The sequence below is a fragment of the Xiphophorus couchianus genome, chromosome 21, assembly GCF_001444195.1.
Source record: "Xiphophorus couchianus chromosome 21, X_couchianus-1.0, whole genome shotgun sequence".
NCBI classification, from domain to species: Eukaryota; Metazoa; Chordata; class Actinopteri; order Cyprinodontiformes; family Poeciliidae; genus Xiphophorus; species Xiphophorus couchianus.
The window spans coordinates 2037254-2305960 of NC_040248.1; the positions used below are offsets into that span (position 1 = coordinate 2037254).

General features: G+C 38.7%; 8 protein-coding genes, 3 long non-coding RNA genes and 1 other non-coding gene across 16 annotated transcripts; 7 read left to right on the forward strand and 5 right to left on the reverse strand.

Annotated features, from left to right (window-relative positions):
- Positions 1 to 9495: 9495 nt before the first annotated feature.
- LOC114136459 (V-set domain-containing T-cell activation inhibitor 1-like) lies at positions 9496 to 13379 on the reverse strand. The gene is made up of 6 exons (XM_028004468.1): positions 13265 to 13379; positions 11698 to 12015; positions 10695 to 10952; positions 10031 to 10126; positions 9890 to 9938; positions 9496 to 9732 (listed from the first exon to the last, which is right to left on the reverse strand). The coding sequence occupies exons 1-6, from the start codon at positions 13326 to 13328 to the stop codon at positions 9531 to 9533; spliced, it is 987 nt and encodes a 328-aa protein (XP_027860269.1). The 5' UTR covers positions 13329 to 13379; the 3' UTR covers positions 9496 to 9530.
- A 1368-nt stretch (positions 13380 to 14747) lies between these two features.
- LOC114137191 (uncharacterized) lies at positions 14748 to 23966 on the reverse strand. Its single transcript, XM_028005810.1, has 12 exons — positions 23144 to 23966; positions 21929 to 22246; positions 21273 to 21548; positions 21091 to 21182; positions 20603 to 20880; positions 20474 to 20524; positions 18976 to 19106; positions 17455 to 17772; positions 17115 to 17378; positions 16781 to 16876; positions 16267 to 16306; positions 14748 to 15834 (listed from the first exon to the last, which is right to left on the reverse strand). The coding sequence occupies exons 1-11, from the start codon at positions 23208 to 23210 to the stop codon at positions 16269 to 16271; spliced, it is 1929 nt and encodes a 642-aa protein (XP_027861611.1). The 5' UTR covers positions 23211 to 23966; the 3' UTR covers positions 14748 to 15834; positions 16267 to 16268.
- A 15675-nt stretch (positions 23967 to 39641) lies between these two features.
- Positions 39642 to 39713, forward strand: trnat-cgu (transfer RNA threonine (anticodon CGU)). Its single transcript has one exon. It is a non-coding gene; the product is annotated as a tRNA-Thr (tRNA).
- An 11470-nt stretch (positions 39714 to 51183) lies between these two features.
- LOC114136494 (uncharacterized) lies at positions 51184 to 52828 on the forward strand. The gene is made up of 2 exons (XR_003593823.1): positions 51184 to 51278; positions 51492 to 52828. It is a non-coding gene; the product is annotated as an uncharacterized LOC114136494 (long non-coding RNA).
- Positions 52829 to 53957: 1129 nt separating this feature from the next.
- Positions 53958 to 87828, forward strand: LOC114136445 (gamma-aminobutyric acid receptor subunit rho-3-like). Its single transcript, XM_028004439.1, has 13 exons — positions 53958 to 54572; positions 55560 to 55689; positions 56849 to 56918; positions 57171 to 58850; positions 64515 to 64627; positions 81071 to 81138; positions 82219 to 82442; positions 83568 to 83650; positions 83767 to 83904; positions 85150 to 85302; positions 85901 to 85962; positions 86359 to 86490; positions 87317 to 87828. Exons 4-13 carry the CDS (start codon positions 58714 to 58716, stop codon positions 87617 to 87619), a joined length of 1413 nt encoding a protein of 470 aa, XP_027860240.1. The 5' UTR covers positions 53958 to 54572; positions 55560 to 55689; positions 56849 to 56918; positions 57171 to 58713; the 3' UTR covers positions 87620 to 87828.
- Positions 67893 to 73464, forward strand: LOC114136493 (uncharacterized). The gene is made up of 3 exons (XR_003593822.1): positions 67893 to 67996; positions 72693 to 72785; positions 72948 to 73464. It is a non-coding gene; the product is annotated as an uncharacterized LOC114136493 (long non-coding RNA).
- Positions 87829 to 89929: 2101 nt separating the features above from the next.
- Positions 89930 to 102357, forward strand: LOC114137183 (uncharacterized). Its single transcript, XM_028005801.1, has 16 exons — positions 89930 to 90067; positions 90929 to 92879; positions 94585 to 94726; positions 94804 to 94914; positions 94986 to 95034; positions 95185 to 95321; positions 95425 to 95528; positions 95598 to 95708; positions 98148 to 98408; positions 98492 to 98571; positions 99339 to 99551; positions 100062 to 100140; positions 100210 to 100311; positions 100382 to 100470; positions 100542 to 100611; positions 101477 to 102357. Exons 2-16 carry the CDS (start codon positions 90939 to 90941, stop codon positions 101603 to 101605), a joined length of 3618 nt encoding a protein of 1205 aa, XP_027861602.1. The 5' UTR covers positions 89930 to 90067; positions 90929 to 90938; the 3' UTR covers positions 101606 to 102357.
- A 2087-nt stretch (positions 102358 to 104444) lies between these two features.
- On the forward strand, positions 104445 to 155510 carry LOC114136750 (disco-interacting protein 2 homolog C-like). 3 transcript variants are annotated; one of them, XM_028004987.1, is made up of 38 exons: positions 104445 to 104578; positions 119422 to 119484; positions 119984 to 120109; positions 121061 to 121186; positions 124233 to 124523; positions 125184 to 125306; positions 126221 to 126367; positions 127076 to 127195; positions 129133 to 129330; positions 130227 to 130318; positions 131090 to 131200; positions 133224 to 133347; positions 133420 to 133529; positions 134512 to 134614; positions 134762 to 134826; positions 135695 to 135788; positions 135879 to 135998; positions 136768 to 136882; positions 137579 to 137718; positions 140030 to 140166; positions 141252 to 141460; positions 142809 to 142923; positions 143432 to 143633; positions 143715 to 143815; positions 144896 to 144976; positions 145074 to 145197; positions 145987 to 146108; positions 146194 to 146305; positions 146975 to 147084; positions 148220 to 148350; positions 148435 to 148603; positions 149244 to 149414; positions 150144 to 150205; positions 150279 to 150336; positions 150828 to 150902; positions 151450 to 151624; positions 151713 to 151836; positions 153034 to 155510. In XM_028004987.1, exons 1-38 carry the CDS (start codon positions 104500 to 104502, stop codon positions 153284 to 153286), a joined length of 4878 nt encoding a protein of 1625 aa, XP_027860788.1. In that variant the 5' UTR covers positions 104445 to 104499; the 3' UTR covers positions 153287 to 155510. The 3 variants fall into 3 exon arrangements, with proteins under 3 accessions (XP_027860788.1, XP_027860790.1, XP_027860791.1); XM_028004989.1 differs by having other exon boundaries at positions 120005 to 120109; XM_028004990.1 differs by lacking the exon at positions 119422 to 119484 and having other exon boundaries at positions 104480 to 104578; positions 120005 to 120109.
- A 1825-nt stretch (positions 155511 to 157335) lies between these two features.
- On the forward strand, positions 157336 to 179649 carry LOC114136751 (vasoactive intestinal polypeptide receptor 2-like). Of its 2 annotated transcripts, none has more exons than XM_028004991.1 (13): positions 157336 to 157735; positions 161650 to 161749; positions 164118 to 164225; positions 167272 to 167369; positions 173435 to 173532; positions 175011 to 175149; positions 176526 to 176676; positions 177640 to 177700; positions 177798 to 177867; positions 178072 to 178163; positions 178371 to 178509; positions 178706 to 178747; positions 178849 to 179646. In XM_028004991.1, exons 1-13 carry the CDS (start codon positions 157679 to 157681, stop codon positions 179008 to 179010), a joined length of 1317 nt encoding a protein of 438 aa, XP_027860792.1. In that variant the 5' UTR covers positions 157336 to 157678; the 3' UTR covers positions 179011 to 179646. The 2 variants fall into 2 exon arrangements, with proteins under 2 accessions (XP_027860792.1, XP_027860793.1); XM_028004992.1 differs by lacking the exon at positions 157336 to 157735 and adding an exon at positions 160260 to 160407 and having other exon boundaries at positions 178849 to 179649.
- An 899-nt stretch (positions 179650 to 180548) lies between these two features.
- LOC114136752 (C-C motif chemokine 2-like) lies at positions 180549 to 182946 on the reverse strand. The gene is made up of 4 exons (XM_028004993.1): positions 182781 to 182946; positions 181076 to 181202; positions 180948 to 181006; positions 180549 to 180858 (listed from the first exon to the last, which is right to left on the reverse strand). Exons 1-4 carry the CDS (start codon positions 182851 to 182853, stop codon positions 180830 to 180832), a joined length of 288 nt encoding a protein of 95 aa, XP_027860794.1. The 5' UTR covers positions 182854 to 182946; the 3' UTR covers positions 180549 to 180829.
- Positions 182947 to 192839: 9893 nt separating this feature from the next.
- On the reverse strand, positions 192840 to 194531 carry LOC114136382 (4-O-methyl-glucuronoyl methylesterase 1-like). Of its 2 annotated transcripts, XM_028004246.1 has the most exons (5): positions 194372 to 194531; positions 194170 to 194278; positions 193556 to 193630; positions 193370 to 193470; positions 192840 to 193309 (listed from the first exon to the last, which is right to left on the reverse strand). In XM_028004246.1, the coding sequence occupies exons 1-5, from the start codon at positions 194442 to 194444 to the stop codon at positions 193164 to 193166; spliced, it is 504 nt and encodes a 167-aa protein (XP_027860047.1). In that variant the 5' UTR covers positions 194445 to 194531; the 3' UTR covers positions 192840 to 193163. The 2 variants fall into 2 exon arrangements, with proteins under 2 accessions (XP_027860047.1, XP_027860046.1); XM_028004245.1 differs by having other exon boundaries at positions 192840 to 193470.
- A 27982-nt stretch (positions 194532 to 222513) lies between these two features.
- LOC114136646 (uncharacterized) lies at positions 222514 to 226443 on the reverse strand. Its single transcript, XR_003593852.1, has 3 exons — positions 226175 to 226443; positions 223456 to 223528; positions 222514 to 223273 (listed from the first exon to the last, which is right to left on the reverse strand). It is a non-coding gene; the product is annotated as an uncharacterized LOC114136646 (long non-coding RNA).
- Positions 226444 to 268707: the final 42264 nt, after the last annotated feature.

Here is a 268707-nt window from a genome sequence, read left to right on the forward strand (position 1 = left end):
ATTTTCACCATGACAAAACTGACTAAAAATCCTGTCACCTAAAAAACTACTCTTAGTTTTACCTGTGCTCAACGAAAACTGTTCTGGTTTATTACATGAAAAGTCCAGTGTTGTGTAAGAATCCTCCTTCTTGTAGGTGTGGCAAACTGGCCCAGTGAACCTGGCAGGTTTTATACAGGATTCAGTCCATCCCTGGTTTTAGAACCAACCAGAATGTGGAGCATCATACAGTACGCCACCATTATTCATTCAAGTTTTAAATGATTTATCAACCATAATTTAATTGTCTTTATGTCCATTAATTCATGGATATTATTTGTTGGTCCACTGAGCTCATCTCCATACAAAAATCAGAGACAAAAATTAAAAATCTGATGTTTTTAATGGAGTATTTTGTTTCTCTTCGTCACTTTGTTGTGTCCCATTGAACAGAAAGTGAAAGTTTGCTCACAAACCAGTCAGACTGGTTTTTGTGCGACTGAATGTGAGCTCACCTAACAGGTAACTGGAATGTGATCCTCCAACATCCACATTCAGACCAACAGCAGTAAAAATCACAAACACAAAGAAAACTGTCAGCTGCAACAATCACTCAACTAGACACTAAAACATCAAATGTGTTTATAGCTGAATCAGGACATCAAATAAAACACAAAGACATTTCATTTCTTCATTTCACCATCAGTAAGAGGAAACAGGAAACGGTTGGTGAGGAAACTGAATCACATGGAAACATGGTGAACACAGAGGGTTAGACGTACCGTGTAGGATCAATAAGAATGATCAGTAATAGTTGATTATCTGTTGCTGTGGGGAAGCTGCAGCTCCACAGAACCGCCCAGTTCCCTGACAGCAGTTTACCTCTCCCACTTATAAACTGGTCAGACCAGTCTGGTGGTGCTCAGTGGTGGAAAGAACAAAATAGAAAGTACATTACTCTTGACTTATAACAAGCAGGATGGTTTATGATACATGTTTTTGAAATCACTTGAGTTATGTTTGAGATTTTGTTCTTCCTGTTTTTGGTGATCCAAACATTAATTTGGCCTGGTGCAAATGGAGGTAAGTCAAATATTTCCTGCATTCTCAGTTTGATCTTATTTATCAACAACAGTGTTAGTTTTTAAATGGTGGACAAAACAAGAACATAAAGAAATATTATTATACTTAAAGTTTGAGGTATGTAATAATTATTTAGCCAAGTTTATTTACACCAATAATTTGACTTTGCTCTCAATGTAAATATTAAATATAAAAATGTGAATTTGGTGGGACGAGTTTGAGTTTTATTTACTAAAGTGTAAATTTAAAAAGTTTGGAATTATTTAGTTAATCATAGTTTACAGGGAAAAAATGGTGTAAATGATACCTGAGCTTTATTAAAACTACAATGATTCCACAGATTAAAACTTGTGAAGGCAGCTTCATTCTTCAGTTATTCTGTTAGCAGTTTGTTCAACCCTCAAAAAGATTATTCAAAACAATTTGCAAGAGCACAGAAATCATTTTTTGGACATTAAACAAGATCAAACATCAGAAAACATTGGCAAAAACTCCCAAACTACAACTTGAAGAACAGAAAGACGTCATCTTGTTTTTAAACCTGTGAAGGATGAACACAGTTCTTTGTTTCTGAGGTGAATGTTCCTGCTGTTACTGTCAGAGTTAAAATAAAGAACAGCTTTGTTTTGTGCAGGAGTGAAAGAAAAACTAAAACCTGAAACAGCTCACATATCCATGATAACATATTTAAATGTCTTGCAAATTTCCTTTTTTTGAATGCAAATTTATAACAATTGTAAATATGTAAATATCTGGTTTCCTTTCATCTCTTCCTGTAGATCCCACAGTGACCTGTGTTTTCAGACAGAGCTGCATTTTACCCTGTAATGTTGATCCCAGTTCTGATACAGTGATCCACTGGGATCTTTTAACATCAGGACTACTTAACGTCCACTCATACTATGATAGTGAGGACCAGCTGGGACGGCAGGACCAGCAGTTCAAAGGTCGGACGTCTCTGTTTAAGGATCTGATCTCCAGAGGAAACGCCTCCTTAAAACTGACAGGAGTGAAGATCCAGGATGAAGGGAGATACAGATGCTACAGCAGCACAGAGAGAGGAAGCAAGAAAACATTCATTCAGCTAAAGGTTGAAGGTAGACTGGCTTTATTTTTAGTTAGTGTAATTTACCTTTTTTGTTATTATTCTTCATGTATTCATTTTCTTATTTTGCAGCTCTAATAAAAGTCAATATAAAGAAGGTAGGAAACAGGATCATCTGCAGCTCAGAGGATATCTACCCTAAACCTGAACTCACCTGGTTCGTTTATCCTCCATCTGAACTGGAGCTCCACAACAGAACCACAGTCCATCAGACTGAAGAGCAGCTTTACAGCATCAGCAGCTCCCTGCTGGTCTCAGACAGTTTTAAAGAACAGACATACAGCTGCACCGTCAGCAGCGGCAGAAAAAGGAAGAGAGTGTCTTTCCATAAAAGTAAGTAACTTTCCTCTGATATTTTTAGCATTTCCTAAATATTAGCTTCATTCATCTTTAAATTTAAATCAAGGCTTGTGAAGGAAATGAAGTAAGTGCATCTGGTGTAAATCAAAGAGTAATGTAGCATCACATGATTTTTTTTTTACTTGGTTCAAAGATAATATTTTATTACTGCACTACATTTCAGTAACTGTCAGATTAATATCACAACTTTATGTTTGTTTAATAGTAGAAGCAATCAAAGTCCATCCACAGGTACATTAGTTTAATCTGACCTTTTTCTTCCCAGAGGAAGTTATGGATGAAAGTAAAGTAATTGCAATAATAATTGGAGGATTCCTTCTGTGGATACTGATATTTGTAATTATAGGAGGTGAGATAAAACTCTGACTTTGGTTTTTAAATTCTGAACATGTTTTGTGTTCATGGTGCTGTTAACTGATTCAAACTATTTTTCCAGGTGTTGGTTACTCAGTAATCACAAAATACAGGTACAAAACAGCAGCACATCAACAGTAAGTGACTAAATAAATAAATTATGTAGATAATATTTATCATGGAAGATAAGCAAATGCATAAAAAAATAACAGTTAATGTAAAACATTTTGTTACATGTTTTACATGTTACATTTCTTTTCTCAGGTCAAACAAAGCTGCAAACCAACAGTAAGTAAATCCTCAAGAAATGCTGTTTTGCACAATTTTAAATCTAATTTCTTTTATTAAATAATACAGGATCATACATTTTATAAAGCAAACAAATGAACTTTTTCCTTCATTAGTAGTTGTGTTTATTTTCATGTGTCATAAACCCTTAACCACGCCCAGGCCACATGGACAAACAAGACACAATAAAACACACAAACAAGCAGATTAATTATCTAATAATTCTAGTTCTGAAATTGTGCTTCTCCTGTTAGCAGCATGTTGCAGCATCTATGTTAGATTTATTTTATTTGGCGCCTTTGTTTGGTCCATATTTCCCTCTGGTTCTGGATGCTGCACCAAGATTTTTGTTCTCATTTTTCTACCTTTAAACAGTTGCTATGACAACAAAGTATTGTTTTTACAACTGGGAGCAAATAATTAGCTCCTCAAAACAGTTTTGGATTTAGGATAGATCTGGAATTAGACCTATCCTAAATCCAATCCAGCATCATGATTCACAGCAACGTTCTGAAGAGACATGGATGAAATGAGTTGCATAAAGTAACAAGTTTGGATAAATAAAGTATTTTTGATTTGGTTCATTAGAAACCGTTAGGTTACAAAAGTATTTTCACCAAATCATAAAATTAAATACAGTACCATGTTTCTACAATAGGCCTGTTTAATATAGATAAATGAAAACCAAAATAAATAAATTAGGAAAAACACTTTAAGATCAAAGCAATCAGTGAATTTCATTGAACTCCAGATAAAACCAGATGAGTATAAAATTGTTTTAGATTGCTCTGCAGAAATCATATTTATATCTAAACATAAATACATTTTGTGTTGTTCTGATTAAAGATTTTCTGTTTGAATTGCAGGAACTCGGCTGAATCTCAGTGTCTTCAGATCAGAGCAGGTTAGCTGTTCTGGTACAGGATGATTTGGATGGACAACATGAAGAAGCCAACAGGAAACAAGAACGGAAGCAACTAAGAAATTATTTGTTGATATATATATTTTTTTTTTTTACAAAGCATCCTAAAGATGATCCATATGTATTATTAAAAGTCATTTTTTTCAGTTGTTTCATGTTTTATATGAGATTTTCAGCCACTGAAACAAAAATTTAAGGAGATTAATGTGAGGAAAAACAATAACTGAAGTTTTTTATGTTAGAGCAACGAACTAAATAACCTGAAAAACTAGAGAGATAAGACAAACTCATAGTTTCTCTCTGGCAGCCATGACACCAGACTGTGATAAAATACCAGATACTCTTGATTGTTCAGGTTGATTGTTTCTTTAAAGCCGAAGGTGCAGCAGAAACATGAGGCAGGAGGAACTTCATGGTGAATAGAAAGTTTGTTCAAAAACACAAAACAAAGTCAGAGCAGATTTTCCTTTAAATCAAAACTGAAAACATTTCTGCTTGGTGCAGGTCAACAGTAAAGGTCAACATTTGTTATTGAAATCTATCATGACTGTTGTGCCAGCAACATCTTCTCATCCTCTCTATTCTGTTCCAAATTAAAATGTCTGATTGTAAAACAGTGAAGAAGGAAAACCTGAGAGTTTGGTATAAAAGGTGTGGAGGAGCCAGATGTGGACGATGTTAAAGGAGAGTAAAGACAGAGAAAACATCCATATTGTAACTTAAAATAATCTAGACTCCTTGTGTATTATTTGAAATTGTTGATCAATGTGTTTACAATGATTAACTCTAATTCAATGATCTACAGGCACAACTTAATATTACTTTAATTTAATCGTTTCTGTCCATGTGAAAGTCATGTGCTGTTTCCTGTTTAACTGCAAACAGATAAAATAAAAAGTTAACAAAGTGCAAATGTTGGTGATCCACTGGTTGAATCTGAGTTTTGATCTTAATAGTAAGTTTACCCCGAAATGAAAGTCTAACCAATTTAACTATATATTAACTATAGATTAACTATATATTAACTATATTTAACGTTTTGGACCCAGAACAGCAGAGAAGAAAGTGACAGCAGGTTGGAGACTTTGTCTTTGGTTTCTGGTCAAACCCTGAGGAAGAGATTAGAGGTTTATGACCTTTGCTTCATGTTTTCCTCTCTGTCTGTCTGCTGTCAGATAAAAGCTGCCTGAGCCAAACGTCCCTTTAAAGAGAGATTATTTATTATTAGTTTACTTCTTTATTTGAAATTAACTAAATGATTTGAGTAAGACTGACTTAAACTTCCATCCATCCATCCATCCATCTTCTTCCGCTTATCCGAGGTCGGGTCGCGGGGGTAGCAGCTTCAGAAGGGAGGCCCAGACTTAAACTTGTCAAGTTAAACCAACTTAATGAATTCAGTTTAAAAACTTAATAAATCGAGTTGGATAAACTTTATTGAATTACTTGTTACCAACTGAAGCAATTCAATTAATTTGGTTCAACTCATTTCTTTTTAGAGTGTACATGATGTACATTACATCATATAAAATGTCTATGCAGTTAAATAGATGTATAAAATGTTAATATTCTTTATTTATATTTTGAATTAAATCATTTTAATGGTGAGTTTGATATGTTTGATATACACATTTCAATCACTGTACAAAATACAATAAAAATGAGGCTGTTAAATAAAATAAAAGGTGATTTTAAGGCACTTTATTATATTAAACTACTTTCTAATAACAAAAAGTGAATTTATCCCACAGAGTTCAGATGTTCAAACCTTCATAACTTCAGAAAACAGGATGAGAAAAATCCTCTTTACTTCTTCATGTAGCCAGTGAGAAATGACAGAAATAATCCTTAGTAAATTAAGATTAATGAACAAAATCTCTGCTGATTATTAGCAACACTGGAAAAAATGATTCTGTGAAGTAAATTTAACATAAATTAATCTGTGAAATCAACAATAAAAATTCTTTACGCATATTTATTTAGTAATTAGGTTAAACATTGTTCAAGATACAAACTTTTGTCATTTTGTCAGAAAATCAATTGTTCCTGTAGTATCTGTAAGTTCATCCATACAACAAAAAACAATCTTGTTATCTTTACTGTGTTTCACTGGATATTTTAAAACACCAAATATTACCCAGAAGCCATCAGGGTTTCTGAACACCAGCAGTGATTGGAAGTAAAGGCAGTTTTAAGCTAGAAGTCATTATTATTTTTTATTATTTCCTTTATTTAACCAGGTAAACCCCATTGAGATCTGATCTCATTTTCAAAAGGGACCTGGGCAAAAGTCTGCAATACACAGCAACCTGCTAACAAAATAAAGCACCATTAAGGCGGCTGCTAAGCAAAATATATCAAATTTAGGTTTGAAATACTTAAATCAAACATACATTAAATTGTTTTTATATGTAATAATTGAGTTTTTTAGGACATTGTTTGCATTGGTCCACCAGCGGCTGCAACTAATTAAACCACTTTATTCCATAAAAATTAGTTTGAAGATATTTAAGGTGAAAATATAGATTTCAGAGCTTCATGTATGTATCAGTTCCTAAATAATGAGGTTTTTAATGAGGTATGTTGGTCACAGGTTACACAGAGGAAGTCTTATAACCTAAAAGATGAATATCAACTTCATGACATCCTGGCCGTCGGATACAGGAGCATCTTCAGCCAGAGACTCATTTTGCCAAAGTGCACCAACACAGAAAATCAATCAATAAAACAATCAGTTTTATTTTTAAAGCACTCTTCATACTAAAAGCAATTCAAAGTGCTGTACAGATGAATAAAAACAAAATAATTTCTTTCTATAGCCATTAGGTTTTACAGTGCCCAAGTCTGAGTAACTTAAATCTAATTTTCTCTGCACTCATTTATAGATCAATTCCCTTTGGGGATCAATAAAGTATATTCTATTCTAAATGAGGCATGGACATTTATTAAATATTAATTGTCATGTTTGGATCTAATCTTTTAACGCACATGCAGAACACCTCATTAGAAAAGGAATCAGATTTATGAGGTTTGAATATAGATGGATGATGGTTTCCCCTGCAGGATCACGGAGTCGCTGGTGAGTTCACGGTAGTTGGAAATGTGAGCAACGCGGGTATACGGGAATGGTCTTACTTGTAATGACGACTAATGGCTGCGGGGACAGGGTAGGCTGGGGGCTCGAGGAATCGTCTCATTTGCAGGACGTGGACGGTGATCTGGGTTCCAGGATACGGCTCGATCGAGGAGGTTCCGTGTAGCAACGTGGAGGCTGCGGGGGAGGACGGACAGGTAGGTTCAGGCGTGGAGGGAGACAGAGGAACGGTCCGACAGCTAACTGGCAGCTCCGGGTTCGGCTTGAGATCCAACGGAGTAGATGAAGGTGGGACTCGGGCAACCAGTGGGAATTCACCACAGCGTCACGAGGGAGGATAAACCAGAGGGCCACAACGAGATCTGCACGAGGGGAACACAAGGAACACCTGAGAACAGGAAGGCAACAAAGGATTACTCAGAGTAGATTCGCGAGGAAAAGCTCAGGGTGGGCTCAAGGTACCATCACTGGCAAACACTCAGGCGAAGAAGTGCAGTCAGTCCGCTCCTCTTAAACCTCAGGATGATTAGATGACGACAAACAGGTGAGCTGAACAGCAGGTACGCCCTGCCCGGGAGGCAGCCTCTGGCGCCATCTGGTGGATGAATAACGGAACCACAGACAAACAAAAAGGGAAAGAAAAACCCACAAAAGGGACAAAACCCCCAATACCTAACACTAATATACATTATTTATCGGGCTGCACAGTGGAGCAGTTGGTAGAGCTGTTGCCTTGCAGCAAGAAGGTTCTGGGTTCGATTCCCGGCTCGGGGTCTTTCTGCATGGAGTCTGCATGTTCTCCCTGTGCATGGTGGGTTCTCTCCGGGTTCCTTCCACAGTCCAAAAACATGACTCTCAGGTTAATTGGTCTCTCTAAATTCTCCCTAGGTGTGAGTGTGTGTGAGTGTGTGTGGTTCTGTGTCCTGTCTGTCTCTGTGTCTCCAGGTGACCCCACCTCTCGCCCAGAACATTAGCTGGAGAGGCAGCAGCACCTCCTGACCTCATTAAGGACAAGGGTGTTAGAAGATGGATGGATACATTATTTATTATTAAAATATACATTATTTGTTTATCCTTATTCTATTCTATGACTTTATTCTGAAGTCCAAAATCTCTGGTATGTGATTTATAAATTTATCAAATTTTTCATCTCCCCAATTTGTTTATTTTATTTCCTTACTTCTCCTTTCCAATTTTGTCTGCTGTTAGTGTTGGTTCCCCACTGCTGCTGTGAGACATCACTTGTACAGACAATGTCTTATGAAAATACAACAAGAGCTTAAGAACAAAATGTATTCAAATATGTGTAATAAGTTAATTTTAACTTTACAGAACTTGACTAACGTAATAAATTTGAGTAAGTTGTAATGACATAATACTACACATAGCTTATCTCTACTGTAAAACCTAATTAGTTCTTCCTACTGAAGAAATACATGTAAACTCATCACCTTTTTGTATAAATTAACTGAATAACACAAACTAATGCAGTTTTAGTGAGTGTAACTTGTTAACTTAACTCTGAGTACGGTATTATTTAAAGAACACCTATAATTTAGAGAAATGCTTCAGTGAGAAAGTTTTTGCTTTCTATTAGTTTCCCTGCTCATACTTTGACAGCAAATATACAATATTTGTTTATTAAACCATTGACAATATCCAAAATCCAATACTGTGTTACTTTATGGTTTTTTAAACAAAGCTTTTGTTTAAAAAAAAAAAAAACTCTGAAAAATACTTGTGTACAGAGTCATTTCTGCTACTATGATACTTATAAAAATCATTACAACTGATGTGCACATTTTTAATATCTTTTATGATATTTCAGTTTCAATCTGGAGAGACTCAGACGAGAAAGACAGAGAATAAAAAGGTTTATTAAAGACAAGAGTTAAAGTTCTTTGGCGCTCGGCCCGGCTGAGGACATGGAGCTGTGACTTCCAACAAGCTCAGATCAGCATTCCTCATGTTGGTTAGGAATGTCGATGCTGGAGGTGGAGAAGGGGAGGAGGCGGGTTGAGCGCGGCTGGAAATGGATGCCATGGATGGAGGTTCTTATCAGCGGGAGCGTGGTCGGTGATTGGTCAGTGATTGGTCAGTGATTGGTCAGTGATTGGCCGGTGATTGGTCGGTGATTGGCCGGTGATTGGTCAGTGATTGGCCAGTGATCGGTCGGTGATTGGCCGGTAATTGGTCAGTGATTGGCCGGTGATTGGCCATGCCGTGGCTTGGAACAAGTTGCATGATGCAGGTGGGGCTGGAGAATCTTCCAGTTTGAATTTATGCCAAGGCTTCGTTATAATTATTATCAATTTAATGGAAGAAATAGACTTTAGAAAAGTATTTTAACATCTTAAAATCTTAAGATAGTAACTTTCTTGAGGACATTGTTGTTGTGCTCGTGGAAACATTGCCTGGTATGTGAGACTTTTTTGGGAAAGATAAGGGGATAAAAGATGTGCAGTGGACGTTATAGTATCTACATTCTTTTGTTCTATAACATCAGTGTTTAATTCATTCAGGCAGTCCACAGATTTCAATGAGTTCCTGCAACAGAGATTAAATAATTTCAAATTAGAACAATGAACAACATATAAAACATAAAACTGGAAATTATGCAGTCATTTTTATGCTTATTGCAATATTGTTATAATCATAGAGTGCAGAAACTATTTAATATATTTAGTCTATGTACTGTACTTACTCATGAACTTCAGGATTGCTTGGAGTCTTTGTGTTGTTTTTTGTGCAGCCTAAGAAAAGTTTGAGTTCAGAAAACATTAATTAAAAAGCTAAAAAAACTAAATCAGAAAATCAACTTAAGAGAAAATTACAAGTTATTTACCTTTTATCGTTAAAATTATAACCACCACTACGATCGTTACTGCAAGTGGAACCCCAATAACCATTCTAGGGATCTTTCCAACATTATTTGAAATTCCTGTGGAGGAAGAAGAATCGATTGTCATGAGACGTTTCTGGATGGATGCAGATAGGAGAGGAAAACATTTTTACTATTTGTTATGTATTCAAGAATTACAGGGAAAGATTTAACTTTAGCAATTTTATTAAGCATAAGTCCAAACAAGACAAATCAGGTTTAGCATTGTCTGTGAGAAATGTACATATTTTATATTAAAATATAAAATTTCATTCAATTTGTCCAAGAAGGAGCAGCTGGACTATAAATGATTTCTGATTTCCTGACCCCGTCATACACACACAGCACAACATAACCCTGAACCACTTCTGCTAAACAACAGGCACATTTCCTGCTTTACACTGAAACTTCACTTCTAAAACACACTTTTTTTTCAAAACACTGCACACAATTTTCCAAAATTTGTCATAATTTTCATGAACAAAATCTCTTGTTTTCAAGAGGAAAAAACTCCCCACAGTCTCAGTTCTAATGGTGCAGGTGGAGACACAGCAGTTGATGCGTCATGAAAAGTAAATCCAGCCATGAAATGAAGAAAAATCTCTTTTTAAATTTAACTTGTTCTTACCAGGTTTAACCAAACCTGTCTTCTGGTTCGTCTGAGTTTTGACGGTGCAGTAGTAGGTCAAATTAGGGTCATGGTCCATCAGAGAGCTGGTGATGTTGTAAAGCTTCTCCTCAGTCTGATGGACTGTGGTTCTGTTCTGCAGAGTCGTGTTGGATGGAGGCTCAGTGGACCAGGTGAGTTCAGGTTGAGGGTAGATCCCCTCTGAGCTGCAGGTGATCCTGTTTCCATCCTGATGGATTCTGATGTCAGAGACTGGAGCTGCAAACACAAGAACATGGAAGAAACTAATGGTTAAATTAATAACAATACATATCAATCAAATCAATCAAATTTTATTTGTATAGCACATTTCAGCAGCAAGGCATTTCAAAGTGCTTTACATCATATCAAACACAGAAACACAAAGCAACATAGAATCAACAATCAAAACACGACATTAAGTCAAGTTCCATCAATAAATTTGTAACTGATTACGTTTCAAATACAATTCTAAACAGGTGGGTTTTGGGAACAAAATACCTGTTGCTATTTTTATTCCCACTCACGCTCACAATCACACAGTTTAAAACGATGTAAACAGCATTTTAATGGGCTTCTGGCACAAGGCTCCGTATTCCTCTTTCATGGAATTTCGACATATGTCATCTTTAAGAATAAATAAGAACAGTTTTGCAAGAAAAAAATTTCATGTTCTTTTATTTATACCCGTCTCCTGTTCCAGGGGAGGCTTGGTGTCTATCCGGTGGTTAACCAATCAGAAGCAGCGTTCTCCCTGTACTGCTTCCTGGCCCACCACAGGACGTCATAGAAGAATCATGCATACATGATTTAGAGTCACCAGTTAACCTAACATGTATGTTTTTTATGGTGGGTTTAACCCATGTATGCACTGGGAGAACTTGCAAACTCCTCCCAGAGAGGCTCCACTGGGATTTGAACCCATGACCTTCTCACTGTGAGGCAACAGTACTGACAACTTTGCTATAGTGTAGAATAAATTTACCTTCTATTTTTAGATCAACAAATGCTTTTTTGTTGCCTTCAGAGGTACTTGTGCGGCACATGTATCGTCCTTCATCTTGGATCTTCACCGCTGTGAGCAGCAGAGAGGCGTTTCTTCTGGGGATCTGATCTGTGAACAGAGACGTTCTGCCTCTAAACCGTTGGACCTGGTGTCCCAACTGGGTTTGATTGTTGTAGAAAGAATGGACGAAATGTTCCCTGGTTGACATGTGAATCCAGTGGATGAGAGGATCTGAGCCAACATGGAGCTCACAAGGTAAAATGCAGCTCTCATTTAAAACACAGGTCACCTGAGTATCTGCAATGGGGAAAAAATAAACATCAAACCCATAAATAATTTATTTCTGAAGAAAAGAAAATCACTGTAGGACCAAATAATGTCCTGACTGGACAGTTATTTTATTGTCAAGTTAGCAAAAACATTTCAGCAGCAAAGCGGTTCAAAGTCTTTACATGATAAAAATTAAACCATATTAAATTATTGTTTCTCTTTCATTTTTATGATTTGGCCTTTGAATCAAGTTAAATCAGTCAGAAATGTCCAGCAACAGCTACTGTCATCACTGAAGCCTTTAACTCTCACAAAGAAACCTAACTATATTCCTCTAATACAATATTACTTTAATTCACATTTTCATTTTAGTAAAAATTCACATCGTTTTTATTTATAAAAAAAAATTATGAGTAACAAGAACAACTGTGTAATAGAACTGAACAGGAATGAGTTAAATATTGTTCAAAACTACATTTTCATTTCTGAAGCTGATTCTTTCAAACTGAATTTAATTTGGATTAAATCAGAATTTTTATGTCTATAAATTATAACAGGACTGTAGAGAAGTTGTTGCTTAATCTGTCAGTTTGTCAGTTTTGGGTGTCAGATGTTTAGAATTTTGCTTTTGAAATGTTTTGTAGATAAAATCTCCTGCCTCCTCGTGTCCTCAGTGTCCCTGTAGTTTATTTACAATGAGCTGAGCTTTTCTCTGTCCTTGAATTTGTTCCTGTTTTTCTGGTTCTACCTGCATTTTATATACCAGTAAATTTTCTGATGTCTCTGTTAGTTTCATGCTTCTATTTTTATTTTTAAGTTTTAGTTTTTCCTTTCATGCCTCTGCTTGTTAAATGTCCTGTTTATTAGACTTGTTTAAAATGATTTCATTCAGTCTTATAATACAACATATTTTCATAATTCAACATATTTTAATAATTCAACACATTTTCATAATTCAACACATTATTACATAGTTTGCCAAGACAAAACCAGGTGTGTTATCTTTTTTGATTATAACTCACTGTTAATAATCCAGAACAATAATTTATATCGTTTCCTGAGAAAGAATTATTACTTAATAAAAAGTTCACAATAAATTAATTATTTCTATTTTCACTTTAAATAACTGAGAACAACAAAAATGTTATTTTTATGCTTATAGACTATTGTATGGTTATATTTTGTGGACTTGAAAGTGCCATAAAATAAAATGTTATATATTGTAGTTGATATTAAAATATACCAAACTGAAGGTTCAGTAATTTTTGTTACTCACCTCCTTCTGAGAGAGTCAGGAAACTCAGGACAGCCAGGAACCTGAAGCACTTGATGTTGATCATGCTCAGTTCCCTGCTCTCAGGCAAGAGAAAAGAATTTGTTCCTTCTACTTATAAATAACCTGGAGGTGTCCTGGGCGTGTCCAAAGCTTCCTGTCTGATTGGTTTAGGTCCAAAGCTTTGGACACGCCCATGAAGAGCTGAGGGAATTTTCTTGACAATCTTAAACCTTCATTTTAATATCTTTAGTTTATTGAAAGTTGGTTTCAGATCAATAATTATTAATAAAGAGGAAAGTAGCAGCTCTGCAAACACAGTTACTTTGAAAGCAGAGCTCACTACATATGGTTAGAACAAGCACTTTATTGAATCTCCATCTCGGCTCCAAGCACAATAAATCCCTCAACGACACCGAGAATAAAATGGACATCTGCATATATAGATGAGAGAGAAACATCCATCCATCCATTTATTTTCTCTACCTGCTTGCCTGTGCAGGATCACAGGTTGGTTCTCCAGTGATTATTGGATGAGAGGAGAGACCAACCTGGACAGGTTACTAATCCATCACAGAGACTCACTGGACAAACAACCATCCACACTCAAACCTAAAGGGACAATTTAGAGACCCACCTAATGTGTGTCTCTGTGGGAAACCAGAGTACCCAGAAAGAATCCATGCATGTAATAAGTTCATGGAGGAAAAGTAAGACAGCAAGCTTTACCATAGTACTGCTGTATCATCGTTACAATAGATACAGAAAGCTGTGCTTTCCATCCATCCTTAAACAGCAAAGCTGTGAAGAAGAAATAAAACTATTTTAAGCCTGAAAGTAAACAGCTGCAGGCAGCTAGAAACAGGAAAAACCTGTTTCTTTGGCCCAACTCTAAAATGTTTTCAGTTCAAGACTTGAGTTTGTTTAGTTACATCTTGTCAAAGCTTTTTGAGTTTAGCCAGTTAAAATCTAACCTTTTCTGTAACAACTGAGCTTTAGTAAAGCTTCATGCATCTTGCAGTTTTTTCACATCTTATCACACATGCATCTTATTATAAATGTCATGTGATGGATCAACACAAAGTAGTGAATAAAAGCTGAAAGTGAGGGATGCATGACTTGTATTCAGTCCTCTTTATTGTAATAACTTTGCATAAAATGTGGTGCAACAAATAATCTTCAGACAAGGTAGAATTATTTAGATTGCACATTTTAGCAACAAGGAAATTTAAAGTGATTTACATGATGGAACATAAAAAAACTAACAGCCACTCTAACCAGGTGGGGTTTTAATCTAATTTTAAAGGAACTCTACGTTTTCAGCAAAATATAGGAGCTTGTTTTAAGTCAGTAATTCTGTACTATTAATAAAATATATTGTAGTTTTATTGAGGAAGATGAAATAATAATGAAACTAAAATCAAAACTCCAAACAAACCTGGACCCAAACAAAACCAGAACCACAGAAATCAATTGTAGCAGCTTACACTGAATTTTATTGATCAGTTGGTCCAAAATGACAGTGTTTGATTTACAATTGAAGTTGTTAGTTTTACAGTGTTGACCATCTACTGGACTAGATAATAATAATATATTGCAAACTGTAAACACAGGAAGTAAAAGATTGTTATTAAAATCAGTAACATCCTGCTGGCAGCAAACAGTTTACAGCAAATAAAGTATCAACCAAATGGATATTATGACTCAGGCATTCATAGAAAAAACAAAAAGAAATTTCATTTAATAGAAAACTAATACAGTAAAAAAATAATCTCCATTTCATCAAAGATGAAGAAAAGCTCAAAATACTGAATCCATATTGAAGCAGAGAATTTCTGCTGTTGAAATGTTTTTAGTGCCACTTTGAGCAGCTTGAGAGAAATATTACAGCAAAATGTTGAGATTCTTCTTCCTAAATCACTTTATTACTTACAGCTCATTTACAGCAGATTATGATAAATTAACAAATAAAACAAAATATTCCTAATGATGGATGTCACAGAGGGACAGACGCTTCACTTCACTTGTTTTGGTTTTATTCTGTTTTAACTGCATTTTCAGCTGGAATCATTTTGTAGTTTAACAGTAAAACATTGTTTTTGTTTTTTCATTGAAATACTTTTTTAAAGGGGAAACGAATATCTTACAAATAATACTTTTAATCTTACTATAAAGAAACTTTGATGAGCAAAGAAATAAATGAAATATTTAGGCAAAAATATAAACTGTGGCAATTTAAGAAAAACTAAATAGATCAGCAGAATATGAAATTTGTTTTGCAGAAATTACAGTACAGATGGTAAAATACAGAAAAAATATGTCCAGCTTGTAAAAAGTAAAGTTGAGATGAATGAAGATTTTTCACAGAAATAATTATGACAAAATAATTTCTCCCAAAACAATAATTTTCGATTTCCAAAGTTCATCTTCAGCTCTTCAAAATGTCTCTTTTTTGTTTTTGTTTTTTTTATTTGACATTAAATAGTTAAAGTACATAAACTCCACCATCCTGCTGGTCTGGACTGGGACACTGGGAACCTGAACTGGTTTGTCCTGCAGATTCTCTGATTCTCCTGCAGAGCAGAAAAAAATAAATACAGAGTTCAAAAATAACAAATTTATTTAAAAACTAAATGTCAGCCTGCTGAATGAAGCTGTTTTTACTGCATTAATTAACATCATTTACATGAGCAGTAATTATTTTGCGACTCTGTGTTTATAAAACATGAATCTTAATAGACAGAAAATGAGCTCATAACTTAATATTTGTGTTTGTTTCCATGTTAAAATGTGAGCATAACAAAGATCTAAATATGAAGTTTATTGAAATCATTCAGTGTTTTTAACATCTTTGTTGTGACAAATGAAAGTTTTAAAACATAAATCTCCAGATTTATCTTCCATAAAACACGTCAGAGTTTTCCCTCCTGCTGCTCGTCTTTTATCACTTTATGATGCAAAAAATGTCAAATATGATGCATTTTATTGGAAATGAATTGACTCACCATTAGTTTGCTTTATTCTTCCAACGACGACTCATAATTTCTAGAAAACAGGAAAAATGTTCTTAGATAACAACATTAATAAAATGTGTAAAATATCACAAATTTATCTTTTTACCTGTATTGTTGAATGTAACTAACATTTCCTTAGAATACAGATTATATACAGTAATTATCTTTCTTTCTATGCCAGAAATGTTGTTGCAGATGTTTGATTAATGCAGCAGAAAATGTTTTAGGAAATGAAGAAGCTGCAGCTTCATCACTGCTGAAAACAGCAGATGATTTTTTTCTTAATAAAATTATATTCAGATGAATTTAATTTCTCTCCAGTAGCTAAACAGACTCAAAATATTAATAGCGTCAAGTAAATACTGGGATAAAGAGGAAATCCTTACAGAAACTTAGAACTCTTTATTAATCTATTACCATTATGTTGTTTACATTATTATTTATGACATATTCTCCTGGTATCATTCAGCATAATAACTTAAACAGTAAAGCAGAATTATTTTACCTGCCATCACTGTGCAGATTACAGGTGATAATCCAGTCACAGCCATCAGGATTTTCAGTATAATCTGCCAGTTCTGATCAGCAACCTGGGAATTTCCTGGAAAGAAAAAAAACAACCTCTTTATTATTATTATTATTATTATTATTATTATTATTATAAATAAAATTGGCTGCATGCACGTTTCTTAGCTTGATTTAACAACAAACTGCATTTATTTGCTAATTTGCCTCTAAATAAAAACCCAGTAGAATAATTTGCTGATCATTTTCTGTTGAGGTTCATCTGGATAGTTGAGACCCGTTCTGAACCAGAACCATCTGGTTCTGATTCTTACTGAGTTTCTGAAGCCTTGCTCTCCTCTGGTTCCTCCTGGTTCTGATGGTGCAGCTGTAGATCCAATCAGAACCGTCTGGAACCGTCAGAGAGCTGCTGATGTCATAAAGCTTCTCCTCAGTCTGATGGACTGTGGTTCTGTTCTGCAGAGTCGTGTTGGATGGAGGCTCAGTGGACCAGGTGAGTTCAGGTTGAGGGTAGATCCCCTCTGAGCTGCAGGTGATCCTGTTTCCATCCTGATGGATTCTGATGTCAGAGACTGGAGCTGCAATAAAACACTGATCTATTCAGACTGTTAAAAATATCAACATAATTAATAATTAAATTGTTTTAAATTCCACCTTCAACTCTCAGGTGAATAAAAACCAGTTTATTTCCACTGGTGTTGCTGGTGTTGCACCTGTAGGTTCCCTCGTCCTGAACTTTGACCCCTGTCAGCAGCAGGGAGGCGTTTCCTCTGGAGACCTGATCCGTGAACAGAGACGTTCTGCCTCTGAAGTTCTGGCTCTGGTGACCCAGCTGGTCCTGGTTGTCATAGTAACAGTGGGCGGTGCCGTCTGCGGGTGTCAGGCGGCTCCAGTTGATGATGACGTCAGAGCCGCTGGAGACGCTGCAGGGCAAAACGCAGCTCTGGCTGAAAACACACGTCACCCGGGTGACTGCAAAAAAATCATACAAATATCATTTTATAAAAATGATTCACACTTTATTACAAAAGAAACAATTTGATTTTAAGTCCTTAGTTCACTGGAAAAATTAAATTAAATTAAATCAAGTGTTGGTTTAGATTCTAGTGCAAAAATATTAGTTAAAAAACTTACTAGTAACTTTTCTGCAGAGGAGCTTGTTTTAGTAAATAATTCTTTAATTATAAAAAAAGATGTTTTCGGTTTTGACTGTTTTCCTCTCATTGTTCCACTGCAGATTATAACATGGAAAAATGTAACCTGATAGAGGAACTAGAGCTATTTTTTATCAATATTAATAAATGATTGACTCAAAACAATCTCCTGTATCTTGCTGTGGATTTCAGCTCCACCTTTAAGAAAGTTTGTCTTAGTTAAAACTCTCACAACAGCGCCCTCTAGAGGTGAGGCAGCAACATCCCAGAATATTGAAGTAAAACTTCTGAATCATCTGAACATTTTTCCAAGTGAGATTATAAAAAATGTTTTCACATCTGGATGGAAACAAACCTGAGCTCATTATTGATAAACACCAATTCATTTGATTTATGAAGTTTGGTTTGTTTGGTTTTACTGAGATCATGAATAATGAATAATCAGAAATGCATATATTATTCTACTGGCTTTTGATCGATTCATAATCTGTTAAATGACAGATTTCATCAGCCTGCCTGCAGGTGGAAATCTGAGTTTTTTCTATAACCTGAAACTATCCTTCTGTCCTTTAATAATTATTTTTTCTCTGAATGTTTATCAGTCTAAATAAATGTTTGTTGTTTTGCTTGATCCAGGTTCTGCTTTGTGTTTTTATTTCCTTTATGTTTATATTCCAATAATAAATGTAGATTTTTATAGTGCTAAAGTAAAAAATATCTGTTTCCTCTGTATGTTAATGTTTTTCTATATATATAAAATTAATAGAGGCTGGTAGATTATTTCTTGCTTCTCATCAGGAAACTGAAAGTGTGCAGCTAAATATTGTTTCATAAAATAAAACATGTTTATAAACATTAAACTGAAAAATGTCTGAAATTCATAATTCGACTGAAACAGAGAAGAAAACTGAGAAACTGTCAGATGAGTTGAAGTTTTCTGACTCAAGTTTGAGCAGAAACATTTCAAACCGTCTGGTTTTTGTTTTTATTCTCAGACCAACATGATGAATGTTTCACTCACCTCTTTTTGAAGAAATCCACTGGAAGCTCAGAACCAGCAGAACCATGAAGCTCCTGATGCTGCCCATGGTCCAACTGGTCCCACTAACTGGTCCCAGTTCATGCTGCCTGCCCTCCCTGCTGGGATTATGACTTCATGGAAACGGATCAGATTAGAGAAACTGCTCCATCCACTTTGTTTATTAGTTTCACTTTTTATTTGACTGCAGCCTTCAGTGCAGCACAGAGTTTAATTATCGTCGTCACATTTTCTGAGTCTGTTTTTGTTTTTGTCTCAGATTCAAAACAAGAAAAAGAAAATATATTTATCACAATAAATTACTGGAGGTTCTTCTCTTCTGCAGCGGCTGACCCACCGTTTGGATCTGCAGTAAAACATTCTGCACTTTGCAACAAAAAATCAGGTTTTTCACAGTAAAAGAGCTGCAGCTCATTTCTCAGGTTTTCACTGTTTGTTTCTGCATTTTTTAACATTTTAATGTTTCGGCATCGTGTCTGAGAGACTCAGGATTCAGGATCTGACAGGATCTGGTTTCTGTCTCACAGCTGCAAAAACACAAAATCATACCAAGAGTGTTTGTCTTGTTTCTAGTGTAAATGTTTCTGTACAGTTTAAATAAGACAAAATACCTTTAAAGTAACTCTAACAAGATAAACCAGCTTGTTTTAAGCCAATAATTATTGACTAAAGATTCCAAAGCACATGTTCCACTGGCAGATTATTTCACTTAAAACCTGGAAAATATTTTACATGTTTAAAACTAATCACCAATAGAATCAAGTTAATAATTCAACAAGCTCTAATATCTTGTTGAAAGGTAATTTGTAAGATTTTATTTTATTTCAGATGTCCTAAGATATTTACACTGGAAACTAGAACAAAAATACTTGTTAAGATTTTGTGTTTTTGCAGCGTCATGATGATGAAACTATGCAAACTTAAATAAATTTGCACATAAAATGATGAAGGAAAAGAAGCTGAAACCAAAAGGACAGTCGGAGCAGAACCTGCTGCCGGCAGAACTTTATCCAGTTTATGGAGAATATTCCTCCTTCCTGTCTTTCCACCGTCTTCCTTGTTTCAGGCTCACTCAAAGTCCGGTTAGCAGCTCCCTGAAGGCCGGAGTGACGTGTGAATAACTTTCATTTTACTGAGGTAACAAACTAAGAAAAACTAAATGATCTTAACATGTTGATGGAACAAAAATGGAGCAGATTTACCTAAAAACAGCAAGAAAACCTAAAATATATAAATTCAGAAGAAATAAGTGCAATAACATAAAGTGCCTCATCTTAACATCAGTTCAACGTTTTTACAGCCGTCTGCTGGTTCTGTTTGTCTGGTAGCAGCGGGTCAGAATCTCCTCAGAGTTCTGGTTCAGACGGACCAGTTTGGTTCTGGTTCTGGTCGGTGTGCTGATCCTTCTGGCTCTCAGGACGCCATCAGGTCCATTATCCCTGAGAGGTCAGCTCGTTTTCAGCTCCACCCAGGTGCAGTTTAGCCTGTCTGGTTTTCCTGTGGGTGGAGACTCTGAGTTTCCTCCAGGATCCTGTGAAAAGAAATAAGAGATTTTAGTCCTGCAAAACACTGAACACAACACAAAGAGTTTACAGTGCAGCTGGTTTACCGCTGACTGCTGATTGGTCCATTCTCTGCTTGTTCTTCTAGCTGACTGCTGATTGGTCCATTCTCTGCTTGTTCTTCTTCTAGCTGACTGCTGATTGGTCCATTTGCTGCTTGTTCTTCTAGCTGACTGCTGATTGGTCCATTCTCTGCTTGTTCTTCTAGCTGACTGCTGATTGGTCCATTCTCTGCTTGTTCTTCTAGCTGACTGCTGATTGGTCCATTTGCTGCTTGTTCTTCTTCTTCTATGTTCTGCTGCCGGGATCGTTTGGACTTCCTGGACTGAAGGGACACAGAAACATCCATCAACATTTCCACGGACCAGAATCAGTTTTAGTTACAAAGTTTGTTCAAACAAATGAAGAATTTAACTTCTAAAAGTCTCTATTTGCTCTTAAGAGACATTTAAACATAAATATATAAATATTGATAGATATAGTTTATAATTATGCATTTATTCGTAGCTTCAACAAAAGAATAACTCAGGCTTACCTTCATACATTTTTCAACAAAGATCGGAACCGCGATCGTTGACACCGACACCAAAATGACTCCAGCAACTATCCACATCCCCTGAGCTCGACCTGAACACACAGCATGTTCACACCGAGACGTTTGGGTTTAATTTAAACTCTGCTGGGTTTAAAACGACCGGATGACTTCACACCAATCACCTGCTGCTTCCGGGTTGTCCAGCCTGTTGGTCTCGTGGTTCCTGCGGGTTCTGACGGTGCAGACGTAGGTCAGGTCGGTGTCGTTGTCCGGAACCTTCAGGGAGCTGCTGATGTTGAACAGCTGCTGCTCGGTCAGCTGCACCAGAGTCGAGCTCTGCAGGACCAGTTCGGACGGCGGCTCGGTGGACCAGGTGAGGTTCGGTTCGGGGTAGATCCCGTCCGAGCTGCAGATGAGCCGGTTCTCTGCTTGTCGGAGGTTGACCGTCTTCACCGGAGCTGCGAGACATTTTGTTACTAAAACAAGAATCTCTTTATTTTCTAGTGTAAATATCTCAGCGCTGTTGAAATGAGACAAAATAAATTTATAATTAACTTTTCAGCAAGACGTGGGAATTTGTTTAATGTCAATAATTGGCCAAAACCTCCAGATCCACTGGTGGATTATTTCACTTATAAAAGACATTTTCTTCATGTTACAAGAGAAATAATCTGCCAGGATTTTTTTCTCAATCTGACTTTAAACGAGCTCATGTTACTGAAAAGTTACTTTTAAGTTAGTTTGTCTTATTTCAAGTTTACTAAGAAATTTGCAGAAGAAACTAGATGAAGATAAAGAAGTGATGGTTCTGATGGCAGGTTCTTGGGTTCGTTCCCACCGTCCACGGAGACTCTGATGAATGCCAGCCTGGTTCCTGCTGAGCTGCTGCAGTTGCAAACATATCTGCCCTGATCCTGGACCTTCACTCCGGTCAGCAGCAGAGAGGCGTTTCCTGAGGAGACCCGCTCCACAAACAGAGACGTCCGGCCTCTGAAGTTCTGGTTCTGGTGTTGGACCCTGTCTCTGCCGTCATAGTAAGAATGAACCGCAGGTTCTGCTGCTGCCAGCTGAGTCCAGTGGACCGCCGGTCCGTCGGCCGGCTGGAAGCTGCATGGCAGGATGCAGACCTGACTGAACACACAGGAGACGTCTCTGTCTGCAGCAGAGAGAAGAAATTACATTAATATATTCATCCATGGAAATGTAACTTTATATGAAAACCTAAACTTTTTGCTTTTCTAGTTTTATACGAATGTAAAAATGTACAAGCAGCATCTAAAAAATACTGATTTATTACTGCAAAACTATGAAATATTCTAGTTCAAATATCTTATTGCTCCTGAAATAAAACAAAATTAGCAAATAACCTTTCAACAACATGAAAGAGTTTATTTTAAGTCAATAGCTTCTGATTATTGATGAAAAATTATCAGCTCCTCTTATAACAAAACATTTTTCACATGTTAGAAGTTAAAAAATCTACCAGGATTTTATAAAAATCAATATTAAAGAATTACTGACTTAAAACAAGTTCCTGTAAAGTTACTGCCAGTTAGTTTCATCTTGTTTAAAGAGTAATAAGACATTTATACAGGGAACTAAAGGAAACAGCTCGGTAAGATTTAGTGTTTTTGCAGTGAGTTGTGTTTGCAACCCAGCAAAGACAAATGTAATTCAATAATTAAACACTAGGTGGCAGCGTCGCACCTCCGTTTTTAAGCATATGCACTGACTGATGGCACCTTTTAAATTTCACTGTCCTTGTGACAATAAAGATTTATCTCATCTTATCTGTATTAATCTGGGGTTTATGTTAAAGCACTTACGTTTAAGTTGTGATGCATATTTTTTTAAATTTAAAATAATTGTCTTAAAAGTTACAACGAGTCACACAGTCAGTGGAAATGATTGTAATATCAGTAAAATCCTTTAATCTGGTCTGTTTCCTGCTTGGTGTCTCTAACTGCTCTGGTTTCAATCATCCAACATCCCAATAAAAGCAGGTGAAGCTGGATTAAAATAAATCTGAATAATCTGTAAATGTGTCACTCACCTCCTCCACAGAGGGTCCAGAAAAACGTCACGACGCCCCAAAACACGACACACTTCATCTCCGTCATCGTCCGGTCGGGTTTCAGCCGACTGGCGGCGGAGCTGATGGGAAGGAAAAGGCGTGACGGAGATTTAAAACATCTCACCAAACTGGAATCGTGAGCCAGCTCCCATGTTGTTCTTCAGAGACAAACCAAGGAAACAGTAACTATCAGGCAGCTGCAGCCTACAGCAGCACAGGAAGAACATTTTATTCAAATCAGCAAAGCTATGTTTTAAATAAAAGTAGTAGAACTGGATACCAGTCAGTGTCTATTTCTCACTGAATAAAGGCTGACTGTAGATCAGTCACAAACTGTAACGTTCCTTATCATAACCTGTTAATGCGCTTTAAAAACTCATCATGAAGCCATAATGGCATTAAATGTTGAACAAAATGCAGGTTGGAGGTAAACGAGTTATCAGTTTAACTTTGTTTTAGATTTATGAAGTTTTCATATTCAGGCCATAAAGTTCATGAAAAGTCCAACTTTTGTCAGATTTTTGTCATAATTTTATATTTTATAAACGTATAAACATCAAACATACATTTTCCATATGAGTAGGAAACATGAGCAGGTCGAAAACTTGGAGAAATATTAATTACTAATAACAATAAGTTCGTTTTAACTTTAACTTCCCAAGTAATGATTTAATACTTTACTTTTAAGTTAACAGTGAATGAATAAATAGACTATATTGCAACTTATCTGTTTTCAAACATACAAAAAACTTTGGACCAAACAATAAATCTGTTTTAATTTTCTGAATCATGTGATCTGTGAATCATGACAGTTTCCTGTGTCTTTGAGGAAGCGTTCAGTTGAGGATCTCTGTCCGGAGAGATCATGTGTGAGCCAGGTTACCTGAGATTTATCTGCTGAGCAGAGAAAGGTTCGGGTGCGCTTCATTCTCTGAGAGGTGCATGCCAGTTGGGTGGAGACAGTGAGTACATTCAAAAGTTCTGGATTTACTGGTTTCACTTCCATCCATTTTCTAAAACTCTTGTCCTTAATGGGGTCAGGAGGAGCTGCTGCCTCTCCAGATAAAGTTCTGGGCGAGAGGCGGGGTCACCTGGACAGGTCACCAGGCTGTCGCAGGGCAACACAGAGACAGACAGAACCACACACACACACACACACACACACACCTAGGGAGAATTTGGAGAGACCAACTAACCTGACAGTCGTGTTTTTGGACTGTGGGAGGAACCCGGAGAACCCAGAGAGAACCCACCATGCAGGGAGAACATGCAAACTCTGTGCAGAAAGACCCGGCCGGGAATCAAACTCAGTACCTACTTGGTACCGACTGCGCCACTGTGCAGCCCCGGATTTAACTTGACAATGAGAATATTACTAAGGCATGACCTTTGACCTCCAGACAGCAGTGAAATTGATCTTTGCAGAGTCCATGAAGCTTGAATTTTATGAGGATTTTTAAAAAAGTGTTTCAAAGTGTAGCCATTATTGATATTAAGTGACATATAATTAAAATTGAAATGTAATATATGCAAAAATAAACGGAAGTGAAACATTTCCATGTCTGAGTGTTTATTTAAACCGCAGAATTAAAGCTAAAGACCAAGTGGAGATTAAAGCTGCTCTTAAAGGGCCAGTGTCATGTATTTTCCAGGCATAGAGCCATTTTATATTTATATTTTTATTTTATTTATTTATTGTTTAAAACATTCAGCTTTCAGATAAAAATAAATAAAATGCTATGTGGTGAGGAAGATCATATAAAAACTGTAATTAAGGCAGCATCACACAAGTAAGTAAAATTATTTAGGATTAAGGAAATTTTAATGGTAAGATTCTGTCCAACCTCTGAGACTCATAAGAAATATTAATATTTAAAATCAAACATCTGCAAAGAGAAAACAGAATTAAACATTATAGCTGAAACAATTAGCAAAACAGAGATTTAAAGTACAAAACAGAAAAATCTCAAAGTGTATAAAGACATGAAATAATAAAGATGTCATGAATTCGTGTGGATGAGACGCGATGGAACCAGGTTAGATTAATAATGGTGGTTTAATGATGAAAAAGGCCAAAACCAGGCAGCACTGCAGAGAGACCAGAGCTCAACACAGGTAGCACTGGCCATACGAATGGACATGAAGACAGAGACAGCACGCACTAACGACTACTAACGACCAGGACCCAACAGAGACACAGAGACATTAAATACACAGGAAAAAAAAAAACACAGGAGGTAATCAGGGAGCGAGACAAACCTTGGGAACAATCAAGGGGAGACGGGACAACATGGAGACTCAGGGACACAGAAAACTCAAAATAAACACAGAAAATCATAGAGCCTAATAAAAGCATACAGAGACAGAAACATTTAACAATCAGTCAGATTATCTTCATTTCATTTCACAGAATTTTACATAAATTCTGGGTATTTATGTAAAACTTTAAAGTATTGCACGTTTCTGCTAAAGTAGTAAATATTGGATTACAGCTATTGGACTTTTAAAACTTCTACATTCAGCAGATATTTTCATCTCTTTCACATCAGATGGATAAATGTTTTAACTTCAGAAAGTGCAAATTTTACCAATTAAATCAATTTACAAGTAGCAACTTCAGCTTTTAAACTGATATTTTTAAACATTCTTAGAATTTGTTCTTCCGGCTTAAAGACAGAAAATAATGTTTATTCTTCATAATGTTTTTAAAAAATGAGGTAGATAACAACTTAATACAATCCCTTCATTATTTATCGTGCAAAAAACAGTTTTAAACATTTATATTATTAAATCCAGTCTCAGCTGAGCTTCATCTCAGGGTTCTGCCATCTCGTTCTGCCGTCGTGTCTCGTTCTGCCATCGTGTCTCGTTCTGCATCTGTTCCTTCTTCCTCCCAGGGTTCAGTTCAGGTAGCAGATCTTTGACGGTCCAGGGTCTCCAGGCAGCTGGACGCTGAAGAGCTCAAACACACAGGAAGCGCCGAGGTTGAAATCTCCCTTCAGTCTGTTCTCAGCGTTCTGTGAAGGTCGACGGCGGAGCAGAGCAACGCAGCCGAAACTATCGATGTTCAATGTTTCTGAAGGTTTTCAAGCCTTTACTTTAGAAAGACAAAAAGGCAGAACGACTGGGAGTCACATCAGGTGAAACATGATGCTGGATTTCTTCTCTTGCTCCTTTAAAACTTGCCATTTAAAGGTCGTATCCTAATTTTAATTTTTTCCCCCAATTATTCAGGGATTCACTGAACACCTTGCTGGAGGTTTTTAATGTATGAATGGTTCATAGATCAGAGCTGAATGGCGTTTCTCTGAAAAAAGTTAGAGACTAAATTATAAAGCAGCCAGAGTCCAAAGAAAACCCTCCCAAAACCTCCAGTTACAGTTTGTACATTATTGCTGCCTTGACTTCTGATTCTGTGGAGTTGAGGTTGTTCAAAGAGCCTCAATCTGAGGCCATAAAAATAGTTCTTGGATCCACTCTGAGTCCAAACCGGACCCGAACGTAGAACCGGTTCTGATCTCTCAGAGACTTAAAAGATTCACTTTGCTCTCATATCAACACCTTGGGGAGCAGCATGGTATTTCTGAAAGCAGAGCTTCTGAAAGCAAAGCAAAATTCCTCAGTTAGTCATCATGAACGTTTTGGAGAAAACATTTAACAGTAATAAATAAATTATTTTAATATCTGCTTCAGTCTGGTTAAATGCTACTGTTTATCAAAGTCAGAACAAATGAGTTTAGCATGAAATTTAATCTATTTTCATATCATAAATAAGAAACATAAACAATAACACAGAAAATAGGAGAAATAATCCTACCTGCTTTTTCCATATATAAATGACAGTTGCAATAAAACTGAGGATTATTATGAGGAATCCTGCAATCACTGCTACAACAACGACTGAAGTGCTTCCATCTACAGTAGAGAAGAAAAAATAACAAAGAGAAACATTTGCAAATTTTACACAAGTTCTGTTTAATACAGAGACATAAAACAAAAAGTGAAAATATGTTTTAGTTGTGGTTGCCTGCTACATCTATAGAAACAAACTACAGATGATGATTTTCTCTGTTTTCTACTGGCTCAGAATCTGTTTCCTGTTTCCTGTGTTACATCTGGTTCTCCACTCCAGACATATTTAGATGGCGCCTGGTTTTAGTGGCAGGTTCTGGATGAACCACAGGTGTGAAAACGGATTTAAAATCTTTTCTTCTTGTTGTTTCTAATTATAAACCAGAGATTAGGAGCAATAATCTGGACGTTCCTGGATCTTACCTTCTACTAAATGTAGCGGTGTGGTTGCTATGGCGGTTTCCTTGGTGTTAATGGATTCACACGTGTACGTTCCCTCATGTTCCGGCTTTAGATCTATCAGTGTCAGGGCTCCTTGTGATGAAACCTCCTTCACATGCTTCTTCCACTCCGCTGTCGCCTCAAACGCTTCACCTCGGCGCCGTGTCAGGATGAGGTCGACGTGGTTGAATCTCCAGACGATCCGATCCGGAGGAGCGTCCAAACTCTGACACTCAACTGTTGTTTCTGTGGCTGAACAGTTTCTTAGAGCTAAAAGTAAATAAACACACAAGATTTAACAGCTAAACGCGTATATTCACCAGAAACATGAACTCCATCTTCTAGAAGGAACATTTCCGCCTACCCTCCTCCAGTAAAGTCGCTTTCTTCTGGTCTTTCGTTGTGGTGATGCTGCAGGTTGCAGCATTATGATGGGGGTTGAGGTTATAAGGTATAGAGCTGCTGATGCTGTAAAGTTGAGACTCAGTCCTCGATATGCTGGGTTTTTCCGGTGGATCATACGGGGAGCCGATGGTCCAGGTGAGTTTGGGTTCAGGGTAGATCCCGTCTGAACTGCAGGTGAGATTATTCTCCAACTTCTTGATGACGACGTCTTTAATCGGAGCTGAAACGAAACACATTTAAACCTGAGTGAATAGTTCCAGGTCTATTTATGGAAACATTAACCTGTGATGGTGATGTGCTTCCCTGATGCAACATTTTGTCTTTATCAGGTCAGGTGCTGCCATATTCAGTTCTCTGTATTTTATGTAGTTTAACTCATATTTTCTCTGTTGCCCTGGTTTGAACCGGTACATGGAGGAAATCTGACCATCATTGTTTCTTTCCTTTACTTCCTGGTTTCTTAAATAAATGTTTCCAGTCTTTTTAAAGTTTTTCCACATGTATGATTCCTACTCATCGCTCTCAGAGCGTCTCAGACTGTGACTTCGTTTCCAGTCACTCTGTTGAAGGAAATAAATAATTTGACGTCTGGAAAAAAATCTAATTTAGACCGAACTTGGTTTCCATGGAAACCACTAAAGAGATAGTTTGAGTTACATCCAATATATTTTTCTGTGGTTTAGATTGATTTACTGACAGTTTAATATTTATTTTGATGCCATATTGTCTGGGTATTATTTATAATTATTTACCCAGAAACTTAACAAATTGACAAAAGAAAAAAACATGAATTACAAGAATAAAATCACAGACATAACTACAGTTTTTTTTATCTATAATGTCAACATTATAGATATGAAGAATGAAAAGTAGTAAAGATGGAGCCTGATGAACACCATCAGCTGCAGATCATAACTGGAAGTGAAAGAATCTTCTCACCTGAGTTACCTGAAATATTTCAGATGGCCTGACATTACGCAGGAGTTTTGTCATAGTTTCAGGAAAGAATTACTTTCTGTTTTATTCTTGAAATACATTTTAGCCATTTAAGCTTAATCTTTGTTTTTTGTTTTTTTGGTTTATTAGTAACGAAGGACGGGACACACAGGAGGAGTTTTCTTAAGTAATTGTGAAATGACTGATCTCTGGCCAGAACAGGGAGTTTTCCTCTGACGTTAAAAGTTTTCTTTTTTCACTTTAAGGCCTGAGGAGAAACCTGAGGAATTTAAAAAGTTGTAATCCCACATTCTTCATGTGCCATCCTTCACCCAGATAAAATTTTAACTCTGTTGTGTGTTTTACTCCTAAATTTCGGCCTCATGTTGTTTCCTTCTTTCGTTCTGAATTATTAATCACACTTGGAGTTTTATTTGGTCTATCAGTTTATTTCTTTTATTCCTGTGTCAATTGTTGTTTTAATAAAACCTCTCAGTTTTTGTAAGATTAGCAACTTTCCACAGACTTCAGGGTTTTGCAGTATCAGCTCTAAAGTTCACATCCTTGAACAAAACTATCAGTCTCTTCTGGCAGCGTTTCTGTCCAGGTGCTGACCGAGGTCACAACAATCTGAACACAAACGTTTTTATCTCAAATCCAAACCTATTTTGTAACATCAAGTTTCAAACTTGTTGCTGTTCTCACCAGTTACTGACTAAAAAATGCCGAACCTCTGATTCTTCAGCTGCTCACTGAGCTCAATGAGGTGTCAGCAGTTTGAAAGTTAATTAACTTTACAACATAATGAAATTGGATTTTGAGATAATTATTGTTGATTTAGACAAAAATGCAGCCATTTCAAAAACTGTCTCAACTAAAATCTAATTCTGGTGGCCATTTTTATTTCCTTCTGAATCTGGAGAAAATATCAAACCCAGTGAAACCAGCGACACCCAGAGGGAAAAGCTAATTATTCCATCCAATCCAACTTTACCTATGAAACACTTTAAAACAACTCACAGGAACAAGTGAAAACATGTTTAAAATACATGTATGTATACATCAGTGTCAACTGTAAGCAGAGTAATTTGTGCGTTTGCTAACAAGCTAGCTTCTATTAGCAATGTCAGCTAGTAAAATATTTTCCTTGGATTTTATGTATTTAGTCTCCAAAGAAGCATGTTTAATTACAGACGTGTTGGAATATCTGTTTGAATGATTTAATGAGAAACAAACTGTCAGAATTGTAAACAGTTTGTTTCAGACACGCAGCAGCCATGTTGGATTTTGAGTGAGAGCTGAGCGATGAACCTCCATGTTTTCACAAAATTTCTGACAAAATATTTACCTTTTGGGTTTTTTTCTACTTGGAAATGATAATTATGACTCCTAAGTGAAAATCAAATCATTAAACTACAGCCTTCAACTAAACACCAACTTTCTCTTTCTGTTTCTATGAAAACATAATAGCTAAAAATATTGACTTTTTATTGTACTAATGGTTCATATAAGTGTATAAGTGCTGTACTGGACTCATCTACCTCCACTTTTTCTTTTTCAGTCTTATTTTAAATAGGACCTATTATAAAAAAATTCACATTTTGCACGTTTTTATGATTCCATTCGGGTCTCTGCTGCTTCTAAAAACAGCCCAAGCTCTTTGTTGGCAATAAGTTATTATAATGTTTCTTAGTGTCTGGAAAATGAGCCCTTTCAAAAATCTCCAAGATATTAAGTCTCATTTAGTAGGCGCTGCAGCGTTACCTAGAAACCCCAGCCGAGCCCAGCCCGTTACCTAGCAACACAAGTGGCACAACAGCACATTTGGTCAGCTGGTTCTACCGCTGCATAATGGCTGCTGGACAAACAAGTGTTTTGTTGTTGATTTACCATCCAGAATAGAGCAACTATTATGGGCCAGTTTCATATAATGATTGTAAAGGCTAAGATGGGGGCGTGGCCAACAGCTTATATGGATTTAAAGTGACAGACGCCCTAAAACAGCTCATTCTGAAACTAAAGTCTCATTATCTAAGAATGAGTTTGTGCAAAAATATGGAATGAACGTGTTTTGTATAGGCCATAGATGTGCCTTACCCCGTAAAAGGAAGTATAATAGATCACCTTTAAAGGACTTAAACTACACCTACTAACTATGTTAGAAATGTAGATGAGCAGCTTTTAAGGTGTGTCACAGATTAACATGATGATGGACTTTAGTCTTTGAGTCAGAGTCAGTCTGCATTAGGAAAGACAAGTTTAAATGCAGCTGAGTGTAAAGAGAATCCAGTGTTTGAATGTTTTCGTACCATAAACCTTTAACTGGATGTATGTCTCCTTGTTTCCGTTGACAGTGCTGGTGTAGCATTGATATCTGCCTTCGTCCTCAACGCTCACGTTGCTCAGCCGCAGCGAGGCGTTGCCTCTACCCAACTGCTCAGGGTACAGCGAAGTCCGGCCTTCATACCGCGGGTTCTGCAGACCCAGCTGATCCTTGTCATAGTAGTAGGAATGTACTTGGATATCTCCTAGCTTACGGATCCAGTGGATGACGACCTCATTGCCAACATTAAAGGAGCAGGGCAGAATGCAGTCGGTTCTGAACTGGCAGGAGACATCAGTATCTGAAAGACACGAAGGAGAAGATGGTGGGGCTGGTCACTGTAAAACATCAACCTTTTTTTTTAAGGCTGAGTAACATCAAACAGTCGGATAAATGTCTGTTTCTACTTGTTCGCTGTAGTTAGTTCACCCCAAGGTTTGTAGATGCTATACAGTATATCAGGGGTCTCAAACTCCAGTCCTCGAGGGCCGCAGTCCTGCAGATTTTAGATGTGCCACAGGTACAAAACACTGGAATGAAATGACTTAATTTCCTCCTCCTTGTGTAGATCAGTTCTCCAGAGCCTTAATGACCTAATTATTCTGTTCAGGTGGTTCAGCAGAGGCACATCTAAGATTCATGGCCTTCAAACTGGCAGTGAGAAACCTGGAGGAAGACATGCAGCAAACATCCCGAGGCTGGGAATCGAACCGAGGACTGATCCGATTTCTGCAGTTTCACTGATCACATATGCTCCCTCCCCCACCTGTTGCTGTTCAACACTGATTATCTGCCTTCTGCTCTCAAGGAAACAGTAAGAGCTGCAGAATTCTGGTCCTGGACGGCTGCAGCTTGAGACCTCTGGTTTAGATGAATGAATGAATGAATGAATCAGTGATTTCTTAAGATGTGTGTTGATACTTGAAACAGTTGATGTTTCCAAATGTACTTTGTTCAATCTGACTGAACTGGAGTTATTTTGTAAGGAAACATTGGAAGAGATTTTAATCTCTAAATGTGCAGAACTGGTAGGAAAAAACCCATTATGTTTCTGCAAATACAAATACACATCATGATATTTAGATATTCAATTGATTAATCATTAAATATTAATGATTCTGGGTTTTATATGACAGAATAAAGAAAGAAATGGCTGTAAAGGAAGACACACTTGAAGTAATTATTGAGTATTTACCATGCACATCCAGAGCCAATAAGAAAACAAAAGTAAAGATTGACAGATAGATAGATGATGAAGCAAAACTTCATATGAGAATGTTACTCATCCAGTATGACAAGAAAAAAAAAACAGAAACTAAGCCTCCACCTTTGATACAACAAAACTAGTTTAACATTTTAAAGTTTAGTTTTTCTTTAAACCTCTTGTCCCAGACAGCTGTCAAATATTTACAGAGATTAGATACGTGGAAATTTCCAGGTCAAAGTTTTGTATGACCAGCGTATGAAAGTTATTTTTAAAATGTCCAAAACTTTTTGCTTCTCTACAGTTTCTTAGCATCTGAAGGCTAAAAGCATTTTTGTTTAAACATCCTTGAGGTGAATAAAAACAGAAATGTATTCACATTACTTATTGGTTTTACTTTGCTTTCCTCCTTTTCAAAGTGAAATCTACCACAACAACATGAGGATAAAAATATCATATCAAGAAAAGAAAGAGTGTAAAAGTGACGCTCACCTGCTGATGTAAAAGTCCAGTTAAAAAACCCAAAAATCAAGAAAATGGACGCGAACATGTTGGCTCGTCTCCTCTCTGACCTTGTCAGACTGGAATGAATAACTCAGCAGCTGACAGGGCAAGACTTCTCCTCCCACAAATCCAGACTGTTATTAAAAACTTTTTTTTTAAACTGGAGCTAAACTGATGCATTATATTTTATTTTCCTCACAAACTAAAATCTTGAGTTTATTTTGGTCACTACTGGACATTGGGGTTAGAGGTGTGACTGTGTTGGGACCACTTGCAACTGTGAAGTTATATTTAGACTGGTTGGAATGGTCAGTATGGCATGGCAGTTATCTGACCCTCACCCTACTGCTTACAGCCTGATCAAACTGTAAACAAGGAAAACAGAAGTATGGATAGTAAATTTTATTAAATATAGAGGTTTAGGTCAATTGTTCAACATATTTATTTATTGTAGATATTGTAGAGGCATCCAATGACCAGCTGATTCAATCATTTGATTTACTACAGGTTGTAAATGAACAACTAAAAGTTGTTCATTTACAACCTGTAACAGTGTTTCATCCTCTAACACTGCTATGGAGCAGAAATACGTCCAAAAGTTTCCCTTGCAGCCTGCAGTTTCAGACTCCTGTGTTTTAAAAGGTTAATATCCGGTGGACTCGGTTCTATTGTATTAAAGACCAAACCTGCAACTTCTGCTCCACCTCCAGCTGCTGTGGTTCTGAGTCAAACCAGCCTGTTCCCTTCCTGGCCTGAGGGGGCGCTGCACCAAGAACCACTGAAGGAAACGACAGTGGTTCTTCCTGCATCAAACGTTTCACAAAACTGCATCAAACTTCCTTCTTCACCAAATATAAAGAAAAATGTAGTTACATCAGGTTTTAGAGGATTTCTGTTTTGTCTTTGGTAAAAGACAACAAGACATTTCTACCGCTAGAGCTACACTAGAATGTTTGTATTGGTTGTATTTACCCAGAATGCCCTGCGCTTTGGTCCACTTCCTGCTTTTGGAACGGTCTCCGGTCCACTAGATGTTACTCCTCTCGAGTTTAATCAAGGCTTAACGCAGTTCTTGGTTTCAACAGCCATTTATTGTGGACACGTCTTACAAAGTCCCCAAAAATGCCGTCAGAACTAAAAACAAAAGGTAACACAAACCCAAATCAGTTCACAATAAATGGAGGATTTACATAAATAAAAGATACAAGTAAACAAAACCGTATCTCATTAGCCGCATTGACTCCAGAGGAATAAAGTTTCAGCTTCTTTAGCTTGAATCCCCATGTGGCTCTCAGTGCGCCAGCTAATGCTTCCCCAGGCAACACATGGTCCGCGGAACGAAATAAAAGGTTCCCCCACATTTGAATGTACACTTAACCGAACTTAATGAGCATCAACACAAATTTACTAAAACTACCACACATTTAAACTTAATGTTTAATATTAAATAAACTTTAACTACTGCCACCTTAAATCAAACATCAATAAACCTGATGCAGTTGTCATGACAGCAGCTACGCTTGGCGTTCACATGTGCTTTTAATCCAAACCAGAGTTCACTTCAACCAGGCCAAGTCCGAGGTTTGGAGGACCAGAGTTCACTTTTATTGCTCTGACTGCACATTCACAATTCTCTGTATATATTTATATTTATATGTATATTTATAGTGAGCTATGACATCACAGCATTGTTTTATTCTCAAATTTGTTCCTTTTGTTGCTGTACATTAGTATTCTTCATGTGTTTCTTTGTCTTTACTTACTCTGTTGAATGTTACCAGCCTAATTAAAGATTTTGTTGTTTTCTAAGCTGGCAGTTGAAATATTTTGTGAATAAATAATGTTCTAGAAATAAGTTGTTTTTGTTTATTCCATATTTGTGTGAAAGTTTTCCTGTATGAGAACTTTCAAGAGATCAAATTCACCCTTTCATCTATAATACCACACTTCACCAGCCTGGGGTTCAGAAAACAATAATGAACAGAGACTGAGAGGTCAAAGGTCAATAACAAATTTAGTTCCAGAGTCCAATTTCAAAACATGACAAACAGAAAAAAGCAAGAAAACCAGCAGCATGAGAAGATTTAGCAGCAGGCAGTTTAAACTGGAGGAGCAGAAACCGAGAAGAGACATGAAAAAAATAAAACCAGGAGAGACGAACATGTGACAGTCAGATGAGTCCAAACCATAAAACTGGAAAATCATTAAACAAAACATGAAACCTGGCAAGATGATTCAAAATGCCAAACCCAGAAGTAATAATAATGAAACTCAGGTGGAGGTGATTCTGCATCATGAGCTCATCTTATGCACAGATTTAAAAAATATGTTCCTAAAATCCAATGAAGTCACAATAAAACTGATTCTGTTTGTTTTAATAAAAACTTTATTCATGACACGTTTAAAAGGCAGGTTACACCTTCAGTATAAAATATATATCTCCTCTGTTAAAGATGAAAAATGTAGAAAATCTGTAGATTTAATCAGGTGGGGTAAAAATCCCACAAAACATTTTAGAATGTATGATGGGATTAATTTTACTGGCCTGAAAATCAAAGCAAACGAAGTGATTTTTATTTATTCATGTGTTTTTTTAGATGATCAGTGCTGAGGGGCATTTCTAACCTCATTTTGCCCCAAAGGCACTAAAATGAAAACACACAAAGGCATTTCTGAGAAAACGTCTTCCTGCCGAACTCAGAGGGACGTTAAAGTTTTAAACCAGCAGCAAACCGGACCTGAGTTCCTGTTGCTGCCAGGCGCAGTGAGGAAGAGTAAAATGACTCTGGTAGAGAACCACAGCAAACGGAGGATCAATGAACATCAACTTATGACATTTTCACTGCGTCTGTGTGGTTTAATCAGCAAACTGTGGCTCCTGTCTGGCACGGTGGAGGACCGGTGATAGTGCGACGTTTCATCATCAGATTTCATCTTTCACCAGGTCAGTGATCCAAAACGATCTTCTTCCATGTTTCCGTTGTCTTTAGACTCAGTAAATGAACATAATAATCCTCTACAGTCTGACTTTTATTTTAGCTTTTATCTTCAATAGCGGATAAAATCTAGATTTATTCAGGGTGAAGATATTTAGAGAGTTATTTGCTGTTGATGCACTGCAAAAACACAAATCTTACCCAGTATTTTTGATCTAATTTGTAATGTAAATATTTAGTACAACTGAAATAAAACAAAACTAAACTTTACAGCAGGATGTAGGAGTTTGTCTTAAGTCAGTATTTATTTACCATACCATACCAACTTTATTTATAAAGCACTTTAAAACAACCACGGCTGATACAAAGTGCTGTACATCAAAACACAACATAAAAATAAAAAGCATAAAATAAAAACTTACAGTTTAAAAACAAAAACATCCAATTTAAAACTAGATCCCGCTAGAGTTGAAAGCCAAATAAAATAGATGGGTTTTAAGACGAGCTTTAAAGTGGACAGTGAAGGGGCCTCCCTGACCTGCAAAGGCAAGTTGTTCCATAATTTGGGGCCCATGACAGAGAAAGCCCTGTCCCCTCTGAGCTTCCTTCTTGATCTCGGTACCTCCAAAAGCAGCTGATCTGCAGACCTAAGAGACCGATAAGGTATTATAAGGTATTATTTATTATTTTGACATAAAGATCTAGCTCCACTGACAGATTATTTCTACTGATAACATTGTAAAAGTGAAATAATCTGCCAGTGGAACTGGTACTTTTTATAAATATTAAAGAATTATTGACTTAACACAAGCTGCTATATATGGAAAGTTACTTATTGTTTAGATTTGACTTATTTCTTTGAGATATTTGCATTAGAAACTGAACCAAAAGGCTTAATGAGATTTTGTGTTTTTGCAGTGTATGATACTGACTACTTATTTCCTCTCCACAGAACCCCAGTTTAACCTCTAAACCATCATTTTTAGGGCTCCTGGTTTTCTTTACTCCAGTAAATTTTCCCTACAGCTTCAGCAGAGCCAGGACTCGCTGCAGCAACATCCAGAGATTAGAGAAAAATAAATCCAGGAACTTCATTCAAAGATTCTCCAAAACTCCTGATGAGAAACTAAAAAGCAGCTTTTAGGGACTTTACAGTCCAGTTTGAGCCTCAGCAGGATGAAGAGCAGCTCATCTTCTTCTGAAGGCAGAGAAAAGTTTAAATAAGCAGAAGGTTTCAGTCCAGTGATGCTTCGGTCAGGCGGCTGGTTACTGGGACGCGTCTCCATCTGAAACACATCAAAACGCTAAAATTAATTTAAAAAACATCTTTCTAATTTTAAATTATCTGCTTGGTTTTGGTAGTTTTTCCATTTTTAAGAACTACGCACTGCAAAAACACAAAATCCTACCAAGGGTTTTATAGTTTCTTAAGACACTTGAAATGAGAAAAAACTGACTTACAAGTAACATTTCAGCAAAACATTGGAGTGTGTTTTAAGTTAATAATTCATTTTTAAATCAAATTAAAGACTGGTTCCACTAACAGATTATTTAACTTAAGACATTTTTCCATAACTGTAATAATCTGCCAGTGGAACCAAAACTTATTCATCAATACTAAGGTGTTATTGATTAAAACAAGCTCTTATTTATTGCAGAAAAGTTATTTATGAAATAGTTTTGTTTTGCACTAAGATATTTGCTCTAGAAACCAAATCAAAAATACTTGATAAGATTTTGTGGTTTTGCAGAAGAAATCTTTATAAAAGATTGATTTAAGCCTTTATTTTAGAACATTGTACATTTATTCTATTAATGTTTTCATATTTTCATAAAACCTAAATAATTCTGGTTTAATCTGACCACTTTATTAAAAAATAAATGACTGAAAATAATCTGTTTAAATTGATGTTTGTTCATCTTTGCATCAAACTACATTTGTTTTCTTAATGTACAGAAATGGATGATGACATCAGAAGAAGATGATGTGAATGTAAAACTTTATAAAGTGTAAAAAGCTACTTTTAAGTCATAATTTCTCCATAATTCACCATTAAATAACAAACCACGTCATCAGAGGCTTTCAGCGCAGATTACAGCAGATGTCCTTTGGCGCCATCTGGTGGAGGTTTTCTTAAATACGTGTTCAGTTTGTGTTTATGGAGACTGACCTTTGACCCTGTTCAGCTCCGTCTCTTCATCAGCATGGCCTCTGGGCTTCTTGTCCCTTCCTGGAAGTCGAGGACACACACACACACACACACACACACACACACACACACACACACACACACAAACAACACAGGTTTTATTTCAGCATCCAGTTAAATCTTAATAATTTAACTAAAATCAATTCATTGTTGTTTCATTGCCTTCAACGTTAGGAAATAATGTGAAGAATTAAAAAAACAAACTTTTTATTAATGACCTTAAAATCAGTTAAAGTTAAAGGATTCATTTGATCACATTTAAAAATCAGAAGATGCTCCTCTCATTTTTGAAAATGTGTTTTTTTATTTTCTTCTGTACCTTTGACCTTTACTGAGCCGTCTCCGACTCTGACATGAACCAATTCAAGTTTTATGTAACGAAAATGGAGAAATTATAAAATACAAAGTAAAAATACATAAAGAATACAACTGATGGAGAAAATAAAAGTTTAAAAGTAGAACTAAAATAAAATTGTCTTCTTTCTATTATCTGTATTTTTTCATCATTCAGTTGTTTTAATTTCTGTATGAATGAAAGTTTTCAGCCCAGAACTGAATATTTGCAGTGAAGTTCTGCAGAGTTCTGTGTCATTTTCACATTTTCTCTGCTGCACCAGACAAACTTATGAAAAGCTGCTTTTACCAAAATTACATGTCTGCCGAGACCAAAGCTGTTTTTTTCTAAACTGTGCAGCTGGCTGAATGTTCTGGTGTTTTCGGTTAATTTGCTGTCTCACCTTTGAGCTTCAGGAAGGCCAGTAATCCTGCCAGAACCAGAACCAGACCAGCAGCCACCACACCCAGGATCCACCAGTAGGACGGCTTCTGCTCCACGCTGCGCTGCTCTGCGACGCAACAGAAGCAGCAACACTTAGCAACACAACGGCCAGCAGGACGGACATGATTTATCATTTGTACTTTCAGCCCATCCAGGAACAGAGCAGACAGGTCAGGGAGAAACAGAAGCTGCACAGAAGATCAGAAAACAGCATCCCAAGTTTTAAAGACTCATAGATTTTGTACATTTTAAGGTTTTTTAGAAGCAGAAATGATTCTCTAGACATTTTTCCAGGATTTATCTACCAAGATTTTCCAGGATTTATCTCCATCCATCTTCCCAACATCCCTGTTGCGTCGTTGCAGTTTCTTCTACTGTTTCCATTTTAACAGCAGGATGCTTTACATTAAAGCAAATTGATGTGGTAGAATGGCCTAGTCAAAGTCCAGACATGAATCCAATTGAGAATGTGACGTAAAACTGTATCATTTTTGTTTTCTGAAGCTCTCCATCCAATCTGGCAACATGGTCACTAATGGGGGCTAAATACAAGTGCATGCCACACTTTTCAGGTTTTTATTTTTAATGGGAACTTCAGCTAAGAGCAACTTTCTGTCAGATAAAAGGTTTAATAGTAAATTGCTTTTACGAGCTCTGAATATGTCAGTAAACAAATATTTTAAGTAAAATTTCTCTCTTCTCAACATTCTGAACCAAAATATTTAAAGTCTTAAATATTTACTGACAAAATAAAACTTTTCGTTGATTTTTATGCATTTTATTTCCTTAAGAGTTCTACATTTTATTAATTTCTTTATTTTTGAACAACCCGAGTCATTATTCTGAGGAGATTCTGTCAGTAGTGAGTTCTGGTGTAGAGGCTGTCAGGGTGTGGTGGCCAAGCGGTAAGGCGTTGGTCTCGTAAACCAAAGATCGTGGGTTCGATTCCCATCCATACCTGGAACAGCTGCTTCAGTTTCTCTGTCTGGTTGGGGAAACTTTAATAAGCAACTTGATGAGGTCAAGGTTTATTTAACCCTGGGACAAGAACAACGTTGGCAGGTTTTAGTAATAAATGGAACATTAATCAACCTGCCTGATTATGCCTTGATTATGTTTATTTCTTGTTTCATAATCAGAAACTGATATTTACACTTTGAACTGCCTTGCTGCTGAAATGTTCTATGCAAGTAAACATAACTCTTTAACTCTTTAGCTTGGAGAAAATCCATAATACGTTCAGACCAGTTCTCCTAAATCTAGTTTTTAATGTGATTTAAATGAATGTTGAGAGAATTGGACCATTTTTCCTTATTTTCTCTAATTGTTTAAAACATTTTTCCATCCATTTGTTGCAGTTAACCTGCTGGTTTGGTAAATTTCAGGTTATGGTTAAAAGAAAGAGTTATTTTGATTTTTTTTTTTAAATATTTCCATTTTAAATCTTCCAAAATAAACACAAACCTTCTACCAGTTTGTTCTGGAATCATGTTTTAGTTTTTGCTGCAGGATGCAGCAGGCTGCTCATTTACCATGAGAATCTCTGATGCTGATGGTGACTTGGCTGCGTTCGACGTGTCTGCTGAACTTCTCGGAGAACTCGCAGGCGTAGCTGCCGCTGTGCTCCGAGCGTCTGGGGTCCATCAGGCGCAGAGAGCCGTCTCCGAACTTGGCCTTGTAGATGTCCAGCTCCAGGTGGCCGTCCCAGGACGGCGCAGAGACCTGGCGGTCCGACTGGCTGTTGTAGCTGAGGATGAGGGTGGAGTTGTCCCCTCTGGAGAAGGTCCAGTAAAGGGACGGGTTCTTCAGGTAAGTGGGAGCCGCGCAGCTGATGGTCAGGTCTCGTCCCTCAGTTCCTGCTATTTCTGTAAAACACAGATTAAAGCAGCGATAAATGTTTCAAACTATCAGGTCTGCCATTGTTTCTTTCTGTTTCATGAATGCAGAAGCTTTTTGGAGCCATGATCTGTTTGGCTGAAAAACTTATATTATTGTCGACTTAAAGTCTGTCAGATAAGCCGAGAAACAGGTTGGAGTTGTCCAGCTTAATGTATTAATAAAGCTGTGTTCATCAGTGTTATGTTTCCTGAAACTTTCAGAAAGAAACAGAATAAAACCGGACCAGGACAGAACCTTGTGGAACACCATAACAACCTGGTGAATGAGGACAACCTGAAGTCTGCTGGGTATGATTTGAACCTCAAGATTTTAAATAACTTAATAATAAACTTTGAGAATTCATCTCGTTTAGTGTTTTTATATCCGAACTAAAAGTTCTTGAATCTGATTCATGTTCCTGATGTTTCACAGCTTGTCATTTTATGTTGTATTTGTTGCTGCCTCTTAACAAAAAGGATTTTAATCTCAGTGTTTGTGTACTTTTTACGTGAAAAAGTTATAAGTTTGTACTTGTCTTTGCTCCTTCTACCTCTCTCCCTGAGCGATGCGGTCCACGTCGACCGGCTGTAGGAAGTCGTCATTTTGCAGATGTAGATGAGGTCGGGTCGGCCCTTCAGCTTCATCAGCCGGCTGTCCACAGAGAACAAACCGTTCTCTTTTGCATGCTTGCGCGTGATGGGCCGCAGGTCTTCAAAGGTGGGCGGTTCCGTCGCCCAGGTCACGCGCGGAGCCGGGAACACGTCCGGCACGAAGCATTTGATCTCCTCGTAGCCGCTGAGCCGGGACTGCTCCAGAAACAGGCCTCGGATCGGAGCTGCAGCACAAACAGGACGGCCATCAGAGGTCCTGCTGATAGGCGCTAAAGGTCAGGGCCTGATATAGCCTGACAGCTAGGAGAGATTATTGTCATGAAGCTAATTTTAGACACAGAGCCTCTGTAGTTACTGGAACATTGTTGCTCTGCAGCCCTGAAACCACTGACAGGGGAACAAACTGAAGGTCTTGATTGGACTAACTAGATCCATGATTAGGGTAAAATAGACAGTTACTATTTACTCTACACATAATTTATGTTTCTTAACATTTAGGTAAAACGCACCCAGATTTATTATCATTTGCACTGCAAAAACAGAAAACCTTACAAAGTATTTTTGTTTGGTTATAGTGCAAATATCTTAGTACACTTAAAACAAAACAAAACTAACTTAACATAATTTTTAAGTAAGATATAGCTGCTTGTTTTAAGTCAATAATTTCTCAATATTTATTTTAGAAAGTACTCGTTCCACTGTCTGATTATTTCTCCCATGTTGAGATGTTTTAGTTTTATTTTCTGTCGTTTTATTGAAACCTCAGTGCAGTTTTGTCCTGTTTGTAAAAGTGCTACATAAATAAACTTGACACAGATATTGACATGTTTTAGGAGTGAAACTAGTCATTTTTTATCAATATTAAGAAATTCTTGACTTCAAAAAGGCTCCTATATGTTTCTAAAAAGTTACTTCTAAGTTATTTTTGTCTTATTTCAGGTGCAGTAATTTATTTGCATTAGAAACTAGATGACAATACTTGACAAGATTTTGTGTTTTTGAAGGGAATCTGGATGAGAACTACATCCAGATTCCCTCTCTTCCCTACATTTAACATCAGGCTAAGAAATATAAAGTGAGGAGAGAAAATGGCATCAGAACTTAAAAACATATTTATTCTTTAATTAAAATCAAATCTTGTGATCGCTGCTGTTTAAAGTTTTGCAGATCTTTGCAGGAACCAAACAAACCGCATCCTGGATTCATCCAGCAGGAATATTTCATCATTTCTTCCTCTGACTGACCTTCGACCTTGAGGATGACCTTGGTGGTGTGTTGCCCTGCGGAGGTCTGGACGTGGCAGCTGTACATGCCCCTGTCCTGCGGGGCGCTGCGCCTCAGGATCAGGGTGGCGTTCCCGTTGGAAATCTGCTGCGCAGAGACGAAGACCCGATCGGCCAGCTGCGGCGCCTTGAACGTCTCCTTGCTGCCGTTTCGGTTGAACCTATAGACCAGCGCCCCCTGTCGGAACCACTCCACCGTCTCGTTCTGGCCGGGCCGGAAGGAGCAGGGCAGCACGCAGTCCTCCGAGTTAAAGCAGATCACCGCAACATCTGCAACACAACATGGTAAAATAATTTACTTTACTTTAAAAGGGACAATGTGCCACGACTCGATGCGCTGCGCCAGATTATAGAAAAAGTTCATTCAAATCTTCAATCCATAAATCCATAAAGGACCGAGTGCAGGCTGCTTCAGATTTAAGTTTCTCAAATGTAATGCTGGTTTTTGAAGAAGGAATGAAAATCTTCTTTTAAGAGTTAATTTTTTAATTTTTTTTTAAGTCTTCCGGCCACCAGATGTCAACGTTGGACCAGATCAAAACTGAACTCTCCGAGTTTAATTTCTTCTAATTCAGAACCAGCCTTTAGTAGAACAAACACCAATTCAATTCAGTTCAAACTCTCAATGTTTGCCACCAAAACCAGAAAGAAATTCAACATTATAAGAAGTAGACTTTAATTCTGAAGATGTAAAAATTAAATTTTAAAAATCTCAAAATCTTTAACTTGTCCTTGGATGAATAATGTTCAGAATATCTGAAATATATTAATTTTATACCAGGAAGAATTGATACACTGATATTTAGCTTAAAAATGCAACATTTTTTACTATTATATGTTAAAAGGGCCTGCCATAAGCAAACGTTTCCTCAGTCCAGTGACGAAAACTTTTTAAAAATATCACTGCGCCTCTCATGATCTATTTGTGTTTTTGTTCTGTTTTCTCATAATTATTTTGTGATTATTATTGTCAGTAATGTCTTGAAGTTAATTCCTCTGTTATTTATTATTTGTAGGTTTTTCCTGCAGATTTCCCTGATGTGTCTTTTTTTATCACTGCTGTTTAACTCTGACGATTACCCAGAATGCCCCTGGGCACGTGACCTTTTCCTCCAGGACGAGATCACTCAGAAAAACTTTGCTCTCAAATGCAATAACCTTCCTGTGAGAGGAGAAGTGGACCGGGCCGAGCCGGCAGAGTTCAGCGTTCTGTCCGGTCAAATATTCCCGGCTGGAGAAGGCGCTGGCGTCACGTCAGGATGACAAATCAATCATCCAACCATGACGCTGCCTCCACGCTACTCCAGCTGCAGATTAATCCTTCTGGGGCAAAAAACTGAAAACACCAGAGAACAAAAATGACTCCAGATATGTTTCTTTTTTCCAAAGTGCCAGGCTTTCTTGCAAACCTTAGTCCGCTTTAATCAAACTTCAGTCTGTTTATCTAGAAAGTCCGGTTCATTTGGGGAGATGTGAACGCTAATCAAACCAATGAAACAAACTCTGCTGCGCCTACAAACCTCTACCTGTTTGGTTGAAGTGAACTCTGGTGCAGTTTGAATGCATATGTGAACGCCAAGCGGACCAGAGACCGCTCCAGGAGCAGGAAGTGGACTATAGCACAGGGCATTCTGGGTAAATACAACCAAAACAAATGAGCTAGCCTAGCGCTAACAGGAGAAATGGCTCGTTGTCTTTTACCAAACACTGTTTTTGAAATCCTCAACCTCTAAAATCTGATGCCACTCCATCTTCGTTTACGTGTCAGAAGAAGGAAGTTGTGCTCAGTGTTTTCTCCAGAGGTTTTTGTGTCATTTCCTTCAGTGGTTGTTGGTGCAGCACCCCCACAGGCGAGGAGGGGAACAGGTTTTTCAAAGGCTTTGGCTGGTTTGACTCAGAGCAGAGAAAGAGAAACTGAAAACAAATGATCCAGTTTTGGGCTCCAATGGAACCGGGTCTACAGAACTATCAGGTGTGAAAACAACCTCAATGTTTCTTAAGTCTCTTAATGTTTACAGACAAATGGTGATTTAAAGCTTTGGTCAAACAGTATTTATGATCTATGGATCAACAGTTATCAGTATGTCCTCCTAAACTCTAGTTTTGGATTTTGTGGCTCTATGTTTTCAGTATCTATAGTAAATAGATCTAGAAGTACTTGGTTTCATAATGACCTAAACAGGATAAATAACGGTGCCCACACTGACAGGATTGCCTAATAGTTCACGAGAAACGCGGAAACCATCCGTGGATCTGAACTCCTTCAGGAGGAATTCCCAGGAATCAGGAAACCAGTTCAACCTTCTTCTACCTGGAAAAGGTTGGAATGTGAGTTTATTATGTAGATCATTCTACAAATCGTAGCACCAAACAAACCTCTCAGAAAACATCCATGTTATTATGAAACCACATTTTATTGAGCATAAACAACAGAGAGTCTCTAAAACATGGAGACTATAGAAGAACAAGTTTCCTACATAACTGGCAGCTTTATGGCCCAATGAAAATTATTGTAACTCAGCATGAAGTCAACACATCCAGCTGCTGTTAACTGGGATTTAATCATTTATCCTTGGAAATGTAAACTAACAGTCCATGAAAAACCAGGAACTGAATTATCAGATATGAATTTAACTTTCAGTTCAAATAAATCCCCAAATTCATCAATTAAAGACAAACCAGATGTGTTGCGACCTTTAACTTTCCTCTAATTATTGTAGTTTAACAAACTAAAACAAAGCAGTGAATAATTATAATGTGAGCAGGGCCGTATTTAGAAGGATAAAGGCCCCTGGGCTACAGCCAATTTTGGTGCTCAATCAAAAAAAAAGTATTTTAATAATAGTTAATAGTTAATACATTAACAGATAGATCCTGTACGTGTCACTAGATTTAAAATGCAGGTTTTGTTTTAATGTGACGAAATGTGTGGAAGCTGAAGGGTGTGAAACTTTTTCACAGCAGTGAGAATATTTTCTCTCTCTCTCTCTCTTGTTGTGGAGGTTCTGGTCGGATCCAGAAACGACACGTTGAGCAGGTCGGGACTCGTCAGGAAGCGTTTCTTCCTCTCCCAACGTTTTAAATCTGAAGACGAACCTCTGACTGAATGACACCAAATCAAACAACGTTTCACTGACTGGCCTTGACTTACGGTGTGAAGTTTAAAGGATTAACATGTTGCTCACTGGTCTGAACTTGTGTCAGCAGGTTTTTTCCACTATGAAGCGTTTGAAGGAACACGTGATTTAAACGGTTCATTAAAAAAAAAACACAAACTTGTGGTGTCACTCTTCACTGTTTGTGTTTTACTGAACTATTGATTAGATCATCCTGAACCTGATTCCTCTCTGACTCGTTCATCTGGTTTTCCTACAGATTCCTTCAGGGAGAAATAATCTGTCCCTGTTGTGTCTGTCGGGTTTATAATCTGAAGTCGGATTTTGGTTATGAAGATAGGAGAACTGTAACGGTTTAAAACTCTCAGACTTCCTTAACTGGACAGTATCTTTGCACCAGCATATCTTTAGTGCCATTCACTTTGTGAATCAGACACAGACGATGGCGGATGCAGAATCAGAAGCCTTTCAGGTTTTTAATAATCTCTGGTCTGCTGTTTATTTCCTGTATTTTCACTCTGGACACACGGTAGCGCAGATTCGTCTGAAAGCTGGGCCTCAGCTGCAGATCCTGGTTTTTCCAGCATGGCTGCAGTGCGTGTTCATACAGGAGCGATTCATTTCCCTCCTCTCCCAGTTTTACTGCCAGCTCTTGTTCTCTGCTCTCATTCTTCCTTTTCTTGTAAACTCCAGCTGTGGCTGCCAACATTTCTGACTCACAGCTCAATTAGACCTGCAGCGCAGCTGTTAGCACCACCTGTGACGCTGCGCTGTGAAATGCTTTCAACTTTGAATCGCAATAAAAGAGTTTGGCAGCCAGACATGGCTCCAATACGCCGGTGATTTAACAGGGTTAACATTAGAAAATTAAACCTTTTAACAGAATAACAGAGATCTGTTTCCTTCCAGATGTTTCAGAGAAGGTTAGGTCGGGTTTATGAAGCCTCATCTACACAGGATAGGTTCAACCTACTCTGAATTAATAAAAAATACTGAGAATAATAATGACAGCTTCTGGTTTTTCTGTTTTCACTGCAAAAAACTCAAAACCTTTCCAAGAACTTTTGTCTAGTTTCTGGTGCAAATATCTCAGACACCTGAAATACGATAAAACTAACTTATAAGTAACTGTTCAGCAAGAAATAGGAGTTTGTTTAAGTCAATAATTCCTTAATATTTATGTAAAATGTACTGGTTTCAGTGGGAGGTAATTTCTTAATGTCTTGTTGTGCTGCAAAGTTGTTTTATTTCAAATGAAATAAGATATTTGCAGCAGAAACTAGACCAAAACACTGTTTCTGCAGTGTAATGTATTATACTCCTGTCCTTCGGATTCTCCTGCTTGTAATTATTGCAATCTGCTTAGTGAATCCGGTGCAGAAACAGGAGGAACGTTTTGTAAAGTCTCCTGAGGTTTCAGGCTGTTGCAGAATTCAGCTTCTTGTTGCAGTAAAAGCCAGAAACAAAGATCTGCCACCTGACCCCGGTGCAGATGTCTGAGATCAAGATGGCTGTTGGTTTTTATGGACGGAGAAACGAGCTGGTATACGATACTGGAAAAGAAACGATTAAACCGCGAGTCATTTCATATGTGGTTCAGACATGCTTTTATGCACGTGCATTTGTTCGAATGAAGACGGGAGCTGAACAGTTTTATTTTATTTTCCAGGACCAGAGGCAGCAGCTTCCAGGAAAAACACATAAAAGGAAACTTTAGGTTCTTATTAAACCTGAAAAACTAAATAACGTGCATTTTAGAGTGGGAAATATTTGAAGAATGATTTGTTTGAGTTCCAGGATGTTTCCTGTGAGCTGTTGGTGAGTCAGGATCCTGATCAGCGCATGTGGAAACCAGCCGGTTCTGCCACGTTTTTCCTTTTATTACCACAGAAATTAGTTACTTTCAGCCTCGCTGCACTGCAAAAGCACAAAGTCATAGAATAGAATAAAACTAACTTACAAGTAAGTTTTCATCAAGATGTAGGAGTTTATTTTAAGACAATAATTCCTTCTTATTGATGAAACTTGGCAGATTATTTCATTATAATAAGACATTTTTCCATGTTAGAAGTGAAATAATACTTATTGACTTAAAACAAGCTTCTACATCTTGCTGAAAACTTGTAAGTAATTTTTTATTTTATTTAAAGTGTACTAAGGTATTTGCACCAGAAAATAGAAAAACTAGTTAAAAATGATAAAATTTTGTGTTTTTTCATCGTGCAACGTCTGAAAAGAAGAAATATATTTTCTCCTCAAATCTTGTTTTGTTTATATAAATTGTGACAGAAATCTAAAATAAAGACATGAACAGAGATTCCTTCACATTGGGAAGCTTGTCCTCACCCGTCTGTTTCTCCTCCCATTTTTTACATTTCTTGTCAGATTAATAATCCCAGGCTGCAGCAGAGTGGATGTCAGCAGTGGGATCGTTTTTGCAACCTGGTGTCAGAGTTTGACCCAACTCAAAAGGGACTTTGCTGTGCTACAGGAGAGCTGAATGGTTGTGTTGTTGTTGTTCTGCAGAGTATCGGGTTCAGCTCAGAAAGCTTTTCCTAACGTTTCCCTGCCACCGGACGGACTCGGCCTGCGGGACAAAGAGGCGTTGTGTGTCTCACCGGGAGTTTTGTCCTGCGCGGCCGAGCCGATCCACAGCAGCAGGCAGGCCCAGGTGAACATCGCTGACATGGCATCCGTTCAGCTGCAGGCGTTTAGACGCTCTGCCTCCACTCTGACGTCCCTCCTGTGGCAGGCTTGTCCTTGGATCTCTCTGGGTGGGTCGGCATCACAGACACAGAAGGAACAAGGAGTAATTACAGACATCCTCCATCATATTGACAAAAGAAAACATGCAATTTGAGCAGCTTTTCTGAAGTAAATCCCTTGATGAGTGAGAACGATTACAAGTTTCTGTCTTGAAACTTATTTTTACCACTTTTGTTGAGTCTTCTCCCCAAAATAAAGGGCTCTTTTTTGTCCCCAGACATTTATTTTACTCTAATCTCGTGTATTATCCTTTAATCCAAGCCTCCCTTTCATCCCCTTGTCTTCTCTGTTTGTCATGCTCCATAAAGACTCAGACTATCTTGACACAATCTTCAGTCTTCAGACCAAACGAAGCTGAACCTGAGGGCAGCTCCGCACTCCGTCAGCTTCTCTGACTTCATCAGGACTGTGTGACGCTTAACGGTTTCTACATGTTTACCCTGAATCCTTCCTGCAGCACAGCTGAAGACAATGGCCTCTTAAAGTGTAATGAGCTGCTGAAGAATCCCATTATGTCCCATTATCATCCTGTAATTTATGATGGGAGAAATTCACCGTTTATATCCTGTTGAGAAGAAGTGCAGGATCTGCAGACTGCAGCAAGTTTTACTGGGATTTTATTGTGACGTTGTGCAGAGCAGTGGAAGGAAAATGATGCATTTTTAAATAAAAAATATCTCTGCACAGAAAGCTGAAAAGTGTGGTGTGCATTTGCATTCACCTTCCTTTGTTCTTTTCTGTGAAGACCTTGTTAAAAAACCATCAGAGAACAGAGAAGGGCTTACAAAAATTTAAATAAACCAAATTCAATTATTCTAAGTCATTTTTCACATCTTATAAGTGAAATAATCTTCCAATCAAACTAGAACTTTTTCATGAATACTAAAGAATTATTGACTCAAAACAAAATTCTATGTCATGCAGAAAAGTTACTCATGAGTTACTTTTGTTTTGTATTAAGACATTTGCACCAAAACACTTGGTAATATTTGATGTTTTTGCAGTGAGATCCAAACATGGAGGACAAATGCAACGTGCATCAGCTTCGGTGGACGATTATCGGGGTGATTATTGGTTATAAATCTGAGGAGCAGCAGGATGAAACTGTTGTTTAAAGGAAGTTAAACTTCCCTCATCCACACAGTAAAGCATGGCTTTGGCAGCATGATGCTGTGGGAACACTTCACTTTAGTCCAGTTAGACAACCTGGTTGAGCAGATCGATACAGAATATTGATATTTTCATCACAAAGTCGGTATCGGTATCAGATCAATACTTCAGTTTCAGATTCCATCTTGATATTTTGTTTTATTTTTGTTTTGTAGTTTCAAAAATCTACCTCAATTTTTTATTATTTTGATTTACTCTTGAAAAATGCATCAAATGTTTCTGTTTATCATGTTAATATGTAATTAAAATATCTTATAAGAAAATTATTTGAGTTTGATGAAATCAGAAAATAATAAAAAGTTTCAGTATTGGTATTGGTATTGGTGATATTTGCTCTGGATTTATTATCGATCAAAACCAAAACATGCATAAAACTAAGGAGGAAAACTTTTTATATGCAGCAGAAGATCTGAGTTCAGCTGAAAACCACCTGAGCTTCCAGGTGAGGCCAGAAGTTTACATACACCAAATAAAAAGACACTTTTTATTTCTGACTGAAGGTCAATCAGAACAAACGTCTCTGTTTCTGTTAGAATCACCAAAAGCATATTCACAGATTAAATTAATCTGCAGCTCAGCTTCAAGCTCGGTGTTTTTCTCACTGCCTGGATTCCTGCATGTGTTTTAGATTCACCAGTTGCTCAATCTGGAGTTGCAGCGTCAGAGTTTTTACTCAGTGATCTCATCTTCGGTTCTCTGGTATTTAAAACCTTTTAAAATCTCAAACTGCTCTGTGGAAATCAAGTTCTTTCACCTCCAATTCACTAAACTGCTAAATTATTACAAACATTTTACTTTGAATGGAAAATGGGAACACAAAGGGTTTTTCTTCCTCTGAGATTTATAACAACATGTATCCAGTAACTTTATAGAAGAAAACTTTACTACTTTATTAATAAAAAATGAGATTTTTCTTAACTAAATACAGCAGATCTTTACAAGTAAAGAGTCATTCCACTGGTGGATTATTTCACTTATAACACGAGAAAATTACTTATTATCCATTAAATAATCAATATTAATGAATCACTAACTTAAAACATTCTTGCTAAAAAGTTACTTGTACGTTAGTTTTGTCTTATTTCAAGTGTAGATATTTGTAATAGAAACTATAAGATTTTATTTTTTGTAGCGTTTCATATTTTTAAAGAAGAGAAAAACTGATTATAATATATTTCATGGTAATTTATTGATCCTTACTGACTGTTTTCATGTTTAAATCACAGTGAAGAAACTTCTATTGAAATGCCGAACATCAATGAAAACCTTAAACTCATAAAATGATTCATTTAATCCCATGTCGGTCGATTATAATCCCCACTTCATATCTTATCTCATAAGTATCATAAACTTTTATTACACTTCCAAGGATTCAGCTGAGCTGCTAATTATTTCCATGAATTAAGAGTACATTTATAAGTAAACAATAATTGACCTCCAGCTTTAAAACCTCAAACTGTTACTGACAGTGTGACGGTAAACTTTTCCTGGGCTGAAGCCCGGAGCTGGAAACCGAGCCGGTACCAGTGGAATGCTGGGAAACACACACGTGTAAAAAAAGGAAATTAAATTAAATTAAAAATCACAGAAACTTACCGTGACTCAGCTGAAATGAGTTCAGAAGAAATCCAGAAGAAAAAGGAAGGAGAGCAGAGGAGCAGCTGCCTGCAAGGACCGATGTTAGTCTGACTGGACCAACAGGTTATTTAGAGAATAGGCGCACACACACACACACACACACCCTTCTCCAGGGGTGGAGTTTGATTTGTGATTGGTAAAGTTAGAATCGGAGCGGCTGGAAATGTCAGAGGGGAAATGTCAGAGAGCAGCATGACCTGCCGCGTCATGCTGCTCTTCCTCCAGACAAAAACAAACTAAAACTTTTGCTGACTTTTATTTACTTCTCTTTTCTAGGGAAGCGTTCAGACTGACAGGCAGGAACCGGGAGGTGAATGAGTTGGGTTACGGTAAAACCCGAACCAGAGAGCGAGCACTGCAAAACTCTAACAAAGTCTTTTAGATTCTAGTGCAAAATATCTCAGCACACTTAAAATAAGACAAAACTGACTCATCAGTAACTTTTCAATAAGGAGCTTTTTAAAGTCAATAATTCATTAATAATGATTAGAAATAATAGTCCCACTGGCCGATTATTTCACTGATGAGACATTTTTCCTATAAGTGTAACTTGTATTTTTTTTTCATTTCATATTATTGACTTAAACCAAGCTTCTATTTCTTGCTGAAAAGTTACTTATTTCAAGTTATATTTGCACTAAACTAGACACCTTGTTAAGATTTTGTGTTTTTGCAGTGTGAGCTGTTAAATTTCTGAAAAATGACCAGCAGTCGGTTCTCTGAGCCATCAAAAGAAGAAAAGAAACACTTTAACAAGCTCGGTCAGGCAGTGGTTAGGCTTTCAGATCAAACAGCATGAAACCACACACACACACACACACGCACACACACACACACGCACACACACGCACACACACGCACACACACCCACACACCTCTGTACTTCTAACCAACTGAGTACTTTATTGACTTCATTTTAACAGTTTTCACACCTGATGGTCCAGTAGACTCAGTTTGATTTGGGACCAAAGTTGCAACATTTGGTCCATTTTCAGCTGCTGCGTTTTTTTGTTTGTTTTTGTTATTTTATGTCATGCAGTCCACACTCCTTACCAGTTGGTGGCAGCAATGCTAACCTAACGTTTCTTGCCAACCGCCCATAAATTTCAAGAAGAAGAAGAACTTCCTTCTTCACAAAATGTGAAGAAGGAAGTGGCGTCAGATTTTAGCGGTTAGAGGATTTCTCTTTTGTCTTTGGTAGAAAAACACAAGTCATATTTCCCGCTATCGCTAGGCTAACACGTTTGTTTTGGTTGTATTTACCCAGAATGCCCTGCGTTTTAATCCACTTCTTGCTTTCAGAGCGGTCTACGGTCTGCTTAGTGTTCACATATTCATTAAAACTGCACCAGAGTTTGTTTCAACCGAACAGAGACCGAGGCTTGTCGCAAACCAGAGTTTTCACATCCCCAACCGAACCGGACTTTGTAGACAAACGGACTGGAGTTGGATTAAATCGGACCAGGACCAGGACTGGTGTGAATGCAGCAGAACCAGATTACAGATCCATACCCGCGGCCTGTTTGCTGTCTGTTCTGTTAAATCATCTATTTGTTTCTGTAATGGCTCAGAAAGAATCAATAAAGTTTGACTTTGCATATTTAACAATTAAATTTAATGTTTGACTGTTTTTCTGTAGAAAGGAGATTAAAAAAACACTAGTGGAAATTCTTCTTCTTTCTTAAAATGAGTCAGGTTTTTTAAGATGACATCAGAAAATGGCCTTTTCTCACCTATAGGAAGTCACTACAACCTAAAAACAAACTAATGACTCATCTGGTCAGAAACCTGTCAGATAAAGACAGGATGTGTAAAAAAACGCTTCCTCTGTCCTTTACTGGCAGTAAAAAGTTTTCACTCCCTTCAACATTTTACCTTTTTATTGCTTTTACATTCATGATCAACAACTTTTTACAAAAACAAACCTAAAAAACATTTCATGATTTCTAGAAAATAATGGCAGATAAAAATATTCAACATAAAATAAGGGATAGAATATCTACCCCATTTAAAGCAACTAAGGTCCAGTCAATTGGTGCTGGCCGTCTGTCAGTGAGTGAAATGGAGATCAGAGTGATTGTAATATTCACTGGTTCATCAGTACTCCTGGTTAACATTACTGCATGAAGACTAAAGAACCCTCCAGCCAATCAGAAAAAAAAGGTCATTGAAAGTATAAGTCAGGGGATGGACACAAAAAACAACTTATTGAGTAAAGTTTAGGAAAATTCTGCAGGACAATTAGTTTCCATCTGAGAGAGCTAAAGTTTCAGAGAGCATTTATTTTTCGGGTAAAGTTACACAGAAACGGTATGAAGACAAGAAGATGGATATTCTGGAGTGGCCTAGTCAAAGCCCAGAACTGTTCCCAGCTGATCCATACCAACCTGACAGAACAGAACACTTCAGCAGGAGGAAAGGAGGAAAACTGCAGCGTTCAGGTGTGCAGGCTGACTTGAAGGAGTGTGAATATTTATGCAATCCCTTATTTTAGACTAAACATTTTTATTTTATTATCAAACTTTGACTAGGCCACTCCAAAATGTCCATTTACATACATTTATTGGATTTGTTTAAGGGCTGACTTGAACTCTGACCTGATCTGTGACTCAGACGTATCTGATGGAAGTGCTTTGGTCTGACATTTGTTGAAATGAAAACTTTAACTGGTCCGTTTGGGTGTAGCAGTAAAATCAGTTTAACCAAATTTAAACTGTGTAAAGTCATGACTTCTGGTTTGGTTAAAACACTAAAGTCTGTCAAAGCAAATGCAGCTTGTTAATACGTGTAATGAAAAAACCCACAGAGCTGATCTTAATGCGTACCGCAGACACAGATGGCAACACAAAAAGGGGAGGAGCTGAGATCGGTTGCTATGGCAACATAAAAATGAAGGGTTAAGCTTGGTTTTTATGGTTTAGTTTAGCTGATTACCTGGTGGCTTCCTATGTTCTGTGCAACATTATCTCATTCTAATCTAACCAATGCCGTTTCTATAACGCAAATATAGAATAACGTAAGTAGAACTGGTTCAGGCTGCTTCAGACTGTGGCCTAAGAATGTGGGTTTCCTGTTTTCTTGCTTGTGACCATTTCTGTTTGTCCACAGCACTTACTTCATGAATGTTCCTGTGAAGTATCATTGCTTAAAACAGCATTTCCTGTTATTTATCTCATCTATTTAAGAGCTTTAAAGGTTGACGGAGCTGCATTTAGCAGCAGGTAGCAAACCGATTCACAGCAGATCCAAACGGCTTCGCTGCAGAGCAGAGACCAAACATCTGGACCACAAAAACCATCAGCAGCAAAATGTTTCTGTCCATCTTGGCTGTTTGGTTCCTCCTCATTGCATCTGCTGGTAACGTACTTTTCAAATGATTTAGGGTTTGATTAAATGTTCTGTTCTTTTCATTCTCAGAGTCAAATTTTAACATTTTTGATTTTGAACAAGTGAAGATTGATTGTTGGTTGATAAAAAATAAGTATATTATGTCAAAAAAGATTTTATTTTTAGTAAAAAGAACATTTAAAACACATTAAACAGTCTTTATGAAGATCTTCATCGTCAATATTAACAGCATAATGTGTTTTGATTCAGTTTTTGAATATTCACCTGAACCAAGATAAAAAACCAACACAGTGAACGTTGTGCATTAAAATAAATTTAATTTAATGTGTTTATGCAGCACCAACAAGAGTATAAACCACTGTAAACAACTACAGAGGAAAAAAGCAAAGATCTACTTCCTCTTTAATATCTTAAAACAGAAAAACTGCAGACACTTTCAGACCTTAACTTACCTCAGACAGGAAATCTTTCATTTCTCTGAACATGCAGACGTCATACTGTAGATTTAAGATGTAACAATTATTCAAATTTACTTTTATTCTGAGGATTTTTACCAAATATCAGGCTGATTTTACTGACATCAAGTTCAAGGAAATAACATCAGTTTTTCTGATCAAATTTCAGCCAAACTTTCTGACCTTTATAAAATGTTCTAAATATGCATTTAAAAAAAGATTTCTAGAAAGTCTTTTGAAGAAAAATATTAACAAATAAGAAAAGAATAAAGATTCTGCACAATATTATTTCATTTAACAAAGAATAGTTTCATAAAAACATCATGTTGTACTCTCTTAATTTGAAAAGCAGCAACAATATATATATATATATATATATATATATATATATATATATATATACAGTATATATATATATCCCATAAGTTAAGCTTTTTGAAGCCTTGTGTGTTCTAAATATTTTAAGCTTGAATAAATACAGTGTTGAAAGGAAAAACATTGTTAAAATTATTACTATCTCTCCATGTTTTTTCTTCCTCAGGCTGTTCGTCGGTTACAGAAGACCGTCTAATCCCTCCCTGCTGTGAAGAAGGATCAGATTCTGTCCCAGGGAAGATCCTGGAGTGTTTCGAACAGAACCCGAGACCATCCTGTTGGGATCATTTCTATCTGTAAGTGCAGCAAATACAGACCAACTTCTTCCTGCTACTTTTATCTCTCTTCCTCCTCCAGGTGTGACAGCAGGTTTTTTATAGCGCAGGAGGTTTGTGAGCTCCCTCTAGTGGCTATGGGCTGCAGGAGGTTTGTGAGCTCCCTCTAGTGGCTATGGGCTGCAGGAGGTTTGTGAGCTCCCTCTAGTGGTTATTGGCTGCATTCACACCGTCCTGTTAAGTCCGCTGTAATCCAACTCCAGTCCGTTTGCCAAAGTCCGGTTCGTTTGGGGAGGAGTGAACTCTGGTCCGTCTAAAACCTCGGTCTCTGTTCGGTTGAAGTGAAGTTTGGTCCGGTTTGAATGAATATGTGAGCGCCAAGCGGGCCAGAAGCCGCTCTGGAAACAGGAAGTGGCCTACAGCGCAGGGCATTCTGGGTAAATACAACCAAGACAATAGCTAGCGCTAGCGGGAGAAATGATTAACGGTTTTTAGTCAAAGACAAAAGAAAAATCCTCCAACCGCTAAAATCTGACGCCATTCCGTCACATTTAATCTTTATTTTATTTACATTAAAATAAAGATTAAATGCAATCTTTATTTACATTTTGTGAAACAGGAAGTTGCGCTCAATGTCTTCTTCTGAGGTTTTCATGTCGTTTCCTTCAGTGGTTTTTGGTGCAGCGCCCCCACAGGTCAGGAGGGGAACAGGTGGCTCAAAATGCTTGGCTGGTTTGATTCAAACGGGAAATGTTGCAACTGTGGTTCCAACGTTGCAACATTTCCCCTGACAGTCAACCGGACTGTCTGGTGGTAAAACAGCCTTCAGTGTTTAAGTGGGCCGGTGTTTCGTCAGGCTAAATCACAGAATGGGCAACATGTTGCTATGTTTGTTTTAATGAGTTGAGGTTCATTTGTGTTGATTCAATGCAGTCAAACTGTCCAGAGATGATAAAAATGAGACTGATATGTATAGACTGACCATTTAAAAGAAGTGGATATTTATTGCGGTGTCCTAATTTGTCTTTGTCTGCAGTCCTGAACTACTGGTGGTATTAATACTGATCACTCTGTTCCTGCTTTTTAAGCATCCAGCTAATAATTAAGTAATTGTGGAAAAGGACTAATGGTATCAAACAACAGTGATAATACTGCTAATCTGATGTTTCTGTCTTTATAGGGTCAATACTAAGAGGGGAATGTATTGCATCAACCCAACATCACAATGGTTCAAAGAGAAGATGAAGAAGGTGAGAAATATCAGAGCTTACAGTGAGAGGAGCTACACAGAGCCGGTCCAGTTAATTCTGAGGATGATCTGAGTTTAAAGAACCTGTAAGGTTTAATGTGTCAGCAGCTAAAAGAGGAGCTTAGTCAAATAATTATTACCTGTACAGGAGGAAGCACAACTAGGAGGATTTATGAGAATAAAAAAAAAGTTCAGTGCTTGAAAAAAACATCTGTAAACGTTTGTTTTCCTCTCTTTATTTCTCTCCTCACAGGAAAACCTGAAGTGTCTTCCGTCCCAGGTGATTTGAGGAACCTGATTCCAGCATAAAGACGTCGCTGCAAAGAAAAAATATGAAAAATGCTTTCCTGCTTTTCTGCCTGCAACAATAAAAAACAGAAATTTTCACCAATCATTGCAAATTTTCAGCAAATCTGACTTAATATCTGTATTTCCTTTTTTTCTGACCAATCACTGCAACTCGGCTGAATTTTGACCAATCCGCTTCTGATGTAACTTCCTGTTTCTCGAAAGCTCTTGAAAGTTTTACCTGCAATCATTCAGAGCCAAAAGACAAAAAACTTTGCAGTTTTCCTCCAAATAAACCGTGTAAATTATGTCGCTCCTGCATGCAGATAATGTTAGTTAAACAATGATTAATCTCAAATTTTCTAGAAAAACAAGGACATTTCGAAAGGTGAAAGTTTTCTACTTTAGGACCTCAGAGATCTCTCAGTTTTTTTCTAGATAATTTCTGAGAGTAATCTCAAAATGTCCAAGTTTTTTGGCAGAAATCTACAATGGCCCTAAAGCAGCGCAGGAGAAGGGAAGGTTTTGTGATTTACAATTTTTTTTGTAAGACAGTAAAAATAAAGATAAAAAATGTGCAACTTTGACCCCAACGTTTTGAAAAATCAAAATCAGCCATTTTCGTCTGCAAAGTTCACAAAAATTACCTAAACCTCCTGGAGCGGCTGAGTTGGAAATGATAATTTGCCATAATCTCTTTTGAAGTTATGTTTATGTCTTGCTTCTTTCATCATGTTTTGATATTCAGAAAGCTTTTGATCAAGAAAAAACTGCAGAAAGTTTAACCAGTGAAGAAAACTTCAATGACGGATGAAAACTTCTGTTTATACATGACAACATTATTTTAATAAAGTCCAGCAGCAGAGACAGACTCCTGTGTCAGTGGGCTAACTTCTTCCACAGGTGTTAGTCTGGATTAGACTCATTTTTCTCCACTTCAGCTCAGATTAAATCCTCAATTATCTTGACAATGTTTTTCTCTTTTTCTCCGGGATCCGTTTGCCCCGGCTGACCTCTGCTTGCGTGCACACTCACACCGACACGTGAAGGTGTTCCAGATAATCCGCAGGTGCTGCTTTTTCATTGTCCCGCCGAGAAAATCCTGATTGCTGATGGGAGCGAGTGTGAGCGACACGGACTGTTTGTAGGTTAGAGAAAGATTGCTGTGGCCGTGGATAAGAGGATTTGGGTGGAATTAGTGTCATTCCTCTATCGCCGCGAGGAAAAGATTCATATCGATTTTAATCAGAGATAGAACCACAACCCCGGAGTCCAAGCAGGCAGAGTGAGGAAGAGGAGGCAGTCAGCAGGTTTCCTCATGTCTTTGCCCTGCTGTGAAGTTCCTCTGCCATCCAGGAGCCGTGAAGAGGAGGCAGCAGCGGTCCGCAGCGGGATGCTGGACTCGAACCTCCGGCTCTGAGTGTGGATGTTCCTGGCGGCGGAGCAGGGCGCTCGCTGCGGCGGGGATGCTGCTCTGGTGTCGGTTTTTGCAGGGAGACTTGTGAAAAATGAAGGCGGACGTGTTGGCTTGCCTGGCTCTGACAGCGGCCAGCTTTGTTGCCACGGCGACCGGCGGCCGCAGCTCCAACCGCAGGAGACACAAGGAGGTTTTCCTCGGAGAAAACAGCAAGTTCAAGTTTGGAGGGTGAGACGCACCGACACGATGAAGCAGTGAATGAATTTAAAGTTTGGCAAAGTTTTGTCCTCCAGCAGATTGATGCAGGAAGAGTTTAGGAGTGAAAATGAGGAGACAGAGGAGGAACAGCGGCAGATGGAGGCATCATGTCTCTGTAATCTCCATCATTGTAAACCATAAAGCATAGAGAGATTTGACAATTGCTCTGCTCTCATCTGTCGGCTGTAAAACTTCCAGGTCTCTCAGTTTTATTCAAGCCAAAGCCAAAATGATGAATAAACTGTTATCATGGCGTAAATCTGTCTGTATTTGGTATTTTATGATGTGAGGGACACCACTGTGGTAGTTTTGGTTTGAAAATATTGGCATCTGTAGCAAAGAATGCAGAAGAATAATCATTCTTAGACACACCTGGATGGATACGCATCAAAACAAAGGCAAAATAAAGTACTGCTGGTGTTGTATTGTAGTGATTATCAAATCAGGTAGATGATAATCTGAAGGATGCTAATGGTCCATGCTAGTATGATATGGGATCTAGCAGCATTGAACTGGTGGAAACAGAGTCATTGTTTACTGTTGTTCAGGAAGTTGGCCCACATTTGCTCTAACTTGCTCTGCAGTTGTTGACTGACCAGTTTAACGACATAAAGGTGAGAACGGATGTTTGTTTAATTAGCGAAGCATGTCTGGACACAGAGGACCTTAACTTTAACATTCAGTCCAACAGAGATGAGTCAACCAACAACCTGTCTGCACCCGAACCAGTTTACGTTCACATTGAGCCGTTCCTTCTGCCCAACCGCTTTAAGAGTGTTTTCAGTTCGTCAATGCAAGAACAGAGGAAAAAGCCAAGTGGTTATTAGCACAAAGTTTCCATTATTCTTTCTAGTTTTTATACAATATAATAGACTTTGGCAAAACATTACAAAACTCACTTTGGTTTAGCCAGATACTAGTTTAGTTACCAAGCTAGCAAGCTTGTTAGCAAAGTTAACATTAGCCAGCTAACATCAGTAAGCTAAGTAACGTTTACCACCTAACTTTAACGTTAGATGGTAAAAGTTTGGATGTTCCTGGCGGCGGAGCAGGCCAAGTTTTTTTTTTTTGACTTTAGTGGGGTGTTGTTGTTTTTTAGTTTAAATGAATTGAATATTTTAGTGGTTGAAATTTGACTTCATGTTAGATGCTAACAGATGTGTGTGCTAGTTATATAACAGATTAATGAGTATTTTTAGAAAAAAATATAAGTAACTCCTTTAAAAACTGATAAAATGGTGATATTACTTTAAAGGTTACTGTCATAAAAATATGCTAAATAGTCAGAAAGAACGCTAAAGCCTAGCATTGCTACTCTTATTAAGATGCTAGTTGAGGTTAGCATGAAACACAGCGCTGTGACCTTGACCCTTATTATTGTGACAATAAATCAGGGCAATATTTTATTTTACCTTTATTTAATTTTGCTCTGCTAAATAGTGTTTTTAATCTATGATTTATTTATTGTATTTTATAGAGATAATAAAGATGCAATATTATATAAGAAGTGGTTTCAGGAATGTAAAATAAAGCTTGATAAGAAAGAATAGTCTCCATGTTAAAACCTTTTTCAGTTTACATTCGTTCTCTGCAAAAACTTAGAATCATAAAATCAGGGAAGCAGAAAAAGTTTAAGTTTATTTCAGATTGTTGCTGAGGTAAAATCACTGAGTTTCAGTATTTTCTACTTTATGAAAGTGATAGAATGTTTTTTAAATAATAACAAAATCTATATCATGAGCACATTTTTTGTTTTAGCTTGTAGCTACTTCTGTGGTTTCAGTTTAAATGAACACAGACAGATTAATTACTTAATATCTTCCACTTCCTTCTCATGAAGTTTCGTAATGAACATAGTTCTCATTTTTAGTCTGAATGAAATATGAAAAGTAACTCAGTGTGTGCTGCATATTAATAATCTTAACTGCTGCTGGTATTGAAACTAAAAGTGAGTTTGTATCATTTCACCAGAATTTAAAAGGAAAGTTATTTTGCTGACTGTGTAGTTTCTACTACTCCTTCAGTAAGTTATGTCATCAGAAGTATAAAGCTTCCTGAAGCTTACATTTTCTATTTTTTCATTAATATTCAGAAACATTTACAACATAATTTATACACAAGTTATTGTCTAAGTTCATTTCAATTGGACTAAAATGTTGCAAAAAGGTACAAAATATGACATTTTAATAGACAAAGTAAGTTGTAGCCATTCTAACTACAAAAAACTAAATCTTAAGTATTTTTGTTCAATTTTTAGTACAAATATTTTAATTGAAATAAGAGAAAGCTAACATACAAGTACATTTTCAGCAGGATATAGGTGGTTGTCGATAATTCTTTTATATTGATGAAAAATTATCATTTCCACTGGCAGATTATGTCACTTAAAATATGGGGAAAATGTATTCTTATAAATTAAATAATCTCACAATGGAATTAGTATTTCTTCTATCAATAAAAACGAATTATTGACTTAAAACAAGCTCCAGTATTTTGCTGAAAAATTACTTATAAGTTAGTTTTCCCATATTTCAAGTGTATGAAGACATTTGCACTAAAACTGGATAAAAATACTTGGTAATATTTTATGTTTTTGCAGCGTTTATTACTTCCTCACCTCACTCACATACTCGCTTCAACACCTTTCAGTTTAGCGTCATAAATTGGTCTTTTATCGCTTCCAGAGCTGATAACAGAAGTCACCTGATTCATGTGGGAAACATTTGTAAACGTTTTGTTTTTCTGGTGGTGAATGGGAATGTTAGACAGCAAGCAGCGTTATCTGGATCCGTAAGATATCAGAGCCAATCCTTCAGAGCTGGAAAGTCATGTGATCTGTGGGAGCAGGAAGTACGGCATGATGGGAAAAATTAACTTTGGGTTTTGGTTGTGAAGTGTCTAAAGGCCATCTGGGTCAAGAGGACAGAAGTTTACTCAGCCGGGTCGGTCCGAGCATCTCAGCCGGGTCAGACGTTCTACACAGAGAAATTAGTGATTATTTCAAAATAGGATCAGTTCTTTTAGAACCTGATTAGTTGATACCAGAGGCAGTGCAAATTAGAACAGAATCTCAGAAAAATCAACTTTCTGAAGAGATTTCCCTTGAGACTTTCAAAGGATGAATAAACACTTTTACACTGCAAAAACACAAAATCTTATCAAGTATCTTTGGTCTATTTTTAGTGTGAATATCTTAGTACACTTGAAATATGACAAAACTAACTTTAAAATAACTTTTTAGCAAGAAATAGGAGCTTGTTTTAAGTAAATAATCCCTTAATATTGATTTTATTTTATTTTTTAAGTTTTAGTTCCACTGGCTGATTAATTCACTTACATTGGAAAAAGTGAAATAATTCCCAATGGAAATGAAAGATTTTCATCAATATTATGGAATTATTCACTTAAAATAAGTTTCCATTTCTTGCTGAAAAGTTACTTTAAAGTTAGTTTTTTCTTATTTCAAGCATACTAAGATATTTATATTAAAATAGACCAAAAGTACTTTGTAATATTTTGTGTTTTTGTAGTCCAGTTCTTTTTATGTACTTATTTCAAATTAATTTGTTCAGGTTCAAAACATAAAGAAGCGATGTTACATTTAGAATAAATCGTTGTCCTGTCTGTTGGCCTTCCAGCCAACGAATACTTTGCAGGTTTGTTAATCCAAGAGAAACTTGTTTAAAATTAATCGTATGTTGAACAATAACGATGCATGAAAATGTTTTGCAGTCAAAGTTTCTCCTACATCTAGTTAGATGCTTCTGTGATAGTTTTAGTCCTTTTCCTGGATCCGTCTGACTGGAATCTCTGCCACATACCCGATTGAGGTTTTCTTTATAAGGCTGCACCTTTTCCTTCCACTCAACTTTCCATCGATACGTTTGGATAGAGCACTTTGTAAGCATTCAGCTTCTTCAGTAATAATTTTTATGGAGCTGCTGATCTTAGTTGTGTAGCTCATAGCTTAGCATACACATTTAGAAAATCTTTTTGTATTGATTTTATGTAATATTATATTTTTATAACATGATTAAACACTAGAAACGTATCACTCTGTATAAATCTGGGCAATATATAAGTGTTACTTTTTCAATTTATGAATAAACTTTTCAGAAATATTTTTTCATTTATGCGCCTTTAATCCTGACTAGATTTATTTAGCTTCAGTTCATGTTAAATATAATTTAAAGACACATTAGAACAGAAATGACTCAGATTCTTATCCAGTTCTGCTAAATCCCATTTGGACCAGTTGAAATCCCTCGATCAGAGCTCCACTGGAGCAATCGCTAAACTAAAACAAACAAGCCCCTTTCTAATAATTAATGAGATAACAGGCCATAAATCTGTTTCTGTAGCTCGTTAGTTGTGTGTGTGCGTACGCGTGTGTGTGCGTGTGTGTGTGTGTGTGTGTAACGGCTGAATGCAGATGTTGACAGCTGCAGCCGCTCTGCCCTCATCTGTTCCCGTCTGATTATCAGGACTTCTATCTTTCTGAGGACCAAACTGATAAAATCTTCTGCTGGCTGCAAGAAAATAAACATAAGGAGCTTCACTTACTGATGTTCTCATCTGATAAACACACGGCTTTACTTTAATGTAATAGTAAGAAACTGCTTTAATTAGCTGATCTTCTCTCAATTAACACAATCCTTCAAGAAAAACCTTTAATAATTTAAGTTTTAATGTCTAAAATTACTATTTAATTCACTTAAAAGTTAAGAAATTGAATTGATAAAGGAATTTAGTAAAGTATATCTTAAATTTAATATGAATATTGCAAATTGATTAATTAAAAACATCCAAAATGTGTATAAATGTCACAAATAGTTAAAATGTTTCATATTATTTAATCTTTTAAGGCTGAAGTTAGTTTTTTCACCTTTAAACTTGATATTAATATCATATTTGCTTATTAAGGGGAAATGTAAGAGAACGTGAACTTCTGTTGAATATGAGTTATTTTGATTGTCGTTGGATTATTTTTATATTTATTCTGAACCTTTTGTTTGATAAGTTTGCATTATTTTGTATTTTTTAAGGAATAAACATGTTTAAGCAGCAGTTCTAGTGAAATCAGAGTTTGGCTGCTGTTCTCATAACAAACATGCGGATGTGTTTGGATGCATTAAAGCTTTTCATTTTTCAGCGTTTGTCATTTTTTATGCTGTTTGTTCACCTGTTTGCACAGGTGTTTGTTTTTAGCTCATGAATGCTCACACTCAGTCAGTTAAGCCTGTAATTGTGAGGTTCAAATTCTCTCTTATGTTAACAGTTGAATAAAGTTTGATTTATTTTGAAACATAATTGCGTAATTTTACCCACTTTTGTATTCGTTGCCTGCTGGTTTTATTTTTATGAGACCTACACGGCAACAAATGGCTGCAGAGCAATAAAATTACTGAGCTTATAGAAGGAGAACAAATGTCTTTGTTTGCAGGAATGTTGTTTAAGCGTAAAGACGTAACACGCCTGTCATTAAGTTTACGGTTTTAGCCGAATGAGAGCGAGTTGGAGGTGAGGATTAAAAGAGAAAAGCACAATCTCTACTGTCTCTAATTAAACATGTAATCCCAGCCTAAAACAGAGCTAATCACTCAGCTGTCTGTTCATCTGTGTGTTCATTTGCAGACGCATCGATTACAAGCTGAAGAGGCAGGACAGCACCAAAACGCTGCTAATAAAAAGTGAACAACTGCTGAGGATCGAGGAGCAAGACTTCGCCATTAGACCAGGCTTTGGAGGTCAGAAGCAGAAAAATACTCATAAAAAATCCAGCAAACCTATTGTTTAACAGACAATAGCTTTCCTCATTTCATCCCTGATCCCTGATGAGTTAATCCACTCACTCACACAGTGAAAATCACTCCCACGCGGATCATAGCAGCGCTTTGATGATGGACACTGGGTCACTTAGACAGCGGATGTGTCAATCCAAAAATCAGCAGCGCTGACCCAGATATCACCACCGTGTGTGAGTGTTAATGCAGTTTGGGAATACAGCAGCGAGCCAGCTCAAATGTGATTGGGACCTGCTGTGTGTGTGTGTGTGTGTGTGTGTGAGTCGGGGGAATTCGTGGGCATTAATCTGGATTATATTCCAAGTCTGGAGCAGATGGGAGGTGGGAAACAAAGGGTCATCTGCAACAATGACCGTCACACAACAATGCATGTAAAAATATACACACATCCTCAAAATGATGTTACTGTACTAAAAGCTAGTGTAGTGTAGATGTATTAAAGCCACTGCACTAATGTTAGAAGATTTTAGAAAGTGATAACATTTACTTTCAGACCCGTCTAAGAGCATTTCTTATCTGATGTAGAAAGAAAAACACCTGCAGGAACGAAGCAAAGTCAAGCAACAGAAACACTTTTAATACAACAAAAGTGATAAATAACTATTGTCACATATTAAACTGGAGAGATGTTTTTGTTACTCTGAAAGTAAATCTTCAGTTTCAGTGAAAGTGACTTCAGTTTAGAAAAATCTTCAAAGTAGATGGAGGTCAGGCACATCAATACGTTGCTTGCCAACCGCCATAAAAGAAGAAGAAAATCTGTTAAAAATAGAAAAGCTACTCAGGCTAACTGCCACTCAATGTATTCCTTGCTATAGCTAACCTTATCAGAACTAGCAGATGTCCACGCTAACTGCTAATTTAGCTGTTAATTACTAAAGCTAACACTATTCAAGCTAAATATCTATTTAATAGTAAAGCTAACAGTTATCCAAGAAACTGCTCCTCAATTTATTTATTACTAAAATTAAGAGTTATTTAATAGAACAGCTACTCAGGCTAACTGTCACTCAATATGTTCTTTGCTACACTGTAAAAAATGAACTTAGGGGGTTATTAGATTAACAAAAGAATATGATGTACTTTTAACTAAATAATTTCATGTTTCAAACAAAAACGTGATACAATAATGTTGGATAAACAAGATATTCAACAACTTCACGTTTATGAAATTAAATCATGTTGAGATAACGTGATTCATTATAGTCAGACTGATCCTGTGCTGAAGAGGACGAGTGAGATCACGGGATATCACGCGAGTTCACGCGAGATCAAGAGAAATCACGGGATATCACGCGTGTTCACGCGAGATCAAGGGAAATCACGGGATATCACGCGAGTTCACGCGAGATCAAGAGAAATCACGGGATATCACACGAGACCACGCGAGACAATCGGGGTTTTTTCAACTCAAATAAAATGTATTCGAGTTGAGATAACGTGATTCATTATAGTCAGTCTGATATTGTGCTGAAGATAACGAGTGAGATCACAAGAGATCACGCGCGAGATTATGGGAAATCACACGAGATCAGGCGAGATAATCGTTTTGCGTGCCGGGAAAATCCAGCGGCAGTTATGAGAAGACTACATTTTCCTGGCAGCATTGTGCATAAGGCTCCTTTTCAATCAAGTTTATTTGTGCAGCACATTTCAGCAATATTTGCAGTTTCAAAGTGCTTTACATAATAAAAAACACACAAATATAATGTCATAAAATATACCATAATCAACAATTGAGAAAATCAATAACAAACATTACATTTTGATGAGTGCCATCATCAAAATCATTAATGCACATGAACTATAAAAGGTTCCTTTTATTTCGGCCACTGCTGAAGACAAATACTCCTCTGACGCGATCCTTTATTTTGAAAACCGACACGCAAAATGAAGCAGTCACGTGACCCATGCATGCGAGGCCTCGTTTGTTGCCAGTCACGTGGTTTTCAACAAGACGACACAAGCCTCTAAGCGGGGCTTCATCGGACACGCCCCCTTATTACTCGGTACACCCTGGAAGCCTGGCTCCAGATAGCCCATCACTGGCATCTACTTAATTTGAAAAAGGTAAGATTTAATATATTTTCATCCGCCTAAGTCCAAATAAAAAAAACATGTAAATTAAAATCATCAGACTTTAGAAAAATAATATTTTGCTATGTTTTGTCACGTGTCTATGTAATTGATATACTCAAGTCAGTGACTAACATGTGCTAACATCACATGAAGTGATGATTAGCTGGGAATTCTCTAGCGTTTCTCTACCATTTGCACCATTTTCTACTTGTTCCATACTTGTGTTACATTATTTCAAGTTTTGTAGATTAAGTCGGTTAGGTTAAGGCAGATAGATTTTTGTGATATCATTGGTATGTTTACATTTATTGCCTCACCATGTTAGGTCCATTCTGTGTGAGAAAAGTCTGCAGAGATCCATATGCAGTGTAAGGGTCACAAAGCTGCTGCCAGAGACACAAATGGACCCCAGAAATGTCCCAGTTTTGCTCCTCCTGAGGTGACTAAAGCTCCCTGGAGGTTTAGTGGATTTTAAACACAGGGGACTAACACCAGTCTATTTTAATTTTATTTCAGTAATGTTACTGTGGAGGTAAATGTAGAGTGGACGTTGGATACACACACTTTGGTACCTTTCTATCATGATACAGATTCTTAATTTATTAGGGTAATAAAAATTCTTATATTTCAATCGGTGAAACCTGCAGAAACCTTTGCTTTCACAGCAATGTGCCTAAATACAGCAATGTTAAATGTGCCTAAATATACCTGTTAGCTATGGATTTCTAGTATATTTTTTTCAGGCTAAAACTCTCAGCGGATTATCCATTATTCCTACTACTCCATGAAGAGACTTGAGCTTTCTTTTTTTAAAATACATATTCCTCTGCTCTAAAGATGTCTTGTTTTTTTATTGTACTCTTATTTGTTTTCTTTATTTCCCAAATAATTGTAGCTCAGAAGCAATATTGAAGTTCATTGGTTTAATTTTGAAATGTTGAGGTTTTTTGTTTTGATTGTATGTGCTCATTTTGACCTATGTTACTATTGCTTTCTACCATGTTCAATTCACCACTGTTCTGCACATACGCGCTTGCATGTGTCCAGTGGTTATATTCATGAGGCATTCAAGGGACTTGTACTAAAAGATACTCAGCTCAGTATGAATTGCATATTTTAATGGCTGACAATTTATTTGATCTCTTTCAGAACATCACCTGTCTGTTATCCACCTGCTTAAGTACTGGTGAAGGGGGTCATTGGCTATCAAGTTCTAGATTTCAGTGGCTAATAGTAAGTTTTTCCAGATCTAAAGTGACTGAATGTAGTGTTGGAGCGCTTATGAAGCTAGGGTTCAGCTAAACTTGTATTTGGCCAGTCTGTTTTATTTGTCTTTATTTGCATGGGGATGTGGAAATGTAAGGAGTGTAGTCTCTCTCTGTCTCGTAGATGTGACCTGCTAAAACATTTTAGACTTCAACACCGGCATATGCGACGTTACCCATGTCCACACAGACTGTCCATGTACTTTTAAGACATGGAATGCTTTGCATATTCATTTAAGTAGAGTCCATCAAAAACAAAACACTCAGGAGCTACAAGAATTGTCAACATACAGTTGTAATTTGTGCCCATGTAGTGATCTTCCTACAGTGAAGGACTATTTTTCACACATTAACAGGCATTTGAAAAGTCATGAAACAGTCAGTTGTATGTTTGGGGACTGTAATTTTGCAACAAATTTATATGGAACATGTCATTCTCACAAGAACAGAAAACACAGTCAATATACGTTGAAAAATTTCAAGCCAGATATAGTTAGGAATGCTAAAGTTTCCAAACAATCCTCTCATAATTCTGAGGATGCATGTAGTCAAGATGACTCTTCTGTTGAAGCTGACAGTGCGTGCTCTACCACTGATATAACCAGTAAGTTGCCTGAAGTAATAGAGAAGAACTTTGCAGCAGCATTGCTGAAGTTGGAACATTGTGCACATGTGGTAGGCAAACAAATTGACGAGCTTTTAGAGGAACTGCACTACTCCTCCATGGGCTGCCACCTTATCGTGGTGGAGGGGTTTGAGTGCCCCAATGATCCTAGGAGCTATGCTGTCTGGGGCTTCATGCCCCTGGTAGGGTCACCCAAGGCAGACAGGTCCTAGGTGAGGGACCAGACAAAGTGCAGCCCGAAGACCCCAATGATGAAGGAAAACCTTGGACTTGGTGTTCCCTCGCCCGGACGCGGGTCACCGGGGCCCCACTCTGGAGCCAGGCCTGGAGGGGGGGCACGATGGCGAGCGTCTGGTGGCCGGGCTTTCACCCATGGAGCCCGGCCGGGCTCAGCCCGAAGAGGAAACATGGGCCCCCCCTCCCATGGGCCCACCACCCGTGGGAGGGGCCAAAGGGGTCGGGTGCACTGTGTGATGGGTGGCGGCCAAGGGAGGGGACCCTGGCGGTCCGATCCTCGGTTGCAGAAACTGGCTCTTGGGACGTGGAATGTCACCTCTCTGGTGGGGAAGGAGCCGGAGCTAGTGCGTGAGGTCGAGAGGTTCCGGCTAGAAATAGTCAGGTCTCACCTCGACGCATGGCTCTGGTTCTGGAACCAGTCTCCTTGAGAGGGGCTGGACATACTTCCACTCTGGAGTTGCCCAGGGAGAGAGACGTCGGGCAGGAGTGGGCATACTTGTTGCTCCCCATCTCGGCGCCTGTACGTTGGGGTTTACCCCGGTGAACGAGAGGGTAGGATCCCTCCGCCTACGGGTGGGGGGACGGGTTCTGACTGTCGTTTGTGCTTACGGGCCGAACGACAGTTCAGATTACCCACCCTTTTTGGAGTCCTTAGAGGGGGTACTGGAGAGTGCTCCTCCTGGGGACTCCCTTGTTCTGCTGGGGGACTTCAACGCTCACGTGGGCAACGACAGTGAGACCTGGAGGGGCGTGGTTGGGAGGAACGGCCCACCCGACCTGAACTCGAGCGGTGTTCTGTTGCTGGACTTCTGTGCTCGCCATGGATTGTCCATAACGAACACCATGTTCAAGCATAAGGGTGTCCATATGTGCACTTGGCACCAGGACACCCTAGGCCGCAGTTCGATGATCGACTTTGTCATCGTTTCATCGGATCTGCGGCCGTATGTCTTGGACACTCGGGTGAAGAGAGGTGCGGAGCTGTCCACTGACCACTACCTGGTGGTGAGTTGGCTCCGGTGGCGGGGGCGAAAGCCGGTCAGACCTGGCAGGCCCAAACGTGTTGTGAGGGTCTGCTGGGAACGTCTGGCGGAATCCCCTGTGAGACGGAGCTTTAACTCCCATCTCCGGCAAAACTTCGAACACGTCCCGGGGGAGGTGGGGGACATGGAGTCTGAGTGGACCGTGTTCCGTGCCTCCATTGTCGAGGCGGCCGATCGGAGCTGTGGCCGCAAGGTTGTCGGTGCCTGTCGCGGCGGCAACCCTCGAACCCGTTGGTGGACACCTTCGGTGAGGGATGCCGTCAGGCTGAAGAAGGAGTCCTATCGAGCCTTTTTGGCCTGTGGGACTCCGGAAGCAGCTGATGGGTACCGGCGGGCGAAGCGGCATGCGGCTCGGGCGGTTGCTGAGGCAAAAACTCGGGTGTGGGAGGAGTTTGGAGAGGCCATGGAGAAAGACTTCCGCACGGCTTCGAGGCGATTCTGGTCCACCATCCGGCGTCTCAGGGGGGGGAAGCGGTGCAGCACCAACACTGTTTATAGTGGGGATGGTGTGCTGCTGACCTCTACTCGGGACGTTGTGGGCCGGTGGGCAGAGTACTTCGAAGACCTCCTCAATCCCACCAACATGCCTTCCACTGAGGAAGCGGAGCCTGGGGACTCTGGGTTGGGCTCTCCAATCTCTGGGGGCGAGGTCGCCGAGGTGGTTAAAAAGCTCCTCGGTGGCAAGGCCCCGGGGGTGGATGAGATCCGCCCGGAGTTCCTTAAGGCTCTGGATGTTGTAGGGTTGTGTTGGTTGACGCGACTCTGCAATATCGCATGGACATCGGGGGCAGTTCCCCTGGATTGGCAGACTGGGGTGGTGGTCCCCCTGTTCAAAAAGGGGGACCGGAGGGTGTGCTCCAATTATAGAGGGGTCACACTCTTAAGCCTCCCTGGCAAGGTCTATTCAGGGGTCCTGGAGAGGAGGGTCCGTCGGATAGTCGAACCTCGGATTCAGGAAGAGCAGTGTGGTTTTCGTCCTGGTCGTGGAACACTGGACCAGCTCTACACCCTCAGCAGGGTCCTGGAGGGTGCATGGGAGTTCGCCCAACCAGTCTACATGTGTTTTGTGGACTTGGAGAAGGCGTTCGACCGTGTCCCTCGGGGAGCCCTGTGGGGGGTTCTCCGGGAGTATGGGGTACCGGGCCCTTTGATACGGGCTGTCAGGTCCCTGTATGACCGGTGTCAGAGTCTGGTCCGCATTGCCGGCAGTAAGTCGGGCTCGTTTCCGGTGAGAGTTGGACTCCGCCAGGGCTGCCCTTTGTCACCGATTCTGTTCATCACTTTCATGGACAGAATTTCTAGGCGCAGCCAAGGTGTTGAGGGGATCCGATTTGGTGGCCTCAGGATCTCATCTCTGCTTTTCGCAGACGATGTGGTCCTTTTGGCTTCATCAGATCGTGATCTGCAGCTCTCGCTGGATCGGTTCGCAGCCGAGTGTGAAGCGGCCGGGATGGGGATCAGTGCCTCCAAATCCGAGGCCATGGTCTTGAGCCGGAAAAGGGTAGAGTGCCTTCTCCGGGTCAGGGGGGGTGTCCTGCCCCAAGTGGAGGAGTTTAAGTATCTCGGGAATCTTGTTCACGAATGGGGGAAGAAGGGAGCGGGAGATCGACAGGCGGATTGGCGCAGCGTCTGCTGTCAAGCGGGCGCTGTACCGGTCCGTCGTGGTGAAGAGAGAGCTGAGCCAAAAAGCGAAGCTCTCGATTTACCGGTCGATCTACGTTCCCACCCTCATCTATGGTCATGAGCTTTGGGTCATGACCGAAAGAACGAGATCGTGGATACAAGCGGCCGAAATGGGTTTTCTCCGTAGGGTGGCTGGGCTCTCCCTTAGAGATAGGGTGAGAAGCTCAGTCATCCGGGAGGGACTCAGAGTAGAGCCGCTGCTCCTTCACATCGAGAGGAGCCAGTTGAGGTGGCTTGGGCATCTGGTCAGGATGCCTCCTGGACGCCTCCCTGGTGAGGTGTTCCGGGCACGTCCCACCGGGAGGAGGCCCCGGGGAAGACCCAGGACACGCTGGAGGGACTATGTCTCTCGGCTGGCCTGGGAACGCCTCGGGATTCCCCCGGAGGAGCTGGAAGAAGTGGCTGGGGAGAGGGAAGTCTGGGCCTCCCTTCTGAAGCTGCTACCCCCGCGACCCGACCTACGGATAAGCGGAAGAAGATGGATGGATGGATGGATGCACTACTTGAGTTCAGTAACATTCCCCCTATCAATTGACATCCTTGAAGGGGTATTTAAGAAACATAGACTAACATCTGATAGGTCTGTGGTAACAGAAGTAGCCACTGCTCTCTTCACTTCTAACGCATTGTTCAAAGCCATAGAGAAGGAGGCTCCCCTAAGCTCAACTTATCTCCGCAACAAGTATTATAAGGAAAGCTTGAATGTTGTAGAACCCATTGAATGTGTTCTTGATGCCAATGAAAACAAAAGTTTTCAGTATGTGCCTATACTGAAGTCTTTGCAGCAGATATTAAAAAAAGATGTTGTGGACAAGGCAAATGAAAACCATAGCGTCCAGCAGAGTAAAAGGGTGAGTGGTAAACATCACACCTACAGTTCTCCTCAGGATGGTTCACACTTCCAGCAAAACAGTTTTCTGTCAGGTGATGAGATGAGGCTTTTGTTACGTTTATACATAGATGATTTTGAGGTTTGCAATCCTTTGGGTACTTCTCATAGGAAACATAAGCTTTGTGGAACCTATACTGCTGGAGTTTTGAGATTGTTCTCATTGTTTTTTGATCTGCATATTTAGGAGGACACTGCTGAAGTCAGACGAGAGTGAATCCTCAAAGGTCTGTGTGCGTACCTAAATGAAGATCCAGAGAAGCTGGTGAAAGAGTACATGGTATGTTAAATTCTCTTTGTGTTTACAATAGAGGTTATAAGAGTTGGTAAAATACTTTAAACAGCTAAGGTCCACGAGTCACTCAATCAATGTCAGTGTTAATTATTTATTTAATTACATGTGAATTCTCTCCCCCCCAATACCCTACCCTAACTCCCATAGGACGTTGATGGAGGTGCAGAAATAGCCATAGCTGAGACTTTCCTTGGAATCTTTGTCATTCCACCAGAGGGTGCGGAGGCTGCCGATGCACATCTGGATGTTGGGATTGTCCTGGAGGGGGTGGAGGTTATGAACAGCTTGGGGAGTGTATTGTTTGCAATAGTGATGCTGCTGGGGCTAATCTACGCGCTAAACTTGAGCTACCCTGAAGAGCTCAAGCATACCTTTGAAGTGCTACAGAAAATAATTATGAAAATGGATGGAAAGAACTTATCAAAGAAAGCACAAGTTCTCAATATAAAACTGTCCCGCTGAGAAACTTGATAAGTTGAGGGAAATTTCATATGGAAAATCAGTGTTTAAAGTCTGCAGTAGAAAACATTTAAATTGTTACAGTTCTCTAAGTTTAGCAAATATACTGGCACGTTTTATGTTGTGAAGAATTGGCTGGAAAATCAAAACTGTAACCTTTTTTTTGTTGTTTTTTATTTCAATGTCCAACTCAGCTGTGTTTTGTGCTGTGTAAAAAGACAACGTATAACTATGTCGAAAATACAATTCTGTTGTACCTTTTCTAATTGTTGAGTGTACTTTCTACCCTTTCTACCCAGTGCTTTCTTAAAACACTTGATTGACTAACACTTAAAAAAATTTCTTTGAATTAACGTAATTAAAACATGGAAAGGATTTCCACACGATTAAATAGCTTTCTGTCAGAATGAAGCATATTTGTTGAGCTAACTTAATTGTCATGAGTTAGACCAACGTCATCAAGTAGTGTGAAGGTACCACTGTAAAATAAGGTGGTTTCAACTAAATTTGCATTCATCTTAATCAAGTAAAATCAATGATTTAGTCCAAAACATTGCAAATTAGTTGGGCTGGCTCTATTACATTACACTGGGTCAAACTATAGTAAATGAGTTAAATGAACCTTAAAACATAAGTTTAGCCAACACATTTCATTTAAATTTGAATAACCATAATGAATGAAGTTGAGCCAACTCATTTGACTTAACTTATAATAACCATCATATATTAAGTTGAGCCAACACGTTTAATTACAATCAACATAGCATAACCATAACATAAGTTTAGCCAACACATTTCATTTAAATTTGAATAACCATAATGAATGAAGTTGAGCCAACTCATTTTATTTAAATAAGCGTAACCACAATATATTAAGTTGAGCCAACACGTTTGATTTAGCATCACCCATAGAATAACCATAGTAACAAGTTGAGCAAACACAATTGCTTTACATTGGAATAATCTTAATAAATTAAGTTGACCTAACACATTTGCTTTCAATAGGAGTAACACAATTACATGGTGCTGAAATAAAGCAAAGTAATCAGGTGGAAATCCGTTCCATCATTTTTTATGTTCATCCAAAGAGGTATTTTTTTCATTGTATAGCTAACACCCAAGCTACTCCCACTCAACTTATTCAGTGCTATCACTAAAAGCTACCCAGTCAAAATACTTTGTATCAAAACTAACACCAGTTCAAGCTGATTGATATTTTAACTATTTATTACTAAAGCTAACAGCTATCCAAGCTAAATGCTACAACTGCTAACTGCTACTCAATCTGTTTAAATTAACAGCTGGCTACTCAAGCTAACAGCAAATCAATCTTCACTTCTAGAGCTAACATCAAACTACTGGTTATTCAAGCTAATTAGCACTCAAACTGTAGCTATAGCCCTGTTTTAAACAGCTGGGTCTAATATCTATTTAATACTTCAGGATTATTAAAATATCAGTGTTAAATTTATAACTATACCGAAGTTAGATTACATAAGCTAGCAGCTAATCTAAACTATTTAAGAGCAAATGTTTTATTGATGTAAAACAAACTGGTGAGACAGTTATTAGCATTTTCCTTGTATTTTCAGTGTAGCAATGCTATCTGTTACCACTGAGTTTGCTAAATGTCTCTTTTCTTTTTTATCTCTAATAATTTTTTTAATACTTCAAGTTTCCCCTAAAAAGGAATTATAACCTCCTTTTTTATTGACATAGATGACGTGGGGCTTTAATTTGACCTTTATTTGTTCATTTAGATGTTAAAGATGCTGTTTCCTGAGTGAACTTTCAGTTCAAAGGATGACAAAGGAAATCCTGCAGGAGAATCTAAATATTGTCCTTCACATTGACTTTTTTACCTTCAGTGTTTGTACAAGCTGTAGCGATCATGTAAACAGGATCTTTCTGAACAGAAGACAATACTGTAATACATTTTGCTCATGACATTTTCTTCCTTTCACTTTTCATAATCTCATCCTGAATTTACTATCTTATTCCCCTGATTTCAATCAAAGGCTGAAGGTGAACCTTTTGTGTTCTTGTATTTTGGCAGAAGTTTGGCATCTGAAATATCCAGATATGTTTTTAATCCCGTTGGATCTGGAAGATGAAGCCGTATTTAACGTTTTCACTGCAGTCTGTGGTCCTGCCCGTCATTCAGGGTGGGGTCAGCAGCAGCACCGCCGTCTGCCCCGCAGCCCTGCGGCATTTCATCACACTGTAATTTAAATCTGTGCAGTTTTCTCTCGCCGATAAGCCTGCAGCGTCTGGAGATTTAAAGTCAACCCCCCGTCAGACACCTCAGGGTTCAACCCACACCAAAAATACTCCATGTGGCATTTAATGCTATTTCTTGCACATGTTTATGACTAATGCTTCTAATTCCAGGTCAACCTTTAAGGGGTCTTTACACATCAAAGTGAAACATAAAAAAAGCTTTAATTTCTCCACATGTGTTTTACAAAGTATTTACACATGTTGATTGGTTTCCTGCTAAATGTTTCCAACTTCAAATGATCTATATATTGAGCACAGCTGGGATTTTAAGATTCTTTGTCTTCGATTTTAAACATGAAACTTTGAAATGAGAAAAATGTCAAACAGGAATCAACCATAATTCTGCAGAGTATTTTTAGTTGGAGGTCAACGAGTTCAGATGGTGCTTGGTGGAAAAACTTATGCAAATTTTAACTGGCATATCTGGAGCTAAAAAACTGAACCAATTAATGCATTAAATTTTCACTCATTCACATAAAATCCTTTCCTAAAGATGCTGCCTTGTGTTGGTTCATCTGCATGCATCAAATGGAAACTGCACAACATAATTATGTCATTTTTATTTTTATGATTTTCAGGTTTCTATTAAATTTTAATTTTATTTATTTGTAGGTACTTTATTCATATACAGCTGTTTATAGATGTTTATTTTTTTAACTGTAACAAGCAAATAAAGGATTATTGAACTCTATTCTATTTTAACATGAGAACATGCACAAGGCCAAGTACATTTATTGGCCATCTGTTAGAAAAGCATTTAATGCAAAAATAATCTCACACAGAGAAATGGATTAATATCCAACCTTTAATCTGAGTTGAAATATTTGTGGTAAAAAAGAATCCTATATTTAAAAAATTATCATTTTCAATTTGAATTTCTTGAATTACTATACGACATTCTGAATAAAAAGCTGCTGGCTTCTGCCCGAAAACAGAAAATGGGATTATAATCCAATACATATGGCCAAACCAATGCAGAAACTGTTAATCTGACATGAAATCCGTCTTCAGTCAGAACCAAATCCAGTAGAAACCTTCAATAACTGTTCCACTGGAGATTTTATGAAAAGTTAAAAGTCAGATTTTTTTATTGCAATTTTAATAATCTGCAATAAAAGCCAAACTGATCAAATTGATTTTCATAAAATGTCTCTAACTGAACATTTAGATATTACATTATATTATATTATATTATATTATATATATAAAGATTTAGTGTCAGTAAACCTTGAACTCCTGACACTCCAGGCTGTTTTGGCCCCACGTCTCTTTGTTTCTCTTAAATCTGGCCCAGGGGTTGATATCGAAGCTTAATCCCACTTACAAAGCTCAGATTTGCAGAACCATAATCAGATATCTCTGAGTCTATGAGAATGTAACAGTGATCCAGAAAACAGTCTCTGGTTTTAGGCTGGATTTGTGAATCTGTGATGAAAGACATGCAAGATCTGTGAATACAGAAAATACCAAAACTTTCAGATATTTTTCTGTTAGCAGGATAATTAAGAAAGGAGTGCACGCATCTGGCTCGTTTGGCTGAATGAAGGAGAAATCCTCTAATAAAACAACCTCAATCATTTCTTAGTACTTATTTTAAAAATGCTGGTAGATTTTTCCACATAGAACCTCCTTCACAACCAACAAGAATGCAGCAAGTGGATTCAGGATGGAAAATTAACAACAAAACAAAACTCTTGTCTTTTCCAGCAGCCATTGTACAGCACTTACAGCGGTAAAACCAGATGACCAAATGTGCTGGTTCTCAGCTTTGGTTGCTAGGTAACAGGCTGTTCTCTGCTGGGGTTGCTAGGAAACGGGTAGTGCCTGCTGATTTGTGGCGTTACATTGTGGAGGTTTTTGAAAGGACTCGTTTTCCAGACATCAAAAACATTAACTTATTGCCAAAACAACACTGGGTTTTGTAAGTGCCTGGGTTTTTTTTTTTTTTTTTGAAGCAGAGAAAACTCAAATGGACGTATAGAAATTTGCAAAATGTACATTTTGCATAATATGTTCCTTTTAAGTCAATAATTCCTTAATATTGATGAAACAGGGGGCGTGCTGTGGTGGTGCAGGGGGTTAGTGCGCCCCACGTTTGGAGGCCTTAGTCCTCGACGCGGACGTCACGGGTTCGACTCCCGGTCCCGATGACCTTTACCGCATGTCCTCACCCTCCTTCCTGTCTGCCTACTGTACAAAAAATACGAGCCACTAGCGCTGCAAAAACTCTTCGGAGAAAAAATAAATAAATAAATATTGATGAAACAGAACTAGTTCCACTGGCAGATTATTTCATTACTAATAAAACATTTTTTCCTTTATATAAGTGAAATAATCTGCCACTAGAACTAGCACTTTTTCAGCAGTACAAAGAATTTTCTTTACTTAAAACAAGCTGCTATGTCTTGCTTAAAACTTACTTGTAAATACATTTTGTCTTAGTTCAAGTGTACTAAAATATTTGCACCAGAAACAAGACAAAAATTCTTGGTTAGATTTTGGGTTTTTGCAGTGCAACACTTTGAAAAGATGTCAGAGTTACTTCTTTATGGACATGTCTGAGTAAAACTCTCCGGCGTTGGCCTTGACCTTCCTCTAACAGACAGTAAGGAGACGAGGCGGTGAGCGAGGAAGCTCTCCATGTTGACACCGGTCGTTCGTTGTCGGGGCAACGCTGCCGGTTCTGTCTCCCGGGCTCAGAGCCGAGCAGCAGCAGAAGTTTTACAGGCCTGGCTGTCAGTCTGCGTCAGTAAATAAACTGTTTATTGTGTGGTGGGTCTGCTAACATTCAGCCAAATTGAAACATGGCTTCTTTCCCTGCAGCCCACGAGAGGAGGAGCAGGAATGTGAGCAGATGCTGCACATCCAGAGAGCGGTCACAAAATGTACCTGTTCACTGCCGCAACACAAAACCTTACCAAGGGTTTTGGTCGAATTCTACTGTAAATATCTCAGTACACTAGAAATAAGACAAAACTAACTAACGTAGCAATATATATAGGAGTTTGTTTTAGGTCAATAATTTATTAATACAGATTTTTTTTAAAGTAGTAGTTAAATTGGCAGATTATTTCTTTTAAAACTTGAGAAAAATCTCTTGTTAAAAGTGAAATAATCTTCCAGTGGAACTAGTATTTTTTCATCATTATAAAGGAATTATTTACTTTTTTTTAAAAAGCTCCTATATCTTGCTGAAACCTGGCTTGTCAGTTAGCTTTGTCTTATTTTAAGTGTACTAAGATATTTGCACTAGAAACTAAACCAAAATACTTTGTAAAATGTTGTGTTTTTGCAGTGCAGCCTTTCACACACATTCCTCCTGGACCAGAGTGTGTTTTTGTTTTGCCCCTCACACTGAGCCTGGTTCTGCTTCTCGTGGAGGTTTTCTCCTCTGGAGGGTGTTTTTTATTGGTCTGATGTGATATTCTAATCTTAAATGTTGTGTTTTTATTCACTGTGAGCAGAAAATAAACATAATTAACAGAATTTATGGAAAGGTATTTTGGAGCAGCTCGTTATTTCTCAGTTGTTTTTTTTCTAGACTTTTGTTGGAGTTGTTTTTGGTGGAGCCGTTGCATGTGTTGCACCAATCAAGTCACTTCCTCTGGTTTTGGATGCTGTGCAGCTGGAAGGATTTTTAACCGAAACAAACAGGTATTATTTTGCAGCTGGTTAGCATCTCAAAAACTCAGATAATACCTGAGTATTCAGCTCCAGAGGAGCTGAAAGTGATGCAGAGAGAGAATCCTTCCATCATATCCCCTACTTCAACATCTCTCTATCCATACAGCCAGACAAATTCTTAAAGATAAGCAGCAAAAGCAAAGGAGGTGGATTAGCACAGCTCGCTAACAACTGATCATTCAAGACGTGTTACTGTAGAATATTGTCTCTGCTGCCATGTCATCGAGCTGTTAGCTTGTCAGTCACATAGCAACAGTCTTCAGTCAGAGGCCTCTTTGATTTGTTGTGAGACTGACTGCTACTGGGGATTCATCCTGTTCACACCATCACCATCAAAAATGACTTTTTGAAGATACTTTGATGATATCAGTTATGACAACCTTTAATTTGCCTTTAGGATAAATAAAGCATCTTTGAGTTAAATAGAATAAATTTACACTTTTATATTTAAAATATGTGACTTTGCTCCCAGATTATCTTTAATGGATTCATTCTCCAGACCGACTGTTCTACTGGTTCTTCAACTTGTATTTTTATAATTAATACTTCGTCACCTGCTCCTGATTCAACTTGTTTTTATTTTACCTTTATATTATCAACCATCATGAAAACATCCTCAGAGACTAACAGAGGCTCTCGGTTTGTTTTCCTCCTGTGGATTTCACTTCCTGTTTGGCTTTTCACATTCTGTCCCCATAACAAGGATGATTTATGACTTTAAACCTGCAGTGAATTGTAGTGTTGATGTTTGTGTTGAGAAAAGGGTGTTCATGTGTTTCGTTTCTAAGCCACAGCACAAAACAGATCCTAAAATTAGCCGAGCAAATTGTGTCGGAGTGTTTTAGCTGGCATTGCGGTGGGCCAGCATTCTGAAAACCAAACACCATCAGATCCTGGTTATTTTGTGGAGGCAACGCAGGAACAGAGTAGCTGTGATCAAAGCCTTTTTTTCCTCTAGAATTTGTGCTGCTTAGCCTTTTCTGCTCTGTTTGTGCTTAAATCAGGTTTACACATATATAATTTGCTAATGAGGCGGGCGGAGGAGGGGCAGATGTTGGTTGTAGTGAGCTTGTGGTAAAAACAAAGAATGTCACTGAACAAAATGAGGTTTACAGGCCTGAACAGACGGTTGGATTAAGGAACTGCATGACTGAGGGCCTGACTTTTCCATACCAATCAAATCAGAGAACTTTTATCCTAATCTGTTTACAGGGGCATGGAAAAGTTTTATCTTATGATAAAATAAGATGAATGACAAAAATTTGACATACGTTCCAGCATATTTAAAATTAAATGTCATGGTTATTATACATGCAAAGAGTATCCCTTATTTTATTTATTCACAGGATTTATTTTCTCAAAAATAAAAACAAACACAACAACCATAAGCAACTTTCACTATGTTCTGTGTGTGTCGGCCATATTGGATACTAAACTTAGGGCTGGTCTTTCCCATTTCCAACTTCATGGGACGTTTCTGTTGTATCTTCAACTAGGAACTAAAAAATCTGATTCCTAAGTACAAAGAGACCATAAACCATAAATAACACCTACTTAAGCTAAGACTTAATCAAGCTAACATCTGCCAATGCTAATTGCTGTTTAAGCTAACAAAACTTAGAGTAAACAAATATAACAATTGATAAATCCAACAGTTAGTTGGTCTAACAGCCATCCTAGCTGAGCTACTTAATCTGATAATTAAACAAGGTGGAGCTAAGAATTACTGAACATTTGAAAAGATCAGATACTTATCGGATATTGAGAAGCCTGGGTTGTATTAGAAAAGATCTGCTCTGTTTTGTTCTAATTTTGAGTGAAAGCTGAACGTTCTGCCGTGGTTTCAGGTTCAGCCATCCCGGTGGGCATCGATGTGCAGGTGGAGAGCATTGACAGCATCTCTGAGGTCAACATGGTGAGTTTCTGTCTTTTTCTGTGAAAGGCCCATAAAAATCCCTGCACTACTGACTCCCATCAAAGACAGAAATTTAAACATAATGTAAATCAACTGAAATAATCAAAACATCCTTTCAAGCACATTGATTAACAACCATAAGCGGTAAGAATCTCCTGAAGTGTTTGTATAAATATGTTCTGTGAAAGTGGATTTATTTGCTGCTCCATTGTCGTCCATGAAAAGAGGAGTAATAATGTGGAGCCGCTCCCTGCAGGGTTCAGCTTTGAACTCGGCTCATCACCGGCTCACTCATTCATCTCTTCTGGGCTGAGATGAATATTGCAGAGGAAGGTTTTGTCATGGCTGCCTGAACTGGAACAAAGAGCCTCCCAGTTCAGAGAACCACATACAACTCTTTTAAACCTATTAATATTCCTAAATAAGTTAATAAAATGCTGGAAAAGCATACGGTCTAAAGAAAAGTTATAATTTTCAACCCATAATGAAGGTTTTCAGTGATCTTTGGTCGTTCTCTTTACGGCTAAGACTCAAGCAGTAAACAGTTAAACATTTAGAAACCACTTTGTTTTTACCATCATGGGAAAGTCAAAGGCCTTCTGCAGAAACGCTTTATGGTCAGACGGGATCAAATTAGAGCTATTTAGTCAAGTTTAGAAATTTGAGGACTATGCTTACAAATCCGTACCAGGAAAGATCTCGTCATTCCACCCTGGAAAAAGAACAGCTGAAGAAGTCTGGGATAGGAGAAACTGATTGATAAATATAGGAAATTACGACAGAGTATTGTTTTTGTAATTACAACCATGAAGTCATGTTATTAGAACAATAAACATGCAGAAGAAAATCATAAAATGATGAGAAAAAAGATCAAATTAGCTTAAGATGTTAGCACAACATCTTAGCATATAAAATATATTTTTCACAATCAAAAATACCACAAAGAAAATTTAAATATTCAAACAGAAATCAGATAAATATAAATGATCTGAAACTGTAAGAAGTTTGTTGTTTTGTTTAGCTGATTCTAAAAGTTAAGTAAAGTGAAACTGAAAGTGGAGTAATGTCTCCATCCTGCAGGACTTCACCATGACTCTGTACCTGCGTCACTACTGGAAGGACGAGCGGCTGTCGTTTCCGTCCCACACCAACCAGAGCCGGACGTTCGACTCCCGGCTGGTGAAGAAGATCTGGGTTCCTGACGTCTTCTTCGTCCACTCCAAGCGCTCCTTCATCCACGACACCACCATGGAGAACATCATGCTGCGGGTTTACCCCGACGGAAACATCCTCTACAGCGTCAGGTACAGATCAGAGGAAAGACAACATCCTCTCACTTCTCAGGCTACACGGAAATATCCACAGTCTCTCTTAGAAAAATCATAAATTTAAAGAAAGTCTCTATTTCTCAGCTGATACTGAATCCTCTGTTGATATTTCTCTTAATTTATCAGATTTTACTGTGGGAAACGTTTTACCTGAAGTAATATTGCTCTTTCTGTACTGTATCCATGCAAATAGATTTAATAGATATACTTATTTTATTCATTTGTTTTTATATTTGCATAATTTATTTGTTATAAATATAATTCTGTGTATTTTTATGACTACTTCAACGATATTTGCTTTGTTCATTCAATATATATCTTCAATTTAGCACAAAAAAACAGAACTAAGTCAGAATAAAACAAAACTGGGAACTTTATTGGCTGCAGATTCACTGTCTTTATATTTTTTATCAAACTTTTCCCTGGTTTAGATATAAATATTTGATTTGTGCTGAAAAAAGACACAAAAACAAACATATTTTTTAAATTCAAAAACATAATAAATACAAATGAAGTTGGAGAAACAAACCTCTTTAATAAGTAGGAATCTCAAAATGTATGCTGGTTATTTAAACTGCAAATTTTTAAAAATGCCTTAAGTTTCATTGTGTAACTATGAACAAATCAAGATAATGTTTTTTCTGAGATGTTCAAGTTTGTGTGAAATATTAAGTAAATCAAAATATGAAATATATGGAAAAACTGCAGCGATCTCCTTAGCTCCCCTCACTATCATCTGCAGGTCCGTCTCATATTGAACATACGGTCTGAACCCTTAAATGTTTTTCATTTTGAAACAGATTTTTCTTGCTTAGCTTGAAAGAACATTGAAATCCAAAACCTCCATAAACATAACATAGACAAATATGGAGTTCCACACAGCTCAGTATTTGGTCCTGTTCTTTTTAAAATCCATGCTGCTGCTAATAAGGGACAACTTGAGGAAACCTCAAAGAATGTTAAAAATCCTAAAAATATAAAATGAAAGTTACTTCTGTTCTGATATATGTGTGTGTGTGTGTGTGTGTGTGTGTGTGTGTGTGTGTGTGTGTGTGTGTGTGTGTGTGTGTGTGTGTGTGTGTGTGTGTGTGTGTGTTTCAGGGTGACGGTAACGGCTCTCTGCTCCATGGACTTCAGCAGTTTTCCTCTGGACACTCAGAACTGCTCTCTGGAGCTGGAGAGCTGTAAGAATCAAGTCAATAACAAATCCCTCTGAGCCGTTAATGTGCTCAAACTGTAAGACAGAAACTGAAGGAGCTGCAACATTTTCCTCCTCTTTCTGTCTGTTTGTAACCTGCAGATGCTTATAATGAGAACGACCTGATGCTTTACTGGAAGAACGGGAACGACTCTCTGAGGACGGATGAGATCGTTTTGTCCCAGTTCTTCATTGAGCATTTCCACGCCTCCAGTGGCCTCGCCTTCTACAGCAGCACAGGTAGGAAAACTGACAGTTTCCATGTTTAGACTTAATGATACGCAAAATTATTTAACTGTGCTGCAATCAAACCAAAAAAATACAACCTTTTAGCTGTTCATTACATTTCTTCACACCTCGTATGGCTAAAATCACAGACAGAGGCAGGCATGATGAGAACATCATGACTTTTCACTGAGATTGATCCTGTTAAACCTCAGATGTTTAGTTTGATGCTGCATAAGGAAACAAACCTAAACTTCCACCTGAGGCCTTCAGGAACCATACACTGCAAAAACACTAAATATTACAAAATATATTTCTCTAGTTTCTGGTTCAAATTTCTTAGTATGCTTGAAATAAGACAAAAATAACTTACAGGTAACTTTTCACCACAATAAATAAGCTTTTAAATAAATAATTATTGAGTATAGATAAAGTACTAGTTCCACAGTATTTATCAGACTTCTAATGTCTGAAAAATGCCTTGTGATGATGAATTATCCATCAACCAAGTAACAACCAGTTTATAGTTTGCATTTATAAAATAACATTTGAAACAAAATGAGTTCTTAAACCATAAGACACATTTTTACATACATGTTTGCACATTTACAGGCCCATTTTTGACAAAAAAAAAATCTCCATTATATAACAGTGATTAGCCACATTGCTATAGTGTGATTAATCTGATTAAATATGTAAATAAGCCAAATGAGCTGGGAAATATTAAAGTTTACGTGACTATAAATACCCTTAGTAAAGTAAAAATGCAGTTTAAGTTGCAATTTCTATTTCTGTGCATGTAATAAATATGAGGTGACGATCAGAGTATTTTAATATTAATAAAATTAGCAGCCATCTCGTTATCAGTTCTCTGGGTTTGTAGTTAATCTCATTCATCTGAACTCTTAGAATCATTTCTGTCATATCTCACACATGCAGAAGTCTAGATTATTCTACGTATGGCCATGTTCTGCGTTGTTCTACTTTGTTCTGTTGTTGCCATATTTTGGAGTGAGGCACTGTAAAACTGAGTTTTTAACTGCACTGGTTTTATTTTTATTTCCATCCTTGGTGGCCGTAGCAGAGACTGTTGGTTCTGGTTCTCTGTCCTGAGTCGCAGATCGATCCGAGTCTGTTTTTAACTCACTGTGACTGTTAGTACATGTTGGATGACGTTAATCCATCATTAATCTGTCAGACGTTTGAAGTTTTGCAGTAAACACTGACGACAGGAAGTTAACCCGTTGTGTGTGTCTGCAGGTTGGTACAACCGACTCTTCATAAACTTCATCCTGCGGCGCCACATCTTCTTCTTCATGCTGCAGACGTACTTCCCCACCATGCTGATGGTCGTCCTGTCCTGGGTTTCCTTCTGGATCGACCGCAGAGCCGTTCCCGCCCGCGTGTCTCTGGGTAACGCACGCATTGTAACCTCCATCGCAGTGTGGCTGCTGCTTTGGGTTATTTCTTCCTTTAAATAATGACGTTATGATGTCACCACCTCCCACACCTTTACATTGAGTCTATCTTAGTAGAGATTTGAAGTATTCCTGGATAAACTGGAATTTTTTGGCTATTAAGTGTGTAAAATTATAGTTTCCTTGAATGGTAAAGTATTCTTGGTAGTTAAATCACTATTATACTATGATAATAGCATCACACCCAGAAAATATAGTAGTTTATTACATTAATGAGAAGTTTGTTTATGATTAAAATGACTAAACTGATTTTTTTAAAGGTATTTAGGATTTTTTCTGTTATTCTAAGGATGTTATTTTCATTATTTTCTTAGGAATAAGCAGAAGATATATTCTAAAAGTACAGAAAAACTGTTAAAACTCTTTTTGTTGTGTTACAAACTGCAGCATTAACATTATTTTAGCCTCTTCTTCCTTTCCTTACTTCAAGCCAAACAGATGCACAGCGCCCTCTGTCGGACCTTGGTGAGAATGACAGTGATTAGGCTGAAGCAGTAAAGTCTGACAGAACCGTTTGCTGTGTCCTCCTGCAGGTATAACCACCGTCCTCACCATGTCCACCATCATCACCGGAGTGTCCTCATCCATGCCTCAGGTCTGGACGTCTCCATGGAGACGGACACTTTCTCCGACTCTCATACCGACTCTCGTTATTTTCTGGTTCAGAGTTTCTGTCTTAGCGTTCTAAAGAAATCAGTGAGATAGAAAAATGGAAAGATAATCACCTTGGAAATTATACTAAGTTGAATAGCATATAACTTTATACTTTCATAATTCAGCTAAAAAACGTGAACCTAGCTTTTTAAAGAGGTTTCGGTTAGAATCAGTCCAGTTTTACTCTTCAGATGTTTGTATTTGACTCTTTTTCTCTGTAACTTCTGCTACACATGCCATTTGACCTTCCAAAAAAAGATTTTTTGCTGAATAACGCAATAAAAGTTTGACTAGAAGTAAAAATGGGGTTAAAAAGGAGGCGTGTTTTACTGTGCAGGTGTCCTACGTGAAAGCTGTGGACATCTACCTGTGGACCAGCTTCCTGTTTGTCTTCCTATCTGTCATCGAATATGCTGCCGTCAACTACTGCACCACCCTGGAGGAGATGAGGAAGATGAGGAGGGGGAAGGTCAGGATGAAGACGCTGTTTCAAAACCACAACAAAAATCTACAGAATTATGGCTTACTTTGTCTCCCCCCTGTGGTCACACTTTGACATTACAAGTAATTTCTCATTTTAGAAACATAAAAAATTCAAAGCTCTTGACAAAACATCTTCTTTGTCAAGAGCTTTGAGGTTAATTTTAATTTTGAGATGGAACTGAATATCAGATTTCTTTTGTTTTCCTTCACATTTTGAACTATTAACAGCTGAATATAAAAGCAAGAGCATCTAAAGATCTAATGTTTTGATTAATTTACTTTTATTTATTTAACAATGTTAAATAAATACTCCATGTAATAAATATTAAATTAGATTTAAATATGAAGGGGTTTTTTCAAGCAAGGGGAATATTTCTAGTGAGTGATAAATTAAAAATGAAATGTTTATTGCTATCATTGTTTGAAATTCTGTTGGAAATAATTAGAAAATAGTTTAACAGGATTAAGGCACATTTAGATTCCTTCCATTTCATATGTTGAAGGTTATTAGCATGTAATAATAATAATAATAATAGTAATGTTATTTGAGTGACACATACACATTTGGGTTATGTATTTTGATTTATTTGAATATATTAAAACAATCTCAATATTTTTTATGTAATTTTTGTATAGCCATAATTTTATAGCTATATTTTTAGATTTTCTTTATTTTCTTAACTATGAATAAAATCATAAAAGTAAAGACAAAGTAACTAGTAGCTTCACATCATATAATTATGAATTACTCAGAAATTTTGATATTTAGATATTTTTATTTTATAAAACAAATAATTTCTTGCCCCTTTCAGATCCCCTCCACCTTCAACGCCAGCCAGGCCATGGCCTTTGATGGCTGTTTCCATGACAACGACATCGAGCTGACCACCTTTCCTCGGATGGCGCCGACACTGACCTCCGACCCCCTTACGGCCCCGAGCCCGAACTCGGACCCGCGGCCGCCGGAGGGGACGCGTCTGCGGCGGCAGCGGTCGGTGCGGGAGAACGTGGAGCTGCTGGTGAACAACAGCTACATGATCGACTCGTACTCACGCCTGGCCTTCCCGCTGTCCTACCTGCTCTTCAACACCGTCTACTGGAGCCTGTACTGCTGACCGGATCCATGTTGACTGGATCTGTGCTGCACAGCCTGCAGGGCGAGTCGGACTGATTCAATCAGCCAAACGCTTAACATCCTGACAGTACAGCATTTCTTTTTTTGGATTTTTTAAACTGTGTGTGTTTTCTTTTTGTCTTTTGTCATGATCAAATGTTATGATATTTTGTGTATAAGAGCTAAAATAAAGTTGAATTCATGTAAAAATGGCTTCCTGTGAGTAAAACGTCCATTTTGATTGAGGGGATAAAACTCAAACATGTTAGCTATAAATTCTTGTCACAATATGGGACCCTAGGCAGAACTGTGGAATATGGAAAAGGGGGTGGAGCTTAAAAGAGTTATGGATAATTGATTACTAATCACTGAGATGTGTTTAAGGACAAACTGAAGCTCAAACACAACTTGTCAGATTGTAACACAACAATCACGCAATTATTTATTTTACACATAAAAAAATAATAAAATCAAGCCTAATAAAAATGTTCTCATTCTCTATAAAAAATAAACATTTTAGAAACGTGTTTGTATTTAAAATCAAGCATTTCTGCCAAAAGCATCAACGTACACAACTCTGAAGATACTTGGATAAAACATTTAATTTCCCTTTGAAATAATATAATATAATATAATATAATATAATATAATATAATATAATATAATATAATATAATAATTTGTTTGCTTTGTGCGCCTACAGGTGAGTGTACGCGCGCCCAATCAGCGAATGTTGTCATTTCTTCAGGCGGTCCCTCGCCATGTTTCCATAGCAACCGCAGAATTTAGGTATGAGCAGCAAAGTGTCAACGGTTGACGCTTTCATGGACGCTAACGCGGAGAAAGTCCCACTGCGACGAACACGGTGCGAGAAAACCTCTAACCCGGCGTGACTTGAGCCCACGGAGGAGGCGGGAAGGAGGATCCAGGTGAGTTTCTGAGTCCGGGAAAACGAGCCGAACCGAACCGAGCTGCTCTCTGCCGAGCTGAGCGCCAAAAGGTTAGCAACAGCTGGAACCGTTAGCCTAATAGACGTTGAGCGGGGGAATAATTGACTAACTAGTGAACAGAAGAGGTTGTTTTTTTAAAAAAAAAGAGAGAAAACAAACAAACTCGGCTGTATTGACTTCGGTTAGCTTGACCCCGAGTGGCGGAAGCGGTGATTTTTGTCTTTGCTCGTTTTTCTTTAAGGTTTTTGTGTTGTTTACTTTCAGCTGTCCGAGTTAAATCGGCTGTTTGAAACGGAGAACTGACGCTAAGCGTATCAAACTATACCAATGATTAATATTTACACCTAAAGACCTGGAAATGTTTGAGACTAGTCCGTTTCTTAGAATTTTAAACTGGGAATATGTTTAAAAATGTGTATATATAAAGGCCAGGTCACTTCAAGTTAGCTTGAAAGTGACACAGCCGTTAAAAATCAGTTACTGAACTCCAGATTTGTGATCAGTTAAAAACTTTTACACAGTTCCTGTTACATTTTTATAGTCTATATGTTACTTAGCCAGCAAAATACTGCAGATTAAATAAAAATAAAAACGTTACAAATCATCTGCGCCAGTTAAATCTTATGAAACTTGCTCTTGTTTTAGGTCAGTTTTTATGCAAATGTTTTAATAAATGTTTGTATTTTCTTTTTTCCAAACAGGTCTCTTGTAAATGAGTTTTATCTCACTGGGACAACAATAAATCAAAATAAATGAGTCAGAAAATGTATTCCTGATAGGACGACAATCTGGGCCAGAAAACGGTCCAGGTCGTCGCCCTGCAGCACATCGGCTCATTGGCTGGCAAAGAGCAGAGAATCACCCAGCAGGTCTTTATCTCTGCTTGCCGGTTTTTCACTTTATCCAAAGATTTGCTGTTTTGTGGTGAACTGGAAGTTCTCAGGTTTGGTGCGTTCACTGAAAAAAAGAAAAAGGAGCTCCATCTTAAAAAAACAAACTTAATTTCTTACATGTAATCAAATTTTCAAACTAAATTTATTTATGTTGTTTAAAATGATAACTTAATAAACTTAACATATTTAATTGTATAAACTTAATTTGATTACTTGTAAAAAATACAAAAATTTAAGTGTAATTTATTTTTCCATTGGTTTAGAAAAGAGAAAAAGTTCTCACTGGTATCTCATTAAGGTTGAGGTCTGGACTTTGACTGGGCCATTGTAGTTTGATTCTTTTGTTTTTGTTTTTGTTTTGTCTTTTTTGGCTATTTTATTGTTGACCCAACCTGACGTCTCATTTTGAGTTCAGATCCATGCTGAGTTAGCTAACTACTGCTCTGCTCCCCCCCCAACAGTCTCCGTGGCGACCAGCAGCAGCAGCACTCATCCCATTGAGCCGACGTCCTCCATGACGTCAGAAGTGAATCCGTTCTACCCAGCTGATCTAGAGGTGCAGCTGACGCTCGGAGAGCTGGTTCCTGGTTATTACTGTGTTTACCAGGTAAATCCACCTCAGAGGGCCCATCGGTGTTCAGAGGGGGCCACAGACACATGACACGTTTTCAGGGTTTTTGTTGTAAAACAGTTTTCCTTCCAGTTCACTATTACACTCTACTTGTGATTATTAAAGGAACTCTAGCTGACACTGCAGCTTTCTGTCATGTTTCTAGAGCTGCCTGACTCATAATTCAATATATTCAAAAAACAAACAAAACAAAACTCTGACTTTGTCAAAAACATTGTCTCCATACCAATTGCTTTTCATGTCTTTGTTTTATGTGTATGTTTTTGCATGTTTTGTTAATATCATGTTCTATTATTTACATTATTATTGCTACTTCACTAGAAAACCCATCTAGGGCGAAGTTTTGCACATTAGCTTGTGCTATTAGCATCATGATTCAGGCGTGGGACTGCAGCTTCATTCAGGTTGTTTATGTTATTGTGTGTTTGTCCCTAACAAATAAAGCTAATGAATAAAATCAAAAAATAAAAGAAGGATCCTCCATGAGCAGATTATTCTCACACATGGCAGGTTGAGAAGGGAAGGACCTGGAGTGGGGAGGGGGGGGATTTCCTGGAAGAACCCAGCTCAGTGATTGGTGGGCTGCTGGATCATGTGACTCCTCTCAGTCTGTGCCCTAATTCAAACACATAGACCACCCTCCCTGGGTTGAGTGGCAGGGACATGTGAGCCCCTCACTCCAGCTATTCTGGGAAGGCCGGCGGGGCCGGAGGGGGGAGCGTTCCTGTTCCCGCATGCGGGCCGGCGGCGGCGAGGAGCAGCTGCTGTGTTACTCTCATGTTGTGTGGCTCTTGGTGAGTGCGGCCGTAGCAGACTTGTGTTTTACTCTCCCTCCAGGCCGGAGAAGATGGGCTGCTGCTTTAGTAAGGAGCTCGGCCCCGAGCCGCAGACTGAGAGGAGCGTTCTGTTATCGGCGCCCCTCCAGGACGGGCTCAGCACGCTGACGGAGCAGGTCAGGAGGCAGGCTGAGGCCGTGGCCCACAGCGCCCGCCTGGAGGACCAGGAGCCGGCCAGGGAACAGGACCGGCCCGGCCCCGACCCGGACCGCACCCAGGTGGCTCTGTCTGGCGGTGAGGCGGAACCGCAGCGGCCCCAGAAGAGCCCAGAGGCCTTCATCACCACAAACACACACACAGATACCAGAGCAATGGCTGCTGGGACGCGGGAGGCCAGCTCCGGTCGCGGGACGCCTCCCTACATGGAGGTGTCCACCCAGAGTCCGCTCGGTCCTGAGACTCTGGAGACCGCCACGCACCGGGCCGCAGGGTGCAGCGGGGCGCCGGAGCACGGCGAGCAGGGAGGGCCGGAGCCGGGTCCCCAATCGGGCCTCCAGGACGCAGCAGGATTCCCGCTCAATGCTGCAGCAACGCACCGCAGCTTTTACAGCATCTGTCCCATCGGAGCCGAGGAGCTGGAGCCCAGCTGGACCCAGACGGCTCTGCCCGGCACACCCTCCAGTCAATCAGAGGCCAGCATGTTCAGGGACCATGCCCACACAGGTATAGCCTGGTCACATGACCAGGAAGTGGTCTCTGCTGACAAACTGGATCCTGGTTCAGTTCTGGAGAAGGACGGCGTGTTAAATCAAAAGGGTGAGGCCGCCGTGAGCGGCGAGGACCTTCAGGCATCCACAGTGGACAGCCATCAGCCGAAGGACCCCGGCGCCGCCACAGAAGAAGAAAACATCCGCTTAAGGAAGAAAGAAGCAGAGCTAAGCAGTGATGGGTCTGGGTTCAGAGCTGGGCAGGAAGTCCAGAACCGTCCAGGTCCGAAGACCGTCGAGGTCCGAATGCTGCTCCAGGAGGAAGACGAAGATGACCTTTGTCTGCTGGAGGGACCGACCCTCCGACTATGCCACACAGAGGTCATCTGCAGGGTCAGCAATGCTACAGCGACTCCGACCCGACGTGGTCAGAACCCCACCCCGCTGGCTCCTGGGTCAGACTCCTTTCATCAGGAACCCAAAGAGCCGACAGGAAACACTAAGGCAGAGCTCTGTGATGAAGCTGAGCAGGGGTCAGAGGTCATCATTCAGAGAAGCCTTGCAGAGGCCGGCGATGCTGCCTCTGGTGTACAGGAACCAGAACCACAGGGCTGGGACCGGATTGGACCTCAGAACCATGAAGGTATAAGCCACCATCCTCCCAGCCGCTCTGGGCCGCCACCTTCCTCTCCTGTTTCCTCCTCTTCCTCACACGAGGAGGCGCCGTCTGACGGGTTTACTCCAGCGGGTCAGAGACCCCCCCCCAAACCGGATCGGACCTCTGACTCTTCCTCAGACAGAAACAACATGGAGAAGATGAAGAGTTCACTCCCCGTTGCCCCCTGTTACTCAGACTGGATGGTTACTGATGCTAGCTGCCAGGAGAGTTCTGGTTCGGTGCCAGTGGACCCGGATCAGATCGATGTTTATGCCTCCACTCCGTCCTACGAGATTCACTTCCTGAACCAGGAAGTTCCAGCCACTGAGGAAGAGGAGGAGGAGGAGGAGGAGAAGGAGGGCGGGATCAGGGACATGGTGTCGGAGCTGCTGGGGGAGCTGGCCGAGGCGTCCGTCTGCCACCTGTACCCCCAGCCCTGGATCCGGCTGAGCCCGGACGAGAACCCCGATGCTCTGGCCCAGGGCGCATCGGAGGCGGACAGGACGAAGGGCGAGGATGAGGAGCAGATCCCGGCCCTGGTGTCAGAGCTGCAGCCCTCCATGGCCCTGCTGGGGGCCTTCCCCTACAGCACAGCGACGCCCCAGGGGCCCTGCGTCTGGGACTGGCACACCAGCGGCTCCCAGGCTGTAAGTCTGGCTCCAGCTCTACTGCTCCATGTCTCACATACACACACACACACACACACACACACTGGAAGGAAAACATCTGGAATATTCTAGGTTTGACACAACAAATGGGTTATTATTCACATGTACACACACAGTTTCAAGAGATTAGGTTTTATTGATAATCCAGGCTGGAGTTAACTTGGAGTCATGGTTTTCGTTACATTCAGATGATTGTGCTGACCTTTGACCCTAACAGCGCTGTTTTCTACACGATGAACCTGAACTGAGCACTGAGAAGGATCAGTGAACAGCCATGCTGTGTTTCATGTGTGCATCATAATCTGTCTAGGAGCTTTGATGTACAAATTATGATTTAGCAACTTTTCAATCTGAGGTGTTTTAGTCTAAAACAGATTTGGAACTTTGGAGTAAAGAAGATTCATGGCAAAATATTAATTGGTAAGAAAAAATGATTGAATCGTGAAAGTCAGGAAGGTCTGAGGAGAAAACCAGACCAGGTTCATGTGTCTCTGTCACATCATTTAGAAGGTAATATGACGTTATGAAAACATGTCACAATACAGCTGCACTTTGCTGATTTTCGTGTCTCCTGTAATGGATTTTCTTATTCCTGATGAGTTGACGCTTCAGCGCTCTGGGACAGTTTGCCAGAAAACTGCAAGTCCCACATCAGTGAGGGACTTGTATTTTCTAAAGTCAGACAAAATTCTTACATTTGATGCATAATACATGTAGAAAGAGTGAAAATTGAGTTAACAGAATTTGTTCAGAGACCATAAAATTTTTTGCTCTAGCAGCTGAAGAACTTTGTAATTGGATTCCATTGAAAATGTGACATCTGACAATAATATGACCAAAAAATTGAAGAGGAATTTTATGAAAATAGTAAAAAGCATAAAAAAAGCTGGAACATACAGAAGTAACCAAAAGGCGTTAAGACAATTCAAAGTTTGAATGGCATTTTTAAGTGAAAATATGTGGAAGTGTTTACGTTTGAAAAACAGGCAAGTTTTAGCAGAATGTTTTAGGGGTTTCCATTTATTTCATTCTATGAAGTGAAACATTCTGTGGGCAAATTTCAGTTTTAATTAGAATTTGGCTAAATTATAATAGAGTTTATATGAAACGATCATTCAGTGTTTCTTTATCCTTCACATTTAAAAGCAATTTTCTCTTGATCAAAGTTTTCTACAGACAATAAAGAACTTTTTCTTATATAATCATGTAGAAACAATAAAGTATAATATGATAACTAAAATCACACAAGATAAAACCATTAAACCACAGAGTTAAAAGCAGCTGAACACGATCTGATCAACAGACTGGTTTCTGCCTCTGGTTTCCAGTCTGGAACTGGGAATCTTTAACAGTTTCTGGTTTGTGATGCTGTCAAAGTTCTGACTACTAAGGTTGTTCCAACCACTTAAACTGGTAAAAACAAGAAATAAACCTGTTGGCATGACTCATTTACCTAGTGAACTCTGAACATGAACAGATTCAGTGAACCTGAGTGAACTGAGAACTAGTTAAGGGTTTGATGAACTAGTTAAGCTGTTGTTAATCCAAGAAGTGGCTCAACATGCTGAACCAGAGCGGGGTAAACTGGGCTCAGAACATTCATTAGGATGTGGATCTGTTTCCTGTCTGCTCACACCACCAGGAAGTCTAAATGTGTTTTAGAGTTAAATGTTGTTTGTTTCAGGAAGCTGCTGCTGCTCCGTGTCTCAACCCTGAAGCTGAAGTATGGAACGACCCCAACCTGAGCTTCCACATCCCCGACCCGGACTACCAGCAGCTGCAGCAGCCGTGGCTGCAGCTCCCCGACAACCTGAACCACCAGGAAGGTGAGCCCAGGGTCCCGCCTCTTCACCGCATCACGCCGTCCTCTTTACCTCACCTTCCCCTATCGCCATCCCATCAGGATTCGTGTCGGAGTTTGAAGGGAACGTGGACCTGGCGGAGGCCGAGTATCTGACTCAAACGCCTGAAGCTCTGGCGGTGAACGGAGAGACTTCTGATCCTCCGGTTACAAGTAGGAGCTGGAATCACGCAGCAGCAACACTTGTCACACTGTCAGACTGAAAACATCTGCTCTGTTTCCAGATGAGATCCGAGAGGAACTGAGCAGAGCTCTGGAGTCCTGCCTGACCAGGTAACATCTGGAACCACAGCGGCTGGTGCAGCAGAAAGCTCCTTTACCCGCCGTGTTTACCCTCCATGTGTCTCTGAGTACAGAGAAATGTGCGTTTTGCTGTTTTCTGGATCTAACCTCTCCGTCAGCCTTTCCTGTTCTCCTTCTCAGGGATTATCTGAGCAGCGACCTGTACCTTAAGTCCCAGATGGACAACGACCAGTACGTCTCCATCGCCACACTGGCCAGCCTGGACGGCATCAAGAACCTCACCACAGACCTGGAGCTCATCTCCGACATCCTCAAATGTGGCTCCGTGTTTTAGCTCCCACTAACACATCAATATTTTATTCTAAAAAACTTTAATCACCAGAATAATTGAGCTCTAACGTCCTGCTCTCTGGTTGGCAGCCATGCCTCTGGTCCAGGTGGCCCCGTGTGGGCAGAAAGTCCGGCCCAGGCAGAACCGCTGCGTTGTGATCTTGCGGGAGATTCCTGACACCACGCCTGCAGAGGTGAGTCCCGCTGCTGCACCGATCCGCCTGCTGCTCCCTGCAGGCTTTACCCTCTGATGTTCTCTGCAGGAGGTGGAGGCTCTGTTCGAAGGAGAGAACCTGCCCAAAGTCCTGAGCTGTGAGGTCGTCAACAACGACAACTGGTTCCTCACTTTTCAGTCAGAGGCTGACGCTCAGCAGGTACAACAGCTCCTATCAAAGTCTTACCTGAGTTTCAAACCACAATGCTGCTGGAGAGCCAGTCACTGATCCAGCTATCAAAGACACTAACAGGTTGATGTCAACCACAAAGATCTGACAGGAAATACAAGAAAAAGCCTGAATGCCACCAACTAACCAAAATCTGAAAAGTGTGTCGTGTTGGTATTCAGCCTCCATTCAGAACCATGTTTGGTCTCAGCTTTTCACAACAGACTAGGGGTTGAACCAATTAGTCGACTAGTCGACTCTAGGACGTCTCGCGAGTTTTTACATTTCATGTCGACTAGTCGCAGTCATGTGATTGCCGGTGGTGACAGCCTGTGCTGATCTGACAGCACAGTATACGTCACAAGACACAAGAAAAATAAGTTAATACATTAGTTTAAATGATATGTAGATGGATGCATATTTGTGGTTTTACAGTGTTTTTAAAAGGAGATGGAGTTGCAGCTGCAGTCCACTACAAAACACGAGCCGTCTAAAACTCGCCCCCTTCCCGCTAAGGATGTCACTTAGCCGGCTCGCGAGTGTCTTTGTCACGACGATCTAACTAATACATTATGATGTTATGTTGCTGATTAAATAAAGATCTGTGGTAATGACAGCTGCTGATTAAATAAAAGCATGTAGTTGGTAATGACAGTGTATACTTGTCTGACATATATATAGCCGTGAGTTCGTGCTAAGAATGACACTTTGTGCTTAGAAGTGTCATCAGATCAGCTGTCAGAAGTGTATGACACTCTGACAGCAGATCTGACAGAACACTGGCTACAAAATGGCGTCTTCAAAACAGATCGAGGACAAGCCCGCATCTTGTCAAACAGGTAGAAATTCGTCAACAGTGTGGAAATATTTCACTAAAGATGACTCTTCTGGTTTAACTACCATAACATGCAAAATCTGCAAAGCTGTGCTGAAGTACAACAAAAGTACGACCGCGATGCACAGTCATTTGAAAAGGCATCCGCTAATGCTAATGCTAGCTCCTGAACAACCGGCTCGATCCAGTCAGTTGTCAGTAACTTCATTCATGAAACGCCCAGCTGTGACAGGACACCGGCGGCAGCAAATCACAAATTTGCGTCTTGCGTTGCTATGACGTCACAACGACTAGTCAACTCGACATCGACTCGGCTTTTATCATGTTGACGTTGACTAGAAAATATCTTAAATCGTTCAATCTGCTGAGTCAGCAGAGCTTCCTGCCGCGCATCGGGCGTAGGAGAAGCAGGTGGTTTCGTTGAATTCAGCTGTAACCAAACGGGATCCGTTCATAACAAGTTTGGCTTGTGATGTTCCAAAAGCACCATGTAGTCAGTGTGATCATTTGACTCCTATAGTAACTATCCAGAGATCATCAGCATCAGCCGGTATTTAGAAAAAAAAAAGTCAGACCCGACTTTGTGCAACAAACTTCTCCATAATAGACTTAGTAAAAGCAGGAGAAGGGGAGAGTGTGTGTGTGTGTGTGTGTGGGGGGGGGGGGGGTCAATATTTGCCGTGAAAATAGCTAATAAAGCCTCCAAGTAGTTGTGAAGGGTTTTTGCGCTTACGTCACTATGACGTCACCGCGACTAGTCGACATCGACTCGACTATTATCATGATGTAGTCGACCTTAAAAAATATGTAGTCGTTCAACCCCTACAACAGACTCAAGTCAGTTTGGATGGACATCAATCCAACTAAGCTCAGACATGAATAATAAGAATTAACTAATGACACATTCTATGTATAGCAGCTCTATGCTCCCTCCTTTACCTTCAGATTCATGTTGCAGGAGTGAAATAGATACTGGTATTCATAGTATGACTAATATTTGGTTATTAAAGCTTTAAAATGGAAATGATATTGAAAACATTCAGTTATCTTCCTGTTTCCTGTTATGAACTTGAAGTTGTTGTTATCCGTTATCAGACGCCGGGCTGGCCGCTGAAGGTTCAGCCTGGACATTTACAGCCAACAGCAGAAACCACACTGGGATGACTTACCAGAGGTTTTGCTCTTTGCTTCTCTGTTCGATGTTTTCTTTAAAAAAAATCTATTAAATTGATGCAATATCATCATTCTTACTTAAATCTGGGCTTTGACTGGGCCATTCTGACATGAGTCTGCTTTGATCTGAGCTCCAGTGGTCCAGATCTGGTTCATCATCAGGCCTCTGCAGAGCTTCAGCACTGCAGTAGTGATTTAGTCATAAACTGAGCTGTTCGTACAACACACCAGAACCAGAGCCAGAACCATGCTGCATGTTCAGGGTGGGTGGTCACCCTGCTGGAAGGTGAACTTTGACCCCAGTCTCAGGTCTTCTGCTGCCTCCAGCAGATTTTGTGCTCCAGCAGCTTGGCTGTATTTCTGTCAGATTATAATCCTATCAGTGTGTGGGATGTGACAGAGTAACATGACCGATCCTTCAGGCCTACAGGTACCTGAGAGAGGAGGTCCGGGTGTTTAAGGGAAAGCCCATCATGGCCCGGATCAAAGCTAAGACCATGGCTATTGCATCCTTCGCCCCCAAGAATGGCTACAGGCCCGTCCAGTTGGACCAGTGCAGCAGCCGCTACAGCTCCTACTTCCCCCCCACCACGTTCAACCCGTCCTGCCTCCCTCAGCAGATGTTTGACCAGAACAATGAGGCATGGCCCGCCACCTCGGCCCAGTACCAGGAGAACGTGGAGGTGAGAGCAGAACCGGGTTTCCTGATCCGGACCTGGTCCGTCCTACTCAGTGTTTCAGTCATTAACTCTGATTCTCTCTGCAGCCTGAGCTGCTGATGAACAACTTGATGAACGAGTTTCCAGCAGCTTCTACCTTCAAGCCGCACGCAGCTCACAGACAGAGGTACGACCGCCACGCTGATGTCATTCTTAAAGGGCCAGTGTAAAAAAAAAATCCACTTTTATCAGCTCTACATCTTCTAATAATATTACTCTCTCCTTCAAAAACAGAAGCCTCAATTCGTTCATTCATATTTGAGAAATCCTTTAATCTCCATGGCAACCATTTAGCAGCTGGACCTAGCTCCGCCTTTGAGGCAAACCTCCTCCCCTTCCACTTCACAGAGCAACTCTCTCCCACTCAGCTCCTTCAGACTAGCCTGCCGAAATTAGCAAACACCTGTTGGAACTGCTGAGCTCACTGTAGGACCTACTCAGAGCAACGCTGGAAAAATGTTGTTAAAGGGTGAATAGAGGAGCCATGTTGCATGTTCTTCCTGTAGGTGGAGCTTCAGAAAGGATATGAGATTCTTAAAGAGACAGAGGCCCAATTTTATGGCGTTTAATTACAATGTTAAATTTCTTTTAAGTGATATTTGATATATACAGGATTATGACAACTTTAGGTAACATAGTAACTTGATTGTGCTATAAAATGGTGCTGCGTGTCTGGAAACTACATAATACTGCTCCTTTAATGCACCGGGTCTGAGTCGGTTCCGTGCAGTTTGGACCAGGTCTGAGTCGGTTCCGTGCAGTTTGGACCAGGTCTGAGTCGGTTCCGTGCAGTTTGGACCAGGTCTGAGTCGGTTCTGTGCAGTTTGGACTGGGTCTGAGTCGGTTCTGTGCAGTTTGGACCAGGTTGGAGCTGATTATGGTCTCTACTTGCAGGAGGGGCTCCAGGATGCTGAGCTGTGGAGACCGCTGGCAGACCCACCACCCGGACCTCTACCAGCCGTCAGAGCAGCTGTCTGCAGACCAGTACTCCTCTCCCTCCCTGAGGGCCCGGCGGGGCCGGCTGAGGGGCGGCCTGCGCCGGCAGAGCCGGGGCGGAAGAACAGAATCCAACAAACAGGTTCTGGTGCCCCCCTCTGACCGGGGAAGGTAATGTAACTGTTCCTGTTGCAGAATCTCAGCAGCTGTAGTTCAGCCTCAGCAGGCCTTCCTGTTCTCTTTGGTAAATACTAACCAAACCGTAGCAAGATAGCAGCAGCTGGCAGCGAAGGAACATTTTGCCCTGCATGCAGAGCCCTGTGTGTGTTTAGAGTGGAAAACTCTGAAGATCATGCAGACATTTCAGATGTTAATCTTTGAAGCTGATTAACAAACTGACAGCTGTAATTGTAGACAAAGTATTGACTCAGATGGGCTGAATACAAATGCATGCCGCATTTTTCAGATTTTCTTTTTTGTTGACACAAAATTTTTCTTGCACTTCACAGTTTATCTTTACTTTTCCTTTGTCTTTCATAAAACCCCCCAAAACACTGAAGTTTGAGGCTAGTAAGCAACAAAACATGGAAAAATTTAGTTTAGTTTAGTTTAGCGACGCTCTGCAACACGAGGATTTCACTGCAGAGATGCAGAAAACAGGTTTTTGTTTTTCTGTCTCAGTTACAGCAGGAGGGGAACCTTCGGCCAGAAGAGGAGGGAGACGGAGAAATCCTTGGAGAGACCCAAACTGAACTCTGAGGTAAGAAAACACAGCAGAGGTCAGACTGTGGAAAAGTGAACCACTCCCATTCTGTCTGCTCTTCATCAGCCTCCTCCTCCTCCTCTGGAGCTCAGCCTGTCCAGCTTCCCCCCACTGTCTACTGCAAATGTTGCCACAGCGACGACGCCTGCAGCTAATGACAGCGTCAAGGTAACGCACACACTCATACACACCCACACCTGAATCAGTTCCAGTCTGACCTGTGTGTCTGAATCCTCAGAGTCCGACAAAAAGCAGCAGCTCAAACTCATCGTCCTCATCCTCATCATCATCACTTCCTCCAGTGGAGCCTCAGCCGGCGTCTCTGCTGTGAGTATCCAGCTGTTGCGGCTGTGCGGCCGGACCGGAGGCTTCACATGCAGCTCTGTTGTTGTGTGCAGGAAAGACGGGGACAGCGGAGAGACGACGGTGGAGGACAAACCAGTCCAGCTGCCACTGGAACCAGCAGCAGTAAGACACATTCAGGACTCACGTTTATCACCTGGATCAGCCAGAGGGGAGATGTGGGTCGTTTAATGGTGCTTGTCTCTGGTTGGAGCTGATCTGGGTTCAGTTCAACAGGAGAAAAGAACAAAATGTTTCCTATTGCTTCATTTTAACAACACAAAGACAAAAACACAACCAGCTCTGTGACAGCAGCGTGTGACTCCCTGATTAGGTCACTTCAATATTAAACATTTCAACCTTTTATTTAAAACAGAGCCTGTCCACTGGTCAAACAGTCTTAAATAGTTGCTTAGCAACTCTTACCAATATATACTGAACCTCTTTTAAAAAGATTAAACTAATCAGGGCATTTAAGATGAAAACCTTTTTCTGTAAATCTGTTGTTGATGTTGGAAGGATTTTTATCTGCAGATTTATCTTTTTCTACAAACGTTCACTAAAGGAATGATGACACTGCATTTTAGGCCATAAACTTTATTTTCTTACTTTTAAAGGAATTGAACTCTGTTGATTTTCACCTTTTAATGTATTTCTAATATTGTATAAAAGACTTATGTGAAAAATCACATTTCTTTCAATTTCTTTTAATTGTCAGAATAATCGGTTACTAAAATAGTTTTATCCGTTTTCTTGTGTATTTTGTCTGCTGGTTTTAATCCATTGTGTTGTCATTAATCGCATCACATGAAAACTTCATGAAAACGTTGTACTCTATCACAGTGGGGAAACCCAGCTCTATTTGAACTGGACTCATTTGTTGGTTTAAAAACAGTGTATGGTTTATGTAAAGATGAAAAGTACATAAATAATTGAAACATGTCGGCGTATCCGCCTCCTGACGCCTGGTCTTGTTCTTCACTTCCTTCAGGAGCTGAAGAAGCTGAGCTACGCTGAGATCTGCCAGAAGGCTTCGTCCAATGAGGCGTCGGCGCCGCTGGCTGACTCCGCCCCCTCAGCGGAGTACCAGGCATCCCAACAGCCTCAGCTGCCGCCGTGAGACAAAAACAGTCCGATGGGAATGTGTAGTTGTATAGCTGGCTGTATATTTATTATAAAGATTGATCAGTAAGTAAAGGAGATAAACTCTGAGCTAAACAGAAACCAGTCTTTACAAGCTCAGGATTTTTAATCTTAGAACTATAGAAACTGCTGATGCTGAATAGAAATTTTTAACACTTTAATTTTTTGGCAGGGAACTGAAAATAATCTGTAAATGTTTTTGTAATTCTTTAGTTTTGTTTCTTGTCTTGTTGTTGGGCTCAGTGTAATGAGAGCCAGGCGTTATTTTCAGATTTATTGTATTTGGCCGTCGGCTCTGTACAGGAAGTTCTGTCAGGATTCTGTTATTTATTCTGAATTTTTAAGTCTGAAGTTGATCTTTCCCGTGTTTAGAGGCCCAACAATTAATAACCAGATCTGTAAAGCCTTCCTGTATGTTTGAAAGTACTGAATATCAACTCTTTATTGTTGCTCTGTTTTATTTAATTTTAAACACAGATTCAGTTTTATTTGTTAAACTGGCCTGTTTTAGTTGTTGACTTTATTTAACTTGCTGAGTTTTGACCGCTGAGCGTCCAAGAACAAACTGATTCAACTTGAAGAAATGTTTTCTTTGATTGTAAAGAGACTAATGTTGTTTTCTGATGTGAAGTTTGAATGTAAAGCTGGCACCATTGTGACATATGTTGTTGTGTACAAATGTACAGAATACTGAACAGAAATATATTTAAAAAGTGCCTTTACAAGTAACATGTTTAGATTTTTATTTGTTTGAAGCTCTGAGTCATTCAGCCTCTTACAGATTTACTTCCTTCTCTTAACCAGCAGATGGCGGTAGAGCCACATCACAACTCTAATTACATTGTTTGGCTCAGCATTTGTTTATCAGCGGCCTAATGAATAGCATGCAGCATACTAATGAAATGATCCATACTGGGCTCACTTCATCACACTTTACTCAAATAAAACTGATGACTTCAGGATCCGCCTCTGAATTCAGTTCACACCAGAATAACCAAATTTGGTCTGAACAGATTCTGGTTTAGTAATAAATCCTGTGGTTGTTCCACCGGGCCACAGGTGCATTCACCTGCATTCAGAGGAGACCCGCACACGGAGTGGCAGGTGTCAAAACCAGGGCGCCACATTTCTCCTGCTTCACATGAAATGAGTAAAAGTTTTAAAATGCAGGAAGCTGCTGTTTTTCCTGGCAGGACTCGTAAATCTCCTGTAATGAAAACGGGTCACAGGCTGCGCTCAGACTGATCACGTTTTAGTTCATTTCCCCTTTCAGCTGCAGGTCATCTGAGGGCAGAAACTGACATCAAGGGGACAGAAATAGAAACGGTTGTTTTTTCCTCATGGAATCTGTAATGAACTTTTCACCTTACAAATGTGGTTCAAATGATCAAATAAATTCAAGGAAATGAAACAGGTTTGAGTTTGGCTGATGACTCACATGTGCTGATATTTTGTTACTGAGACTTTGTGCTCCGAAGAGGCTTTGCTGCAGAGTGGGTCACCTGCAAATAGGAATGTTATAAAAGGTTTTAGATGCACAATGGAGACATAACAGGCCAAATCATAAAGATATCAGCCAAAAATTTAATAAAGTGCATCGGATCAAGTCACCTAAATACATATTCTGTCTTCAGGCCATCTTGACACCAGGTCTGACTTTCCCTCACCTCTCTTTTTGCGTTTTTATTTTAATTTGAAAGGACTCTATTTATATAGTTTTAATGCAATATCGACGTGAAATAACATTTTTGGAAGAGACATGAGAAAGAAACAAAATTTCTCAAGTCAGTCCAACAAATTTATTTTTAAATGAAATAATTCAATACTAAAATTATTTTTAAGCAAGAAAATTAACAGTCGAATTTCAAGAGTCTAAGTCAGTAAAACCCGATGCAAACTTTATTACACAGTGGAGCATTTTGTTTTAAAAAAATATCTTGTTTTGCTTTTTATGTTAAATATCACATTAAAGAAATACATTTTAATGCAAGGAAAAGATCAAATGAACAACTAATAAAATATCAAAATTGTTTATTTTATTGTATTATTTTTAATAAATTTTTCCACAAACTTAATAAACATGTTACTATATTTTTTTAAAGTCATTAAATAAGCAAGAAAGTAACTACATCATTTAATAAGAACGATTGGTTTAATTTAAAATTAGAAACATATGTTGTGAAACATAAAAATGAAAAAAACGACGTAATGGCACTACTATTACAATTATATGTTTTATTTTTTGTAAAACAAGAACATTTTTGCAGTAAAAATGCCTAAAATTAACTTGTTAATTTTAGGCATTTTTCATTAAAACAGTTTTTAGTTAATCACAACTTAATTTAATAGATACATTTAATAGATATTCAGTGGATGAAATATAAAAATTATGCTGATCTCGTATTTCAGTCAGGTGTAACTGAAGCGGTGTCTCTCTGTAGGTGTGGTTGTTCGCTGCGCCCCCTGCAGGTGATGAGTGTCACCACCTCTTTCCGTACAGTCACGTGACAGCAGCAAGCTTCAAACGGCTGCGAGTGCAGTGCTGCGCGAGCCTCATCATCCTCATCACAACCGCCAGCAGAACCTCCGCAGCGGCAGAGAGGAGAACCGACCGAACCACCGGGGGTCTTCACCGAGCCAAGGAAGCGGGCAACATGGCGGACCCCCGTTAAAACCGGACCCAGATTTATCCTCTTTGTTCTACCCCGACGCCTCGCTGTCTTTACGCGCCTCCGCTGAGGAGGGGCCGCCGAGGAGAAGGAGAAGGAGAAGCGCTCCCCCCACCGCCTCCGAGCCGAGCCAGGAGGAGGCAGGAGCGGCTGAGGAGGTAGCTGTTACCGCCGGAGAGCTGTTTTCTTCGGTACCAGCCGAATGGCGGACCGTGAGGCGTCGCCGATACCGTTGGAGATCCGAGCCCGGCTGGCGGAGCTGGAGCTGGAGCTGTCAGAGGGTAAGGAATTAATTAGAAAATGGGGGGAGAGAAAAAGAGCGCAAACCTCCCCCATCCTCCTTCCTCCTTCTCTCCCTCCTCTTCATCCTCATCACCTTATCTCATCTCCATCCTCACCGGTTGTTCACTAGTAGCGGAATCCGGCCGTTCATTCCTGCGGCCTCATCCTCTTCCTCCTCCTCCTCTTCCTCCCGCTCCTCCCATCCAGATGTTTGTCAGCCGGAGGAACCGGCCTGGGCAGCTCCGTGCTGCCCGGGGAGGGTGAGGGCAGAGCGGGATCCGGCTGCTGGGTTGGGCCGCTGCACTTTGTCTCAGCCGCGGTGCCGCTTTTAGGGAAACACCGCGTTGTTCTGCCGGTTCCGATCCAAAAACAGAGCCGTGCTGTGACCTTGAGATGTTGACACAAGCAGCCTGGCCTACCTGACTGACTGACTGCGTGAGTGTGTGTGTGCGGGCGTGTGCGTGTGTGTGTGTGTGTGGTCGGTTTTAATAATAGCTTTGCGGTGCGACGCTGCGTGACACCGCAGCACACAGAGGCTCCCCGGCTCCGGGCGCCCCGTCCTCTCCCTGTGCGTGTTTTTCTGGGCCTGCGGAGCTGGAGGGTGAGGAGCAGGATGCTCCTTCTCTCCCTGGATTGTGAGTTTAACCCACATCCGAGCTCAGATTTTCTTCCTGACGGGCTTATATAATGGGAATCACATATTTTATTCATATCGGCTCATGTGAAATTCACATTCTTCACCTAAAATTCTCCTTTTATTTTGGAGAAACATCCTGACAGCAAACTGCAGCTAAATCTGCAGCTGTTTTGCTAAAAAAACAAAACAATCTTTCCAATATGTTTATTGCAAACTCTGGAATGGATGCTGAATTATTTATCATGTAAAGGTTGACACACAATCAGGACTCTTCTTTTTTTGAGATCTCCTGAGGTGAAGTGGACCTCCAGAACCAGCTTCGGTCCGGACGCTCAGGTGTTTTTTTCTGCTGCTGATCTCTGAGGGAGACTGAGCAATCGGTTACCAAATGAGACCAAGCTGTTTTAATATAGGGCAGCGTTTCAGAGGATTAACCAAAAGGCCGTGACTTTTAAAAAAATTATAAATGGTTTTATTTTAAAACTGTCTGGGCAGCATGCCGGTTGCTCCTGATGTAAACAGGGTTGTTGTTGTTGTTTTTCATAAAATTACCTTCTTTTTCCATGTTTATCAAAACTGGAAAGAATATCTTTGAGTTCAACGAGCAGATATTGTGATTTTAAACTCAGTTAAATAGCATATTTTATACTTTTATGACTAGATGACTAGACTAAATGTCTAGAAAAACAAAGATCAGTAATAAACACTATAGTTACTAGTAAATAAAAAAACTAACTAGAGCTATTTTAAAGCTTTTATAGTTTAACAAAACCAAGAAAAAAAAGCAGAGATGCACCAATTTGTGGTTATTGGGGAGATAAAATGATTCTACTGTTTTTAGGATCTTACATTAGCTAAAGAAGTGTGTTACAAATAGGAATGTTTCAAAAGCAGTGTTTGTATTAGTGGGACTATAACTGCTGTGACACACAGTTACAGCGATATACTAGCTAAAAAAAGTTAGTAAATAACTCTTCTCTTCACTTTTGCTATCAGAATACTAACACAAAATATCGTGATAAAGTCCTTATCGCCCACCTCTAAAGCCGTCAACAATAATAATAACACCTAGTTTCTAGGTTTCTCAAAGGCCAACAGTTACAAATCCAGTTTGTTCCAAATCATCATTTTAATCAGGAGTGGAGGTGATGCCACACTGTGTGAGAGAGCAGTCGCTGTAAAACCTTTCACTTCTTAAACTGTCTCTGATCACATAAAGCTTGGATTCTTGACTTGATTGACTCACCTGTATAAAAAACTCCCAGAATTCCTCTGTTTTACTGCAGTCAGGAAGACGTTTAGTGAGTTTGCCTTCCGGGTTTCTGTGAAAATGTGGGAACTTTAGTCAGACTGAGCTGAGCAGAGCTGGGTGGTGGTCTGGTTCTTCTTTTCTTGGTGTTGATTTAATAACAGTGCTGCAGTGATGCAGGAACAAACCGGTCGGAGTTTTACCAGCCCATGTTTACGTTCTGAGTTATCAGTTTTGATTCCTAAAGGAAATCCAGAGCAGTGATCTGATCGTTAATCATTTTGAAAAATTAAAGCTATCAGACAGACTCTGAAAAGCAGCGAGGTTCTGTCAGACTGTATTTGTCTTTGGTTCAGGGTGGATAATATTAGCACCACACAGGAATGTGTGGATTGTAATATTTCAGATGTCGTTGATCTGCGCCCTGCACAGCGTTTCCAGGCTCGACCAGTTCTACGGATTCCTGCGGCCCAGTTGGTCCTGAACTCATTTAGGCAACAGTAGCTCAGCTGCTACAGAAAATACTCCAATCATTTGTTGTGTTTGAAGACCTTTGTTGATATTTTTGGGTTGAATTTTTGGATGTTCGGACAAATATTCCTTCTGGTTTTAGATGCTGTGCAGACAGGAAGAAATTTTGCTTTTACTTTTTTACAACTGGAAGGAGCTGATTAGTATCTAAAAACTTCAAATAATACCTGAACTACAACTTCAAATCCCAGAAACGTTGAAAAAGAGCAGAGAGAGAAGGAGGAAGTTCAAACCATCTCTTCCCCTCCAGCATCACTCCAACCAGACAACCAGACAGAAAATTAAAAAGCAAAAGCAAAGGAGGAGGATTAGCAGAGCTTGTTGCCACATATTAAGCCACTAGCATGTCAAGACAGTTGTACAGTTTTCAGTCAGAGGCCTCTTGAGATTTGTTGCAAGACTGACTGCTACTGGAGAACCTTCCTGTCAACAGCTGTTTTTCCTAATTGAAAAATAGATAAATCAATTTTATCAATAATCAAATTTTCTATTTTTGAAGATTTAAGTTTTTTTAAATGGATTTTTTTATTTCACCAATGCTCTCCTTGAGTCTTCAGAGTGATGTAAGTGCACCCGGGGTGGCCATCTTGTTTGAAAAGCATTTTTTACAGCTTGTCAACTCGCTGAAGGAAAGGTTGAAACAAAAGCCATTTTTTAAAGATATTTTCTCTCATTTGGATATTTTTTCAAGGAACAAAGCGAGGAAAAAGAATGGCAGATTTATTTGTAAGCCGTATCGCCCAGTCCTGGTTTGAAATGTCCATAGAGGTCAAGTTTGTCTCTGCTTATGAAGCTAAAGGAAAAGGAGGCAAATAAAAGCGATTAGTCAGTTTAGTAACTCAGAGCAGAATCACCTCATCTCATCTGTTAGTCATGGAAAATATTTAACATTTCATCACAATAACAAACTTCGGTGTGTTATTGGGAATTTGTACGATTGATACGACTGAAGTAAATCGACTGTGAAAGGGAATCTGAAAGCTGCCGGTATACATGCGGATTACCTTAAAAATCACAACAACACAATAATAACATGACTTTAATCTAAGCCAACATGGCAACCTGAACGCAGCTTTATTGGGTTTAAAACAGGAAACCTCCAGATCAGCTGTCTGCATGCAGGTTTTGACAAACTTTAGTGTTTTATCTAATAAAATCCAGCCTGTAGAAGACGAGAGCTGCAGATCGGTGCGGTTGTCTGTCAGATTTGATGGGTTGAGCTACAGTGTTTGACTCCAACCTGGCAGATAATCGGCGCTCCACCTGTTTATTAGATAAACTGAGCAATCAGCCGACTCTCCGCTGCTGAATCCCGTCTCCTCCAGCGCCTTTCTGTGACCTCCAGCCATTAAAAGTCAATATTCTTCAGCGTCTCAGAGCATTTTGCTCCTGCTGCATTACAGATCAGACCAAACTGTGATCTCTGACATGTCCTACACACCTTGAAGTATCCATTCCAGTTTTATGTGATGAAGCTCAAAGACCTTCTGGAAAGTTTTTCTTATTTGTCCCATAAAAACCTGCAGCTTTATCCAGGGAAAACCAACTGAGACCAGACAGAACAATAAAAAGAAATAATCTAATATTTAATCAGTAAAGTGTGAAACCTGCAGTTTATAACTGGACATTCATAATCAACCTGTTCGTGATTCTGGTGTTTCACCTCTGACCTTCTGCAGCGCTGCAGATTGAGAGTTTTCTTCGTTAGAGATGCAGCCCTGCTTTGCTCCGCATGTGAGCCTGCATGCGACGCAGCGATGCTCATCATGTGGCCTGCAGCGGTGCGTTTCAGGTCAGCTCTGTTTCTGTGGAGCTGGGATCATTTATGGCGTCTTTTATAATCCCTGATTACTTCCTGTGTGGAGTGGTTCTGTCAGCAGGCTGCTGGGTTTGGGAAGCAAATTTAACCAAAATAAACAACTTTTATTATAATTTTACAGCTGTTTGAAAAAGTTAGACTTTTTAATATTAGTCTGAGGTGTTTGAGACTGAGGCGGACTACAAACCTGATCCGGTTCCACTGGTTCTGTCAGGAGGAATGGACCAGAACTCAGCAAACTGTCGGGGGAAGCTTGTATCATATATTACCGAATACTGAGGAAATGTATGTAAACTTCTGGTCTTGAAGATGTTAAATAAATGACTTTTAGCAAATAGAAGTAAAGGAAGAGAAGTTTGGTCTGAATTAACTGTATGTAAACGTCTGGTTTCATCTGTATATTTAGATCATGAGACGTATTTTTCAGTTTGATTAAATTATGTAATGGAAATATTCAGGTTCAAATATTACGATTTTTTTATTCTGGGCTAAAGTGTCCATTGACTATAAAATTGGTCAGATATATGACCATGAAGGTTCCTCCGTTAGCGGACAGTGGAGGCCCAACGTTCCTCCGTTAGCAGACAGCGGAGGATGAAGGTTCCTCCGTTAGCGGACAGCGGAGGATGAACGTTCCTCCGTTAGCGGACAGCGGAGGATGAACGTTCCTCAGTTAGCGGACAGCGGAGGATGAAGGTTCCTCCGTTAGCGGACAGCGGAGGATGAACGTTCCTCCGTTAGCAGACAGCGGAGGATGAAGGTTCCTCCGTTAGTGGTTAGCGGAGGATGAACGTTCCTCCGTTAGCGGGCAGTGGAGGATGAACGTTCCTCCGTTAGCGGACAGCGGAGGATGAACGTTCCTCCGTTAGCGGTTAGCGGAGGATGAACGTTCCTCCGTTAGCGGACAGTGGAGGCCCAATGTTCCTCCGTTAGCGGACAGTGGAGGATGAAGGTTCCTCCCTTAGCGGTTAGCGGAGGATGAACGTTCCTCCGTTAGCGGACAGTGGAGGAAACCGCGGCATGTTTCCATTTCTGAAGGCATTTGATCTGGTGACAGCTGGCTGACTGATGCGTCGGTGTGTTTTCAGAATGGAGACGCTGTCAGCGCTGGCTGCGCTGCCTGGTTACACTGACGTTCGTCTCCGTCGCCCCACTCCACACAAACACACTGTGGGCTGTGTAACTTCACTGCTCATGATTCTGCTGACGGTCCTCCTTCAGAAGGTCCAGAACCATGACTAGCCTGACCGCTCTGCTGAGGTTTAACGACTTTAGAGCGCCGTTGCATTTCTTACGTCCAGTTTGTGCAGCGTCACTTCACCAGACCTCACAGCCTCACTCAGCAGAAACAAAGAAGTCTGGCAGGAAATGTTTCTTCCTGTCACCTTTTAAAGACGAACACATCCTCACCTCGGTTCAGATTAACAGATTCTAGATCCTCAATATGTCCATCATCAAACCCTAATCATCCAAAAAAGAGTTTACTGATTGATCATATCTTTTGTTTTTCTTTGAGATCTAATAGAAAAATTCTGATTTTGGTGATTTTCTTTCGGAAAATAATAACACATCCAAGCTAATTTATGCTCACTTTGACTTAATGAAATTAAACAAATAGTCTCAAGTTTTTAAAAGAAAAGGCTAAGACACGTCCTAAAAGATAAAAAGTCCAAGTAGTAAAATTCTAAATTACCATGGCGACATTTTGTTTTTATCGTTTCAACTGGCAGCTGAATAACTGGGCCTTTATTTTTGGTCTAGTTTTGATATTGTGGTACTGGTACATCTTCATGTATTGTTCAGTCAAAGTACAAATCTCTACAGCACAAGTCTAAGTCAAATCTGAAGCTTTAATTTTTGCAACTTCAGTGCAATTTGATCTGTAATATCAAAGTCGAGTCACCATCTTTAGTTAAAACCCTAAATGATCGTAGTGAAATCATTTTTTTTATCGTTTTAAGTGACTACTGTACTGGATAACTGGTTTTCTATTTCTGCCCATTAAGAACCAATTAATTCAGTGAATATGATCGAAACTTGTGTTTGAGGATATAAATGTTTATGTTGCTGTGAGATACGCAGCTTTTAATTGGGTCAGAGTGAAAAACGTGAGAGCGGAGCAGAGAGGCGTCACTCCTGCTGAAACATGCGTCTCTGTTTGGTACAAAGAGCAGCTTATGGACTTTATTCACTCCTGATCAACTGATTGTTTCTGATTATGATGAGACATTTGAATCAGAGATCAGCAGAGCTTGTGATTAAATGAAAATGTTTATTATTGAGATTAAAAAGGAAGCAGAACTGAAAACAAGAGGAACAAATTGATTTCTGGAGGCTATTCAGGATCTTCACAATGTTTGCTGGTAAATTTCTGCCTCTATTTCTCACTGTTTAATTATGAACTTTGACCTTCCCCAAGGCGTCTAAGGCCAGCAGAGCTTTAGATGTTCTGGATTCTTCTGACTTCCTGAAAAATGGTTGATGTGCTTTTGAAGTAATTTTGCTCTGTGGAACTGGGTTAACTGGGATAGTAATACTGACTAACTGGAAATAATTCGGCTAATTAGTGGTGTCAGTTTTTTGTGTTGCTAGTCATTCTGGGTCTGGTTCTGTAGAACTGGGCAGCCGGTCCGCCTGCAGCCCAACACTCAGCACTAGGCGTTGACCAAGCCGCCACTGGATGACCTTACAGTACGACCTTGACCCAGTGCTCCAACTGGACGCCCTGCTTCCTGTTCAGTGTTTGTTAATGGGCCGCTGGCTCGGCCGGGCCCAGATGGGTCGAGACTGGCCGCAGAGCTAAAGGACGCTGCACACGTGAGTGGGACCGCCCGGGGTCTGCCGAGTGTGACACACGCAGCTGCTCAGAGGAGGCTGGGTGAGCCGGTCGCCATGGAGATGATGCGACGCACCGACGACTCGTTTCATTCTTATCAAACTTCCACATCTGGATCCTGCAGCTGCTTCTGGTTCCATGCTGTTCTTATGGAATATATTCTATAGAAGAAAAAATTCTACAGAGAATCACAATTCTGGCAATCCTCTAAAATAGATTTCATAGTTGTAAATAAATGTTTTTGTTTGTTTACTGTCTTTTCCTCTTGTCAGTCTCATCATTCAGACAGATTTTCTAGACCGTTTCTGAATTACAAATGAATCGAATCGTCATCCTATAAATCAGAATTGAATCAAATCTCTAGACACTGAAAGATTTGTATCTGATATTCCATCATCTAAGTGATTCTGCTTATGAATTTCCAAACATTTGGATTTTTCTCTCCTCCCAATACGGCCTCAGAAACATTTGCTCCTGGTTGCTGCTGAGGACAGAAGTCGGAGGCTGGCTGAATAAGTCGCTCCATATGACCAGACGTGTTGCCTGTTTTCAGTACGTGACATTTTCAGCACACTCTGCTCCGACGCTGTGTATAATGAGCCATTTATTTTTACATTGGATGATAAATGTCAAGTTCCCGAGAATCACAGAGCAGTTCCAGCACATATTAGAGCTCCAGGAAACCAAACAAACAAACGGGGCTTAAAGGAGGAGAAAACCAGAGCTGAAATGTGGCTTTGGAGAAAAATCAAACGGTCAGCTCTGTTTTCCTTCAGATAGCACTCAGCCATCTTTCTGGTAACAAACCATCCAGAATGTTAACCTTCTTATTTCCAATTCTTTGCTTTGTTTTGCTATTATCTGTCACACTTTGCAAGCCTTCTTGCTGCTCGACTGCCACCAATGATGAACCAAAGCTACGTTAGGCAGGCGGAGGTTTGAGTGGAAAACACTAAATATTTAGTTTCTTAAATATTTATGTACATGCAGAATATGTCAATTTGTAATTTTCACCTTAGTATCAGCTGTCGTAACTCATAACATCCAGAAGGATCTCCAGTAGCAGTCAGTACTGCAAGAAATCTGAAGAAGCCTCTGACTGAAGACTTGCCATATGCTAACAGCTCAAAAGCAGAGACAATATTCCACAGTAACATTTAAAGATTATTTTGTAACTTTCTTTTTATTTTGTGTTTAAGCATCATTTACTATAACAGGATTTGTTTTGATTATTTCAGTGTAATGAATATATATTATTTCTAACAATGACTTATTGATCTGTTTAATTGCATTAAATGTTGCTCATATTTTATACGATAAACAACGTTTACAAGGCTGAAGGATTTTTTTGTCAATGTTTTTTTCTCAGACCAGTCAGCCGTAAAAGTTGTGAGAAACACATTTCAAAACATAAAATGTTATTTTATTTTAGTTTGCCTGCTGTAGAAGACAGATACTATCACGCGTAGCTAAAAATGATTTTAGTTTAATCGAAAGAACTGATTAAAAATCATTCTACCGATTTTTCATTTAACCTTTTAAGTCTTTTTGTACAATGTTAGGAATACATTAACAGATGCAAATAAGCAAATAATTTAATTCCTTTTTTTATGAAAATAAACATTTTAGTGCTTAAAATGCACTAAAATGCATACCAGTAGTATTCTGCCAAAGGTGTTTTTATTTTAAATGTAATATGTATGCATATAATGTACAGTTTGGGTTTAATTATAGCTCTGAATATGATGTTTTTTCAGTAAATGGCGTTTTTTGAATCTGTGTACTCCAGTTTGTGATTAATTGATAACTATATTTGTTGACAATTATTTTATCGATCAATTCATCACAATTAATCTGATTAATCATTTCAGCTCTAGTCACAGGACATGATTAATAACAGTGATAAATGATCATATAGTGAATATAATAGTGAATTGAAACAGTTTTTTAGTTAATTTGTGCAGTGTGGTGCTGGAAAAGTTTGAAAACGTATCTTGAAAATGCTTGAAAAGTTCTTGAATTTTATAAACCATAAAAAATAAAGTCTGGATGTGTAAAAGTCTTCCTCCCGGTTTTCACCTTCGCCTATGAGTTTAAAAGGTTTGAGCAGATTTAGGAAGTGGCTTCAAACAGGCTGAGAGCGAGTTCAGGATCAGAAGGGTGCCTGTCCCTTTAAGATAGAGCTGAGCAGAAAATCAGGCCTGATGGGTTTGCTGCAGAGAAACATCGCACACAGGTGTGTGTTTCGCCCAACAGAACAGCGTGTTCAGAGCTGAGCAGCCCTTTCCAGAAAAACTTCAGTCTGTAGCTGCTGCCATCCGTCCTCCACGCTGCGCTGTGTCATTAAAATCACTGAGCAGGAGGAGGAATTAATTAGCCTGCGGCAACGCACACACACACACACACACACACACACACACACACACACACACACGCACACACACACACACGGCCCAGATCATATTCATCCACCTTGGCAGGTACCGTCTGAGCACCTCTCTCATCTGATTCTCCAAATCCAAGATGGCCATCTCAGGCCTTCTCCAAGAGAACCGTTGCTAGGCAACACCCTCCCAGCTCTGCTGCGCTGCGCTGCGAGTGGAAGATGGCGTCTCCCCACGGACCTCGGGTGTGTTTGTAAGAGAGTAAAAAAGAGAAGAACAGAGAATGTTGTTCCACTGCGGCTGATCAGAGAGAAGAAGAAGCTGGAGGCATCTGTTGGTTTTATAGCACACAGACGAAGCTTACCGGCACCGATCAGAAGATTGGACCCAGATGTTCTGGCTGTTCTCCACCATCAGATTATCAACTCTTTATTTCCCTCTCTCTCCCCATTTGAGTTAAATCAATCCATTTGATTTGATTCTGGGTGATTAAAAACAGCGGAGGCTCGTTTTCTCTGCGCTCTCTGTCGTCTGTGGTTCAGCTGCAGACCGACACCTTTCAGTCATCACAGCCCTGCAGCGAATCTGCTTTATTTTCCCCTCATTCGTGTTTCTGCTCACATATTTCCTCCCTGCACTCCAGAGACTCCCCACAGCTCAGCATATGTTATCCATGAAGTCAGCAGAGACGCTGCTCCGGTAGAAACCTACTTTACCACATCTGGTTCACTGAAGAGTTTACGGTAGAAGTCCGAGACATCACACTTCCCACACCGTGCTCAACAGATTGTGTGATGATCATTTTAGGATGCATTGTCACCCGCACTGTTTAGTCTAGTCCGTTTGAAGGTCCGGTTTGTTTGGAGAGCTGTGAATGTGTAATAAAACTCTGATGAAGACCTGAAAAGTGAAGTCCTACAAACCTCAGTCTGGGTTCATTTGAAGTGAACTCTGGTGCGGTTTCAATGCATATGCAAACACTAAGCGGACCGCAGACAGCTCCAAAAGCAGGAAGTGGACTACAGCGCAGAGCATTCTGGGTAAATCAAACCAAAACAAACACTAGCCTAGCGCTATTGGGAGAAATGGCTCCTGGTCTTTACCAAAAACAAAAGAGAAATCCTCCAACTTCTGAAATCTGAGGCTACTACATTTTTATTTACATTTGGTAAAGAAAGAAGTTACTTTCAGTGTCTTCAGAGGTTTTTGTGTCGTTTCCTTCAGTAGTTCTTGGTGCAGCGCCCCCACTGGCGAGGAGGGGAACAGGTTGCTCAAATGGTTTGGTTTGTTTAACTCAGTGCAGCGATAAAGAGAATCGCAGCAGCTGAAAATGTAACAAATGTTGTGACTTTGGTTGCCAGACTATCAGGTGTAAAAAAAACCTTAGTGAAACATCCTAAGTGGTAGTTTTTCTCCTTTAAGCCCTTCCAAACAGCCATACATGTTCATTCTTCTTCACTTCTCCTGTCAGAACATTTAACCTGCTAACTGCAGAGTCTAAGATGGAGCTTGTGAGTTTTTTAGTTAACTCTCTGAACCTTGCACGGGCTGATCATGGTGGACTTCCTGGGAAGACTTACAGCTGCAGAATGACGTCAAATAGTTTGGAAATGTGCTTAATATACCCTCCAAAACTGATGTCAAGCAGCAGTTTCTGCTCTAAAGCTCACTGCTGGTGTCTTTCTGGTTTGGCATTGAACTCTGCAGGCCAGCAAACTGGAAAAAGAGCAGCTTTATGGACCCGCCCCACTGATGATCCGCAGCACCTGGTCGCTAATAAATTCTGCATCTTTACATAGAAGTTAGGTCAGCAGGGTGTCTGTGAATCTTTAAAAAGTCTTAAATTCATTTTAAAAATGTAAGTTGATCTTGAATTTGTTAATCACACATCTTAAATTTTGTTGTGGCAGAACAATTTCACTAGCTGCTGATATACTGTTGCTAGCTAGCTTTGTAGCGTCACCAGTCTTTTCTAGTCTCTTCATAATATTTTTCTTCATAATAGTCTTGAAAAGGTTTTAAGAGTTGCTGAAAGCTCAAAAGTAAAACCCTGTTCAGATTATAATAATGTATTTTTATTATTTGCTGAATCATCTGTAGGAGGGAGTGTTTCTTTTCCTCATGACTGTAAACTCTTTAGTGTGAAGAAGCTGTTGTCTGGTTGTGTTCAGACGTACACAGTCCTCCATTAGTCTTGCTGTCTGCAGAAAGATTCGACCCAGCAGTGATTTATTCTTGTTTTCTTTGTTCACCTGAACCCAGACGGATTGTCCTCCAGAACCCGTCCCAGTCTAGCGGCTGACATGTTCCTTCATTACTGGTTTGTTTGGGTCGGGTTCCACATAAATCATCCTGCTGTAGGAAACACCCACTGCAGCTCTGGAGCAGGGCTGAAAATACTCCACACAGATGCTCCTTCTGCTCGGTTTAGCAACATTTGCTGAAGCTGTTTATCTTGTTTAATTTTAGAAAACTGTGTGTCAAAACATAAGATATTAAAAAGGTTGAGGAGAAGTGACTGACCGCCTGTGTTCTGGTAGTTTGTCTGCGTTTCACGACTCAGAAAAATAGCTTAGTGAGTGGAAAACATCCATCGTTTTACTGCAAGTACAAATTATTCCCCATTTTCTCCTGTTATTGGGAAAACTGTAAAGCATGAAGTTACACATCTTCTGTTTAATCTCCCTGACCTTCCGAAGAATAATCAATAATCAGCAACTGGAGAGGCAGTTTAACATTTAATTGGAAGAAACCAGGAAGTATCAGCAGAAATTAGCGGTGCTGTGCAGACCGTAGGGTGCGATTGATAGCTGGTGATTGTGTTGGTTTGATGTAAGGTTGCCATGGCAGTGAAGACCCCCCTCAGGGACTGTAATGAACCCCTCACCTTCCCTGTCACCCACCGACCTCTGTGTCTGTCCACTGTCATGGCCGCCCTCCGTTTGATGACACGGCCGCTGATGTCGTCGTCTCTTTGATTGCAGAGCGCCGTTTAGCTCATGTAGCTTCTTGGGTTTCTTCGCTAAGACTGATGGAGGAAACTTCTGCTCTGTGAGGTAGTTAATCCTGGACCGAGTCTTTCACACGTCTCCACAGTCCTTAGGAAAACCTGCTTGCCATCACCCTAATCTCTAGTTTTCTTCAGGTTCTCTAATCAAGTCCTGACTCTGGCTGAGAGGCTCTGAAATGTTAATATGACGTCCAGTCAGAAGAAAGATGTTGGCAAAATTAATATGGCTTTAAACCACAAACGTGGAAAAGCAGCATTCAGCTTCTATGCACCACAAATCTGGAACAAACTTCCAGAAAACTGCAAAACAGCTGAAACACGGAGTGCCTTTAAATATAGACTAAAAACCCACCTGGTTAGAGCTGCTTTTGAAAAAATGAACGATGTCACTTGACTAAAAGTTTCGATTGTTGCCTGTGTGTCCTATGACTTTGTATTTCTGTGTTTTTATAAAAATCGCTTTGAGAGGCCTTGTTGCTGAAATGTGCTACACAAATAACATTTTATTAGATTTTTTAAAAATCTGCCAGAAGCAGGAGTAATTTCAGGCTCAACTATACTGCATGTTATGTACAATATGCACAAGACATTATGCAAGGTCCTATAAATATGAAGATACATTTATTCAAACAAACATAAAACTAAAATACTGGAGTTAACTGATGTTTATAGCCAACATGATTGATGACGCTGATAAATAACAGCAGCTCTACACAAGACGCATTTCTTTTTTGGAACAATAAAATATGTTTTATTTATGCATTATTGTTCCTTTGGCAAACAACATATTTAATATTTTGACTTTGATGAAGAGAAGAGCTGGAAAATGTGTGTTAGTTGCAACTAATATTTTATTTTATTCTCTGTTTTTCCCAGTATCATAAAAATGGTCAACAAAGCTCAAATTAGGACTGAATTTCGAAAGAAATTGGAGTTTTTGGTGGAGCGTTTGGTAGTGCTGTTGCCTTGCAGAAAGGAGATCCTGGGTTTGAATCCTGGTTCGCGCCTTCACTTCCATTTTTATGAGTTTGTTTATGTGTTTGCTCTCATGTATGGATCCATACGTCCTCTGGGTTCTGTTTGGGGAGCACTTTGTTACTCCGTGTCTCAGAAGGCCGGACATAAATGAATCATAAACGATCCGGCCAGGAGAGACGATCCGTCACTGCAGCTCCTGTTGGACGCTGAACCCACAAACTCATGTTGGAGTCGTGAACAATGCCTGAAACATCCCTGCAGGTTCTGGTAGAACCCAGAACTCTGACAGCAGAACCAAAGAAGTCCAGAGCTTTAGGTCACAAACTGACTTTCTCCTATAGAGAGCAGATTTCACTGTTCCATGAATTGTGCCAAGTCATCCAGGAACAAATCAACCACTGACCACCACAATGTTTGACTGTTGTGTTGTTTTATTTTCTGAAACCGGCAGTTTTACAGTAACTGCAACCTGATCTACACCTTCCAAGTCTCAGGGATCTTCCAACATGATTTCTGGAAAGCGTTTATAGTTCAGCAGTGGCTTCAGTTTTTTTACATCATGAACGCTAACCTTACTGAGCTTCAGATGTGGTTCTGGGTTATTTTGTCATTTGTTGGAAAGTTTTAGACTTGTTGCTGTTGTAAACTTTGTTGGTCGGCCATTCCTGGGAAGGTTCCCCACTGTCCACAAATCAGTCGATGGAAACATGCAGACTTGCATTTTTTAAAGTTTGCTCAAAATTCACATGATAGTTGGATGGAAACATAGCTCACTTTGTTTTTCATCAGTTCTTGAATTTTGCTTTTAGATTCAGAACTGATGTGTTGGTTCTGGGATATTTTAGCGTACTTCCTATCGCCAGACAGGCTCTATTTAAGTGATTTATTGATTCTTTGGCTCTATTTGAGTGATTTATTGATTCTTTGCATGAAGCATCAGTCAGTTGTGGTTGTTTCTAGTGAAACTGGACCAAAACCATGCGGTTAATCACATTTATTTCACAATTTAGCTGAGGGGGGGAACCATATTTCCACATTTATAAATTTAAAGACTGCTATTTGTTTTTACTCAGGTTATCTTTGTTTGAATGTTAAATTTGCTATATTTCAGATAAGAGGATGGTGATCTGGTTATGATTTATGTCTTGTTTTTCCATTCTTCATTTTCATTATCATGCATCGCTTCATCTCATCTTGTTTTCTTTATGTTCACATTTTTCTCTTTGATTAACAGTCAGATAAAGACGTTGAAGACTGGGAGAGACAGAAAAGGCTGCAGTGATTATCCTAAAACAAAAAGATGATCATCTGTGCAACCAAAACATATCTGATGAAAGCAGAAGCGTCGCTCGCAGCCAGACTGCCTCTCTCACTCTCTGCCTATCTATCTGTTCACAGGGGACATCACTCAGAAGGGTTATGAGAAGAAGAGGTCCAAGCTGATCAGGGCATATGCTGGAGGTAATTTAGCAACCTCTGACCCCCTCCACACACCCGCTTCGCCCACTCAGCTGAAATATTCCCATAGCGCTGCTGGAGTATCGATCTGCTATCAGGAGGAATACAGTAGTCTGAACACTGTACTCTATTGATGGAGTCTTGAGCCGCCATTAGTGGATGTAGGTTAGGATTCCCTGGAGCTCAGCTTGGGCCTGCTCCTCTGAATCAGTCGCTGATCAGGCTGCAGTCGCTCCCTGCCTCTAAAGCACACACACATCACACACACCAGGGTAAGCTTTGGGTCGAGGGATGAGATGTTCTGTTGCAGAGCAGAGATGCAATAACTGCATGTTTCTGGTTTTATGTTGGTTATTTTGGGTTATGAAGTCAGAAAAATAAAATTTTTCTGCCGTTTCAAATCACCTCCATGTTTCTGTTTTTCCTTTATTGCGCTCTTATCTGTTGCTTTCATGTGCATATACATGTTGTTCCTGTAAAAACCCGTCCGTGTGTCCACAAGCTTTTCTGCCTGCTTTTGTAGGTATGGAGGGGCCCATGTCTCATCGGGCCCCGCTCGGCCCCCCGGCCGCCGCCCGCTTCCACCGGCGGAGAACGTCCGGAACCAGAGACGAGCGCTACCGATCAGGTACGGGGAAGCCCGCCTGATCCACGCTACGTCCCAGAGAAACACCAGCTGCACCGTTTTATTGTGGTTTTCACAAACTGAGAGCAACACCTTGGAAATCTTTCACACTCTGTCTGCAGTCAGACGTGTCTGGGTTTCCCCCAGAAATCCTGCTAAACCCGCTGGAAGAGGCGCAGAGACGGGCCAGCAGTGGAGTTTTTGTGTTAAAAAATGTTAAAACTTTACAGAAAATATATGTTATAGGAAGAAAGTATTGACAATACTTAAGAAAAATGCTAACACAGAAAAATACAATTAAAGTAAATAATTGCACTAATCAGCCAGTGAATCTCAAAGCAAGCTTAACTAAGTATTCCTTGGGTAAAAAACAAAAGTTTTTATTATGTTAAGTTTTCAGGTTTCTTCAGAAATTCTAACGTTTTGTTTAGTCTAGTTTAGTGCAGTACTGGGATTAGCTGGTTGTGACTTTTCCAAGTGAATATCAACGTTTTCCCCAGAAAACTTGCTAAGCCTGGTGGTTGGGTGCGAGGGCAGTCATCCATCCAGCAGCCCGTCGTGTTTTTGAGTTAAAAAATGTTTACAGTTGACAGGAATTTTGAAATTATTGGAAGATTAATATTTGAACAAATTCACTCTGAGAGAAGCCTGCAAGATGCTAAAGGAAGTCTTATTAGCAGAATATAGAAAAAGTTTTGTGCATTTTTGTAGTAGAAACGAAGCTTCTGTAACCGACATGTCAAAATTAAAAGGTAGGTTCAGGCTACATCAGAAGACTTACTTACGTTATCTTACTCTTATTTAGTGTTTCTGTCTGTCCTGCTAAAAATGAACATAACATAAACACAAAAACAGATGAAAATTAGCTCAGAGTTGGTAACTTGAAAACGACAAACAGGCTAAAGGTCGTCCGGTGTGTCCATAGACGTGTGACTTCTTGTCTCTGTTCCTCAGACGTCCACACTGAGGCGGTCCAGGCCGTGTTGGCGCGACACGTAGAGAGGAAGATGGCGGTGCCCATGCCTTCCAAACGGCGCTCCCTGGTGGTCCAGACCTCCATGGACGCTTACACGCCTCCAGGTGACAGCGCACAAACAAAACATGCTCTCACTACACCAGGTCATCTCCCAGGCAGACTCAAGGTTTTTCTCTGATCCACCTCATAGAGATGCTAACGTTAGCTGTGACGTTAGCAGCTCATATTGAATGAGTAGCGTCTCCTGACTCCACCAGAGAAGCAGCCCTGTGCTCAGACAGGATTCTCTGCTTTCTCAGACGGCTCTGACAGAGGAACGCTCATCCCACCCAAAACTGCAACCAGGCACATTCTCTGTGGCATGTAAAACCCACGGAGGGATTTACAGAGAAACCGGCCACAGGAAGCTGTAAAAGCTGAACCCTGTCACCTTCTGCAGCATTTCTGCTGAGAGACGGTCCAGAAAACGGCCAGCGCAGCTGACCTTTACCTCACACATCAGCTCATTAGATCATCCATAACCACAGTTGATGGAATAATTTTGGTTTTGATTGAATCTTAATGAAGGAAATATAATAAGTTTGTTCCTTTGTAATTTGCTCCTTAACCTTTGAGAACATGGCTAAGTAGAGCTGACGTGTCCCTGAACGCATCATGTCGTGTTTTTCCACCGTTCTGACAACACTTAGTTAAATGTCTGCACACAGCGGCGCTCACCAGGCCTTATCGGCTGCTCTCACAATTATCTGCTGTTCAGAGCAGGAAATTCAGCCGCCTGAAGCATGTTGGACCCAAATTGGTTCTTGTGGCTGTTTCACTGACAAGCCACAAGATCCGATTCACTAATTACTGACATTTGGTGTCTCTGAGCTGCTGAGCTTTTTGCCTCAGTCACTGAAAGGTCACAGTACTGCAACGGCAAATTTGTCTTATTGGAAATCTTTTTCTTTCTGGACTTTTGCATTTATAATCTCCATAGTTTAGATAATTATAAGTTAATTCCTTGTTTGGAAGCTGAAATATTTTGTTTTCTGGCCCTAAACTGTTGCTTGTCCCTAAACTGGTTGGTGTGGAGAGATGTGAATTTGTAATCAAACCAAAACCCAAATTCTGGTCCGCCTACAAACCTCTGTCTGTTTGGTTGAAGTGAACTCTGGTCCAGTTTGAATGTTTATGTGAACAAAAAGCAGAGTGGAGACCGCTCCAAAAGCAGGAAGTGAACGACAGCGCGCGGCATTTTGGGTAAATGTAACCAAAACAAGCTTGCTAGCCTAGTGCTAGCAGGAGAAATGGCTTGTTGTCTTTTACCAAAGACAAAACAGAAATCCTCCAACCGGTACAGTCGGATGCAACTTTGCTTTTGTTTGCATTTAGTGAAGATGGAAGATGCGCTCAGTGTCTTCAGAGGGGTTCATGTTGTTTCCTTCAGTGGTTGTTGGTGCAGCGCCCCTACAGGTGAGGAAGGGAACAGATTTCTCAAAGCGTTTGGTTGGTTTGACTCAGCAGGGAGAAAACAAATCGCAGCAGCTGGAAATGGAACGAATGTTGCAGCTTCCAGTTTACCGGATTATCAGGTGTGAAAAAAACGCTAATCGTAAATATGTGTAAAAGGCTCTTTCAATAAATTAATCTTTTTTTGCAGCTGCAGAATTTCATAATGAAAAGATTTTTAAAAATTCAAATTTTAATTAGCGTTAATTTATTCTGTGAGTGGAAAATAACATTAAGAAAATATTTTTTATAAATATGACAGATTTCAAAAAGTTGTATAAAATAAGTTTAATGAAGATTTTTTATAAAAATATTTTAAGTTGATCAGATTTCCTTGTGGGGCAAGATGCTAATTTCTCTTCTTCAAAACTGGAAAGAAAAGAGAACATGTCACTCTAATATGGCAGATATGTTGTAACTACTTATCTTAACGTCTCTATGTCACAGTCTGGGCAGTAATTATGTGAAAATATGAAGGGATCTAGAGTTAGTTTTGTGTTTGTTCAGTAGGTCGAGCTTTTTGGCAGCAGACACTTTAGAAAAAGCAACTCAGGCTCACTGTAAGGTGGGAAATCTGTGATGCTGTGGGCCTGTCAATAAACGTACAATTACAGGTTGGGATTTTTATTGCTGCTTTAATAAATGATTTTATTGTTGTACATCTTAATCAGGGATGTGAAGCGTTAGACCAGCAGGAACATTATGTTTCATTTCCTGGAAACTGCCATCAGGAATATTTTGTTTTTTCTCATGAAGTTCGGCAGGAATGGAGGGATTTTCACCTTCGTTTCTAACGTTTCGTGTTCCCGCCTGCTCTGGAACATTGTGCCTGTCCTAAAACAAAAAGTCTCAGCTGCTTTGATCCAAGCACAGAAACAAAAATCCAAGAAAAAACAGGACCATAGAAATCCAAAGCAGCACCTAGCAGCAAATCAATACCGGTTGTTCTTCCTCCTCAGATACTCAGCCACAGAGGAACTAAAACCAAAAATATATCATTTCACCCCACAGATTTAACAATACATTTAAAACAATCATCCCTTCTTTGTAGAAGTTTTTATTAATTAACTACATAAAAGTTTTAATGGGTGAAAAATTTTAATAGCTTCTATTTTTTTTTTTTTATATATATAAAGATTTTGACCAGAACCTTTGTATTCACATGTTTCTGGTACACCCGTTTATCTGACGCACAAGCAACATTCACAAACAGCAGCAACGGACAACAGCATATACATTGCCTAAAAAGAATAATTGATTTATTTAATAATTTTGCAGCAAAAAGTGTTTTTGAATTTAAAATATTGCTTTTTTCGTTGAGGTATGGTTTTTGATTAAAATGTGATTAATTAATTAATTAAAGTCTGCAGTCAAATCAATTAAACAATTGAATTGAGTTCCATCACTAGTTTTTAATTTCATTTAGATGTATTTTTGCATTGGCTTGTTTCATATTTGGTTACTGTATTATTACATTAACAAATAAAAACACTGTATTTTTGTGTTTTTATGGTATAAAACACTTTGATCTGGCATGTTGCTATAAAAATAACATTGACTGAGCAGGTAAAGGAGTTTTTCTTTCCTAAACTTTTCCTGTCATGTTGAATGTTTTGGTATTTGCTGTGTGTAAAGTAACATCTTCCCATGACTCTCCAGGGCTGTCGCCGCTGTGCTCTGACTCGTCGTCGGGCTCAGAGGAGGAGGCGGGTCCGGGCGACGACATGACGGGCATGGAGCACTGGATGAGCCGGCCCTCCCAGCTCGGCCCCGCCCACCTGGGCTCCACCTCCTCGTCGTCGTCGTCCACGCAGAGCGGAGGCAGCGGGAACGCCGGGCGGCTGGCCGACTCGCTGGCGCACACGCACATCGCGCACCTGGCGCACCTGGGCCACCCTCACCTGGGCCAGCCGCACCACCAGCAGAGCCTGCTGTCACAGTCGCATCACGGTTAGAACGTTAGCCTGTGACCGGCTGAAACGCCATGAAAGCCTAAAACTTGAATATATATATATAAAGCAGTATATTTCCGGCAAAGTTAATCTCAGAAATTTTTAGATTAATTTCCGAAATTTCCTAGAAAAAACTTGGACATTACTGAGTTTCAAAAATCTAATTTTTTCTTTAATTTTTGCTTTCATCCAAGGTTCATCTAAGTTTTTTGGTGGAAATTTACATATTTTTTTCTGTCTGCAGTGACCCTAATTCTCAGATAAATTAATTTTTTTTATAACTCAAATTCTTATATTTTTCAGCTTTATTTGGTTAAAACTCCTTGAGAAAGCACAAATTAAAACTGTTTCAATCAAGAGCCACAAAATAAAATGAAGAAAATTTAGGAAAATGCTGAGTATTTATTACAACAGTGTCTTTAGTCGGAGGCTTCCAGGGAACCACTGTAATACAGACTGCTACAGGAGTTCCTTCCTGCCCATAGCCGTCAGCTTCTACAACAGCCTTTTAAAGAACTCAATGAGTTCTAACGTTTTATTTAATGAATAAAGTATTTTAGCCTGGATTTTAGGGTGACTAGAGCTCCATGTCACAGCGTTTGTTCCTGCAGCATCTCGTGTTCTGACCCGGTTCTGACACAGCGCTGTGTTTCTGCAGGAATTGGCCACCTGTCTCTGAAGAGGAAGGGCGCTCTGAGCGTGGCGGAGAACGGCGGCTCTCTGCGGCGGTCCTGTGAGTTTGGATCGGACATGCTGTGGCCGCCGCCTCTGGAGTCAGAGGGTAGGTCCAGACCGGGAGCTGAGCGTCCAAATCCGGCTTACGGAATAATTCACACAAAAACGGATCCGAACTTCACAAAGATCAAACCTAAATTTATTTTTTTTTACCTTTTATTCAGTAAAACATCTTCAGGGTTCCTACGGTGCTTTACATTTTTTAAATGCTTCATTGTTTTCAACCTTTAATGTGTTTGATAATCAAACTGCAATCTAACATCTGATTAAAAGAACATTTTGAAAACGTTGTTTACAGCTAAAGACAGACATTTTTATCACTATCTGTAGTTAAATCGAGCTAAATTTGACTATTTTAGGGAATTACCTAAATTATTTCTGCGGAAACATTTTTTATAGATTTTTTTGTTGCAATTTTCTTTGTTTTGAAGCATTAATATGAGCAGGAAGTTCATTTAACTTAACATGATTTGTCTGGATTGTTTCAATGTAATGAATATTTATTATACCTAATAACTTATTGATCATCTCAATTTGGTTATTGAAATTGGGACTTTTTTTTAAAATTAAATTTGTATTTTGTTTATAGAGTGTGTTACAGAAATGTTTTAAAATATAACATTTTGATATATTTTAGATTACCTTATCCTTCTGTTTAAAAACTTTCCTTGAAAATGTTTTTAATTTAAAATTGAAAAGTGAATGAACCGTGCTGAATATTGATGATTTATGATAATAACTTCATCAGATTTTTATAGATGTAACTAGATTATGTGACAATGTTTGGAGAAGCTGCTCGCTTCACATCAGTGTTTACATGAACAAAACGCTGAGTCATGAAACAGCAGACTGCTGAGCGCGGCAGGATGTGACACAAAGTGACGGTCAGACGGGTCTAATGGAGCGTAGCGCCAACAGGAAGTGGCACTGACTGACTGCTTCCTGTCCGTCTTCCTGCAGAGAACCACTCGGCGCAGCCGGACGTGACGGGATACTCGTCGGACTCGTCCCACTCCCACACCGAGCGGCACCACATGTCCAACATGGGCACCATCGCCAGGAGCACGCAGAAGTACGGCAACGCCGAGCGCATGGAGACCGGCGACGGTGAGCCAAGGGCGGGAATTGGGTGCGGGGTCAGCACCACCAGCAGATCTGTAAACAGGAAGTGGGGGGTGGGGTCAGCACCACCAGCAGATCTGTAAACAGGAAGTGGGGGGTGGGGTCAGCACCACCAGCAGATCTGTAAACAGGAAGTGGGGGGTGGGGTCCAGCACCACCAGCAGATCTGTAAACAGGAAGTGGGGGGCGAGGCCAATAGAACAAGCAGCATTTTAAACGGGAAGTGCAGCGCACTTCCTTCTGTCCTTCCGTTCCGCTGTTCTTCCTTTTTAGTTCTTTGATTCCTTCCTTCCTCATTTCACTTCCTTCCTTCCTGGTATTTAACCTTTGACCTGAACTGAAATAATGACTCCATAATGAATTTCTGTATTAGCATTTTAGAGTTGCAGTTCTGGATCAGTTGGTGTTTGAGCCTCGTTAGCGTCTTCCAGATGAAATAGTTTCTGATCCTGTGTTTTATGGCCGTTTTGTTAACAGCCATTTTTTCTGGTCGTTTTGTTTCCAGCTCTGTTTTCCAGCCGTTTTGTTTTGGCTGTATTTTCCAGCTGTTTTCCGTCTGTTTTATTAACAGCCGTTTTGTTTCCGGCTGTGTTTTCTGGTCGTTTGGTTTCTGGCTGTGGTTTTTGGCCGTTTTGTTTCCAGCTCTGTTTTCCAGCCGTTTTCAGCCTGCTGTCTCTGCTGGGCTTCATCCAGGTGTTCCAGTCAGCAGTCGGGTGTCGGCTAAGATCCAGCAGCTCGTCAACACGCTGAAGCAGCCCCGCAGGCCGCCGCTGCGCGAGTTCTTCGTCGACGACTTTGATGAGCTTCTGGAGGGTTAGATGCCGCCGTCATGTCTGCATCACTTCCTGCCTGTCGGTCCTCACTCACATTTAACTCTCAGTTCAGCAGCAACACATGCTTCGTTTTCCAGAGGAGTTATTACTAAAAATCGCCTAATTTTATTCCTAACTTCTAACTCTTTCTGACAGAATCCAGACTGACGGAGTTTTGTCAGTTTTGTCTCTGCAGTTGTTCTGCTCCACGTTGAGAGGAAGTTAGCACACTGTTTTCTGTTAAGGCCGAGTCGTGACTCTTAAACCTCTGCACGGTTTTCTAAGAGTTTCTGTGGTGAATAGTTGCCGTGGAAACTGAAGCCACACCGTAGTTTACAGTTATGTCACTGTTAGAACCTTAAAGCCACTGCTGCAGATAAAATAAAAATATAGAAAAATTTAATTCCTTCCTTAGTTCCTTACTAACTTCCTTCCTCATTCCATTTCTTTGATTCCTTTACTTTTTGTATCCTTTTTTTCTGTTTCCTTTTATATCTTTTGTTCATTCCTTTCCTTCTATGTTTCCTTCCTCCTTTTTTCCGTTTACTTTTTTCCTATCCTTTGTTCTTGTGGTTTTTTCTCTGTCCCTTTGTCTTTTCTTCTTTATGTCCTTTCTCCCTTTATTCCTTCCTTGTTCTATCCTTGCTTCTTCGTCCTCCACTTCTTTCCTTCCTTGTTTCATTTCCTTTCTTGTGTCCTTTCTTCATTGCTTGTCTGGTTAATTGTTCTCCATGTACTTCCTCTTCCCCTTCTCTCATTTTGTTTGTTTTTTTATTTGTATTTTTTTCTTCATCTATTTCCGTGTTTCCTTCCTTGCTCCCTTATGCCGACCCTCCTTCCTCTTTTTCTCTTCCATCCTTTCTTCCTTGTTTCCTTTAATACTTCCTAGTCTCTCAGACTTCTAAAGTTTTCTCACTGTAGAGCTTCATAATGAACTTTAATGTTTTACATTTTAAAATGAACATGAAGGAGTCATGTGAGGGAATCCTGTTGGTCACCAAATATTTTGGCAATAAAAACATTCTGGCAGACCTTTGACAGCTCATAAAGTTTCACTCATGGTTGAAATTAACATCAAACTTTATGGTTGATATTATTTTTTTATATCTTCCTGGAGAATTTTCTGGTTTGTTAATTCCCTTCTAAAAATCCATGATGAATGCTTCTCTATGCACATAATTAAGGTCAGAAAGCCGTAGATGGAGAATAAATGTTTACAGAACCTCTGAGATGAAGATGACCTTTGACCTGAGCCACTCTGAGGCGTAACGCTTGGTTTGCTCAGACTTCACCATCTGTCCTGCTCTCTGTTCATTTTCAGTCAGCAGTCATTTACTTTCTTTACTTCCTATACAAGAAGGATCCAAATACATGAAGCAATTATACAAATTAATCAATTATTGAAATAACCATCAACCAGTTTAGTAATCGATTAATCATTAACTGAAATATCCAGACTCTAGAAAGGCCGTTTGCTGAATATTAAGAGTAGATTTTGTACAAAGAATCTATACATTTTAGATTTGAGAGAAGAAAAAATTACTTTTCTGTAAATACGTTTATGTTGTGTTTAATTTGTAAACCATGAATAATTTCCTCCACTTCAAAATGATGCACTACTTTGTGTTTATCAAATGAAATTCCTGTGAAATCCATTAAAATCTGTGGTTGTAACCTGACTAAAGGAGGTGAATAGTTTCACAGCTCCTGTAACAGTTAACACCTCTGAAGTTTGCATGAAGTCACAGTTTGATGGATTTTCTGCTCATGAACTCGTCCTGCAGCCGCGTGTCAGCAGCAGGTGCAGCGTGTGTTCGGCCTCGCAGCTGTTTCGCCTCGTTGCCGTCGGTTACTGGAGCCATGTTGGTTTTGCAACAGCGAACGCACCAGGAATTAAAACTTTATGACACTCAGAGCATCTCTCTGCTTCCCCTCCAGTCCAGCAGCCAGACCCCAACCAGCCACGGCCGGAGGGGGCCGAGATGATGCCGGTGAGGGGGGAGCCGCTGGGCGTGGTCACTAACTGGCCCCCCTCCCTGGAGGCGGCGCTGCAGCGCTGGGGCACCATCTCCCCCAAAGCGCCCTGCCTCACCAGCCTGGACACAGCGGGAAAACCCCTCTACGTCCTCACATACGGTAAGCAGACGCTCAGCGGGCGTGGCGCTCACATGCACACTGCAAAAACATGAAATCTAATGCAAACACTTTAATATACCTGAAATAAGACAAAATTAACTTACAACTAGGGGTGGGCATTTGTCATATTGTTTATCATCTATTGTAAAAAGAATCTTTCATAATAAGAATTTTGATTAATCGTTGTCTTGATAAATCCCAGTTGAAGCTATTTTATGTAACTTTTACAAAAATAGTTTTTATTCCATATTTGTTTAAACTGTCACCAAGTGATGACAGTTTATGAGACAAATAATCTGTGAAAAAATTTATCTCCTCCACCTTCTGCTGGAGCTACTAATGCAGTCTGAAGACATGCCCCGACCGAAAACAACCAATCAGAGTCAGGAGGCGGGGCTTATCACTGCCAATCATCTGCTAGATTTGTTAAAGACGGCCATATCATATTGGATGATTGTATCACTCAACCCTACTTATAAGCAACTTTTCAGCAAGGAGTGTATGAGCTTATTGTTGTTTAAAGTCAATAATTCCTTAATACTGATGAAAAGTGCAGGTTCTCCAAACCTGGGTTTTGTTTTCTGACCAAACATCTTTAATTTGGCTTCTTGTGTCCAAATGTTGCAGCAGCAGCTGGTTGGACTTAATGATCATCAACTAATCAGGATCATTTGGTCTTAAAAATTGCATAAAGTGTTAAGGGTGTACTTACTTTCTCCTGTGGCTGATTTTCTGTCAGTTTATTAGGAGCTGAATCACCTATAGAAACTGAATCAATTGATGGTGGTTTCTTCCTTTTTTTTTAGTGTTTTTTTCACAAGGCAGAGAACAAAGAATCTCATTCTGACTTCCTGTGGACTTTTCCACACTCATATTCTCTGTGCTGCCCCCTGCAGGGAAGCTGTGGTCACGCAGCATCAAGTTGGCCTACAACATCCTCCACAAACTGGGCAGCAAGCAGGAGCCAATGGTGCGGCCGGGCGATCGGGTGAGTCACCTCCGACCCCTCACAGCTTCCTCTTTCTGTCTCCCTACATGAATCAGCCTCTGATCAGACGTCATCCGACATATTGACTTCTATAAAAATACATCTACGATCCGTTCAGCCAGATTGGCCTGGTGTTCTGTTCCTAAGTAACACCATCTGTAAGACAAGAAATAAAGCAAATGTGAAACTGAGTGCAGACAGAAACTCATCTGCTCATTCTGACTAAAACAGACTTTTATTTATTTATTTATTAAACCTTTAGACTTCCATTTATTCTGGGATGTTTTGTGGTAAATTTAGCAAGAATCAGAAGAGAAGTGTGGCAGACATGTATATTATTTACAAAATAGAATAGGCCAATCTTTGTCACATTGGGTGAGTGTGCAGATGTTTGATATAGGACCAGGCTTTGACTAGACCATTCCAACACATGCTTTGATCTAAACAATCCATAGTTTCTTCAGTATTTTTCTCTGGTTTCTAGATATCTCAGTACATTTGAAATAAAACAAAACTTAGAAATAACATGTCAGCAAGATATAGAAGCTTGTTTTAGGTCAATAATTCCTTCATATTGATGAAAAAAGTTCTAATTCCACTGGTAGATTATTTCACTTACAACATGGAAAAAATGTCATAAACAAAATAAAGTTTCACAAAACAAAAATACTTGGTAATATTTTGTGTTCTTGCAGTTTTGCGTTCGTTTGTTTGCGTTGCTGAACCAGAGGTTAAACCATGCCTCTCTGCTGTTCTCTCTGTCTCCTGCAGGTGGCGTTGGTGTTTCCTAACAACGACCCAGTAGCCTTCATGGTGGCCTTCTACGGCTGCCTGCTGGCTGAAGTGGTTCCTGTTCCCATCGAGGTGCCGCTGAGTCGCAAAGTAAGTCAGCCAGCCAATCAGAGACACTCCTTCTTCTTCTTCTTCTTCTTCTTGGGTCTTTGAGTTCCTCGTTTTGCTCCCAGCTGGAGGTCAGGTGATGTGTGACGTTAATCCCCTCCGCCTCGTCCCTGTCAGCGTTTTACCTCTAACCTCCTGCTGGACGTGTTTCTGTCCTGTCGGTGATGATGGGAAAACTACTTCAGATCGTCGCTCTTATCTGTTTTTGGCAACAAGTATTCCTGAGAAGTTAATCCGGTCTGAACAGGGAGCAGCGGGAAGAGAAACATGTGTCTGTACACCCCCTCCCCCTCTGTCCCCCTGCTGTTGGGACACGGGGTCATGTAGTTGACCTTTGCGGTGTGAACCGGTCTGAGGTCTGTCTGTCCTCTGACAGCAGCTTCTATCTGGAAACACGTTCGTTCTACCGGTTTACTGAGCCTCCAGCTGTCAGTTGTGCTTCAGCACACCGAGTCCTCTGCTGTAATCTGGGAGCCAACACCGAGACGTGCTGCCTGTCACGGTTGGCATGGTTACACTCTGATTACTTGCTGCAGTAAGAAAATGTCTTGCTGCGTGCTGTCCACCTCTCTTAACCCCCCCCAGCCGGTAGCCTGTGTTTCTGCTGCAAGGTTTAAAATGTCGTTGCAGCTCAAGCATCAGTTTATTTACAAGCTTTAGATAAATTAATAACGCACAAATCAGGCTTCTCCTGCTCATGTCCATTTAGTTTTCTTTGAGGTCCGACCTGATGAGTCCAGTTATGATTGATCCTGTTTTAGTCTAAAAGTTTGAAACAAAAGAGAAGAAAATGTCCTGCAGACGTTGTCATGCAACATTTACAATCAGATTTATTGGCTACACTGCAAAAGCACAAAGTCTTGCCAAGTAGTTTTTGTCTAGTTTCTAGTTTGCAGATATCCTAGAACACACAAAAATAACTTATAACTAACTTTTCAGCAAGATAAAGGAGTTTTTCTTTAAGTCATTAAGTCATTAATATTATTGGAGAAGTTCTAGGTCCACTGGCAGATTATTTTACTGAGAACATAGAAAAATAAATGTCTTATTATAAGTGGAATAATCTGCACAACTAGACCAAAAATACTTGGTAAGATTTTGTGTTTTTATAGTTTAAGATTATTGTGCAAACAAGAAACATTAGGTACAAATATGGAATTTTTTAACATTTATTTATTTTACAAATAGTGCTCTTCAGTGCTGACTTTTACTTTAAGCATGTCCAGCATGTGTAGGGTCTGCAGAGATGTTAGCTGCTCTTTTTGTGACCCTAAATCTGGATGTAGGGAAGGTTAGCCCCAATGATTCTCTCTGCAGACCTGATTGATGATTTGAGTTTAGCAGAAAATAAAGGAATTTTTAGATTATTCCTGGAACTGGACGGCATGTCCTGGATGACATCATCAGCTGTTAGCTAGCTGCTAATCCTCCTCCTTTGTTTTTGCTGCTCCTCTTTAAATCTGTCTGGCCGTTGGTTAGAATGACGGATGGTTTGAACTTCCTTCTTTTCAGCTCCTGTGGGATTTGGGGTCGTAGTTCAGGAACTAGTTGAGCGTTTGAGATGCTAATCAGCAGCTCCCAGTTGTGAAACAATACCTTGTTGCCATGGTTACCTGTCATAAAAGCTTTCTGAAAGTAAAAACGTAAGACCACGAATCCTTCCAGCTTCACAGCATCCAAACCCAGAGGGAATAATTGTCCAAATATTTAATGATACAACATGAAAAATGATGAATAAAAGTCTGAAAAAAGAATAAATCAGAGCAAATGTAGTAGAGCTGCTGGAACGTGCCGCCATAAAGAGCAGCGCTGTTCTAGAAATGTTCTAGATTTTACTTTTTATCCTTGAGTGAACTGGAAAACATGTCATATTTTCTGTAGTTGTTCTGGTCTCCAACCGATTGATTGGTCCGTCTCTAAAAGTATTCAAACCCTTTATCTTACACATAAGTTGTTGATTTAAATGTTTAAATGTCGTTTCCTTATTCCCTCTGTCGTCCAATAGGATGCCGGCAGCCAGCAGATCGGGTTTTTATTGGGCAGCTGTGGCGTTACCGTGGCGCTGACCAGCGATGCCTGCCATAAGGGTCTTCCAAAGAGCGCAACAGGAGAGATCCCACAATTCAAAGGTTGGAGTGCAGGTCATTAATCATGGCTGACGCTGCGTTCAGCAGGAATTTACATGTTAGCGCCCCCTGCAGGATGGCCCAAGCTGCTGTGGTTTGTAACGGAGTCCAAGCATCTCTCCAAGCCTCCCAGAGACTGGTTCCCGCACATCAAGGACGCAAACAACGACACCGCATACATAGAGGTGAGCTTCCAGACGGACCCGGATCAGAACCGGCAGCTCCCTGTTTGGATCAGAACCGGCTGTCCTCTGTCAGACGCACTGAAACTTGCACAGCTTCAGTTTTATAGTTTTATAGTTTATGAATTCAATATTTAATCCAACAAAGAAATATTTATTTCCCTAATTCAGTTAAAGAGTGCCACCTTATGCATCTGAAATACACACAAAGTGACATATTTCAGGTTTATTTATGTCTGATTTTGCATGACATCTTATGAAAACCTAAACATCAGTTTCTCAGAAAATTACAATATTACATAAAACCAATAATTTTTTAAATAAAACAAAGTCCTGCAATGCCTATGTTATGGCTGACACGATGAAGGGAATTGTCACTGACCCACTCTAAAGAAGGATAAGAAGCTGGCTCTGTTCAAAGAGTGCTACATCCATGCTTATCAATGGAAAGTTGAGTGGAAGGAAAAGTGTAATAGAAAAAGTTTTTATTGTTTTAAAATTTCACAGAAGCTCTTGTTATGGAATTCTGTTTATCAACGGGTGATAAATCCCCAAGCAACCCTGTGGAAAGTTTAGTTGAAGAAAGATCTGTGGTGGAAAAAAGATGCACAAACAACAAAAAAATAACCACAAATTGGATAGAACTAGGAAGCAAAACCCATTCAAGAGTCTGAGGGAGATTCACAGAACAACATTCACAGATTATTTCACCTAAAACATGGAGAACTGTCTTGCTATAAATGAAATAATCTGGCAATAGAACTAGTACTAATTAATTACTGACTTAAAACAAGCAAACTTGATTTGGGATGATTTCCAGATTTGAGTAAAACATTTCTGACAGAAGATCTGCAGCAGAATCAAGGACACATTCATCTGTTTTATATTTAAACTGCATGATGTTTCAGATTAAAGCTAAAGATTTTGCTAGCTTCACGCTGAAAGCTCCTGACTGCGATGCTCCATCTGCTGTTTCCCCTGTCAGTATAAAACCTGTAAGGACGGCAGCGTTCTGGGCGTCACGGTAACGAGGATCGCTCTGCTAACACACTGCCAGGCTCTCACCCAGTCCTGCAGCTACACCGAGGGTATCCTCACACACACACACACACACACACACACACACACACACACACACACACACACACACACACACACACACACACACACACACACATGCAGCAGTTCCTCCTGCCCTGATGGGGGAGTTAACCCTTTCTCCTCCTCTGATCCAGCTGAAACCATAGTGAACGTCTTGGACTTTAAGAAGGACGTGGGCTTGTGGCACGGCATCCTGACGGTGAGAACACACACCAGACGTTTTTCTGTTCCTTTAATATGTACAGGAAATACTTCCAACGTGAAGCATAATGTGAAAACATCAGTGGTAGTAGTCTTACATTTATATATCCAGACATATATAACAACCAAACCCATATTTAATAGCATCTATTTAATTTTAATTAGAGGGGATGAACAATCATTGTTTCTTTAAAATTCACCAAAAAACAAAGCTGGCATCAATATAAAACACCAACAATAATTGATTATTGATATTATATATCGGATCCAACAATAATCACTAATAATATGATGATTCGTCCAGTTTTATGTTGGGACAGTCAAACAGTTTTTGACTCCGCTTATTAATACAAAAACGTTTATTCTAGTAGTTCTTAATTTGCATATTTTAAACTTTGATTCCCTCTTAACTTATAAACATTTTTATTCTTTTCCAGTAATTGTTTAATTTTGGTTTTGTGAAGTATTGGAGCTGTCTGTAGTTTCACTGACAATTAATTTTAATTATTTAGATTTTACAAGTAGTGTTTTCTAAATATCGCATCTTATGAATTACTATTATTGCTCTTTTTTGTAGTATTGTAAATGCCTGTAGTGTAGTTTTTGTAATTATTACCTCAGATTAATGAACAGTAATGTGATGTCATCTGTGACTGACCTGGCTTTGTTAAACAGGTGATATTTTTTGAGCCTTTGCTTTGGACGTACCTGTTGTGTGGCTTCCACTTGAGTTTATTGTCAATAATGACACCTAGAAATTTGTTTTCACCCCGTCTTGAAGTTTATCTTAGAAATCTTAAATTGGATATTTAGCTAGGAAACAAGCAGAAGCTGGAGTGTGTGTGTGTGTGTGTGTGTGTTTGCAGAGCGTGATGAACATGATGCATGTGATCAGCGTGCCGTACTCCCTGATGAAGGTCAACCCTCTGTCGTGGATCCAGAAGGTCTGTCAGTACAAAGGTCAGCCTCCTCCTCTGTCGCTCGGCTCTCCTCTCCTTCCTGTCAGTCAGATTAGACGCTAACTTCCTGCATGTGCGCTTCTACCTGCAGCCAAGGTGGCCTGCGTCAAGTCCAGAGATATGCACTGGGCTCTGGTGGCCCACAAGGACCAGAAAGACATCAACCTGAGCTCGCTGCGGATGCTGCTGGTGGCCGACGGTTCCAATCCCTGTAAGCTCCTGCTCAGCTTCTCTGCTGGTGGGAGATGGAGGAACTGTCTGGGGACGTCTGGGTCAGAACAGAACGTCTCTGTGTGGACGTGTCGTACAATAAAGGTTTTCAATTCTGAAAACCTTTAGGAAAAAAATGGAAATCAGACCAACATCTGATGAAAAATGAGACGTTTTACTTTACAGGCATGAAATCTGTGATGAGTCTTAAACTAGAGCTGCAGCAGCAATTATTTTAGTAAACGATTATTCAGACGATTTATGAGTCTGCCAATTAATTGTTTAGTCTGATTAATTGATTAGTCTGATGATTAATCAATTAGTCCAATGATTAATCTGATAAAAAAAAGTTTTTTTCTTTACCATTTAGCTTATTTTATGCGATATTAGAAATACATGAAAAAATACAAAAAGGCAAATAATTAAATTCCTTTTTAAAATACAAAAAATAAGCATTTTATTACATAAAATGTAACAGGAGCATTCCTTTAAAGTACGCTTCATGATTTGTAGCAAAGGATACCTTCTACAAAATACTTCTAACATCAACATGTGAAAAGTTGATGTCCTACAGAGCAGGACTTATCTGGTGATTATTTATTTTACTTTATCCAATTAATAACTGGATAACAAAAAATGCTTAATGGATTTTTAAAAATATTTTTGAGATTTTCTGCTGTATCAGCCAGACAAATTGGTGCAGAATGCATCTGGATTATTTTTTTTTTTACATGTTATTCTGAGTGTTTGTGGGTGATCCTGTGTTTTAGGGTCCATTTCCTCCTGTGACGCCTTCCTCAACGTGTTTCAGACCAAAGGGCTGAGGGGAGAGGTCATCTGTCCCTGCGCCAGCTCTCCCGAGGCCTTGACGGTCGCCATCAGGAGGTAAACGTTCTGCCTCAGCTCTTTTACATGCAGAAATCTGAAAACATGAAGCATGCTTCACATTCCTCCTGCATGCAAACGCATACACAGACTGAAAACGAAGAGTTTTACAGATTTTGTTCTACAGTTGATCATTTTCAAATAACAATCTGAAAATGTCAGGAAGGTTGCGCTGCAAAAACACAGAATCTTACCAGATGTTATGGTCCAGTTTCTAGTGCAAATATCTTAATACAATTGAAATAAGAATAACAACAACTTAGAAGTAACTTTTCAGCAAGATATCAGAGCAAGATATTATGAGTAAATAATTCCTTCCAATTGATAAAAAAAGAACTAGTTCCACTGGCAGATTATTTCACTTATAACTAGTTCTTTTTCATTATCATTAAGGAATTATTTATTTAGACAATCTTGCTGAAAAGTTGCTTTTAAGTTAGTTTAGTCTGTTTCCAAATGTCCTAAGATATTTGCACTAGAAACTAGACAAAAACATTTGGAAAGGCTTTGTGTTTTTGCAGTGTGAATAAAATTGTGAACTCCACACTTTTCAGCTTTTTATTTGAACAATCTTTTTAACTTCACAATGAAACACGTTTATGCTCTGATCGGCTGCATTCAACCAGCAGCTTCCTGCAGAGAGTCAGCTGGTGTGTGTGTGTGTGCGTGTGTGTGTGTGTGTGTGTGCGCGTGCAGGCCGGTGGAGGACAGCAGCCAACCTCCGGGCCGCGGCGTCCTGTCCATGCAGGGTCTGAGCTACGGCGTGGTGCGGGTGGACACGGAGGAGCGTCTGTCTGTCCTCACCGTTCAGGACGTCGGCACCGTCACACCAGGAGGTAACGGCTTCCTGCTGCTCCGTCTGGATTTTTAGGAACGACAGAGAAATGGTTTGAACTCGACTCCGGTGATGTTTCATCTAAATCTGGATTTCCAGCCTCAGGTTGTTTCTGCTGACTGAAGGATAATAAAACTATGTGAGCAGAAAACGGTTTCTTTGGTCCTCAGCCAGAACCAGGACTGTATTCACCTCAGGAAGACCCACTTAGAACCAGAACCCGACCAGAAGATAAGATAAGATAAATCTTTATTGTCATGTTTTCTTGTGTTTTTAACAAAAAAACTGAGAAAATTAAGACATTACGTTGACTACTTTAATAGTCTTCAAGTAGGAGCAGAGTTGAGATAGCTCTGGAGTCTGCTGGTTAGGAAAAAAGGAAGTTCCGTTCAAACAAATCTAAATATCTGAGGGTTTGATTCTGTATTTCTAGAAACAAATTGGTCAAAAAAACAGTCGAATGGTGCCTGCAATCTGATCTGTAATCTGTTCCCATGGTGATTGATTCATTCCTTTCTGTTTTCTTTCCTTCCATCCATCCTTTCTTCTTTCTGCGTCCTTCCTTTCTTCATTACTTCCTTCCTTGCTTCTTTCCTTCCATCTATCCTCCCTGCTTTCATTACTTTCTTTTTTCTTTACAATATTCCTTCCTTTCTTTCTTCCAGTCTTTCTTTCTGTCTTCATTTTTCTCTCTCTTTCCTTCTTTGTTATATTTATGTTTTATATCATTCCTTAGTTTTTTGTTCGTTGTGTCTTTCCTCCCATGTTTTCTTCCTTCTTTATTCTTTGTGTGATTCCTTCCTTGTGTCCTTCCCTCTTTTGTTTCATCCTTCTCTCTTTGTTTCCTTTCCTTTCTTGTGTGTTTAATTCCTTCCTCTTCTATCTCCTTGTTTCCTTCCTGACTCCTTTATGCTCATCTTCGTTCCTCTTGCATCCTTCATCCTTCCTTGTCTCTCACACTCCGTTTCAGTCTAGAAAGACCACAGATTCATAGGAAACTTTACTGGTTTATATTCTCTTACTTCTTGTCATCTTTGTTGTTTTCATTCTGAAAATGTTCATGTTTAGATGCAAAAATATCTTTGGAAAGTTTTGGGATTGTTCTATAAACTCTAATATTAATACTGACAGGGTTATTGTAACTTTTTCATGAGTTTAGTGTTAAATGTGAAGCAGCAGAAGCTGAGCCGCGGCTGTGTGAAGAGTTAAACTATCAGCTGTCAGAGCTTCACGCTCTGCAGGGCAGAGAATCCATTAAGTCCATTAAACAGTTGAATTAGTCGGAGGGCGTCTGGATGTGTGGCCTCTCCTCTTAATCATTGTCCATTTTTCTGGGTCTCGCTCTCTCCGCTCATGACTGATCTCCCTGTGGAAGTTCAGAAAACCGCAGAAACCATTTTTAATAAAAGCTGCAATCTGTCCTGAGCAGCAGCCTTCACTCTCTGGGTTTTAACTGATGAAACGCAGCACAGTTCATCTTCTGAGTCATTATGGCTAAACAACAACATGGATTGATTAAGGTTCTTCTAAATAATAAAGGACAATTTATAACAGTCATTTGTTGAGACCCAAACATCAGACTGAAGACCAGGTTTGGTAGAAAGAGAGAAAAGAAAATGATAAATCATGCAAATGGAAATTATTGCGATTGTTTTAGTTTATCTTGATTAATTGATTTATTGTTAATTGTGACAGGAAACCTCTGTCCAATCAGAACGTCTCATTCTCCACCAGGGGTCCTCAACCTGTGGCTCTGGAGCCACCAGTGGCCCTTTGGTCCTTCCCTAACATACAGGACTAATTCCACTGGCAGATTATTTCATTTATAATAAGACATTGTTCCCTCGTTAATCTGAAATAATCTGGCAGTGAAACTCGAACATTTTCATTAATATTAAGGAATTATTTACTTAAAACAGGCTCCTACATTTTCCTGAAAAATTAATTGTTACTTTCATCTTATTTCAATTAGTATTTTAAAAAATATGCTAAGATTTTTTGTTTTTGCATTAAAAACACAATAATCACCCTCTCCATTAACCACCAAGTGAATAATATTCATCTTTCATTTCATTAAAACCTCTCTGGGTCTTGGATAATGCTGCTTGCTCTCAGCTTTAACATAGTTCCAGTTGGTCCATCCCGGTTTCTGTCGGTACACAGACATCAGCCTTACCTCAGAGTAGAACGGCCTATTTAAAGCTGCAGGCCTGCTGGAGGCTGTGACTCAGACGCCTGTTCCACTTTCAGAACCAGGTGCCGGTCGACCCGCTGGCCGTTAACCGCCGTGTGTCCTCGTTTCTCTGTCCCAGGCCTGGTGTGCGTGGTGAAGCCCGAGGGCGTCCCTCAGCTCTGCCAGACGGACGAGATCGGCGAATTCTGCGTCTGCTCCGTTGCCACGGGAACGTCCTACTACGGCCTGACAGGAATGACCAAGAACACCTTCGAGGTGAGGCGTTTTAGGACGGAGCAGCAGCTCTGCACAAACCCAAACCCTGCTGCAAAAGAAAGCACTATGTACATACATAATACAAATTTAAATAGTTAGGAAACAAACTCAGAAATTGAGAATCAGAAAAACAGATCTGATTTCCGATTTTAATCCGTTTTTTTCTTGCTCTCTTTTCTAAAAAACATACCCGACTTAAGAGGGAAGGAGATCGGGCTTTTTCTGTTGTTGCTCCTATTCTATGGAACAATTTACCTTTCCAAATTAGATCTGCCCACAGCCTGGATCATTTTAAATCGCTTCTCAAAACTCATTTTTATTCTTTGGTGTTTTGATGCTCTGTTTTATCAACTTGTGCTATTGTCATTCTTGTACAGCACTTTGGTGCAGTTTTACACCTGTTTTTAAAGTGCTATATAAATAAATTTGACATTGACATATTACAAATAATATGTCTTTTAAAAAGTGTCTTTTATTCCAGCCATCGTCTGTGAATTGTACAACGGACTGTTAAGGCCTGACTACAAGAATTTTTGTTTAATTATGGGAATATAGTGACAATATTACCAGAAAATTGTTTGAGAAATTGGGAGAAAAAAGTAGTTTTAATGAAAAATGGCTGGGATAATACATTTTTTGTTTTAGTGGCAGAGTTCTTATAAAATTTCAACTTCTTTCTCCTAATATTACAACTTTATTTTTGTAATATTATAATTTTATTCTTATAATGAAAAAGGAAAAAACTTAACCTGGCTATTATATTTCATGGTGGAGTCGACCTGAATTCAAAGTGCAAATAAATATAAGCTGAAAAAATCCAGATTTTCCTAAAATTAAATCTTCAAACACCAAAAATTGATAAATTGATAAAATTGATTTATTGGCCAACCCCACAAAGAATCAAAAGTTTCGGTTGATATTTTAAACCTTAAAAATGTTAATTGTTGATTTGAAATGATTAAATCTGACGGCTGGCCGTCAGGTTCTCTGCTTTTCCACCAGCAGCTTGAGTTTATCCTGCTCTCCGCCTCCGGGCTGCACACCTGGCTGGTTGCCACGGTGACGGTTTCTCCGTGTGCCTGCAGGTGTACCCGGTGAGCTCCGGCGGCGGTCTGATCAGCGAGTACGCCTTCGTGCGGACCGGCCTGCTGGGCTTCATCGGACCCGGCGGCCTGGCCTTCATCACGGGGAAAATGGACGGCCTCATCATGGTGAGCGGGCGGCGGCACAACGCCGACGACATCGTCGCCACGGCGCTGGCGGTGGAGCCCATGAAGTTCGTCTACAGGGGCCGGTGAGCGAACCCCCCACTCGGAGTGGCCGTCACTCCCAGCTGTCACAGTGATGAAAGAGCCGCGGCCGGCACATTATGAATCTAATAAAGTCGAGCGATGGCGGAAGAATCGGGATGCAGCAAAACAGGAGAAACTTAATTGTATTCAAAGCCGCTGAGCAGGAAATTCATCTTTTACCCGACAGGCTCTGATGACGCTCAATGCTGCAATTTCAAGTTTCAGCTGCAGGAACCCACAGTTGGTCCAAAGCAGGTTAACTTGGGCTGAAACAATTAATCGTGATTAATCAATTGTTTAAATAATCTTCAACTTGTATAGCTAGTCAAAACTCTAAGAAAAGCCTTTTTAAAAAGAATAATTCACTCAGCAGATCAGTCCTACACTGTATCGATGTAAAGTCAAGCAGAAAGGACAGAGATTTTCACATCTTGATGTTAGAAAGATATTTTCAACAGCAGATGAATCTTTTGATGATGAAGTGTTCACTAAAGGAATACTGTTACTGCAGTTTAGTGTTTATTTTCCTAGTATTTTTTATGTATAATATTGCATAAAAAGGCCTTAGTGATTAAATACAGATTGCAGAATATACCAGTTTTTATTAATTTATCGTTAAACTAATCAATTAATCATTAGAATAATTGTCATAATAATTAACTTGTCAGAATTGTCAGTAGACTATTTGTCAGGCTAATTGATTATTTGTGAGAATAATTGACAAATTAATAGATTAATCATCCAAACAATTGCCATACAAATCAATTCATCGTCAGAATAATTGTCAGAAAAATCGATTAATCATTACAATAAATATTTAACTATCCAAATAATTCTCAGACTACTCGAATAATCGTCAGAATTATTGATGGAAGAATTGATTCCCAACGCAGTCGTTACTTTCAGTTTGTTGTGTTCCTTTCTCCAGCTTCGGCTTGCCGTAGCCTCTGTTTACTCCTGACTTTCAGAACATCGTCGGTGTGAAGCCGTAGTTACACTCTGAAGTGTGAACATCTTCTCCTCTGTGTTACCAACACATCTCCTTAGAAGTGTTTAGAAACTCCCAAAAGTCCCAGATCATCTTCATTTGGACTCATTTTTGCATTTTTATGTTTATTGTTACATAAGTTGAATGATTTGGCACATAAAACCAAACGGTACTTTAAAGAGGAGCTGCAAAAACAAATGAGATGGATTATCAACAATTGATGGTTTCATCCAGGACAATATCAACCAGTGCTCATGTCAGTGACTGGTCCTGGAGATCTGTCTTGACCTCTGTGACCCGATGCTTCAGTCCAGGTGTGATCAGAACGGCGCCGACCGTGTTTCTGTTCTCCGTCTCTGCAGGATCGCCGTGTTCTCCGTGACGGTGTTGAGAGACGAGCGCATCGTGGTGGTGGCCGAGCAGAGGCCTGACTCCACGGAGGAGGACAGCTTCCAGTGGATGAGCCGGGTGCTGCAGGTACGGGACACCTGCACTGCCAAAACTAAATATTAACAAAACGTTTTCTGTAGTTTCTCCTGCAAATATAAAACAAAACTAACATGAAAATAAATTTTCAGCAAGACAAATAAGCTTATTTTCAGTCAATGATTCATGAATACAGATGCAAAAAGTACTAGATTATTTCACTTAACGGGAAAAATGATTAGTCAAGTAATCTGCCAGTGGAATTAGTAGCTTTTTATCCATATTGAGAAATTACTGACTTAAATTAAGCTCCTATGAGTTGGTATTTGCAAGACATTTTCACTAGAAACTAGAAACAGTGTGGTTTGCACAGACCTTATAGAACCTCAGAAACTGAGATTCTGTCAGTGTCGGTTCAGTTGTTTTATGTCGGGTTGCCATAGCAACAGTTAGGCATACTCATCTTTTATTCATCGCTCCTCAGAACTTGAGGTAATAATCTTTATTGAAAGGAAATGGATCAAAATGACAGATTTTTGTCGGATCTGCTCCTCTTCAGGCCATCGACAGCATCCATGGCGTAGGCGTGTTCTGTCTGGCTCTGGTTCCGGCCAACACCCTCCCCAAAACCCCGCTGGGCGGCATCCACCTGTCGGAGATCAAGCAGCTGTACCTGGAGGGGGGGCTGCACCCCTGCAACGTCCTGATGTGCCCCCACACCTGCGTCACCAACCTGCCCAAACCGCGGCAGAAGCAGCCAGGTGAGACTCGCCTGTTTCCGGTAGGTAGGAAAAGCTGGAGCTGATCCGGGTGGTGATCCGGGTTCTGTCCGTGTGCCGCAGAGATCGGACCCGCCTCCGTGATGGTGGGGAACTTGGTGTCGGGGAAGAGGATAGCTCAGGCCAGCGGCAGAGACCTGGGGCAGACCGACGACAACGACCAGGTGAGAAGATCCAAAGGCTGGAAACATTCAGATTCATTCAGGAAAACTTTGTTTCAATTCCAGCTAATATTGGAGAAGAGCTTCCTGCTGGTACCTGGATTAATAAAAATCACATTTCAGCCAACCTCAATCTCTACTCAAGAAACATCAGTGGAAGGATTCAAGGATTTATTAGTTTACTTTCTGGATCAATTGAAAGTTCTAACAGTGAAATAACTGATAATCAAGGACAAAGTTACAGAAGCATCTGACTCCACAAATACAGCTAAATTTTCCAGGTTCAAGAGTTACATTATTTGTACTAAAAAGCCTAACATACTTGCTTTACAAGACAGATTCTAGCATTTCCTTTATTTATTCTTTTGTTATAAAACTGGAGCTGCAGGATGTTATTAAATGTTGCCTCTGCATGAGCTTCAGGTTTTCTGTCTTGACAATCTACACCAGCTGCTTGCTTAAAGGAAAGTGAAAGTCCATTTATGATGCCAGAAATATCACTGGCATGTAAAGTCTGAGTACATGGTTCCTTATTATTAAAGCCTCACAGATTTTTCAACCATATTTTTACCAAGACAAGATGAAATGCATCAAATATCTTGTTGTTTGGTGGCTGAAAAATGATGTGTTTCTGCTGATTCTGACACCTTGATCAACTGATTGATGAACACAACAAAACAATCAAACGTGTGATTCAGATTTCTGCAGATCGGATGCTAAACGTTCTGCTGTGGTGGTTTTGTTTCTGCCTTTCTGAGCCGTCGGACAAAAGGTCAGAACCGTTTTTCTTCTGTTTCTGACTGAATCAGTTTAATTTCTCTGAATCAGAACAACTAGGAGTCCATCAGATTCAACACCCTGATGTATTGATTAGAGTCAGCAGCTCTGGCGACTCAGGCTCCATTTGAGACTGAGATGTGTTTAAAGACGCCCTGCAGTCCTGCTCCGGTGCTTTATGGCTCCTGTTAAACGCTGATGCTCCAATAATTAGACTCAAACTGTTCTACTGCAGTTTGAACAGGGAGTGTTGAAGAACTTCAGATTTGGTTGTTGAACTCCTCTGATGTTGGTCTTTGTTTCCAGTTTCTGTTCCTGTCAGAAATCCTGCAGTGGCGAGCCCAGACCACCCCGGACCACGTCCTCTACACCCTGCTCAGCTCCCGGGTAACCTAACCGCCCTCTACCCTCAGATCAACACGTCCAGCCACAGATCGTGTTGCGGTGGATATTCAGTCCGGTTTTCTCATCTTTGGTTCCCCAGGGGGCGGTGTCGAGCTCCCTCACTTGTCTGCAGCTGCACAAGCGGGCGGAGCGAGTAGCAGCTCTGCTGATGGAGAGAGGAGGCCTGCAGGAGGGAGACCATGTGGCTCTGGTTTACCCACCAGGTCAGACATGATTCATTGGACCAAACCAGCTACAGCTGGAGCAATTAATCAGATTAGTTGTGATTAATCAATTACTAAAATAATCGTCAGCTAATGTACTAATCGATTAAATGGCACATCGACGTAAAAAATGTAAATTGCTGAAAGAACAACACAGCATGTGCAGCAATTAAGCCAAAACCGTACAAAAAATATACATTTTGAATTTAAGATGGAAAAAAAACTTCATCCGTAAATATGCTGTACCCAAGATTCCACAAGTGGCATTTTTAGCTTCACCTGGTTCACATTCTGTAACAAAAATCTGTTAAGCAGGTTTTTCATCCAATTATTAACCAACTAATCATAAATAATCACCAGATCATCCCTGCACTGTGCTGAGGTTAAGCAGGAAGGGCTGAATATTTATTGAAGTATTTTTTAGCTGCATCTTTTGCTACAAATGATCACGCATGTAGTAAAGGAATGCTGTTATTGCATTTCACACAATATGATGTTTTTTTAAAATTTATTAATTACATAATTTATTTGCATCTTTAAATGTAGTTTTAATAATGCATAAAAAAAGAATAAAATAAAAAATCTTCAGAATTTATCTGCTTAATTGGTTAATCCTCTGAATAATCCATAAATTAATTGGTAAATATCCATCCATCCATCCATTTTCCGTTCACCCTTGTCCCTAATGGGGTCGGGAGACCCCATTAGGGACAATTGGTAAATAATAATAGAATAATAGTTATCTCCAGCTTCATTTCTTCAGGTTTCTCCTCTCTGCTCCTCCTGCAGGCATCGACCTGATCGCGGCGTTCTACGGCTGCCTGTACGCCGGCTGCGTTCCCATCACGGTGCGGCCGCCTCACCCCCAGAACATCTCCACCACGCTGCCCACCGTCAAGATGATCGTCGAGGTTTGCCGCTGCTTCCATCAGAGCGCGCGCTGCTGCAACATCACCGCAGAGAACACAAACCAACATGTCTCCCTCCTCTCTGCAGGTCAGCCACTCGGCCTGCGTCATGACGACGGCCGTCATCTGCAAGCTGCTGCGCTCTAAGGAGGCCACGGCCACCGTGGACATCAGGAACTGGCCTCCGGTTCTGGACACCGGTACAAACGTCTTCTGCTTTAATCAATTTAGAAATATTTTAATAGTCAAAAGTCCAGAGAAAGAAAAATATGTCCTGGGTTTTTCCTATCAAAAATATATTCCATAAACTTTTGGATTCTCACTTTAGGTTTTTTACTACAAAGGAATTTAAATCTCAAAAAATTAACTCTATTTCTGACAAAAAAACATGTAAAACCCCAGAAAATGCTTTGCTGAAAGTAAAATCAGAGTCTGAACTGTAGCTGCTTTCATTCCTGCTGATTCTCCCCCTACTGGACCAAAGAGACAACTACAGGGAGTCCATCTACAAAACTAAGTTACATGAAACATTTCAGGAAAATTTACTGGCTTGTTTTAAGAAAATAATGATATAGAAAATACTGGTTCCACTGGCAGATTGTTTCAATTAAAACATGGGAGAAAGGTCTTATAGTAAGTAAGTATGTACACCTGTAGGAGGGTGTACTTTCTTTTTTCCTGTGTGTTTGTCATCCTGGAGGTTGTGATGGTTCTGGATCAGAACCGACCTCTGAGTTAATAACCAGTATCAGGTGCAGGTCGGTTGTTAGTGGAGCATTAACTGCGGCGCAGCTCTGGGGTCACCCAGAGGTCACTCAGGCTTTCCGAACAGAACCCAATGATTCTGTTTGATTCTGTTTGCTCTGCAGACGACCTGCCAAAGAAGAAGCCTCCAGCTTTCTATAAGCCCACCAACCCCGACGGCCTGGCCTATCTGGACTTCAGCGTGTCCACCACCGGCATGCTGGCCGGAGTCCAGGTCGGTTAATCCCCAGCAGAACCAGGCCTCCTCTTCCTCCTGATCCTCTTCCTCACCCATCACACCACAGGGAGACTCAGTCCAACGACTGTAGCAAGAACAAGAGTCTAAAAATAACAGATTATAAAGGGGTTTTTATTTTACTGCAGACTGAAAACTTTGGGCTCTAAAATCAAGGATAAATATTTAAGTTATTCAGATTTTTACTTCAACTTCTGATTAAAGTAACGTAGAAGAAATCAGATGTTTTTACACATTTGGGGAAAAATAAAATGTTTAAAAAACCTTAAAATAAATTTGTCTTTTATTGCAGTGGCAGAGTCTCACATTGAATATTTTAATTTAATAACTTTTTCATTCAGCGAGTGGGGACATTTTTTATTTTTATTTTGAATTAAATTCATAAATATTGAAATTAAATGTTGTAAATCATCCAAGTAGGTTGAAAGAGTCGTGGAAGGTGATGCTGTGGGCAGGAAGGATTTCCTGTAGCAGTCAGTCTCGCAACAAATAAAGAAGCCTCTGACTGAAGACTGTTGCAATTATAATATGCTAACAGCTCAATACATAAATGGCACCATCAGTTGCTCTGATAATCCACCTCCTTTGCTTTTGCTGCTCCTCTTTCACTCTCAGTCTGGCCGTTTGGTTAGAGAGATGTTGGAGTAGGGGATACGATTCTTATCCAATATGATGGAGGGAAGATTTAGTTTGAACTTCCTCGTCTCTCTGCTCTGCATCCATGAAACCTTCTTCTCAGTTCCTCTGGGATTTGGGGTCAAAGTTCAGCTTTTATTGAAGATGCTGATCAAATTGGAAGTTGTTTGTTTTTCTTTTAATAAGGCAACAATCTGAAACCCTTTTTATATTTTGGATCTTTACAGATTTTATTAAAATCTTATTTTTTGTTGAACACAATAAACCAAATGTTGTATTTTTATTTTATTAATTTGGTGACCTGTCAGTAGTTTAAATTTGCCAGTTTTGGCCTCTTTGTGCAAAAAGGTTTTGACACCACTGCTCCAAGCTGAAAACAAATTTGTCCAAACACATTCCAAGTTTAAAGCCTAAATGTTGTAAAAATGAAACTAACTCTGTAGTTTTGTCATTCACGTCTCCATTCGTCCCCTTCCAGATGTCCCATAATGCAGTTGGAGCCTTCTGCCGCTCGGTGAAGTTGCAGTGTGAGCTGTACCCGTCCAGAGAGGTGGCCATCTGCCTGGACCCGTACTGCGGCCTCGGCTTCGTCCTCTGGTGTCTCTGCAGGTCGGTGCTTCGTCGTCGTTAAAAGCACGATTCTCCATGATGGGAGCTTGGTTCCTGGATGTGAGCTCTGCGTGTCGTCCGCAGCGTTTACTCGGGCCACCAGTCCATCCTGATCCCGCCGGTGGAGCTGGAGACCAACCCGGCTCTGTGGCTGCTGGCTGTCAGCCAGCTGAGGGTGCGAGACACTTTCTGCTCCTACAGCGTCATGGAGCTCTGCACCAAAGGACTCGGCCTGCAGACCGAAGCACTGAAGGTCAGGATGATGCAGAACCCTGAACCGGCCCGTTTCTGTGGTTCTCTCTGGGGTGGAATCACAAACCAGTGGAAATCAGTAAAAATGTTATGTTTTAAAACTTTGAGGTGGTTCAGATTTAGATGAATTCCTTACAGAGACCCAACGGTTCTGGTCCTCTTACATCAGAGATATCCTGAGTCTGGACGGGTTTGGCTCTGATCCGGGTCTTCAGGCCCAGCAGGACGTGTCTCGGTGCCGGTGGACACGTCCTGTCGGCCTGTCAGTCCACTCAGTGAGGCTAAGCGCTCCATCACGGTCTTCTGCAGGAGACGCTTGTCCTCCGGCTCGGTTTAATAAACTCCGTGTCCATCTGCTCAGCCGGAGGCGTCCGCAGTGATTGGTCACTTATGGAAGTTAATTTTAGTGATTATCTGTCTTTAAGTCTCCATGGAGACGCAGAGCGGAGGAGAAACGGCGTTTATTTCTGGCTGTTTCTTCATAAAACACTTTCCTCGCTGAAGAGCAGATGATTCTCCTGGGAGACTTTTTTCCCTCCACAGGGTTTGGTTTGATTTGAGTGAAAGCAAAGACAGAAATAACCGATCCATTCCCGTTTTATAAAAAGCTTCTGTTTGTGTTCTGCTCATCTCCGATCCAGGCCCGAGGTCTGGACCTGTCCCGGGTCCGGGCCTGCGTGGTGGTGGCAGAGGAGAGACCCAGGATGGCGCTCACACACTCCTTCTCCAAACTCTTCAAGGACCTGGGCCTCCACCCTCGCTCCGTCAGCACAGCGTTTGGCTGCAGAGTCAACCTGGCCATCTGTCTGCAGGTACAACACGCCAGGAACCCGCGAGGAAAACGTCGATAACACGCCTATGACATGTGAACAACATGTTAACAACACACCAGCAACACGCCAAAGAATGCAATGTTTGCACTTAATACCGTCTGATTGGCTGAAAAATACCTGTTTGTGATTGGCTGGTTGAGTAGCTCATTTACATAATGATGGACAATCTGGAACATCCTACAACAGCAGTCTTTGGTCAGAGGCATCTTTAGATTGGCTGTACAACAGACTGCTACATTCATCAGCCTCTGAAACTGTTTAATTTGACTTGCAGCATTTAATTTCCCTTTGGGATCAATAAAGTACATGTGAATTAAATTAAATGAACTTTGTCAAGTTGCAAGAGCAGACAGAGATGTAACCATTATTATTATATTATTCTTTATTTTATTTAATTTATTTAAAAGATTTAAGAGCAAGCAATCAGCAGGACAGAGAGAAAACATGTGCATGCATAACCAAGAACAAAATTATTTCTTTATTCCTACTTTCCTGATTAAAAAGGAGTATGAAGAAGTGAACATTTATTTAACCGTTTATTTGTTATTCTTTGGTCCCAAACATAAATGTTCTCACATCAGTCTTAATGCACATCTCTCAAAGTGCTTTTGTGACATTTATCCATTTTTTAAAATTAAAAACAGAAAAACTCAGGGTGAAAGTGTGAATTAGTGAGCCAGACTGTTTCTGCCCTGTGATTGGCTGCAGGGGACCTCAGGACCCGACCCCACCACCGTGTACGTGGACATGAGAGCGCTGCGCCATGACAGGTCCGGCTGCTGCTACCCGTCATCCGCCTCTGCTGTGGGAACGGTTTTAACCCTGAAACGTTTCTTTCTTCAGGGTTCGGTTGGTGGAGAGAGGCTCGCCCCACAGCCTGCCGCTAATGGAGTCTGGGAAGGTGAGTGAAGTTGGACCGTAAATCCAAGTCGTGACTTAAGATCTAAATGAAGTTTTGAGAAAAGTTGGTCACTTGTGACAGAAATGAGAGACAAAGATGTGAGCTGAGCGCTGACAGCTCAGAGATGAGGAGTGGCAGCCGGTTCTGGGGCTATTTCTGCTGCTTTTCTCTGCACGTCCTCCCACATCCAGTGAGTCACAACAGACTGCAGGTCTGAGTCCAGCAGGAAACGAACAGCCTCCCTCTCTGTTCGCTCATCCGGGGAGAAAAGAATCACACAGAGCAGGAAGAACTCATCAGCTGGAAGAAAACTCGCTCTGCGCCCACATTCAGTAAAAAAAACAAAACTGGAGAAACAGTTTGGATCCATTTTATCAGGATCTTCAGTTTACTGGTCAAAATGTTCAAAGAGAAGCTGGAATATTAACAGACAGTAATCTGGGCTCTTAATGAACTGGAAAGAAGGTTAAGTGGTGCTTTTATTTTCCCAGATTCTGCCAGGAGTCCGTATCATCATCGCCAACCCGGAGACCAAAGGGCCGCTGGGAGACTCCCACCTGGGAGAGGTCTGCAGCTCCGACTATTATTCTAGTGATCGATTATTCTAATGATTAATCAATTATTCAAACTAAAAAATTCACACATTGTACGGATTTTCCATTTAACCGCTTAAGGTTTTTTGTAATATATTGGAAATATGTTAAAAAAACATAAATATTTTAATTCCTTTTCAAACAGGAAAATAAACATTTTACTGGTAAAATGCAATAACTGCATTATTGGTGTGATCATTGGTAGCTATTGGTCCAAAAAAATACTTACATCAACATGACCATTTTTTTTTACCCAATTTGAACCAGAGTTCAAGGCAGAACATATTTACAAACAAAGATTTTTTTATCTTAAATGTGATATTCATATATTTTTTGTAGAGTTTTAGCTTCATTATTGCTCTGAATATGTAGTTTTTTTCAGTGTACTGCAGTTAGCGATTAATCAGTTACTAAATTACTTAACAATTATTGATTGATTAATCACAATTAATCGTTTCCGCCATTCTTCTGTTGGAACTGTGTCTGTTCAGTCTGATGTGGTTTTGCTCTCCTCCTGCAGATCTGGGTCCACAGCGCTCACAACGGCAGCGGCTACTACAGCGGCTACGGCGAGGAAGTGCTGCAGTCGGACCACTTCAGCTCCAGACTCAGCTTCGGAGACACCCAGACGGTCTGGGCCAGAACCGGATACCTGGGCTTCCTCCGCCGCACCGAGCTCACAGACGCCAACGGAGGTGAGGATGATGCGTCCGTCTCCTGCGAGATGTTCGGCGGCCGCACCGGCAGCAGGACTGACGGTGTGTTTGTGGGGTTTGTGAGCAGAGAGGCACGACGCTCTGTTCGTGGTCGGGGCGCTGGAGGAGGCCATGGAGCTGCGGGGGATGAGGTACCACCCCATCGACATCGAGACCTCCGTCATCCGCGCACACAAGAGCATCATGGAGTGGTAGGTCCATCTGCACCATGGAGACACGTTCAGGTCAGATAGCATCATCTGAAGTACGAAGCTGTTAGCGTTAATATTGAGAAAAGTTTGTTTTCATGTTTTGTTCTGTGGAACATACAAATCGGATTTCTAAAAATAAAAAGAAAGGCTTTAAACAAGTTGCACAAAATGATGCTGGGGAAACTGAGACCATCTGATAGCTGGTGTCATATTCTTATGTATGGATTAATCATGATTAATCGAGCCAATTGAAATAATTGTCAACTAATTTAGTAAATTATTAATCATTAAACAGTTTATACAACTTTCAGAGAAGGTCATTTGGTGAAAGAACAGCATATTCAGAGCAGAAATTAATGTCAATGTCAAATTTATTTATATAGCACTTTAAAAACAGGCATAAAACTGCATCAAAGTTCTGTACAAGAATGACAATAACACAAATAAATAAAAAATTAAGTTACAACTGTAACAAATATATATAAAATTTAATTATTTATGTGCATTTTTATGTATTTTTACTAATGAAATGAAAATGAAATCTGCATAATGTACCATTTTTTATTGATTAATCATCAGAATAATCAATGACTGAAATAAAAATTTAAGTTAGATGAGATTAAATCAGCAAAGCTGTTCCCAGTTCTGGAGCCGTCGGTGGAAGAACCTGGACCAGACACTTCCTGTATCAGATAACTAACATGTAGGAGAGCCATTAGGAAACCTAAAAATAGATTGATTAATCTGATTAATCGATTATTAACATAATCGTAAATAATTTTGTAATCAATTCATCGTGAACTGGAGCGTACAGACTCAACAAAAAGGCAATTTGCAGGAGAAGAAAAACATATTCATAGCAGTAATTAAGCCAAAACTGTACAAAACATATTTTCATTTTGTATTTCGGATAAAAACACCTTCCTGTGTATATTCGCTGATTCAGATTCACCTGTTATTGCATTTTAGGCAATAAAATATTTATTTTATTCCAAAAAAGGGATTGAATTATTAGTGGATTTGCATTTTTCAATCTTTGTACTTACTTTGTGCATCATTGTACAGAAAAGGCTAAGTGATTGACTGAAAAATCTTTACAATATCCCAGTTTCTTTACCGATTAATCGTCAGAATAAGTAAACAGGAAAAACACAACAGGAAGTTGTGTTTTTTCTGAAAGCTGTGTGTCTCCCCCAGCGCCGTCTTCACCTGGACCAACCTGCTGGTGGTGGTGGTGGAGCTGGAGGGCTCTGAGCAGGAGGCCCTGGACCTGGTTCCTATGGTGACCAAGGCCGTGCTGGAGGAGCACTACCTGATCGTGGGCGTCGTCGTGGTGACGGACGTCGGCGTCATACCCATCAACTCCCGCGGCGAAAAGCAGCGCATGCACCTCCGCGACGGCTTCCTACAAGACCAGCTGGACCCCATCTACGTGGCCTACAACATGTAGCCTGGCTGTGTGTGCGTGTGTGTGTGTGTGTGTGTGAGAGTGAGAGAGGGTGTGTGTGTGTGTGTGTGTGTGTATGCTGCTCATATCGCCGTCGTTGTTCATTAATTTCCCAGAAATCCAGATGTACTGTATTTTTGAGCGTTGATTTGATGTGTTCTGCAGTCGTTTGTTTTCGCCGGCTGATTCCGGCCGATGGATCGTTTTTAACCCCTCGCTCGACCCCGCGGCCAACAGGAAGCCTTAGAGGAGCACTGTGTTCAAATCTGTGGTTTCTGTCTCAGTTCCACCAGTAGGGGGCGTCAGATTATTGTAAAAACTATAAATACTGTACATAAACATAATAATCTATATGGAGAGGAACTAAACAGCGAGGTGTAGTAGCCCCTGATGCAGCTCTCTCCACCCGCACCCTGAGTGTGTGTGTGTGAGTGTGTGTTCACCCGTCTGTGTCGATGTGCGACAGGAACATTTTCTGTGCTTTTAAACGCAGATTTTATTCAAAAACGATCAAAGAAAAAAACTACAACCGTGTGAATCGGCTGCAGCTTTCTTCTGTTTGGGGCTAAACGTTTGTTTTTATCTCAAAAAAAGAAGGAAAAGAGTCTTAAAGCGGTCGGTTTGAACCAAAAATAATGCTGCAAATTTCAACAGGAACAATAAAAACATTTCTGTATGTGAGCAAACTCAGAATTTCAGTCCTGAAGCACCAAAAGCGTCTCGCTGAGCAAAGTGCACTGTGTGAATATAACATAAATAAAGTTATCATTATTTAAATAAAGTTTTAGAGAATACATCTTCAGCATCCAGATGTTACTGCAGAGGTTTTTACATGTGAACAAAAATAAACCAAATGACTTTATTTAAATAAACATTTTATCGTGTTGAGGGAGTTTCTTCAGATTATTTAAATGAATTAAATTATTAAATTAAAGGTTTCCATTAAAACATTTAACTACCAGGTTGGAAGTTAAATTTTGTCCTTGCAGAAACATCTGGAAGCTGCGGGGGTGAAGAGGAGGATGAAGTTTACATAAAAAAGCTCCCGTTGTAGCAATAATCATCCAAAGGTTGTTCTCTACTGATTCTGTGGATTCCTGATTTTAATCTCAACACATCACAGCATTTACAATCATATCTATACCTGAAGGTTTTCATTGCTTTCCTGCATTTATTACACTTTTCTTAGAGTGAAACTCTTCAGAAATGCTGCTACGGTGGCCTGAAAAGAACAAAAACAACAGCTGCTGTTTAAATGCTGGCTGCAGTTTGCAATCTGGGCAACTAGATGGCACTACATCCCGCAGACAGGACCTTTAAGACGTGAAACAAGCTGCTGGATGCAAAAATATATATATATATATTTTACTCTGATCAGCCTGTAAGACTCTAACATCACAGTTTTAGAATAAAAAATAACTTTTATTTAATTTATCTGTTTTAAAAAAAAGATTATGAAATCACTGAGTTGCAGGATTTTTTTAATTTAAACCATATAAATATGGATTTTTTTAAGCAGTGAGACATTTTCAAGAACTGAATATCTAAAAGTCTTTTCTTTTTGTTTTTGTCACATAGAAAATGTTTTGTAGATGTCAAAATATTTCTTGCAAACCTTAGAGTTTGACTTTAAACCATAAAAATGATTGTTTTTTGTGCATTTTGAGCAGGAATCCTCAGTAAAGAACAACCTCGGAGCTACCGCCTGATGTGCACTGACTCAAACATTTTCCGAGGTTATAGACGTTTTACCAGATGATAAAAAATAAATAAATCTATGTAGAGTTTAAATAAATATCAGTTTATGGCAGGATTCCTGGGGATCCTCCTGATGTAAGAGTCTCGTTGTTTGGATAAATTTAGTTTACGCGCCTGCGGGTGAAAAACGTGACATCTCTTCACGTTTTGTTTCACATCATCGGGAGGAAAAAAATTAATTATGCATATCAGAGGTTTGCTTGGATTGTTGGTAGCAGCGTAGCGATGACGTCAGAAACCAGGAGGACCGTCTGTGTTCAGGGCTGAATGGGAGAGAGACTGCACGCGTGTGTGTGTGTGTGTGTGTGTGTGTGTTGTATGTAAATAGTGTTGATTTTGTACGGTAAAAGTGTGTGTGTGACTTGTTTTGTACACATGATGAAAAGAGGAAATGACACTTTTATAAGAGCCTGCTACCGGCTCCCTAATCACACTATACAGTGCAATAAAGTGCTTTGATTGGCTAGAACCGGCTGGGCCGCTTTGTTCCGCTCTCATCCGCTGCAGCAGAGGTGATGGTGTTTGATTCTCTTCAATACGATTTATTAATGAATCATCAGTTAAAACTAAAATGTATACAAACAAATAAAATGGAAAACCGGACAATGGTACCGGAATCGTTAGGGTGAGTTAAAGTTGAGGAGGAAATGGGTTCATTTATATCTCAAACTTGAATTGAAATCGGTAAAAAGTCATAATTATGTTAGTTAATTCGTAACCATTCACATTTTTACACCCTGCATGCGGTACATTTCTGGGTCAAATTGCAAGAACTTTAACAGGTTAAATATGCAGATTTATAGTTTTTATTGTGCTGCATATTGTTCTACTAACTATGTTATACTAAGTCGAGTTACCCTCAGTTAGGCTGAATAGCAGAGATAGCATTCTAATGTAGAAGTTAAGTATTCATTGAGCTAACTAGCATAGTTAGCCTTCAAATTATATCACGTACCATTGTGACTATTTTTTTTAGGCTAGGTGGCAGAGTTAGCATTTTAATTAAGGTAAAATATCACAAAAACAATTAAGCATCTCAAGGTTTTTTGTAGTAACTTTCCTCGTTGAGTTTTACTGTTTTCTTTTTGTTTGAGGACAGCTGTTTGCTACTGTGAAAATATTTTTATTAGCTCAAATACCATCTTTCCCTGCTGATGTAAATTTTTCAACTTCGCACACAAAAGAGAAATGTTTATAGATACAAACTTGTTAAAATGTGATCATAAAACAGAGACTGGGACAGATAAACACCATAAAACTGACCCAGATGGAGGCTTGGAGCATAAAATGTGTTTTAGATCTGCTGTCGTCTCTGTTTAATCAAAAGTCTCTTAAAGTTATTTAAAAACACAATTTTTTGTGTGTTTTTAAACAAAAAACACGAATGATAAAGTTTATTTCTGTCTGAAAAGAACTCAGTGATTGGGTTTTGCAACAGCAGAGTTCAAAGGTTGCGATTTCAAAGGTTGTACACATGAAAACATTTGTTTGCAGAACTTTGTTGGAATTTTTTGTTCTGACAAAATCAGTTCTAGCAGCTTCGCACATCTAGAAACTCAGATTTGTACCAGTTCTTCTTTCCAAAGCAGCTGAAACTTAATCTGATTGGATGGGGAGAGTCTGAGACAATCAGTATTAAAAGTCTTGGCATAGATTCTCAGGGGGAATTAGGTTTGGGCTTTAACTAGGCCATTTTAAAACATTGTGTTCTCATAAAGATCAGGATGTAGGCTCATCCACAATCAGAATGGTTCAAATGCAAGCGGATTAATGCAGGTGCATCCTGTACTCCATGAAGGGGGAGATTTCTATTGAGAAGCAGAAATTTTTCCTAAAATGTGTGTTGGTGGGAGGTGAGGTACAAAAACAGGTAATCTCACCAGTTTCTAGTAAAAACATCTCAGTACACCTGAAATAAGACCAAACTAACTTAAAGTAACTTTTCAGCAAGATAAAGGGGCTTGGTTTAAGTCAATAATTCCTTAATATAAATTTTCAAAATGTTCTAGTTCCACTGGCAGATTATTAACACATATTGTTTTTGTTTGTTTTACTAAATCATCTTTTGGCAACAAAAAGGTGGTTATTCTTGTACTTTTTTAAATGTCTTTTCTTCTTTTTTGACCATATTGTTTTTAAATTAACTGATATTCTAAATAAAACTATAGTTTACTTTTATTTCCTTTATTTATTTATTAGATTTAAAACAGATCTGCTGCTAGCAGAAGGCGCCACATGAGGGCGCTGTCGGACTTTATTGCTCTGACTTTGGGTCCTCTCTGGTCCAGGGGCCCAGCGGGGTCCATTTGTCGGCGACGCGCTTTAAATGCAGAAGGTGAACCGGAACCAGCAGAACCGCAGAGTTACGCCTCTTCGGGACTTTATGCACATTCAGCCGAACTTTTCCACGATTTAATAAACTCTCCCGGCTCGGTTCGGTTCGGTCTGCACATCTGAGGCGCTGGTGAACAGAAAAGCGACCTGGTCCGAACCGCGCGTAAAGGTGAGGACCGGGATTCAGGAGCGGCTTTCTCTCACCTGTCAGCCTGCGGGTCGGTTCGGTTCGGTTCGGTTCGGACGTGTTTCCCGCTCAGGATGACAGCAGCCAGGTGAACTGCAGGTGGATGAGATGCGACCATGTTCTTTACGCAGCGCCTCGCTCTGCTGCTGCTCGGCGTCTCCCTCATCCACACGGTCAGTCCTCACTCAGCCTGAACGTCGGTCTGTAAATCCAACTGAAACTTATTCATTCCATCAGTTTCTCCAATTGTTTTTCATTTTCTTTCATAAATACATCATAAATACATCTTACCACGTATTTTCTAAGTAAACTTGAAATAAGAAACTTTTCAGTAAAATATACCATCTTGTTTTAGGTCAATAACTCCTTAATATTGATGAAAAGTTTTACTTCCTCTGGTATAACGTCAGAAAAATGTTGCATAAGTTAAATTATCTGCTAATGGTACAAGTACTTTAATCAATATTAAAGAATTATTGACTCAAAACAAGCTCATATCTTGCTGAAAGGTTATTTGTAAGATAGTTTTGTCTTATTTCAAGTGAATTAAGATATTTGCACTAAAAACTAGAACAAAATTACTTGGTAATATTGTGTTTTTGCAGTGTATTCTGTCTGAGACATGGTTTATTTGGGATTCCTCTACATTTTTTATGTCAATTGTGAATCTTCTTCCTCTTTGTGAGACGCTTCCAGCCAAGGCAACGCATTACTGATAAACCAGCACCTTTATTTTTTTGACACTTTTGGCTCTGCTGCATTTTGCTAAAAAATACGAGCAGATTCACTTTCTGGCTGCCTGAGGAACATTTTAAGTTTTTGTTTTGGCTTAAATCTGGAAACTGAAAACCTGATTTGTTCCTTCCAGGGTTTGGATTTAACAGTTGACTTTTTAAGTGGCTTTTTGCTTCAGTATCCAAGGTGAATGTCAGCCGTCCAGAAATCCACTCAGGACACAGATTATGTGACAGGTTAAGATTTACACCTCAAAAACACAAATTCTTACCAAATATTTTTGTCTAGTTTCCTTAATTTTGCTAAAAAAATAAATAAAACAAAAGCACCAGTTCCACTAGCAGATTATTTCACTTGTGACCTGGGAAAATGTTTTGTTTTTAGTGAAATAATCTGCCAGCAGAACTAGTTCTTATTCATTAAAATGAAGGATTATTGACTTAAAACAAAGTCCTATTTCTTGCTGAAAACTGACTTGTACATTAGTTTTGTCTTGTTTCAAGTGTAAAAATATATTTGCAGTAGAAACTAAATACAAATTCTTTGTAAGATTTAGTAAGTTTTTTCAGTGTGAGCAGGTATTTCGCTCATGTTTGATGCATTAGCTTATAAAGCTTTTCAAAATCCCAGAGCATCACTTTGCAAATCGAATCTAATCATTTTATTGCCGCTGATGCGTCGTCTCTGCAGCGATGAAATCTGCGAAGTTTAAACGTCTTAGAAACAGCAAAGACTCGATGTTTGATGAGAGTTACGGTCAGATCGCTGCCATGTTTTCTTCTGATTCGTCTTTCTGCAGAAGAAGAGTCTGCCGACGGGAAATGTCTTCATTTTGTGGTTCATTATTCATCCAGAAACATTAAACTCCTCAAGAGAAATAGATAAAGTTGCTTTGCAAGTTACAGATCAAAAAATGAAGAAAGAGGGATGTATTATTAATGCTCATTAAAATAACATTTTTGTTGTTATTCTCCAACATCACAGCTTTAAATCCGTTAAAATCCACATGGCAGCATATTTACTTGCACAATAAACAAAATTTTTGTCGTCACGTAAAGAAGGACAGAAAGAAGGCAACTTGAAAAATGTTGATGTTTAAGGAAAACTATCTCAAAACTACGACGGTGAATTAGGGCCATTGCAGGTAGGAAACAAAGAAAAGCAAGAGTACATTTCCGCCAAAAGCTCTGAAATCTTGAGATAAATCTCAAAAATTTTCTAGTAAAAATTGTAATTTTCTGAGCTTGAAAAGTGAAAATTTTGCTAGAAAAATGTCAGAAATTTTGACATTAATCAAATACATTTTTAAGAAAACAAATTAAAATTTCTGAGCTTGAAAGTAAAAAAAAAATAGCTAGAAAAAATTCGGACATTTTGAGATTAATTTTACAAATTTTCTTGAAAAACAAACAAACAAAAAAAAAAACTAGGAAATTCCTGAGTTTCAAAAGAAAAAACGTTTGACTTTTGGAGATTTTCTGGGTTTCCAAAAAATATTTATAAGCGAGTTTTGCCTCATTTCAAGTGGACTAACATATTTACACTAGAAACTAGACCAAAGATGTGTTAAGATTTTGTGTTTTGCAGTGCGGCAGGAATATGAGCTGCAAAACATGGAAAACGCAGATATGAAGAATATTTCCTAACACGTTAAGGTGGCAGGTTGGTTCAAAGCATTAACATTCCCAGCAGGAAGTGAGGAAAGCAGAGGAAATATGTGCGTTGTAAGTGGGCCGACAGCGCTGACATGTTGGCAGTATATCTCAGTGTAAACAGACCTCCCAGCACTTACACACACTCACTACATCAATGGAGTCGGATTTGGTGTGTGAACTCGCTCTGTTGGAGTTTTTCCCTTCATCCGTACTGTAAGCTCTGCCGTTTGTGTACGCCGTGTTTGAGAGCGTATCCTTGGTTACATCAGCCCTACCAGGAAACACACAGACGTTAAACAACGAGGTGGCAGCCACTTATCTGCAGCCTGAAATATGGTGAGGTTGGGCAGCAACATGTGATAAAGCATCTGGAGCATGGATTCTTCAAACCACGCAAAAACTCAAGATAGGCGACACACCCGACTCTCCAATCCAGTCTTTTTATGGAACTGAAGGTATTTTTCTCTAAAGTAGTTCCATATTAGACTTTGACTAAAGACTAGGTTCAATTTGGAACCAAGTTACATTTTCAGCTGCTGTGGATTTCTTTCACTCTGCACTGCGTTAAATGAACCAAACCTTTTGGAAAACCTTTCCCCCCCTCGCCTGTGGGGGCGCTGCACCAACAAGGAAACAACACGAAAAACCTCCGAATAAGACAATGAGCGCAGCTTCCTTGTTCATGAAATGTAAAGATTTTAGCGGCTGTAGGATTTCTGGCTAAAAAAAATACTAGCCATTTCTCCTTCTAGCGCTAGGCTAGCGCGGTTGTATTTCCCAGAATGCCCTGCTATGTAGTCCACTTCCTGCTTTTGGAGCGTCTCCCGTCCGTTTGGTCACCTATACTTTCAAACCGAACCAGAGTTCACTTCAACCGAACAGAGACCGAGGTTAGTAGGCGAACCACAGTTCACTATTTTATTCTTTCTAACAAACTGACTAAAGTGTGATTATAGCGGACTACACAGGGGAGGTGGGAAGACAAAATGGCCGCTGTTAAAGACAAACTTGGTGATGTCTGAACTGTAAATAAAACTAAAAAAGGCTTTTTTCATGTTGTCCTACATTTTGGGGCCATGGAAGTAGATAGACTCAAAGCGTTAACACAAAATATTACCAAGTATTTTTGTTCTACTTTCTCGTGCAAATTTCTCAAAATACAACCAAAGTAACTTACAAGTAACTTTTCAACCAGACAGGAGTTTGTTTTAAGTCAATAATTTCTGAATATTGATGAAAAAGTTCTAGTTATCAGTGAAATAATTGGGGAAAATCTCTTATTCCAATGGCAGATTATTTCTCTTATATACAGCTCGCATTTTTTTATTAATATTAAGAAATTATTGACTTATAACAAGCTTCTATATTTTACTGAAAAGTTACTGCTGAGATAGTTTTATCTTATTTCAAGTGTACTAAGATGTTTGTACTGGAAACCTAAAATGCTTGGTAAGGTTTAGTGTTTTTGTAGTGCAGCTTCTCGGAGTGTTAAATAAAACCAGAATGAGCTCACAGGATTTTTTAAGCTCCCGTTCATCTTAACTTTCCTCCCTGAGCTGCAGAAAGCAGCCAGAGGTCAACAAGTTTCACAAACATGAACTTTCCTCCAGAGAGATGAAGCATGAATTCAACAGACGGCAGGTTTGTTAACGTTTGTGTTAATGTCCGTTATGTTTATTTCCTCCTCGCCCTGACAGGTTAATGGGAGGTTTCCCTACTGCTGGCTGTACTGGGAGATGGAGCGAGCCAGAGGAGAGTGTCAGACACAACTACAGCAGCAGACGCCAAGCGCTGAAGGTAAAACTGCTTCAGCTGAAAAAAATCCAACAAAAACCACTAAAACACCCGAAAACATGAACTGAAATTAGTTTTCCTGGTTTAAATGAGGAGGAGGATGTGCTGATTGCTGTCTCAACACTTAAGATATTTGTGATTTATTAATAAAAAGGAAATGCATCTTTTATCTTTTCTAATTCACACCTTCCCTCACACCTCCCAGAGCAGACTAACGGAGAAACATAAACTTTGTTTCTATTAAACAAACAACAAAGGCACTTTTCAACTGTGTTAAAAACAAAACAAAATATCCAGATAAGGAAGCAAGTAGGACATGAATTCAAACATAAAAGTAACATTTTTATTATTTAGATGACTGAAATGTTATAGATTTATTAAAGTGGATTTACAAAGTCCGCAGACGGTTAATTACTTGCTAAAAAAGGAAATAAAACAAAGAATTCAATCAAGAAGCCTTAAAAAAAAAAAAAGTAATTCTTTCTTTTCTTTATATTACACAGATATAAAATATATCCTATAATAGTGTGAGGGTGAATTAAAGATAAAACTAGTAAAATGTAACATGTTGACAGATAAAATATTTGTAATTTGTGAAAAATATAAAAGAAAATGTCACAATAATATTAGTTTGAAGAAACAGCTTAGTAAAAATGTCTTAAATGATGTGTAGGAGTAAATCTGAAGTCCCTTAACCCTGCTAAGGTTAGGGGGGTTTGTCCCGTCAGATCGTCAGTTCCTGGAACCACACACACAAAAAACCTCGTTAAAGCGCATGCAGGGTCAGTGCGACCCGATCAGACTGCGCACACAGAGGAAAAAACCTGCCGGGTCCAAACAATCCCGTCTCTTTAGACCACAGGAACATTAAAGAAACTTGAAATCCGAAACTCTTCATGTGTTTTTGTTCAGAGCTCTTCTGGGAAAGTGTCCCCTCTTATCCATCCACTTTTCTCCAAGGACAGTCTTGGAGTTCAGACTTTCCTGTTGAACATTTTCCTCTAAACTGTTGAAGATGAGCAACGATTTAAAGAAAGAGTTGTTGCTGCCCATCAGTCTGGGAATAGAAGTTCATTTCTAGACTATTTAGGGAATAAAATCATACAATCACAACAGCTGAGCACAGTGGGGGAGGAGTAATGACCGGGGCTTGTTCCGCAGTCATGAACTGGACCATGAGGTCAAAGGTTTGGCCCAAACTGGGTCAACAGGACAATAAACTCAAACACAGCAGCAAATCTGCAGCAGAATGGCTGCAAATGAGAATGTGTTGCAATGGCCTAGTCAAAGTCTAGACTTCAAACTAATCAAAATGCAGTGGTGGGATCATGAGAGAGCTGCAGAAATGAATGAATGAAGCAACATTTTCACAGAGTGGACTAAATGTCTCCTTTGTCCTGAACTTCACCTCAGCCTTGAGAATAAGTCCTGAGATTTAAGATTTAAAGTTTGACTATCTGTCTTTTTGTGTGAATATGGATTAGATTAAAAAAACAAACAAGCAAAAGGCTCATTCCCCCAGCACTGGTCTGCTCAAACCTTTCTGGAGTTTGACTGATAATAAAATGTTGCCTCAGCTGATTGAGCAACGCTTCGTTTTTCTCTCAGAAACGTGTCGAACGCAAAAGGTCAAACTGATGCGAAGGATTTCTGTGAAACCTGAGGCCAGATTTTAATTCTGCAAGTGTCACACAGTCGAGAGATAATCCACACTGTTCAGATTAAATCTGAGTCGTTTATTCATCTGGAATAATGACTGGTGAGAACAGAATCTTATTTTTTATTTAACTTTTTTAAGTTAAAAAACTAAATTATATAAACTGTGCTGTAAATGAGAAACAAAAGAGTATAAAGACAACAGAGGAAAATAACGGTGATCCTCTGGGCTCAGTAATAGGAACCATTTTATTTAAACTTTAATTACATCATGATGGATCAGTTTTATGAAACTTCATTTTATACATTTAATCTGCTTTAATAACTAATAAAACTCTGGTAAATTTCAAAAGTGTAAACATGACGTTTCTGAACCTGTAAGTAGTTAAATATTTTCTAAAGAGAAGCAGATCTAAAAAAAGCACAGAAGAAGCAGCTGTAGTATGAAAAGCTTCGTGTTTCCAGGTATTTATTGCAGCTTCTTAAATCAGAGTTCGATGACATCACAAGAGGTTTTCATTCTCTGAGTGTCTAAACATTCCCGAGTGCCGGAAAACTTTCATGTTCCTCGATTTATGGCTGATGAGAGTCTGAAACCAGTAGCTCAGATAAACAGGAAGCTCAGACCTGCAGCTCTCACTTTGTGTGTTTTGTGTGTGTGTGTGTGTGTGTGTGTGTGTGTGTGGGTGGGCGGGGGGGGGGTGTCTCTCTGCAGGATGTGAAGGCGAGTGGAACAATGTTTCTTGTTGGCACAGCGCCGCTGTCGGGGAAGTGCTGACCCTCCCGTGCCCCTCCCCCTTTCTGCTTCTGTTTGGTAAAAATGGTGAGACACACACACACATACACATACACACACTTCCTCCTTTCTTCATTCGTCTTTCTCAGAAAACGCTTCTAGAAGTTAAAGGAAAAACCTGTAAGAGCTTCCAGAATAAAACAAACATCTCTGCCGTCGGTGGGAAAATAAAATATCATTATTTTATTCTAGGTTATAATCTGATACACAGTTATATCAGATGTTCAGCCGAAATCTGAAGCTGCTCTTCAAAACGATCAGATCCGACCCGTCTAATCTACGGACGTAAAGTTCAAACAGGAAACCACTAAAACATCTGGAAAGTTTTTTTAAACTGGTTTCAGTTTATTTAAATATTGTCTCGGTGTCGTTTAAGAATAAATCCAATCATACAGTCATTTACATAATTTACAATATAATCCTAGTTAATTGGTAAAAGAGAAATTTATTATTCAAACTAAATAATAAAAGTTTTGATTTGTTTTTAGATGAAGGAATATTGTCTCTTCAGATGTTTCTTAAAAATAAACGAAAAATAAACATTTTCCCTCCAAGCTTAAGAAGTTGTTTTCCACAAATATAAAAAAATGTTGCTTTTTTTAGAACCAAACTCCACTAAATAAAAAATAAAAAACTTTCTCTAATGAGGCATCAGATATGCTATAATAAGTCCAAATATTTAAAGTTGCAGTCAAACTGTTCAATTTAGCAAATAAAAATTATTTTGTTGATTCTAACAGACCTGATTTTACTTCAGATGGACAGAAAAAAAATCTGGATTAAAAGACAAAACAAACAGATATGAAAATTAAACTTTGGTAAAAAAAAAAAGTCATGATCTGGATTCCTGTTGAATCAAATAACAAACAGAAACAGTTTTCCTGCCAGTTATATTGATAACAATAGAGTTGGACTATAATCTAAATTATGATTAAAATTGCATGAAAACCTGGTGATAATAAATAAACGTTGTGAATGAAAATGGCTGAAATGTCAGGAAGATGTTTTGATAAGGAGGAGAAAATCTTCATGAGGATCAGAAATCTGTCAGGACGGATGAGGAGCTCATAGTTTGAACGTTCGCTCCGACCTCCGAGCCTTTTCTCTTTCTGCACAAACATTTCTGAGGATCCTAATCCGGTAATGAGATTAGGGAACCGAGATTATGATTATCCCGACTTTGGGAAACTTGAAACTTTACTTTCTGATGAAATCTCAGCCTCCTGAACACGCTCTCGCTTTCTGCGTCAGGAATCTCATGAGTTTGACTTTTTTGGTGGTTTTCTGACTTATTGAAATGGACCCACCAGGTTGCAAAGTTACTTTTTACGGTCAAATGTTTTTATTAGCAAAATAAAATGTACGTTTAGAGTCCGGACTTCCTGTCATTCTCTGATATGGAAGTTGCAACAACGTTTAATATTCCGTTTGGGATTAATAAATAATTTTGATGTGAATTTAATTTGCAGATGATTCTTCGCAGCGTTTCCTGCATTCTGATGCAAAGTGATGATGTCACCATAAGAAATATTAATAGACAATAAATTGTTCCAAACATTATCGCAATAAAAGATAATATTGTAGTTTTGACAACATTTTTAAGCAACATAATGACAATAATGTAAGAAAACATTCTCAAAGATCCATAAACTTGAAATTCTAACAAACATTTAACTGGAACTGGAAGATATTTTAAATATTCAAAAAACAAAAACAAAACTGAAACGACAAATAAAGCAAAATGATCCTAGTTGATACCAAATCAGCAGACTGGAAACTTTTATCATCCAGTTTTTGGTAAAAAGAGAGAAAACAGAAAAATGATAAGTAACCCAATGGAAACTATTGAGTTTGATTTAATTTATCATGTGATTAATTGATTTATTGACTTATTGTGACAGGGCTGCTGTGTCCTTTCTTTTGGAGACATCAGTAAAATAAGAAGAAGTTTTGGAGTGATTAGTCTGCGTAATACTTTACAAAATTATAGCAAAAATAGATAAATACATAAAGAGAAATTTGTTGCAACATAATTTAAATGATTATTGTTTTTCTTTTCTAAATCTTTTTATTTGTTGTTGATTTTGGCATTTTGAGTCCTCCATAGATCTGGTGGCAAAATTAACAATTTATCATCTAGATTAAGGATTCAGTCTCCTTCCTCCATCAGGTTGGTTAGCTGTGTTAGTTATAACATTTCTTTGTTTCTGTGGTTTTATACTTTTATTTCTGGATCTTTTTCTCTGATTTGTTCATTAAAATCCTGTTTTCTGCTGCGTTTTTTCCCTCTCAGCTTGTTTTTGGTCGGGGTAAGTGTCGTTATCTCTGGGTGGTTCATCCGCCTCCATGCTGCAGCAGCAGGAGGCTCCAGGTCAGCTGCTGAAGTGATGAAACATGGAGTCATCAGCAGCATTCACAGCAGCAGCTGTGGCTCCAAAATGTCCCCGCCCTGCTGGACGCTGGAGGACAGACGCAATTATTCTCCTAATGATTTATAGGAACTGCTCTGTTGTCACGGTGCAGCAATCATTTAAAAATACAAGATTACATTTCAAATTAAAGCTTTTCTAATCCACATGGAGCAGTCTTTCTCAAACTTTGGTCCGCCGGCGGCCCCTAGTGGCCCGCAGGGTACTGCATGTAAATAAGTGACGCTACGGCGCTACAATTAGCTTACCGAAGGATTGTGTTTAAAAACAGTAATTTATAAAACTTTCAAAAGAAAGACTGAAGATACCGATGGAAAGAAAATACTTATATAATCGCAGGAAATCAAGGAGCTACAAAAACATGCCGCTAAGCACTCTGGGAAATAGTTCCCACTCCTGTCTTTTACCTTTTTCAGTTTTTTTAAGTGCTAACCTAAAAACTCCAGTTTATTCAACTCTTGAAGGTTTGACAAAAGTAATAAAAAGTCAACACAACTTTAGTAGTAAGCTTGTCTCACATTTATGTTAAAAATCTAAAACTCGCTAAATTTATTTGACTTAAGGAGTAGAAGATAGTAGACACAACTCAATGCGGCTGAAATGTTTTACAGTGTAAAAGACTGAACTGTTTCTGTTTCTGTCAGGTAACCTAAACAGGAACTGCACAGAGAACGGCTGGTCGTCGGTTTATCCCGACATCGGCTCCGCCTGCTCATCGGACATCAGTGACGAACCCAACGAGGTGCGTTCAAAACCCGGAATCTGCTCCACGCCCTGCAGCTGCGCGGTTGAGCGGCGGCGTTCCTGCAGCAGCTCTGATGCTCTCTGTTGACCTGAAAACTGCTCTGTTTGGGTTCTGATTGTCTAATCAGGGTTCTGAGAGTTTGTGCTTGGTTTCATATCAAGCTTTTCTCTGCAGAAACGTTAACTCTTTACAGATTATGTAAGGAAACGTCCCTGACGAGTTCTCACAGGAAGTTTGTTTTACAGATTTTAGTTATTTGTCATGTTTTCTTTTCTAAAACACCAGACTGAAGTCAGCTTCAGTGACTTTCTAAAGTTTTCCTCTGAACTGCAGCTGCTATTTATCTCAGTCCAGAGGAAAGTGGAAAAAGTGCCAGACCTGATAAAACTGCCTCCAGATGATTAACAGTGCATAAAACTCACATTTTTAAGAAACATGACATGGGATTTGGTTTTCAGCTAACAGCTCTTTCAGAGTCACATTGCTGGAGTAAAACTCTTAGTTTCTACCAAACTGTGGGAAATTCGTCATGTTTTTATTTATTCAGCTGAATTAACTCAGTTCTGTAACAGGTTGCTGGTAAAAACCCCTGCAGTCCAAAACAAGTCACCAGTCCTACTGTAGGTTAGCGTGGAACAGTTTTTACGGATAAATCAGAGTTTTCTGTGAATTAGGCTGCAGGGACTGAAACACAAACAGCGTCTCTGTGACCTTTCACCCGATGGTTACTGACTTTAATGTTCTTCCTGGACTAATTTGAGTTTTTTTGTGTTTTTTACAGGATGTTAGTTTGAAACTCATAGCTGCCAGTTGCTAATTGTTGACTCCTGATGTTTGAACTTCTGTTGCTCAGTGGTTTCAGTCTCTTTACTTCAAACTGGATCAATAGATTCAGGGTTTGCGAACCAATAACTGTCAGCATCTTTGGTCGTTTGAGTCGGTTTTGGGTTTTGTTAATTTCTGTGTTCCTTAGTTGCTTTTCTTTGATGAGCCATGTTTCTGTTTTTGCTGGACGTCAGAAGTGAAAGACTGGATAAGAACGGAGCGACTGAAAATGTTTTCCAGTTGTTGTCGGTTTATTCATGGCTTCTTCCTCTTGTTCGAGTCGAGCTAATTTGTCTGTGAACGTAACACACCTGGTTGGAGCTCACAGGTATCGCTGGGTAGCCTAGAAACCGACCCGAACCTCCTGCCTTCTGACGTGTTGATCTAATTACCGACTTTCCCTGAATTCACACCACATAATTTATATCACAGTGTCATAAACGGTCCTTCCATTTACACCGGAGCCGCATTAAAAACCTACAAAATACCCGATGCTGAGCAGTTCTTTCAGTACCTGCTAGGCTACGGGATTGTCTCCATGATTACTAACAGTTAGGCATGTACCTTCTCCATAATGTACTGTTTGAAACCTTTCTAATCATACTTACTTATAAAATATATGAACATTAATCTTCTTACCTGGTAAAAAGTGTTGGCTGCAGATCAGTGTTTACACCGACCGCTGCTGTTATCACCGCCGCATCTTTCCTCATTAAAACTTATACAATAAAATGACAAGTTTGGTTTCTATCCTTGTCTGTTTGTGCCGCGCAGCACCGTATAGTCATTCATTTATAAAGTGAAATCAACTAAATCAGCCTGATATCAGGCTACCAGATGTCTGCGTTTTCACAGGAGCGGATTGGTTGTTTTGACGTCCATCATGGCGGAGTTCAGGAGGGCATGACGTCACGTACGCTTCACTACTCCAGATTAATCTGGTAAATTGTTGTGGTAAGACTTTGGTGACTTGCTGGAGTGTCAGGATGCAGAGGTCAGAGGTCATGTGGGTTCAGGATTCCTAGGATTGCTCTGGTTGGATCTCAGGTTATTAATCAGGTGGTTTGTGGCGAGACGCTGGCTTTACCTCCCAGTTGAGGGGTTCAGTTCGCGGTCGAGGCGCTCTGCTTCCTAATCCGACCTCGTCTGCCTCCGTCTCGGTCCGTTTGGGTCCATCTGGATTCGTTTCTGCCTGCTAACCTGACGCAGGTCCTGCAGTTTGCCGCCTCCGCCTGACTCTGGAGGATTAACAGTGGAGTGACGCTGCTGCAGGTTTCATCCTGCGCGTTTCTGGTCCGTTCTTGACCTTTTCTCCGTGTCGTCTGCGGTTCCAGTCGCAGCCTGAGTGAACCCCGTTTTTTAACACGGAGGCCTCCAGTCCGATGCCATGCAGCTCAACTCGGACCTTCCAGTTATTACTTACTGCATTCCAGGATTCTGTTGCTTTATAGCTTTAAACAAGCGGTTAACGCAGAAAGCCAGAATCTTTATTGTCTCCATACAAACGCACATCCTCCTTCATGTTGTGCTTTAGAACTGGCTTTAGTTTTTTAAACGTGATTAAAAGGTTTTTATTGCTGTTTCTTATCTTCTCCACATCTGGAAGAAAGCTGTGCAGAAACAAATGTCTGGAAAAGTCAGAGAAGTGAAGCAGAATGGAGCCTCAGCTCCTCCACAGCAGCTGTGATTCCTTCATCAGGATTCAGCGAGTTTCCAAAACACAGTTAAGATGTTTCCTTTAAATAAGAAACAAATAAAGTCACACATGAATACGTTTGTTTACATGATAAGTCCATCATCCTGCAACCACTTCCTGTCATCTTCTTCTTTGTTTCTGCCAGTAGTAACATCTGGTTGTTGATCACATGATGCGAAAAAAAGTGTTTCAATTACAGTTTCGCAAAATACTGTCATTCTGATACGGCTGGAAAAAAACTGTTCTTCCTATAGAAAAAACTTGCATTTTCTGCTGTTTTTGTCAATAAGTTCAGTTTGGCTTTAACCACGTTCTGCGTTAGAGAAACAAAACTCCCTGCTGGTTGGTCAGCAGCATCAACTTGAGTAAAAAGCTAAACAGAAAACGAAACAGTTTGAGGATATTCTGAGCTGGAGAATTGATCTGAAGCGTAACGGCCGGCCTGCAGAGTTAGTTTGCGGTTCTGCGTGAGACGGCTGGACTCTGCAGAACCTCGGACCGTGCCCTGCGGTATCACGCTCCGAGTCAGCAGATCCATTAAGTCCCGTCAGTCCGAGCTGCGGTCAGCGTGGATCAGATTTGTTCCTGCACATCTTTCGACACCACGTCTCATGAAACCCACGTAGCTCCGTCACGGCTGCTAATCCTTAATCTGCGTTTAAAACAGGAACTGAACCTTCAGGAGATCAAGAGGAAGGACATTAATTTAAGAGTAAAACAGGAGAAAATGGCTCATTTTGCAAATTATTTCAGTGAAACTTGAAATTTTAATTTAATATCTACGTGTTTGAGATGAAAATAAAGAGACAGTTTAGCTCAGAACCAACAGCTCATCAGTTTGATCGTTTCTGCCAGTTTGGGTTTGATTATGTGCAGCGAACAGAGAGACGCTGGAGGAAGTGAAGTCATAAAGCTGTTAGAGACGCTTCAGGCTTCAGACACTCTGCAGGATTTATCGGTTAGATCGCAGAACTTTGGTCCAAACCTCTGAGGTCATTTAAGACGCGTTTCGACTGGCCTGGACGGTTTGCTGTGTGAGTTTACACTCCGGTGCTGTTAACGTAATCTACCGAGGCTTGATCCTCAGAGAGCCACAGCCTGCAGGGACGTCTGCTGGTTTAAACAGAATTTAACAAAAGAGTCTGCTAAAGCTTTTGTTCAAGTCCTAGTTGCACACTAAATGTTTTCAGACACAAATCTGTAGTGGTTACATGAACCGGTGTGTGAAAAAGAGCAGAAAAAGCAAAACGTTTGGATTTTCTGCAGTAAATTCAACTTTTCTGTCAAAGAAGCTTCTTAAGTGACGCAAAGTCAAACCAAACTCTGCAAAGTTGCAGCTGTAAAAGGCTTTGCATGTGTTTTATTTAGATTTTCTTCACAGCGGTTATTCTCCAAAACAAATTTAAAGAGCAACTAAATGAAAATGTGGCAGGAAACCCAATAGATTTGAACACCAATCAGACGTTTTAAAAGACATTTATTTATCTGGACTCTGACCAAATTCATGCCAACTTTGGAATTTGAGGAAAGCTACAAAAAAAATTTCCAAAAAAAACATTTTCTCGCCAAGTTTTCTGTTATTTAGCAAATAGAAATAAATTTTGTTATCTTAACAAAACTAAAAAAAGAAAAGTTTGGTCTGATTTAACTTCAGACAGTACAAGAAAAATGTTTGTCTTTTATCACAAGATGGCTAAAATAAAAGCAACAGTACTTAATTTATTCAAGGTTTTTTATTTGTATTGTTGTTTTTGGTATTTTCCTTTCAATTTTATCATCGTTTAAATTAATTGTATATCTTGTTTTATCATTTAACTTCTTTGGTTTGCTGAGGTTGCTGCAAATTGTAAATCAATAAACTTTGACTTGACTTTTCACTCAGTTCATGTAAATATCTGGTTTCAACTGTAAACGGCAATTAAGCCGAGCGAAGCATGAAGGCGATGTGGGCTGTAAGAAAGCAAAACAGTTTTTGATTTGAGAATATTTGAGCAGAAACGAGTTGAATAGTTGAGACAAAGAGCAGAGAAGAGCTGCGAGTTTCCAAATAAGGAAATATTTAAGAAAATGAGGAATGTCGCTGTAAATATCCAACTCGCTTCGTCTGGATCTCCCACTGGAATCCATCTTCATGGGAACGAGTTCAGACTCTACGAGTCTCCAGGTCTCCATTGCTCTGCTCCGCGTCGTGTTCAGGGTTTCGGTCACAGAGGCAGACATGCATGCAGCTATTTTTACACTATATGTTGAGTGTGTTTTGGTGGTGTGTGTGTGTGTGTGTGTGTGTGTGTGTGTGTGTGTGTGTGTGTGGAGGTAATTGTCAGCCGTGGGGAATGTTGTTTACAGCTGACCAGAGAGCGATGAACGCCAGGCGCAGAACTCGCTGAGACGGAGCAGAACCCCGCTCTTATTCTGAAAGAGCCTCCTCCCGTTGGAGACACAAGTTATGAATCACTTCAGAGTTTAAAACTCTTGATTTCAAGAGTTTAAATGCATCTGGGAGAGGTTTTCACCTCAGTCAGGTGGAAAAACACAAAAATATTTTTTATCTGGTTTCTAATATCTGAGTACAACTGAAATAAACCAAAACTCACCTAACAAGATAAAGGAGCTTATTTTGAGTCTTTATCACTGATATAAAAATACTGGTTTCACTTAAAACATCAGGAAAAATCTTTAAGTGAAATAAAAGTGGAAGTAGTATGTTTTTAATTAATATTGAGGATTTGTTTACTTAAATTACAGCGTTTTAAAACAGTTTGGAGTCTTAGAGTGAAGTTTTCTCCTTTAGCGTCGCCAGAGGACGAATAATGCGACACTCTCTACTTTTCTGCTCTTACTTGAGGAATATTTCTGTATTTTCTACCCACTGAATGAAAAACAAACACGTTTTAACCAAAGATTCACCAGATACAGACAAACACCTGCAGTTTCTGTTACAGTTTCAGAAGTTTTGTATTGAAAGAAACTAATTTGGAAACATTTTCTTTACTTATATGAATTATTGTCATTTAGGTTCTTGTAATTTTTAAATATTAACTGACTGATCGTTTGGAAATGAGTCATTTTCTTTCCAAATCACCAGTTGTCTTACCATGTGCCATGTTTTGTTGTCTTTCCTGTCTTGAGGAGGGAAACATTCGTCTGTTTCACATCTTATTTAAAACCAGAGAAAGTTTTTTTTTATTTTTTAAAGCCTGTAGGACTTTAAGCTGCTTCAGTGAAAACGTTGTTCAGCTTTTTGTGAAGCCGCCTATTTCTTCTTCAGTCTTCACAAATATTTGGTTGAATTTGTGTCTTTTCTCATAAACATTTTTGCACTCAGACGAGATTTATTTGAACAAAAGAATGTTTTTTATAAACAGCAGCGCCGGCCTCGGTTTGTGTCTCATAATCCATTTTCATTGTGTTTATGAAACATAATGCGGTTTCACGGAGGCCAGCCCAGCTGCGCCTCATGTTTTATGATCGGCTTTGATGAACGGCCTCATTGTTTCTCATTCAATGCTCCATAAAGTGATGTCTGTGTGTTGCGGCGCAGCTGGTCTTCTACAGAGTGGTCCAGATCCTGTCCACTCTGGGTCACAGCCTGTCGCTCGTCGCTCTGATCACCAGCACCGCCATCATCTGCTCCTTCAGGTACAGCGCTCCCAAATCGCAGCAAAGCGTCACATTTACGTTAAACACTCTGAGTCTGCAGCACATCCACTGTTCATAAAAACTCAAATAAAAGCTGGAAGTCAGATATTTTAGACCAGCAGCCTGTCGAGAACATTTTTCTTCTGCAGCTCAGTGCCAGTTTAATCGGATTGTTTTGTTACATAACCAGATGAATGTTTTCGGGGTGAGAATCGGGTCGGTTCTGAACGCAGCGGTTCTCACGGTCTGGTCGTCTGCCTTCCAGCAGATGTTCCATCACGACCTGCAGTTCATTCAGCCTTATGTTGCTTAAAACTTTCTGATAAATTCTGATAATATTAATGAAGAAATGCTGGACATTTTCAGTTTACCAAGTATTTTGGTCTAGTTCAGGGGTGTCCAAAGTGTGGCCTGGGGCCATTTGTGGCCCCTCGCTGACTGTGTGTGGCCCCTGACTTCTTCACTTCAACAATGATACACATTTAATAAACAGAGACTTTCTATTTATAATTAGGGTAAAACAATGACAGATAAAGTCAGATTTTCTCAGTGGTTTTCACTCCAAACCAAACTTTCCTTTGCTGCTCTCATCTGATTTTAATTATTTGACTAAATACAGCAAACATTTTCAAACAAAGTGTGACCTAAATCCTGATTTTATTGATCAGAAGTGATTAAATTGCTCTCTTTTTCCCAACTGAAACTTAGAAAATCTGGAAAATTACTTTTAATAAAGCAAACCTGCAGAAACTTCTTAAGTTTTGAATCTAGAATAATTTACATATTTCTAAATCTGACTACTTTGTTTAAAATATTGTCAGCTTAGTTATTTTTAAATAGTTAAAAGAAACTTTTTTTGGCCCTTCTTTTAACTTGATGATTCTTATGTGTTTAAATTATTTTTCTGATCATAAATGTAGACGTTTGTAAGGATCAACACACATCTCGATGTTTAATTGATCTAAAAGATGCTGTGTTGACCCATGCAGCGTTTTTATGCAGCAAAAACATAAAGTTTATGTTAGATTTCTTTTCCGCTTGTCTAAACATAAAAAGATTTTTGGAATCTGAAACATTTCTGGGAAAATCCTGTAAAAAGAGAGAGTTTATAAATTGTTAGGTCGCTGTCCAGTTGACTAAATCTGCATTTATCTTCTTAAGAGGTTTTATTTATAGTGTGGAGAGACATTTATGACGACGGTCCAGCATATGGGAGCCTCAGCGTTTCCTCCCTGACCGGTTTCTCTGTGGAGATAAGATGAACCAATTAACAGCAGAAGCTCGTTAAACCCGGATTGGTTCGTTTTCCAGCGAGTCGATAGCAGCTCGCTGTTGGTGTGTGTGACTCGGTCAGGAGGAACTCCAGCTGCTGTTTGGACAACACGTCACCCACCGGGTCGACTCTCCCTGTAAACACTCCTCCTGACGCTCCGTGTGTGTGTGTGTGTGTGGGTGTGTGTGTGTGTGTGTGTGTGCAGGAGGCTCCACTGCATGAGGAACTACATCCATCTGAACCTGTTTGTGTCCTTCATGCTGCGAGCCGTGGCCGTGCTGATCAAAGACACGCTGCTCTTCTCAGAGGACCAGAGCACCGACTGCAGCACACAGCTGTCTCTGGTGGCGCCACACACAGAAAACACTCGGAAAACACACAGAAAACAAATGAGAAACAGACAGAAAACACTCGGAAAACACACAGAAAACAAATGAGAAACACACAGAAAACAAATGAGAAACAGACAGAAAACACTCGGAAAACACACAGAAAACAAATGAGAAACACACAGAAAACAAATGAGAAACAGACAGAAAACACTCGGAAAACACACAGAAAACAAATGAGAAACACACAGAAAACAAATGAGAAACAGACAGAAAACACTCGGAAAACACACAGAAAACAAATGAGAAACAGACAGAAAACACTCGGAAAACAGTCGGAAAAAACACAGAAAACACAAAACAGACAGAAAACTGTTTTCTGTCTGTTTTCCGGAAACTACACAGATAAAACATAGAAAACACGCTTAGGTTTCATTTTCCCCAGTGTGCTGGAAGTAGTTCTCTGAAAGTCTCGATTCAGTTCTTTAAAGTTTCCCTCCCAGCAGCCGGACTTTGTTTGGTCCTTTAAATCGTTCTTCAAGTTTTCTGAAAGTTTTTCTGAAGTTGATCTTTGGCTTCTTTTCATCAACTTTCTGTCCAGTTTTTGCTCTTTACTACATCTAGAAGACGATTATAAATCTGTTTTCATCTGACAAAATGTTAGAAATCAATTATTCTGGTGATTAATTGAGTAAAAATAATTTGTCAGGCTCTGCAGAAACTACGTTAGCTTATTTGATCAAATCCTATTATTATAAATATTTAATCAGGATAGAAGCAGAGAAACAAACCATTTTTTCTTGCTGTGCTTTTCTCTTTATTTGACACATTCGCACCAAGTGCTGCATTGTTGTTTTATTGAATGTTTGTTAAAAGTCTGTAAGTTTTTTGGCTCAACATTCAGGTTTTTACCTAATATCCTTCCAGGTATCTTTACGATGAGTCGCTACATGTAGCATTAGCCAAAATATGCCTCATTGTTAATCTGTGGCATATTTTCACACATCTAGCAAAGCAAAGTGAACATAAACGATGCCTATTGGCTGCTACAGACGAGTTTGATGTGTTTATCAGGTGTTTTCTGTTCAGGTGATCCAACATGGAGGACGGGCTGTCGTCAACCGTTTCGTCTTTTTGGTTTAGCTTAAAGTATTTTAGCTTAGCTTAGCATAAGTAGCGTAGGTTTTGGCGGAAGTGAGAGCATTGTTGTGCAACACAAATAACCTGCTGAATAGTTTAACAGTTTTTATGGTGGGATGTTTAACAAAGCAGATAATTTGCATTGAAGGTAAAAAACTGAAAATAAAAAAGGAGATAAATGTTTCTTGCCTGCCTGTGACGATATAGTTCAAACATTCAGTTTTTTTACCACATCCTGATTTCTGTTCCAGGTGGGTTGTAAGGCCAGCCTGGTTTTCTTCAACTATTTCGTCATGGCGAACTTCTTCTGGCTGCTGGTGGAGGGTCTGTACCTGCACATGCTGCTGCTGGTCATCCGGACCTGCTGCGTCCGCCTCTCCGTCTGCATGCTGATTGGTTGGGGTGAGCCGGACGTCCCTCCGTCCCGCTGCACCGCACCGGCTCAACTGTCCGCTTCATTTAGTCGAGGGTGATCAGAGAAGATCTACACTGCAAAAACTAACCAAGTATTTTAGTCTAGTTTATGGTGGAAATATCTCGGTGCACTTTAAATAAGACACAACTAACTTAGAAGTGAGAAATAGGAGCTTTGTTTTAATAAATGTTTCTGAAAAAGGCAGATTATTTCAGTTCTAACAAGACTTTTTCCCATGTTGTAACTGGAACTAGAACTTTTTCATCATCATTAAGGAATTATTGTCTTATTGACTGATCTCCTGTATTTTGCAGAGAAGTTGGTTTCAAGTTTTGTCTTATTTAAAGTGTAATCAAAACTGCTAGGTAATATTTTAGTGTGTCGAGTTTTTCTGTGGTTTACTCAACAGAAAGAATAAACCACCACGCTTCTTTTATTGGTTCCAAAATAGATTCTCTTATGCAAATTTTAGGATTTTTACGCAGCTTTTTAAACATATTCATCATATTTTGAACCCGACTGCAAGTTCCTCTCAAAAGTTGTATTTATTTATTGGTGTTAAATATTTTCTGAATAAATTCCATCTAAATCCTGCCGAGTTTTAAATGCAGAGGGAGGAAATCACTTTGGATCGGCCCTGAAGAGCCTCGGCGCCGTGTTTGAGTTCACGTCTGGATCTGAAGTTCTGAATGTTTTCTCTCCTCAGAGATGAACTGCAGAACCAGCAGCTCAGTGACCCTCAGCTGGTTTCACAACCGTTTCTGTTCAAACTGTTTTCTTTTCCGCTGCTCTTTTCTTCCACCATCTATCAAAACTCGCGTCACCGCCGCTGTTAAACGCTGAGCTTCCTGAACGCGCCTCGGTGAGATGTTCTCCATCTAGCAGAACCTGAACAGAACCGCGCTCTCTCTCTCTCTCTCTCTCTCTCTCTCTCTCTCTCTCTCTCTCAGGAATCCCTTCTGTCTTCACCGTGGCCTGGATCGTCAGCCGGATCAACCTGGAGGACACCAGGTGAGTTTGGACCGCCAGGTGAAAACCTGGTGAAATAAGTTTGATGAAACTTCAGGGAACATTTGAGTCTCTGAAAACGGTTCGTATTTGTTGCCAGATGCTGGGAGATCAACGACAACCCAGTTCCTGACCGGCTGATCAACTGGCCCATCATGGCGTCCATCATTGTGAGATTTAGTTATTTTTCATTTTTAAAGGTTTTTAGACACCTTTACCTGGTTGAAACGTATTTTCTGTTAGCGCTCCTCTTGCACTATATAAATGTCTGCTTTTGTTCTCTTAAAAACTGTATTTACTTATTTTTTACACTATAAAAATAACTGATTTATGTAATAAAAGCTCCGTCTGTGTCTGCTCTGTTTCTCCTGAAGATAAACTTCCTGCTGTTCATCAGCATCATTCGGATCCTGGTGCAGAAACTACGCAGCTCCGACGTCGGAGGAAACGACCAATCACAGTACAGGTACTGTAAAAAATCATCGTTAACTCAGCTTGATTTGATTGTTTTAAGTTTGTCCTGTCAGTGTGGGAATTGTTCCTGTACGTAGTTTGTGTTGTAGTTCCTGCTGTAGTTACTGTTGTAGTTCATATTGTAGTTCCTGCTGTAGTTTCTGTTGTAGTTCCTGCTGTAGTTCCTGTTGTAGTTCCTTGTTTTTGACCCACTGTCCAGGCGGCTGGCCAAGTCCACCCTGCTGCTGATCCCTCTGTTCGGAGTAAACTACGTAGTTTTCTTCTACCTGATGGAGCCAGACGATGAAACGCTGAAGCAGATCAAGATCTTCTTCGACCTCGGCCTCGGCTCCTTCCAGGTCAGGAAACGTTTGGACCCTCAGAACCTTTGAGGGTCCAAGGCCCCTCCCCTCCCCTCCCCTCAACAATTTATGAATTTTGTTTTAACTGTTGACTGTTCAGCTGGACATCAGGAGCAGAAAACAGAAAAGAAAATGAACTACGGATTCACCGATTTATCGCTGCAGATTTCCTTCATTGTCCTTTGTGTTTCAGGGCCTCATCGTCGCCGTCCTCTACTGCTTCCTCAACAGCGAGGTGAGACTTCCTGCCCACATCCGTCTCTGGAAACGCTTCAGTCAGTCAGTCAGTCAGTCAGTCAGTCAGTCAGTCAGCTCTCCTCCTCCTCTCCTCCGCAGGTTCAGACTGAGTTGCGGAGAACATGGAGGAGTTTATCCACGAATCGCTGCGTGTTGCAGGACTACAGGCTCCGCCGCTTGTCAGCAAACCTCAACAGCACTCAGTTTCCCAGAAACACCCGGGCCCAGTCCATCCTGCAGACCGAAACCACCATGCTCTGACCCGGGCCCAGTCCATCCTGCAGACCAAAACCACCATGCTCTGACCCGGGCCCAGTCCATCCTGCAGACCGAAACCACCATGCTCTGACCCGGGCCCAGTCCATCCTGCAGACCGAAACCACCATGCTCTGACCCGGGCCCAGTCCATCCTGCAGACCGAAACCACCATGCTCTGACCCGGGCCCAGTCCATCCTGCAGACCGAAACCACCATGCTCTGACCCGGGCCCAGTCCATCCTGCAGACCAAAACCACCATGCTCTGACCCGGGCCCAGTCCATCCTGCAGACCGAAACCACCATGCTCTGACCCGGGCCCAGTCCATCCTGCAGACCGAACCACATGTCAATCAGAGAGAAACCGACTGAAAATCCTGGAGGAAAAACAAAGAACGTTATTACAGCCAGGTTTTATATTTTTATATGATTTTTCAGGCTTATGGCTCTTTTGAATTTAAATAACTGAATAAAAATGATATTCTTCATCATAAAATCGACTCACTGTTTATAATGTTTTTATCTGCATCATATTAGACATAAATGTATAAAAATATAAAAACTGTAAACATCTGGACCTTTACCTTTTCTAAAAACTGTTAATAGAAAGTCTCTTTCTGTTTCTTTTTATTGTTTTTCACTTAACGACGATTACTGAAGCTTTGTCAAGTTAATGTTTGAAAAAATCTGATTTCAGATGAAATATTATTAAATATTTATGTTCTGAAATTATTTTAAATCAATATAAATGCTTCTGTTTAGCCATTAGCTCAGTAATCAAAACTTGTGAAAAGTGGATTTTTTTTTCTCTTTTTAGAGACAGAATAGATATTTCAAGTTATTTTTTAATTTTAATAATTATGATTAGATTTCCACATCAGACCCTTTTTTTATTTGTGGTTTCTGGAACTGACCTGCTGACCTTTTCCTGCAGCAGGAGAGTTAAACAGAAATCTGGTCAAAAGAGGAGAAATGAAGCTTCACGTCCTGTGGAATCAGCGACCTCCTCCTCACACGAGTAGCTTTGGTTTGCTGTCTTTATTATTAGCGTGTCGCGTTGTGCGCACAGTTGGTCCATCAGTTCGGTTCGTTTTGTGGGGCTGCAGCTCTGGATCAGGTGATCCTGCAGGCGGTTTTGGTTCTGAGCCCAAACAGTCAAAGAACTGAACGTTTTTCTGCTTTATTTTCCTCTTCAGCTGTAAAAATAAAACATCTGGACCTTCTGCACCGAAACGTTTCCACATGATTTATGATTTGATGCTCGTGTTCATGTGGTTCCCAACACATTTTCAGTTTGTATTTACTAATAATTAGACACTTATAACTAAATTAAACTTTATTTTCTGGTCAGTGCATTAAAACCAAACCATTCATCAGGATTTAACTGAGAAGTTTTTAGGCCAATCGCCGTTTTTCAGATTCATACCAGCTGTGGCCACAAGATGGCAGTAAAGTCCTGGAATTTGACTTCTGTGTTATTTTTTTACATTTCTTCTGTCTTTCGCCTTAAAAGATTTAAGTGTAAAAATGTTCAAAATCATAATTATTGACAAAAATATATTTATTTAATTCTCAGCAGCGCAATTCACTTATTTGAGTGAATAAGTAAGCAAATTTAGTTATATTTCATAAAGCATTTCACAGGGAAAGTTCATAAGTACAAAAATGAGACGAGTGGGAAAAATGCAATTATTTTAAGCAATTTTATTGGTCAAATAAATATAAATTTTTCTTGTAGAAGAAAATAAATATAAGAATCAGTGGCCTGAGGATTATTAATATTTTAAATGAAGCTGCATGTCCAACAGTGTGTTCATGTTCGCTTTATTCCTTCTTCGTAATATTGGCAATGACTGAAAAGAAAAAAGAGGAAAGTGAAAATCAGAGTTAATTCATAAATCATGCATTGTTTCATGTGTTTGCATCTGAAGAGCTAATGTACCTTGTTGGACCCAGGAGTCTCTGGGATGGACACATATGGGTCCAGTCTGTGTGTAGAGTCTGGACATGTAAACAAGCTCGTTAATTCTGGTGTGATTCTGCGTGTTGAAATGAAATGAGTGAACTCACATCACGGCTCTCACACAGGGAAACCGGGCCGGCTGCTTATGGAAAGCCGAGCCGACAACTTGACTGCTGAGGTTCTTCCTGGAGACGTGGAGGCAGCACGGCCGGTTCTTCCCGGTCGGATAGTGAGCTGCAAACAGAGAGGGGATTAGAGTTTAAACTGCAAAAACACAAAATATGAACAAGTATTTTCCTCTAGTTTCTAATGAAAATATCTTCCTACACTTGAAACGGGACAAAAATGACATAAAAATAACTTTTCATGAAGATATAGGAGCTTTTTTAAGTCAATAATTTATTAATATTGACATAAAATACGTAACAGTAATAATCTTCCTGTTTGGGTTGTTGTTCCTTCCTGCTGTTGCTCTGTGTTTTCTGAGGCTTTGCAGAAAAGTCAGTGAGTTGGTTCAATCTTCCTAAATCAGATGATCGTTTTTCCATGATAAACTGGAAGCTGTTTTTGGGTTTTACTGGTTTCCTTTACAAATGTGCGTAAAACTTTGCCAATATTCCACTAATGTCCAAAAAACACAATTTCTCAATTGCAGTGTTTCCATTAAATGAGAAGCAGAATTAAAATCAAACATGAGTAACTGTTTATGTGATAAATCATTAGAAAACGTGCAGCACCGTCATCCTCCTTCCCCTTCTTTGTCGTTTCCGTCAGTAGTAAATGAGAAAGCTTTAGATGATGACATGACAAGGGTCTTTTTGTGGGCTCTAGTCTCCCATTTTCAAAGTAGGCTGACAGGAAAGGGGGGGGAGACATGCGGTAAACGTCGTCGGGTCCGGGAGTCGAACCCGCGACAGCTGCGTTGCCTCTGAATGTGGGTCGCGCTAACCCCTCCGCCACCACAGCACCTGTAGATGATGACATTTTGAGTGGAATAGTCTCTTTTTATTTAACAGACGTCGCCTGGCAGTATTTTCATGAAGAGTTTTCCAGACTAAGGTTAATAATCTGTCACTAACTTCGATTCAGCCAAAAAAAACATTTTCTTAAAAAACTTGAGTTTTGTTGAAGTTGGCATCTTTTCATTAAGCAAATTTATTTCTGTAGTTCCAGTTATGAAGTTATTCTGACGATTGTTTGTTTTATGGACATAAATTTGTTTTGTTCTTCTATTGTTTCTGTTTACAGTGTTGATATTTCTTTGAAAAGTTTTTAAATGCCTTGTCCAAGTTTTGTGGATGGAAAGTCAACAACAAAACACTTTGCTGCTTCGCCAATCAGCTAAAGGTCAGAAGTTTCATGGTATATAAAACTTAAACAATAAAAAAGTATCAGTATCGGTGATTCGGGTCTGTAACTACTGGGTACCGGATCTTAAAATGCATTTGAAAACGTCCCAGGAGTCGATGCATCGGCAGCTGAGTCACATGAGAACATTTTGTGGCGACTTCAGCTGGCCGAGTTTTGGTTTGTGCAGAATGCATTACAATAATCGAAATGAAACTAAAGCATTAATTAAGATTTCCAGTTCATAACAAGAGCAAATGAATCATTTAAAAGTTTCCAACAGGAGATTTTGCCAAAACATCAAAAATCTCCTTTGCAAAAACACAAAAGTTCATTTAGTCCTATTTCAAGTGCAGAAACCAAAAACATTGGTGATATTTTGTGTTTTGCAGCAGTAAATAAAGCAGCACTCAGTTAATAAACTGAAGTATCTGAACCCGATGGATGAAACGCAGGAATATCTACCTGCAGAGGAGTGGCTGCACGGACACACTGCGAGCAGGAGGAGCAGGAGGAGCAGGATCTTCATTTTGATCATCAGCTGATGGATCGGAGTGACGGCAGCTGATCTCCGGTCTGGTATTTATCGGCACCATCAGCGGGGCCCCTGTGGGCCCCGTGACGCTCATGTCTTCATGCTTCTGCAGGTTGTGTGTGATTGTTTCGTGGTCAGTGTTTCTCACCTCCGCCCCTCCGCCTGTTCGCCCCTCCGACCACAAGCTTCATCTCAGCGACACGTTTCTGAGAAACGGCCTCACACGTCGTCAGAAAACGCGTCGCCTGTTTCGCTTTGTCATGGTGGCAACTTCACATGCCACAACAAAACAGGGTTTCCGTTTCAACCTGACGACTAATCAGGATAAACACAAATGCTGAGGAAAGTCACCAGTTTAGTTTCTCAAATTTGCACCAAAATATCTTTTTAAAAGGACTCATTTTCACCAGCTGCGACGTTTACGTCAAATTTCCTTTAACTCACAATCAGAGCGGAAACAGAAACCTTTAAATGTTTGGGTGACATTTTATTTGAAGGGCTGCAGATGAGACAAAACATAACAACTTATGAACATGAAGGAGGCTTTATGTTCCTGACTGATGACATGAAGTGTCATCCAGTAAATAATTAAACTTTTAACGGATCTTTGCATTAAAAGTCTCATTATTTACCAAATGATGCTTCATGTCGACAGTTTCTGAAGATTCCTTCATGTTCATAACGGCGTCAGAAATAAAGTTTTAGAGTCTTGCATTGTTTTTAAGTGCAGCTCAGATTGATGCTCTACAGTGAGGATAACTGTATGATTTATGATTTGGCATTTTCAGGATTTCCTGTTCTGACTGCAGAGGAAGTCGCACATGAATTTCACACAATCAGTCGCTGTAATAAGTTCACACCTTTTGTTCCAGAGCAACAAATCTAAATTTGATCAGGTGGTTTTTTACGTGACAACACACAGCTGTTTTTATTTGTTTTCACAAACAAAAACATGAAAAATGTTCATCATGTTTCAAGTTTCTTAATTAGATTTAGGTCTGTACTTTGACTAGGCCATTTGATCTGAGCCAACTTTTGTACGTAGCTGTATATTTAGTTGGTTTTACCTCGATCCTGATTTTCTTCCAGGATTTTAAAAGCTCAGTAAAAGTTTTGTAACTGTCTGAAAATGTTAAACTGAAACTTTCTGCATCAACCGCTCGGCTGTGGCCAGTTTTTTCATTCTGAGGTAAAAACGACGTTGCAGAAACTAAAGTTTGATGTTTCGTAACGTTGTGCGGCTGGGCCACTCACATCCCCGCCGCTGTCAGTCTTCAGCTCCCCACACGTCTAAAACAGCAGCAGAACGTGAAGCAAAATTCAGTTTTTACACGTTTTTATTTGAGTTTCTGCAGCTTCTAAAAAAAAAACAACCAAAGTGATTTAAAAAAAAAAATCATCCAGACATTTACTGGCAGTGAGTTCATGTTTTTCAGTGTCTGGAAAAAGAGCCGTTTCAAAACTCTGCCACATTCAGAGGGCAATGAAACGTTGCCTAGCAACCCCAGCCAGCTCAGCTTGTTACCTAGCAACCCAAGCTGAGCTCCAGCTGGTTTGGCAGAGTCACATAGTAACTAGTTACATTTACTTAAGTAGCTTTTTTTAAAAGTACATTTAGAAATATTTTTTACTGTATTTTTTTCTTCTACTTGACTAATTTTATTACAAAGTATTTTTACTTTTACTTGAGTAAAATTTTTGGATTTTCTACCCAGTGAATGAAAAATAAAAACATTTTAACCAAAAATCCACCAGACAGACAGACAGACAGACAGACAGACAGGCAGGCAGACAGACAGACAGACAGACAGACAGGCAGGCAGGCAGGCAGGCAGGCAGACAGACAGACAGACAGACAGACAGACAGACAGACAGACAGACAGACAGGCAGGCAGACAGGCAGGCAGGCAGACAGGCAGGCAGACAGACAGACAGACAGACAGACAGGCAGGCAGACAGACAGACAGACAGACAGACAGAGACACCTGCAGTTTTTATTAAAGTTTTATAAGTTTTTATTGAAATAAACTGATTTGGAAACATTTTTGTTTTGCCAGATTTTGTTATTTTTGTTACTTATATAAATTATTGAAAAATTGATCCTTAAAATACCAAAATTTCCACTTAACTTCATATTTTGGTCCGTCTGATGATGTAACTTTTGAATATTAAACGTTTGATAATTTGATCAGTTACTTGAGTAAACTTTTTTTTACCAAATACATTTTTACTGTTGAGTAATTTCTTGGATCAATATTTTTTACTCCTGCTTTAATGTAAGTTTTGGATACTTTATTCACCTCTGACATTTGGTTTCATGCTGCACTGTACAATGGCTGCTGGAAAAGACAAGGTGTTTTGTTATTGACTTAGAATCCAGAAACCATTTGCTGCGTTCTCGTTGGTTGTGCAGGAGGCTCTACTTCTGCTTTTCAAAGATGCATGGTTGCATAATTGTGCATCTCTTTGCATCTGATTTCACAGGTGGTTGTAAACATTGAGTTGTGGGCGTGGCCAGCAGCAGCTTATTTAGATTTAAAGTGACAGAACCCTAAAACAGTTCATTCTGATATGAGCTGACCAGAATAAAATCTCATTATTTAAGAATAATTTCCTACAGAAAATATAATAATCATGTTTTGTAGACCACAAACCCAGGCTAGCCTGTTTAAGGAAGCATAATAATTCACCAGGCAATATTTATTACAGGCGTTGCATTATAATATCAGGAAGTGGTGGCAACTTCTGAAGAATGGAAAATTAGCCGGAAACTTTCCACATCCTGCAGCCTCATGCATCATGTGACTGATGATACAGAGAAACTGAATGATTTCACCGTGATCGGCGTGATCGGCATCAAGAAATGTTTTAGTCATTAGGTTGAAGATGCTCTCAGATTTAAAGCACGAAAAAGAGGAAATTTTAAGCTTAGAACATGTAAAACAGGTCAAGTTCAACAAAAACATTAAGTTAGACAACATCCTGAGTCTAAATGTCGACACGCTTCTGATGTAACAAATTGCAAAAAGGGAAACATTTTAAGAAAAGCCTCTTGGTTTTGAGGTTTGCTGTGAAACAGAATCACTTTCTGAGATTAAAACGAAACTTTTAGTGGATTTCAGCTCAGGAACTTTTCAGGAAACTCAGTTTTCCTGATAAAAGTTCAAACCTGAACCTTCATGGATGCTTTTAACTCTACACTGTAAAAACACAAAATATTACCAACTATTTTCATTTGGTTTCTAGAGCAAATAAGACAGAACTTATAAATAACTTTTTAGCAAGAAATAGGAGCTTGTTTTAAGTAAATAATTCCTTAATATTGATGAAAAGTTCTGGTTCCATTGACAGATTATTTCACTTATGACAAGATATTTTTTCCAAGGCTTCGATGTTTTTCTGATCTGGGAGGAATTATAATTTTTTTGGACGTTATTCGTAGTTTATTAAAAACCAAACTAACTTCCTGCTAAACGTAAAATTACTTCATTCTACCACAAACTTCTTCTGGAGTAAATTCCTCCTGCAGACCTGGTGCTTTTGTTATTTTTATTTTAAAATTAATAAAAACAATAAAACATCAGCAGTTGCTCTGGAAGTTTCATTTCTGAGCTGTGAATCAGCAGAAGCTGCTGTTAGCTTAACGCCCCGTTCAGGATTCCTCCCTCATTCTTTACTCAGATAAGATACTGACTGCTCATAATGACTCAAGACGACCACATTGCCACAGAACTAAAACATTCGGGTGGATTTTTACTCAGACATTAAATATTTGGTAGGATTGTCTTTTAAACAATTGTAGCGTTTCGGTTAGAAGTTAGTTTGACCTTTGACCTCTTCCTACTGACCTGATCCTTTCCAGATTTCTTAATTTGTCATGACGTTAAAAATGATTTAATCCTGGTCAGTTAAACGTTTATTAATACACTGCAGTCATATTGGATAAATCAGAATCCAATGAGTTTCATTGATCAGGTTAAAAGTATCGACTGAAAATCGACATCAAACATATTTTACATTAAAACTACATTCTACTTTTAAATTACTATAATTAGCAGAAATAAAAACTTTCAAACATCTGTTTGTAACTAATAGTTTTTAAATAAAATAACTGCAGTTTTTACAACATTTTCAATTATGTTAATTTTTTTTGTTGTTGTTTTAAATTGAAGTTTGATGATTTTTGTCCATAAAAATGTTTGATCAAACTTTGAACATAGACTTTTATCTGGATTTTTATTTTCAGAAAATGAATCAAGATGTAGAAAAACAAACATTAAGGTTTAGATTAGAGATTTTTATTTCTTTATATCTTTACAGTTTTACTTCAGAGTGAAACATTAAACGCCTTAAAGTAGATAGATAGCTTAAAATATTTTACAGACATTTTTATCATTTATTAAACTGTCACAAATATATAACGTATATATATTTATAAATATAAATATATTTTATCCTCTACCTGCACAGTGAAATACTTTAATAAATAACGTTACCAAATTAACACTGAAAAACGGAATATTTAATGTGAATCGTAATTTAGCTTAATTATATTCTTTCATTTTTCTTATCTTTAGTTTTTAGTTGTACAGAGAAAATAAATTAAATATTTTTTCTGTTTTTTTCCATCAGCTGCAGCTCTACTGATCTCTGGAGGCGGAAAACGTCTCACTTTCTGCGCTTGTGGAGGCAGAGGAGGAGAAAGACGAAGACGAGGAAGACGGTCCAGGTGACGATGATGAAGGAGGGGCAGCGGTGGATGCAATGATGGAGAGGAGCGAGGAAGATGAAGATGAAGGAGGGGTCGAAGTGACAACCTGAAGAGTGGACGACTGAGCTTTGGCTCTCCTGTTGGAAAATCAATAAAAACATAAAAATATGAGTTTAAAGGTGGAAAATTGAGGTTATTAGGAATAAATTCAGGTTTTCAACTCGCCTCAGTTCTTGGATCTTCTGGAAAACCCAGGGAGCGAGAAGGTGGCTGCAGTAATGCCCCGTCTGAGTGGTGAAGCTGCAGGGTGCAAAAAGGAGAAAGGTCAGGGGTGTACAAACTTTCTGTAAACCCAGAAGCAGGCCAAAAATAAAATAAAATAAAATAAAAACTAAATTCAGCCAAATATACCTGATGTTACTGTAGATCCAAAACCGGATTTTTACCAGATAGCAGATTGAAAAAATTAGTAAATTTTAATTTAAAAAACTCTGAAATTTTGTAATTAATCTCAGAAATCTTCTAGAAAAATTTTAAAATACAAATTTTTTTCAACATTTTTGAAAATGTTGAAATAAATTCAATGTTTTTTTCATTGAAAATTTCTAAGTTTTTTCTAGATTTCTGAGATTACGCCCAAATGTTTTTTTTCCTCCATGACCCTGAAACGCCGCAGCAGGTCCTGCTGTGTTAAAGGAAAAGCTTTTAATTAATAAGAACAGGATATGGGTCACTTTGTTTCAAAATATTTGTTATATCTACCCAAGTTTTAAAAAAAGAAAGAAATTTGGCTTTTCGGTAAAAGTTTCTGGATTCACTTGGTTTTACTTTTTGTTTAAACTTAATTATTAAAAGACAAATCCTTCCTGTTCAATTTGACATTTTTCTGTCAGAAATTTAATCATTTCTACCCTGATTACAAATTAAAATGAATCTACAGGACAATTTGTATCATTTTTAAAAGCAGTCGGGGGGCCGCATAAAATCGGTCGGGGGTCACAAATGGCCCCCGGACCGCCCTTTGGACAGCCCCGCCCTAAACCATTATTTATTTTGCTGTAAATCAAACCAGAATCCTGGAAGCTATCGCCTCACATGTTCCCGTTTTAATCAGAAACTGCAGGTACGTACATCACGGCTCTCACACACGGAGGATTCGGCCGCTGGACCTCAAACTTTATGATCGGCTCTGTGATCTCAGCTGTGCTGACCTTCTTACAGCAGCTAAACAACTTCTCACCTGAGAACAACAAACAAATCAAATATTTAATCTTTAACAGGAATTAACATTTAATATTCAGCTAAAAGTTTCCCTTACCTGGGTTTGCAGAAACAGCCGCCATGATCACAGCGACCAGCGCGACCTTCAACATGCTGATGGTTCAGTAGAATAAATAGAAAAGAAAGTATTTCTGGTCGGTGAGTCGTCTCACTTCCCCTCCAGAGAGCTGATGGTGAACTGACATCCCTCGGAAGAAAACCTCTATTTATTAAACTGAGAAAAGCAGAAGTTCATCTCTGCTTGTCATCCAGCAACAACTCAATATTTGACTAATTCAGATGATGATTTGTAGATGATTTCACAAAATGACAAAATTATATTTATAGTTTTTGTCGTATTTCTTCCCTGACTGTGTGGGCGCATGAAAACCCTGGGAAATAAAAGGTCAACCTGATGGCAAAAATATAATTTCACTTCAGACATAAACTTGTGGATTCACTGCAAAAACTCAATCTTACCAAGGTTTTGGATTTCTATTGCAAATATTTTAGTACACTCGAAATAAACTAACTTTACAGCAAGATACAGGAGCTTGTTTTAAGGAAATACTTTCTTATTATTGGTGAAAAAGTTCTAGTTCCACTGGCTGATTATTTCACTTAAAACATCTTATTGTATTGAAATAATCTGCCGGTGGAACAAGAACTTTTTACATGAATATTAAGGAATTATTGACTAAAAACAAGCTCCTGTACCTTGATTTAAAAAAAGAGTCATTTGTTAGCGTTACTTATTTCAAGTGCACTGATGTTTTCACTAGAAACTCGACAGAAACCTTTGTAAGATTTTGTTTTGCAGTGTAGGGTTAAATGCATCAATAAAAGTCAAAATATTTGCATAAAATTTGACCTATTTTCATATTTCTTGTAGAGAATATCTAAAATATTCAAAACAAAAAGCGAAGCTGAAATATTTAGGTTGCTACGCTATTGGCTGTCAAATCAGCCAATCCAGGAGCTGTGTTCATTTTGCTTGGTGCTGATTGGCTGAATGTCTTTGAGCATAAATAAGGAAGACAGTGGATGTTAGCTTCTTAGCAGGTATATTAGTGAATATTATTAATATTAATTATCTTTGGTGTTTGGTTGTGTTTTCTAACAATCGTGAACCGGAGATCCACGGTAAAGAAACTAGTTAAAACCGGTTAAAAAGATTTTTTTTTAAAAATCAATATAAACATTCTATAATCAACACCAAAAAGTACAGTAATACATAAAACAAACAAAAAATCCCAAAATGAATCTTATCAGGGCGTTTTGTATAAAAATCCAGGGCAATAAACTAAAGTATAAATATTTTCAAATGGGAAATCAACTTAAATGCATTTTTCAACTTCACAAAAACGTATAAAATGAATTTAATTAATTCCTGTACAGTATAAAGCAGGCCTGGTTTAACTGCACCAATATTAGAGTATGTAATACATTTTACATTTTGGTTCAACGTGTTTTAAATTCAGGTTGAAAACAAGTAAAAACAGGAAGATTTTAAGGTCAGGATGTTCTTGGTTTGTGGAAGTTGCATTTATGTCTCAACAGGTTTAGCAACGAGTCTCAGCATGACTTAATGCAACAAGTCACAATGTTTTCCCTCCCAGTAACACAAAAACAAGCCACAACACTGATATCTGGACACCTTCAGGCAAAACTATATATAGATATCAAAACTATAATAATCCTGTTAGTCAGGATTATTCACACATTGATCATTATTGTACCATAGAACAGAAATATCATTTGTTGTCTCACTGGGGAGATTCAGGTGTAACAGCAGAAATGACAGAAACAAAGTTGAAAACATAAACAAACTTTCATACGACTAACTCCCAGCTCAACTTTTATGCTGATAAATTGTCTGAATAGATTATTTTGGTTCTATCTTTATGTTTCTGTGCAAATTTTAACATTTCTGTGTGAATTTGTTTACATCCACTTTCTCTTCTCAGTGCTGCCCTCTAGAGGGCGAACGGTGCCTCAGCAGGTGGATTATCCTGTTTCTTTAAAACGTAGAGATCGATGGGCTCTGTGCAGCTCAGCTTCCGCGTTCAGGGAAAAGCGGCTCGGTCGTTTCCGATCTATTGAAAAAAGTTCTTTCCACTGGGTGTTTGTCCAAGGTAACAATTAATGATGTACATCGATCCGAAGCCCCGACAAGTAAGCTGGAGAAAGGTTTTAAGATGTTCGCCTCGTTATACACAGATACGAAGGTGAGTTTTACTTTCTTTAAACTTTGTGGCTAACATTAGCTTTAGCTTATGCTAAGTAGGACAAGATTCTCCTGACATTTTTCTTGTAAAAATGTGCTATTTAAGTATCTAAACATTTTTCATCCATTCTAACGGACAATGTTTTTACCTTGTGTTCAAGTATATTACGTGTGTTTATTGTCGTTAGTGTCAGAGACCAAGTAACGGGGATTTTAGGTTCAGGCTTTTTGCTTCTGAAGCCTGAGGAACAACAAGCCCATAGCTTAACAGTAGAGCAGCTCTGGTGTCAACTGTTCTAGTTCAGCTGACTGTTCAGGTTCAGTTGTTGCTTTTAGAAAAATATAACCGTGTTCCTTAAGGTCTCCGTGTTATTTCGCTTTATTAGTTTAGCATGATTCTTGTGAAGCAGGACGGTGTTTACAGCAGTGTGTCCAGGCGGATCAGTAGCTCGGCTGTCTGGCTCTGGTCTGCTCTCTGGTTCCCATAAACTCTTTCAGGCTGAATACAGAAGTGATTCCATGGAAATAACACAGAAAGCTCCTTTACCTTCTGCTTTAGGCTGAAGAAGCTGATCCGGAGTGAAGTGAAGGCTGTAAACTTTGCTGTGCTGCGTTAGCTTTAACTGGTAGCGACGAATATTTACAAGCCACCGTCTTCTTAATTCAGGATCGTTTGGAAATCCATGAAAACTTAAAAGCCCATTATATTAGGAAGACAGCAATGTTCATAGTATTGTTTTATTTGCGTCTGAAATAAGACTTTGTCTTTTCTAGCTGTCATGGTAACTCAAAGCGGAAAAAAGAAGAACCCATTCAAACGGTACCGAGTTCAGATATAGAAACATTTTGAACACCATTATGAATTAAATCTTTATAATAACCTCTATAATGATAGAAATGTAGGAAAGAAAATTGTGTAGATATATATAATATATATTTTACACAGAATGAGTGTAGCATCGTTCGGTTTAGCAACATTAGCGAGTCAGTCGCAAAAATGAATGTCGTCCAGGCGCACAAAGCTAGCTCACTAGCTAGCTAGCAGGTGTATTAGCAGCTAGTTAGCGGTAGCTACAACAGCCTCCAGTCGCAAATCGCAGTTTTCTGCACAAAACTCAGACATTTTCTACTTCACTGAATATAAGAGATGAAATATTTGTGTCACAACAAAAGTTAAGACCTGTGATTATTGTATTTAAGACAAACTTACATTTTAAATGAGTTTGAGACATTTTTAGGGCTGCAACTAACTATTATTTTAATAAACAGTTATTCCGATGATTAATCAATTTTAAAAACTTGACATATTCTGAGATTTTCCATTTAACTTTTTAAAATGTGTTAGATGCAAGTAAACAAATACTAATTATTTTCTTATTCAGAAAAGTAATATTTTTATTGCCTCAAATGCAACAGCATTACATTCCTTTAGTGAATTTGAACCAAGAGAAGCTAAAACTATTAAACTTGATGGATTTTGGCTAAAAATGTAAAAATATTTTTGACAGTTTTGGCTTATTTAGTGCTCTGAATATGTTGTTTTTTGAGAAAATTGCCTTTTGTGGGGGAAAATATTTCTGCATGTGGAACTAGAACTAATAATGTACATAAATCAAGCTCTCATAATTTGTTAAAAGTTACTAGTAAGTGAGTTTTGTCTTATTTCAGGTGCACTAAAATATTTACAATAGAAACTAGACAATAAATAGTTGGTAAGATTTTGTGTTTTTCTGGGATTTGAACCTAAGAGCTACTGACAATATGAGATGGAGACCAAAATGAACAAATAACTTATATAAAATCATATTTATTAATGCATAAAGTTCTTATTTTCCCAGATGTTTCCTTCAGGATACAAAATTAAAGCATTCAAGTTTCTTAAGTTCCAAACATTTCCACAAACAACTAAATGAGTAAACGTTCAACATGTCCGAACTGCTTCATAAGTTACTCCAAATGTTTATAAATACACAAGGTAATAAATATTAACCTTCACTGTATCAGAACAGTAAATTTAGCTTTACCAAATAAATAATTTAACTTATGAAAGAAACTAAAAATCCTAAATTAATTCAATATAACTAGGCTGTTTGCTCCGGTGTTGATGAAACATGTTCAGTTGTTTTCGCCGGAGCCGGAGGTCATGAAGGTCACGAAGCTCTCGTCCTCCTCGCTCCCAGAAAACGAATCGCCGGATGAAACCCCGGAGGCAGAGCTGAAGAAAGGAGAGGAAGAGGAAGGAGGAAGAGTGGAGGGAGGAGCAGTGGAGGGAGGCGGAGCGGAGGGAGGAGGAGTGGAGGGAGGAGCAGTGGAGGGAGGCGGAGCGGAGGGAGGCGGAGCGGAGGCGGTGGAGGTGATGATGGAGAGGAGGGAGACCGATGGTGGAGAGGAACTGGCCGCGCTCTTTAGAGCCTTCGCTGCCCTGTTAGAGGAAACGTAGAAATACAGATTATAGACGAGTAAAACAGAAGGACAAGCGACGTTAGGAGCTTTTATTTTAGACAAACCTGTATTCGCTGATCTTCTTTTTAACCCAGGGAGCCTTCACCTGACTGCAGTAAAGACCGCTTTCTGTCTGAAAGCTGCAGGGAAAACAGAATCCACATTTTATAAAAGTCCAATTCAATTTAAGAATCAAGGTTAGCATCTTAAAATCGCACAAAATCTGACCAAGTATTTATGTCTAGATTTAGTGCAAATATCTTATATCACATAAAATAAGACAAAATTAATTTACAAGTAACTTTTGAGCAAGAAATAAGAGCTTATTTATTTAAATAAACTGTTAATATTGGTTTAAAAAATACTAGTTCCACTTATAATAAGATGTTTTTTCATCTTATAAATGAAATAACCTGCTAGTGGAACAATTTTAAGAAATCATTGACTTAAAACAAACTCTTATTTCTTGTTCAAAAGTTACTTTTAAGTTAATTTAATCTTATTTCAAGTATTATAATATTTGCACTAGAAAGTAGAGAAAAAAATATTTTTTTATGTTTTTACAGTGTTGAGTCTCATTATTTTACATAATCTGAATAAAGAGTGTAAAATTCTCTCATTGAAGATCTCATTTCATTGCAGCTCTTTAGTTTTTAGTTTTTGGATTGAAAATACTCACATGATGGCCTGGACACACGGATAATTGGCTTTCTGGAACAGGAATCCCAGGATCGGCTCTGTGATCTCATTCCTGTTCACTTTCTCACAGCAAGTGGCTAATTTCTCATCTGAAGATGAAGATTTAAAAAAAACCTCTAAGTCTCAAATCATTTCCAATTCAAGACAACAAAAAAATCCTGCTTCATTTTGAACCACCTTACCTGCGTTTCCAGAAGCGACCACCCAGACGACGGTGACCAGCGCAGCCTTCAGCAAACCGTCAAACCGGATCATTTTCACTGACTGAGGGAAGAAGTGGAGAAAGTGTTTGGTTCTGGTCAGCCGCCTCTGCTGCTCTGCTGTGAACTGACGGCTGGACGGACGCCTCTTCTACTTAACCGACCGAAAGCAGAAGCGGCTCCCTGGTTAGTCATCTTCCGATTCCCTCAGCTCTGAACATGTGAATGAAGGAGATGCTGACTTCAGGGGAATTCCACCAAATGACCCAAAAACTTTACTGTTCGGAAACGCTTTCATCAGAAAGGTTCGCTCGGAAAGTTGAGTCAAAAATAGGGAGCTCCTCGCTGAGGGGGTGTAAGGAATCATCGAAGGCAAAAGTCCAAACATCTTTACTGCACTTAGTGATGGTCTCATTCACACAAGCCCGGCCCGGTCCGCTTTAACCAGCTCCAGTTCATTTATCTGAAACAGTCCGGTTCATTTGGGGAGGTGTGAATGGTAATCGAACCAAAAACATCGAATCTGCTCCTTCAAACCTCAGGCTCAGTTCGGTTGTAGTGAACTCTGGTGCGGTTCGAATGCATAGAGAGGTGCATTCTGGGTAAATACAACCAAAACAAACGTGCTAACCGTGCTAGCACTAGCAGGAGAAATGGTTATTAGTCTTTTACCAAAAACAAAAGAGAAATGCTAAAATAACAACCGCTAAAATCTGATGCTGCTACATTTTGTTCAGGAAGTTGCGCTCAGTGTCTTCGGAGGTTTTTATGTCGTTTCCTTCGGTGGTTCTCGGAGCAGCGCCCCCACAGGTGGGGAGGGGAACAGGTTGGTTTGACCCAGCAGAGAGAAAGAGAACCAGAGTTTCAGGGCTGAACAATGTGACTCTCATCAGCACTGTGATCTCATTGCTGTTTTACTTTATTTAGGCCTTTTTGTTTGAAGCAAGAAGGTTCTGGGTTCAAATCCCAGCCTGTGGTGTTTATGCAGGGAGTTTCCATGTGTATGCTGTGATTCTCTCCAGGTACTCCTGCTACTGGTTCTATGTTGGGTTAACTGGGCTCTCTAAGTGTCTCTGTGATGAACTGGTGACTCGTCCAACTAAAGGATCCTGAGTCCTGCTGTCATTTCCCGATTATCTAAAATTCAATTATCTTGTAGATTAATAGAAAAAATATCTATTTTGTTGTCATTTATTTATTATTAAGAATGTAGAGAAATTTGGTGAAAAAGACTGAAACAGAAAATTTTATCTCCAAGCTGACTGCCTGATAATCTCTGGTTGCAAAAATCTGATTTTTAATCCAAGTTAGTCCTCTAACTAGGGAGAAATCACACATCGGAGTTTATGCAAAATGTTAAATTTCTCATTTATTTACAGGAATGACAACACAAACGTAGCTAAACGAACAATTGTTCCTTCCTTCTTTAAATGTGGGATTGGTCTGCAGTTTAGTAGCAAATCAAACTGTTATGTCTCATAAAATTCAATACATCGTCACATGTTAGAGTCCCATCCTTACCACAAAATATCAGGACCAAACTGAGAGAAAGAAAATTTACCTACAAGAACAAAATCAGAAGATTACAATAATGAAGTCATACTAATATGAGAATGAAGTGTAAATATTATCTGAATAAAGCCAAAGTAACGAGAGCATAAAGTCATAATTTTCCAAGAATGAAGTTGTAATATTACCAGAATAATGTCAATTTACCAATATTCCAAATTTTAAGTTGTTATTTTCTCAGTTTCACAATTTAATAATTAAAAAATGCTTACAGAAACAAGATGCATGTGCCAAATACTGGATGACCTGGAGAAAAGCCATACAAACAGGCCTCAAAGAAATATAATAAATATTCCATCAATGTCAAAAACAATAGAATCAAATATTCAAAGTATTAAAATTTACTTACAAATCTTATTTTTCCTCTCTATTCTACAAAACATCCACACACAAAAATAAAATACAGTAGCTACATTCTGATGTCCTGTTGCAGATATATTTTACTTTTTACTCTTTTTTTATTGTAAAAACCTTTATTTCACTCTGACACAGTGAAACCATGGAGAATAGAGGAAATGCCATCATTGAGGTTAAATGGAAAACCTCAGAGAGGAGACAGGAAATGACTTGGCGTCGGTTCATTCATGTGATTCACCTTCAGTTTGTCCTGCAAGATTTAAACCGTTCAATATTCCAACCAACCTCTAAAAATGATTACAGATTCATTTTAGTGAACTTTACTGAATAAGTTCCTCTCCGAACAGTTCAGACGAAATTGATTCATTGATTCTTTTGCGAAGTTGGGAGAAATTTCTCTGAAAAAGTTTCAACTTCTCACGTTCCTCAAGTTGGAAAATGTTCTCCAGAACTGAGCTCAGAATTTCATTATTTGTCCAATAACTAAAATTTTCACATCATTAAACTTCCTGATCATTTTTTTATGATATATCATTAAGTACTGACATAAAATGTTGATTATTTAACGTAAAAAGTTTGATTCCCAGCCACTAAAACACAATTTGTTCTAATTTCTGATCTGTCTTATAGAGTAAAATTATTTTCCTTCATCAGAGTCCATCTTTTCACATGCTTTAAAATGTAAAACACACATTTCTTCACAATGCAAACATATTTATCCTCAAAATTAAATTCAGCTTATTTATATTGCATCGATTCACAACAAATGTCTAAATGCAATTTACAAAACATCAGTTTAGAAATATGTTTAATTCAAAGTCAGTTACATGTTTTCAAAGTTCAGTTTATTATTCCAGTTGATAAAAAGTTAGAGGTCAACAGCAGTCAGATAATGTGTTTCAACTTATTTCTGCACAGGTTTTGGTAGCAAACAGCATAAAAAATGGGATGAGCTGCTTTACATCTGCACAAACATAGATTTCTTTTAAAACCAAACTTTAAACTTCAGGAGTATTTCAGTTTAGATAATATTAGAACCCAAACTGCTGCGTTTCGGAAAAAGCAGAAGACCGGAAAGAAAAACAAAAGCAGAAGCAGAAGAGGGAAACTGTCGGCTTTCTTAAGTTTTTAAAGTTTCTGTCTGGAGCTCTTAACTTTAAAAAAGTTTTTTTAATGCAAAAGAGCAGATTGAGGATTTAAAGACAGTCGGTTTCAATGCAAAGCTAAGAAGACAGAAAACTTGCGACCAAACTCAACTGTAGCTTGAAGTTAATCGGGACTGGATTAAAATAACTCCAGCTTCCTGTCTGATTTTCTCATTGACCGTTTTTTATTCTCAGTTGCAACACGTAATATTTCTGCCAGCTATAAATGCAGAATGGACTTTTCATCTGGAGAATTTCCCTTTTTAAAAAGAGAATATTTCGGAAACCAGTGTTTGAGTAGGAACAAAATACTTTCCCAGACCTAAAATAACCCCAAAAAAGCTGCTTGTATTAAATATTAATGCCGGTTTTAGAGATCTGGTTTAAATACGACACTTTCAATGAATTTTTGTTTTGAACTGAGTTGTTATTCTGCTGCAGAAAGCATTTCTGAACAGAGAAAATCCAACTGCAGGAGGCCAACAACTCATATTACTCCCACTCTGACAAACTATGATTTAAATTCATCTTCTCTCCATTGAGACCCTGCTGTAAGGAAATGTTGCTGAATGACTCAGTTGTGATCAGCAGTAACAATATTTCATATTTTGTAGGACTTTCAGCTCTGAATGTGCGAGGAATAATAACGAGTTTTCAGAAAACTAGATACAAGTAAATAATGTGAGAAATTCATTAAAACATCCAGAAAGAGAAACTGAATTTTCTGCCTTGCACAAAACATTTTACACCTTCCCGTTTAGATCAGCTCACTTCTGTCAAGCGTTTTATTTTAACACTCTGACCTGCAAACCAAGATTTCAAAGTTATCACCGTACGCCGCTGAAAAATAGAAATAGCAAACTAAATTTACTGCTACAGTTTGAATGTGCGAACAGGAAACGTGTGAAAGCTCAGGCTGCTACAGAGCTAAAGGCCTGTAACCATAGCGATGGGAATCAGCTGAAAACCAACTGAACTGACATGACACCTCATTTCTGACACTAAAACTAAAACGTTTCGCAACACTTTGCATGAAACTCTTCCTTATCTGAATTCATCCTTCCTAGAATCTTAAAAACAAGATTATTTTTCAGATGTTGTACGTGCTGCACACAGGCGAGACGTTTTCATTTTCCTGTCGCAGAGTTCACTTCTGTCGCTTGTGGTTGACCACACATGCAGAAAGCTGATGCAACAGAAATGCCAAGCTTGATTAACTGAGGGACGGACTCTGTGCTAAACCAGGGTCAATAATGTCACAAATTTTGAATGCAATAAACCTGAAGTTGTGCGAATCTGAAAGACTTTAGCTAAAAGTTTCTGTTTTGTTGCTCCAACCTTCATCTTGAGACCAAAGATCTTCAAATACTTGTTTTTTGTTTTCAGTCATGATCATAATTTGGTGACTTCAGGTTTGGTTGTGCAGGGTTTAGCCGAGCTCAGTGTTTCATTGATGCAGAAATGGAGCCGTAAATCAGAGGAACATTTTGTGGTGACTGCTGCTCTCTTTCAATTTCAAAGTGAATACTAGAAAAAGAATAATAAAAACGTTAATTCAAAACATTTATTAAAGTTATAAAAAACACACTGAGTTAGTTTGAAATGACTGGAATGGCTTGTGTTATTGCAAAACACTCAGTGGGAGGATAGTCTGGCAAACTGGTGCTTCTGGAAATGATGTCATGTTTTTAAAAGTGTTTAGAAATGAAAATAAAAACTGAACTCATCTGTCTGCTATAACCTGAATTTGGGCCGACGTTGCAGCTGCCCTGCATGCAGCCGTCATCACGTTTAGGTCCAGGGGTTCAGTTACAATAAAAATATTCCAAAGAGCACCAGGATGTCTCTTCCTGAGGACGGCCTAGTCAAATCACGCTACCATCAGCGGAGAGGCAGCAGAGCCTTTGCAGCAGGTGATTGTGGTGCATCTGCACACAGAGGTAAAAAAAACCATCGATGACAGGAAGATATTCTGCAGGAAACAGATGAATAAAAATCTTACCTTATTTTTTATTTAGTTCCAAATGCAAATATCTTATTTCACTTGAGCAGCTGCTTTAGGGAAAGCAAAAGAATAAAAACTCTCAAGGGGTTTAGTAGCAGACCACACACATTCTGGACACAAACTGTTCAGACTTCTACCTTCAGGTCTGCGCTACAGCCAGTCAGCTAATCGACTAAAACCTAAAAACATGTTTGAACTTTTCTAACCTCACATTAAAAATGTGTTTCCACACATGAACATAGACGAAGACGCCACTCCTTCAGTTTTATTTCCTCTATAGTTGTCATATTTATGCTGGACCCATTTTTATTCTGTTTGATTCAGGCAGTTTCAGAATCTTTTATTATGAACGTTTATACAGTATATTAGTATTTTGTTTTCACCTTACATTTAAGTATTTATTTGTTGTTCTTATTGTTGTTTTCTCGCTTCACTTTATTGAATTGTACGACACTTTGGTCAACATCTGTGGTTTTGATGTGATATATAAATAAATTGACCTGCTTAATGTTTGAATTTGTGCAACAAGCAAATAAAACTGATTCAGATTCTGAACTGCAGTGACATAAAATCGTTTGTTTTGGTTTCTCTTTTAAAATAAATGAATGCAGAACCAAATCCTGAGTTAAAAGGTGAATATAAACCATTTTCAAATTTACAAAAAGGCTATCATGTCAAAAATGGAAGAAAAATATTCCAGAAACGCTTAAAATTTAACACTAAGTGTAGGAAATGTGTTGCGCAGCGAGCAACAGACAGTAGCGTTACATCGAACCAATACCAAGAATACCCACAGACATGAACAGAAACCGTAACCAAGACAAAACCGTCGCTCCCATCACAGAACTACAATCTTTCTTGTGGCGTCAAAGGTGAAAGCAGCAGCGCTGTGCGACTATTTGACCTCTTACTCATCCGTCTGAAATGTTTCAGATCATCAAACTATTTTTAATGTCAGATAAAACTACAATAAAGTCATTCCCCAGTAAACATGACATTTATTTCAGTAAAGCCATTTACTTTGGAGATCATTAAGTCTTGAGGAGACTTAATGATCTGCTCAAGATTCATGTGGTCAAACAACAGATCTATTATGCAAAATTAACTTTTTGCACATTTTGATAATTCTGTTTGGGTCTCAACTGCGTCTAAAAGGCGCTGATGAATGATTTCTACAAAAACTTTAAACCAAAAAATTTCAATTCATCATTTAACAAAGGCAACAGCTACTTCTTCCTCAGATAGATTTTCTTTCACTTTAATATATAAAATTACTTAGAAACTGCTTTGCATGGGTTGTTCTAGTTTAACATTAAAACTCTTTAATGAACTAAACTTTATTCTGAAAAGAGTTTTTCTCCACCAACTGAATTTTATTTTTTGCTTTAACTGTAACTACAGAAAGTCTTCTGATATTTTTGAGAAGCAGACAGTGGAAAATTGGTGTCATGTACTCATGTAACAGGAAAGACGACATTTCCTTGAAACCCCTCGATGACTTCCTTCCCACACTTCATGTGTTGTGACTTTAACTTAAATCTGCTGAGAAAGAGGAAGAAGTTTTAGCTTTGGACGGATCAAACGGTCATGTGACAATTATTCATCAACTGTTGGCGTCTTTTAGCTGGACTGACTCCATTATTCACAGGAAGCGGCGCCGCCACACCCATCAGGCCTCAGTTTGTGATAACGAGCCACTTAAATGAGTCAGATTAGTTAATACATATTCAGCAGTAATGAGAAAGAAAGTCTGTAAGTTTAACTTGCATATTTGTCCTGGATGTGGTCAAGTTTCCTGCTGAGGAAGGGCGCTGAATAAATTAGCACATTTTACGTTATGACAGTATTTCTGCTTAAATACATTACTGAGAAAAATACTGCTAAATGTAAGCATGAAAAAAATCATGAGTTTGGACAAGATCAAAGTAAAGCATATCAAAATAAATATCCTAAAAGTGGCACAAATGCATAAAATGCTAAACATTGGTAGCATCTTTTACCCATGAACTGAAATCTAAAGATTATGACACAAGTTTCATAACAGCATCATATTTGTATTGTGTTAAAGTAAGAAAAAAATGTATTATAAAAAGAGACGAGGGGAATGAAAAAGTAACTAAATGCATAAAAAGAACCGGTTGCACAATCACAGGCTGTGTGCCAGTCTTTGGTACCGTGAGATTCACGCTGATGTGCTCAGATAGCAACGTCTTTATCTGCAGTTTTATCAACTACGCAGCTTTAGGTGGTTTTTTAGGATCGCTAATGCCAGTGGCAGCATTTATACTAACGGTTCAAATGAAAAATTGATAGTGAGAAAAGTATGAATATATGTAAAAAAAAAACTATTCTGCAGAGAGAGCGATTTATTCAACTAATCAAACTGTCATGTTTTTAAATGACTTAAGTTAGCAAAGAATCTATAATGTAATTAAGCCAAATGTTGTTTTAATAGAATCATCTGTGAACTCAAGAGTCTTAAAATATGATCATCAGACTTAGACGTACCAGCAGAAATGCATCTAAATATATTTGCTCTTATTTAAAACTGATGCAACATTCAGTTGCACACTCTTCACATACTCAAGCTTTTACAGGCCGAGGATCACTTACCCCGTTTAACAAACCCTCACAGACCACCTGACTTAAAACTGCCCCACAATAAGACAACATCTTAATTAAACATCTGAAATTAAAATGTTAGGCTCTTAACTCACTGTCTTTGTTCCGCCTAATGTGAAAGGTTGCTCTGCTATGTAAATGTGACTGGCCACAATAAAACCTTCTTGAGTTATTTACAGGTTCTGAAAGTACGGATTCTAAACTTTCCAGTAAAAAATGTCCTTTACTATGAGTGTTGTGTGAACTAATAACGTTTTAGGGCTTTGTAATTTAGAAGCATAATAAAAGAAAAAATAAAACATTTTCTTTCAGCCAGTAGATAGCCCAATGTAAATAGTTTTATTCCAGGTGTTAAGATGCAGTTAGTCAGCATGGGGCGCAGCGCCTAGTTACAGTCATATCGCATTCAACATGACAGTATTCAAAAACAAAAGCTCTGCATTTCATCCTGAGACACTTTCCACCGATATCTTCGGGTTTTCTTTTTAGTAACCTGGTCTTCAGCCATTTATCCATTATTATTTTAAACACAATCCTTTGGTAAGCTAGCTGCAGTGCTGCACTTTGAGCCGAGGTCACGACAAATAAACGTTTTTTTAAAATGCAGTACCTTGCAGACCCCTAGGGGGCGCCCACGGACCACAGTTTGAGAAAACCTGCCTTATTACTGGGTTTCAGGTGACGCAGCACCGACGTCACCCAATGCAGATGGAAGGCCGGAAGTAAATGCAGCCCATTTATTTCTGTTGATCCAGCATCAAAATGCCTAGTCTGAGTCCTGTACGGTTGTTCCGACCGTTCTAATAGAGAGAAACATAAACGTTATTTTTGTGTTTTGAAGGTAGTTGGTCACAAGGGAGTTAAATTTAAAAAACTTACAGAAAAAAGAGGAGAAAAGTGGATCAACAATCTACGGCTAAAAACAGGAGGTGCGGAAACTAACAACGTCGGAGTTTGCAGCGCCACTTTCTAACAGGTAACGATCCGTTGTTTAAATTGTATTTTCAGATATTTTATTGGACAGTTACTTAGAAAGCCAAGCATTCATATGTAAGGTAAGATATATTATTTTTATGCCGTAGCGTGGTTGTCCTCAGAGTGCTAATGTTGTTAGCAGCTAGCTCAGTGCTGAGTCACGGACAGAAAAGATCATGTTTATTCAGTGGGACTTTCATGCTAAACAAAGAAAAGCTAAATAAATGAAATATAACCCAGCCAGCCTTACAGTCACAGTGAGCTGTGACCATCCCCCACATGCTTCGTGTAGACATGGGGGTTTCTGTAGATCGTTGACCTACAACACTCAACACTAACTATAACTCCAGCATGAATTTGCGTTTACAGAAGCTAAATAAATTATTTACTGTGAGCTCCAAGCTCATAGAAACAACACGGGTTAGTTTGTTATTAGCGGTAGCATCGTTATCATAGACTAATTACTTAAAACATCACAATTCACCACTCACCCAGCAGAAACTGTAGTATCAGGCTATCGGTGGATAGGAACCTTTGTGCTGTATTGTGTTCGGGGGCGGGGGAAGAATAAAGCAGTACCTGCTAAGATGGAGATGTCTCACGCGTGCTTCTGTGAAGCCTCAAGATCTTATTAAATACGCATATCGGAGAACAGAACATGGTGTCAGAAGTATAGGCTACTACGCGAAGAGAGAACAAGTGAGAACTGACGGCTCGAATAAAATAAGAACGACAACGTCATGAACCAGTTTCAAGTCACCCCGCCAGAAAAGTTCACGTTCAGAGCTGAAGACTGGACGAAATGGATAAGTTTCGAGAGGTTTCGTATCGCGTCTGGTTTGGAGACACAAGCGGACGAAAACCAAGTAAATACGCTGATATACACCATGGGGGACGAGGCGGAAGATATACTGGTTTCCCTGCATCTAACTCCGCAAGAAGCGAGTGAGTACGAGACTGTTAAGGGACGGCTGGATGCTCACTTCGTAGCCCGCCGGAATATTATATTTGAGCGGGCGAAATTCAATCAGCGCCAACAGGAGACGGGTGAGTCCATTGACGGCTTTCACACCGCGTTACACTGTTTGGCTGAATACTGTGGATACGGGACTTTGCATGATGAGATGGTGCGGGACAGATTCGTCGTGGGTCTGAGAGATAAAAGACTATCAGAACAGCTACAAATGGACGCTGAACTGACGCTAGAGAAGGCGCTAAACAGAGCCCGTCAGAGCGAGCTAGTAAAAAAGCAACAGGAAATGCTTCATGCTAACTTCAAGTCAGACATTGCTGGCGCGCAGTTGGACCGCGTTCACGCGAGTGGGAGCGCGCGCTCCGAGCAACCGAAGGCGCCACACAAATATGCCGTCACAAAAGCTACACAAGATCAAAAGGCACAGTGCAGAAGATGCGGGGACACGAAAGGACACAGTATGCGGCAATGCCCTGCTAGAGAAGCAGCCTGCAATTATTGTGGGAAAAAGGGACATTTTGCTAGGGTCTGCAGAAATAAAAAAATATGTCAAGTGAATGCTGGGTTTGCAACAGAAAGCACACATACAGACAATGATGTTGCTTTTCTGGGATCGCTTTCTACAGACGTTAAAGACAATCCATGGATGACTGACATACTGGTGGACAAGCATAAGACTGTATTTAAAATAGACACGGGAGCTGATGTCACTGCTGTCCCAGAAACACTGTATTCGCAGTGCCAATTTGGCAAATTAGATAAACCAAAGAAAATCCTGCAGGGACCAGGAGGCACCGGATTAAAAGTGAAAGGCATGTTTACAGCAACACTCAGCAACAACGGTGTTAGTACTGCGGAGGACATCTATGTTGTGAAGGATTTATGCACATCATTGCTGAGTGGGCGTGCCGCAATGGCATTAAAATTGGTTGCCAGGGTAAACCAAATAGGTTTGGACTCGATTGATGCTGTGAAACAGGAGTTTCCTAAACTTTTCACAGGACTAGGACTGATGGAGGGCGAGTATAACATTGTTCTGTCACCAGATGCGCAGCCTTTCTCCCTCTCAACGCCGAGGCGGATATCCCTTCCCCTACTGCCTAAGGTTAAAGAGGAGCTCAACCGTATGCAGCAGGAACGGGTCATCACCAAAGTGGAGGAGCCAACAGACTGGTGTGCACCTATGGTGGTGGTTCCCAAGAGCTCGGGCAAGGTGAGGATATGCATTGATCTCACAGAACTGAATAAATATGTCATGAGAGAAAAACATCCACTCCCATCAGTAGAGCACACGCTCGGACAGCTAGCAGGAGCAAAAGTGTTCTCCAAATTGGATGCCAATGCTGGATTCTGGCAGATTCCACTGTCAAGGAAGTCTTCCCTGCTCACCACCTTCATTACACCTTTTGGGCGCTATTGCTACAATCGGCTCTGCTTTGGGATTTCATCAGCACCAGAGCACTTCCAGAAACGCATGACACGGATTCTGGAGGGCCTGGATGGAGTCCTTTGTCAGATGGATGATGTCCTCATCTGGGGGACGACGCAGCAGGAGCACGATGAAAGACTGAGGACGGCACTGTTTCGACTCCGGGAGGCGAAAGTTACGCTAAATGACAAATGTGAGTTTTCTAAACGCAGAATAAAGTTCTTGGGACAAGTCATTGATGCATCAGGAGTCAGTCCAGACCCGGATAAAGTGAGTGCTATACGAGCCATGGAGGAGCCCAGAAATATAGGTGAGGTGAGACGCTTCCTGGGTATGGTGAACCATCTTGGGAAGTTCCTCCCCCACCTGGCAGAGAAAACCCGACCCTTGAGAGATCTTCTGAAGAAGTCAAATATGTGGTCATGGGGTCCACCACAGCAACAAGCGTTTGACGCTATTAAAACAGATCTGACAACACCTCCAGGACTAGCATTGTATGACCCGAATGCAGAAACATGTGTGTCAGCAGATGCATCATCGTATGGACTCGGTGCAGTTCTTCTCCAGAAACACGCTGATACAGGATGGAGGCCAGTGGCGTATGCATCACGGTCTCTCAGCGACACAGAGCAGAGGTATGCTCAGATTGAGAAAGAGGCTCTCGCTTCAACATGGGCCTGTGAGAGGTTCGCAGAGTTTCTGACCGGGAAGAGGTTCCACATTGAAACCGATCATAAGCCATTAGTTCCGCTGCTGGGGTCGAAGAGTCTAAACGAGCTTCCTCCTCGCATACAACGACTGCGAATGCGACTAATGAGATTTTCTTACAGTATTTCCCATGTGGCTGGCAAAAATATTGCTACAGCTGATGTCTTGTCCAGAGCTCCAATCCCCAACGATTTGGGAGGACTGCAAGAAGAGGAGATCAACTTGTATGTTGACTCAGTCGTTGCATGTTTACCTGCCACGGAACCACGACTGAGGGAAATCCAAAGACATCAGGACAGCGACAGCATACTCAAACGACTGAAAAGATTTTGTGTGGAAGGATGGCCAGATAAATTCTCTATTGAGAAAGGTTTCCAGCCTTATTTGCCATTTTCGGGGGAACTCACTGTTCAAAATGGCCTGCTTCTTTATGGTAGCAGAATAGTGATTCCAGCTTCTCTCAGAAAGGACATTCTGTCAAAGCTACATGAGGGTCACTTGGGGATAACTAAATGTAGAGAAAGGGCCAAACATTCAGTGTGGTGGCCAGGTCTCAGCAGCGAGCTGATTAAGCTGTTGGAGACCTGTGACACGTGTTGTAGGGAGAGAACTAAACACAAAGAGCCACTACTGCCCACTGAATTCCCACAAAGACCATGGGTCATGGTGGGAGCTGATCTTTTCCAGTTAAAGGACAAACAATATTTGATGATCGTGGATTATTTCCCCAGATTTTTTGAAGTTGCAAAGCTTACTACCACAACATCTGAGGGAGTTATCGAACACTGTAAGTCCATCTTTGCACGCCATGGCATACCAGAGCGTCTCCGTTCTGATAATGGGCCACAGTTTGCTTCGGACTCCTTCAGAAGATTTGCACAGGAATGGGGTTTCAGTCATGAAACATCCAGCCCAAATTTTCCTCAGAGCAACGGGGAGGCTGAGAGAGCAGTCAGAACTACCAAGAATCTCCTTAAAAAGGCGGGGGATCCGTATCTTGCTCTTATGGCCTACCGTTCCGCTCCATTAGCAAATGGATTCAGTCCAACTGAGCTTCTCATGGGAAGGAGGATAAGGACAACTGTTCCTGTTACTCAGTCTCAGCTAACGCCAAAGATTATTGATATGGAAAAGCTGAGGACTGCAGAAACCGATTATAGACAAAAACAAAGACAAAACTACAACCGGAGGCACCGGGCCCGCAACATGTCACTCCTACATCCAGGTGAGAAGGTGTGGGTGACAGATCTGAAGACCAGAGGAACAGTAGTGTCTGGAGCAGGGTCACCTCGATCCTACATCATCGAGACACCCAGAGGCATGCTGAGAAGGAATAGCTACCACCTTTCACACACTCCTGGAGCAACTGAAACATCTGTTGTTCCTCCTGAAACTTCTGCTGTTCCACACGAGACATTACCTGAAGGAAATCTTCACAATTCTCCACACATACCTGTTCCAGATGAAGACCAGCAGGAGGTTAGCCATCAGACTCCACCACCTGAGAGTCGGGTTTCACTGAGAAGTAGGAGACCTCCAGCCTATCTGGATGATTATATTTGTTCATAGGAACTGAGTGAGTTTCCTGCATGGGGCAGAATAATCCCCACACTCAGATAGAGGATTTGGGTAGTCCACCCCTTCCTCTTAGTAGCTAAAGTTAAATGTTATAGAGAATACTTTAATGTTCTGAGATTTATATATGTCTTAGTTCTAATGCTGAACTGTGACTGGAAAGAGATTTAAGTTTGTGCACCTTTAGTGTAAAACAGATAAATAAACAGTAATAAGTTAAAGTTCTAGCACATTCTACTGTGGGAAAAGTACTAGTAAGATACTGAGTTAATCTTGGGTATTCCACAGGGTGCATCTTTCTGGGGTGTGATTTAAGTTTACAGTTCTACATGTTCGTATATAAACATAACATATCCCATTCAGAAAGGGGGATGTAGTATCAGGCTATCGGTGGATAGGAACCTTTGTGCTGTATTGTGTTCGGGGGCGGGGGAAGAATAAAGCAGTACCTGCTAAGATGGAGATGTCTCACGCGTGCTTCTGTGAAGCCTCAAGATCTTATTAAATACGCATATCGGAGAACAGAACAGAAACAAGTCGACAGCCATTTAATGTTTCTTTTGATCCTAAATGTTTGACCCAACTTGAAACTAAATGATTTTATTCTCCAGGCTTTTGAAAACTTTCTTCTGGCTCGTATAATATGAGATCCGCAGCTCCAGATAGTTAGTTATGTGGATCTCCTCGATGTGGGTAAATCCTCAGTATTATAAGAGAAGTCTTTTTTACTGAGATAACACGGGTCATATCCTAAACATGTATTTTTTTCGAGATGCCTCGTCTGTTCCAGCCTATTTAGGACATTAGCGTACTGTTGTGATCAATTTTGCTTTGTTTTGAACCAGAGAAATCCACTTCCGGCCCTCCATCTGAATTTTGCACGTCATCTGGGTCACGTGTCTGAAACCCAGCAATACTGCGGATGGGGCAGAAACAAATCTATTCATTATTCTACAAAATATCCTGAAAGCATCATAATCCTAACAGGAGAACATATTGATTGTCTTCGTCTTTGGGTTGCCAGGTTTGTCCGTCCCAACGTGTGTGTATGGAAAGTCTGTAGGTTGGGAGGAAACAGCGTAGATGTGATGAGCGAGGTGGTGTGATGAAAACCGTAGGGAAAAACCTCAAAGCCAACGCCAACAGTGCAGTACATATTCATGCTGTCACTTCATGCAGCAACAACCTGAAAAATAAAACACATTTAGAAAAAACTGATCAATAAACAAAGGTATGTACAGATGGAGGTTTTGCAGATTCACCAAGTAATTTAGCTCCACTTTAGCTTCTCTATGCTTCCTTCTGTCTAAAACCTGTTTGGTTTTGTAGTCATCCAGAAAGTGGGTATTTTCTCACCACATTGTCATGAGACCAGTCACTCAGCAGCATTAAGGACCAGCTCGGTCTGCGTCTGAATATTTTATAGAGACTACATGCAAAAATGTGGTTGTACAGTCAGGAAGTGAAGAATTTAGAGAGGTCAGGGCTGAGTACAGCATGTTGGCCTAAATATGTTGAAATTTACCTATTAACCCAAACTTGAGTTATGTAAAAACTCATAAGTACTTGAAAATGTTTATGTCTTGCTATTATGGATTGATTAATGTGCAGTTATACAAGAGATATCTGTTAAAATATTAAGTAGAGCTAACACCGTTAGCTGGAGCTAACATTAAAACAAATAGGAAGCTAATGAATGTTTGTTTAAAGTAATGACGATGCATTGCTAAATTGTGGCAACAAACCGTATATATATGAAATATTTTGACCCTGATGCTTACCGTAAACATAGTTAGAAAGTCAAGTTCTTTGCAGGTATATTCTTCTTTCCGACATTTTCGGATAAATCTTTCCAGTAGTAACCAGTAGTATCTTCATTTCCTCTGGTCGTTTCTGCATTACTTCATATTTCAACGCACTCCGGTTCAAATTGAAAGGGTCGACTGTTATTGTGCAAAAATTAGTGTTCAGGCTGGACGGAGTTAGCATATAGAAACTGACATTTATGTACCCAGAATGCAACGTAAACAAGATGGCGACCTCCGTGTGACAATATTCTATATACGGTAAATGTATAAAAGCTAAACAACCTACAGTAAATTTTACTGCATTGTTTTTACATCTGAAAGAAATGTTTATTATTACAACTAATCATGGATTTCTTGAAGACTTGGGCCTTTTGCTGCTGCTGAACAGCCAATAATGTTACATATTAACAACATCCTAGACTTTTGTCTCGACTTTATGTAGATCAACCTGTTTTATTGGCCTTCTAATCATTATTGTGATCCTACTTTCCAGATGGGTTGAGAAATGTTTCATTAGTTCCTGAATTTCTTTAGATTGTGGTATGATGTACGCTACAGATGCATTAAAACAAACACTCAAAAACAGCTTCTTCCCAAAAGCAATTAACACTCTGAACGCTCACATGCACTAATTATATGGAGGTTATATGTGTATGTATATTTAAATCTAACTGATTGTAAATAATATATTGTAAATAATGTAAATATCAACATATTTATGGTTATATTGCATATATTTCCAACATTGTTTGCACTGTTGGAACTGACTTTTAATTTCATATGTGTGCAGTGACAAATAAATTGAATTGAATTGAATGTGCTACATTGTGAGATTCTTTAGTCAACTTTCTGTTGTCAGAAACATTTTGTTTAAGTGGTTAATTGGTTTTACAGTACTATCAGCTGTCAATGTAGTCTTTAGAAATGTGATTAACTACAAGTAATTTATGATTTTCCAAGTGGGTGACTGTTTTTAATCTGGGGGAGTAAAGTTTCTAGTGTTTGCAGGGAACAGAAGCAGGCACAACTTGTGTTTTTTTAACACCGATGCCTCAGTTTGCAGCAGAAGGTAAGAATGATAGTGAAACCGCTTTAACCACAAGTTTCCTTGGTGTTGGTGCTGATGTTTATCTAATAGTTCTGTGTAAAATGTTGAAACTGATTTACTACTGATTTATTACTGTTAGAAGTAGTGCGTCCTGACGTTGTCCTTCGCTAGAAAAATCATGCTTATTTCTAAAAGTAGCTACATGGTAGCGTGCATTTCATGAAAATGTATTCTTAGATTACCAGCTCCAACCAGATGTTTACATGCCTGCACTGCATAAAAGACATTTGGCTTTTTGGGAGGAATAACATTACTAACATAATAACATAACTATTTCTAGTACTAAAGGACACTAAAATATATTTTTTCCAGGTATTTTCTTGAACTTTTTCCAAATGAAGGAGTAAAATCATTAGAAACTGGTTGAATGCTTCCAAGAAGTTGGTAATTGAAACTGACACCAGATTCTGTTTCATTTGTACGTTATAGATAAAATCTCTCCTGAGTAGTAATATGAAACTCAGATGGAAGATAAACGGCTTGTGAATCTTTCTATGACTTATGAAAGAAAACCTAATGTGTCTGGTTATACGGAGCAGGCAGAGTAGATAGTAATTTATTAGAAAAAGCTGAACTGCAGTCTGTTTTGAAGCATAAAATTTAGCTATCAAAATAGATAAATTTGAGCTATTCTCAATTTTAGTAATTTTTTTCTAATAGAGAAACTTTTAGTTCTTGACATTTTCAACCTGGATCATCATGACTCTTTGTCTCCCCCTAAAGGTGAAGACCGGATTGCTTTTAAGTTGATCAAATGTCCTGAATTAACTCTTTGATTTTTATTTATATTTAATATGTAATAACCAGTACCATTTAAATCAACTTAAATACATAAAATATTAAAGTTGATATCTCCTTTTATTGAAGAAAGATGACAAAATTGTTTTTCCTTAAACATTTCTCATTAATCTGGTTGGGAAGATTTTGTTCTGACAGATTAATCTAAACAATATATTTAGCTGTGACCTATCATTATTGCTTGAACAGGTAAGGATAGGTCCATGGCTACACAAAACATGTTAATTACGTTTCTTTTGCACTTTATTGTTCTTAGAAAATGAGATTTTAATCAGTCAGCTGTTTTAGGGCCTCTGTCACTTTAAATCCAAATAAGCTGCTGCTGGCCACGCCCCCATAAAAAAATGGCTGCAAAAAGATGCACAATTATACACCTGTTCATCTTTGAAAAGCAGAAGTGGAGCCTCCTGCACAACTAGCAAGAATGCAGCGAGTGGTTTCTGGATGGCAAGCCAACAACCAAACACTTGTCTTTTCCAGCAGCCATTGTACAGCACATACAGCGGTGAAACCAGCTGACCAAATGCGCTGGAGCTCTGCTGGCGTTGCTAGGTAACAGGCTGGGTTCCGTTGGGGTTGCTAGGTGATTTGTGACGTTATATATGGGGTTGTTTTTGAAACAGCTCATTTTCCGGACACTAAAAGACTTGAACATATTGCCCAAAAGCAGTTGGGTGTTTTTTTTAAGCACTTGAGTTGTTTTTAGAAGCAGTAGAGACTCAAATGGAAATACAAAAATATGTAAAATCTGAATTTTGCATAATACGTCTCCTGTAAGTCTAAATCTCCAGGAAGTATGAGTATTTCTGGGCTTGGATATATGATAGTTAAAAGAAAATAATCACAAATGAACTATCCACAGTTCAGTTGTATTTGGTCCGTCACCCTGGATAAAAGCAAAACATGTATAAAAGTATTGTGAGGTTGAAGTACTTTTTTTTAAAGATTTGATCTTTAAAGACAGGAAAGGAGAACGAGTAAAAACAGGAAGACTCTGATGAAAATCTGCTTTCTAAGATTTATCTCAAACCAATATCACATCATTGACATCATCGTCAGGTCAGCAGAATCGTCCAAAGTGCTGCGGTTAGTGAGCCAGCTAAGTTCACATGATGGAGGGAGCGCCGGTCAAAAGAGTTAAAAAGTATTCCTGGACTCCTTTGAATGTCAAACATATCAAAGCCCTAAAAAATAAAACAAACTTCTTCAATGATTTTAGTGACTTTCTATCTGCTATTAAGACTGTTTTATTATATTTATCATGCTAACAGAGGAGCAAAAGTTTTTAAAGTTTTGCTTTGACTCTAACAGCCAATGCTCGTCGCGGACAAACTCTCATCAGTAATGGTGTAAATATCTGTCCATCTTCTGTTATCTTCGGAAACGTCATCATTTCTGTTGACCCACACAGCCAGAGAGACGTTTCTCAAAGAACGGCTCAGCTGAAAACTTTAATCAGCTCTTCAGTCTCTCCGTTAATGAACTGTTGGTGACCTTTCAGGTTTTATTTCTTTTAAAGTGAAGGCTGTCTCTCGCAGGACATGCAGTTTGCTGACTTCTCTAATTAAAGAGAAGTTAAGGGGTTAATTTGTACAACAATGTTAAGTCCTATAAGAGCGATGATCAATGCAGAACTGCAAAAAAATTAAAAACATGAAATCTTATCAAGCATTTCTGGTCTAATTTCTACTGCAAATATCTTAGTACACGTAAAATAAGACAAAACTAAGTCAAAAGTGACTTTTCAGAAAGAGAAATAAGGTTATTTTAAGTAAATAATTCTTGAATATACATTAAAAAGTAAAGTAGTTCCACTGGGAGATGGACAATGACTTGTTTTAGTATTATTAAGAAGTTATTGACTTAAAACAAGATCATATCTGATTAGAAGTTACTTGTCTTATTTAAATTGTTCTAAGATATTTGCACTAGAAACTAGAAGTAATATTTAGTGTTTTTGCAGCGTAGGATTTTGTTTTCTGTTTTTACTCTCTGAACCTCAGAGTCTCAACAGCGTTTAGTTTTTGCTGCTGTTTCTGCGGTTTTGCTCCTCCTGCCCTGGTAGATGTCAGATTATTCTAATCCTGGTCCTGTGGCATTTCTTCTTGTAAACCCAGGTAATCTCTCCTCACCGTCACCACTTGCGTGTGTTATAATTTGGAATAAGATAACAAATTATGCAAACACACAGCTTGTTTTCGTGTATGCAAACACACAGTTTTACAGCAACTCACACAGTTTCCAAGGCGTCATGGTGACCAAGATAAAGTCAAAGCAACCAGTTTCTCACTAATAACTGAAATAATTTACGTTTTTATCTGTGCCTGCTTTGTGGGTAGATAAATGGAAAAGGCCAGAAAATACTGAGGTTTCTATCGTTAGCATGCAGCAGAGCAGCTGTGCTGAAGGTTAAACTCAGAAAGACAGAATAAGCTGCAAAAACAACACAAGATTAGACCAAATATTTGTGCCGTTGTTGGTGCAAATATCTTAATACTTGACAAAACTAACCTACAAGTAACTTTTCAGCAAGATATAGGAGCCTGTTTTAGGTTAAAAAAGAAAACCTTAATATTGTTTAAAGAAGGATTATTTCAGCTGGCAGATCATTTCACTGATAAAATGTCTTATCAGTGAAACAATCTGCTACTTTTTCATCACTTTTAAGAAATTATTGACTTAAACTCTTGTAAAAATGGAAAAATGTCATAAGTGAAATTATCTTTTTTAAAACAAAATTAAGGAATAATTGACCTGAAACAATCTCATATTTCTGGTTGCAAAGTTGCTTGTAAGTTGGGTTTATCTTAATTTAAGGGTATTAAGATGTTTTCTCTAGAAACTAGAACAAAAACACTTGGTAATATTTTGTGTTTTTGCAGTGTATCTGTTATGGACGTAGAATCAAACACAAAATCTAACATAACATTTCATCACATTATTTCCAAATGTATCAAACAAAATAGTAGAAATTAAATTTATATGCTTCAGCATTTGTCTCGTAGTGGAAATGTTTCTGCTGTTTCTGATTCCATTTTTAAATAACCTTTAAATTCATTAATGCAAATTTAGATCTAATTCAAGCAATAAATGCAATAAAGATTGAGAGTAAAAGGTAAAAACCTGATCTTTACGTTCCTTCAGAGACGTAGCAGAATCTGTTTCTGAGTCAACCCATAATGCATCTGCCCAGAACTTTATTACATTTTTATTAAACTCAAAACAAGCTGCATTAAAGAACAAACTGTTAACTGACATATTCACAGGAAGGGGAAAAATATGTCAGTTTAGATACATTTAATAAAGAAGCAAAAGCAAAGAGATTTTTCATCGTTTGGCGTTTTGAGCAGAGCGGGTCGGAGCTGATCGGGAAACTGGAGGATCAAAGTTATCGATGCATTGATCATTTTAATTAAGCGGAGCATTATCAGCGTCAGGTTTTCCTGTAGCAGTCAGTAGAACGGGGAAGTCAGTGCTTCTTTTTTGGTTTTGCTGCAACATCTAGTTTCTGTCGACGATGCCCGTCAATCGGGCGGCACGTTATGTTTTCCTGTGAAGAGAAAGAAAAAAACAGGTTTCTGTTTTAAGATAAAATAATGTAGATAAGTCTCCATATTGTTATTGGCTGATTCCTAATTGAGACAAATCAATCAGTTTATTACACAGCTAAAACAAAAGTGTGCTCCATTATCTCTTATTATGATTTATTAGTTCAGTGGTCACCAACCTTTTTAGTCGCGCGGACCGGTCAGCCCTGCGGACGGGGGGGGGGGGGGGGGTGTTACAGTGAACCTTTATTTTTTTACAATTATTATACAATAAAATACTCCATAATACATTGAAACCAAAGAACAAAACCTGTTTACAGGCCCAAACATTTGTTTAAAAAATAAAAAGTACTGTGTAAACATTTTTTTTTTTTTTTTTTTTTACAAATAACTACTGTACTGTAAAATAATAATTTTAATACGAAATGAAGGCGGATTCCAGTGCCCGAATTGCGGAGATCAGCGCCGCCCCCTGAGTTATTGGATTAGAACTGGAGAAAATAAAAAATGATTATGAAAAAAAACAAAACAAAGTACAGTAGCACAAATAGTGACTCATGTGTATTTCACTGCTCTTCTGACTGAGCCGCTGCATCCTGACTGCGCTCTGTAGCGTTTTTTTTTTTCTCTAAAGCCCGCGGTGCAGGTGTGTTTTTTCGAGAGAAGATCATAGTTATCGGTTAGCTGTTGTCTCTCTTTTTTTCTTCTGGGCAAAAAGATTCTTATAAACCGACATGCCAACATCGATTATGTTAAATTTGGCAAGCTGTTTTACGTACAGTATGTGTACATATTAAACCGCAACGTTGTTGACACACAGGTAGAGAAGAAGCGGAGAGACTATTTAGCCAATCAGAATGCAGAACACAACGCAGGTGGAAATCCGCGAAGCAGCGAGACCATGAAAGGTGAACCACGAAATAGCGAGGGTTCACTGCACTCTGATGTTGTTTTGTTACTCATTCTGCTGCAAGTTGACTCAATTTTGACGCGCAAGACGTAACCGGTAAAATCCGGTTTAGGATTTTCAAAATAAAAGATCCGGAAGTAGTTCATTATTTCTTGCGCGGCTGGTACCAATTGGTCTGCGGACCGGTACCGGTCCGCGGCCCGGTGGTTGGGGACCACTGTATTAGTTGACGCGAAACTTTTCAGTTTGACCAAAAACAAATACATTTTTAAAAAGCACAAATCTATTTTTTTACAGCTCAATAAATAAAAAGTTAGACTTAATTAAATAGTTTTTGATGTTTTTATAGTTGTGACTCACCTTCTCTTTCTTGTCTTTGAACCACTGGGATTGTGGATTGATGCAAAATCTTGTACCATCATTGATCTCAACGCTACAAAGAGTGAAATTGAAAAGTTAGACAATTTTATTATTACTGTATGAAGCGCAAAAATAAACATTTAAAATGACCAAAATGTAACATACATGACATAAACATAGAGTGACTACTTAATTCAGTCCAATGTTCTTACATAAATCATATATTATCTGGTAAATAAAATGCTGAATGTAAAATCAGATGAGATAAATAAGTGCTGCAATATTTCAGTAATTCTCTTCAGGTGTTACAGCCGATATGAATTACACCCCTAGATGGCGCTCAAAGGGAAGGGAAGAAGATTGCAGTTCTTACATAAAGAAGTGTTTACCACAGGCGGGTCCTGCTTTTTGTTCAAAACACTTTATGATTTCCTCCTTGATGTCGTCTGTCCCTTCGTCACAACAGGTTGGCTTCACATGCTGACATGTGACTGAGACAGAAAACACAAAAATACAAGGAATATTTTCACAAAGTTTTCAAATAATTTCCTCTTCTTTCAAACAGGCGTTAATTAAAAAGTACAACATATTTAACAGCAAATCTTCATACATTTACTGACAGAAGGCTTGTTAAATGATTGGTTTTGCATATTTTTACGAGAGTTATTGATGTTTTACTGACAGTTTCTGACAGTCAGATAATGTTTCAAAAAATGTATTTCAATAATATCCAACATTTCCAGTCTCCTTGCTGACTGAAACACGGTGGTGGGGCAGACTGGATGTCAGATTGAAAAAGAAATATCAGTTTTGTTAAATGTTACCTCTAAAAGTAGTTTTATCTCTGAAAGTATTTGCTGTAACTCGTTTTTACTGCAGAGGATGTGAGAACAGATCCGAATCAAACCCGTTTGCTTTTCTGTAAAATGTCCTGAAATGACGCAAGTTGTGATCTCTGCTATTTAAACAGGTTTTAAATGAATTAGTGTTTTTGTGCCATGGATCACTCTGTTGAAATGTCTCCTTTTAATCAAAAATAGTCTTTTAGACCAAATGATACAAACTACGGCGTCCTGTTTGCAGTCAAAAATGTAAAACTTTCACTCATATCTAGGTACTACGGAAGAGGATTAGGGCCACCAAAAGAATAAAAATAATAATTCTGAGATTAAAGTCAGAATTATTTTTTTTATTATTCTTTTTTGGTGGCCCTAATCCTCTTCCGTAAGATACACAAACTCTAGTTTTTGTAAATGTACTTTACCGTCGGCCACAGCGAGGAAGATCCAAACGGCCATGATGGGCAGAAACATTTTGCTCCTGGTGCTGAAAGTTGTCCGGTTCTGCTGTGCAGCGGAACCGACTGGATCTCTGGTCCGAACCGCTTCGTTACCTGCTGAGAAATGCAGCCGCCTCCAACCTTCAGCGCTCTTAAATTAATAATCATGACAGAAAGCAGCAGGAACTGAGCAGAGATATCTGAACGGGAAATGTTTGAGATAGTGACTGATAACCTTTTCTTTCTATTAGTTTGTGAAACGTCTCGGTCCGATTATTCTGTCACAGACACAATTAACTTAATCATCTGAACTAGATTACATTCTCATTAAAAGAATCTGATCACACTGAGGCCTCTGCGGGTTTTTCAGGTCATATTGTACCATATTTTTAGTCTGACACTCGTCCATCCTCTCATATTCCACATAATTCATGTTTTTATGTTTATCAATATGTTGCTTTTCATGTGCAGAGATTTTATTGTCTTTCTTCATGTTGTTATTCTCATTGAACACACAGCGCCTGTCTGCCCAGGTCTAATGTTTGTCTTGTTGTTAGCTAGCATACTGTGATCATTTTAACGTTAGCATAAGAAATTATCCAAAAGTTGGAGCTCAGATTGTGAAAGAGGTTCTTGTTGCAAAGTATGAGGAGGAAGTGACCACAAACAAAATCATTTGTTGCACCTTTCACTTGCCTAAAGATGTAAATAAAAAACAAAAAGAAAAAAATGTGTTTAGTTTTGATACGTTCAATGAACAAGAAAAATAATCAGATTTTTGACTATTTATGTTTTTGATAAAAGCATTTCAGAGCTTCTCGAAGGAAAAACCAACATAGTGGTAATGTTTATTTTAATTTATTTATTGAATATTGAAGAATTAAAAAAACAACAACTTAATCACAAGTCTATAAAAACAGATAATGTAACATCTTTTGGATACAAATAACAATCTGGTTAATAGAGCTTCAAAGTACAAAATGAAAACAAAACCTGAAATTTTTTTTTACATTAACTCATAAAATTTTGTTTGACATCTTTTGAACAAGCAGAGTTAATTTATTAGAGGGAGCATTTAGCAAATCAACATTAATGAATATAATATTTAGTTACAATAAACTCTACTTTTTTCCTTTGATAAATAAACCAAGTTGAATATTTTGAAGTGAGAATAAATTTACATTTATGGATTTGGAGGACAGAAAGTTGTGGAACAATTCCCATACATTTTATACTTCCCTACACTTATAAAACAAATGTTTGTTTCCAACTGAGATCTACAAAAAACACTGCTGGTGTTTCTTAAGCAGAGGGTTTTAGGCTTCTGTTGTTCCTGTAGCAGTCAGTAACGCAGGGAGGTCAGCGCTTCTTGTTTTGCTGTAACATGTAATTTGTGTCCATGATGCTCCTCAGGTTTGGTGCAATGTAGGTTTTTCTGTGATGAAAAGTAAAAAGAGAAAATCACATACTTACTTCATTTAAACAGAAAACATGCTTGTTTTTTAATGTCCGCATACTTGTGTATATGGTTTTTAGCTGGTATTATGATTTATGTAATGATATAAAACTTCATCTACCAGAAAAAATATATATAAAATAGAAGAAATACCAGAGGCAAATAGTTTTTACAGCACAACAAAATTAGAATTAAATTTAATTAAATTGTTTGGTTGACTCAGTGGTGTTGTGTTTATAGTTCAGGCTCACCTGTTTTAACCATTGGGAATCTGGGTTGATGCAGAAATATTTATCATCTTTGACCTTAACACTACAAAGAGTGAAACACAAAGTTAGACAATATAATTATTATTGCATAAACATTTGAAATGATGAAAAATGTTTAGATGATAAACATGAGCGATCATTTAGTTCATTCCAATGTTGTGATCAAGATCATGAATTAGCTGGTCAATAAAATGCTTAATATGCAATATTTTTGTAATTTTATGAATGTTCATTTCTCCAGCTAAAATGAAATTACACCACTAGATGGCGCTCATATTACGTTTAAAGAAACAGATCAGAGGTCAAGTCTGAAAAAGAAGGGAAAAGATGGACGGATGAATTTATTTTCTACTCACATGTAGAAGTGTTTAGCACAGGCTGGTCCTGGTTTCTGCTCAAAACACTTTAAGATTTCTTCGTCGACCTTCTCTGACCCTTTATCACAGCAGTCTGGGCAATGAAGGCATCTACCTGCAACAGAAAAAGCAAAATATGAGAGCAATATTTTTACAAAGTTTTCAAATAATTTCTTGTTCTTTTAATCAAGCATTAATTAAAAACTCAAACATATTTAAGAGCAAATCTTCATACATTTACTGACAAAAGTTTATTTATGTTGCAATGAGATTGAATGAGACACATTTTGTAACGTGAGTTTTACAGACAGACAGTTTCTGGAACATCTGACAGTCAGCCGAGATTTTAAAAAGATATTTAAATATTATCCAACATTTCCAGTTTCCTGGTACTTTATAATGATGGCAGTACAGATTGAATGTCAGGTTTTTTTTAAAAAGAATGTCACTAATTCCTTTTTATTTACTTTCAAATGTTTAGACTTTCTCTTAATCTTTTAAAGCAGCGTTTTGTATATTCATGATTTACGATTTAAATTTGATAAAGATTCAAGTTCAGGATGAACACAAACCTAACTGTTAATTCTCTTTAATCTGTAGTTTGAAAGAGTTTAGATTTGCTATTCATTGTGAAGAAATAAATGTGAGTTTTGTTCAATTTTACCTTTAAAGGTAATTTTATCTCTAAAAGTTTCTTCAATAACTCGTCCTTACCGTCAGAGTTCCCCCCGACCCTCCAAAAAAATAATCATAAAAGAAACCTTTGTACTTAAACAATATCAAGATGAAAAGGCAAAAAGAAACAAAGAACGGAGTAAATCCGCCATTTATCTAAGAAAAAAATAAGAATGAATTTTTAGGTTCCCCCCGCCATTTTTAGAACAATGGTTCAGTCCAACATGTGGGCGGAGCAACAGCAGCGCTGCGGAATGGCGCAGGTTCCTTAGAGCCGCTGAAATGAGAAGCTAGCTGTGGCTCTGCAGCACTAACAGAAGTAAGTAAATGCATGAAACACTTTGATAAACCTAGCGGTTTTTTCTGTCGAAGGTAGCAAATATTTCAGTTATATTTAGCTCTCTAACTCTTCCGTTAATGAGAAGAGTTTGAAACAGTAGGGGCTGAGCGCTAGCGCTAGCCGACAGCGCGGTGTGTGAGAGCTGATTACAGAGCAGCTGACAGTAAAAAAAGAAAGAAAGAAAGTATGCCTTTATTTATTTTAAAACCACAAAATAAAATCTTAATATTTTTCTATAAAAACCCTGGTGCTTTTGAGCCTTAAGTTGAAGTTATGATACTTCATTATCTCTACCTACCTGTTGGTTCTCATCCATCCAGGACATGGAAAAACCATAAAAGCTTTAAAAATAAAGCAACAACTTAGACAAAGTGTCCCTCTTTATTGTAACCCCCCAATCGTGAAATGGGATTTCCTCCCTTGGTTCTTACTGCAGAGGATGTGAGAACAGATCCGTATTAAACCCGTTTGCTTTTCTGGATGATAAAATAACCTTTAAGTTGCGATCTCGTCTGTTTAAACACGTTAAAATGAATTAAAGTGTTTCTGGGCATAAGCTGCAATGTGCCATAGATCACTCTGTTTACAAGTCAATCAAAAATAGTCATTTAGACCAAATGATTAGATTTTATAAACCAACTCAATCTGATGACTAATATCTAGATAATCTAGTTTTTGTAAATGTACTTTACCGTCGGCCACAGCGAGGAAGATCCAAACGGCCATGATGGGCAGAAACATTTTGCTCCTGGTGCTGAAAGTTGTCCGGTTCTGCTGTGCAGGGGAACCGACTGGGTCTCTGATGTGAACCGCTTCGTTACCTGCTGAGAAATGCAGCCGCCTCCAACCTTCAGCGCTCTTAAATTAATAATCATGACAGAAAGCAGCAGGAACTGAGCAGAGATATCTGAACGGGAAATGTTTGAGATAGTGACTGAGGATACAATCTGAAACCACTTTCTCATGAAACGGTCTGAACCAGAGTCCCATCGGTTTGTAAAACGTCTGTTAGATTATCCATTGATAGTTTTAATGAAGCCACAGAAAGTCGAGACATAAATAAAAGTTTTTCCCACCGTGGGAACAAAACTGCTGCAGCCATAATTAACATCAACATCTGTAGTAGATTTCATTTTCAATAAAGATGTAGAGTCTGATCATACAGAGGCGACTGAGTGTTTTTAGAACATTTTGTAAGATATTACCCTGATATTGATCAGAATAGGAAAGAAATGGGCTAAATAAGACCAGAAATGGAAAGTCTGCAAGAGGGAAAAACTCTGCTGAAAGCAAGTTAAGGCAAAGCAACTTTATTTACACATTACCTTTCATCTAAAGGCAACTCAAAGTGCTTGTATTGAAATGAACAACATACATTAAATTACATACAATAAATTATGACACATCCAACTATTAATCTGTCCTGTGCATTTAGGCATTTATTGAGAATTTGCACCACATTTGTTACTCTTATCTTGCTATTGCGTAATATTTGAATGAGTAGGAAGAGGACCGAGGTCGGGACCTTGATGAACTCCGCAGATAATTTGATTTTATAGTCTTTATAGTCGCCTGTTGACACGAAAAGGTTCTACTGGATTTAAATTAGGACCTACAGGTTGCAGGAAGGCCAAATATGGTCGTATATCTGCCGTTCAAAACCCCTTAAACCAGGGGTCTCAAACTCCAGTCCTGGAGGGCCGCAGTCCTGGAGGGTCGCTGTCCTGCAACTTTTAGATGTGCCTCTGCTGCACCTGAATAGAATAATTAGGTCACTAAGGTTCTGGAGAACTGATCTACATAAGGAGGAGGTAATTAAGCCGTTTCATTCCAGTGTTTTGTACCTGTGGCTCATCTAAAAACTGGACAGCGACTGGAGGCCTGGAGTTTGAGACCTGTGCCTTAAAGAGTCTGTGTCCAAAGTTTACTGACGTTGGGCCAAGATTTCTTCAAGATTCAGTTATTCTGATGCAACTTGTAACTTATAATAACAACAAACAGCAAATAATAATAATAATACAAATAATAATAACAATAATAAAAATAATAATAACAATAATAATATACACAATAACATACAACATATATTTGAATTTTTATTGACTGCTGCACAGTTTCCCTATAATCTTTCAAACTGACCTGCTGGCTCAGATGGACATTTGGCAACAGTCATACAAAAAGTCACAATAATTAGCATGCTAATATGCTAACTTTAGCTAGCCTACTCGAACATTAGCATGTTTTTGATCATTTTAGCGCCACACCAAAGGTGAGCGTTCTTGCTGCAAAGCTGAGAAGTGAAAGATCACAAACCAAAGATTTTGCTTCTCAGCTGGAACAATAATCCCAAATGTAAAAAACAAAAAACGACGCGTTTAATTACCGGGAAAAACAATCAGATTTTCTACTGCTTCCCTTTTTGACCAGAGCTGACCAAAACAATTGGATGATTTTGACCAACAACCAAAATATTTCTGCATTGTTAATATTTCTTAAGCATGTTTCTAATTATTTTCTTGTTTTAATAAAGGGAAGTTGATGTTTCTTTCCTTTTGTTTTTGCTCCAACATCTAATTTGTGCCGACGACGCTCGTCAGTTGAGCTGCAGCTTAACCCTTCCTGTGATGGGAAAAAGAAAAAAGCAAATATTTACATATTTTCTGTAAAACAGAAAACTTACACATTTTTAGTCCTCATAGTTGTGTATATTATCTCCAATAATTGATGCACAGATAGTCATTTGTAAATGTTTGCAAGAAATGAGAATAAATTTAAATAGTTTTTCACTCAATGAGGCTCACCTGGTTTCTCTTGTTTTTCAGCCATTGGGATTTCGGGTTGATGCAAAACGTTTTACCACCTTTGACCTCAACACTGCAGAGAGAAGCAAAACAGTTGGACAATTTAATTATTCCTGCATGAAGCGCAAAAATAAACACTTAAAATTAGATGAAACAACAAACAAAGTGAGCATTTAGTTCGGTCCTTGTTAGAATTATTCTGTTTTATCTTTCTTACATTAGTACTTTTATATTACTAGTTGTCTTATATTTTAAGGTTTAGTGCTTTTCTTTGACCTCAATCATGTTTTCCCAGGTGTTTTTTTAGGAGAACTTCCTGAGATTCTCCTTAGCTGCCTCTAATTATCTGTGTGTAGAATTTAGTTTCTATTTCTGCTTGTTATCAGGGTAGCCCCCCCTTTTGTTAAGATCAGTCTCCCACTTTCCATTCACTCCCTTTCTCTGCTTGATAAAAAGATAAAAAGTTCTGCAGCAGGATGGCAGAACGCAAGGAGATCGGCTTGTAGGAGCTGATCCTCTGTGCCTCTCAATTCTTGCAAGAATTTGGTTGAAAACTCAGTAACGTTGTCTGTTGTTCTTTTTATTTAGGTGGAGAAAATACCGATCAACTTGGTGCCGTGACCCGGATCTCAATATACCCGTTTGCTGACAGACGAAGAACGACCGTGCACGGCCAGAGTCAACAGGACTTGGAAACAAAGTCTTCGCTGGGCCAGCGCCCTATGTCCCACTTTGTCTGCCAACGGCGGATTGACTGGATCCGACCGGACAAGACGAACCGACAGAAACGTGAGTTGAAAAAGCGCTATTAATTGGGTTCGAGTCCCAATTCAGCCAATTTAGGGTTATAGTCCCTAAAATAAAACGTGGGTTATAGTCCCTAAAATAAAACGTGGGTTAGAGTCCCAATTTGGGTTAAAGTCCCAAAAATTAAAAAAAAGAGGAGCGCGTTAGAGTCTCGCCCTGGTTCAGGTCCACATAAGGAACCTCAAGCTGGCAGGAAATTTTTGTATGAGTGCGAATGTGAAGTGTGTCTGGAGCCGAGTTCTCTGAAAGTACAACTTTTAGATTCCTAAGTGGGGAACCGGGGAAGTTTGTTCTCCAGGGAACAATAGGGGCACGAGAAGTGTACTTCTGTGACGAAGCACAAAATAATAGATCATATTGAGCTAAATCACAGAGTACTAAAATTATGGGGATAGTGGGTATTTTTACTCTTTTTTTCACCTTTAAGGGAAGAAAGTAACTATCTAAAAGGCAGATAGTGGGTATTTTTACTCTCTTTTTTTCTCGCCTAAAGAAAGTAACTATCAGAAGATTGTGGGTGGTTTTTAGCATTTCTACACTTTCACAGAAAGAAAGCCAGTGGAGAGACATCTCACTGAAAATAAAAAAGGTATGGTGTAGAAGGAGTGGTTGGAGTCTTGGAAGAGAGTGTTGCAAATAAAAATAAAAATAAAAATAAAAAGAACTAACAGGAGGAAGCAACAAGTATGTTTGTCAGACTAGAGGACAATGAATCTCCAGTGAGCTTCTTCTCGCAGCAGCTCACAGGCAGGAGCTGCAGCAGTGATGCAGCCCCCAGCAGCTGCAGCAGCAGCACCTTTATATCCTAAGTTGCCAGATTCAGCTGAACAATCCCCCTCCCCCTCCAATCGTAAAATTAGATGAAATTGAAACATATCCCATGATACAACCAGGAAAGCAGAATTAGGAGTTTCTCCTGAAATCCTGAGGGACAGTCTGGACAACTCAAAGATCCAACACCAGAACCAGTTGGACTGACAGGAAACTGCAGAGAGAGAGGAGGGGAGGACTACGCTGCAGCGACGCCAGCAGCAGGAGGGGCAGCGAGAAGTAAAGACAGAAAGGAGACATTCAAGATAAGTTACACACACACACACACACACACACACACACACTGCTACTGAAACAAAGACTTGCTTACCTACTAACCCTGTTCACATATAGGAATTGTCTATCCAGAAAAGAACGTCTCAGAGGCTTTTATGTTCAATATTAGAGAAATTCTCTCGGTTTGTCCCCGTTAACTCTGAGTCCTGAACAGAAGGACCACTGATAAGGAACCTCTTAGTGTCCATGAGCCATGGGTTGGGAAACCATGAAGGGAAAACTGCAATCACTAAAAGTTCAGCAAAGAGCTAACAGAATTATGCCACTAAATTACACCAACTAAAAATGATCAAAGATTCTAAGCTAATAATGATTTGCAAAAGTTTTCTTTTTCCTTTTTAAAGGACCATCCTGGTAATACATGCTAGCTTGGAATTAAATTAAATATCTGTAAGTGTTGAAAATGATTGATACTGCAGTGAAATCGGTGAAGTGTTCCAGCAGCAGGAAATGCAGTTGTTGCTAGATTCTAACAAAACTCTGAGAAATCTCTTTTTAAATGTGCAAGTTACTTAAAACAGGATCCAGACGACTAAAGTTAAATATTAAAACATTAAAAATGTTGTTAACAAATAAAATTGTTCTAGCTGACATGCAGGATAAAAACAAATGTGGATAATTAAAGGGGCAACACCGAATGATGACATTTTCAGGTAAACAACGACCGCATCTTCATTTCTCCAGGTGTTACAGCTGATATGAAATTACACCACTAGATGGCGTCCGTGTTAACATCTACAGGAAAACTGATCAGAGCTGAAAGAGAAGGGAAGAAGATGGAAGGATGAATTTGTTTTCTACTCACAGATAGAAGTGTTTATCACAGGCTGGTCCTGGTTTCTGTTCCAAACACTTTAAGATTTTCCCCTTGACCTCATCTGACCCTTTGTCACAGCAGTTTGGGCATTTATTACATCTACCTGCAACAGAAAAGCACCACGACACAAACGCAGTGAAAAAAGACATCAAGGGGGCAATAATAAAGTTTTCAAATAATTTCCTTCCATTTCAATCAAGTGCACTGCAAAAACACAAAATCTTACCAAGTATTTTTAGTCTAGTTTCTAGTGCAGATTTCTTGTTACACTTGAAATAAGACAAACTAACTTAAAAGTAACTTTTCAGCGAGATATAAAGGCTTGTTTTAAGTACTTTATCAGATAAATAACTTATAACATGGGAAAATGTTACGAGTTAAATAATCTGCAATAAAACAGTTCAGGAGCCAGAAAACAGGTTATTTAAATAATGACTAAAAAAATGTGACACTCAGAAAATTAATCATTTAAATAACCTCATTAAAATCAAACTAAGATGTTGAAAAAGCTGTTACAGCTTTTTGCTAACTTTGAACATTTGTAATAAATTTTTTTTATTAGTGCATTGTAAATGAAAATTAACAGGGAATTTCATCTGCACAAGTGGAACTGTCAGTATTTTTTCCTTATTTCTTTATATTTTAATTTCAAACACTCAAACTTTCTATTCATCTTTTAAAGCAGAATTTTGTTCTTTACTTGTCATAATTTGAGATTTAAATGTAAAAGGCAACAGTAAAATAAGTTAGCAAAATACTGCAAAACTATCGAGATATAACTATAATTATGTGAGAATTTAAAGGATAATTTTGTCTCTAAAGGTTATTAATTCTTACTGGAGATGATGTGAGAACAGATCTGAATCAAACCTCTTTGCTTTTCTGTCAAATGTCCTAAATTGAAGTTTTTGTTTTGATCTCACCTGTTTAAACACATTAAAATGAATTAAAATGTTTTATGTACAAAGTGCAACAGGCCATCCATCCTGTTTCTTCAAATACCAGTTATTAAAATTAACTTGTGGAATTGAACAAATATCTATGCTCCTAAAGAAAATGATGCTGCTATAATTTCAGAAAACTCCTCATAGTGACTGTCAGTTTGACCCCAATCAGATACCATCTTGATCTGCAGCATGTTTGCACTCAAAAACAGCAGAAGTTGACTCAGGAAGTATCTTTGAGTAAAAAGTTAAATCATCCCAAAGCTTTAAAATCTACTTTACCGGCAGCAAGAGAGAGGAAGATCCAGACGGCCATGATAGCCAGAAACATTTTGCTCCCGGTGGTGAAACCCGTCGACATGTCTGCTATAAACCCAACCAGATCTGAATGAAGCCGTTTATTATATACGAAATGCAGCCGCCTCCACCGACCTACATTATTAAAAGTAGTGAGCAGAAAGGAGCTAACAGGAACTGGTGTGTGCAGAAATATCTGAAGGGAAAAGTTTGAGATAACGACCTAGAATATGACCTGAAAGACATGAAAACCACATTCTCATCTACCAGACTCTGACGCAGCTTGAACCGGTTCTTCTACTAGTTTCCCATCAGCTGGTGAAATTTTTTGGTTACATTGTTCATTGATAGATTTAATGAACACACAGACGGCTGAAAGCTAAAAGTCTCTTCTAGCATGGGAACGAAACTGGAGATGTTGCAGATAATATGAACTGAGTGGCCACAATTTACATAAACGCAAACTCCTGAAATAGATTGTCAGAGTCAACAGTCATAACTTTACAAGATCAGCGATCAGTTTGACGTCTGATCAGACGCTTCGCCGTCTGCTGCACGACCAGCTGAGCTGCAAGGTTCAGGGAATCCTGTGATGCATTCAGGGAATCCTGTGATGCATTCAGGGACTTCTTTGGTGATGCTAAGGAACATAATAGTGTGTTCTTTTTGCAGTAAAGCATTTATTTTTCCTAAAGGAAAGGAAACAAATAATTGTTCTGCAGTGACGTACATGAAATGAATCAGTAATCTGTAAAATGGTAACATAATTTTAAAAAACAAACAAAACAACAAAAAAAGCCAATTAATGTGTTGATGAATGACTCTTCCAGCAGAGGGAGCTCACTAACCTGTTTTTATATTTCCTGTTCTTACAGGGCCGTCATGCTTTTTGTTAAAAACGCTCCATGATCTCATTAACTCAACTTGACAGGAAACTAGTAACAAAACTAGAAATTCAGATCAAAACTACCAAGTTATTGGTTGATTGGTTATTAAAAAAATTAATATCCAAATATTCTCAGTTCCTCAGGTCTTGCTTATTGTTCATACATAATAAGATTTAGGCATTAAAATAACAATAGATGGAGGAATGGATCCAACACTGGAGTTTCTTAACAGCAAAATACACAAATATGGATAAACAAAGACAACTTCTCACCAATACAAAAGTTAATTTGTTCAAAACTAGCAACACTCAGCTAAATTACTAAATAAAAGATCAGAGAATATTTTTTTCTGGGCTTTGTGAATAAAAAACCCACCAAAACCAAAAGAAAAAAGTAAGTTACCAACAGATACAACGAGGAGCCAAGATGGCAGAAACATTTTTGCCCCTGATGGTTGAAGTTGTCCATGTTTTTGCTCTGCAGTGAAACAATAACCTGCTGCTGAACGTTGGCGCTTCAAACAAACAGAGCAGGAATCGATCTCTTGACCAAAAATGCTGTTATAAGGAATCAACAAACCACATTCTCATGCAGCCTGACCCAGTTCTTAACATTAGTTTGCTTTTGTTTTCTAACAGAGGACCCTAAATATGTTACATTATTCTGAGACAGAGTTCCAGGACAGGCAGGAAATTATCAGATAAAAAAATCTAAAGAAGTTTTTGTCATGAGAATGAAACTTGAGATGCTGCTGATAAGGCGAAACGAACGACCGCAGTGAACCTGTGCACAGACGCATGAAATGGTTGCACTGCAGTGGGAGGCTTTTCAAACTTCAACCAGAGCAAGTCGACGCTCTGAGGAGTCGACTCCTTCGTTAGAGATCTGTTAAATGTTTGCTAACAACACAGTCACTCCCTAACACACCAAGGCCAGCGATCACACTGGTTTATAACTACACATTTAACACAGATCCAGTCCAGACTCATGCTTGGTGTCAAACTGTGTTACAAGGTTTTATTAATATTATTGATGTGAAGTTGATCAAAATTTGTTTATTTATTCTTTGAATTTATTTTGTTTAGTCAACAAGTTGTTCCTTCAGACATTTTTTGGTGTTACGCTGCTCTTGGCAGTTGGTGGTTACCATAGTAACTGGTAACTGACAGCTCCACCCCCCTTTTCTGTTGCGGTTGGTAACTGTGGTAGTAGTAGGACCAGCTCTTTGTTTTCTTTACTATTATACTAATATATAATAGTAAATGTAATAATATTATAAAATTTTAGACAAATTTAATAATATACTGTGTTTCATGAGTAATTTTGCTATGTTTTGTATATGTTTTTAACTGTTCTCATTATTAATATTGTCCATTTTACCTGTTTAATTTGACAAATGTTAACTGCCGCTAACTGCTGTTAGCTAGCAGCTAACTGGTGCCCACTGCTCATTGGGAGCCATTTCTTTCTAGTTTGTTTAAGGTCATTTATTATATTTTATTTAATGAATAGGAGCAGAAGCTGCAGGACTGAATGTTCCAGTGATAATGAGTCAAAGGGAAACTAAACAGCTCTGGTTTGAAGGAGCTCAGTGTTTCAACTGTTTGTTCAGTGAACGTTCAGACCGTAAACATCATGTGGGACGGCTCTTTACGCAGAAAAAACAAAAACTGCAAAGTGGCTAAAAGTCGAATTGATTGAACCCTGTGAAGATTCAAAACCAGCTGCATTTACAGACACGGTTCTGATAAATGAGACCGGAATCATTTTAGCACCGATAATAAAATACTGTGGTCTTGAATAATTAGTTCTGAATATGTCTTTACACTGTAAAACATTTGAGCCGCATTTAATTGTGTCTACTATCTTCTTCTCTTTAAGTCAAATAAATTTAGCGGGTTTTAGATTTTGAACCTCAATGTTTGAGTTTGTGAAAGATAAACTTACTAAATTAAAAAACTAATTTTGCCAAGCCTCCAAGAGTTGAATAAACAAGAGTTTTTAGACTAGCACTTAAAAAAACTGAAATAAGAAAAAGACAGGAGTGAGAAATTGAACAATATATAATAGTAAAAGGTGGAAAACCCTCTGCAAGGTAAATAAACTTCCTCTCCGTATAAAATCACCACAGTCTGGGTAAATTATAACTCAAAACTGCAGTTAGTTATCAGTGGGTGTCTACATGGTGGTTTGTCTTTGTGTCTTTGTGATGATGACGATGATGACCTGTTCTGGTTTACCCTTCCTCTTACCCATTGACAGCTGGAAATCCCCATTCCAGCTGTCAGCGCTGGGGCACACTGTAAAAAAAAACCCCGTCTAACTTACGGTAACATTCCAGCGGCTGCCAGAATCTTAACGAGTAAATACAGTAAATACAGTAAAACTCTGGCAACCGCAGCTTGTGATCAATCAAATAATTTAGTCTTTTGATTCAGGTGTCGAGAACTGAAGTTTAAATGATCCCCTTTGGATTGTCGTTGTTTCTCTTTTCTGAGTCTTTTCGGTTATTTCAGGGACAAAAACAACCAAAATGGAGGAAGGTGAAAAAAAACCCAGATAATAAACAAAACCAATTAAAAAGAATCCAGTTAATTGTATTTATATATAAACAGTTAGAAAAAACAAGAGTCAGATTATTTATACAAATTTATTTTTGCTTCAAAGTTTTGCTCAGAGGTTAAATGTTTTTGCTTATTTCAGACTTTATTTGTGTGAACTTTTAATAAAGTGATTAAATGAAACAAACATTGATTATAAAGTGAAGAAAATATTGCAGGTTCTTTAACAAAGGCTACAGGCTGGAAAGTGACTTTTCACTTTTAATACATTATTTATTATTATATACTTTCCAGTATTTGATGTTAAAATCACAATTCAAAGCAGATCTAAGGAAAGCAGAGAGTTTCTGTCATTGATTAGCAAACTATTAAAAAACGCTTCTTACAGTTATTTTGTTTTGTTGCAGATGAAAAAGTGGCGACGTTTATTTTATTTATTTATTTTTTTTTACTTTTTTGTTGTTGCAGCAACGTCTCAGTCTTGTGATCATTTTCCTCAGTACCTGTAGGCCGGAGGACACTCCAAGTGTTCCTGTAAAAAAAAACAAAAAAGTTTACAGGATATTTTCGGAGAACCAGAAGTGAAAAATATTTTCTCTGATGTAAGTATTTGTATTTGTGGTGATATGTGGACAGAAAACCGTTTCTGACCATTTCCACCATGAACGGTAAGAGAAGAGTTTGAAGGAAATATTTACAGAATATTTTCTTTGGACGTGATTTATTTTTTATTTTTTTGTGAAGAGTCATAAATATTCCTGATTGTGTCGCTTTCTATTTCCTGTAACAACAGAACAGTGGAATACACCAACATGTAAAATACTTGCAACTTGGTACATTTTTGATTTCATCCATTACTTGTTTAGATTTATTAACCGAATTAAAGCAGTAAAAGAATGTAGCTCCTCATGTTTGTGCCTTGATGCCATTTGTGATATTTGCTTTGTGAATTAGATACAGAAACTGAGAAACTTAAATCTCAGAGGAGGAGGACTTCCAAATCTAACATATTTCACCCAAATCTTCAGCAGTTAAGGAAGTAATACATACTACACAAACATAAAGGTGCAGATTCTTCACACAGCGACGATTGGCTGAATTAACCGGATGTGTTGATGCTCACCTTCTGGATTTTATATTGGAGCCATTTGGAGTCTGGTTTGACGCAGAGCGGTGGTTTTCCTTCAGCTGCGACTCTACAACGAGACAAACGTCACAGCTGAACAATTTCATTTCTGTGCCTCTGGTAAGGCGCACACCCAAAGCTCTCAGTAAGCGCATTAGCTATTTTTGGAAAAAACAAAACCAATCGAAGCAAAAAAAAAAATTTGGAAATTGAGGAAGTTGTTTAGAATTTTGCCAAAATGGCTGTAGCTACTTTTATCTACTGTTTATTGTTGATTTTACTCAAATTTCTCAGTTTTGTTCAAAGTAATATTTAATTCCCATTCATCCAAATTTGTCCTAAATCAGAGGCAGTTGATTTGTGACATAATTTGTTGACATGACTGCAAAGTCTTAAAAAGATCCTACCATGTAAACATTTGTTTTAAATGAAAGCAAATGAAACACAAAAGTTGTAATAATGAAATGCATCAGTAATCTTCTGAATTTGTTCACAATGAATCAGAAAAAGAAAAAAAGAATCATTCCAAATGTAGATTTAAAACTGTAACAGTGGGGAAACTCAAACCTCCTGCAGGGTTTTATAAAACAGAATCGGAACGTTGTGGTAATATCTTTTGAGAGGGAGTTGGATGTTGGTGGAAGGACGAACGTATTTAATATTTTCTGTGCTTACAGATAGAAATGTTTCCTGCAGGGCGATGTCCTTTTCTGTTCGAAACACCCGATGATCTTCCCCTCAACCTCCTCCATCCCACTAAAACAGCACGGCAGGCTTATTTGACCCTGGGCCGAGGCAGAGGAACACCCTAGAAAAACAGAGTAAAGGTTTATTTTCAGACATTTTCATCTCTTAAATCTACACACTCATGTCCATATGGTCAAATAAATTAAAGAAAAAACTGAATTTCAGTGAAAATTTCCTGCTAAAGGTAGTTTTAGCTCAATTTATCTGCAGTTTTCTGTTCTAAGATCCTAAAGAGGAGGAAATTGATTTTGTCTTTTGTTTTCTTCTTTGTCTATTTTTAATGACTTTTACTTTAATCAGTGCTACATAATTAATGCACCGTGTTGGTTTTCCTCTTGGTTGAGATGCTGATTGGTAAAATGAATATTTGAGAACCGAATTAAAACTTCTTTTTAAAGAACCTTATGCCGCAAATAATGTTTACACAGAAAGTTCATAAACACTTCTTAATTTGTTTTAAACTGAATTTTTTAGTAAAAATGTCAAACTGGCAGCATTTATTATTTAAAAACAACCAATCTTTGCTTGTTTGAACTGAAAAAGATCAAAATTTGACTCGTTAAATCTCAAAAATCTGGACTCCGCAGATAAAAGATGAGATAAGATAAGATTGAGGTAAGATAGTACTTAATTTATTCCATAGGGAATCCAAAGAAATCCCAAGTTCTTTGAAAAGTACATTACCGACAGATATGGTGAGGAGAATCGAAGCAGCCAAGATGGACAGAAACATTTTGCTCCTGATGCTTGAAGTCGTCCAGATGTTTGGTTTCTGCTCTGCAGTGAAACGATTCGCCAGCTGCTGCTAAATGCAGCTCAGTCAACTTTTAAAGCTCTTAAATAGGTGAAAGAGACAACAGGAAATGCTGTTTTATGCAACAATTCTTCAGAGGAACATTTCTGAGGTAACCGCTATGTACAAGCTGAAAGGGTCGCAACCAATCAACAGGAAAACCACATTTTCTCACACCAGCCTGAACCCATTCTTTATCCTTAATCTGTCTGTAAAATCAAAAGAGATCATCGGTTAACAAATGAATGTCTTGTTCCAGTGTGACAACAAAACTTAGGGGGGCACAATGAATATGTTCATAGGTACATGAAATGGGTCACGTTTGCACTGACATACTTTACAAACTGTAACCAAACCAACCGCCATAAATGTACAAAGAATCCAGTTAAAGTCTTTATTTAAACAAATGTCAGACCAACACATTTGATGAAAATGTGAGCTTTGACTTGACAGATCAAGTTAAAGCTCGAGTCAACCCAACAACTGAACCACCTTGGACAGCAGGTCTACAGTCGTTGAGTGATGGGTGAGTTTCTTTGGTACCTTCTTCATCCCTCACCACTCGTCTCTAATATTGTTCCCCAGATGTTTGTTCTCCAGTTTCTTCCTACAGTCCTTGCTGCTTCTGCATACTCCTCAATAACTCTCTGTTGTCCACACATAAGTTTATATTGTCAGTCACATGCTCAGTCATGGTCCTTTCCATGTGGCCGGCAAAGAGCGACCCAGTCAGTGACCTCAAAACCTTCCGGCAGGGTTTCTTCAGCTTCCTGTGACCAGCTTCCCACACTTTTCTATAAAGGTTGTCTCTGAATATCATACACTTATGACCCGCTGACACTGTGCCATTCTTCAGTTTTACTGTAATTTTTGTTACAGTCCAGCTGCTCATTTACAAGACACCAGGACCGGAGTTTCACACACCAGCACTTTTTTAAAACCAGGTTTCAAAGAAACAAATTACATGTACAGTTCTGGAAAAAATTAAGAGATCTCTGAAAAATGATCAGTTTCTCTGATTTAACTTTTGAGTAAAATGAACATTGAACTACTGACAACATGTCCCCAAAATTACAAACCAAAATTGTTGTATTTATTTGCAGAAAATGAGAAATGGTCAAAATAACCAAATAGATGCAGACCTTGAATAATGCAAAGAAAACAAATTCATATTCACTTAGAAACAACAATACTAATGTTTTAACTCGGGACTGAATTAACTAACTGAATTAACAGAATTCAGAAAATCAATATTTGGTGGAATAACCACAAAGTTTTCAGTGGGGTTCAGTGCAGTGGACTCTTCATTTATATATATGTATATATATACTGTATATATACTGTATGTATATATATATATATTTATTGTTGTTGCGCAGCACCCCCCCTTCTCTCTCTACTTCCTCTTCTTTTTTTTCTCCCCTCTAGGGACTCTTTTTGTGGGCTCTAGTGTCCCTTATATGAAAGTAGGCTGACAGGAAAGGGGCAAGACAAGCGGCAAATGTCGTCGGGTCCGGGAATCGAACCCGCGACGGCCGCGTCGAGGACTCAAGGCCTCCAAAACGTGGGTCGCGCTAACCCCTACGCCACCACAGCACGCTCTCTACTTCCTGTTCTGAGAGGGGAGATGTGCTACCAGCTCTCCGTCTAACAGGTGAATTGAGTTTCCTAAATCTGCTGGAATTTCCTGTCCAGAACTGAAGTAAACTCTGTTTAAAGCTGATGTCTAGAAAAGATTCGCCTGGTTTCTGACGGCCTCCATCCAGGTGTCCCAACCTTCTTCCCCCTGTGAATTAGCCAGACTGATCAGCCTGCAGCCAACTGGTTTCACAGAGCACACCTGTTAACGGTCGCTCCTTCTCTTTACTATAACTTGCTCTTGTTACTGAACCAGGTTGGTTTTAGTGACTCGAGTCCCCAGGATGTTGTTTTACATTTAGTTTTGGGCTAAAAGCAACTTATAAAACATTTCCCACCTTTTCCTCTCCAGAATCAAACATCATAGCTATTTTACAACCATCAAAGAACTTTAAGGCGACTCATTAACTGAATGTCCACAACATCTTTTAGATTTTCTTTATGCTAAATATTTTATTAGTAAGGCATTTTTGCAAGGGTCAGTACACCTTAATTAAGCCTTGATCATCTCTGCTCTCCTGTTAGTTCCCATTTCCCCCCTAACCTTTCACCTTTCACCTACCTCCAACATATCAGTGATCTTTAATTGCAGTTACACCTTTTTACACCATTTCAAGTTCAATGTCAAAATCACATTTATAATTTCTTTAGATAATTTTATATATATATATATATTTTATTTATTTTTTTTTTTTTGAATGGTTAATGCCAAGAACACTGTAAGGAGAAAACTGGTGAAACAACCTTAGAAGAAAGAAGCAGTGGTGCTGCTCACTGAAAATGGAAAACATAACTTACAGCAAGTGAAACTTCAATACCTCAAAAGAAAATCAAACTGCAAAATCTTAAAGTTATTACAAAGTTCCTCTTCAGAAATTAAAAAATCCAGGGTGGCACCCAGTATCTTAACGTTCCTGATTGGTACATGTGAATGAAGGTACGTCCAACTCGTTGCAGGAATGTTGGCGTCTCTTCTGGGATTTTGTTTTCAATATGGGGGACCTCCTTGGATTCTTGTGCCACCCTGGATTGTATATTTTCTGTCTTTAATTTTAATGCCTCAATTTCTTTCTTAAGCTCTCTGTTTTCTGTTTGACGCCACTTTAGTTGTTTAGATTTTTCATTTAATAAATCCTCAAAATCCTTGTTTAATTCAATCTCTGTCTGTTTCAATTGTGCATTTCGCTTTACAATTGCGTCATGTTTCCATCTAAGCTTGTAGATTTTCTCTCTTTCTTTGTCCAGTGTAATGAAGGTCTTCATTACTGGTCAGGATAACACTTTAATTATGTGTAAATGATAATATAAATGAAGTAGGTATGGTAATTATGAAATGTATTACAAATGTTTGTAGATTATGGCTTACCTCTGCCTGAACACCTGGTAAAGATTCTGGAAGAGACCAAGTGCAGATGGAAGAGGGGGAACAAAGCCTGAGGCATTTTAGAAGTGATGAATAAATTAATATTTATATGAGGGTAGTTTTAGATAGCAAATGAGTATGTAACCATGAAGAATGTTTGTTATTTATGTGTGGAAGATTGGTTGTTTTTGTTAAGTTGTTTGGTGTATATGTGGTTTGTTCTATCCTGTCTTTTGAGAAGTGTGTTAATTGGTGCCGCCAAGGATTACAAAGCCTGCATGTTGGCCACATGATAGGTAGTAATAGGTGCGGGTGCTGCGACACCTCATGACCATGTAAGCAGGAATGTCATCTTTGTTAAATGTTGGAGATTAAAACACCTGGTTGGTTGCACTACCCCTGCTTCCAGACTCCTATTTCAGCCTCCCGCTAAGGGCCATCTTAACAAGTGGTGTCAGAAGTTTTGGGGCCGGAGTCACAAGGTGGAGTTGAGGATGACAAAGGACAGGGAAAGGCGGAAACAAGATCAACAGCTGGAGCCTGATGAGGGAGCGACGGCATCTGCTAATCAGGTGGGCGTGGCACCCAGTAACCCTGAGAAGATTGAAGAGTTGGCAGATTTGGTGAAAGCACTTATTCAGTCTCAATCAGTGCGGGACCAGCAGCTGGCAAAAGAAACTTCCCGTCAAGAGCACAGATGGAAGTCGGTGCAGCACCAGTTTCACCGAATTCAGCAGCAGGTGACTGACCTGAGGCAGGAGGCTGACGGGGACCGGCTACAGCCTGGATCACTGCAGCCTCAGGATGAGATGGACGATCTAGGAGACGGAACGAGTCTACATTCTTGGCGTGTCGGGCCGGAGCGGGATTTCGGCATGCACAGAGAACCTAAGCTACATCCTCTTCTACCGGATGACGACATCGAACATTTCTTGACTACTTTTGAACGAATGGCTCAAGTCTGCCGATGGCCGAGAGAGGAATGGGCGATTCGGCTAATTCCCCTATTGACTGGTAAGGCACGAAGTGCTTATGTCTTGATGGATTTTGCTGACTCAGAAGACTATGATAATGTCAAGGCGGCCATATTGCAGAAGTATGAGATTACAGCGGAAACCTATCGTCGACGTTTCCGGTCTGTGAACATTCTCTCTGGTGAGACTCCACAAGAACTATATGTGCGCCTTAAGGAACTGTTTTTTTAAATGGGTTAAACCAGACAAAGCAACGGTGAAAGACATTTCTGAGACAATGATCCTGGAACAATTCCTGAGGATGGTGAACCCGGAACTGGAGGTGTGGCTTCGGGAGCATGACCCAAAGACAGCAGAGAAAGCGGCACAATTGGCGGAGGTCTTCACGGCGGCTAGACGAGGGACAAAACGTAGTACCTTCGGCCGGGACTCGAACTTTGCCCATGCAAGTAAGTCCGTTGGGGATGAACGGGGTGGTGGTCAGTCGGAGAGTAGTGACATTTCGGGTGGTAGGCACTTTGTTTCGAATAAATACAGACCTGAATATAAACCTGATTCTGTTAAGAATGCCCCTTTTCGTTCTGCCAAACGAGACATAAGATGCTACGTATGTAATGGACTGGGCCATACCCAGTATTTCTGTCCCCGTACGAATCAATCGAAGCCATCTCTGTTTTGCACAGTTCCTAGACCTACAAAATCTGTTCTTCATAATGCTGCTTGTACTGTACCTGTTCTCATTAATGGTCAGAGGGAAACAGCTTTGCTGGATACAGGGGGGTTTCAGACTGTGGTTTTGTCTTCTTTAATACCTAGAGAAGGGTGGACTGGGGATAAATGTTACATAAGTTGCATACATGGGGATAAACATGAATATCCATTAGCTGACATTTATTTGACTGTGGGAGGGCACACATTTTTTATGTCAGTAGCTCTTGCAGCAATGCTGCCGTATGCGGTTATTTTGGGGTAATGATGTCCCCATTATTGCAGATCTCATTCAGCAGGCAGAACTACATCCTCCCAAACTAGTACCCACACAACCAGAAAATTTTTCCCCGCAGGACGTGACTGGGGCTCTTTTAAAGCAAACCATGGAGTACCCAAGTAAAAGTCCGCCAGCAGGGCACAATATGGTCACCACAAGGGCTCAGAGTGCTCAGAACACTTTGAGAGAGTTACCATTTTTTGAAGAAATGTGGGAAATGGGACCAGTTAAACCTTATAAAACCAGGGCTGCAAGAAGGAGGGAAAAGATGAGAGGTTCTGTCAAACAAACAGCTAACATTGTTAAACCATTTCACCTATTAGATGTTGATCTTCCGGTTAGTGTGGGTGAGCTTCAGCGGCAGGATCCAACTTTAAAAGGTTGGTTTGACAAGGTCACACAGGTGGAAGGAAAAGCACAGGGCTCTGCAGGCTTTCTGGAGGATGCTACATATGTAGTAAAAGGGGGACTTTTGTACCAGTGTAAAGGGGAAGTAGAGTCCCTAGCATTACCACAACAATTCAGAGAGAGAGTAATGGATCTGGGACACACAGTTCCGTGGGCGGGACATATGGGCTTCCAGAAAACACTGTGTAGAATTGCCAGACGATTTGTGTGGCCAGGAATGTATACTCAAATATCACACTTCTGTAAGTCCTGTGTAACATGTCAACTTACTTCAGGGAAGAAGATTTCTCAGGCCCATCTTCAGCCCCTACCAATTATTGGTACTCCTTTTGAGAGGATAGGGATGGATGTAGTTGGTCCCTTAGAGAGAAGTTCAGCGGGTAATAAGTACATCCTGGTTATATGCGATTATGCAACTCGTTATCCTGAAGTTTTTCCCCTGAGGTGTGTGAAAGCCAGAAACGTTGCCAACTGCCTGATACAACTGTTCTCCAGAGTAGGGATACCGAAAGAGGTTTTGACAGACTGTGGCACAAACTTTATGTCTAAGCTGTTACAACAAGTCTACAGGTTGCTAGGAGTGAAGGGAATTAAGACCACCCCCTATCATCCTCAAACGGACGGGCTTGTTGAGAGATACAACCAGACTTTAAAGAACATGCTGCGCAAGTTTGTTTCTACTACAGGAGCAGATTGGGACCAGTGGTTGCCCTATTTGCTGTTTGCCTACAGAGAGATCCCACAGGCTTCGACTGGATTTTCACCGTTTGAACTGCTCTATGGACGCCAAGTGAGAGGACCTTTGGACCTCCTGAAGGACTACTGGGAACGTCCCGAATCAGCGGAGGAGAACATCGTGGCATATGTGGTCAAGATGCGACAGAGGTTGGAGGAAATGACAGCTCTGGCACAGGAGAGCATGCAGACAGCACAACAGAACCAGAAAAAATGGTATGACCAGAAATCCAAAGAGAGGGTCCTGAAACCAGGACAGCAGGTCCTGTTGCTGCTACCAACCTCAGATAACAAGCTGCTTGCCAAATGGCATGGCCCATATGAAGTGACGCGACAAGTGGGTAAGGTCACATATGAACAGTAGCTGTGTCCACAGGGAATCGTCACCGGATCGTTCAGTAGATCCAGACAGATCAGACTGGAGACGGTTTCTCTGTCCAGATGATTCTGCTCCATTTCTGCTCTCAGTCAAAGTGACTGTGTGAGTTTCACTTCCTGAACACAGAAACCAGTTTGAGCTCTGATCTACAAATCGGTGCAGCCAATCATCTTTCACCTTCAGCTTCACTGCGTGTTTGTGCAGGAAAATACAGAATAGCAAGTTTAGGTTCCAGCGAGAAAACGGCTTTTCAGGTAATAATGTTTAACCGTCATCACAACAGTTTTCTAGTGCAAATAATTTAGTTCACTTGAAATAAGACGAAACTAACGATTAAACTTTCTGTAAGATAAGTTTACAAGATATTTTTTCAGCTGTAAACGTGAAATAATTTGCCAGTGGAGCTTGAGCTTTTCAACAATATTAAAGAATTATCGGCTTAAGATAAGCTCCTATATCTTGCAGAAGAGCTACTTCTAAGTTAGTTTTCATCTTATTTTGTAATAAAATATTTTCACTAGAAACTAAGTCAAAAATACTTGGTAAGATTTTGTGTTTTTGCAGTGTTTGTGGCTGCAGCTCAGATCTGGCAGATCCAGCAGAAAACAGAGAAATCTGACTGAAGGAGAAATGAGTCTGACTCAGGTGAGCTGATTGTAAAGCAATAAGCAGGCAAACGTCTCTGTATAACGTTTTTATTGGTATTTGTTGATTAAATGTAACATATCAAGCATAAGCAAAAGGTTGAAGCATCTTTGATTGAAGCAGACAGAAACGTTGGCCGCTGCAGACCAACAGGTGTCGTTTCAGCTGTGATGCATTTAATGAACCAGAAGAAAATCACAACTCTGGTTTGATTCATCCTCAGGTTTTACATAACCGTTACTTGTATTCTCTTTTTTACTTTGCCGCCAACTGGAGGACAGCTGAAGTTTTCCTGTGACAATGAAAGTAAACAAAAAGAAGAGAAGCTATCATCAAACATTATTTATCCGACATATAAAACGCATTTAATATGGGTTCAGATTCAACCTCAAAGGTATTTTAATAAGCAGAATGTTTTGTTTATTGATTCTCACCATATCTCTCTTTCTTTTCAGCCATTTGGAATCCGGATTGATGCAAAAATATTTACCACCTTCGACCTGAACGCTGCAAAGTGAGAAACACAACAGCTCAGTAATTTTATTATCACTGTTTGATTCCATTTTAAGAAGAAAATCGATATATGAAACATTAAAATGACCTAAATATTACTTAGAAAATCCTGAAAACTATAAATACAATCACCAGGTGCTTCAGTGTTATGGCCTCTTTACAGATAATTATTAATTTTCACAAACACGTGTATATGAAAAACCTCAGTGAAGATTAAAGATATTCTCCAGGTATCGCTGATACAAAAGTCGACCACTAGATGGAGCTCTTCGTTTTACATCGAGGAGAAAGTAAGACCTGCACTCAAAGCTGAAAGGACGAAGTTGTAAGGATGATCTTGTTTATCTCTGCTGAGCTTACATATAGAAGTGCTTGGCACAGTAAGGTCCAGGTTTTTGTTCAAAAATCTTCAAGATTTCCCCGTCGACCTTATCTGACCCTTTATCACAGCAATCTGGGCATGAAATACATCTACCTGCAACAAAAAAACACAACAGACAGAAAAAACTCATGGAGAATATTTTTCACAAATTGTTAAAAATGTATCATGTTCTTGTTTAAATACATTTAACTGTGCATAAACGTTCAGACATTCATTGGCACCAGAAGATGAAACAACTGCACACAAAACGAATCGAGTGATGATTAACAAGAAGTTTCTGAAAAATAAGACGGTCTGTTTTCTCAGGAAGATGTTTCTAAATTTCATAATTTCTCAGTTTTGCAATTGATGTAGGAAAAATGCAAAATTTAAGTAGATGTTTAACAAAATAATTGGAAATGTAGTCTTCATTTTTTATTCCATATTCTTTTAAATTACAAATTCACTCATAAAATTAAATAAATTAAAGCCAAATTAGGACTGGACCTGCAAAATAACAATAAAGCAAAACGTACCAGTTAATTCACCAAAGCCAGGGGCCTAGTCAAAGCACAGGCCTTGATCTCATGCAGATTTAGTGATTTCACCGTAAACATTTTCTTGAAGTCGTTTGTTTTCAATATACTTTTAGGGGAGAAACTAAGTTATAATAATCTTTTAACGTTTTGTTCTTGATCAGGAATTTTATGAGTTAAGAAAAAATAAAACATCTACAGCAGGGATGTCCAAAGTGTGGCCTGGGGGCCATTTGTGGTCCTTGGACTGAATTTGTGCGGCCCCCAAACTGCATCACAGGTGTCTCATCCAGATGGAGACTTTTTATTTTTAATCAGGTGAAATTATGACTGACATAATTTTCTTATAATAAAAAATGTGAAACATGAATACAAAGTTTTCATGTTTTTTAATGAAGCTTTAATAAAAATCAGAACCAAATTTATCCAGAGACTTTTATTGAAAATAATAATAATAATAATCTGGCCAAATACAGGAATTAATTTGAACCAAAATGTCTCAAATCATTTCTTTTTACTGGAAATAAATTAATTCAGTCGAGCCCAGAATAATACAACATGTAAAATCATTTTTTTACACGGTTCTATAAATAACATCTGTTTTGTAAAAAACAACAAATCAGACCTAAATGTTTAATATTATATAAAAAAATATCTTAAATTTGACCATCAGACTTTATTTTTACTCAGTTTCTGCAGTACTAAAAATGAATTTTCTCAGATTTCCTGAATCTATCAGTTCAGCAGAAACACGTTGAACTGAATGTAATTAATTTCCATTATTCTGACAAAAAGAAACCAGATATAAATTTATTTATTTATTGCACAAATAGACAGAAAGCAGAAACACATCAACCCTAAGAACCAGAGATGAAACAATTATCTCTCATAAACACTAATAATGTGCCTTAAACTCTCTTTATGTGAAAAGTTAGATCCCAAATTCTTTAAATGTTTTTTACCTTCAGTCAGAGGGATGAAGATCAGAACCGCCACGAAGAGCAGAAACATTTTTCCCCTGAAGTTTTTTGTGATCTGCAGGAAAAGCTGCTGAATGTTTCTGTTCCACCTTTTAGCCTCAGAATATGTGAGCAGGAAAGAAAAGATTGTCGTCTTTGACAACCATATCTAACAGGAAACTGAGAACGATAAAGGCTGCGGACACGGAAATAAAAAACAAACATTCTCATGCGCCGCAGTTTGGTGCAGCTGAACCGGTTCGATTAGAGAAACGTCTGCTGGCGAGTTAAAAATGGCGGCTGTTGAGACGACGTTCAAAACGAAGGAGGTTTTCAGACAACAAACTGGAAACGTTTTTCCACCATGGGAACCAAACACAGGTGACATCTGCTGCAGCAACAATTTTGGAGTGGTCTAGTCAAAGTCTCTCTGTTGAGATGTTGCATAAGCAGAGCTAATACGTAATTATTTTTGCCTTAATAAAGACAAAACATTGCCAACACAAACATTTTAAAAATCTGTTTGTTTTTATTTTTCGCTGCTTCACCAGGAACAAAGATGGAAAATATTTAAAACAAATAATTAATTCCTGATAACTGATCAATTCAGGAAATTATCAGAAATGTTTGGCAGCAGAAAGCAGGTAACCAAGTCTCCCAGTACCAGAGTTTGGTAGTAACTAGTTAGTTACTTGAGGAACTCTTTTGAAAAAATGTACTTTCAGGAGTATTTTACTGCGCTGTACTTTGAGTTATTTCATTATGAAGTATTTCTACTATTAGTTGATTAAAATCTCCTCACTTTCTTCCCACTGAATGGAAAAACATGTTTAGCCAAAAATCCACCAGACAGACACACACCTGCAGTTTCTGTTAAAGTTTCATAAGTTTTTTATTGAAGGAAAATGATTTGGAAACATTTTCTTTTGCCTGATTTTGTTATTTATTATTATTGTCATTTTGGTCCTTAAAAAAACTAAATTTCCACTTAACCTTAAAGTTTGGCTCATCATATTATGTAATATTTGATCAGTTACTCAGTACTTCATTAATCTTTTTACCAAATACTTTTTACTTTCACTTGAGTAAAAAATGCTGAAGTTTCTCTTAGTACAACTTTCTGCTCTCTGTCTGCCTCTGCTCAGCCCTCAGCACCGAGCGAAGGCTTGAAGATCAATTCAGATTTTTCTAATTAAATTCAACAGCAATCAGACCTGAGAATAAACGTTTCATGAGCCCAAAGTGAAGAACGTTGCGGCTGTGCAGCAGAACTGTGTTTATGGAAGTAATGATGCAATGCATATTAAATTAACCAGATAAAACAGGTGAGCTGGAATAAAAGCAAGAAAAAACCCACAGAAAAGCATTTAAACTGATTTATTTTACGTTTTTCTCAAAGCTGAAGTCCTTTTGTTGCTGCAGATGTAGTCGTTAAGCATCCAAGAATAAGTTATTTTACAAATATGCAAAGCTTTTTACTTAAAAATGCAAAGCTTTTTCACTGAGATTGCAGCCGTTCAGACGGCAGGAAAGAAGCTTTTTCAGTAGTTTTGTTTTTTCAGAAACTTCTCACTCTTGTGATTTTTGTGCTGCATGGCGTCAGTAGGAAGACACGTCAAGTTTTCCTGAGAGTAGAAACAAAAAAAAGAGAGAAAAGGACAGAATAAGACAAAAAACTTCAGCGTCAAACATAATTTTGGCCAACAGGAAGCCGCTTGTGTTATAGAAAGTCATGCAGACTTAATATGATGAAACAAAAGCACAGATTTAAAGTAATGATGGCAAATAGAAAACTGAAATAAAACAAATATAATTGTTCAATTTTCTGTTTTTTGTTTTAGAAAAGGATCGTAGATCCAGAACGTAAGAAGGATTTTTACGTTTGCTGTATTAAAAGAAAAGCATCTAGTTTTCAGATTCTTTTTGGATCAATTTCACGCATTAATACTCAGTTATAAGATCATAATTTGGGTCAGTTTCTTTGAAAATGTTTCCTATATCTATCCGAATTCAGCCAGTTAAATTAAAGCTGATTTGGACAGTTTTCAGTAAGAATCTCTGGATAAACTTGGTTCTATTTATTATAAAAACTTGGCAATAAACAGATTAAAACTTTGTGCTCTGGGTAACATTTTAAATTACTTTGGTGGTAATTTTACCCTGATTTAAAAATAAAAAGTCAACCACCTGCTCTGCACAGGCTGCATTGGTGAACTGCAGTTGGGACCGCACAAGCTGAGTCAAAGGGCCACAAATGGCCCCTGAGCCACACTTTGGACTCAAGATTATTTAATCTGTTTCCAGGATTATCTGATCTGCTTTGTTTGAATCACCCAGGAGTTTTTTATTCTCACGTTTTTTATCTTCTGCTGGAGCCATTGGGAGTCTGGCTTGATGCACAGCGGCAAACGGTTGGCAGAGATGATCCTACGGAGACACAAACAGGACATTTTCACTAATCCTACGGAGACACAAACTGGACATTTTCACTAATCCTACGGAGACACAAACAGGACATTTTCACTAATCCTACGGAGACACAAACAGGACATTTTCACTAATCCTACGGAGACACAAACAGGACATTTTCACTAATCCTACGGAGACACAAACTGGACATTTTCACTAATCCTACGGAGACACAAACAGGACATTTTCACTAATCCTACGGAGACACAAACAGGACATTTTCACTAATCCTACGGAGACACAAACAGGACATTTTCACTAATCCTACGGAGACACAAACAGGACATTTTCACTAATCCTACGGAGACACAAACAGGACATTTTCACTAATCCTACGGAGACACAAACAGGACATTTTCACTAATCCTACGGAGACACAAACAGGACATTTTCACTAATTCTACGGAGACACAAACAGGACATTTTCACTAATTCTACGGAGACACAAACAGGACATTTTCACTAATCCTACGGAGACACAAACAGGACATTTTCACTAATCCTACGGAGACACAAACAGGACATTTTCACTAATTCTACGGAGACACAAACAGGACATTTTCACTAATTCTACGGAGACACAAACAGGACATTTTCACTAATCCTACGGAGACACAAACAGGACATTTTCACTAATCCTACGGAGACACAAACAGGACATTTTCACTAATCCTACGGAGACACAAACAGGACATTTTCACTAATTCTGCAACATATTTACTGAGATGAAATATTATTTTATCTCTGCCAGCTGAACAGGAAACGTACCAAATAGACTCAAACAGCCAATTCAAGCGTTTTCAAGGTAAGATTTAAAACTTTTCCAACAGTTTGGAGATAAAAACAACAAATGGACTAAAAAAGACAGTTTCTATTCACTATTATATAGGATTTATTACTAATATGTTGTGTTAATATAATATATTTTACAACAGGGACAAGGTAAACTTACATATAACAAGAGTTTATGTTCTGAAATTTAACAAAAAATGCCCCAATATCAATAACTGTACAAACTATAAGATGATCAATAACTCATAAATAGGATATTTGTTAATTCTACTTACCAGATTAATAAATATTCATTAAGTCTAAACAATACCACCCAATCATGTTAAGGTGCTTAAATTAAATGCTAAAAAAATCTAAAAAAGTTTTTCACTAATTTTTTGGCATTTAGCAAATAGAAATAATTTTGGTAATTCTTTAAAATCTTAAAGTTTAATCTGATTTAACTTCAGACGATGAGAAATTTTGTATTAATTTAATACTTAAACATTGTTGTTAAAAAACTTCTTCTGTATTTTCTGTATGTAATTTAATGAATGTAATAATGTAGAACAATGGATGGATGGTCCTGCTGGGAGAGGAGAAAGTTAGGTGGAAGGATGAACTTGTTTTGTATTTGCTGTGCTTACAAAAAGAAGTGTTTGTGGCAGGCTTCTCCTGGTTTTTGTTCGAAACACGTGAAGTTTTTCACGTTTGCCTTCTCTGAGCCCTCAATGCAGCAGGGAGGACAAACCAAACATTTCACTCCAGACGACCCTGAAAAAACACAGAACAAAAATAAATTTAAATTATTTCTGATCGGAACGGGTGTAAAAGATAAAACAGCATATTTTAGTGTAACAGAAAAAATAAAGTAATAAACTCACATTTCCAGATTAATCTCATACATTTTCTAGGAAAAATAAGAAAATTTCTGAGTTTTAAAAGTTAAAGATTTTCTAGAAAAACTCAGAAATGCTAAGGATTAATCTCAGAAGTTTTCTAGAAAAATCTTGGAAAAGTTTGAATTTGAAAAGTTTAAAATTTGCTTGGGGAAAAAAAAAGGAAATTTCTGATTAATCTCAGAAATTTGATAGAAAAATCAGGGACATTTCTGAGTTGGAAAGTTTAAAAGTTAAAATATTAGCTCAGCGTTTGAAATGAGGCTTTTATGGAAAAACCCACTGATGGATGTTTACGTAAATAAAGTGTGTAAAGAAGAAATGAGTTTGTTAGAGGAGGGGCTGCGGTTTGCTGCTGCAGAGCGAAGGTAACAGGATGTAACCAAACGCTGCTTTTTATTCTGATTTACTGATAAAATATTTAGTGTTGCTAAACTTTGATGTACAAACCTTTAACCCAACTTTTTAAATTTACTTTGTAATTAAACATTGTAGAATAATAATATTATTTGTGACGTCTGCAGCAAATATTTTATAATTTGGTCCATTTTTAACATCAATGTTTTTAATCTCTTGTTTTTCCTTTCCTCTTACAATATAAAAAAATTATTTATTAAAGTTTAATTAATTCCTCATTTGGTTACGTTTATGGTAAACTAAAATATTTCTCTCTTTCTACTGGATGATTCCTGCATTGTGTTTGTAGCTGAAGTGCAAACTTCTGCAATTTTAATGCACAAACAGGTGCAAACGTGATGCTCTTGTTTTATTTAGTGCAAACCTGCTGCTTTTTAAATCCAGTCCAGAAATAAGGAAAAGAAATAGAGATTACATCTGGGATTTTCTTAATTTTTTATCTTGAAGTAAAATAAGCTCTTGGGATTCAAACCAACATTTTAATTATGTTTGCAATATTTTAAAAATAATTAACATTTTTATTGTGCGTGTAGGCTAAGCAATGCTTTGTGCATCTCTTCCTTTATATTTTCCTCTCGATCATTTTGCTAATAATATTTTAAAGTGGATATTTAACCATATTTAATCCAACCAGGGATCCTGATACATGGTGATACAAAATGAGTAAATATGAGATTGGAGTGAATAAAAAGTGGTTTTAGCTGTAAGTGCGTCAGCAGAGGGAGAACTGTGTGAATTATTCTCCTTAAAGAACATTTAAAAAATAATAAAACTCCTGAGGTGTTTTAAAACTCAAAATTAGTCAGAAGTGAAATGTTCTGATGGAAAACCACTGGTTACTTATGCAGAATATTCAAATATTCACCCATCAGATGTCATAGATATGAGCTGTGGCTTAAAACGGCGAACAAACCGACGTTTTTAAATGTACGTTACCCGCAGATACAGTGAGGACGATCCAAACCGCCAAGATGGGCAGAAACATTTTCGCCCTGATGGTGAAAGTCGTCCGTTTGTTTGGGATCTGAAGCCGACCGGATCTGTGCTGGGAACCAACTGCTGCCTTTAACTGGTGCGAATGGATGAAACGGCGGCGACTGGGGTCTTAATGAAGGTTTCTAAAGAAATGCCTGTGGCTGCACGTAAACCTCCGACATGAACCACGTTATCAAACCACAGTCTGACAGCCTTGATGCAACTCTCAGCATTAGTTCACCTGAAAGTTTCCACTGGTCAGATCATGTCAGAGATAATTCTGCAGAACGCAGATTCTGAGAAAAAACTGAAAATGGTTTTTCTGCCTCAGAGATGGAGCTTTTCTTCTGACAGACACGAAAACATTAAAGAGGTCGAAGAAACGAACTTTTCTTCAGTTTGTTGCTGTTAAATCAACAATTTAGAAGTTATAAAAGTTATTTGATTCATGCACTGGGGAAAAATGCAGCAGGAAGTTTAACATTTTAGAGAAGAACCTGACTTGACACAGATGTTTCCAGAGGCTTTTTTGCAAAAAATAAAATCATTAGCCACTGAAAGTGGTTTGGATTCAACATGTTTGAAACAAGACCAAGAATTTGAGGGAAACCAAGTCAAAGGTCAAGCTGATTTTTATAATGTCACTAAAATCACAACAAAGCAGCTTTTGTTGCTAAAGTTTGGAGAATATCTTCCTGTTTCTGAACCTGTCGCTACGTTTTCTACTACTGAGCCGTTGACTTGTGGAAGTTTCTCATGCCGTACATGATTGCAGTCTTTGGTTTCACACTAAACTAAAAAAAAAAACGAATTTGTTGCATCAGTTTGTGGTTTTCACTGATCTTGAGAATAAATAAATAAACCATAACCAGACCCAGACTTTACTGGATGGCTAGTTGCTGCTGCTGTGAAACCTCTGGACCTCTTTGGTCCTGCTGTGACCCGTCTTCAAAGCTGCAACTTTTATTTAAAAAATAAAAATAAGTAAGGTGCATATTTGTCACCATGTCATGGCAATTTGATAATCTGTGAATAAAATCAAGTTTCTCTGCTTTCTCCTAGTGCTGCTAACCGTCTGAAACAACCAATCAGAGCCAGGAGGCGGGTCTTAGCGCTGTCAATCATTCTAGTGTTACTTTTAGAGTCCGTCTGTCAGAGAGAGCTGAACTACGGCGGCTGCTTAACTACAACTGAGAGGAAGAGGTTAGAAACACGCTGCGATGCAACCTGGTTTATTTTCCAGTTTATGATTTCATCACCATCTTTGGTTTCATACAACATAATTTTACCTCCCATATGCAAGAAGCAAATGAGTTAATAAAGTAATTTAAAAGAAATGTAAACATCCATTTTGTTAAGTGCTACACTCTTTTTAAGACTCTAATTTGGTAAAATGTATCTTAAAACACGCAGATTGAAACCGAATAGATAAATATGTCTGAACATAAAATACCTCAGAAATTATCTCAAAACTTACAGCGATTATAGTTTATATTAGACTTTTAGGACTTTATTTGGACATAACAGTGACATCAAAAGTAATTTTCATACATTTTTCTTAACCTTGAAAAACTTGGACATAGAAAAACATGAAAGAAAAGTTTGATCTTTGTTTTTTTACAGCTACAACAATGTTTTAATATTAAATATAACATAAAAAAATGTTTAATTTAGCATTTTGTACGAGTGTTGCACAAAAGTTACACATGTACTCATGATTCTAAATCTTGTTTTGAAAAACCAGAAGAAAAGTCATAAAGTCATGAAATAAATGTGTAATATTTCAACACTGGATATCACCAGTAGAGGGCGCCAGCAGGCCTCCAGTGATTCCTTCAGGACGAACTGAGTCCAAAGTTTCTGTTTCCTTTTTATTTGATCAAATACTAATTAAAGCTCGACTTATTTAACAGTAAATCGTTGCTGCTGCAGAGAGAAATGATCATTTTTACTTAGTTTGTTCCAGATTCAGGTGAGGAAAATGTAAATAATTCAGTATATTATTAATATTATTATTCATTATTGTTACTGGATGTTTTTATGTTTATCTTTAAATGTCCATCTTGACTCCGTGGATTAAATCTGCTTTATAGAAAAATTTAACTTGACCTGATTCTGGCACCAAATTCAGCAGGTTTAAGTTTTAATGATGACCTTTAACCTCCAGTAAGTTCCTCTCGACTGGTCTGGCGCCTCGTTGGTGGCGCAAGGCACCAGCACCAGTTTAGCTCTGAAACCAGTTCGGTGGAAACCCAGAGAGGCGGAACATGATGAGACATCCCAGAACCATGTAGACAAAAAAACCCCATGACCGTCACTGTCAACAACTTAAACTGAACTTTGACCATCAGTGGTCAATAAAGGACCGTCAGAATAAAATATCTATTTACAGAAAACAAAAGCGTTAATAAATAAAAGCTTCCTGTACTTTGAGGCCGTTAGTTTGCAAAGGTTTTTACACCTTTTAAGCATTTCCTCTTTCTGTCACATTAAAACCTCAAACCTCAATGTAATTGTGAAGCAAAAGCTTAGTTTCACAAAAACAAATAGATAAATATCTGAAAATGTTCTCCATTTGTACTGTATCAATGTTTTTAGAACCCTTCCTCTGCGGCTGCAACTTCCCAAACTGCATTTTAGAGAAAAATAATCTGTGAATAATCAAGAGTTTCACTACACCTACTTCTGTGAAAATAACTGAATTAAACCCATTTGTTGTTTAAAGTTTATTTAGTTATTTAAAGGGGACCTTTTATGTTTTATTTTGGGTTTTTAATGCTTCTTAAAGGAGCTCAAGCACTTAAAAAAAACACCTAGCTGTTTTTTGGCAATAAGTTAATGTTTATGGCATCTTTAAAATAGGCAGCGGGCATTGTGCCGCTACCTAGCAACCTCAGCCAAGCCCCGCCTCGTTGCCTAGCAACCCCGACCAAGCCTCACCTCGTTGCCTAGCAACCCCAGCTGAGTTCCGGCAAGTTTGGTCAGCTGGTTTTTCTGTTGTATGGCTGCTGGAAAAGACAAGTGCTTTGTTGTTGATTTGCCGTCCAGAAACCACTTGCTGCTTTCTAGCTGATTGCGCAGAAGGCTCCACTTCTGCTTTTCAAAGATTGTATAATGGTGCATCAGTTTTCAGCCATTTTCACATACGAACGAATGTGAACGTTGAGTTGGGGTTGTGGCCAGCAGCAGCTTATTTGGATTTAAAGAAACAGGAGGCCCTAAAACATTTTATTCTGAAAGGAGCTGAAAATAAACTAGAATCTCATTATCTAAGAAATGTAACGAAAATGTTTTGTAGAAGCCATAAACCCATTCTAACCTGTTCAAAGAAGCTTTATAGGTCACCTAGGTCAAAGAAATGTAACACAATGACTGCTGAACTGTTTTAAAACTTTATTTCCAATAAGAAAATAAAAAACGATGTTTCCCCCTAATACTAGAATCTGACTTGATCTGTTTGAACAGTTTTCAGTTTGGATTTATGATCAACTCTTTAAATCTCAATGATTTGCCATCTGTGGTTGAAAAGACACCAAAAAGTAAAACAAACCCAAACTTTAATCAATAATCAAGGAGTGCAGAGTGAGGAGGCCCTAAAAATAAAAGTTAAAATAAAATGTTACAGTGAAAGATGTTTCGCTCTCCAGTTAACCAAATTAATTTCTGCTGATAATCTGCTAAATGCAGCTTCTGCCGAAGTTTACGTTAAATTAGTGAGCATGAAGCAAAAAACAGGAACTGTAGTGTTGGGTGATGATGACTACAGAAGAAAAGTTTGTATGCAGAGAGATGGTAGAAGTTGGCTGATAAGGAAACCACACAGTGACACACCACAGCGCTGAAACAGCCGCAACAATCTTAGATCTGCTGCGTCACTAACAGGCATTTAAATAGTGTTGCAGATAACAAGTTATCAGATCGAAATCTTTTTTTTTCTTCCATGGAAATGAAACATGAGGTGGTACAGAACAGAAAACTCTAAATAAAGCAGCAATAACTAACACATGTCCCCACACAAACACAATATGATGAAGCTTTCCTTTAACTGAAGCAAAAACCACAACTGGACAAGTTAAACAGCCGAGTTAAACAAACAATGCTTCAATTTTTAAAGCTCCATTTAAGCAAAATTATTAATTTAAAGACATTTTTTGTGATTTCGTTTTCAGAAGGACCAAGAAAATAGGAAATAAGGGGGTATGAGGGGATTTCCTATGTTAGGACACTTTATAACATGTTTGGTTAGAGGGTGCAGTTTAATTGTACATTTCCTTTTTTAATGAGACATCAAGCTGGAAAAAGGCCCTGCAAAAATAAAAGTTGTATGTATTTTTGTCTCGTTTGTAAGGCAAATATCTTAGTACGCTTCAAACAAGCTGAAGATAACTTAAAAATAACTTTTCAGCAACATATTTCAGTTTTTAGATCAATAATTCTTGAATACAAATTTAGGAAAAGCATTTGGTCCATCGGCAGATTTTTTTTTTTACTTTAGTGAAAAAAATCTGAACTAGTACTGTTTGATATATGTTCAAGAATTATTGACAAGCTTATTTATCTTTCTGAAAAGTTACATTTAGTTTATTTTTGTCTTAATTCAAGTGTAATAAAACATTCGTACTAGAAATTAGACACAAGTTTTGGTAAGATTTAGCATTTTTGCAGTGTAAAACAAGCTAAATGGGAAAAGTAGGACGTCTCTCACCTAAAAATCCAAAATGGCTGCCACTTTCTCAAACTGTAGCAATAATCTGTTTATTCACTCCTGTTTGTGTCTAATTAAATGTTTAAAACCTCTAATAGTGAACATGTTTCAATGCTACTAGCTTGTTATGCTAACAGTAGTTAGCTTCTTAATTAAATGTTTAAAACCTCTAATAGTGAACATGTTTCACTGCTACTAGCTTGTTATGCTAACAGTAGTTAGCTTCTCACTGAGCACAGTAACTAGCATAACCCTCCTCGTCTTTACAACTTGACTGGACTGGAACGGGGTGAGTTGGGTTTGATGTAGCAACCAGAACTTGTTCTTTGTTTTTCAGTTTGCGTTGGATTCATTTATGGTTTTCTGTTTTCTGTAAATAGTTTTGTTGTAGTTTATTTTGTGTCTCAAACTCAAACGGCAGTTTTTCTTTTCAAGCTCAGTTTGAAAGCCTCTTATTTTTGTAAAACCTGCACTGAAAAACTACATTTCATGTCCCAAATGATTTTATTATCATTGTATCTTTATCAGTGAAGGAAATACACCATTGGGTTAAAAATAATCCAGTTTTATTTAAGGTTAAAAAAATAACGACCATAGACAATTCTTTTAGCTTATTACAAATTTAGACAAAAATATACTTTTTTTCTTTAAATAAACCCAAAATAAGTCACATTTAAATTAAAAATACACTCATGAAATGAAATTGACCAGAAGTATTTGAGTGGAAAAGCTCAGAAAATCTCCTTTGCTTTTCAAACGTCTTCAGATCCCAGGACTTATAAAGGACCGGAGATGTCGGGAGGACAGTGCAAGTTTCCCTGCAAGGAGAAAAACAACAAGAAGAAGAAATGGGTGAGAAGTCATTACAGCACTAAAAAACCAAACACAATCTGCCATTAAAATGAGATTTTTTCTCTTCAGGGGCTTCTTAGCTCAAACTAAAACTCTTTTGAAGATATTTTATTTTGCGCCGATGCAGCCAACACCCAAAACCCGACACTTCCCTCCGTTAGTCAGACCCACGTTACTCAACTGTGGGCCGGTTTTCTGCAGCGTAGCTTGCTACGTGATCTAACACAAGAAACTGCGAGGAGAAAATGCCAAATCACCGGTTGCCATGGTGATTTCTGCGTCGCTATGGGGAAGGAGGAAGAGGCATCACAGGTTCAAACAAACAAACCCCGGTTGAAAATAACTGGATATTTAGAGGCAGAAGCTTCTGGTGGAGACGTGTGTGAAGGTTTAAATGTTTCAAACGGGTTAAAGAGAAACTTTACTCCTGCGCCAAGAGAAAAACTGAGCTGAAATGTGATGGCGGGAACCAGAGGGAAAGTGTCCACCCTCGGCGCTCCGGCGTGATTTAACAGAAAAATACAAGTGATACAAATATAAGGGACATTTCAGGTGAAAGTAGATAAAATTACCTACATTTTGATGTAAAAGTTGTAAAGGTGGAGATTTTGGTGTGAGCATTAAATGAGATTAAATGTAAAATGTTTCAGATCTCCGGATAAAATCAAGAAACAAATCCCCAGTTTTAAGTTTTAAACGATCACGTAAAAAATGGTGAAACTTTTTAAAATATTATTTCAATCAGATGAAGTCCAATATTTCCTGATCCATTCGAGATTTGATGATTTTACCGTAAAATATGGCCAAATGAGTTTAACTCTTTTTAAAAAAATATTATGATATTTTTGTTCTTTTTTGCACATTTTGAAAACAATGCACATTGTCACAACCAAACTCATGGTACAATTCTGTAGAAAGTAGTATGTAGTGTTAGTATAAAAGCTTAATATTTTTGGCTGTGGGTCGTTTAGTTAAAATCTAAACCTCCTACGTGTTGAAAAGAAAGAAAATTAAACTTTAATCTTACATATTACATCATCATTTGAGATTATTTGAGTAAATGTTAAATATTTAGTTCCTTTTCACTGAATAATGTTAACGTGGCATCTTTACCTACAAACCTTTAAATAAACCATTATAATTTGTCATTTCAGTCATAATTTTTATGCTTTAATATAAATTCTTAATGTTCTTCATCATGTAAATTAATCAGGAGATGATGAAGCTTAAAACACCTGAACTTACATCTGAAATCATCTTTTTGATCCACCGTGTGTGTCCTTTAATGCAAAACTTTCTGCCATCCTCATTTTCAACCCTAAAAACAGAAACAAGGCGGATAAAATCAGTCATATTACAACGGGTTTAAAACCAGAACCAGAACTAAAATCCCGTCCTGCTTACACGAAGTTGTTGAAGGGGCAGTCATGGCGCGGTTTCTGTTCGAAGCAGGTCTTTATGTTTTGTTTCTGAGGGTATATGCAGGCCTCCCAGCAGGGCGGCGCCTGGAAATAGCCGCCTGCAGCATCCAACACACACAGAAAGGAATTAATCGTCACAAAATCACTTTTCTAAATTAAAACACGAAAAATGAAACATCTGCAGCAGTTTCCTGAGTCAATGTCCGAACCGAAACTGCTCGTACAGTATTCGCTTGATTTTTCTTTTTTCTTAAATAACAAGAAATGATATGAAATAATTCAGTTTAGATTTACAATCCTGCATTTTCTTTTTTTTTTTTGTATAAAAACACAAATTTTTAACCAGCAAGTTAAAAATTTGATTTAATTTAAAGGTAAATTAAATTGACAGAAATAGGAAAGAATTATGAAACAAAAATAAATATAGAAAAAAATAAGAAATTATTAAAAAAACATTTTTTAATTACCTGAGCAAAATTAAGCTTATTTTAAATCATACTAAGCAAAATACATTTTTTTAAATTCTAAACAAAATAATAAAATAATTTTAAAAAATAAAACAAATTTTTTTAAATTACCTGAACAAAGTTTAAGTATTTTAATTCACAATAACCAAAATAACAGTGTTAGAAATTATAATTCACCTAAATACTAATTTTCAGTCAGTTTTCTCATTAAAGGTTAACGACCTTTTGATGTTTATCAATCATTTTTCATACAGATTTCATCCAGATCAAATTATTAATTCATAAATTAAAGAAAATTTAACACAAAAGAGGAAACTTTATGAATATTTTGGGTATTTTTTACCTGCAGACGCTGAGATGAGCATCAGAGCAGCCAGGCTGAGCAGGAAGATCCAGCAGCTGCAAGAAAGAGTCGACATGATGCTGAAAACCTGGAGGAGAGGAAGTTTGGAAGGCTGCAAGGCTGCAAGGCTGCAAGGCTGCAAGGCTGCAAGGCTGCAAACTCTGGAGCTGCGATGGAGGAACCAGAGAAGGACGATCTTTTATAGCATAAAAATAGGAAGCTGTGTTGTCATTGGACACGTCTGCAGTGGAAACAACGAGTAAGAGCAGAGATGAGCACACACACACACACACACACCCCTACACACACCGAAAAGACCCCACACCCTCCATGCTATGTCCATATATGATTATGGTTTGACGCAGCAGAGCTGATTGGCTCAAACCACGAGAATAAAATCATTTTGTGACATCATGACTGGTTCAGACTGCGGCTCCATTAACGAAAGGAAACAGATATTTAAATTTGTTGTGGTGCAGCAACTGGTTCTGAGCAATGATGCAAATGTCACGGCTGTTGAGGCGTGCCGTGGTGGCGTAGCGGTTAGCGCGACCCGTATTTGGAGGCCTTGAGTCCTCGACGCGGCCGTCGCGGGTTCGACTCCCAGACCTGATGACATTTGCCGCATGTCTTCCCTCCTCTCCTTCCCTGTTTCCTGTCAGCCTGCTGTCATATAAGGGACACTAGAGCCACAAAAGACCCTGGAGGGGCAAAAAAAAATGTCACGGCTGTTAAGTTTTACTTTTGTTTGAGAGTTTGATCTAAAAAGCATCAGATGGAGTTTAATTAACATAAACCTGGAACTGAACATAAACAGAGAGGATGATGGTTTTCAACTTAATCTGCTTGTAAAATGTTTTCTGCCTTTATTCTGGGTTTTCTGTCCATTTCTTTTAACATTTTAAGGTTCAGATTCACTAAATATATGGAGGGAAATTACTCAGTTTAAAAAAGTCATGATGGAAGATGTATTGAATATTATTTTTTATAGTTATGGGTATAAAAATTGACATTCCTGGTCCTCAGATTACTGGGATCAGTTAATTATCTTTCTGAGAAGATTTTCTTTTAATATTTTTAGCACTTTTTCCACTCAAAATCTGACATTTTTAATGATATACTCCAAAAAAAGCAAAATCTTACCACATCTATTTAGTCTAGTTTTTACTGCAAATGTCTTAAAATAAGACAAAACTATTTTACAACATAAGTAAATAATTAATATTGATGAAAAAGTACAATTGACGGTATAAACAAGATGTTTTTCCCATGTTGTAAGTGAAATAATATAGAAACTACACTGTAAAAACAAACTATTACCAAGTATTTTGGTCTTCTAGTGTAAATATCTCAGTACTCTTAAAAAGAAAACTAACTTAAAAGTCACTTTTCACCAAGATGTAGGAGCTTTTTTAAGTAAATAATTCACCGATATGGATTTAGAAAAGTTCTAAGTACTAAAAGACATTTTCCCCATTTTATAAGTTAAAAGACTAGAAACTAGACCAACAAACATGGTGATATTATACTGTAATATTTTGTGTTTTTGCTAAATAACACAATGCTGAAGTTTCAGTCTGTTTAATTCTTGATGGTTTAAGTTCCAAAAAAAAAACTTTTCCAAATGATTTTTTAATATTTTCTGCTGAACCAGAACACATTTCATCAGCTTTCATATCAATATTGTGTTTTTCTTGTTTCTTAGTTTACTGACGAAAGAATATTTGTACATCTGGGATTTAAAAGTGTCTTAAGCTCAACTGGTTTCATCACTCAGAAAAAATTCAGATTATTTCTGAGCCACATATTTGCATAAAGTATTTCCCCTCAGTCACACGTCTAAAACCGTCTCAGTGAGTTTAAAAATATGTGGCCTGTTTTATTTCTGGAGCGTTTTTTTCTTCTGAGTGGAAGGAAATAACTCAGAAATGTTGGTGATTCCCTTCCTGTTTCCTAGATGACCACCACAAACACTGAGCTGCTGTTTTGTCATGTTATCTGAAATAGTTTGGCAGATGTGAATCAGCTCGTTACGGCACCATGACCTCTTAATGATCAGCATAACTGAGGGAAAACATTCACAGCACGTCATCAAGTTCACTTCTAATGGCTCACTACCAACACAGGGATGGTTGGTCCAGTCAAAGTATGGATTTAAATGTGACTAAAATGCTTTGATATGACGGTAAAACAGATTCATCACTAAACACAAACACTGAGCTCATCTGGGTTTTATCAGGAGAGTAGAGCCGCCTGCTCCGGCTCTCCTCAGGTGGGACAGAGGCTTGGATCCCTGAAGTCCTGTCCCGATCCGGGCCCCTGCAGGCCCGGGCCGTCCCTGCCCCCTCTCTAGCTCCGCCCCTATCGCTGCGGTAGATTAGCTGCCACTCTGTCGGGGTTGGTGTTTATGTTAGCTTTCTTAGTTTTAAACTGAACTGAAAAACACCGAACCATAACATCACATCTACATGTTCTGGTTTCAGCTGAACCTCGCAATTTAATTTTCTTAATTAAAACGTTTTCCTGACTTTATTATCCAGTTGTCGTTGTGTTAACAATTAGTAGCAAACCACTGCGTCCCTTTTCCTTTCATTTATCAGGTGTACATTTAAAATTTAACATGTTTTATTGACAACTTAACAGCTAAAACTAAAGCTAATTATCGTTAGCGAGCAGCTTTTTGTCCTCCTTCAGGGAGATGGAAATAAATCTAATCTAAAGAATAACTGGAGCTAAAGATGAAAAGCAGATTAATTAGCTGAAAGGGGCTTTAGAGGGTAATAATGATTACAATTCATTTAGAAAAGGGGAAGGAAACCAGTTAGTAAGAGTAAAGATGTAAAAATATGTCAAAAAAGCTGGAATGAAGATAAGAAAGGAAAGAGTTTATATAAAGTACAAAAGCATTAATTAAAAATATTAGTGAGGGAATAATAATGATGGGATTAAGAGCAGGTCATATTTATTTAACTGACATTTTATGTCTATTGGGAGGGAAAATAATGATAAATGTGAAAGATGTGGGGAGAAAGAAAATATCGATCAATTATTGATGAATCGTAAAACAAACGAGCCTGAAAGGGATAAAAACAGAAGGACAGGATGGAGTTTCACTGGAAACTGAAGGAAACATGGTGGATGTTTATAGATTAATACCAAATTCAGTGTTATATAAAGTACTGAAATCTCAGAGTCAAGTAAAAGTACAAGTACCTCTCCAAAATATGACTTTGGTAAAAGTCCAAGTCACTGACTGAAATGTTACTTGAGTTAAAGTCTTAAAGTATCTGAAACTTCTTGTACTTAAGTATGAAAATTACTGTAAAAATGGATGTACTCAAGTAATGTAATGAAAAGTACAAGTAAAAAGTAAAACAAAGCAAATGCAGTTTGAATGACATTTTTTATATTTTGGTAAACTTGTCAAATACACTTAAAATAATGTACCCAACCAAGTGCAGGCAAAATTAAACCTGCTAATAGATATACCTGCAGGCATCATTTAGTTAAGAAAATTAGGTGCTTTACCTATAGCACAAGGTTAACTTAACCTGCTTTACAACTGATTATTATTCGTTAAATTTAGTCTAAATTGCTATCGCTATGGCTTCTGTCCCCCCTTGAACAGAGGAGTCTAGGTAGCCTGCTACAGTCAACATTAGGCCTAAGCTAAATACACCACGTATGGAACTGAAACAATGCCAAACAAAGTTCATTTATGGTCAACGTTTCACAATACAGTAGTGCCTAGTGACCAAGCTATAGTTACTGAAACAGGAGGATTATAACCATTTCATAAGACGTTACCTCGATGTGTTTCTTCAAGTTGGACAGGGAGTTTTTGTAAGATAGAATTTCCACATCTTCGGGCAGGAATAACATAAACTGCATGCGGTACGACGAATCTTTAACACCCACGAAAGAGTATATTGTGTTTAAATAAGGCCATGGGCTCTCATCACCAGCTGGTGGTTCCCCTGGAGCCGTGTCCGACGTAGTTGCAGTGGTTGTGGTTTCCGTCTCCTCCTCCATGTGGCTGCTGCTGATTGCGAGACTTGCTTTGTGTTTAATGGGAGAAGCGAAACAGGTGTATCCTATTGGAGGTGATGAACAAGCCCAGGCAAGTAGGCTACCGACTTTGTTCGGTAGCCTACTTGCTACTTGCTAATCAGTAGGTGGGGATCAAAACACTTTGTTTCTGCTCTCTCGCTTTTTTGTAACGAGTAACTAAACCACACATTGAAAATGTATCGGAGTAAAAGTACGCAATTAAGTTCGGAAATATAGTGAAGTAAAAGTGAAAGTCATCAAAAATTTTCATACTCGAGGAAAGTATGAAGTACTCCAAAATATACTTAAGTAAAGTAGTGAAGTATTTTTACTTCGTTACTATACAACACTGACCAAATTAAAAACTGAGTTCAATGGATATAATGTTGTGTTGCTACACACTCATGAACAGTAGGTGGCGGTATGCACCTGAAAATTGCTTTTGATCCGCCATCACAGAAAAGAAGAAGAAGAACTAGAGCTAAAACACTTAATTAATCTAGAGTATGAAAGAAAAACTGGACACAATAAATAAACATAATAAAGTAGAATCACTAATAAAGGACTGAAGCAAAGTAAAACAGAAACACGGCTGATCTAAACACAGATGAAGAAACAGAAATAAACAAAACCGACTCAAACAACAAAGATCCCCACAGATGGAAACTTCAAAAGATTTGCACAAGTTTATAATTTAAAGATGATTATTGTCTCCTTGTTTCTGTCATCTGAATCCAAATGACTTAAAAATGTGAGAATTAACTTTCTGCCATTTGAATTCTCACTATTTATTTTTTATTTTTCCAAGTTGTTTTCCTCTGGGGAACAGAGTTGATTGATAAAATAAAAATCCTTAAGAATTAATGTTTATTTATTAAAGCTAACCCTGGTTGGTCAGCCTCTTGTGATGTCATCAGCTAATACACTGAAACAGTGTTTTGTTTTTTTTGGCTGTGTGCTTTAAAAACTTACCCAGTTGTGTTTTTATAACATTCATTGGTGAAAAGAAAAAAACTACAACATAATACTTTTAACATTTATTTCTCACTTTGAGGTTTAAAAAAATAAGAGCTCTACCATTACTGAAACTTACAGAAAAAATCACATTTTAAGAAAAAAATCCATATCAAATAAATAAATAGAATAAATTACATTTTAAAAACATTCACTGATGTTCAGAGAAGCTCCTCCACTGGTTTGTTTTGTAAATCTTTATTCTGGACTGGAAATGTCAGGAGGGCAGGTTAGCTGTCCCTGCAGAGCAGAAAAATGAAAAGAGTTTAGTTGGATACATTCAAGACATTTAGCTCAATATTGTAGTTTGATAAATTAGTTTTTTGTAAAGATGACATCTTCAGCTGTGAGTGATATGAACTTCTGAAGGAAATTAGAGGGTCTTTGTTTTTAAAATGTTTATTTTTCTTCCTTAAAATCCAAATTTGTCAAACAACTGAAATCTTTTAAAAATACTTTAAAGTTGAAATGTCCCAAAATGTGATAAATGTTTATGGATATGTTTGCAGGATGCTTGTAATTTTTCCCATGTTGTAGTGAAATAATCTTCAAGTATCTTCTAGTACTAATGATTTATGATTTATTTTATTTAAAACAGAGACAATATGCCATCAGAGGAGAGATGGACTGCAGTCTCTGACCAGCCGATCAAATATTTTAAAGGAAAAATACATAAAAACATCTGGATGCTATTCAGTTTATTTGAAAACAGCATTAAATGTACAAATGTATATATAGGACTTATTGACTTGCATCAATCTCTGAGATATTTGCAATCAAAACCAGCAATAAAATACTTGGTGAGGTTTTGTGTTTTTGCAGTGCGGTGATTCATGAAATGTACATTTCTTACCTTCAGATTGTTTCGTTTTCTAAATTAATTTTTCTATTAATCATGAACTTTAAGTAAAAATTATAATTTTTCTTGTTTTACACAGAATAATGTAATTTATTTGATTTTGTCGTTTTTCTTTGACGTCAGTTTTCAGATTCTCACCCTTGCCACTTTCTGTCGGAGTTCCTCAGAGTTTGGGTCGATGCACCTCCATGTTCCTCTCTGGCTCTTGATTCTAGACGGAGCGGAGGCAGTGAGGACACACAGCACCAGAAACACGGAGGTCGGTTTCGTCCACCTGTCCTACCTGAAGGCGTGCGTCTTGCAGTCCAGCCGTTTCTGTTCGTAGCACTCTCTGGTTCTGGGGAAGGTTCTGTTGGTCAGCTTCTCGCAGCAGTCCAGATTTATGATGGGGGAGAAGGACTCCACTGGACCAGCAAACAGCAAGAGGAAACCCAGCAGTCAGGCTTTAACTGTGAACATGTCTGTCGTCATGGCAACAGCTCCCATAACTCCCTGCTGCTGCTGCCTCTCTCCAATTACGGCGACATTAAATAATCTTTTGGGTTTTTCTCTTAATTCTTTTGACATTTTAAGGTTCAGATTCCCTAAATATGCGTTGTTTAATTACTGTTCAAATATTTTTATATAGTTTCGGCTCTTTATATACAAACTAATTTGACCTTCCTGCGTCTCCAGATTACTGAGATCAACTGATTTTCTTTCTGCAAAGCTATTCTTTTGATATTTTAAGCACTTTTACTGCTACACTGCAAAATTTTACCAAGTATTTTTGATCCTAGTTACTGCGAATGTATTAATACATTGGAAATAAAACAAAACTGGCTGACAGGTAACTGTTCAGGAAGATATAGAGGCTTATTTAGAGTCCAAAATGTCTTAATATTGATTTAAAAGTACCAGTTCCACTGGCAGATTATTTCACTTAAAATATGGGAAAATGTTTTATTATAACTGAAATAATCTGCGTGTTAAATAAGAGTTTTTTATGAATATTAAGGCATTATTTACTTGAAATAAGCTGCTATATCTTGCTGAAAGGTTACATAAAGTTAGTTTTGTTTTATTTCAAGTCAACTGAGATATTTGCACTTGTCTGTTAAAGATCTTGTATAAATGCTCTAAACTTTTACTTTTCCATCAAAATTGCAATTGGAGAAAAACTCAAATTAAATAAAGTAAGGAGAAATTAATTTTAAAAAAATCAGTAAAAAAAGCAATTATAGTGAAATAACGCATAAAATGAAACAAAGATAATAAGTAACAAATTAAGTAAATATATCTGGTAAGAAGATTCTGATATTTCTTTCAGTTAAAACAGAAAACATCCAGTTTTTACCTTCAGACGCTGAGATGAGCATCAGAGCAGCCAGGCTGAGCAGGAAGATCCAGCGGCTGCAAGAAAGAGTCGACATGATGCTGCAAACCTGGAGGAGAGGAAGTCTGGAGGGCTGCAAACTGCAATGAAGGAACCAGAGAAGGACGATCTTTTATAGCAGGAAAATAGGAAGCTGGATGGTCATGAGACACATGTTGGGTGGAAATTACTGCTAACTGCGGCTGTAAGCAGACACACGCCCCGGAACCGTCTGTCTGAATGTTCGGTTGGATGCAGAGCAACGTGGAAACGTGCAGAGACCTCTGAGCTTCACCAACACGTCAGACAAATACGACACGACAGGAAAACGTTTATTTTCCTGGGTTTTTTTAGCCAAGTTAAAAGTTACACACTGCAAAACACAAAATCTTAAGTATTTCTGGTCCAATTTCCAGAACAAATATCTTAGTGTACTAGAAATAAACACAACTAACTAATAACATTTTAGCAAAAAATGGAGCTTGTTTTAAGTAAATAATTCATTAATACTGAAGAAAAAGTTCCACTGGTAGATTATTTTATTTATAACAAGACATTTTCCCATGTTATGAGTGAAATAATCTGCCATTGGTACCAGCACTTTTATTTTATAAATATTAAAGAGCAAGCAGTTTTTTAATATTGATAAAAATAAAAATAATAATAGAAGTTCAATTATTACTTCACTTATTACAAGACATTTTCCCCATGTACAAGTAAATTTTCATTAATATTAAGGAATTATTGTCTTAAAACAAGCTCCTATTGTCTTGCTGAAAAGTTACTTATGAGTTAGTTTTGTCTTATTTCAAGTGAACTAAGATATTTGAAGTTGAAACGAGAACAAAAATACTTGGTAAGACTTTGTGTTTTTGCAGTGGATTGACTCCTCTCACAATTCTTAAATTAGTAATTCAATAATCGATTATTCACGATTGACGCAGTTAATCCTCTCAGCTTTTTTGTTGATGATGTAGGAATCTCTCACACTGAGCATAAATGCAGTGACATCGGAAAGGAAAACTCCTTTTTTGGTCATTATGTCCGGTTAGCTCAGGCTAACCGCAGCGCTATCTAGCTTTAGCGCTATCTAGCTTTAGCGCTATCTAGCTTTAGCGCTATCTAGCTTTAGCATACTCTGCAGTGAGCCATTGTCTCCCTCATGGAGTAAAATGTGTTTTAGGGGGAAGCTGAAAACAAATAGGTTTTATTTAATCAGGTCAGAGCTGAGGGGAAGTCGGTGCAGCTAAGAAAACTCCAGTGAGTCAAAGCTTTTGAAGACTGAATCATTTATTTTCCACTGCAAATGATGCAGTACTGTCTGTTGGTCTTTAATAAAACCCTAATATAACACTGCAAAACAAGAAATATTAGGTATTTTGTGTTTTTATTGTGTTAAATTTTAACATACTTAGATGAGACAAAACTAACTTACAGGAATTTTTACAATAAGTCCTTAAAAAAGTGCAACTGTTCAAGGCCAGACTGTTTCACTTAGACGTCTAACTTTTCAAAGGCCTACACTGCAAAAACACAAAATCTTAACAATTACTTTTAGTTTAGTTTAGTATCTTTTCACTTGAAATAAGATGGCAAGAAATAGGAGCTTTTTAAAGTCCATAATTCCTTATTATTGATGAAAAAGTTGCTAATTCCATTGGCAGATTATTTCACTTGTAACATGGGAAAAATGTCTTATTAGTGAAATAATCTGCAAGTAAAAAACACAAAACCATTTTTTAAAAATCAATATTAAGGAATTATTGACGGCAAACAATCAATAATGTTTCTGAGAAGTTATTTATAAGTTAATTTTGTCTCATCTCAAATGTATTAAAATATTTACTGTAGAAATGAGACCAAGGTAAGATTTTGAGTTTTTGCAATGAACACAATGAAGTCTGCAGATTTAATGCAAAAAGTCTGAAAGAGCTTAAGGAATTTAAATACTCTGGCAAAGATACGAGTTTTTTGTAGGATTACTGACTGAAGGGAATCCCTAACGTACCTTTGTGTCATATAAACTCTAAACTGGGACATATTCCACGTAATTCCCCTCAGCGTCACACAACCGTCTTAGTTTATTAGCGTAACAACTGATTCTTGAAATACTCGTCTGGTTTTATTCTTAGGGATAGGAAATATGATTGATTCATAGACGGCTGTTTAGAAAGAACCAACCGTTAGTTCATCACATCTGGAAAAGTTCATCAGGAGTAAATCAGCTCATTGCAGCTTGATGATAGAAAATGCTACACAGATCATAAAGAAGAGCATTACAGTTAAAGTCAGTCACAATATTTAAAAACACAACTTATTTTTTTATCACCATCCAACTTTGAATCAGACAAAACGTTTGTAGTTTTAGGTCAGTTAAGATTTTTTAAATGATTTCTCTTAAGGACACAATAATAAGAAACTGAATATTTTAGATATTTTTATACTCTCTTAAAATTCTAAAGTTTAGTTTAGGATTATTTGATAGAATCACCTTTTTGGGTTTCCTTCACACAGCAAGAACAAAATGTTACCAAAAGCTTCTGTCTGGTAGAAACATCTTAGTTCACTTGAAATAAGACAAAACTGACTTACAATGAAAGTTTCTGCAAGATATGGAAAATTGTTTTAAGTCAATAATTCCTAAATATTGAGTAAAAAAAAAAAAATTTCTATTGGCAGATTATTTAACTTATTACAAGACATTTTTCCTTTGTTATAATGAAATAATCTGCCAGGAGAACTAACATTTTCATCAATATTAAGGAATTATTTACTTAAAACAAACTCAGATATGATGCTGAAAAATTATTGTAAGTTAGTTTTGTCTCATTTTAAGTGTATTAAGATATTTGCTCTAGAAACTGAACCAAAATTACTTGGTAAAATGTTGTATTTTTGCAGTGTGCTACCTTTTTCTAAAGACTTCCTTTATTTTTAATATTTGCACGTAATTTTCCATGTTACAAAATAAAACTGAAATGTGACGTGAGACAGAAATTATTAGTCATGTTGCAGTTGTTGCTCCTCTTTGTAAAACAAAGGAAATGCAAAACTATTAAACACTTATTTCTTGCCCCATGATCACAAAAAAACAGATCCTCCATGAATGCATCATTATAATCTTATATAGAGTATAAGATTTTTTTTTAAAATCACCTCTTTGTAAATACATTAGAAAAATAAATGAAAATAATAATCAGAAAATGTCCAGCTGCTGTTTGCTCTTTTAAATCAAAAGTTTGTTTTGCACCATAATAAATAAAACAATTACCAACATTGTGATGTGTAATGATGGCGCCTGGCAAAATGTAACGTTTCATTTGTTGATGACTTTGTATTTTTGTGTTTTGTTGAAATGTGCTATACAAATTGACTTGATTAAAAAAAGCTCTATAACCACGAGAAAGTAGCACAGGCACTAAAAGGCATCGTAGTCTAACATTTGTCAGAGAAGGAGATGCTGTGAGACAGTAGTGAGGTGTGCTGCAGGAGTCATAGAGGTTGGGATACTTCAGGAATCTTGTTTACAGTAATTCAGGCATAAACTTCTGATAATCCTGCCTGCTGGATGAAAACGTTTGCAGACGATGTTGTAACCTGTAACGAAAGAATGGAGCATGTGCAGAAAGAAAAACGTGGAATCACTCGAACTTCCTGTCACACGTGGAAAAAATAGACTGAGGTTAAAACTCAGAGAATGAGCAGTGAAGTATTTTAGTCTTTTTTGTTACTGTAATAGACAGAAGAACAGTCACTGCAGTTTGACACACTGAATGTTATTTAAAGGAGAATTTTTCACGTGTGTGGAATGTAAGTCAGCAACCAGCTGCATCAGGAAATAACCTGAAAACATTATTTTCATGGTTTTTCTCATAAATTACAGGTGGATGCTTCATGTTGTAATATTTTAACTGGCTTCAAAAGGCATTTTATTTCTCTAGATGTTGGATTTATTGAATAAGATTCACTTTATCCTGATAAAACTCAACACTAGTGAGAAACATTGCAGATAACAGAAAGTTTTGATGCAAATTATATCCCCAAAACACTTAACTAATGCATTATATCTGCACTGTTTGGAAACGAGCGGGCATTTATGTTTTTAATCGGAAGATAATGAGAAAGAGAAACATTCTCACATGCAGTAAATCTTATCCGCATGTTTCCATCATGAATATGGTAAATTTCTGCAACGTCTCACTGCGTCACTGTGAGACGAGTCAATACTCTTAAACTTTCCACCATTCTTACCCTTTAGATCAACATTTAATCAGTGATCAACTGCAAAGTTTGCCAACTTTGATACCAAATTTTAGAAATACAAAATGATATCTGAATATTGGCTTAATTTAATATCCTTGAAAGCTTTCACTAGTTAGGAAATATTAAAGACCAAAGAGGAAGAGTCCTTTTACTTATGAAATATTTGACTGTGAGTATTCTTTAACCTTTGACGCCAAATTAGGAAGTAAAAGTTGATTAGATCACAAGCACCAGGGAGTCATTGAATGTTTCACAACCTTTGTCTATTGCTAAAGAGTTTGAGAAAACCTACGTGGGACTGTGACCTAAAGTATTGCACCAACAACAATGTACAGTGTGTGAAGAGAAACATACTCTAAACTCTAAAGTTTCAATTGGTGTTAGCAAGTTTCTAATGACTAATGATGTGCAATATACTCTTCAGGAAGTTTAGAAATAGCCAATAAGTTGGAACAATTAGCTGGAATCTTAACATGGGAAGCCAAATATTTTTTTACCAATCGCAGCTTAAAAATTCAATATGGCTGCCAAATGGATAAAAAAACAATAACATTTATTTTCAGATCATACAGACTGCATAACATTGTATGTGCTCCCTTAAAATCAAGGAAATCATCAGCTCAGTCAGTAACCACGTGTAATAAAACCAACTGCTAATGCAATTAGACCTAATGGTGTACAGTATGCCTCAAACTTGATTTAATATCAGGGAATGATACGAAGCACAACTTAATGGTGTTACGTTAACCCTAAACGTACTGCGTGTGAAAAACAGTGGGGGATGCTAACTGTTGTGTTAACTACTGTT

Bases quoted from the DNA above. Each gene is read 5' to 3' on its own strand.
- LOC114136459 (XM_028004468.1), bottom strand. From the start codon at position 13,328: ATGATCAACATCAAGTGCTTCAGGTTCCTGGCTGTCCTGAGTTTCCTG. The intron at 10,953-11,697 runs GTAAATTTATTC...TTGTGTTTGCAG, and splicing joins TGTTGATCTAAAAATAGAAG to CTCCAGTCTCTGACATCAGA. The intron at 9,939-10,030 runs GTAAATAACTTG...AACTTTTCTTAG, and splicing joins TATAATTTTAACGATAAAAG to GCTGCACAAAAAACAACACA.
- LOC114137191 (XM_028005810.1), bottom strand. From the start codon at position 23,210: ATGACGGAGATGAAGTGTGTCGTGTTTTGGGGCGTCGTGACGTTTTTC. The intron at 17,773-18,975 runs GTGAGTGAAACA...ATTTTTTTGCAG, and splicing joins GTGGATTTCTTCAAAAAGAG to TCACCCGGGTGACGTGTGTT. The intron at 17,379-17,454 runs GTGGAATTTAAA...GTTTTATTGCAG, and splicing joins TATTCACCTGAGAGTTGAAG to CTCCAGTCTCTGACATCAGA.
- LOC114136445 (XM_028004439.1), top strand. From the start codon at position 58,714: ATGAAGGCGGACGTGTTGGCTTGCCTGGCTCTGACAGCGGCCAGCTTT. The intron at 82,443-83,567 runs GTACAGATCAGA...TGTGTGTTTCAG, and splicing joins AACATCCTCTACAGCGTCAG to GGTGACGGTAACGGCTCTCT. The intron at 85,303-85,900 runs GTAACGCACGCA...GTCCTCCTGCAG, and splicing joins TCCCGCCCGCGTGTCTCTGG to GTATAACCACCGTCCTCACC.
- LOC114137183 (XM_028005801.1), top strand. From the start codon at position 90,939: ATGGGCTGCTGCTTTAGTAAGGAGCTCGGCCCCGAGCCGCAGACTGAG. The intron at 95,709-98,147 runs GTACAACAGCTC...CCGATCCTTCAG, and splicing joins CAGAGGCTGACGCTCAGCAG to GCCTACAGGTACCTGAGAGA. The intron at 100,471-100,541 runs GTGAGTATCCAG...TGTTGTGTGCAG, and splicing joins CCTCAGCCGGCGTCTCTGCT to GAAAGACGGGGACAGCGGAG.
- LOC114136750 (XM_028004987.1), top strand. From the start codon at position 104,500: ATGGCGGACCGTGAGGCGTCGCCGATACCGTTGGAGATCCGAGCCCGG. The intron at 126,368-127,075 runs GTGAGCCAAGGG...GGCTTCATCCAG, and splicing joins GCGCATGGAGACCGGCGACG to GTGTTCCAGTCAGCAGTCGG. The intron at 149,415-150,143 runs GTACAACACGCC...GATTGGCTGCAG, and splicing joins ACCTGGCCATCTGTCTGCAG to GGGACCTCAGGACCCGACCC.
- LOC114136751 (XM_028004991.1), top strand. From the start codon at position 157,679: ATGTTCTTTACGCAGCGCCTCGCTCTGCTGCTGCTCGGCGTCTCCCTC. The intron at 157,736-161,649 runs GTCAGTCCTCAC...TCGCCCTGACAG, and splicing joins GCGTCTCCCTCATCCACACG to GTTAATGGGAGGTTTCCCTA. The intron at 178,748-178,848 runs GTGAGACTTCCT...TCTCCTCCGCAG, and splicing joins ACTGCTTCCTCAACAGCGAG to GTTCAGACTGAGTTGCGGAG.
- LOC114136752 (XM_028004993.1), bottom strand. From the start codon at position 182,853: ATGATCAAAATGAAGATCCTGCTCCTCCTGCTCCTCCTGCTCGCAGTG. The intron at 181,203-182,780 runs GTAGATATTCCT...CTCTGTTTGCAG, and splicing joins GTGCAGCCACTCCTCTGCAG to CTCACTATCCGACCGGGAAG. The intron at 181,007-181,075 runs GTGAGTTCACTC...TTACATGTCCAG, and splicing joins CCCTGTGTGAGAGCCGTGAT to ACTCTACACACAGACTGGAC.
- LOC114136382 (XM_028004245.1), bottom strand. From the start codon at position 194,444: ATGATCCGGTTTGACGGTTTGCTGAAGGCTGCGCTGGTCACCGTCGTC. The intron at 194,279-194,371 runs GTAAGGTGGTTC...CTTCATCTTCAG, and splicing joins GGTCGCTTCTGGAAACGCAG to ATGAGAAATTAGCCACTTGC. The intron at 193,471-193,555 runs GTTTGTCTAAAA...TTCCTCTAACAG, and splicing joins AAGAAGATCAGCGAATACAG to GGCAGCGAAGGCTCTAAAGA.